Source organism: Nuphar pumila, chromosome 14 (assembly GCF_984573655.1).
Source record: "Nuphar pumila chromosome 14, dmNupPumi1.hap1.1, whole genome shotgun sequence".
NCBI lineage: Eukaryota > Viridiplantae > Streptophyta > Magnoliopsida > Nymphaeales > Nymphaeaceae > Nuphar > Nuphar pumila.
The window spans coordinates 1,467,539-1,711,331 of record NC_143262.1 but is presented as its reverse complement, the minus strand read 5'-3'; the positions used below and the strand labels follow the sequence as shown (position 1 = coordinate 1,711,331).

General features: G+C 38.1%; 6 protein-coding genes across 12 annotated transcripts; 2 read left to right on the top strand and 4 right to left on the bottom strand.

Annotated features, from left to right (window-relative positions):
• Positions 1–10,811: 10,811 nt before the first annotated feature.
• Positions 10,812–125,886, top strand: LOC149816029 (protein OPAQUE1-like). Of its 2 annotated transcripts, none has more exons than XM_089987579.1 (39): positions 10,812–11,070; positions 19,548–19,685; positions 19,883–20,026; positions 21,269–21,414; positions 21,505–21,661; positions 21,762–21,820; positions 23,568–23,724; positions 26,155–26,304; positions 26,413–26,549; positions 30,109–30,255; positions 30,340–30,441; positions 35,350–35,407; positions 35,610–35,711; positions 37,642–37,679; positions 37,757–37,883; positions 37,982–38,155; positions 38,841–38,972; positions 73,025–73,134; positions 74,693–74,753; positions 74,921–75,098; positions 77,294–77,499; positions 81,927–82,046; positions 84,258–84,356; positions 86,884–87,105; positions 87,524–87,663; positions 95,494–95,611; positions 95,754–95,804; positions 95,990–96,076; positions 96,164–96,334; positions 96,622–96,774; positions 99,482–99,673; positions 100,922–101,059; positions 110,486–110,556; positions 110,636–110,735; positions 110,822–110,878; positions 110,953–111,009; positions 111,150–111,230; positions 111,330–111,412; positions 125,555–125,886. In XM_089987579.1, exons 1-39 carry the CDS (start codon positions 11,029–11,031, stop codon positions 125,592–125,594), a joined length of 4,545 nt encoding a protein of 1,514 aa, XP_089843705.1. In that variant the 5' UTR covers positions 10,812–11,028; the 3' UTR covers positions 125,595–125,886. The 2 variants fall into 2 exon arrangements, with proteins under 2 accessions (XP_089843705.1, XP_089843704.1); XM_089987578.1 differs by lacking the exon at positions 125,555–125,886 and adding an exon at positions 124,200–124,721.
• An 11,095-nt stretch (positions 125,887–136,981) lies between these two features.
• Positions 136,982–138,140, bottom strand: LOC149816028 (uncharacterized). The gene is made up of 2 exons (XM_089987577.1): positions 137,709–138,140; positions 136,982–137,569 (listed from the first exon to the last, which is right to left on the bottom strand). The coding sequence occupies exons 1-2, from the start codon at positions 137,996–137,998 to the stop codon at positions 137,077–137,079; spliced, it is 783 nt and encodes a 260-aa protein (XP_089843703.1). The 5' UTR covers positions 137,999–138,140; the 3' UTR covers positions 136,982–137,076.
• Positions 138,141–151,352: 13,212 nt separating this feature from the next.
• On the bottom strand, positions 151,353–152,559 carry LOC149816027 (small ribosomal subunit protein uS8z/uS8w). Of its 2 annotated transcripts, none has more exons than XM_089987575.1 (4): positions 152,503–152,559; positions 152,063–152,205; positions 151,791–151,951; positions 151,353–151,609 (listed from the first exon to the last, which is right to left on the bottom strand). In XM_089987575.1, the coding sequence occupies exons 2-4, from the start codon at positions 152,193–152,195 to the stop codon at positions 151,511–151,513; spliced, it is 393 nt and encodes a 130-aa protein (XP_089843701.1). In that variant the 5' UTR covers positions 152,196–152,205; positions 152,503–152,559; the 3' UTR covers positions 151,353–151,510. The 2 variants fall into 2 exon arrangements, with proteins under 2 accessions (XP_089843701.1, XP_089843702.1); XM_089987576.1 differs by having other exon boundaries at positions 152,507–152,557.
• A 4,062-nt stretch (positions 152,560–156,621) lies between these two features.
• On the bottom strand, positions 156,622–159,229 carry LOC149816026 (endoglucanase 16-like). Its single transcript, XM_089988007.1, has 8 exons — positions 159,014–159,229; positions 158,635–158,847; positions 158,288–158,488; positions 158,128–158,205; positions 157,834–157,983; positions 157,652–157,760; positions 157,307–157,470; positions 156,622–156,945 (listed from the first exon to the last, which is right to left on the bottom strand). Exons 1-8 carry the CDS (start codon positions 159,227–159,229, stop codon positions 156,622–156,624), a joined length of 1,455 nt encoding a protein of 484 aa, XP_089844133.1.
• A 10,898-nt stretch (positions 159,230–170,127) lies between these two features.
• On the bottom strand, positions 170,128–197,556 carry LOC149816025 (guanine nucleotide-binding protein alpha-2 subunit). 4 transcript variants are annotated; one of them, XM_089986639.1, is made up of 14 exons: positions 197,376–197,556; positions 196,122–196,369; positions 195,887–195,959; positions 195,535–195,572; positions 195,350–195,439; positions 195,119–195,196; positions 179,723–179,830; positions 179,499–179,600; positions 174,559–174,614; positions 173,329–173,463; positions 173,093–173,186; positions 172,961–173,020; positions 172,806–172,885; positions 170,128–170,769 (listed from the first exon to the last, which is right to left on the bottom strand). In XM_089986639.1, the coding sequence occupies exons 2-14, from the start codon at positions 196,206–196,208 to the stop codon at positions 170,592–170,594; spliced, it is 1,179 nt and encodes a 392-aa protein (XP_089842765.1). In that variant the 5' UTR covers positions 196,209–196,369; positions 197,376–197,556; the 3' UTR covers positions 170,128–170,591. The 4 variants fall into 4 exon arrangements, with proteins under 4 accessions (XP_089842765.1, XP_089842766.1, XP_089842768.1 ...); XM_089986640.1 differs by lacking the exon at positions 197,376–197,556 and having other exon boundaries at positions 196,122–196,279; positions 196,360–196,404; XM_089986641.1 differs by lacking the exon at positions 170,128–170,769 and adding an exon at positions 170,975–171,080.
• A 43,165-nt stretch (positions 197,557–240,721) lies between these two features.
• LOC149816024 (beta carbonic anhydrase 5, chloroplastic-like) lies at positions 240,722–243,312 on the top strand. Of its 2 annotated transcripts, none has more exons than XM_089986724.1 (9): positions 240,722–240,895; positions 241,004–241,032; positions 241,593–241,751; positions 241,841–241,889; positions 242,024–242,137; positions 242,294–242,347; positions 242,449–242,531; positions 242,717–242,819; positions 242,899–243,312. In XM_089986724.1, the coding sequence occupies exons 1-9, from the start codon at positions 240,785–240,787 to the stop codon at positions 243,082–243,084; spliced, it is 888 nt and encodes a 295-aa protein (XP_089842850.1). In that variant the 5' UTR covers positions 240,722–240,784; the 3' UTR covers positions 243,085–243,312. The 2 variants fall into 2 exon arrangements, with proteins under 2 accessions (XP_089842850.1, XP_089842849.1); XM_089986723.1 differs by having other exon boundaries at positions 242,714–242,819.
• The last annotated feature ends 481 nt before the right edge of the window (positions 243,313–243,793 follow it).

Below are 243,793 nucleotides of genomic sequence, written 5' to 3'. Positions count from 1 at the left end.
TATGTATTCCTGTAAAATAGAGTTAGCAAAAATGCAGACATATAAAAAGCAAAACATACTGGAATCGATATACGTATGGCCATATTTGTATTTAATGAAGAGATGCTTTTGCAATATACAATGCATGGTGAATATATAGTGTATTATGAAAAGTGAAGATGTATTACAAGTAGTAGGGGGATATGACACACAGGGATTGGTAAATGTTATGGCGGAGTGATGTAGCACACAACATGTCGAGGTACATAGTTGGGATGTTGTGAAACAATGTGATGGTGTTGTGAGTGATGGCAAAGTGTATTGAATCTAAGTGGCAAAGGATGTTGTATAATGCCATTGGTGGATATATGTTGTCTTGAATTGCAACAGGTAAATAACAAAGAAATAGTGATAGTGAGTGTAGGGAAAATGGAATGTCGTGTACATTGGTACAGGGGTATGAGAAGGCATAAGTGAAGGTTTAATAAAAATGAAGTGTGTTGGAGATGATGACTGCAGGTATATAGGGTATACTACAATGGCAGTGAAGAGTGTTGTGAAGGGAGGTCGTGAAGATGGACAATGGAATGAGTATAAGGAGCACAAAAGAGCATAAGTGATAGCTTATGCTATGAAGGGGTGAACAGGGGATGATGTTTTGGGAAATGGATGTTATGTGGGTAAGTGCAAGAAGGTGCGGCTGAAGTGGTGGGGATCATGCAGATGGAGGTGCCCAGATGGTGAACAGTGAGTAGATAGAGGTGTTGTGGGGTGTTTTGAGGGTAAGAAATGTTGTGAAGAGGGTATCGTGGGTGTGTGATAGCAGGTAAATGCAGCAGTGGGATATGAATACACAGGGGTGAAGCTTATGGATATTGTGAAGGTAACAGTAAAATAGCAGCAGGTAGATGAAAGTAAATGGAGGTGCCAGGTGCTGATATGTTGCTTTGAACTACTAAGACTCACAATATAGTGATATTTTAGCCTACTTGATGCAATGAACTAAAGCAACATGTTTTCTTTTTCTTTTGAAGTAAAAAGTCACATAAGAATGCCTCCATGTCAGTTCAGTCTGATGAGGAATGGTATAGCAATTTTGATATTACAACGAAAATTTATGCACAAATATATAGGATAACGATACTTGTGATCATCTGAGATGTTAAAAGAAGCAAAACAAGCCGTTAGTAAAAATATAAATAAATGAATGAATAGGATACAAGCTAATCAATGGTTATCATAAAACCATATGAAATGTCATATGAAAATGCTGCGAAATGTAAACAGTTGAGATTATGCTGACTTGAAATGTTTGCGAATGGTGGTTATGAGACTAAAGTATACATTGCTGTGAAAAAAAAAAACTTCACTCAGACTTACCCTGCAGAGAATTACTGTGAAAACACATTTTACATCAGCAAAAGCAAGTTCAAAAGCCCAATTCTAAAGGATATATCTACCTTCTGAAAATGAGTGGATCATTCAAAGAATACTCTAAATGAAGGTATCATCCTTCTTTGCAGAACGCCATATGGATATCTTCCTCCATCATGAGAATGAAAACATAACACAATCACCAGATGAGTTTTTCTTTGTTGTGTATAGACGACCCCTTCATGAGCCACTGTATCTAGACGTGCATGGGCCACCTCGAGTCATGTATAACACCAAGTCACGGTGTCCTTAAAGCAAGTAAAACCAGTAGAATTCCACAATCTCAGTGGCATCATCTTGATGATGTTGGTGTTTGAATTAGTATTTTACATGGCTAATTTGCACAAAAGTGAAGGTTCAAAAGTGTGAACCCGGATTTGGCATGAATTTTATGTACATTCAAATTGTAGCTTTTGGTTCAACGCATGATTAGGGACGTAACCTGTAAAATTGATCCTATAGCCAAACCTTGGTGGGATCTTTCACATGAAAATGACCAACAAACTTAGTAAAACATACTGAATGTGAGTTGTTTCTCAAACTGTGCATGATTCATTCATAGGACTCCACATAAGAGCATAGGTAGCCGTCATTTTGATAATACCAAAGACCATCATATTATTGCAACAGAACAAATAGTTTTCAACAATCTCCCATTCCTTGGATATGATTTCTAAAATAGAAACCAAACCTGTAACGGGAAAATCACCATGGCTCCATGATACAGAATGTATGCATATATATATATATATATATTTTTATATTTTCCTATGTACAAATATATATATATATATATATATATAGAGAGAGAGAGAGAGATAGATAGATATATAAATAACAAGCATGCTAAAGAAGCTGGAGTTCAACTGAACACCATAAATGATGATATCTCCGTCTTCACAGGAATTTACCTAATGCACATGGGGTAAGAGATATGAGTGGATTACGGGGCCACTCAGTATGCAACTCTGGAGACTACATCATCATGCTATGAAGAACCAACTTAAGTGACAATACAACACAGAAGAAAGAAAGAAAACATCATGCTAATATTAAAACTATTAAAAGGAAAGATGATTGATCAGTCAATTCCTACCATCAGGTGCAGAAAATCAAAAGGTCTAATTTATCAAAATGTAGTGAGGAGAAAAAGAAAAAAAAATCTTCTTGTGAGGATATGGGAATCCATACAAATGAGAATACACACAAGCGAAAGTGCTGCAACATGAACAATTCACGCAAACAGATTTTATATAAACGAAGATAGGCACCAAAAGGGTGGGATAATGCGAATTGATATTCTCATGAGCATTATGCATTGCAGAAAATGCCACCTTATGCAAGATGCTCGAGTGATTTGGATAGCAATGAATTTAATGGCGAGGTGCAGGGGTATCGTGAACCTATAATGAAAGGTAGGACGCTACATGGTGAAATCTTAACAAGAAACACCAGGGGATGATAAAGTCAGGAATATTAATCAAGGGATGTAGAGAAAAAGAGAATGCAGGAAAACCATAAAATGTTGTAAAGAAAATGCAGGTAAACCATAAAACGTAATTAAAAAGACACATACCCAAAAAAAAAAATCAAATATAGATTAAAATGCAAAAGAAAGAGAAAATACACATTGACAACATCATAGAGGAATTGGAGATTAAGATACGATCAACTTCACTGAGGGCATAAATAATAACATAGAAAATCGAACATCACAAGGGAAAGGAGGACGTAAACCAAAGATTGAAACTAGGAAAGAAAATGAACCACATGCAGAGGATTGAGGATCAAAAGGCAAATCAAAATCGAAGAGGAGAAAGGAAAAAATGCTCATATGTAAGTTGCTATTCAAAAAGCTTAGATGAATCGTCGATGCCATTGCGAGGCATCGTCGGTTGCCAACATGCGAGGAAACATATAGGATAAAAACCGAGGGTCCAACGTAAATAAAAAATTGAGATAAGCATGGGAAATCAAAATGTGAAAGAATAATTCTGTATAAACAGATAACGAAAATGGAAATGGAAAATTGAGTCATAAACATACATTCAAAATATGTGAGAACTATAAAAAAAAAATGAGGGGTAAATTGTAAAAGAAATAAAAAGTGTCGGAACACATGTATCTTGTTGTTGTAGCATTGGGTGGATCGGTCTTGCTATATGCAGACCGATCTCACCGTGTATGTATTTAAAAAAAAAATGTAGAGAAATATAATCATGACAGAACAAGGTAATAAAGGAAAGGAATATTTATGAAAAATCTAAAGCAGAGGAGGAGGATTACTCACCATGAACCTTGCAGGGACGATTGATATTTTTTGCTAATTAGGGAGAGCCTAAAGAAGAGGGGAAAAGGGGGATCGAGAGGAAAAAGAAGGTGATTATACGCAATGGAGGGGTAAAGAGGCGATGAAGGAAAAGGGGAGCCTCGGGCGTGTTTTTATAACGGGAAACCGTTATGAGATTTTCAAAGGAGGTCCCTCTTGGTTTTGGATTTTTTTGAAAAAGTGGTTCCTTTCAAAAGCTTTTCTAAAAAGTGGTTTTTTACAAAAGACGATTTTCAAAAAGGTTTTTTTGTGGAAAATGCATGACTTGATTTAGAAAATGAACTCCAGAGTTGGATATGGATCCAGATTTTTTATAAAATATTGGGTTTGGATTTCATATTGAGATCAGATCAAGAATAAGCATCCGAGAAAATCTAGAGAATTGATTTTTTTTTTTAGCAATAAGAGATTCGGGATCAGAATTGGATCGGGTATCCGATTTGGGCCAAAGATTTGGTTAGATATAAAAATTGAGTCTGGATTCCAGCGAATTTGAGAAATGAATGGAAATTTTGATTTAAAATTTGACCCAATTATTCAGAAGATGGAGCCTGGGGCAAAAAGAGAATTTTTGGATTTTTTTGAAAATTTGGGGTGTTCACAGTGTACACTGAGAATATTTAAGTATATTTTGGTTGGGCAAAATATACCAAGGATTAAATAGGTGCAATCTTGCAATCTCGTCTACTAATTCATTTTTCAAGTAGATAGGGCCATATTGATGGATTTGTTGTTGTTCGTTTATTAAGATCATGTTTGTAACCTAATATATGGATGTTAAAAGCCTGCAGTTTGTGTTGTCGATTTTATGTTTGTCTAAACTTTGCTTTAATATATAAATTTATTATTTCAATGAATATTGAAGTACCTAAACCACAATAGATTTGTTTGTGTGGTTACTGATAATGCATTAAAATGTATTCATTATTATTATAAAATTTATGCATTTATGTATTTTTTAGTATTTTGATGCAATATTTATGATGTTTCAAGTGTCAAGGAGCCATGGTTCAAATTTTGTTCAATTCAGAGCAAAAACAACAAAGTTATAGCGATTTTATAGCTTTGGAGTGAAATTCAAAGAAAAACTTTTTCCAGATCCAATCAAAATGTTGTCTTATGAATCTTAGATAAAATCCATACATGATTTGCAGTCCACCTAACCCAAATCCATAGTGGTTAACTAAAAAAATTTCACAAACACCCCTCCTACTTGGCGTCACCTTGGTTTTGTAATTTAGGTCGGATGTAGGTAGTATTTTGAAATACTTGTTAATTCAAGAATAATTTTTATAATTTTTGTTTAACCTAAAAAACTAATTTAAAAATTAGTTAGAGTGGGGCGCAAGGCAAATTTGGCCCTCTCTCTACAACATGCCCCCCCCCTCCTCTCCTTTTTCCTCTCTCCCCTCTTCACGTGAAAATCGAGTTTCCCCTCTTCTTCTTCTTCTTCTTTATTCTTTATTTTCTTTGCTTCTTCTTCTTCTCTATTTTCTTTTCTATTTTTCTGCAGAGTCACGTGAAAAACAGCTCTGAGAGGTTACTGCATGCTCCACGAGGCCTCAACTCGCTCTCTTCTCAATCCAATTTGTCGGGGGACACCAATTCGGTACCTCCTTCTTCCTCCTCTCCATCGTAGATCTAGTTTTAATTTCTGTTATTATTTTTTGTTTTTTGTTCATAGACGAGATTGAGAATTAATTAGATTTATTCATTGATCAAATATTCTATGTTTTTTTTGTTTATTTTTATTGATAAAAAAAAAGAAAGATCGACGACTTGAATCAACTATCATCCAAATCAAGACGTCGGTCGAATCTAGTTAGGCATTTTATTTTATGTATTTTATTATTTTCATTTTTTTCTTTGATTAGTTAGAAGTTTAATTCATTTTTATTTTTTGTTCATTTGATTAGTTATAATTTATTTTTTTGAAAAATATTTAATTAGAATAGTTGTTGAGTTGTGAAAAATCGTTAGTTTCTTATTTTTTTTTTCTGATATTGTTTTGTGCGTATTTGTAGATTTCCGATATATTTTTCGATTCTGTAAATTGGGTTAGGTCTATGAATGAGACCAAAATAATTTTCAAAAGTTTTGTTAGAGTCTAAAAACTTTTTGATGTCATGTCACACTGTTTTCCTGTATTTTGTCCAAAATTTTTGTGTGCATCAGTTTTATATTGTTTCTAATTGTTATCTTCATTTTATGTGACTTTTTGTGGATTTTTTTTATTATGTAAATTGCTTCAGATTCTTGAGTGTGTCAGGAACAAATCTGTAAATTTTTATTTGGATTTGACAATGTTTACTTGTCCTTTTGTCTGTTTTACGAGAATCTATCTAGACAGAAAAATCTCAAAATTGCATAGGAGAAAATCATCCTTTTTGTAATTTTTAAGTTTTGTTTTGTGATTTTTTTTTGTGGTGACATGTCTTGGAACATAGAACACTCTTTTCCAGATCATAACCCAATCGAGTCACATTGGAGAGCATGTCTAGAATTTTTAATTCTTTTATTTTGTGTTGACTATTTTTATTTATTTGTTTTGAACCAACCTAGTCGTGTGGTAGTTTATACTCTATTTGCTTGTTTGTGTTAGTGCTGGTGGCTACCGTGGGCTGAAAGGTTGGTGTTAAGGTGGATGTACTAAGAAATTGATACCCGCATACACGGATCGTGGTTCCCGAGCAGATGTTGCTTCTTTTGCTTTTTCCTTCTTATTTTTTTTAGTTAAAGTTGGTCCGTAAGCCATATTTATTTGGGTTGTATTAATTTCTCTTTCGCTCGATATTTTGTAACAGGGTTTACACAGTTGTTTGCTACACTTTAATATTTTTTTTTTAAGGCAATAAAGGTATGCCTCTATTTGAAATACTTATATTTCGTCTCGTTTCCTGAGTTTGACCTAGATCTCACCATCAGTGTTAACTGATTTTTATTATTTGGTGTTCGGTTTGCATAAACATTTTATTTAAAATATCCTTTTTTAAAATATCTTTTATAAAACTTACACCAGTTACATTTACTTAAAGTGTATATATAGGATGCATAAACCATGCTAAATTGAGTATTTTATTGAATATTTTATTTTTCTAAATTTTTGACCATACATGTGTTCAACATAGTTGATTCACTAAAAATTGACACTTGGATCATACATTTTGGATGAAAAAATGGTACTTGGAGCCTTAAAATTTAGTGGAAATTGTAGGATGTTGTCTTTTTAAACCTTAGATAAACTTATCCAAGCATCTGAATCTAATGTTCCATGAACTTATACCTATAAAAACAAATATATAGATCTCATTTGTATGGTCATAATTTTGAAAAAACACCAAAAACATAATAAAATGTTTCATTTAGCATCGTGCCATATTTGGCACCTATATATATATATATATGTATATATATATATATATATATGGAGAGAGAGAGAGAGAGAGAGAGAGAGAGAGAGAGAGAAAGAGAGAGAGAGAATTGGTTCTAAACGAGTTCACAGAGCTGTCTTGAGCTGCTCGATTTGTTTGTAGCCGTACTCTTAAGTAAGATTGCCTGTTTTTATTTGTTTCATGTTCACTTGTTTTTTTAGATTGAGCCTTATGGATATTGATCTGTATGGTTCAGTCAGTCGAAAACATGTTTTGAATCAATCAATTTAGTTGCATGAGCATATTTTAACTTTCAAGTGCTTCAAAAATTAATAGCTTATGACATATTAGACAAATTCATCTTTTTACGTGAAACCGATCGATTCACAAAACATTTTTCCAAATAAATGGGCAACGCCGAACGTAGTCACGTGGTCAGATTGAAAATTCCTAATATGTCAGCCCTCTTGAGTATACTCAATACTATTTCGTGCATATGGTTCTCTTAGTTTAGAAATTGAATGTCAACGGTAATAGTAATAAGATATATTTATATGACCCACAGTTCCACGCTGTAAAAAGTCTCATACAGTTTGAAATTTAAAACAGAATATATTCCTCTTGGAATAGGCAACAAGCAAATCAATTTTTTAATTACACCAAAATGTTTTTTTTTTTTTTTTGAAGGAGAGTAGCCAAGCAGAGGTTAGGCAGACTAATACTCGTTAAAATGGTCACTTGGCACAAGAAGCTGTTGAGGATCAACAAGCGTGGTGCAAAAGATACGTCTGGATATCGAGCTAAAGCGTGGTAACTAAGCCGAAGCTTTGCGACTCCATGGGGTCAAGGGGTAAGCCCTCAGAATTTTATGCCGACATGGGCAAAGACCGTAAGTACAGCAGGCTGAACCAGCACGGCTAGGTCTCTAAGCCTAGGGCGGTTTCTTCAAGTAAAAAAAATAAAAAATCGGCGGACTCACTCTCTCTTCTGAAATGCAAAAATACAATAGTGAAATTGAAAAGATATCCGTCAACAAGTGAGCTTCAACAAACATTCAGCGCTGACTTCATAAAAGGGTAGATACAAAAAGAGCGAACAACGCCATATTGCTACGTGCACCTGTTATGAAGCTGCCGTCTTGTAGCACAAGTCGAGCTCTAGGTTCGTGCTCGTCTCCAAAGTGTGAGCCCCATCTTAACAACGAACTTGCCTGTTTGGACATATTTGCTCGTCGTGGCACAACATATTATCGGGTGGTTGGTAGAAACTTTGCTTTGGCAGGCATTGCTGCGAAAGGTGGAGGGTATCACCATGAAAAAAGTGGGTTCAGCCGGAGAAGCCCTTACGAAATGACACCAAACGACCTAACAGTGGACAATTTGAAGAGCCAATAGAGGTCCAGGTCCTAGCACTTACCCAAAAGAGAAACAAAACAAAAAATAGTGATGAATTCTCTTCTGATGAAATCTTCAAATAAACCAAAAGCGGTTCAGTTGGCTTAGTCCATACTCCATGTACACGAGAGTCAGTGGCTACATGATGCATAACCGTGGAACTCATGTAGCCCCTCCTCCCCTTCCGTATAATAACGCAGATTTCCCAATAAAGAAAAACGGTCCAGTCTGCGTCCACCAGGCCCGCGAGTCATAAGGAGCGGGGGACTACTACATCATTCTAAGGATGACTGAAGGCTATATTAGTAATTTGATTGGACGCACGGTATCCATTTTGAACTACCGCTAGCGCTTCTCCGGTCACGATGAGTCGATGACTTCATCTCTTACACCCAACCAATTTTTCATTAATTAGGAGAAAAGGTGTCGTGTACGTTTGACACGTAGCATCTTTAAAAAATTGCCGTGAGAAGGATTAACTGAAAGGCATCACATACAGCAAAAATTACTCCAAGACCATCGTGACGGAAAAAGCGGGCGGTCCCTTCCCTTGTAGGTTTATGGAGCATGACTGTATTATTGCAATTCATGGCTCATGAAATTTGGCTTCGGGTGGAACAAAGCCAATGTCCAGCTCACCCCGCTATTTTCTGGATAAGCGGGTCTACAAATTGCCCCTATAAATCCTGGAGATTAGATTTATTTTTCTATTTATTTTTTTTATATACATAGCCCGCTTTGTCACAGTGGGCACTGCCACATTAGTTAAACTATACACAACAAAAAATTCGCCGGGGTTAACGTGGATGATGGATGGGCGTGCAGTCAAAGAGGTTAAAAATCATGCTAATTAAAAATTAGGCCCTAATTAACGTCTTAAGCTCTTGTGAAAAATAATATCGAACATTTCATAGGTACGCTAGTAAGCCGCACAACCATGTAAAGTTAGATTATTCAGTAAACTTATTACAAAATTTTCCTTGTCCGCTTCAACCGTGTTTGCTCAGGTTTATTATATATGGGAAATATATAGGCTAATGAATTTTTAGGTATTTTTTTTTTTTAAATCCTGACTCTATAGATGTGTTCGGCATGATTGATTTACTAGAAATCAACACTTGGATCATAAATTTTAGATGAACAAAGTAGTATTTAGAGCCCAAAAATTATAGGCCATTGATTTTGAAGCACCTTATAAAAACCTATCCATGCATCGGAATCAAATGTTTAAAGGAGTGATTCCTGTAAAAAAAGCATATAGATCACACATGTACCGTCAGAATTTCAAAAAAATACTACAAATCTATTAGCATGTTTCATTTAGCAGCATGTACATTTTGTAGGTTTCTATTTACCTATATCTAGATACTGTAGTTTATATATACAAATTTCTCTCTTAAATTCCTAAACGCTTACAGTTTTTTTACATGTACACGTGTGTTATCTCAATTTTTATTTCCTAAAATCATGTTTAGTTCAAATCGATTTAACCAAAATTCTAATTTTTTATCATCAAGGTTAGTATGATATGAGCAGTTGAGTTTCAATCGAGCTAAATACACAATCTAAATGTGAAATGTTGTAACTAATTTATATAGAATATATAAGTTCAAACCATGGAAACACTTACGCTTTCAAGCTCTTTATGACGGTTTAGGAAATAGGACTATTTCGGACGGACCTGCGTGCTATTTATGTCAACCTACTATTAATAACATTGATTGAACTTTGTTTTTTTCTTAAAAAAAAATGGACATTGATCGTTGCTTTATATACGTAGATACATACAAATTCACTTCATTATTTATTTCCATCTAATATTGGTAAGATTGAATTTGGTCAAGACGCACGCATGCATCATTCTTGTGATGAAAAAGATAAATCTCACTAGGCGTGTCACGTGTGGATCGTGAGATTTTCAATGTTCTGCTAAGAAAGAGTGCATCAAACTCAACAACGTCATCATTCATGATCCAATGAAAAGGCTCTAATCAGGGGTTTGCTTCCTAGTACAAAACAAAATTCAAATAAACGTCCATCTATTGGTCGTGGAAATCGTAGCCCCGAAACATAAACCAGGCAAGCTCGATTTTTTTTTTTCGCATGATATTCACGAACTAGAGTCGTGGTACAATAGAAATTTCTTCCAAAAACGAGGGCGATCAAGGCAAGGATTAGTAGCCTAGGGGCGACGAGGCATATTCGAAAATTGCCGCCAAGACGAGGGCAATCTCGTAGAGTTGCTTCGTGTACAAGTAGCCCGCTAGAGCGGGAAGCCGAAAATAACAGGGCCCTCCTGTGTAAGAACACCGCTACCGTTCTTCGCTAGGGTTTCTGAGATTCTCTCCCTATTGATTCTCGAAGCGTCCTCCTGCAACGTGGGCGCTCCCGCTCTTTATCTTTGTTTCGTTCGTTTGATGCTCAGATGGCGTAATGGAAGAGACGAAGTTCGAGCTTCCTTGAGCCCTAAGCGTCCCTTCTCTTGGATTTCCTTTAAGCCGAACTCGGAATTCGGCGTTCAATGGCGTCGTTAGGCTGCAGCCGCAATAGCTTCGAGGACATGGTATGTTTCTCTAAGTATTGCTCTTCGTTTTAACGTGTTCGGGACGGTACATGCTTGCACACCACAAATTTGGAGGATTTTCGCGCTCTTTTTTGATGTGCAGGATTGAAATATTGTGTTTGGAGGAACAAAATGAAGCTTATTTCTGGTTTTTTACTTTCTGTTTGTTTGCTTTATTTTGTTTGGTAACCGTTTTTTCAGTTTTTCTTTTCTTTGTTTCTTCCCTGTGTGGTTTCGCGTGCGATTTTGCTTTTGAGGTTTGAATCTCAAGCATTGAGATGCGATCCGATTCAATGTTGTAGCAATCTCACGTATTTGGATGGACGCTAACGTTCCTCTGCATGGTTAATGTCCGGTTCTCTATATCTGCTATAAGTTGAAAGGAATTTCCCCTTCTTCCTTATTTATTTTTTATGGATTGGTCGAGGAAGAAAACATGGAACTGCTAAAAATCATCATAATGAGTTAAGGTGTTATTGAAACTTTCTCTGCATTGCACTGTATTAGGTTTTTATTGGTATCCGTTTTCAAACTATATAAGTGGGCGAGATTGTTGTGCTTAAAGATTGAAAGGGGTTGAATAGCCTTGTTCGCTATATAATAGAAAAGGAACGATATCTTTGGAGAGGTAGTAAAAATATTTCTGGACTAGTAGATTCAGAACAATCGAGTTAAAGACGGAATAAGAATTTTGTTAAACTAGACATGGAGTTAGAACAACAAGAGTGATGGTAAAGCTAATGTATGGGAGATGAATTGCATAGTGGTTATGTCAGTAGATTGTCAATCACCATCCAGCATCAAATACAACATTGGATTAAATAAGATTGGTGGAGACTCTGTGGTGGTAAGTAGGGCTGGTAAACGAACTGAGCAGCTTGTGACTCGGATGAGTTTGGATATATACAAATTCGTTCATGATCAATTTGTATAGCTGGCGACCTGAACCACAAATTCGTATATCTGCCTAGCCGAGCCATGAGCAGCTTGTTTAGCTTAAACAACTCGAGCCTGAACACATGGTGTTCTTCTCGGCTCAGGCGATCTTATATCTATATACACATATAGTGTAATATATAAACAGAAGAATGCATTATATATATATATATATATTCTCCATGCATAAATAACATGATTTTTTTTACATGGGCCAGCTTGTGTTTGGCTTGTCTCCTTCAGGGATGAGCTGAGCTCGGCTAAACACGATCATGAGCTCAGTCCACTGGTAAACAAGCGAAGCCCGAACATGCCATATTTGATTCATTCGGATTGTTTACCAGCCTTAGTGGTAAGATGCTAAAATAAGCATAATCTTCCAAGGGATGACAAAGCCATCTTCATTGTGGAAAGAAGGGCTATTTATCATCCAGTATGAATATGTAGGCCTTCGATTAGTGGTATAGGCTATAGCTATAGTGATGATTAATAAAGGTGTCTGGCTCGACAATCAATAACCAGATTGGCTAATGACTTAATGAAGGAAACCAAAACAGAAAATTCTTTTTGCTTAGTAGATTCGTTTTATATTGAAAACATAGTCACAAATATCAGTCTCGGCTATATCTCGACGAGGCTATTTCTCATGATATTATCAGTTTGGTGATAAATCTCAGGTAAATATCGATAAAATCTTGGAACTTAAAAAAAAAATAGCAAATAACAAAAATAAATAAGAAAACCTCACGTTTAGACAAAAAAGTACATAATTAATAAAAGAAATAAGTAAAATATAAAATATGTAAAAGAAAGAAGAAAAACATTTAAAATGTGAAAAATAAATAAAAAAGTAAAACTAATTGATAATATCACGATAATATCTTGATATTAGCGTGATAATATCACAATATATATAAAATTTTGATATTTCGAAAACATCACGATATTTTACCTTTACTATTGTTTTTCCATGATATCACGATATTTTCAAAATATCGCCGATATCTGTGACTATGGTTGAAAAGGACTTTTGTGTCTTTGTGTAATGGGAGAGGGGTTATGATGGTCTATTATCAAACAAGATTGGGAAAATCCAATGATCCTCTTAGCCAAATTACTGGAGTTCATCGCTGAACTATGTCACATGGGTGCGGGTACGACATGGGTGCAGAGAAATTTCAAAAATTTTGGACACGGGGACACGGTGTTATATATAGATAACAATAATAAGATTGTAAATTTTAAAGCAAAAATAAAAAAAAGTAATTCCATTGAAGTAACAACACAAACTTACCAAAATATAACACATAAAGAAGCTTGTGAGTGTGATACCGTCTTGGATCCGGGTCGGTTCTGGATCCGGACCCAATCCAAGTCCAAATTAATTTTAATAAATGGACAAAAACAAACTGTTATACACAAGCTTTTTTCAATTACACACAAAAATAGACATAAAGAAGCTTGTGAGTGTGATGCCAACACACCTTTTTTCAATCACAAGCTTTGGAATGTTGGCAAAATTTCAAAAGTTTTTGTTTTGATAATTAAACATTAGAAACATTAACTGACATTTACTTCATGTATGATGCATCTAATGGTTTTCTAAAATAATGGGTTTGAAACTTTAATCATGGCTTACTATTTTTGTTTTTCATGACCACCATCTAAAAAAAATCACTTGTGATTTTCTCATATTTAGTTCAAATGCTTCTTTTTATGTTTTGAAAAGTTTAAATTGTTTGCTTTTGCTGATAAAAACGTGAAACTAAAATTTTTGAATATATCTCAAGAAATTTGCAGCTGATTAATTGGCGTTTTTAGCTTTTCTCTCTATGGTTATCATGACCTTTTTTGTGACAATGTCTTTTGATTTTGTTTGATTACTAAAGATCACCAGGATGTTTGCTTCGATCTTGGTCTTCCATTCTCCTCCATGTTAGTTATTGCCCCTTGTTGTTCTCTGGAGAGACTGGACCAAAGAGCATTTTATTCTTTTGTGGATAGGAAAAGTACACCTTCAGAGAGTGCTGCTTTATGGTCTTCATCGCCTTATCTAGAAACTGTCTCATAGGTATGGTTGCAGGTATAGGGTGCAAAGTGCACAAGGTCAACATTTTGAAACAGATGGGTATATTTACACACACAGGGTAATGTTTGCTACCTTGTAGGTAAGGTAGTCACTAATGAAACTGTTTCTTTTTTGGCACATCGGGCGCTCTAGATGTGATCTACATGTTTGATTTAGTATAAACCCGCCCTTGGATCATGTTTTTCCAATGTGTATACAACAAACAACAACAACAACTACGCCTTCATCCCAAAACAATTGGGGTCGGCGATATGAACTAAAAAAAAATCATTTTGGGTCTTCCACATGAATCCTTCTCCTCCAATCATTTCTATCCAATGCCATGTCCTCGGTGAGGTTCAAAGCTTTCATATCCTTTCCTATCATCTCCATCCATGTCTTCCTAGGCCTACCCCGACCTCTTTTAACTAATATATTTTTCCATTTCTCCATCCTTCTAACTGGAGCATCATTAGGCCTTTGCCGAATATGTCCAACCCACCGTAAACGATTCTCTCTCATCTTATTTTCAATGGGTGCAACGCCTATTTTCTTACGTATCTCCTCGTTCCGAATCTTATCTTTTATTGTATTTTCATACATCCATCTAAGCATACGCATCTCAGCTACACTCATTTTTTGAATATGATGTCTCTTGGCAGCCCAACATTCTGTATCATATAGTAAAGCGGGCCTACTAGTCGTCCTATAAAACTTTCCCTTCAACCGCAATGGCATTCTACGATCGCACAACACTCCAGTTGCACTTTTCCATTTCATCCACCCAACCTTTATCTTATGATTTACATCTCCATCAATTTCTCCATACTTTTGAATGATATATCCCAAATATTTGAAACAATCATCCACTAGTATTTCTTGCTCACCAAGCTTCACTACGCTCTCATCACTACTTCGTTGCTTACTAAACTAACATTCCATATATTCTGTCTTACTCTTACTCAACTTAAAACCTTTTGGTTCCAATGTCTGTCTCCATAATTCTAACTTAGCATTAACCCCAACTCTAGACTCATCAATCAAAACAATATCATCAACAAACAACATACACCACGACGCATTTTCTTGAATTGATCTCGTAAGCTCATCTATCACTATAGTAAATAGGAAAGGGCTTAAAGCAGATCCTTGATGTAATCCAACCGTTATAGGAAAATTGGTTGTCACCCCTCCACAAGTGCGGACATTGGTTACTACTCCTTCATACATATCTTTAATTATACTAATGTACTTGAGAGAAACATCTTTCTTCATCACTGTCCACCAGAGAACGTCCCTAGGTACTCTATCGTATGCCTTCTCCAAATCAATAAAAACCATATGCAAATATTTGTTCCGCTCTCTATATCTCTCAATAAGTTGTCTAAGAAGATGTATAGCTTCCATAGTTGATCTTCCAGGCATAAAACCAAATTGATTCTCCGATATCATGACAACCTTCCTCAACCTAGACTCAATCACCCTCTCCCAAAGTTTCATAGTATCACTCATGAGTTTTATACCACGATAGTTTGTGCAATCTTGTATATCACCCTTATTCTTATATAGAGACACCAAAGTACTCTTCCTCCACTCATTATGCATCTTATTTGTCCGCCAAATCTTGTTAAAAAGATTTGTCAACCATTCTAAACCTTTCTCTCCCAAGCATTTTCAAGCCTCGATAGGTATACCATCTAGGCCAACTGCCTTTTTTGATTTCATTTTATTCAAAGCCTCTGCAATTTCTTTCTTTTAAATCTTGCGCATGAAGTCACGATTCATCTCATGAAAAGGAATGGAGAAGTCTCCAAGATCCTGAGCACGACTTCCATTAAATTTCGACCATTTTGCAATGTGTATGTTGGATTTTTTTGGGTTTGAAAACTCAACGACCTATGATGTACCGAAATTTCAACCCTAAAAAGAACCATATTTTTATGGAAGGAAAACTTCATGGGTTGATTCCTACTATTTTGACCATGCCGAACACATCCACATTGTTAGATTTGGTCAAAATAACCTCCCCGAATGAGTTCCAACTTCCAAAACACGCACACGCTCATACATACATGCGCATGCACACACCCACACACACCAACTTAGAGTGTGGATAATTGAATGGATAGTTTAATTTTCAATGTTGCACGCTGTGTCTGCTTAAACTGAACCTGCAGATTCATATGTATTTATCATTGTTTGTTTACTAGAAAATCTGCTTTGTATCACTATTTTAATGTTTAGATGCAGTATGAGCTATTGTTTTTTAAATTCCCATGTATGATCATAAAAATTCTCTAGTCTAATATGTGCTTTCCACTAAATAAACTCCAGATTTGACACTTGTAGCATCTGATTTACAAAGCATGCAATGATACACTAAAACTAAACTGAACTGTCCATTCAACTATCCACACTGTAAGCAGGCAGGAGGGTCCGATTACTCTCTCTCTCTCTATCTATATATGTATGTGTATATGTATCAAGGTTGTAAGTATCGTATCATTACCAATATCAGTCGGGTCCAAAATAAGATGTCGTATCGTATTGTAAAAAATCATAATTTTTAATAAAACATCTAAAAAAATTATGAAAAATCAGAAAAATCAGAAAAACTTGCAAAAAAAATCATACCACATAAAACAATGATGAATTGCACAAAATACAACCATAAAATCACATATGAAGGATTTATGTCTATGAGCTGCATAAGACATCATCAAACATCAATTATATCACAAAAACAATGCAAAATATTAAATATCTTGCAATTAAGAACATGCCACAAGACTCATACTTTAATATTAAATAAAAAAAATTATGGCAATAGTTGCACTCAATTTTCAATCGGTTTTCACTCATTACTTGAGTGCCCCTTTGCCCTGCTCGTATCATGATGCGAGTGCACATCATATCGATATTCCTCATAGTATGATATAGTATGATACATACAACACAGATATGTTTGCAAACACACATAGAAAACACATTTTGCTGCATCTTACAAGGTGCTCTAAGTATATACATACACTTACAATAATTCACAATTATGTTACATTTTACGAAATGATCTACATGTGAAGTTATAGGTTGCGGGTTGTGAACTAAAATGTCTACAACATATCAAAGATATGTAGTTTATTAACAATTAATATTGACAAAATATAATTACATTGGCTGCTTTTGATCCTGCTTGCACATTTCATCCTCCATGTTAGCCATGCATTGTCTGGATCACAAAATGTACAAAATTGAATGATCCAAGTTCGAAACCTAGTGAACCCATATCTAGGACTACCTAGTAGCTATGTCACATAGGTGCGGGTGCGGGGGTGCGGCAAATAAATAAATAAATAAATTAATAAAATATATATATATATATATATATGTATATATATATAATTTTTTAAGTTTTATCAGTTAACAACATTATTAGTTTTACAGTTTGAATTAGTTCATACTTACATATGCATGGCTTAATCTTTGAGACAAGCATATGTGTATAGCCCTCGTTAAAAAAAGAAGCCAGGCACGTGCCGATGTTGGTCTGCCGTATCGGACCCTGATCCGAGCCCGACTCGGGTTCCAGATTGTTCGCCTGCGTCTTTTAAAAGACGCAGGCTGAGAGGCGAAGGGCAAAACCGTCGCCCCTTTTCTCTCTCCTCTCACTTGCTCGTCTCCATCCCCTTTGCTGTTGACGTCGACGATAGAATCGCCGGTGACCCCCGTGCTCTAGCAATCATCGCTGCCACCACCCCAGTTCGGAGCCCCCCCCCCCCCCCCCCCCCCCCCCCCCCCCGCGAGACCCTCCGAAACCCCAAGCTCTCTTTCCCTCTCTCTGCTGTCTGCAATTGCCGCCGCCGGCGATCCTCCGAGACTGCCTCTCTTTCCCTCTGCCTCCCATACTCTCTCAACCACGTTGGGTTCTCCGGCACCACCGCCGACCCCCTTTGTTTAGATCCTGGACGATTGCCTGACACCCCACGTCGCCTCCTTTTTGTTGATGTCAAACCCCTCAACGACCCCGCTTGGGCCGTTCCTTGCCACCGGCGTCCCTGGGCTCCCCCTTCGTCGGTGAATCTACAGGTATACCGCCTCTTCTCTCTACCTTCTTCTACTTCGACCTCTTTTATTTTCTCGATCAAGCTGTAGGATCGCCGCCTGCTTTGTGCCGTCAGGCCGGCAAGGGCGTTGGCCGCACCCAGGGTTGGGTTGACCGCATCGGGTGCTGCACCCGCACGTGCACCCGCACCCGCATTGCGTAGTTTCGCCGCGGGTGCAACACCTGGTTGGCCGAATCCCTGTGACATAGCCTAGTAGCAGTACGTGTGTCATGTAGTTTTGTTGAGGGTGCTGGGTTGTCTGGTAGAAGTGCCCATGTTACATATTCTAGGACCCTATGTCACATGGATACAACTGCGGATATGGCCATTTTTATGAAGTTTTTAATATGAGTTGTACATAAGGGGATACAGAACGGGAATCAAAATGGGGTATCCGGGTGACATAGCTAGGACCTATTCGAGATTTCTTGGTGGTCAATATTCAGGTAGTTTTGTAGAAGGGCCTTTGTTGTGCTGAATATGTTCCTGTCTTAGTAGAGGGCTTACAAATGAAGAATGATCTAGTTGCATTCCTTGGTAGATGATCACACACTGAACATTCTCGGTATTCCTTATATGCTTCATAATGTCATAAACTTTGAATTCAATATGAGAGACCTTTATGATGAAGGTGGTGTTGGTGAAGCGGAACATCAATGTGGACATTGGGTTCGTGCTGCATGAGGTGAAATCTAGGAAAGGAAGAAAAGCTGATTTCATATCTTTGGTATTTCTTGGGAATTTGCAGAATATTTGGGTTTTTTTCCTTGAAGCTTTTGTATTGAGGGCCCGCACCCACTGGTTCCCAATATCTTCCATAGTTCCATGTTTATGTTAATCCACATTTCTTTCAAATTTGGAAGGCTCTTGGAATTCAAAGGAAGAGTGCAAGTCCAGCAGTTCGTGTTTCCATATCTTGTATCTTTAACCACATTATGTGTTTTAAAATTTGTCATAATATGTTGCTTTTGCCCCAGCTTATACATATGCCTGGCTCTATTTGAAGAATCTGAACAACTGGTCCCGTATCTTTCTTACCAAGAAGGTTCTTGTGCACCTGTTGCTCAAGTTGTAGTTGTTGAATTTGGTTTATCTTGATTGCTGCTCTAGCCTTTCTATTGTTCTCTTTATTTGACAATCTTCTTGCATGTTCAGTGTCCTTTCTGTGTTGGGAGCTTAAAAGTTAGCAATATATTATTTAAATGCTCTTTTTTCTGCATCTTTGTGGTTTCTAGTTCTGTAAAAGTCATTCTACATTTCCATTTAGAAGCTTATTTTTTTTATTCTTACTGGCAACAGTAATAGGTTTACCACATTGTTTCTATTGTTAAATTATTCTATAACATAAAACTTGGTTTTTATTTTTGAAGCATTCACAGGATGCTAAATCGAGTATTCGAAAGGGATCCAAAGTTTGGATTGAAGATAGCGTGCATGCATGGGTAGAAGCTGAAGTTATCGATGTTAATGATATGCATGTCTCTTTGGTTACAATTTTGGGAAAGAAGGTATTCAACAGTTTCATATTGCACAGGATTTGTTTTTTAATTTTTCTATCCAAGATTAGACTGGGGATTTCTCATTTTCATGCTTCTGAATTATTATTGCTTTACCTAGTTTTATTAATAGTTTTTTCACTATACCTCTTTTATTGGTATTTTAGAAACTTATTCTCCTTAAAGATGTGATTCACTTGATTCTGCAGGTTTCTACTTCTTTAAAGAAAGTTCTTTTGAGAGATCCGGATACTGAATTTGGTGGAGTTGATGATATGACCAAATTAGCGTACTTGAATGAACCTGGTGTTTTATATAACCTCGCCAGAAGATATGCTCTCAATGATATCTATGTCAGTACCTGTATATTTGTTATTTGCATAGTTCATCACTGGCAAAATTACTGCATGATTTTTCCATTGAAAAAAATGAGATTGTCACTGAGTCTTTATTAACAGTCAATTTTCTGTCTTTGTATTTGATGTTATTTGGGAAATGAAAATACATGCCTGTCTTATTTTGTTTTTAATTCGTGCATCTTCTTATTCTGAGCATAGACATGAATATCACCATGATATTTTGAAAATATCATGATGTTGATGTTTCTTTTGAAACAGTGGATAAAAACATGAAAATATTGTGAAAATTTTCAAAATATAGGCAGTGACATAAATATTGCAATGATATCATGATATTTAAAGAAAGAATTCTTTTTTTTTATATTTTAAGTAGAACTTTTATGTTCTATATTGGAAACATGTTATTTCTTATCTGTTTTGTTTTACTTTACGTTTTTAAAACATCTGATATTTTCTTGAGAAAATCCACTTTTTGAAAAACTCTTGAGAGACTCTAGTGGAGAAATTGCCCAGAACAATAATAGTGACTATGATTCTAAGTGCTAGAACAAAAAGGTCTGGCAACAGGCTAGCCTAATACATTTATGACCAAAATAAGCCAGTGATCTAGTAGCTTGAGTTAATGTGGACCTGGTTGTTGAGCTAGCTTGGGTCTAGTCAGACACAACCCGATTCATATGCAGATTGCATCATGGTCATTGCTTGCCATTGCAGCCAAGTGTCCAAATACCTTGGACACTGGGATGGGGATCACCTTTAACTGAGAGGACTTGGTTCGCTTAGAATGCTGGGTAATAGATCTGTCAGTAACTATGTTTTTTGAAGTAGATTAGACTTGAGCTCTCTAGAGTTGAATCTGAAACTAGACGTGGATATGTTCCTGTATCACCCTCTTAGATTCAGCTCTGTTCCCAACAAAGACAGGGCATAATGTCAGGCTTTACCCTTGAATAGAATACATAAATTGGGGCTTCTGTTAGAGATTCCTGTCATGTTATTTTTCTTGTTTATGTTAAGAGTATGCACTCTATTTTCAATTCAATGCTGTCCTATAATGCTTAATCCTGAATTAGAGATGGCAATATCTTTAAGTATCTACCTCTCTAGATACTTACTGCTGTCTTGCGTCATGTTTGATGGCTTTGCTTAAATTGTTCTGTCATGTGACATATTAATGTGAATCTATGGGGCTCTTGTATCTAATTAATAAGTTTCAAAAGAACTTTCTTTTGACAGACATACACGGGTAGCATACTGATTGCTGTTAACCCATTCACAAAGCTGCCTCATCTGTATAATGTACATATGATGGAACAATATAAGGACAAATCATTTGGCGAATTGAGTCCTCATGTTTTTGCTGTAGCTGATGCTTCATACAGGTTTGCTTGATAGATAGTTTTCCACTATAGAGTTTTCTTTGTAAGATAATGTGGACTTGTTTCCTTACTTTTTGTTGCCTTATGATGTAGAGCGATGATAAATGAAGGGAAGAGCCAGTCGATCTTGGTAAGTGGAGAAAGTGGGGCTGGCAAAACAGAGACTACAAAACTGATAATGCAATATCTTACTTATGTGGGTGGTCGTGCTGCTGGTGATTACCGTACGGTTGAGCAGCAAGTTCTTGAAGTCAGATTCTTCATCTTGTATTTATTGTATCAAAATTTTATGTCAGCTTGTGCAGATGATTTATGAGCATTTCTTAATTAATGTTGAGCCTTGTCTGCAGTCAAATCCCCTCTTAGAGGCATTTGGTAATGCAAGAACTGTCAGAAATGACAATTCAAGGTGAGCCATCCGCTCTTTGTCATGTCACTTCTTTTTCCTGTAACTTGTTTTTTCTGAACTGATTTTTCCATGGTTCTTTTACTCATCATTTCATCTGAATCTGTCTATTTGTTGCATTGGTGATATTAAGGTTCCTATGCTTTTTTTTGTCTTGTATTTGAAATGTGAAGGTGTTTACTTGTGTTTTAGCAAGTCTTAACTCTGCAGTGTTAGATTTTTAATATCTTGGCACATGATTGTGGATCATAGTTGTATTATCAGAGTATCATAGGATGACATGTTTGTAATTTGAATATTTCTTAGTGTTTTTATTGTTATTCGTAATTATTTGGCTTAATTGCAATTGCTTTAATGCATTGTATTTTGTATTTAACCCATATTAGGTTTAATAATATTGTATGCAATTATTAGGCGCTCTTCTTCACACAAAAGTGAAAGGAAATGAGAGCCTCCAACTAAGTCCACCCAATCACCAATGTGGACACGCAAAAAAGCCACAACAAGATCCACCAAATCACCATAGTTAATACACAAAGAGCCACAAATAGGTTCACTCACAAAACCCACAAAGGGGGTTCACAAATTGTAAAAATAATATTTTATTAATGTCAAACCCATGCAAGAAGCATTACATTCAAGAGGGGAATCATCCCCTATTTATATACATCATAGGAGTCCCATAGAGACGTTGGGCCGACGTTGGGTGCTGGCCCAACGGCTCTAAATAGGTCCGTTGGACCTGCGCCAATGTCTCTTGTTGACTAGTCAACCTTGTGTTGACTAGTTCAAAAGATACTAAAAAAGAAAGAAAAGAAAAAGAAAGAAACTATCCTAGTTATAATATATATATATATATATATATATATATATATATATATATAGAGAGAGAGAGAGAGAGAGAGAGAGAGAGAGAGAGAGAGAGAGAGAGAGAGAGAGAGAGAGAGAGAGAGAGAGAGAGAGAGTACATATATGTATACATATGTATATTTGTACATGATACATACATACATAGTACATACATAGTACATACATACATACACACACACACACACACATATATATATATACAATTTTAACAAAAAGGTCATAAGTGATTTCATGAATTTCTCTAAGCTTTTCTCTCTTCTTCTGACCTTCCATACTTCTGAGAGGGGATGCATCCTGGTTTTGTGATTCTTCCATGTGTATATTCTTCATTTCTTGATGTAAAATATTTACAGTTGCATGATATGAATGCATTCTTTTCAGTATATTTCTTAGGTACTGGGGTAATATGCAGTTATTTTGCTGCAACTCTACCTTGGATTGATGTGAAGTATTTATGAATAAGTTGGCAGTCTTATGTTTTCTGGTAGAATGATGATATTACAACTTTTGCTTTCTGTGTTTGTTTTACTATTAATTGTGTTTGCATGAAACCGGGCTTGTGTAAGGGCATAAAAGCTCGTAAACCTGTTGTTCAGTTGAAGTGAGTGCTTGGTTTACCTTTGGGTGATGGTATCTTTTGTGCTTTGTAAAATTTTGGCCCCTTTTTATTGCATTAGAACATGTAATCATTTGTGCCATTACTTTTTTTTTTGAGATGACCATTATGCTCTTTTATTGATTTTGCATTAGCAACTAATTGGAAGGTTTCATTATCATTTCTTTGGTAGCTTACCTTCTTTTCATATTTACACTTATCTGTGTGGCTTTACATTGTTGTGTTGTCCCCCCACCCTCCCTGTAAATTTTTTTCTCCATGCAGTCGTTTTGGGAAATTCGTTGAGATCCAATTCGACAAAAGTGGCAGAATCTCTGGTGCTGCTGTAAGAACCTATCTCTTGGAGCGATCACGGGTGGTGCAAATAACAGACCCTGAAAGGAATTACCATTGCTTTTACCAACTATGTGCTTCTGCTAAGGTATTCATTTGTTCTTCATGTGCGTTTGCTTTTGTTAGAACTTTGTACTGCTCATGTTATGTCGGACACATATTATCGGTTTAGTGCTACCAGCTGCCAGCCAATTGCTTAGTTGAAATTGAAACTTTGTTTGTGAATAATAGTATTAGTATTGGATGGTTGGGTTTCTAATTTAGTTTGGACTTATATTATTTAATTAGTTAATAATAATCTGAATATCTTGTAAAATATATCTGAAAATCTCAAAATAATGTCTTCTATATTGCAAGCAGATGCTTTGTATCTTTAGAACTGGAATGACTTTTGTCAGGAATTGGCATACGGGTTCGTGATGGTAAACTTGTATCTTACACTACCTCTAGTTATTTCTGTGAGGAATTTGATTATAAGAGTAACACATTGATGCATTTATGTAACGATCCATGAAATCTGTAGAATTTGAGGACTTGGTTTTAGTTTCTTTCGCTTCGTAGCTGTTTAACAATTAAGAGTCTTTCTGAAAAATGACAAGATGGGTGGTTTGCTAAAGACATCGCTCGTAGGATAGGTGTTGAGTAGATAAATGGACTCCTCTCAATTCTCTCCTATTGAGGGTGCATTTATGGGACTGTAATGCAACCTACACTCATATGCTAAGTCACATCTACTCTTGATTTAGCTTGCTCCACGAACTAGGTCAAAACCAAGGACCTATATATATTTTAAATAATAATTCATTTGTGTGTGTTTTTTTACATTATTTCTTACATACACTAAAATTTTAAACTTGGATTTGTTATTTAATGTTTTACTAATCATAGTTGCTTAAAATTATTATTCAAGGGTTTACACTTAAAAATTGACCTGTGTGTGCATGCTCGCTGTCACATACTCCGCATGTGTGTGTGTTTACCATGTATCGTCGTGCTTTATTGCTTTACATTGTAAATTCTAGATATCGCACACATTCAAGTTACTTTTAAGAAAAGTATACATCCTCATGAACATATACAATGCATTAGAAGATCTCAGTTATATTAAGTCTCGCAGTTGCATATCTAAAGTTTTACAATAACGAGTCTTTAGTTCTATGCAAATCCATTTCATGGCCCATACCCAGGTCAATGTCTATCTTGTAGCTCTAGATGCTGAATGTTGTGTGATAAGAGGAGAGACCACATGTTAATGTTGTTGGTGGATATGCTAGATAATGAGAAAGACTTGGAGTGCATGAGCGGAATCTTAGGTGTATAAGGCTTGCTATTTGAGATGATTTGGGCTTCTTGCACAAACCTGAAACAGTGAATATGAAAGGTTGGGTATTCTATAGGTTGCAGTACCTAGGGGGAATTGATTGTTAAGACATGGATGGAGACCTAAAGTGGGGGCATGAACATTGTCATGTGGCTAAGGTGTCAGCTTTAAATAGGAATTGGTGGAGAAATTGGACTTGTAAAATTGACCCCATGAAGATGGGGCATGACCTGTTGTTGATGATGATGTCAGATGCTAGATTTATACTTTTGCATGCATCTTTGTATGTGTAGAAGATATTAGGGAAGCTGTGTCTGGTAGGTTTTCTGGTTGGGTCTGTTGTACTAAACATGGGTTTGCAAAATGAAAAATGTCAATGTTACAACTTACAGCTGGTACAGTGTCGTGTTAATTTTTCCCCTAAGACAAACGCAGTGTCCATGTGCAGTTGGTTATTTCCTCTATTTCCAATAAATGTATAAGTTGAATATGCCATTAACTATTAAATATCCATGTCCCATCTTTCCATATTGAATTTCTAGTGTGACCAGCATAGTGATGTATCTTAGCTATCTTGCTCCTGCACGCCATGTCTTTATATCCATATGTAGCCCATGACAAGGCGTCATGCTGATGGCTGTTCTGTACTTGAACCATGCCTCCTATCCTCAACACATCAGGACTGATCTTTTACCTGCATTGAACTTTAGCATGCAATATATATGGAGAGTTATCCATAATGGCCATTATCAAGAAGCTAAGATTTTATTGTGTTCAATAACCATTCTCAACATTCAAGAGAGATAAGAAACACATCTAGTCATTGGAGAATAGGATTGCAGAGATTTTGATCAGTGATTTTACAGTTACAACATTTTTGAATTTTCACCATGTAGCAATTCTTTAAAGCCTGGATATTACTGCTGCTGACCTCAACAGTGCTTGTACATGCCCTTCACATCTCAATTCATATTAACTATTTATACAACTTGCTTGAAGCTTGACTTAATATGGGCTTTACACCTTACGCCCATTTGACATGGATGCACATGCATGGAATTTTTTTTTGTGTGTATCAGTATTATATGTGCCTACATATTGTTCAGTCATCCATGGTTTTAAAGTGTGAACAATCATTAGCTAGGTCAAGAGTGGCATTGGAGTTTTGTCATGATGTTCTATTCTTGTGTTTTGAAGGATGCTGACAAGTACAAGGTTGGACATCCCAGCTCATTTCACTATTTGAATCAAAGTAAAACCTATGAGTTAGATGGAGTTAATAGTGCAGAAGAGTACTTGAAGTCTAGGAGGGCCATGGACATAGTTGGTATTAGCCTTGAAGATCAGGTTTGCTTTCTTCATACCAGCTCTTAAAAAGATCGCTTTGTCCAGTTGCTAAAAAGAAGTGGTTGGATATGATATATTTACTAAAATAGTATTTCCTGTCTTCATTAGGAAGCTATATTTCAAACTCTGGCTGCTATTTTGCATCTTGGAAACATCCAATTTTCACCTGGAAGAGAGCACGACTCATCAACGATTAAGGATAATAAATCTAGTTTTCATTTGCAGATGGCAGCTGATCTATTTATGTAAGGGACTTGGGCTATTTCAAGCTTTGCTAGTTATTTGTTTATGGTTTCTCTGTCATTTTCAACGGAGCTCTTGTCAAGCAAGTAGTCATATCTGTTCCATTTTATGGTTGGCGCTAATGGTATCTGCAGTTATTTGATGGCACACAGTTATCTCATTTCACTGTGAAAGTATTGTGGTTTATGATTGTATATTCTGATGCTGCTAATGTTCACATGCAGTTGTGTGGTTCATGACATACTTTTGAGTCTGGTAGCTGGGAGCATGTGTAGGAGTAGGCCTGCACAACGGGTCGGGTGAGAATGAGTTTGGTCCGAGCTCATTCAATTGAGTATGGTAGTTGGGAACATGTGTAGGAGTAGGCCTGCACAATGGGTCGGGTGAGCATGTGCTCGGTCTGAGCTCATTCAACTTATATGAACTGAGCTTGAGCACCATGGTCAGGCTCGTGCATGCAAAGGATCCGAGCTTGGAGGACCTAATATGCTGAATAAGCTGAATTAGGCCCGATTAGGCTCATTTCAACCGCGCACGCACACACACACACACACACACACATATATATATATATATATATATATATATATATATATATAATGCACATAAAAATAACTTGTGACTTATCTTAATAATTGATTTTCAATGAAATCAATGCTTCATATTTCTTGTATAAAATCCTTGATACTGGGAGTGGATTAGGGTTTCATTCCACTCTTGTCTCTCACCCTCTTCCCCACCCCTCTCTCTCTTACCCCTTTGCCCCCAGCGTCTCCCTCATTTGAAGCAGTGACGGCCTCACTGCTCTTCCGCAGAGACCAGTCTATACATATTGAAATTGAGCCAAGCTCAGCTTGTTTAAGACAATAAGCCTGATTCGAGCTGAGCTCGAGCTCCTCCATATCTTAACTTACCAAGTTCAGATCATACTATGCAAAGCTTGAGATGAGCTCAAGCCAAACCTGACCAGAGCAACAGCTTGTGGGGCTGAGCTCTACCAGCTCAGGTTGTCTTGAGCTTGGCTTGTGTACACTCTTATGTAGAAGTGCCAAAGGTACCGTTTGGGTTAGTATTCGACTGTAGGGATCATCTAAGAAATGCATTAATGGGAATGCATTGTGCAATGGAAAAATTCATGCCACAAAGGCTTGGAGTGCATGATTTATTTTATTATCTAAATGGAGCAATGCAATTTTATTTTGTTTATATGCTCTGCTGGACTTTGGTAGCAATTCATAATACTTCTACAAAGGGATTATTATCACTCATTATTCTGAATGTTCTCTAAGTCAAGATACAAAACTCTTGAGAACCAACAATGATATATGATCAAGCCTAGTGACCAATGGTTATTTTTTTGGATTAACTGCTAAATTTTCATGGGTTTTTTCTTCTCTCTTAAATCTGACTGTACGGATGTGATGTGCATGACTGGTTTTATAAGGACCAGCTATTGAAGCATCCCATCCATAAACAAGTTTTTTTAAGGATTTAAAATTAATGACTCATAATTTTCATAAATATTCAAGCATCCAAAATTGTACTTTTTAATCGAAAATACAAGATCCAACAGTTGATTCCTAGCAAATTCACCATGCTGAACACATGTACATGGTTGGATTTGTGAAAAATTGGTCTTGGAAATGCCCAGTTCAGATGGTAGTTCTCATATTCTAGTGACTCTAATATGAGAACTAGAGTGTGAACCAAGATTTTCATGGGTTTTCTTATTTTTCCCTTAAATCTGACGGTACAGATGTGATCTTCATGCTTGGTTTTAAAGGGACTGGCTCTTGAATCATCCGATTGCAATGCATAAACAGGGTTTTTTAGGGCTTGAAAAATGATGACATAGAATATTTGTAATTCAAGCATCCAAAGTCATGTTTTTGTTTATCAAAAAAAGTATGATCCAACAGTCGATTCTGAGCAAACATACCATTGTGAACGCATCTGCAAGGTCCGATTTGCAAAAAAGCATCGGAAATGCCTAGTTTACACTCTAGTTCTTATATTTCCAATTCTCATATTATAGTGGCTCTATATATATGTATGTATGTATATATATATATATAATTTGTTTATCTGTTTCTGCATACAACTGGACATTAAAGACACATGTTTACAGATTGTGTTGGTCTCAGACAGGGATACAGATGGTCAGACATGGTGAGACATAAAATCAACTGATTTACACATTTATAAGGCACACACAACAAAGATGAAAACATTTAAACTGTAAACTATGAAATGGAAGAGGATGCCAAACTGACTGTTAGATGAATGCTAGCGTAATGTTAAACAAAAAAGCTATCTTTTCCAGTTCCTTATTTGATGATTTGTACAAGAACATGAATATATGCTTTGAAAAACTAGACCATTAGGTTGCTAGTATTTCTTTGAAAAACTTAACAAAATCAACTATACAATTTATGATTCAATCCAAAAAAGAAAAAGTAGCCACTAAAATTACAAATTATCCCTATGGATGTAGTGCCTAAAAGTGTTATCCCTTGATCTAGATTCTAGAATATCCAGAGGAGTTCTTGCTTGAATTATAAGTTAGAGTGTGCGGGAATGCTTAAAGTAGTGGTGTCTGGACGTGTCTGACATGGATATATCTGGCTGGTTCGTGTCTGTGTCACACTGATCTTATGTATGATAAACTAATTTTTTCAGTTTGAATGTTAATAAAATAGTCGTCAACACTAAAGGGAAATGATTTCCTGGCTGTGATGCCAGGTTGGAAAGAAAGGTTTCCATGGTTTTCTGCTGCCAGTCTGCCACCTATAAAGTGTTGTTCTATTTTCCCAAATTGAACATAAACCTTTTTTCTAACTGCTGCTTTGGTGGTCCTTGATATTGCTGAAAGGACCAAGGAAGGATATCTACTTTGACTCCTATGCATTTTTTGGAGTCAGGTGTCCACTAATTGAGAAATTGCTCATGTACAAGCTTGCATTCTTCCCAGAGTTACCGAAAGCTTCTTAGATAGCCGGGAAGCCCGCTTCTCGGAAACTCACTTTGGAAGCGCGATACTCCTCACTTCCGAAATTTGATGGGAATCTCGATTCTCCCACGCTTCTATGCTTTTCAAACGCATCATCTATTCTTCTTATATGTTTTCTTACTCAACTTTTCATGTTTTTTATTTGTTTCCTCTCACACTTCTCACTCACTTCTATCTGATATTGTTAAAAATTCAATTCTTACACTAAAAAATCATGAAATTTAAGAATAGTCACTTTTATTTTAGTTTTTTATTTGTGTTCCATTTCGATTCCCATTCGATTCTTATATTGCTTTTTTTATTCTCACTTCCAGCTTTCTATACATTTTAAAATGCATTGCTTCTTGCTTTCGCTTCCCGTATTGTTTTCTGCTTCCGCTTCCTAGTCTGGCAACCTTGATTCTTCCTCATGCTGCTTACTAGCTTGCTTGTTTATGATATTTTCTTATAACTTCATACTTTTTCTAGTGGGTAATCAAAGCATGGCATTCAAGTTGTTTCTGTTTAAATATTTTTTATCTTGCTTATTTCGATGAGGCGGTGTATACCAGGTGTGACACCAAGCTTTTGCTTGCAACACTGTGTACACGTTCAATACAAACTCGTGAAGGAAATATTGTAAAATCTCTGGACTGTAATGCTGCTGTAGCCAGTCGTGATGCCTTAGCGAAGACTGTTTATGCTCGCTTGTTTGATTGGTATGCAAGTTTTAAATTTTATTCCAGGGAAATGAGGCATCAGTTTTTAGATGATAATAATTTTTAGTGTTGGTTTTGATGCAGGCTAGTGGACAAAATCAACAAATCTGTTGGGCAAGATCCTGATTCTGTGGTTCAGATTGGATTGCTGGATATTTATGGGTTTGAATGCTTTAAGAACAACAGGTCTTTGAAATTATAAATTCCAACCCTCTCTCTCTCTCTCACACACATGCCTTTCTTTAACTTTAGAAAAGTTGATGTTTCAAGTTCATTTTCATGTAATCAATATATTTTTAGAACTTTTTGCAATTGCTGATCTCAATCCATTTGTGGTGTTTCATTTTTAATTATTAGCATCAAGGTTTTTAAAGACATGAGGCGTTTTTCAAAAATCTGAAAGTGGTATAAGCCTTAAGGGGCATAAAGACATAAGCCTCAATATTTCTCAAGATTTAAACTGAAAAATTATTAAGAAATCAACAACTAATAAAATAGAGTATTTATTCATTAATTATAAAGTATAAATAAATAAATAACAAAATTAAATAATACAAACCAACAATATTAAAGCATAACAATAGGAAGGAAGTTAAAGAAACATAGGCTACTAATTGTTTTTTTAAAAGCAACTAGCTATGTCACATGAGTACGAGTGCGGGTACGATGTGGCAAATTCGAAAATGTGGGTACGGGGACATGGTTATATATAATATATGTATGTATGTGTGTGTGTCGGGGGTGGGGATGTTTGTTTTATTTAAAATATTTAAAAATGTTCCAATGGGCTTTTTGTGTTTTTTTTATGAGGGGTAAAATAATATTTAAAAAAAAAGTGGGGGGGGGGATTAAAATAATTTTTTTTAAAGACACAGGGGGTGATTGATTTTTTTAAGGGAAGGGGTCCCGTTCTCATTCCACCGCCTCTCTCTCTGCTACTGCTCTCTCTCTCACTTGATCTCTTCCAACTGCATCTCACTCTCTCTCTCTCTCGATCGATCTTTCGCTCTCTCGATCTTGATGTGAAGAAGAAAAACAAGAAGGCGGCGGAGCTGCTGCTCTCTCTCACTCGATCTCGATGTGAAGAACGAGAAGCCACCGCTGTTGATGTTGCTCTCTCTCTCTCTCTCTCTCGATGCGATGAAGAAGAACGAGGAGGAGGAGGTATGGTGCCCCCCTCTCTCTTTTCCTTCTTCCTCTTTCTCCTCCGCTCTTCTTCTTCTTCTGAGGGGTACGATAAAAAGAAAAGGGGAGGAAAGAGGAGGCGTTTTTGTCCCACCGTCTCTTCTCTCTCTCTATTGATTGGATGAAGAAGGTGGAGTAGCTGAGGAAGAAGGGTAGAAGGTCATCTCTCTCTCTTTTCCTTCTTCCTCTTTCTCCTCCCCTCTTTCTTCAGGTTTTACGAAACAAAAAAGGATAATTTTTGGGTTTCGGGTTGGGTCTAGGTTGAACCCGACCTTACCCATGCCGCACTCGGTACCCGTCCCCGTGTCAGGCCATGTCGACACAGATACGTGGGCCATTTTTCCGTGTCTATGTGACAGGCAACTAGTTACTTGCACGCAAGGGTAAATTTGTAAACTAAGTAGCCACAAAAGGTGTAAATGGACAAAAAAAAACAAAAAAAAGGTAAATGGTAAAAAACAATAATATACCAGACAACCAAAGAGAGGCAAGTACCACAGTAAAAAGTAAAAATAAGAGACGTGGGCCTCTTATGGAGACCCATGTCTCATAAAATTTCATAAGCCTCTATGCTGGGGAGGCGTAAGCCTCACCACCCAGCATAGAAGCATAAGCCTCATGGCGTTTTGTAATGAGGGGTGTTGAAGGTGTCCACCCTTAACACCTTTAAAAACGTTGATTAGAAGTTATTTTATTCCCTTTATCTTTTTCTAAACAGTCAGCGTTTTCAACATCTATGGTACCAAATCCCTGATCCATCCATGAGCTACATGATAGCAACCCCAGTATCATCACTGGGCATATGGGAACTTGCACGACTTTCCTTTTTCTTGTCTATTTTTTCCCCAGCTTCATATTGTTCGAAGAGACTCCAAAGAGTTGAACTTATCGTGCTCTTAATATTGAATTTGTTTTATTTCCTTTTGTTTGGGCAAATGTGGATAAGTTGATGTATTCATTTTGTAACTTAAGATGTGCCACCTTATGCCAAAGTTTGATTTAGTTATAAAAAGGAAGAAGGAATGGCTACCTGGCAAACATGCTCTAATTTTGGTCAAGCGGTCTAAAGCACGATAGGTGGTACTCAAAAGAGGAATGTACATCATAAGAGATTATGGTCTAAAACTTGAACATGGTATTTACCTGTTTTGATTTTTTTTTTACCTCATGATTGACATTGGAGTTGTCCAACATGCTCTAGTTTTGGTCAAGCAGTCTAAAGCACCATAGGTGGTACTCAAAAGAGGAATGCACATGAGAAGGGATTATGGTCTAAAACTCGAATCCGATATTTGCCTATTTTGATTTGTTTTTTTTTTTTCACCCCATGATTGGCATTGAAATTATCTTCATAAATTGGATTGGTCATGTAACTTTACATCCTACCTCATCTTAGTCACTTCAATGGGCTTGTATTTCCGATGCTCATATTTAGCAATTTTCACTATCCCTTTTCATTAGGGGCTCATCTTTTCTATCAATTAAATGTAACATTTCCTGAAGAGACGATCTTCTACAAGGCCATTTTTTTATCTCCTTGCTCAACTTCATCAAGCCTTGGATTTCTATCTTCTTGTAGCACTTGCCTGTCCAATTCCACTGCAAAAGCTGAGCCACAGGGGTTGTTTCAGAACATAAATACTTTCCAGTAAAGGTTGGATCATTACCCTTTTCTTGGTAAACTCGTGTAAACTTCAGGACTGTCTATGGTAGGGGTGTGTGAAGATGTGTCTGTGTACCTATGGATGTATATATGCATGTATTTATATATGCAACTTAACACACTAGCTTTTCAATCACATCTTTTTGCATAAATTCATCTTGCTGGATTCTGCACAAGTCAATAAATAGAGTAGGAACACATTGCCTCCAACAAAATCTCTAGTAGCTCACAATTAGCAAATCTTCTGCCTTGACATGGTTTGTTTCATTACTTCTTGATGTTTGCTTTACATGATTCCCAATCTCCTCAATAGACTATGTCAAACACTTTGCAGAATCTTTTACGAGTACCATTCAAATTGCCTACCTGCCCCATAATTACAACTTCTATCATTCTTTCTCAGCCGGTGCTATTAAAATCTATAATTATTTTTGTGTATATTTCGCCCCTTTTTACAGAATCATTGCACGTATTTAGTGGTACTTCTAGGACAAAACCAATGCTTAGGGCTATAGATTGCAACAATCTCTGTTGTGCGGGGCAACCCTCAGTCCGTTGAACAAGTCGATACGCAATCTTACTATAGCATGAATTTGGAATTTTTGATCTTTAAACCAAGGTTGTAAGTATCGTATCTTTACCCGTATCCGTCGGGCCCACTGTGTCGTAAACGTATAATTTTTTTTGAAAAATCCAAAAAAATCATAAAAAACTAGCAAAAATTCGAAAAAAAATCATATAACATGAAACAATGATGAATTGCACAAAATACAACCATAAAATCACATATTAAGCATTTATGTCTTCATGAGAATGGCATGGATATCTCATAAGAAAAATGTAAATTGTGAAATAATAAACAACAACACTAAGCTAACAAGTCATAAGATCCATAACAGTGCATGTTTGTATAAACCAGAGTTACCAGTCGAGGAAGCGGGAGCTGGAAGCGATACGGGAAGCGGGAGCGGGAAGCAAGGCACTTTCAAAAATTTTGGAAGCGGGGAAGCGTGGGACCACTTAGAAGAAAATTACTAACCGTCTCGGAAGCGAAAAAATGAGAAAAAATGGGGAAGCGTGGGGGAAGCATGTTTCCCATAAAAAGGAAATGCACTTCCCATAAAAGGGAAGCGCGCTTTCCCAAAAAGGGGGACGCTTCCCCATGCATTTCGGAAGCGCGATGTTTCGTGCTTCTGAAGTGCGTATCGGGAAGCGCGCTTCCCCATACGCTAGGCGCTTCCGGTAAATCTGGTATAAACAAAAACAAAATCCTCAAGTGTTTCTTAATACTTAAAAATTTTACATAACCAAAATTTTTTAACTTCAAACAAAAATGAAGACTTCTTCTTCTTGCAAGAAATCAATCCCCAAATCATCTCAAGTTCTTTAGGAGTGAACACAAACTCACCTTAAGGAATCTTCTTATACATTTAAAAAAAAATTGAGTGCAACATAAAATGCATTAATTGTGTATTGTAGGATACACCTTGTATCGAGACAATGTGCCTATACACACCCGTATCTCGATACAGGTGTGTATTGTATCGATTAGGCCCAAAGTAACGATACATATTGTATCGTATCATACTGCTTTAAACCATTGTTCTTGGCTTTTGTCTTATTTCTTGATTGATTTGGGCCATGGCATTGCTTTGTTAATGGATGGAGTTTGGTAGAATTATTACTGGCTGAACTGACTTGTGTAAGGATGTCCCATAATTCCAATGTCAAATAAATCACTTTCATGTCTTTTGCTTTTCCTCTTATATACACCTTAAACACTGGGATTTCTGCACTATCATCTGCTGGCATCTTTTCATTTTGTCTGTATAGACTTGTGCAAGTGAATATGATGGTTCAACTGAAAAATAAAACCATTATAATTATTTTTGAGAATAAAAATAAAGTCACTATAATTATGCTTTCAGAAATTACACAGCACTTCCCCTTTAACTGGAAATGGTCGCTTCCTCATCAAATTTCTGATATGAATCCTTCTTTCGCCTCTTTCTTATTAGTCATGGTTGCAGCTGATGTCTTCTTTGTTGACAGTTTGTAACTTGGTTATAGTTACTTAACTGGGAGAGAACCAGTTTGTAGCTTATGAATATTTGCTTGATAGGCATTTTGCTACTCTCTCTCATGCTTTCTCCTTTTTTTGGTAACCTTTTTTGTTATTTGCAACTATTGAATTAGATTTCTCTACTCAATCATTCTTCAGTAAGTTGAATTGATTTCTGTGCCAGTTTTGAACAGTTCTGTATTAACTTTGCGAATGAAAAACTTCAGCAGCATTTCAATGAGGTATGCAAGTTTTGTGGGGTTGTAGTTTAGTTTAAAGTTTTATGGTTATATGTCCATTTGTTTGAGCCATTAACTTTGTTTCTCTATTCAGAGGACACCCATGAGCATGGTGCTATACATTATCTTATGCTTTCTGGTGGTGAATTTGAGTGGGATTTGAAAAACTTGCAATGTTCATTTTTTTCTCTTGTTTCTTTTGCAGCATGTTTTTAAGATGGAGCAAGAGGAGTATTCAAAAGAGAAGATCAACTGGAGCTATATTGAGTTTATTGACAATCAGGACGTTCTGGATTTAATTGAAAAGGTATTTGCTAGTTGCTAAATTCATGGCCAATTAATCTTTGGATTTTCTTTTTGTCAATATCATCCTGTGGCTAAACTAGTATGTTCTGATCCTGGTTGGATAAAATATTGCCAGTTATTTTCCTGTTGTGCAATATTGTTCATGCATCAGTTAAGGATCTGGTTCAAGATACTTATGGTGCTAGTTATCTGAGCTGATGTGGATGTCATGTAAAGGGTTGCAATGCTTCTCTATGTTTGGACAACCTGATAATTGGTTGTTTTCTTATGTTGGGACTGCAATCCTTTGATATCATTTTGTAATTTATAAATATGTTACATGGTTGCAAGTATTTCTAGAGGCAAGTACCTTTTCTTTGGAAGGGTGCTTTTGTTGCATAGATTCTTGTCTTATTGTATTCATTTCCTTTGGTTGGTTTTAGATTTGCAGCACTATCATTCTAGAATGTAGATCCTGAAAGTCTAGTTTTGTTGTAGGTGATTCATAGACATCAATATCAGCCTCGTCATAATGTCTGCAAATTGTTTTCTGAGATGAGTTTAAAAATAAGTAGATTTTCTCAGGAAAATCTTGGGCATTTTTAAGTAATAAAATTAAGTTTAAAAATAAAAGAAATCAAAATTAACTCGGTTTCTCACAGGGCATCAATAATTGGAGATCATGATCTGATTATAAATATTTGCCTGACAGCTGATGAGTTATTGACCTTTTATTAAGGGGACTTCATTAAAAAACCAATGTTGTTAGTATCGTACTCGTACTGTATCGTACAATAAGGTACAATACATATCGTTACTTTGGGACTAATTGATACAGTACACACTTGTATCGAGATACGAGGGTGTATTGTACGATACACCCCCTGGAACGTACTATACACCTTGATACAGGGTATATCTTACGATACACAATTAGTGCATTTTATGTTGCACTCAATTTTTTTTTTTTTGAAATATATAAGAAGACTCCTTAAGGTGAGTTTGTGTTCACTCCTAAAGAACTTGAGACTTGAGAGTGAGTTAGGGCTTGATTTCTTGCAAGAAGTAGAAGAAGAAGTCTTCATTTTTGTTTGAACTTAAAAAATTTGGATATGTAAAATTTTTAAGTATTGAGAAACACTTGGGGATTTTGTTGTTGTTTAAGTAAACATGCACTGTTATGGATCTTATGACTTGTTAACTTAGTGTTGTTTATTATTTCACAATTTACATTTTTCTTATGAGATATGCATGCATTTATAGCAGCTCATGGAGACAAAGATGCTTTATATGTGATTTTATGGTTGTATTTTGTGCAATTCATCATTATTTCGTGTGATATGACTTTTTTAGAATTTTTGCTAATTTTTTCTGATTTTCTTGTTTTTTTTTGGATTTTTGGATTTTTTTATTAAAAATTTATGATATGTTTACAATACGATATGATATGGTGTTACTTTGGGCCCAACCGATGCGGGTAACGCTACAATACTTACAACCTTGTAAAAAACTATGCTTTTCATATGCCAAATATTTTGCAAATCTCTGGAGTGTGTGTTCTTTCCAGTGCATTAGGGGAAAGTTATATGTATGGACTGGCACTAGATGGGGCTTATTTTAACATTCTGAAAACTTGTGCCTGTTTTTCTTATATGAGTTGTTCACATGTAAGGAGAGGATGGCTGAGGTGTGTGTGGTGCGTGTTTGTGTTTGTGTTTGTGGTATGTGCATGTGTGCCTATCTATAATGTATTTGTGTATGTACAATCTTCCTATGTTATTCTTATTTTGCAAATTTTGGTGCAATTGGCTCTTGTGGTGTATTTCTTTCTTTCATACGATACCTCCATCATTTTGCATCAAACTAGTGTAGCTTGATTTTAAAATATGGTTTGATTAATACATTTTTAATACTTATGCTCATCTTCTTTTTCTTTTTCTTCTTTCCTGCAGAAGCCTATTGGAATCATCTCTCTTTTGGATGAAGCATGGTATTATGTATTTTTGTATCTGGTATTTCTGTAAGTCATGAATGTTTCCTGCTTCACACTATCTGCTGATTTTGCAGCATGTTTCCAAAGTCGACACATGAGAGTTTCTCTACCAAGCTGTTTCAAAGCTTCCATGGAAATCCTAGACTCGAGAAGCCAAAGTTCTCACGTACTGATTTTACAACGTCTCATTATGCAGGCAAAGTAAGCCTCATGTTGCTATTCAATATTGGTAAGGTATATGTTTGAAAATCTGTTGAAATGTTCATTGTGTTTTCTCACCTTTTATTTTGACATCTCAGGTGACATATCAAACTGAATATTTTCTTGATAAGAACAGAGATTATGTTGTTGTTGAGCACTGCAACTTAATGTCATCATCAAGGTGCTCTTTCATTGCTGGCCTTTTTCCTTCATTACCTGAGGAATCATCCAAGTCATCTTACAAATTTTCATCAGTGGCTACTAGATTCAAGGTATTTGCTGTACGTTCAGATTTTTATTTTCATTCCTCTTTTTGCATGTCTACTATCTACAACTGGTGCACTCATAACTATGAAATACTTGATATTTTAAAAACATCCCTTGATGCTGTTGGGTTCTGATGGAGCAGAACTTTTTATTTACTCGTTATAATGTTGCAGAGTGCTGCCCATTTGTTGTTATCATAATCAAATCATTTGTTAGTGCTGTCTTATGTCATTCTCCTAGATTTTCCCCTTCATTCCCTTCTCATGGCTTGTCACTTCATGCACAAGCACGGGTGACTTGTATTTTCTATTTTAGATATAAAATTTTCGTCATTAGTGGGTGCATTGCTTGCTACTGTCTGGAAACCATAAATTTGAGATGAAAATTTGATTATTGGTTGTTTTATCAGCAACATTCATGGATCTTTGTTTCATGAGGTGTTACTGGCTAGCTTGCATAACAGAGCTCTTGTTAAGGTTGAATTGAGTTTAAGGAATTTACTGTTTCAGGGGCTGTTTATTATGTTGTTTGTTAGATGGTTCTTATGCTGTCAGAAACTAGAAGGCCTGCATTATTTTTGGGTTCTGTTTTAGTTTGGATTTGTACTTAAGATATGTTGTCATTTGGACTTCTATCTAGGTTTTACATGTCGACATCAGTAATTTTTTCGTCTCATAAATTTTTTTGTAGCAACAACTTCAAGCACTAATGGAAACATTAAAGTCAACGGAGCCTCATTACGTCCGTTGTATTAAGCCAAACTCGTATAGTCTTCCTCAGAAATTTGAGAATCAGAGTGTATTGCATCAGTTGCGATGTGGTGTAAGTGTCCTATATGGCTTATATTCTTACTTTATGTTTTTCTTTTGTACTTTATTCTGCAATTGCATTGGGGATATCTTGGATGTGATATATGCCATATTTACCGATTTACTGCTTATGATATTTGTGATAAAATGGTTGGACTATTTTATAACTCCTTTTAATGCTTAAATCGGTTGCCACTAAGAAGACATTTCATTAGTAGATATTGATATTTTATCTTGTGAAAACATGGTCATACCTGATATTTAGTATTTAAATTCGATATCTTGACTTTTTATGTGTGGGTTTTGTATTTATGTGGTTCCTGGGGAGAGAGGTGGGGGTGGTGTATCGAGGTGTGTGTTTGCGGTTTGCATCTGTGCATACTTGGGTGCTTTTTTTTTTGTGTGTGTGTGCATGTGGGGTGGGGGGAAGGGACATGTATGTGTGTTTGTGCATGTTTTTGTGGATGCATGCATACCTCTAGCATGTCATAGGCATGTGTGATAATTTTATCTAATTGTCCAATTTTGGGCTTTTGTGTTCTCCATTATTGATAGAAACATTATGCTTATTGCATCTTCTACATGGTGTTTGTGATTTTCTGAGCTAACATTTTTGTTCATGTTATAGGTCATATTAGTAGAGGGCCTCATTTGCTTTTTCTGGCATGTTGAAACAAATTAGATGGTCGTATTGGATTTATATTCTAGTTCACAATTATGCAAACTCGATGGTTTTTTTTTTCTTATTTTAAAGTTTTATGCACGAAAGTAACAAAATAAACCATTTTTCTCAGTAAGAAAATTAATTGGGGTTAATATAATGTTTTTATCTATTTAGTAACCACGTAAAATAATGTATTTAATCCTTTTGGTTGTTGCTGCAGTGTAATATCCATGAATCACATCGATACTCTGCTTTCACGTGTATATATCTCCATCTGTACCCTTCTAGCAGAACACTGAATGAAAATAGTCTTATCTGGTGTCCTATAAACTTGTGTATGTCTGGAAGACTCATCATGTGTTGGTTGAGTGTTCTGCTTGAATTAATGGAGCCAATGGAGTTTCCCCTAATTGACATTTGATGGCTCACATGGAAATAAAATGAAAATTCAGATTTAAACACATGCATGTTCATGTCCTCACATTCATGTTGAGGTTATTGTAAATTTCACTTGTTGTATAATGGGTATTTTTGTACCCTAGTAATTGTAACAACATATATCTAATGGGAAGCCAATACCGCAGCCTCTAATTTGGGGATTCTGCATCTCTCTCGTTCTCTCCCTTCATTCTGTGTTGTCTTGTGTATGAAAGAGGAAACCTACGATTTCTATCATGGTATCAGAGCCCCAAATCCAACCTCGAGGATCGTGATCTTCTTATGAACATCCGGTAAGATTTCTTTTCCTTTCTTCTTTCCCCCTTCTCCATCTTCTTCTAAATCCAAGATCTTCTTCTCCTTACCCTTTTTTTTACTGCTGTATTGATTTCCTCCTTTATTCTCCTTGTCTTCAAATCAAACCATTCAAAATAACATGTTTCTCCTTCTTACAGAATCCAAAACATTTCTCTTCCAAAACTTAGATTTGTTTACGTTGTCATATTTCTGATTCTCTGTTTGCCTAATATTCTTCTTTTCATATTGTCATATTGCTGCACGTGATCTTACATATTAACAACTTAAATAATCACGCAAGATCGGATTTGATCTATGCGTGTTTTTCAAAGGTTGAAGAGGATCACGTCAAAGCCTTTTGCACATTGACATCACATCCGATTCAGATCCGGATGATATCCCAGATCTGTCTTGATTCACTAATATCATATTTGAATCCATTTTCTTCTTTGTTTTGTACTGCTTCTCTATATTCTCTCATATTCTGAAAGAAAACATGTTATTTTCAAAATAACGTACCCCTCTTACTGATTGAATTTTATTCAGAACAACTGCATAGTTCTGGTTTTCTGCCTCGGGTTTACCCATCGTTAAAAAAAGAAGGTAGCATCAGAATTTTCTGATATTAAATTTCTGTTCTGAATTATATTAGAATTCAATAGTAGTTGGGCCTTTGTCGTAAAGCCATTTCCTTATTTATTATTCCTTCTTGTTTTCAGTTTCAATAGAATATGGACTCATTTCTTGATTCTCAGTCAGGCCTTTCCTCAAACTTTCTTAGTCAACTCGTGTTTGAGAAACTGAACAATTCCAACTTCCTAACTTGGAAGCGATAAATCATACCATTCATAAGAAGTCAGGACCTTTTTGGACATCTGGATGGTTCTGTCTCTGTTCCTCTCGAGTTCATACCACAAGAAGAAAAGAATGATGAGGGGAGATATTTCTATTACCTATGTTAGAAATCCTGAGTACGTATCCTGGATGAAGCGAGACCAGACGTTGGTTGCTTACATCACTTCTACATTGTCACAGGAAGTGCTGGTGGCAATTTCATGACTGCTCAACAATGCAATTATGGCATCGACTAGTTCAAACATATTCTCAAGTTTCTTAGGCCAAAGTATTATTTTTAAAGAAAGAGTTTCAAATGCTGATGAAGGACTCCATGACTATTATGGAGTACTTGAACAAAATGAAGTCTATTACAGATCAATTGGCCATTGTGGGATGCACAGTTAGTGACAAAGATATGGTGCAACAAACGTTGAGTGAGCTGGGATCGGATTATCATATGATGGTTACTTCCTTATTGTGTTTGCCAGATTTACCTACATTTGAAGATCTTCGTGCCAAGCTTTTACAGTATGAGATGACCTTGAAGGGATTTTCTGAAGATACTCATGCTCATGTTGGAGTACACGAAGTTCTTGCCACAGGAGTTGCCTATGGGCGAGGACGTGGTAGGTATGATTTTCGGGAAAAAGGGGGTCAAGAAAGAAATGGACAAGGAAGTCGTGGAATATTACATACACCAAATATTCCTCCCAATGGGTAGAGGCAAAGATCAATACCGACCTATTTTCTATGCAATAAAAGAGGGCATATCAAAGCTAATTGCTGGTTTAATCCTCAAAATAGAGACAAACAACCAGAGGCACGAAAGGTGTTAGATAAATTGAAGAACAGTGGCGAGGTTAAGGAGTTGTTATTATCTGCTCTAGCTGAATTGAATTTAAAATAAAATGATCAGGGCACTTGGTATGTCGATTCTGGTGCAACCACTCATGTCACTGGTGATGCTGGTAAGTTTCTAAATCTTGTTCCTTATGCTGGTAGAAACAATATAGTCACTGGAGATGGTTCTCACCATCGCATTTCTCACATTGGAAACTCTGTCATTCCTATGTCCACTTCTTCTCTTGCTCTTTCAAATGTCATTTATACCCCGAATATCAAGAAAAATATTGTTTGTCTCTAAGCTTGTAGATGACATCAATGCTTTAGTTGAGTTTTCTCATTTTTCTGTTCGCTAAAGGAAAACGACAAGGGAATATGTACGTGTTCCAAGAGAATCCTTTCACCTTGAAGCTCACCTTATCATCTTCAGTTTCTCTTGAGAGTGTTTTTAGCCTTTCTGAATGTATTGAGTCGAATCTTTGGCATGGTCGTCTGGGTCATTGTAGTAGTCGTTTTATTGAAAAGCTTGTTTCCAGCAGTCTTATTCCCAAGTCCGGTCTAAGTTTGAATGTCAATGATGAAAAATATTCTAGTTGTCTTCAATGTAAGAGTCATGTTCTTCCATTTCATTCTATTAATAAAAGAGCTTCAAGACCGTTTGAAAATATTTGTTTTGATGTTTGGGGTCTGCTCCAGTTCCTTCCATGTCTGGAATCGGATATTATTTCATTTTTGTTGATAGTTATTCTCGATATACACGGATTTTCTTTATGAAATGTAAATATGAAACCTTCCGGTTATTTTAGAATTTTCATTCTTTTGTTCAAAATCAATTATCTGATAACATCCTTTGTTTCCAATGCGATGGAGGGGGTGAATTCTCCTTAAATGACTATTAATTTTCTCCAGACAAATGGAATAAGTAGGCTGGTGTATTAGACTGGGTACACTTGTGTTTGTACTTAAGATTTGGATCCAGACCTGGATCCAAACTCCCCTTATGTAACATGTCTAATTGATATTGGACAAACTTGTAAATGCTGTAACTTATTAGGGTTATTTGTGTCATATAGCCATGTATTAGGTCATGTACTAAGTTTTACATTATAAGTATCGAAGAGATCACGATTTTCCATAATGGAAAAGACGTGATTAGTTGCAGCCCCATTCACTTTCTCCTTTGCGGCTTCTTGTTCATCGACTCTGGACTATTCTCACATGGTATCAGAGCAGCTTTGATCCAAGGGCTGAAGGCTTCCAGCAGGTACGTTCCTAAGAGACCTAACCCTCCTTCTTATCTCTCTTCTATTCATTTGCTGTTCTGTGTCTTTAATATTTACTTCGTCTTCTATTCTTCTCCAGTTTTCTCTGGGTTACGATTTTGTTCTTCAGATCTGTAACTGAGTTGTTTTCTCTGGATTACGATTTTGCTCTTTAGTTCTGTAACCAAGTTGGGTTTGTGCTAAACTAGTTTCACGATATCTTTGCCTACTGAAACTTCTTTGGGTTTGCGTCAAATCCATTTCACGACTACCCTATTTCCTGAAACTGATTTATTCTTGCCCCAAATCAGTTTCACGTCATTTTTTTTTGCCTACTGATTTATTCTTGCCCCAAATTGTGTTGCTTTGTTTGATTCTTTTCACGTTACTCTTGCATATCGGGTTTGTCTGTTGGATCGGGTTTTGTTTTCCCAGATCTGTGCATCATATCCGATAACTGGCTAGAATCAGATCTGTAGTCTAAAAATTTCCTTTTAGATTTACCTTTCTCTATCTATCTTTTTTCCTTAACCTCGATTTTATCCTGCTGCCTTTTTACATTTGTTACTGCTGTGTGCAATCTTACGTATGCAACTTTGAAATCAGATTGGATCTGTACACCAGATCTATTATTTCTCGTTCAAGGTAAGTACTCGAGTTTAAAAAAAAAAAGAAGGAAAACCGAGACTTGTTGCATCGTGATCTGTCTGCAGATACCTTCATTCTGTTATACTGATTGCACATCTAAAAAAAAAGGGTTTAGCCATGGATTCTTCTTCTCAGTCATTTCTCTCATCTAATTTTCTCGGTCAACTCATTTCTGCAAAACTTACCAATTCCAATTTCTTGATTTGGAAAAGGCAAATTCTTCCTTTTATTAAAAGTCAAGGTCTCTCTGGACATCTCACTGGATCAATCCCAGCTCCTCCAGAATTTATCATACAGGAAGCTAAGAATGTAAATGAGGCTGATCTCATACAACAAATTCCAAATCCCCAATATGAGATTTGGATGAAGCGCGATCAAGCTGCAATTGCCTTTATCATCTCCACTATCTCTCAAGAAGTATTGCTGGGAATTCCAGATGAATGCTCAACAAAAGAATTATGGGACAGACTAGTGAAGACGTACTCTCAGATATCAGAAGCTAGAATCTCCTTTCTTCAGCGTGAATTTCAACTCCTGACTAAGGGTTCCTTGTTCGTCATGGAGTACTTGAATAAGGTTAAGATCATCAGTGATCAACTTGCAGTTGTTGGGTATGAAGTGGCAGATAAAGACAAGGTCAGACAAACCTTGAATGGATTGGGACCGGAATTTCATGTTCTCTCGACTTCCTTGTTATGCCTGTCTGATCTACCATCATTTGAAGACTTGCAAGCCAAATTACTTCAATATGAGATGACTCTGAAAGGGATGTCTCATGAGACTGGTGGACAGGTTCTTGCTACTGGGGTTTCTTTTGGCCCGGGACGTGGTGATAATAATTTTGGTGGTGGCAGAGGACGAGGACGAGGTACTCCAGGGGGACGTGGGCTATTACCTACCCCAAATGCTTCACCTCTCTATAATGTAAAAAACGTACCCACCTGTTATCTTTGCAACAAGCGATGCCACATAAAAGCCAATTGTTGGCACAATCCGCAGAACAAAGGAAAGTTCCAAAGGGGTGAGAGCTCATCAGGACGAAAGGAAAACTCTTCAAAGTTCGGTGGCGATGTGAAAGAGCTTCTTTTGGCAACACTGTCTGAACTTGATCTGAAGCGTGATGATAAAGGAGTGTGGTATATTGATTCTGGAGCAGCTACTCATGTCACAGGTAATGCGGGTAAATTCTCTACTTTAACTCCTTATTTTGGAAAAAGTAACATCGTTACTGGAGACGGGTCCCACCATCCCATCACCCACATTGGAAATGTTTCTATCCCCTTGCCTCAATCCTCACTTCATCTGTCCAATGTTCTTCATGCCCCAGATATTACAAAAAATATTGTTTCTGTTTCTAAGCTTGTTGATCATACCAATTCTTCCGTTGAATTTACTCCATCTTCTGTTTATGTCAAGGATCTACAAACGAAGGAGACGTTCGCTAGAGGGGAACGCCTGGGAAATATGTATGTCTTCCAGGAGGATCCCTCTAATTGTATTCGACCTACCTTGAAGCCATCTTCTAAGTCTATGTCATCAAAGAATATTCTTGTGTTCAATTTGCAATCTTCAAATAAATGTAATAAACCTGATTTTTGGCATCTGCGTATTGGTCATTGTGGTCGAGTCTTTGTTGAGTGACTAGTGTTTGATGGTCTTATTCCTGAGTCTAGCTTGATTTCTAGACCAAATAATAAAATGTGTTCAAGTTGTCAAATGTGTAAGAGTCATGTTCTTCCTTTTCATCCAATAAATGAGAGAGCTTCAAGGCCTTTTGAAATCGTCTGTTCCGATGTATGGGGATCGACTCCTAATCCCTCTAATTCTGGTAGCAGATATTATGCTATTTTTATTGATCATTTCTCCCGCTTCACTTGGATATATTTCATGAAGAATAAATCAGAAGTCTTCTCTATTTTTCGTTGTTTTCATGCATTTGTCAAAACTCACTTTTCTTGCAATATTTTACATTTCCAAAGTGATGGTGGGGGGAATACTCCTCCAGGGATTTTATCAATTACCTCCAAGATAATGGGATAACTCGTAGAGTATCTTGCCCGCATACGCCCCAGCAGAATGGAGTTGCAGAACGGAAACACCGTCACATTGTGGAAAGCGCTATGAGCATGATGCACGGAAGCCGTACTCCCATAGGACTCTGGTCAGAGGCTTTTCACTCTGCTGTTCACCTTATTAATCATCTGCCCATGAAGCTTTTAGAAAATACATCCCCTTATTTCATCCTATTTGGGAAACATCCTGATTATGATGAATTAAAATTTTTTGGATGCATGTGTTATGTTCATATTGACTCTTCTCTGCGAAACAAGTTTCAGGTTAAGGCATCAAAGTGTAGGTTTGTCGGATATGCAGATCATCACAAAGGGTACAAGTGTTATGATCCTAACAGCAGACACATCAAGATATCTAGGAATGTAGTTTTTGATGAAAATGATTTTGGAGAAGGAGAATATGTTTCTGCCCAAACCAATATGAATGCGCTATTTTATGATCCATGGCTCAGTGCAAAGCTATTTCCTGCAACCAACAATGAGTGTTCTTCTTCTTGTGCTCAAGGAACATCCTGTCAAGATGGAAATAGTAACATACAAGAACTTGAAATAGAACATCCTCCAGAGATTAACAAGTTTGCTGAGCAAGTTTATAGGAGAAGAGAAAGGGACTCACCCTTGACTCCGGATGATATTGAACAAGAAGAGCCTATGTCATCCAATGACATTACTTCTCCAATTTCTAATCCAGTAACCATTCCGATCAGACGATCTGAAAAAGCTCGGCATCCCATTGAAAGGTGGGTCAGTTATGAGAATTTCACCATGGATTTTCAATTGTTTTTGTCACAGATTGAGAAAGAGACTGAGCCTAGACATTTTCATCAAGCCATTAACTCCAAAAAATGGATTCAAGCTATGAATGAAGAGATGGAAGCCTTGTACCAATGTCAAACATGGACAATTGTCCCCCGACCTCCAGATAAGAATGTTGTTGGGTCACGATGGGTCTACAAAATCAAATACAAACCAGATGGGGGTGTTGAACGATACAAAGCTCGTCTTGTAGCAAAGGGATTCACCCAAGAGTTTGGACAAGACTATGATGAAACCTTTAGTCCAGTTGTCAAAATGGGCACAATTCGCATTGTTCTTTCATTGGCTGTAGATTATGGTTGGAGAATAAGTCAGCTAGATGTGAAGAATGCTTTTCTTCATAGAGATTTGAAGGAAGAAGTATACATGGAACAACCGTCAGGCTATACAGAAGGAGATTCGAAGGAGTATGTATGTAGACTAAATCGAGCACTCTATGGATTGAAACAAGCATCTCGATCTTGGTTTGAGAGTTTTTTCCTAGAAATTCAAAAACATGGTTTTTATCGATCACAATTGGATCACTCCCTTTTTATTCTTCGAGGCAAGGAGTTTACTACCTTCTTATTGATATATGTTGATGATATAATTATTACAGGAAGCGGTGAAAATCACGTTCAAGAAACTAAAGATATCCTGAGTCAAAGGTTCAAAATGAAGGACCTTGGAAACCCTCGGTACTTTCTTGGAGTAGAGGTGGATAATCAAGGAAATAAACTTACTTTGACCCAACATAAATACACCCTAGATCTGTTAGAAAAGGGTGGAATGCAAGATTGCAAGCCTCTTGCTACTCCTAGTGCGCTTAACCAGAAACTAAGTGTGCAAGATGGAGACTTGTATCATGATCCCACCAAATATCAGAGTCTAGTGGGAATGCTTCAATATCTTACCTTTACCAGGCCCGATATCACATATTCAGTCAATCAAGTTTCCTAATTCATGCATGAGCCAATGACGGGACATATGGATGCAGTAAAAGGGATACTGAGGTACTTGAAGAGTACTGTTGGAGATGGACTCTTGTACACCAAAAGCAGATCCATGAATACTGCTCATGACATCATTGCTTATTCAGATGCGGACTGGGCCGGGGATCCTGATGATCGAAAGCCAGTTTCAGGGTATTGTGTTTTCATTGGTGCCAATCTTGTTTCTTGGAGTAGCAGAAAACATAAGGCCGTGGCTAGATCTAGCACGGAAGCAGAATACAGAGCGATGACTGCTGTTACGGCAGAAGTGACATGGACTAGACATTTGTTAACAGAGTTAAAGAAGCCGATTGCTGGTTGCTTTCTTTTGTGTGACAATCAAAGTGCTATTCAAATATCTCTTAATCTTATTCATCACCGCAAGACCAAGCACATTGAGATTGATCAACATTTTATCAGACAGAAGATTGAGGAGAAAGAGATGGAGCCTCATTATATTAGAACAGAAGACCAAGTGGCCGATTTGTTCACCAAAGGACTCACAAAGTGCCTGTTTTGGTTTCTAAAAGGCAAGTTGTCCATGATTGAAAATCATGCACAACTTGAGGGAGGCTATTAGACTGGGTACACTTGTGTTTGTACTTAAGGTTTGGATCCAGACCTAGATCCAAACTCCCCTTATGTAACATGTCTAATTGATATTGGACAAACTTGTAAATGCTGCAACTTATTAGGGCTATTTGTGTCATATAGCCATGTATTAGGTCATGTATTAAGTTTTACATTATAAGTATCGAAGAGATCACGATTTTTCCATAATGGAAAAGACATGATTAGTTGCAGCCCCATTCACTTTCTCCTTTGCGGCTTCTTGTTCATCGACTCTGGACTATTCTCACAGGGTGTCTTTCCCTCATACACCTCAATAAAATGAGATTGCTGAACGGAAGCATCGCCATATTGTCGAGAGTGCAATGAGCATGATGCATGATAGTAACCTTCCTGTTACCTTCTAGACAGAGGCTTTCCATTCAACAATTCATATCATGAACCGATTGCCCATGAATATCTTGTAAAATAAGTTACCCTATTTTTCCTTACATGGTGTTCATCCAAATTATCATGATCTGCGGGTATTCAAATGTGTATATTATGTTTATGTTGACAGTTCAATGCGGCACAAGTTTCAGGATAAAGCCTTGAAGTGCAGATTTGTGAGGTATGCTGATGATTATAATTGGTACCGATGCTATGATCCTGTGAGTAAGCGTATCAAAATATCGAGGAATATTGTATTTGATGAATTGAATTTTGACCACAATGCTAACACTTCTTTTGAAATTAAAGTTTATCACCCCTGGTTGAACTCTGATCCCTTTTCTAGTATTAATGATGTTTGTCCTTCACAATGCAATCAAAGAGATGAGAGAAACATGTCTGATGCTGCACAAAGGATTCAGGAAAGTGTCACTTCAGAACCACTCTTGGCTCTCAGAAGGTATAAGGGCATTGTTTACTCTTGACGTGAGAAGGGGACCCTTCCCAACTCCGATCAGGAGATGAATTCTTCTTCTGTTTTTGTTCCATCCTCTATTCCCAGAAGATCCACTCGACCTCGACATTCTATTTATGGATGGTTTAGTTATGAGAATTTTACTATGGATTTCCAACTCTTCTTAACTTCTTTAGGCAAGGAAGATCAGCCCACAACATTTTATCAAGCAACACATTCTAAGCGATGGATTGAGGCTATGAATGAAGACATGGAGGCACTTCATGAATGTGGCACTTGGGAGATCGTTCACAGACTACATGATCGAAATATGGTTGGGTCTAGGTGGGTGTATAAAATAAAGTATAAGCCAGACGATACTATTGAGTGATATAAGGCTAGATTGGTTGCCAAGGATTTCACCCAGGAGCAAGGACAAGACTTTGATGAGACCTTCAGTTCGGTTGTAAAAATGGACACTATTCGAATTATACTATCGTTGGCCATTGAACATCAGTGGATTATTAGTCAACTGGATGTCAAAAAATGCATTCCTACATGGAACTCTGAAGGAGGAAGTGTACATGGAGAAGCCCACTGGGTACGCAAAAGGGAACTCCAAAGAATGTGTGTAGATTAAAGAGAGTTATATATGGTTTGAAACAAGCCTCTCGATCTTGGTTTGACAGTTTTTCTCTTGAAATAGAGAAATATGGCTTTAGTCGATCTCTTCTTGATCATTCTCTTTTCATATTCGAATCTAAAGCTACAGTTACCTTGTTATTGATATATGTAGATGACATAATCATTACAGCTAACTCTAATGAGCATATTGAGCGGGTCAAAGAACTCCTGAACCACATGTTCAAGAACCACAGGTTCAAGATGAAAGATCTTGGTAAACTGCGATATTTTCTTGGAGTGGAAGTTGATAGAACTATTGAAGGCATGACACTTACCCAACATAAGTATACTATTGATGTTCTCAGCAAGGCAGATATGAAAGATTGCAAGCCTCTAAGCACACCCGGTGTATTTCATTAGAAAATCAGTTCTCAAGATAGAAATTTGTATGAGGATCCTGCAGGATATCGCAGGATAGTAGGGATGCTTCAATATCTCACCTTTACTCACCCTGATATTGTCTATTCAGTCAATCAGGTATCTCAGTTCATGCATGAGCCGCATATTGGGCATATGGAAGCTGTTAAATGCATTCTTCGATATTTGAAGGGAACTATTGGGGATGATCTTTTGTACAAAAAGAGTATAGATGAACATCATATGCATGAACTTCTCGTTTACACAGATGCAGACTGGGCAGGAGATCCAGATGAGCGCAGGTCAGTCTCAGGATATTGTGTTTTCGTTGGCCTAAATCTTGTCTCTTGGAGCAGTAGGAAACAAAGGGCTATTGCCAGGTCAAGCATAGAAGACAAATATGGATCAATGGCAGCTGCTGCAGCTGAAGTAACATGGATCAAACATTTCTTGACAGATAGGAGAATCAATATCTAAATGTATTCTCTTATGTGACAATCAAAGTGCCATCAACATGTCGTTTAATCCTATCTACCACAGTCGTGCCAAGCATATTGAAATTGATCAACATTTTGTAAAACAAAAAGTCGAAGAGAAGGAAATTGAACCAAAATTTGTTCGGAATGCTGATCAAGTTGCCGACCTGTTTACAAAAGGGCTTATCAATGACATCTTTTGGATGTTAAAAGGCAAGTTGTTCATGGTTCAAAACCATTTACAACTTGAGGGAGGATGAAAAGAAGTCATCATTCATGGTTGGGTTTGGATCTTATCCAAACCCAATTCGAGTTTATTTAATTACATATTTAAGCACTTGTTTTATTAATGACATATTATAAATTTCACTTGTTGTATAATGGGTATTTTCGTACCCTAGTAATTGTAACAACATATATCTAATGGGAAGCCAATACCGCTGTAATACCTGTGATTTTTGTCAGATAAATAAACTTAAGATTTAGAGCCTTAAACTGGTACAAGGATATTTTTTAGTGTCGTATTTGTTTAATCGTATGTGCATCTCGGATATCTTGTTTGGATCTTCAATGTTGGATCCTTAATACCCTGTTCAGAACTTCAATTTTCCATTCGGATCTTAGATGGCGAATCACGAACATTTTAATTTAATAACAAATAAGGGATCTTAGGCAAATGGATTGGATCTCTGATATTGGATCCTCGATATCATGATCAAATTTGATATTGGATCCAGAATGAATAGAGTGGATCTGCGAAGTTTAAATCAAATGTTAATGAGATTTTTTTTATACTGGACCAATAACACTTTATTAGGATCTGAAATAGCCTAGGCAATGTTTGGATCCACATTACTTTGTTTGGATCCTGGACGTCGGAGATTTAAATATAGTATGGATCCAATTAAAAATTTTAACGTTTGGATTTATAATAATTTGTTGGAATCCACGATAGAGTCTTTTGGATCCATGAATATTAGTTTGGATCCATAGTATAAAGAAAACCTTGGATCCTTAGATTCAGATCTCTTGTAGGATTTATAAATAAATCGGATCCTGGATCCATCATAGTTACATGAAATTCAGGATAACGTAATAATTCAAGTTGGATCCTTCCTCAGAATTTTTAAATATTTGTATTTGTAAAATGAAAAAGAAATAAAAATAGTAATAATATATATATAGGTTAATGAATGGATCCATATGGATCCAACTTGCGGATCCACACCAGAAGAGAGACGCGGATCCAACACGCGGTTGGATCCCAGGTCTCAGACCTGGACTCGGGCCACACTCCGTGTAAAGAGGTATGTTAAAAAAAAATGAAAGAAAGTGTGGCCTGATAAAGAGGGGCGTTAGGGTTCACTCAAAACCCTAACGTTGGTTGAAGGGCGAAGGAGGGGGAATGCGCAGCCGCCGCAGGTGAGGGTAACGACCCTCCCTTTTCGGGCACCCTCCTACAAAAGGGGGTCCCCTAGTCTCTTCCTCCCACTCTCCTCTCCCTCTCTGTCTTCTCTTCTCTGCCTCCTTCTCCCTCTCGACCCAAGCTCGACAGTGGAGCAATCGACAATGGCCGACCCTCCTCTCGCGACAGCAGTCTCCGATCACGGAAACACGCCGGAAGAGGTAGGAATTTTCTGTGTTCTCCTTGTTGGGTACGTCATGGGTTGAGCCTATGGCGTGGGTTGTCTGAAAACCCCAAATCAATCGATTTGGGGATTTCGGCTGCTGTGAAGGGAACCCTAAATCCAGTTCCTCCTGTTGTCCTCAGATTTCTTTTAAACTTAATGTCATCAAAAACCCCAAATCATCGATTTGGGGGTTTCGGTTTTCTGAGTTGGAAAGGGGGGGTGGGGGGGGTCGGGTTTCGGATAGTAGGTTTTTACTGTGCTTGTTGCATATGTATTAATTTACCAGTATGCATTGGATTTGTCGTGAATCCTAAATCAAAAATTTGGGATTTAGGTTTGCCGGAAATCCCAAATCTTTGATTTGGGGATTTCGATTTTCTGATAGTAGGTTTTCCTATGGTTGCTGCTGATTGTTTGTATCAAGCATGCTCAACCCATTTGAGTGGGTTTAACCGATATAAGGGCACAATCTGGGTTCTGCATGCGTGCTTAGCACATTTGTTTTTTAAAAAATCAATATTGGAGCTTCTATTTTTGTCTAAATCGGGATTTGTAAGGGTTACTATGTTTCGTAGAATGTTAATTTCAAGCATGAAACACAGTCTTGCACAATCTCTGAATTTGATGAACCACGAAATGCCTTTTTTGCTTCTGTACACTTGTATGCTACGAAGGGTGTCTGCACAATCTCTATATGAGACGAATTATGGAATCTGTTGTTACTTTTGTGTATTCGAATGCAACCTCACCTGCTGTATGTCTGCGCAACATCTACATTTGATAAATCACGAAATATGTTAAAAAAAAGGAAGTTGAGCTTAGTTCGCTAAATGGCGATACAAATTTCTTTATAAGTGAACCTGTTATTTGATAAGATGGCCTCCTAACATTGTTTTCTTCCTCATTTAATTACGTAGAGGTTACTGGTTCTCATAGATCATTTTTTTTTGAATCTCTGGGGTTTCATTCCTCGGTTATGAGTAGGTCGTCTGTTTACAGCCTTATATGAGAATAACAGTAACTTCTGACCCTTGAAGAAAACCCAATACAAATTGCACTGACGTACACATATAGAGTCAGTTCACCTGTAATTGGTTGAACTACTTTCCAAAACTTTACAACAAAACTAGGGATTTCAGTTAATTATAAAACAACTTATGTGAATACCTTACCCTTTCTCTGTAATTCTTTTATTAGGAAGCCCTCTGTATCCTAATGGTAAGGATGAGTTAGAAATCGCGAAAAACCGCTAATAAGCTAACCAATACTAGTGAGACATTGCACAGGAACACAAATTAATAATAATGATACACTCTCCAACACTGCAGATTTTGATGATGAATTAATGACTATAACACTGTTGGAAAATGTAACTGATGTGACGATTTCTTTCCCTTAAGCCTTAAGCTGTCTTGGATTCACATATCTATGCGGATTTGGTATTCTTGTTGTTATTGATTCAATTGAAGTATTAGCTGCTGCCAAAAGCAATCTTATTAAACCCATCAAGGAACCAATACTTCAATGATTTCCCTGTTAACTATCTAACATAGATAAATTTATGTTTTATTTTGCAGGCTATCAATAATGTTAAATGTATTGAATATGAATTCGGTGGTTGTCGATTTTTATAATATGAAAGTCTGGATTTTTAATTGAGCTGCCATGTCAGAACTGATATAAGATATTTGCTCATTAGTTATCGACTTTTACCATGTGGTAGTTTGCGACTTCCAGTTCAGGATATTATGCTGCATGTAAAGTTGTTGTTCGACTGTATATTAAGTTGAAGATTAAAAATGCATTTTCAAACTGCATATGAAGTTGATGCTCAAAATGCATACTAAGCCGCATATTCAGTTGTGATTTAGCGGCATATTTGCTAGGGATCAAATGCCTATTAAGTTACTTATTCTCTATTGTTCAAATGCATGTTAAGGTGCATATTTTTCTGAAGTGCAAATGCCTAATAAACCACATATTTTTTGAAATTATCAAATGCCAACTAAGCTGCATACTTTGTGAAATGTTCAAGTGTGAATGTGTTTGGAGAAAAGCATATTGTTGTATTACCAAATCTTTGAGATTACACTGTATACTCTTTAAAGGAAACAAACAGGTCTTTGTTTGTTTGGCAAGAGTTGTCAGTACATGTCACCCTGGGTTGGGACACTGCAAGTTTAAAACCTAATGGTAGGTTGTAGCAGTTTACTATTGAAAAAAAATATAATGATGATGAATGATGATCTGGTAATTGAACTTGACTGGTTTAAAGGTACCAGGGCACTCATGCTTGACGATTTAAAGGTACCAAAGCATAATGGTTAAAGTTTTGGGTTAACATTGGCATGAGAATACCAAGTTGGGTGCTTGAGAATCTCGAGTGAATCTCTTGAGTTTGTAGACCTCATACAAATATGAAACTTAAACTTAATATTCCTGCTTGACTGGTTTAAAGGTATCGGGGCTTGTGTGCTTGACAGTTTAAAGGTACCAGAGCACTCTGAGTAGGTCTGTGCAATCAAATAGAACAAAATTGACTTGTATACCCTTGTGAGATCACAAAGGGTGGGGATCTACTACTATGGTAGTAAATTTTGGGGAAACACCTCTCTACATCGGGAAATTTAAATAAATGAAAAGATCAACCCACTCAAATTCGAGCTTACCTTGGAGAGGCTAGGTGATATGAAACTCCAGGGACATGTTTCTTGTTTCGAGCGACAATGATTCGTTCGTCCACAGTCCTCGGAGCTGGGGGACTCGGACTACCAATGTGTCCTAGGTGGTAGCTCTTTGTTCTTCTGTAGAAGTTAGGGATGCATCCTGTTTTGGTTTTGAGCCTTTTGGAGGTTCTCTCGATACCGCTCCTTTAGGATTTACAGTTTTAGTTAGAATATTCGGGTAAATAAAACACCAATGAATAATAAACCCTGAATGTTCTCTTCTGAAATGGTTGATTAAAGATAAACATTTGAATTAGACCATCTTAAGTATCATATCTGAGTAGGTAGTGTCAGATTTACAATTGTACACATAAACAATTACTTTTGACATGTGAGCATTTACTTTTAGCATGCAATGAAATATGTGGTTATGAGAGATTTACATTTTGCTAATGCTTTTACCTATTAGTTACTTTTATAACTGTGGCTGTCGTAGTGTAGATTCTATACTTGTTCTTGCACTGCTTAAAATCATACACGACACCCACATCACATACTTGACACATGATATACCTGCAAAAAAAATTACTTTGTAGTCTAATTCCTATAAATTTACCAATTTTCAGGTGAAGAATAGAGTTATAAGCGACTACGGGATGAAGTGCTGATCAAGATGCTTGATTTATTGTGTTCCCGGGACAATCTCAGATTAAATTTTAATTTATTATTATTCATATTATTTGAAACTCTGATGTCATAAATCTATTTAGAATAAAATTAAATGTTGTTGCTTGATCATTCTTGTAATGCGCTTGAATGCTTAACCCAATGAAATGGTTGTTTTTCCTGATATAAAAAAAATTCTTCAAAAAAATTTGGGTTAAATTTCGGGGCGTTACAACCGTAGCCTTCAATTTGGGGATTCTGAAGCTCTCTCATTCTCTCCCTTCATTCTGTGTTGTCTTGTGTATGAAAGAGGAAAACTACGATTTCTATCAGAGGCACCATTCAGGAGTAGTTGGTGAGAATTGTATGGTGATCATGGTTGTAAGTATCGTATCGTGACCCTTATCGGTCGGGCCCAAATTAAGACCGTATCATTGTTAAATTGTAATTCATAAGACATTGTATTATATATATATATTATATATATATAAAAGAAGATACATATAGTTCTTATATATATAATATATTTCTTTCTTGTATTAGCTGTAGGGGTATTTTAGTCATTTTTACATTTTACACATATTCATGTTTTTGAATATGATTATAATTCTCCCTTTTTAATTTATCTTATTTTTGTAATTTTTTTATTTTTATTTTTGTTCTCTTTTTATGTAATATTTCTGTACACAGTCGGTATAGTTGTACACAATTTGAAATTAGAGACGTTGGGTTGATTCCCAATAACTCTAATAAGAAAAATCTACGAAGAGCTGAGCGAAATAGAAAAGTTCCTTCTAGGTTCATTTCTTATGATTCATTCACACCTAAACATAGAGCTGACCTTAGTGCCATTCACTCATATGTAGAACCCAAAAACTTTGAAGAAGCCAAAAAAAATATTGAATGGATAGAAGATATGGAGAATGGACTTAGAGCCCTAAAAAAAGTAAAGACCTGGGAATTTCAAGACCTTCCTAAGGGTAAGAAAACCATAGGGTGTAGATGGGTGTTTAAGGTCAAAACCAAGAACGATGGATCTCTAGAAAGATATAAAGCTCGTCTAGTAGTCAAAGAATATAATCAAGAATACGAAATTGACTATGAAAAAACATTTGCCTGTGTTGCACGGATGGTTACTGTCAGATGCCTTATTATCATCGCTTTTATTAAAAAATGGAACATCTACGAAATTGATGTCAAAAACGCCTTTTTAAATGTCGATCTTAATGAAGAAGTGTATATGGATGCTCCTCTAGGAATGAAGACTCTTAAAGGAAAAGTACTTCGTCTCCAGAAAACACTTTATGGTCTAAAATAAGCCCCCAAAGCTTGGTATGACAAATTTAACTCTGTAATGTTGAAAAATGGGTTCTCCTCATGTTTTACTGACATTGCTTTATTTGTCAGAAAATTCAACGCAGGAATAGTAATATTGCATTTATATGTCGATGATATGCTAATAACTGGAAGCGATTCTAAAAGAATTAAGAGCATAAATTCTATTTTAAAGATAAATTTGAAATGTCTGACTTAGGATTTTTGACCTACTTTTTAAGAATTGAAGTTGCATATTCACATAGAGGTTATTTTCTATCTTAAACTAAACTTGCTTCTGAGATTCTTGACAGGTCAGATATTACAAAGGATAAAATTTGTGAAACTCCTGCTATAGTCGGAACCAAAATGAAAATTGATGATGGAATTCTTCTCAAGAACCCCACTCCCTACAAACAACTTGTAGTCTTGTTGATGTATCTGAGTATTACTATACCAGATGTTTCACATGCAGTTCATACTGCCAGTCAATTTCGACATGCACAAACATCCGTTCATATGAGTGCAATTCTGCAGATCATCAGATACATAAATGGATCGTTGAATAAGGGAGTATTTTTATACTCTTCTTCTGAATTAAATTTAATAGCTTATACTGACTCTGATTGGGGAGGTGATCCAAATAATCGTCACTCCACCACTGACTTTTGTGTGTTTTTAGGAGACTCACTAATCTCATGGAGATGTAAGAAATAACGAAATGTATCATTATCTTGTACCGAAGCTGAATACCGAGCCATGAAGACTACTATCATAGAGATTGTGTGGATTTATCAGCTACTAGAAGATACAGAGATTAATGTAGAAGGACCCACTAAGCTATGCTGTGATAACAAGAGTGTAATTTATATTGCCAAAACCCACACATTTTATGAGCGAACCAAACACATCGAGATGGACTGCCACTATGTTCGAGAAGCATATCTGAAAGGAGTCATAGATCTTTCATATGTAACTTCAAAATATTAACTGGCAGATTTCTTCACCAAATCGTTGTGCTCTCTGCGATTCAAGTGTCTTCTTGGCAAACTTTCGATCATTATGCTTTAAATTTGAGGGGGGGGGGGTTAAATTGCATCATTAGGCCTTCGCCGAATAAAAGATAAGATTCGGAACGAAGAGATACGTAAGAAGGTAGGTGTTGCACCCATTGAAAATAAGATGCGAGAGAATCGTTTACGGTGGTTTGGACATATTCGGCGAAGGCCTAATGATGCTCCAGTTAGAAGGTTGGAGAAATAGAAAAATATATTAGTTAAAAGAGGTCGGGGTAGGCCTAGGAAGACTTGGATGGAGATGATAGGAAAGGATATGAATGCTTTGAACCTCACCGAGGACATGGCGTTGGATAGAAATGATTGGAGGAAAAGGATTCATGTGGAAGACCCAAAATGAATTTCTTTTTTGGTTCATATCGCTGACCCCAATTGTTTTGGGATGAAGGCGTAGTTGTTGTTTGTTTGTTTGTTTATTAGCTGCAAGGGTATTTTAGTTATTTCTATATTTTACACATATTCATGTTTTTGAATATGATTGTAATTCTCGCTTTTTAATTTTTCTTATTTTTGTAATTTTTCTATTTTTATTTTTGTTCTCTTTTTATGTAATATTTCTATTGACTGTGTATAGTGTACAACCGTCAGCCACTGATTGTTGTACACAGTCTGAAATTAGAGACGTTGGGCTGATTCCCAACAGCTCTAATTTAGAGTTGTTGGGAATAGCCCAACGACTCTTTATCTTTATGTGATTGTAAGCCTTATAAATAAGGGCTATGTGAGCCCATTGTAAAGTGTAATTGAGAGAGGAGTTTTGTCTCCTCACATTTATTAAAACAGTGCATTTACTGCACTTCTTTTCTTTTGTGGAGTTTTCTATTTTTATTTTTGTTCTCTTTTGTCTCCTCGCTACGCCTCAACTGATGCTATCATTTGAAATTTCAAGTTATTTGAAAACTTGATTGTTTGCAAGGTCTTTTTACAATCATATCGTAAAATATCACAACTTTTGAATAAAATTTCATAAAATCCAAAAAAATAAAAAAAAATTGCAAAATTTCTAAAAAAGTACATCACATGAAACAACGATGATTTGCTCAAAATACAACCATAAAATTACATATAAAGCATTTATGTCTCTTTGAGTCAGTGTTGTGAAAAGCGTTGAGGCGTAGCGAGGCGCTCCACCAAAATTTGAGGTGAGGCGTAAGCCTCGAGGCGTAAAGCGTAAGCCTCAAAAAAAATTTTAACTTAAAAAAACTATAAAAAATATCTAAAATTATAAATAAATAAAAAATGCTTTATTGATGAAGCAACAACCAACAAGAAATAAAAAATCTCAAATAAATACTGAAAAAATATGAAATGAACATATAATCCAATGAATTCAGATTCATATTCAATATGATTTAACATATATAACTTGGAAACTAAGAATTTACAACTTCTTTTCTCCTTCTAATCTCTACTACAAAAATAATAAAATTTTCCAAGCCATACAAGATTTATACAATCTTGATATTGTACTTGCCAAACAATTCAAAGAGCATGGTGCTTAAACTTTTAAATGAACAAAAAAGTTATTTCAGAGTCATGCTTATGAGTCCAGGAAATATTAAAGAGTATACAACTTTTTTTTGTCTTGAATAACTCTGTTTCAAGTGAACTTGGAACTTGGAACTTGGAATCCTGTAATATGTGAGTAGTGCATGTAAAATTAAAGATTGCTAATAGGGTGCTTCGACCCACCAACTTTATTACTAATGCTGCTGAATTCACCTTCTGCGAAAAAAGTGCTCGAGCTGTTGAAACCATAAAAAGAAAACATCATGCTACCTCTACCACTAAGGTTATCTTGAAAGAAAATATTGTCGGGGTATTAAAAAAAGTGCCAGATAATTTGTGATGTAAGGCTCCAAAATCTTTTTGGGAAGGCTCGTGTTGGGCATTTTGAAATGTTAAAACTTATCGAGTCTCACATTCTTATAAAGGAGACCTCTTCTCAAGTGCCAGTGAATGAAATCCAAGGAAGAAATGTAGATGATGAGACTGCGCAAGTGGAGATTGAGGGAAGTGCAATGGCTAAGACAGGGTCAAATAAGAAACATAGAACTAAGAAAAAGACCGAGGAGAGTATACCTAAGGCTAATCTAAGTGATTATGCAGCAGTGAATGTGCACAACATAAACTTAATTTACTTGAGACGGAACTTGGTGGAGGATTTGCTAGATGATCTGGAGAAATTCCAGGATAAAATTGTTGGTTCATTTGTGAGAATCAGGATTTTTGGTTCGGGTAATAAGCAAGACATGTACAGGCTTGTACAAGTTGTAGGTAATCTTTCTTTCATTTGTTGATTATCCATTTTACAATTGTTTTATGTACCTAAAGAGAACATGGCATAATTGCTGATGCTGTTGCTACAGGTACTAACAGGGCACCCAAATTTTAACGCTGAAGGAGATTAGAACTCAACCGAACTGCAGACTGAAATTTCGCACAAAAAAATAACAGAAAATAAAGATATATACAAATATATAAAACATGTACCTCTCTTCTTCTTCTTCTTCTTCCGAAACCCAAGATCGGGTTAGGTTGACAGACGAGACGAAGAGAGGTGGGAGACACCGAGACGATAGGTGGGAGACGAGTGAGGGACTGCGAGAGAGAGAGATGAGTGAGAGGCGAGTGAGGGACTACGAGAGACGAGTGAGGGACTGCATGCGAGAGAGAGATGAGCGAGAGACGAGAGACAAACTGCAAGAGACGAGAGAGAGACTGCGAGACAAAATAACATCTAACTTTTGGTCAAATGAGGGCTTTGACCCCCATTTGACCAACAAAAAGAGGCGCATACGCCTCACATTGAGGCGCATTTCGCCTTAAGGCGTACGCCTCAAGGCGTGTGAGGCGTACGCCTCGAGGCTTTTACACTTTATACCAGCGCCTCAAGGCACAAAGGGCTTTGCCTTGAGGCGAGGCACGCTTTTTGTGCCTTGAGGCATGTTTGTAATAACACTGCTTTGAGTGCATAAGACATCATCAAACATCAACTAATATAGAATCATAAATAATATTGCATGCATATCTCACAAGAACAATGTAAATATTAAATATATTGCAATTAAAAACATGCCACATGATTCTTAATTTCATATTACACAAACAAAAACAAAATAAGCAAGTTTTTTTTAAACATATTATATAAAACCTCAATAATCATAATCATCTTCATCGTCTTTATCTTCTTCTTCTCCTCCTTCGACATCCACATCGTCTTCAAAATATGTGGGGTCTTCATCATCTACATCCTATGCTCCTTCTACGTTGATCCATTGAATGCTCTCTTCATTAAAAAAAATCTCTACTTCTTCTTCAACCCATGCATCCAATTCATTTAAATGATCCAAACTAATGGGATCAAATTGATTTTTGTGCCTCTTTGATAATAAATATTCGATTTGCCTAGAACGATGACATGAAAAAATTGAAATTAGTTGAGTTTTGAATGATATAAAAAACCTTTAAATTAACACATGAAAATGATAAATAAACTTTATAACTTTATATACCTCTGCCTCAGTTGTAAGTAAGTTATAGCGAATGTAGACGAGGTCATTTAGCCTTTTCTGCTCAAATCTAATTTCTTTTGTATGGATTTTCTCAAAGACACTCCAGTTTCTCTCGCATCCACTTGCACTACACGTTTGACTAATTACGCGAATGACAAAAACTCTCAAATTTGGAACATCACTTCCAAACCTAGCCCACCACGTCTTAAAAAACAAAAAAATGAGAAATCAATAAGACAATATCAGACACAACCATACAAAATATCATAATTAAACAACAATATGAAATTAAAATTGAAATAGACAGAATAAATTACCTAGATGCATCGTTGCACGGTTTCCTACTGCCATAGCTCTCTCCATATTATACAATGCATTATCATAAGTTTTCAATCCTTCTGAATTTGATCTTGAATGCTATACTCAAGGTTCAACCTTTCGATGTAATCCAAAAGTCTCTTATTGACTTTCCTTTCCATTTTAAGCGTAGGGGAGTATCTAAATATATGATTTAAATAAAAAGCTGCAACATGAAGAGGTTGATGATGTAAAACCCATGAAGAAATTCGGACCTGGGTCGGATCCGATAACCTATTAGGGTTATAACACCCGACACAAGGGGGCTAGGGTTTTTTAAAACCCTCTGGCTCCCCTGCGCCACTCTCCCCTCCCCCCTCGACTGAAAAAGGAAACCCCTTTGGGGTTTCCCGAATCGCACCCCCCTTGTTTTAAAAACACAAGAGGGAAGAAGGGGGAGCCCTCATCATGCGGCCTCTCCTCTTCCCTCCTTGTGCTCTCCCCCTTCTCCTCTCCTCGTTTCTCGCTCTCGGCGTGCGATCGACCCTCGGCGCCTCCCTCTTGTTCCAATCAACGCCGCCATCAACCTTGAAGGTACACCCTCCCTCTCTTTTCTTCTTCTTCTTTTCTTTTACTTCTTCTTCGTCTTTCTCTTTTTCGGGCTGGCAGAGGGCTGGCAGGAGGCCGATGACCCCCTGTCGTGCCTTCCCCTTCTCCCCTTTCTCTGCATACGCCAGGAGGCTAACAGGAGGACGACGCCCCCCTGCCGCGTCTCCCCGCTCTCTTTGCGTTTGAGGGGAGGCCGATGCCCCCCCCCCCCCCCCCCCCCCCCCCCCCCCCTTGTGCCTATCGGTAGGTCGACAGGGGATCGATGCCCCCCTGCCACACCTTCCCCCTCTTCCTGGCCTTGCCGAAAGGTCGACAGGAGGCTGATGGCCCCGTGTTGTGCCTTCCCCCCCTCTTTTTCTCTACGTTGTCGGATGGTTGGCAGGAGGCCGGCGGCCTCCTGCCATGCTCTTCCTCCCTCTATCTTCTTCGTCTTCTTCGATTCCTCCCGTTCGACAGGGGCCTGGACCTCTGCCGATTGAGATTCTCGTGCGGCAGGGGGTCTCGCCCTTGCCGCTCGGATTCGTCGCAGGCAGGGCGAGGCCCTGCCTCTATCTGTCTGCCACCTGAGCCTTCTGACATGAAAGGCAAAACCCTGCCTCCCTCTCTCTCTCGGTGCTCTCCGTATGCAGGGAAGGGACCGAGGCCCCTCCCTGCACCCCTTGTTGGTAGGGGAGGGGTCGAGCCCCCTCCCTGCGCCCCCTCTCTCTCGGTTACCTGTCGGAGGGCCGACAGGGGGGCCGTTGGCCCACTGCCGCACCCTCCCTTCCTTTGAAATTCTTGCAGGGGCTTAGCTCCTGTCTTGCCTCTCTTCTGTTTTTCAGGCAGGCGCCAAGCCCCTGCCACAGTGGCCTATTGACAGGTAGGGGCAGGGCCCCTGCTTGCGCTGGACCTTCGGAAGGCATGGGCGCAGTCCTCTACGTCTGTTTTTTTTTTCCAGAAAGCACGGGCGCAGTCCCTGCCTCTGTTTGACCTGTCACCTTCCTTTTTAGCTGGTGGGGCATGACCGTTGCCCCATCCCCTTTTGATGACTGTAGGCCGGCAGGGGCACGCTTCCCCTGCCCCTACTTCTGCTACTGACAGGACAGGGAGCATGTGCAGTGCCCCTGCTCCCTTTCCTTTTGGGTTACCATCAGAGTGGCAGGCAGGGGCTGTACACCTGCCCCTTTTCGATCATTATTATGGCTATGACATTCTAAGTATTCTTACCTTGAGCAGTTCACGCGAAGAATCACGTTCGTACTTCGTGGCTCGAGGCCTACAACACTTAACACGCATAGGCGCACACAACGACGCAACCTCCAGAGGTAGGTGAAAGTCGCATAATGGCTTTGGATGAATTAAATAAAGTAGTTAAACCCTGAGATAAGAACAATTGATATTTTCATGCATGCGTTCATATAGATGAATATGACTTATGATTGCTTGTTCTTTACTTGTCTTTATTTCTCTGAAATTACATGTTTTCTTGTAGTCGCTAGGTCTTGCATGCATAGTTTAGTTCTGCAGTTAGCCTTTTGCCATTACTTTCCTTTACTTGCTTCTTGTTGTTGTCATACCGCACATGCTTAGATTTGCTAGTATTAGTTCAAGCTTGTGTTCTATCTGCGCATTGCTAGATACAACTAATTGTACCCCGAGTCGATTACTCGAAAGGAATGATTGGATCCATGATGATCCCAAGACTTGTTTGAGATTTCATGTGTAACGACCTCAACTCATACCCCTTGAAAATACAGATTTTTTTTTACGAAAAACTTCCTAGAGACCCGGGGCCTTTACAGTTCCATTCCCAATTGGATAACCAACCACACCACAACTGGACTTACAATTATCATCCATAACCATCCAAACCAAACTTTTTATTGAATAAACAATATCAATTTAAAATAACAACCTCACACCCAATGTCGAGTAACAGCTCAAGGAAAACTAAAGAACTAAAGGAAACAAAACAATCAAAGAAACAAAAGACGAGCCACTCTGTCCATAAGTGAAGCAGTCTGAAGCAAGTGTGATCCCGTAATCCTCTAGAATCTAGTCATTTCACTGATCACCTGCGGTTGCGAAAAACCATAAAAGTAGGGTGTCAGAACCGAAATCCTAAACACGAATACTTCTACTGTAACAGATAAGATCAAGAATACAGATATGATTACGTGCAGCGATTTAAAGGAAAGTAATTATGACAGTTCATAAATTTTAACTTAACATTCATACAACAGGGAACAATTTTTAATCAAGAAGAATCATTAAGCACAACATGAATCACATATTGAAGTAGTTAAGACTTTTTAGCATGCTTTAGAAAGGAAAATATCATGCATCCACTATTATGCCTTAATTTTGAAACCAGTAAATATGCATGTTCTAATGCATAATAAGAATATGCATGATTTATGTATAATGCATGAACCTTTTATTATATTTGATTTAAGTTTTTTTTTTCCATATGCATGCCCTATTAGATGCATACAATTAAAGTTTCTCTTTTTAATTAATTATCGTTGCCCGCGGATACACCAAATATGTACAATCTCCGAGGTCAAGTTAGGTTCTTAGGATAGTTTAGCGCACAATTTGTATTTTATTACTGAGTTCCAAACTTAGCCCTCGACCGAATCACCTTCGGAACATTAGACTTGTACATCTAATGTCGGGGACAAAAGGGACACCCCACGCCCACAAGTGCCACTTCTTTGGTATACTAAAACAGCAACTGTGTCAAACACACCACCCCAAGGTCAAGTGATAGACTCTCCCTAAAACCGTGGCCAGGAGAAAGAACCTCAATATCGGGTTCAACGGACAAAGCAAAGCACACAGTTTTTGTATCCTTACGGTCTCCCCAAGACTGAATCTCTAAGATTCTTGTTCTTCAAATGAGAGATCCCAAAACGTATATTACACCATTCTTATTTATTATCTTTTTATTAAAAACCAATTATTGAGTTTTGCAATTTCGCATACAAAAGCAAAGGCAAAAGTTTGCATCTACTTCTGCGAGAACCATCACGGGACTCTCGCCCGTGAAAACACATAGAATAGTGCAACACGATGCATTAAATGTAAATATGATTTCTGCGATGCATTAAAATAAACAAAGAATGAGTATCTTGTACTCAAGACTCTCCAGGCCTCCGTTGATCCACTTGTATCATCGATGCACCATATGCAAAAACCAAAGCAATATATCATTTATGGCATGCTCCACATGCTCCACATGCATATTCATATAAGACAACCCTTCATCATGCGTATGAACCACAAATATCCATGAGCTTGCAATTTAATTAATTCATATGCAACTATGTCAAGTGCCTTCTTTCCTCTACATACACGCATTCATGCCAACATATATTTCCTTTTGAAAGTATGTGCTCATGTGAATGCATATTCTTATCAAGTGTGCATATTCATACTAATCGCACTCATTAACTTTACATGTACACAAATGCATGTTTTATCAATACTCACATAACTGTAAAAACACATACATCGCTTGCGTCATTTTCTTTTTCAATGTTTACCTGACTACAAGTAGGGGTGGCAATCGGGTCGGGTTGGCGTGTCGTGTCGGCAGGTCAGCATACCTCAACACGAACCTGACCCGTTTATTAAACGGGTTGGCTGTGGCAAACACAAACCCGACCCATTTATTAAACGGGTAACCCGACACAACACGGTTAACCCATTTAATAAATGGGTCGGGTTCGGGTAAACAGGTTGGCGGGTCGGGTTTGGGTAAACGGGTTGACCCGCCTGCCTAACCCGTTTATTAAACAGGTCAGCCGGGTTGGCATGCCCTTAACACGAACCCGACCCGTTTAATAAACGGGTTAGGCGGGTCGACCCGTTTGCGACACGAACCCATTTAAGCCAATCCCGAACTCGCCTAAGAAGGGGGTTGGCGGGTCGTGTCAGATTTTTCCACCCCTAACTACAAGTGCACAACTTCACTTGAAATGAAAATACGCACAATACAACTACTGTGAATGAATTAATTCGCAGAAAATTAAAAAACCTAAAATTCCTGCTAAATCGAACATGAAACCTATTGATACTCAATTTCTCACATATATCAAAAGAAGTTCCGTACCATAGAATCCGATGCTTGGGAAAAGCCCAGGGATGCTGATGGCGAGGAACAACTCAATCATCATCGTTGGAGGTGTCTGCTGAACATAGGAAAGAGGTCACAACAGGGAAAAGATTAAACGAAAGGAAAAGAGGTGAACATGGAAAACAACATGTGCGGGTTCAGCCACTAGGCGAGCCCAGACCTGCTATCCAACCCCATTATTGGGTTTTGAACTTGCTATGCCCCAATACAGGGTGACGAGCACCCACTACTCTTGTCGGACTAACTGCGCCCCCATTTGCCATAGCAGAGAGCAACGTGTGCCGCCGCAACCACTGTTGTGCACTGTGTCGCAACCTTGCGCATCGAGTGCAAGCAACCGCAACCACCCGTACTGCAGCCGCGCGAACCATGTGCCACAACGATGCATGGGGTATCGCAGCTGCAGCGCACCTCACCACGAGGATCAATCAAGACTATGGTTCCTTATTGGCTTCCTCGACAAAAAGGAAAAACGGGCAGATCCCTATCAGTTATACAACTATACCATGGGGTTCGAACTTGAAACACCCCAATACCAGGTGACGTGCACTAGCTGTTCCACCAGACAAGCGGAAACCCTGTCGGCATTCCTCGAAAAAATGAAATCAGGTAGGGGGGCCCTTGCCTGTTGGCCTGAACAGAAGGGAAAAAGAAAGGGCGACAAGGCCCCAATGTAGAGGTGGCCAGGGCGACAGAGGCACCGTCGGCCACCTACCACCCCCCTGGCGGCCACAGGAGGGGTGGCCAGGATGACAAGGTGCCGCCAACCACCTGCTGACCCCCTGCCAGCCCCCCAAAAAGATGAAAAGGAAAGGGGGAGGGCACGATAGGAGCCTTCGGTCTCCTGCCGACCTCTCAGCGAACACAACGAGGGGGAGAAGTACACGACAAGGTCACCGCCCTCCTGCCGGTCTCCCGATCACCCCAATCGAGGCAACAAAAAGGGGAGAGAGAACCAGCAGGGGGGCCGCCTGCTCCCTGCCGGCCTTCCAACAAACACAGTGCAAAAAAAAAAGGGGAGAGAGACGCAACAGGGGGCCGTCGGCTCCCTGCCGGCCTCTCATCGACCTCAAGACAAAGAAGGGGGAGAGTCGCAGCAGGGGGCCGTCGGCTCCCTGCCAACCTCCCGGCGACCCCGAGACAGAGAGGGGAAGAGAAGAGATGGAGAAAACAGAGGGAGAAGGAAGGAGACATACCTGGATCGGTCGGTGTCGTCGGTCGATGTTGTTGGCTGCCGCAACCATGGAGGGGAAGGCGACGAGGAGAGGAAGAGGCTGCGCGTGAGGGCCTCCTCTCCCTCGGCGCCCCTTTAAAGGGGAAAATGGGGGGAGACGGTTACGTGTTTTCCCCTTTTGTTTCTTTTAAAAAGAAAACCCTACTGGGTTACGGTTCCGACCCGGGTCCAAGAGATTTAAAAAAAAATTCTTTTATTTTACATGGGTTTTTACCTCCTGTTTCATAGTGATTGAGCATGCCAAGTATATTACTGCTTTTAAGTCATACGAACATTGTGTGTGGTTATCCTTCGAGAAACCCATGACCTACTGTTATCGCTGAACCTTTTTGACATGTACGATATGTTCATTATAACGAGTAGTATGAGAGTTCGTTGAGCACCTCGAGCTATGTAATACTTTATTGAAATAAATAAAAATGATGATGTTCGCCTCTACAAGCCAAATGCTCAAAGAGCAATGCATGCCAAGTTTGAACTAAATGAATTGCAACATATTAAATGTTACCTTTTCATCGTAGTCGTACATTTGAATATGTACAATCGTACCTTTAAACAAATACGTCTGATTTGTGTTATGATGATTGGATGATGGGGTTGTGCCAACCTCGAAACGTGCAAATATCACAATGTTGAGATAACATAAATGGTGATGATTCGCCTTCATATGCAAGATGCTCGAGTTGGTTGAAAGACCAAAGCATGCAGAATGCGTCTTCAGTTAACTAGCACTTGACGTACCCATTCGAACCGCTGACTCTCGTCAAAAGAGAGGACGAGAAGGTAAAAAACTCGGATGGACAGACCATTAATGGCAGTTACGGGCAAAAGACTCTGCTTCCCCAGTCATTGAAGTTAGGAGAATGAGGCTACAAAACTTAGCTCAACACTTCTCCAGAAGTTGGATGCATCCTTTGGAACAAGTGAAACAAGTAGCCTTTGGGAAATTCTCTCTCGGTCACCGATCGTCACCTTAGAAGCAAACTCAACTAGCTATTCGAGGTACTGAAAATACATGGCATAATACACCCCTGAACTAGTCTTAGTTGTTTCTACGATTCGTGCCTCTTGCGTACCCGCAATGCCAGCTAATATCGAAACATAAATTAATCCGTTCTCATTGCTAGTTGAATTGTTAATGCCTGTTGTGGCATTACACTTGTTAGTTAAACTAATTATGTAGTTTTATACTTGTAATAATTAGCTACCCGTGCTAGTTAACTGCACATAATGTTGTTTACATCTTGTGTTGTCTCTTTCCTTCAGTTTAGATGTTCTTTGCATATATTGCACATATTTAATTTCTCGCAATTACAAATGCTACTACTGCTTCCAATGAAATAAACTGTTTATATTGTGATGTCTTACTTTATTTATTTTATATTATCTATTTGTACACCTACCAGTTTGTTATGAAACTGACCCATTTCATAGGCATGTGGTTAGTAGGACATTACTGACGGCCGATGGCGCGATGCAACATGACTCGAGATCACACTCTTTCTGCTGGTGTCTTGGTTATTCTTTGTGGATAAGGTTTATTTGTAAGCTAACATGGCCAAAATTGTCAATTTATTTTCCTTTCTAAAAAGAAATTGCTTCTGCTGAAGTCTTTAAAACAAAACCTTGAAATTTAAAAGGTTTTCTCTAAATGTTTTCAAATTTACAACTTGAAATTTTTGGGGCGTTACAGATGAAGTTGCTCCGTCCACCTATGATCTATGATGCTCATATAGGTATTTAAATTTTTTTCTTCCCCTTCAAATTATCTCTAACATCTTTTGCCTTATTCATGGCCTCATAGAGGTAACCCTTAGCTGGCCTGTCTTCAATGTCAACCAATTGAAGCACGTTCACAAAAGATATAGTTATTTTTAACAACTTGACACATGAATCCAAGAATCCACTTCTGAATACAATATCTATAATTTCTCTGGGATTTCTTTTTTGTGAATGAGGGTATGCATTTCACTAATTTGATGAAAACATTTTTTAGTGCAGCTCTATTCTTTACTCGATTTTGCACTGTAGAAAAATTCGTAGCAAATCTAGTAACTGCACTACAAATCGACTCAGCACCACCAATGCACTTTTTCATTAGGCTCAAAACCCATACATGATTGTAAATAAATTTAGTAATTTCTTGGCAGCATTCAACTGTCTGCGTTATCTCACCCATGATGCTAATGTCCTCAAGCATTAGGTCTATGCAATGAGCAACTCAGAGCCCAAAAGAAGAACTCAATTTTTTTTGCCTATTCTTTACTTGCTGCCTTGTAATTTGCTGCATTATCTGTAATAAATTGCATAATATTTTGAAGTTGAACCTCTTCCAATGCACTTTTTCATTAGGCTGAAAACCCATGCGTGATTGTAAGTAAATTTAGTAATTTCTTGGCAGCATTCAACTATCTGCTTTATCTCATCCATGATGCTAATGTCCTCAAGCATAAGGTCTATGCAAAGAGCAACACACGGGGCCCAAAAGAATAACTCAATTTTTTTTGCGTATTCTTTACTTGCTGCCCGCCAACCCGGCTGACCCGTTTAATAAACGGGTTAGGCCGGTGGGTCAACCCGTTAAACCGAACCCGACCCGCCAACCCGTTTACCCGAATCCATTAAACGGGTTAGGCCGGCGGGTCAACCCGTTTACTCGAACCCGACCCGCCAACCCGTTTACTCGAACCCAACCCGCCAACCCGTTTACTCGAACCCAACCCACCAACCCGTTTACCCGACGCGTTTATTAAACAGGTTAACCGTGTCTTGTTGGGTTACCCGTTTAATAAATGGGTCGGGTTCGTGTTTGCCACAGCCGACCCGTTTAATAAACGGGTCGGGTTCGTGTTGAGGTATGCTGACCCGGCAACCCGCCGACCCGACCCGCCAATCCGACCCGATTGCCACCCCTACTTGTAGGCTAGTTTTAGGTTTCTTTTATTTTTATTCTTTTTACAATTTTGTATTTTTGGTAGCTAGTCCAACTAGCCGTTGGACTAGCTGTTGGGGTCTTCTAGCCATTAGGATGGTCTAATGGCTAGTATTTTCCTTAGCTTTTTATATGAGGCTTATGCGTTATTGTGAGTTTGGGAGATGAAGACTATACATATTGTGTGTTTTGTAGTGAGGTTTATATGTAGTTATTGTTTATTTTATTATTAATAAAAATATTATTTTATTTGTTGGTGTTATGAATGTATAAACATGTTATTTCTTATGTATGGTCAAATGAGTTATGTTTATGCTTTTGTTCATTTCTATTTGTCTTTGGTTTGTGTCTCAGGTTGCTTGCCACTTTGTGACATGTGTGTGCAAACATTTTTATATCTAACAAGTATGCACTTATATACATACATTAGCAATCGTTAAATTTGATGTTTGCATATATATGTAAAACAGGTATCTTCTTGTGAAAGTGTTGAGGAATTTTTAAATAATAAGAACAATCAATTAACTAACTGAAAAGTTGAATTTTCGGGAAAATTCTGATAATTTCACATTTATTTTACATTTTATTGATATGTTTTTGCATTCAATTTTGCGCACATATGTGTATGTATTTGTGCACGTATGAGTGCGGCGGGTGTGTGTGTATTTTTACTCATCATGTGTGCTTTGTGTGTGGGTGTGCTGTACGTGATCTGTTCATAAGAACGGGCCATTTTCTAGAATAGTCAATGGTGGTTTCCATATTCCTCGTACACAAAAGGAAAAGAAAAAAGCCATCCACATCCTCTCTCCATCCTCCTCCCTCTTTAAAATATCCTGAGATGTTCTGTTGCCAACACTTTCCTTTACATGATGTAAATCTCATTGCTTCCTTTCCCTTTTCTGTTTGTTTCAGAATGCTGGTAAGCTTGGAAATTAAGAGTAACTTAGACCTTGGCTAGTTGTGGTCTAACACTGATTTCTATGGTGATGTCAATAATATTTAACTGATATTCTGTTGGATGGGAAAGGATTTCAGGAAACCAAGATCGAGAGAAGGGTACAGAAAATATTCTTGTTTTTTTGTATTGCATTTTATAATTTTTTTCTGTTTTTTTTATTTTGCTATTTTTTATATTTTTCATAATTTTTTGAGGGTTTTAATTCAAGCTTTTTCCTGTATCGTATGATACGGTACAATATACTTGTATCTGAGGCTCATGTGATACAGGTTCCAATATGCTATTTACAACATTGTGTGAAACGGTTGCTTTAAGGAAAACATATGGGAGGAAGGAGACATAGCTAGAGACACTTTCACAAGTCATACTTCTATTTTCACTAAGGACCATGATGTGATACATGTTTATCTTGTAGTGATAATGTCAGCTGATACAAACACATGAATGTATTAAATTTGGTCATAAATTTTGTTATTGGAATTTTCTTGTCAATGAAAAATTTCATGCCGAATCATTTTTTTTTCGCGTGAAAATCTCCAGAAACATCAATATACTTAAAATTTGAAAATATATAAGAAACATATAAAAATATAAAAACATTAAAACTATAAATATTGTGATAAAAACACAACATTCTCAAAATAAGTGATATTTTGAAAATATTGCATTTTCTCAGGATTTTATCGGTTTTTGAAAGTTGCACAATAAAATCTTGAGATTTTCAAAAAATGCCGATTTTTTGTGACTATGGTATTACATAAATAAGGATGTCACAAGAACTGTTTAATCGATAGGCTGATGTTGAAAACCTATGTTGCTGCACTTCTATTAGTGATGTCTGATGGACTTCTTTATTGTACTTTTCCATTTTTATAATGGGATGCATCTTAACGAAGAAAATAATTTAATGGTCATTTTCCTCTCTATGATTAGTTCTTTCCTTTGATTAACTTGTTCCTTCATTGCATAAACTGTATCTGTTTGGATGTTTTGGATTTTCTGATAGTATCATGTTTATATAGAGTTATACATTGGTGTTTTTTTTCAAAATCCTCTTTTCTTGGTTTCCACCGTTGCTTTGGCATAAAAAAATTTAATCATTAGATCCTGTAACTTCTATTATGCTATTTCTTGTCTTTTTTCTGTTCGAGCCTTTTTATATATGTTAATGGCTTGGTTCCCTTATGATCAAGAAACTATATGATCTAACCTTCTTCTGTTGATAGGGTGTTCTGGAGGCTGTACGCATAAGTCTTGCTGGTTATCCTACCAGAAGGACTTATGCAGAGTTTTTGGATCGGTTTGGACTTCTTGGCCCAGAACTTATGGATGGGAGGTACTGCTTTGACAATTGCTATTTTCTTGTCACAAGAGCAGAATGTGTAGGATAGTCGCTGTCTTGTTCATTTACTCTTTTAACGTTGTTCCTATTTCCTATTTAGTACAGAAAGTCTGAAAGCACTATTTTTGCCATTGTTCAATACGAAATGGTCATGATTTGCAACTGTATAAATAAATTAATTGTTTTGTTTTTGTGGCAATAAAGGCATTTTTATTAGTGATTATCTTATATTGTGCTTGTATTTGGAAAATAACTGTGGTGTTGGTGACCTTGCAAGAGAAGTCCGTATCCTTTTCTTCCTGTTGCTTGTGCTTCAATGAGTAACAATGTGGGATTAAGTGACACAACAGTACTCTCTCTGGAGCACTCTGCTCTCCAAACCTTACAGGCCTTTCTCTTTCTCTGCTGCTTGCCATGTTACCGCCTTCCTGTCTTTCACATACCCCACCCCAGATCATCTCTCTCTGTGTGTGTGTGTGTGTGTGTGTGTGTGTGTGTTGAATGTAGTACGTAGGTCCAAGGAACACTTCATTTGGCTGTTCGGAGTGCTGGATCTAAATGGATTGGACTGGGACCATCAAAGTTTTCCAAATGCTAACTTTGTGGGTGAGGTGTAGTAGGTTGGTAGCAGCTGAGAAGCTGATGTAAGGGTTATATGAGTCACATATTTCTTGCCTATCAAAGATGAAATTGATTTAAATTTTCCATGTTTGGATGGAAGTCTGTTTGCTTATTTGTTACTGCTCTAACCTGTGTAAGATCAGACTATTGAGGCCAGGTGGGGTTGCATCTAATTTTAATCCATTTTGAGTCGGAACCAATTTAGTAACATCTGTGTGATTATTTGTACATCATATCCATTTAGGCCATGGGCCAGATCCGTAGCTTAAAGTGTTGGTCAGGCCTGTGTTTGGCCCCACGCTGGTTTATGCAATTAAATTTGTCCTCCTACAACATGCCTTCGACAGCCATTTGACCCCCTCTCTCTCTCTCTCACACACACACACTCCCGCGACACGTGCCCCAGGAACTGTTGCTTATCTATATCTCCTAGATTCATAAGTGCATGTTTCCTGTATTCATATCCATATCTCTCTGTGTTTCTGTTTGTATGCATACACCTATGTCACCTGGGTACGGGTGCGGTTATGGAGGGTACGACACGCAATTCCAAAAAATCTGGGTATGGGGATACGGCAAAATATATATTATATATTTAAAATATATATTATATATCTAAAATATACTGAAAATATATATTATATATTGAAAATATAATACATAATATAAATATAATATAGGACACAGCAAATGCCGTGTCCAGGTACCCGTACCCGTGTCGACACGGGTACGGCACCCAAGATGCCATGTTGAGGTAACATAGACATACACATAAGTGTTTTGCAATTGTCCGTGCATCTGCATACTCATGTATGCCTTTTTTCTTTTTGAGTGGCCATGTTCAGCCATACAATTCACTTTAAAAAAATCATGTTTCATCTGTCTACAGCAGTCTGTGGAACTTATCTCCTGCTTGTTATCTGATTATCAGTTATGATGAAAAGGATGTAACAGACAAGCTTCTGCAGAAGTTGGGACTTGAAAATTATCAAGTAAGTTTTTAGTTTCCTTGCGTTCATTAAGTCTGCCATTTTAGTGATTTTAGCCCTGCATCATTCAATCAGAAATGTAATTGGGCATCTGGATTGGTTGTTACTGTTGAAGGCTTCTTCCATCTATCTTGTGTTGCTTGACCATGCAAAAGATTTAATATTTGCAGCTGGGTAAAAGCAAAGTTTTCCTTAGGGCTGGCCAAATTGCTATTTTAGATGCAAAACGAGCAGAGGTCTTGGACAATGCAGCAAAAATTGTTCAAGGTCGTTGGCGTACTTTTGTTGCATACAAGGACTTCATGTTGAAAAGATCTGCTGCCATTAAGCTTCAGACATTCTGTCGTGGTATGTTTTCCTGTATTGCTGTTGCTCTCTTTGTTTGATATTTTTTAACTAGTTTTATTGCTTGAGAATTTGCTTTTGTCTTATCTTTCACATGGTTGAGGAATGATGTTCACAGTGTTGTTAAAAACGCCCCTCAAGGCGCAAAAAGCGCGTTTCGCCACAAGGCGAGGGCCCTTTTGCCTTGAGCTGCACATAAAAAGCACAAATCGTATGAGGCCCTCTCGTCTCTCACTCTCGTCTCTCGCCCTCCTCCCTCTCTCTCTTCCGAAAGGAGGAAGAAGAAGAAGAAGAGGGTCTCCCTCTCTCTCACTCCTTCTCACTGTCTCCCTCCCTCTCTCGCTCTCCCTCTCTCTCGCTGCGTCTCGACTCTCCCTGTCTCTCGTGTCTTGCTGTCTCCCTCTCTCGTGACTCTCCCTTTCTCTCTCTCTCTCTCTCGTGTCTCGTATACCTCTGTTTCTCCCTCTCTCTCTCCCTCTCCTCGTGTCTCATTGTTTCTTCTTCTTTCTCTGCCTCTTCTCTTCTGTTCTTCTTCTTCTTCTCCCATGTTCTTCCTCCCTTTCGCTCTCCTCCTCCCTCTTCTTTTGATGGTTTTTTGTATGTTTTATTTTTTTGAATTTTTATTATTTGGATTTTTATTTTTCTGTGAAAGCATGCATAGTTAATTTTGTCAATTAATTTTTTCTATAAAAGACCGGAAGCATGTTAATTTTGTTGATATATGCCCAGTTATTAGTTTCTGAATTTTATTTGTTTATGTGAATTTTACTATAAAAGCCCGAAAGCATGCATAGTTAATTTTATTGATTAATTTTTCTTATAAAAGCACAGAAGCATGCTACTTTGTTGATATGTGCATAGTTATTACTTAATTTTATTTGTTTCTGTGAGTTTTTATGTAAAAGCTTGAAAGTATATTTGTGTATTACTGTGCTTCTGTAATTGAATATATAATTATATATGTATATATCGGAGTTACCGGACGCTTCTTAGGTAGGTGGGAAGCTCGCTTTCTGAAAACTCGCTTCGGAAGCGCGATACTCCTCTCTTCCGAAACTTCATGGGAAGCTCGATTCCCCCACGCTTCTTCTATGCTTCTCATACACATGGTCTATGCATACTATATACTTTTCTCACGTTTCTTTTCATCCTTTTCATGTATTTTCTCTCACTCACTTTCCATGTACCTTCTTTAAATTGGTAACCATCATTGCTAGATTTTAACAAAAAATTAACTCTTTTACAGAAAAATCATGAAATATAAGAATGATCAATTTTATTTTAGTTTTTATTTGTTTCTTGTTTGATTCCATATTGCTTCATTTTTTATTCATATTTTGCTTTTAAATTGTAACTTCGCTTCCGGCTTTGTATAAATTTTAAAATGCCTCGCTTCCGCTTCCCGTATCGTTTCCCGCTTCCGCTTCCTAGTTTGACAACCTTGATATATACAGTTATATATATGTAATTATGTATACTCTGTATTTCAGTATATTATATATAGTGCAATATAATCTGTATTTCAGCATCTACTTTTTTTTGTGTGAGATCTGATTTTTTTTATTTTTAGTTTATTTTTTGGTTGTTAATGCTAATATGCATTTTCTGATGATGACATGATGTTGAGAAATTTGATTGTTAGTGATTTTGTTACTTAATTTTTTATTGATCTTAGATATTTACATATATCAAAATGTTGTATTAACGTAACTTTTACATGTTAATCTCATATTTTCGGTATTTGTTTGAGATTTTCTATTTTTTAAGGGGTGGCTTGCAGATTGGAGAGAGAGAGAGAGAGAGAGAGAGAGAGAGAGAGAGAGAGAGAGAGAGAGAGAGAGAGAGAGAGAGAGAGAGATGGGCATGTTGCTCTTGCTTTGAGTGCCTGCATTTAAGGGGTGACTTGCAGCTATTGAAATTTATGAGACTGATCATGTATTTTTTTATTGAACATAATGAGTAGTGAATTTAAGTTGGGCTTGTCGGTTGCCAGCTTGACAGATAAAAGTTATGGTTAATCAACAAAGTTTGTAATACTAATAAGCTGTTTTGAGTTTAGATGGTTTTATCTTTTGTTGTCAAATTGATAAAATTGTCGGTTTCTGCAATTAATGATCAAATTAAACTGATGCTTGAATTGTGTTGTTTGCTGGAGTATTTTTAGAGACCATGACTCATGCTGTCTTCTTTTCTTGTAGGTAACGTTGCTCGGAGCATTTACATGGCTAAGAGGAAAGATGCTGCATCGGTTGTGATCCAAAAATATGTTCGTGGATGGCTGCTTAGACATGATTATTTGCAAATGTATTCATCTGTGCTTGTGATACAAGCAAGCATTCGTTCTTTGTCTGTGCGCCAGAAATTTCTGCTTATGAAAGAGCACAGAGCTGCTATGATGATTCAGGTTTTTGTTGTGATTGTGTCATTGTAGCCATAGTTCAATGAAATGCCTTTTTTGGAATTTGGAACTTTGCCTCAAAACCTAGTTTCTTGCTTTATATGGTTTTTTGTCCTGGTTGTATAATCTAACTTGTTTTAATCTTCCATAGATCATTTTTTCCCTTCAGTAGTCTGATTCCTTCAGGAAATATATTGAATTGTGTCAATATTTGGTCAGGTTTGTGTTTGTACAGTTTACAATACCACATTTTCTGCTATTATCCAAGAAGATTTTTTTGGGAAAACATAAGAAAAGACTTACTTAAATGAGACATTTCCAAGTCCTTTTATATTGCTGTGGTTTATTATTTATTTTGTTTATTGGTGTTAGCCTTTGATTTTAGGCATTTTGGTCATTGAAGTATCCTTGGCAACACTGATTTGTAAGCTATATAACATGGATACGGCTGCAGATCCGGGGATACAACCATTTTTATGAAGTTTGCAGTATGACTTGTATATAAGGGGATACAAAACGGCAGCCAAAATAGAGTATCAGTGTGGCATAGTTTGTAACTGATGTTGGGAAGATTGTACATCTTCATAAACCACAAGGTCTAGGATACAAACAAAATCATTGAATATTTGATCATATTGGGGGCCATGAATGAACATTGTGTAATGAGATCTCCAAGAGACAAAGAAAATGCCTACTAAGGCAAAAGCACAACACAAGCCACAAAGAGGTTACTCAAGAGGAACAAAGGCACACACTCCCAATGTAAAAAATAAATTATTTTATTGACATAACATGCATAATACATGCTTAAGCGAATAGGAACCAAAGGTCCCATATATATATATATACACAAGATAGAAGGAAAGGAGAGAGACCTACTAGCTGTTGGTGATCTCGCAACGGCTAGCTGGTCAAAAAGACCAACCTGCCCATGACAAAAACAAAAAAATAAAAAAACCTAATACAATCTCTAAAAAAAATATATGTAATGATATATATATACACACACACGTGTACATAACCACATCTCTTAACACTCCCCTTTAAATTTCTAGTGCGATCATCGAAAGTTTGTCAAGTAGAAAATAGAATTTAGGAGAAAGAAGCACCTTGGTGAAAAAGTCCACCAATTGATATTCGGAGGCTATGTAAGTTAATGATATGATCTTCGAGTATTCTTCTCGATCACAGTGGCGATCCATGAAACGTATGGTTGTCGACAATGTAAATGGCGTTCTTATTGTCTCAACAAAGCTTTGAGGGCATTATGAGATGTACCCCCATATCTTCAAGTAGTCATCTCAACTATACAACTTGTTTTTTAGTGGTGGCCATGGATTGGTACTTAGCTTCCGTTGATAAAAGAAAAACCTTTTGTTGTTTTTTGCACTTCCACGACACGATCCGGTCAGCTAAAAACACACAAAGACCAATAGTTTAGGGACGATCATTAGGATCTCCTCCCCAGTCTGAGTCAGAGCACACAACTAAATCAAGAGAGGAGGGATAAAAAAGGCCTTTGAAAGCAATTGTCTCTATGTATACCTATTTGTCAATCTATCCCATTAGTTGTTTCATCAATCATGATGAAAACCATTGAGAAATGATGAGTCTTCGTCCTTGGTATCATATCCCTTCTCCTTTATCTTTGATATTGAATTTTGGCTTTCTTGATTTGTGATTGATTCTCTGATTCTACTTCTTCCCATAGTAGGCTAACTCGTGACTCGGGCTTGGATCATCCAACCCCCGACTCGCTAGTCAGCAGGTTGACTCATTGACTCGAACGAGTTAGGACTCTATATTTTATAGTGTAAGCAGTAAGCACATGAATAAGACATGGAAATAACTAAACTTCAAACTGTAATATGTCAACAGTTTAGCTATAGAAACATATAACTATACATGATCATTAACATTTTTCATTGAACAGTATTAGATTCTTCATAACAAGTGCCTTTGTATAAGAATTGTGCATTAAAATCATAAAATACATGATAAAAAGATTATAATAGGCATTACTATTAGTAACCTGAATGGCTGACCCTTTTGGGGTCTGATCCAATTTGGCTCGGGCAATTCCCGTGTCGACTCGCCTGGTTTGCCAACTATGCTTGTTCCTAGTCTGGATTTTCGTCAAGCACATTAAGCATCTCTTTTTCCATATTTCGCTAAGATGTCAACATTTTCCAAATTGATAGGGCTGGCACCATAGTCCCCAATATTTGTCATAGTTATTTGTGGCAAGGGTGTTTCTCAGAATATTATATGATTTTCATAAAACAATATCCAAAATTTAAATGTATGTTTATCTATAACATAGAAAAATATAGTTGTATGTACATGTGAATGTTTGTGTATACTTGACTATCACATTTCTGTATGCTCATGTCTCACATATATCTGGCATTGGGTTGAGCATAAATATGATGTACTCATGTTTCTTACATATATGTAGCATTAGGTTGAGTGGGAAATCTTAGGAGACCTGTTGTTGTGGTCAATACGCTGAAAACCAAGCCTTTTGTGGTAGCAAAGATGTCCACAGAAGAGGATGGTGCTGTTTGTTTTCAGCTGCTGCAAAACTAGGTAGTGGTAGATGGAATGGTGCCCTTTGAAGCTTACCAACCTACTGTTTCCAGCACATAGATCGTCATAAACTAGTAGATTATGTAGGTGGTCCTATACACTCAAGTGTGTAGAATCTTCCCCTATATTATGCATGCATGTGTGCATGCCCCTTTATATGAATTGAACTGCAGATTTAGCTTCTTCATGCTATCCAGAGGGCCTTGTTCTCCCATCGTCGATAAAAGTGGGGAAGAATATATGGTCCTTGTTATCTTATGGATTCCTAGAAATAGCATATGATGGTTACAGAAATGCATATTCTTTTGAGGAAATTGTCTTAGTGATTTAATATGAGCCTTGGATGGGTCCTTTATGTGCTTGATACCTTCTTGAAACATGAACAATATGATACTGTATATTATTATTGTTGGACAAATAGTCTCATGTATGGCTGTTTTATCCTTGCTTTTTGTGTTCATGTGGCATCCTAAAACAACTAATAATTTCCTTAAAAGAAATATGGTTATAAGGATTGGTGGCGTTAATGTGAGGCCACTCTTTGCTTTGTGGGACCACCATTTCTTAGCAAATCAAGTCTCAACATGTACTATTCTACTACATACAATGTTGTACATATCGTATGATACTGTACGATACATATCATTACTATGAGGAATATCAATACGGCTTATCATATCTGTATCGTACGATACTGGGTTTATCGTACAATATAGGGTCAACACACTTAAAAAAATGCTAAATCATACTTTTTCAGTTTTGGGTTTTAAAGACCTTTTGAGGGCCGACTTACTCATTTGTGTAGAAGCCATTAACGAGGTGTCCATGCACCCTAGGCCTCGTGAGTACGATTTGGGGGTCGATCTATGCGCAAGGACGAGGGCTTTTGCGGTTTGATAAAATAAAAGTGCATTTTCACTATTTTTCATTCAAGGAAGTTGGTTAAGGTAAAAAATCTTTATTATGAGTAAACTTACAAAGCTGCCCTCCAAAATTTCCCCCCTACAAACCCCAACAAACTTAGAGACTTATATCAAGGTAGAAATCAGGCTCCACAGTCCTCCAACAAACATGGCATTAGTTGATCCGGCATGGCAATGGGACACTCAAGTAATGAGTGAAAACCGATTGAAAATTGAGTGCAACTATTGCCATAATATTTTTGTTTATGTAATATGAAAGTATGAGTCTTGTGACATATTCTTAATTGCAAGATATTTAATATTTTGCATTGTTCTTGTGAGATAGTTGGTGTTTGATGATGTCTCATACAACTCATAGATACATAAGTGTTTCATATGTGATTTTATGGTTGTATTTCTTGCAATTCATCATTGTTTCATGTGTTATGATTTTTTAGAATTTTTGCTAGTTTTTTATTATTTTCAAGATTTTTTTATTAAAAAAATATGATTTTTTACGATATAGTACGATACATATCTTATTTTGGGCCCGATTGATACGGATAACGATACAATACATACAACCTTGAGTACACATGCTGCTTAGAATGTGAGGCTGCAGCTGCTATTGAATATACTTGTTTCATGCATCCTATGATCTTAGGCAAGTGTTTCAAGAGCACTGTTTATATGAAAGTGCTTTCATTGTTACTTTAGATCAAACATTATAAGGTCATAGGAAGAAAACATGTTTGGCTATCATTGTATTCAGGGGTGGATAGCTAGAAAACATGTTTAAACTGTTTTTATTCGCTGCAAATTTTTTCCATTATGTTTTGAGCCTTTTTACCCTCTTTGGTTACTTCTATTTGTACAGTCTTTACTCTTGCCTTCTTCTTTTTTTTCTATTGTCTAATTATTATTATTATTTTGTTGGTAAAGGGCTTTTGGAGGATGTGGAAAGCCTATTCCTTTTTTCAGAAGTGTCGTGCTTCAGTAATAGCAATTCAATGTGCTTGGAGAAGGAAGCTTGCTAGAAGAGAACTTCGGAGGCTTAGACTGGTATATGTAACTTTCTTTTTGAACTGCAACATTTTTTCTTTTCCTTGTCTGACAAATGCAAGTGGATATGCTCCGTGATAGTTTGTATTGGCTTGTTTGTGTACATATTGATGTCTGATCTGATCTCTGTAGATCTGGGTAAAGGCATATCTCAGTTTGTTGTATTCCTGTTGTAAATTTAGTAATGGCTGTGTATATCAGTGATAGATTTCTTTATATTAGTGTCACCTATATCGGCGATACTTTGAAACTATAGCTTTATTATCGGCTATTTGAAGGCAGCTGGTAATATCTGGAATATCTCACGATATTTTCAAAATATCATGATATTATCATGATAATATCGTAATAATATTATAATATTTTTGGGAAAAAACTCTTTTTTTTATATTTTAAGTTTGCATTTCCTATTCTTTTGTTTCTTTTAAAATTTTAAAACCCTTTAAAATTTGTTTCTTTATATTTTTGAAATAAAAATTGAACTCCTGAGATTTTCCCAAGAAATACAAACTTTTGAAAATCTCTCTGGGGAAAACCCTCACTTAGAAAGTACCTTGAACAATATAGGTGACTATGCTTTATAGGTTGTAGTTTGTGCTTGGGCAAGTCATGAAGTAACAAACCTCACCATGTAACTAAATTTTTGTAGAAGTTTTTGTGTCAGATCTGACATAAAACTTTGGTCTGCACAAACCATTGAATTGCTGTGGGTACTCCACTCCATGGATTGACTAATTAAAATGCTATTGACATCTGAAATATTTAGAGAAAATTATTTATTCAGGTGATTAAAACCAAGCAAAGCCGCCTTGACCAAGAAGTCATGGATGGCCTCATCTAAGCCATTGTCTGCAAGTTTAGAGGAATTTTCTATGGCCTTTTAAACGAGAATGTTCTTTGACTGGCTGTCTATGTAGAAGTTTGTGTCATATTGTGCTTTTGCAACCAGTAGATGGTCCCATTGCTGAATGTGTTGATCCATCTGAAAGATGGATTCTCCTGCCTGAAAGGACACACGATGAAAACATTATTTGTGGTTAATAGACGAGTTGTTTGTTCTAACTTACATATAAAGCATGCAAGGTGAAAATTTTTCTGTATTTGAGATGGAGAACAAATGCAATTTCTTTGTATTGCTGTTTGGTATTTCCTTTTCCATGTTTTGCAATCTAATGAAAGTCTTCCCGAATTCCTTTATATGAAATATTAGGTAATCTTTGACCTTGGCAGTAAGGATAGTAACAGCCTCAAATGAGTTTTGTTTTCCTTGTTTTTTCCCTTAGACCATTAAGGGCCCGTTTGTTCCAACAAGGAGGGAAGTAAAGTACTCCTGGATGTGAGAATATCATATTACTAGTTGGAGGGGCTACTTTGTCGAATTGTAGGTAAAACCGGGTTTGTCAATATACATAGATGTAAATAGTTAAGTCGTTTGTCATTCTAGCTATTTTACTTGTTAGATAATGACATTTTTGTCATGGAAATAATTATGTTAACCCTAATAAAGAGGGGTTGACTCGTGTTTATCTTTCTACTTTTTGATAAATTGTGCAGTGTTTTGAGTTGATCTCCTCAAAATTGATGTGTGCACCTCCACTTGAGTTTTGTTTTAACACATGAAAGGGCACACAGGTTAAGGCTTTCCCATGGGTGTCCTTTTTCGTGGAGCTGGGATTCCCCTGCCCCCCGCCCCTCAGAGAAGGCTTTTCATATGAAACTTCCGCTCCCTGCAGGAAAACTGTGGCATCCATTGCTCTGCCCGGCCCATTCTCTTGCAGGGCATGATTATTTCACGTCCTATGAGAAAAGCAATAGGAAATGTGTGCAATTTATTGCCCAATTTTTATATTGGAAATATGTCATTGAGAATGCCTCTTCCTCTTGGCTTTTGTAATCCACATTTGTGGACCTGATATAAGAATGTGTGTTCCTCATTGAGCTATAAAAAGTTTGGTCATATGCCATGATGGCTTCATAGCCAAGTTGGTTGTTCATATGCATATTTTCCTTTTGTGAAGTAAATTTGACCAGTTAGCCAATGCATCCTGATATGAATGCATCACGGATCATCATCTGGAGAACACTCTTATTAAGTTTTTGTACTGCTTTAATGATTTTAGTTTGTACTACTTGTTTAGGCATTTCTTTACAGTTTATACATTCCCATTAATGCAAATATATTATACATAACAAGTTGGTTACATTTGACAGGAAGCAAATGAAGCTGGTGCTTTGCGTGAAGCAAAAACTAAACTAGAGAAGCAATTGGAAGACCTAACTTGGCGTCTTCAATTAGAGAAACGATTGCGAGTGTGTCTCTTATTTCTACATTATTTTACTTTGCGACTTTTTTTATGATTAGGAACAGATTTTTGAACTTTTATGATGTTCATAACTCAAACTTGTGCCCTAGTGCTATCATAGTTTTTTTATTACAGTAGGGATGTGAATAGGTCAGATTTGGGTCCGATCTAGGCATTACCAACTCTGACTTAAACGGGTTTGGCCTAATCGGATTCAGATACAGATGAAAAAAAGATAAAACCAAACCCGGATCCGACTAGTTTAAAACCTGGTATTTACACTTAACTGGGTCAGGTTTTTAGTTGGGTTTGGGTTCGAATGCAAAATTTAATGCCAAATCCAGATCCGTTTATTAATCGGAACCAGATTTGGCTACCAACCCGCTCTATGGACTCGGATTCAGGTCAGGTGTTGGGTTGCACCCGAGCCATTGACATCCCTAAATTACAGTGTATTCTGTTCATTTTATGAAAATAGTGTTTTGCCTTTTGTGTTGCATTCATTCTGTTGTTTTCCTTTTTCTTTCTCTAAAATCATGATTGTCAAGTTTTCTAAAGTAGTTGCAACTATATAAAAATATCCAAAATTTTACATTGCTTCTTTCTCTGTGGATTAGTGTGCTATGGCTGCTATGTTATTATGGTTGATATGTGTTACTATTGCCTTTGTTGGACTGATGCTTATGAAGCTGCATATAGAAGCAGGAAATTGTAAGGAGAGTGGAACCACCAAACGAGAACAAATGTCCACCAAAGTACCCAAATGGGCAAGCACAAGGAGCCACTATGGGCACACTCACAAAGGCCACTAAAGGGCACACACCAAAAGAGCTCACAATATAAAAAACATTATTTTATTAATTCACAAAATGCATGCCTTACATGGATGGGAAGATCCCCTATATATACACCAAATGAGAGGGGCTTCTAGCTGTTGAACTAGCTCCAACAGCTAAATGATCTGGCTGTTAGAAGCTCTAATGGCTAGTCAGCATTGAGTTGACTAATATATATATATATATATATACACACACACACACACGCACAATGTGTACATTTTAACAGAAATAACTTGTTCCTAAAACAAGTAGGAAGTATTTAGAACTCATGATTCTTGCTACTGAAAATCTTGATTCCCTAAATTCAAGGGGTCAAGCTTGGTTCATGTATTTATTCGGATGGGTTTGAGCCGAACCCGATCTAGCTTGGTTCTTTGTGCAGCCTTAGTTGAATTTTAACTCGGGCATGATAAGTTGTGATGCTTTTCGGCTATCCTATCATTCACTTTTTGTCTGTCTACATGTGCAATTTGCCCAGTGCAGTAATATGGGTACTTTCAAGAGGGCTCAGGTTCCTATGTCGACAGGGTATGATTAGGGGTGTCAACAGGTCGAGTTTGGTTTGGACCCAGGTGGAACCAGACTTGGATCAGGTTTTGGGTATGGTATCAGGTCCGGACTCGGGTCTAATTCGGTCTACTATAAGAGAAACCATACCCGGACCGATAAGAACTACATGAACCAGACCCAGACCATACCCAGTAAAATAATATTTTTTATCTTTTTCACATTGAAAAATTGTGGGTCTTAATTGGAACTCGGGTCGGGCCCGGGTCTGGTTTAAATTTTCACAAACTGTACCTGAGTCCATGTATTAATCAGACCTTTGGGTTCGGACCCGGGTCTTCATTGGGTCTTCAGTCTTCTTATTTGTCACCATACCCGGACCCTATAGGGTTTGGTCTGGGTCGGGTCTGGGTAAACCTGACCCGTTGACACCCCTAAGTATGATACTGGTATTCGAGTACAGGTCAGACCAGCTTTGGATCTGGACCTGACAAGACACATTTTGGTCAAACATGAGGGTTCATTTGGATGCATTTTTAATGTGCATAATTATTGTTTTCATCCAATCTTGTATGTGTGTGTTTATTTGTATGGGTGCCTCTGTTTTGGTACCAAACCACAACTTATGGTGGTACCCATTTGATTTATATAGATTTAAAAAACCATGTTAAACACATTCAAACATGTGAGTGGGTTTTTGTGGCGATCCAAAAATCGATGGTCATAAATGCTTTAAAATTTCTTGACTCATAAAAACATGTTTCTTTTGTCAAAAAAACATGATCCAGCAGTTGATTGCTGACAATCAATATTGGTGAACACATCTACGATGTCAACTCCAACCAGATTCAACATGCAAACAATTATAGCAGATATATTCCCTATGTCTATATGTATGTATAATTGTATATACAACCTGTGTCCATGCTTACTGAAATTTCCATGTTGTACCCTACATACTCTCACCCCTACCTCTGTGATCAAGCTGCACCTTTTTGTTATCTAGGTTGTTTTTTGGTCTTGCAAGAAAACTGATCCAAACATATATTTGTAATGGGTCTCTTTGTCCTCCCAGTGACTTATATGAAGATGCCAGATTTCTTCGCATTGCAGATGTGCTTAGATGTTTCATATTTGTCATTAAAGTAACAAATAGTTCTGATATCTTTAAGCATGCTTCAAACATAGGTGTCGATTGAAGAGGCAAAGGAAGTAGAAATGATGAAGCTTCAGAATGCCTTGCAAGATTTGAAAGATGAACTGGATGCTGCTAAACTAAATTTCGCTGAAGAGTGTGACAAAAATGTTGTGCTTCAGGGAGAGCTAGAATGTGCTGCAAAAGAAAAGGAATCTTTGGATGGTAAACTTGTTTGCTTGGTAGAAGAAAGGAAAGAGAATGTGTTATTGAAGGTATGGTTTCAATCAGGTATCATGGCATTAATGCTCTCTCTCTCTCTCTCACTCACACACACTCACACACACAGTTTTGAACCTGAGACCCCTCAGTTATGATGGTGTGACTTTGCCGTCCAGCTATCTCATTATTGTTGTTTTTTCAAAGTAATCGATATTCAGGTAGTTTGAATAGCTATGCATTTCTTGAATAGCATGTTAGCCAACTATAATTGTTGCACTTGTGTGTCCTGTCTCATCATTGGGGGGTTGTTGTACATAATATATTCTGGAGAGTAACATGTATAAACTGTTCTGAAAGATATAGTTTTTTTCATGTTATGGTGTGTATATGCTTTTAGCTTTGTTTTCATTCTGTCAGATTTGTCTCTCCTTGGAATTCATGTTCCTCCCTTGCTCCTCTACCTTCTTGCAGGGTTTAGTTGAGTCTTTGCGCAATAAAAATGTGGTGCTGGAGGATGAGATTTTTCTGGCCCAAAAGAATAGTGATGAAAACAAACAGAAATTGCGTGAATCTGAGGAAAAGTGTTTGAAACTTCAGCAGAATATGCAAAGGTTGTGCTTGGTTATTTGAACATTCAAGCTTGATGATTGTGGTGATTGATACTGTTTAACTATGATGCTCCGCCTTTCTGTTCAACTTGCATGGCTTTTTGGTGCCTGTAAGAATGTAGCGTAAACCAAATCATGAAAACATTCTGTTCAAGGATATATAAAATCTACGGTACTAATACTGGGGAACCCTATGAATATAGATAAAATGTCAATTTTAAATCACATACCTCTTGAAGATTTTGATGGAATTTATAATATCAGATGAAGTAGAGAAGTTGGTTGTGCAGTACAGACTACAGATGCTTCCTCAGTCATTAGTTGGTTCAAATCTAGTCCAAAGGCAACCATGATGACTAACTTATGGTTTCGAGCACCATACCACAATTATTCCAGCCTCAAATCACTGTGTCCCCAACATGGATATCAATAGTGGTTTTAGGAATTCGAAGATCTCTTCTTTTATTTATGTCATTTTGGACTCTCAGTTGCTCTAGAATTATTCACTCTGACAAGTTTCAAAGCGTGCTATGCATAGTAAAAGCACTTAATCATATTGTAAAATTAATTCTGTATCATATAGATTTTTCAATTTTTTGATGCTTTTGTTGTACAGATTTTGTTCGGTGTTCCAAACTCTTATTTAAGGTAGTAACACTTGGTGGACATGCATTGGCATAGAGTCTGGCTCCTATACTTTGCACTGAAATCCACTACCCAAACCATGGCATTCGAATCTAACTTGAGACATTTTTAGCTAAAATGAACCTATGCCACAAAATCTGGGCTTTTGGCCTTCACGACCCACAACTTGTGAATTACAACATGCAAACCAGAGTTGCCAGTCGGGGAAGCGGGAGCAGAAAGTGATTCGAGAAGCAGAAGTCGGAAGCGAGGCACTTTCAAAATTTTAGGAAGTGGGAAGCGCAGGATGACTTGGAAGCGAACCAGAAATCGTCTCAGAAACGACCTAAGAAGCGAACCGGAAGCGAGGGAGAAGCAAAAAAGAGAAAAAAGAAAGAAAGATAAAAATAAAAACACAAAAAAAATGAAAAAAGGAGAAGCGAACTTCCCCTAAATTGGGAAGCGCACTTCCCAATTTTTTTGGCACTTCCCGGCACATTTCGGAAGCACCATGTTTCGTGCTTCGGGGAAGCACACTTCCCCATGCCCTATGGCGCTTCTGGTAACTTTGAAGCAAACCCAGTGGCCACGTCCACGTGTAATGTTTTTATTTCAAATCTCTTGTGTGGTGATAACACCAGGTGTACGTCTACCCAGTATATCCTTCTTAAATCTTTCGGGTGGACATAGCCCCATAACCAAGCATGTAGTATGTATGTGCTGTCTATCATTTTAAGCTTTTGTTTATTGCAATTAAGGCTGCACATGACCCAACTCAAGCTGAGTCTGGCTTGTTTGAGCTTTGGCTTAACAGTAAAATTAACAGGCTCAAGTTCAAACCAAACTTGAGCTGGATGCTTGCACCTGGCTTGGCTAAGCTCTGTCTGCATGTTGATCAAGAAGAATGCATATATCTTTTTCAACTTTTTATATAAAGTGGAGATGGTGGAATTTGAGCCATCCCCTTTATTAAATGACATGAAAACCACTTTACAGTTGCACTATCTTGACTTTTTATTTTTATAATCATACAATATGACATATTACATGTTTTATATATTCGATACAAATTTAAAAGAGCTTTTAGCAATCTTATATTCAAGTTTGAGCTTTTTGTCCACCCATAATCATAATATGTTAGGTTGTTAATCATAAACTTATGCTTTCAAGGTGGAAAAGTGTCGATGTATATTTTGAGGTGTCCATGCTTTTGTATTTAATATCTTTTATTTGTCTTATTGCATTAGGCACTATATGTTTTTCTGCCACCTTACAGCTTTACAGAAGTCCTTGCCATGCTGTCTTTGCCTTGTCATCTCCCATGCTCATGTCCATGACATAAATCTTATCTAACTGAGCCACCTAGAAAATAGTTGTTTTACAGAAATGACTTGATTATAGATGAACACGTTAATAAACCCACAACTTATTGTTAGAACTTCAGTTTCCTCCTGGGCTGATCTGCAAAAGAGGGAAAGGTGAGAAGAAAAAAGGGAGAAAGAAGTTGAGACGCTGAGTCGATATTACTGCACACAGGCTGATGATATTCTTTTCAATCTGTTATCGTGGCCTGGTTTAATGTATTTAAGCATCAGGTATTAAGTTACAATTTAACAAGTTACAAATTACATGCGTGCCCCATTAAACACGTCAATAGGATTTCTCAGTTTGGGTCTGGGTCAGACCCAAACTGGGTCCAGCATACGACACTTAATACTCTCCCTCAAGTTGTGCATGGTCTTGAACCATGGACAACTTGTTCTTCAGGAACCAAAATCTGTTTTTCGTCAAACCCTTTGTAAACAAATCCGCCACTTTGTCTTCTGTAGAAATGAAATGAGGTTCAATCTCTTTGTCTTCAACCTTCTGTCGAATGAAATGTTGATCTATCTCAATGTGCTTTGTCTTACTGTGGAAAATAGGATTAAAGGATATGTTAATGGCACTTTGATTGTCACACAATAAAATAGACTTGGAAATCTGTTCTTCTAATTCATTCAACAAATGTCTCGTCTAAGTAGCTTCAGCAGTTGCAGCAACCTTTGATCGATATTCAGCCTCAATATTTGATCTAGCCACTGCTTTTTGTTTTCTACTGCTCCAGGATACTAGGTTCTCCCCGAGAAAGATGCAATATCCGAAAACCGATCTCCTTTCATCAGGATCTCCTGCCCAGTCTGCATCACTGTAGACCATGACATCATGCATGCTTCCTTTTTTCCAACTTTTCTGATACACCAACCCATCTCAAATAGTACCTTTTAAGTATCTCAACACCCTCTTGACTGCATCCATATGCCCTGTTCATGGCTCATGCATGAACTGCGACACTTGATTGACAGAATAAACAATGTCAGGGCGAGTAAAGGTAAGATATTGAAGCATGCCAACTACACTTCAATATCTTGTAGGATCCAGGTACAAATCTCCATCTTGTGAACTGAGCTTTTGATGTAAGACACTCGGTGTAGACAAAGGCTTGCAGTCTTGCATACCAAATTTCTTCAATAAATCTAGTGTGTATTTATGTTGTATCAAGGTCAGGTAACCATCCTTCCTGTCTACCTCGACTCCAAGGAAATAACGCAAATCTCCCAAATCTTTCATCTTAAACCTTTGACTTAATAGTCCTTTTATTTCTTCAATGTGATTCATGGAGTTCCCTGTAACTATAATATCATCAACGTATATCAACAACAAGGTGGTTATGCCTTTATCCTTGAAGATGAATAAGGAGTGGTCTAAGAGAGATTTACAAAACCCATGCCTCTGTATTTCTAAGGAGAAACTCTCAAACCACGAGCGTGAGGCCTGCTTCAAACCATATATGGCTCTTTTTAATCTGCATACATATGTGCTCGGGTCTCCCTCAACATATCCGAAGGTTGTTCCATATAAACTTCTTCTTTCAAGTCTCCATGAAAAAATGCATTTTTGACATCTAACTGACTCAATGTCCATTCATGTTTGACGGCTAAAGACTATAATTCTTATTGTCCTCATTTTGACCACTGGACTGAAAGTCTCATAATAGTCCTGACCATATTCCTGTGTAAACCCCTTTGCAACAAGTCTTGCTTTGTATCGTTCTATAGTGCCATCGGGTCTGTATTTGATTTTATAAACCCACTTGGAATCAACAACATTTCTGTTAGGAGGTCTGGCAACAATTTCCCATGTCTGACATTCATGAAGCGCTTCCACTTCTTCATTCATGGCCTCAATCCATTTGTTTGATTTCACTGCATGATGAAACCCTATAGGTTCATCATGCTTATCAACCTGAGACAGAAAAAGTTGAAGATCCATAGAAAAATTATTGTAACTGACCCATCTGTCAATAGGATGTCTGATTCTATTCGATCTCCTCAAGTTTCCAACAGGCATATAAGTATCTGATCCAATGTGAGGAGCAGGGGGAGTACCTTTTTCTCTTCGCACATACACATACCCTTTAAATTTTTCAATAGGATGCGATTGTGGGTCTGCCCCTTCTTCAGTGTATGAAGCTCCACCGACTTGATCCCCAGATTGAGGTAAGCATGCTTGAGGTGAGCAATCACCATAAGTATCTGCAAATAATTCTGCATTCATCCACGGATGATAAACTTCTTCTCTAGGAATCCTTTGACTAGTATTAAATGATACATCTTCAATATTATTCTCGTCAAACACAACATTCCTAGAAATCTTAATACGCTTAGTCATGGGGTCATAGCACCGATAGCCTTTATAATCATCGGCATATCCCACAAATCTACACTTGGAAGCCTTTGGTTGGAATTTGTTCATGAGAGAATCATCAATATGAACATAACAAATGCATCCAAACACCCGCAGAGCATTATAATCGGGTTGAATGCCTAAAAGAGAACAAAATGGTGAACTATTTTGCAAAACTATCATAGGCAGACGATTTATAATATAGACAGTTGTATGGAATGCTTCTGTCCACAAACTAATGGGAAGATTACTATCGTGCATCATGCTCATGGCCGTTTCAACAATATGCCTGTGCTTTCTCTCAGCGACCTCATTTTGTTGTGGCGTATGTGGATAAGACACTCTACGCTTTATTCCATTACTTTGGAGAAAATCAGTAAAATCCTTCGATGTATACTCACCACCTCCATCACAATGAAAATGCAAAATATTGCTAGAGAAATGGTTTCGAACAAAGGCATGAAAGTTGCGAAATATGGAAAAGGTTTCAGACTTATGCTTCATAAAGAATATCCAAGTATAACGAGAGCAGCTGTCAATAAAGATGAGATAATATTTGCTGCTAGAAGAAGAGCATACGGGCGCAGGACCCCAAACATCTGAATAAACAATTTCAAAGGATCTTGAAGCTCTTTTATTTATAGAATCAAAAGGAAGTACATGACTCTTACGCATCTGACAACTGGGGCATTTTTTATTACTGACCTCAAGGGCTAAGCTTGATTTAAGAATTAATTTGCTTGATACAAGTTTCTCAAGAAAAGAATAACTGCAATGACCAAGACGATCATGCCAAAGACTTGGCTTATTACATTTGGAAAGACTAAAAACAGACTCAGGACCTGACTTAGATAACTCAGACTGAAAAGACTTAGACTTCAATAAGGGCTTCAAGACGGGACTGGTACGCGCAAGTGGATCTTCCTTGAAGATGTACATATTTCCTTTTCGCTCCCCTTCAGCGAATGTCTCCCTCGTTTGAAGATCCTTGACATACACAGAAGATGGAGTGAATTCAACATAAGAATGCGTATCATCAACAAGTTTAGACACCGAGATGATGTTCTTTTTTATGTTAGGAGCATGAACAACATTTGACAAATTGAGAGATGATTTTGACAAAGGAATGATTGCATTACCAATGTGAGAAATGTGATGGTGAGATCCATCTCCAGTAACAATACTATTTTTACCAAAGTAAGAAACCGAGTTCGAGAGCTTACCAACATCGCCTGTAACATGGGTCGCTGCTCCTGAATCAACATACCATGATCCTTGATCATTCTGTTTCAAGTGTAACCCAGACAGTGCAGCCAACAAAAGTTGTTTCACCTCCCCATCGGACTTGGTAACATTATCTTCCTTTTTGCTCTCAGTGTTTTGCAATTTGCCTTTATTTTGAGGATTAAACCAGCAATTTGCCTTAATATGTCCCTTTTTATTGCACAGGTAACATGTCGGGACAACTCTTTGAGTTTGGTTCTTCGCATTAGAGTTGAACGACATATTGGGTGTGGGAAGCAAACCTGGACCTGCAAACCTGCCACGACCTCTTCCTCCTCTGAAGCCATTTCCTCCACGTCCATGACCAAAGGAGAACCCAGTGGCTAAGACATCTTGGGAGTCAGATTGAGCACTAGAATCTTCAGCGATGCCTTTAAATGACATTTCGTATTGTAGAAGTTTTGCTCGGAGGTCTTCAAATGTGGGAAGCACGGGTAAGCACAATAATGATGTCACCAATACATGATAATCTGGGCCTAAACCATTCAATGTCTATTGCACTTTATCCTTGTCCGACACTTCACATCCAATAATGGCTAATTGATCTGTAATGGTCTTCATCTTATTCAAGTAATCCATGATAGATAGACCACCTTTCTTAAGAAGCTGGAATTCTCGCTTGAGGAATAAAACTCTTGCCTTAGATATTTGAGAGTATGTCTGTGCCAACTTGTTCCACAATTCCATCGCTGTGCAGTCGTCGGGGATAGCAACTAGTACTTCCTGAGACAAGGTAGAGGTGGTGTAGGCAGTTAATGCCTGATCTTTTCTCATCCAAGAGACATAATCCGGGTTGCGAACACGGTGAGTCGATGCAGCCTCATGAGCGTTGGTTTCCTCCTTTGCAATGAACTCTGGTGGGACTGGAATTGATCCATCTAGATGACCAAAGAGATCTTGGCTCCTGATAAAAGGAACTATTTGCCTCTTCCAAGTCAGGAAATTGGAGTTATTTAATTTTTCAGAAACAAGTTGACTAAGGAAGTTTGATGACAAACCAGACTGGGATGGAAAAGAATCCATGGTAACGAGACACGAGAATATAAAATGGAAAGCACTCTAAGAAAGGGCAATCAAATGATTACTTAAAATTCAAGATAATGTAACTGTTCAGAATCAGTCCAGAAGAGAACTCACTATAACAGAGAAGAGAACTCACTATAACAGAACTCAGATCCTTTTTTTTTTTTCAGATCACGAGAATACTCAAATTATCAACTCAATATTTATGAATTAAGCCAAAGCACAACTAATCAACGTTGTGCATATTCAAGATATCGGATCACGTGAACAAGGGCCAGATCACGTTGATTAACTGAGTTTTCAGATTAATCAACAATGAATATTCAGATAAAGGAATGGGAAAACAGATCCAACAGAAAGAGAAGAAAGGAAAGTACGAACAACGATTCAAGAGATATTGATTAATCATATTTGCAGATTAATCAGCAATAAAGAAATGAGAAAACAAATTTTAGAGAAGGAAGAAAGAAGAAATCGTATTTTCAGATGAAGGAAGAAAGAGGAAATCATGAGATTCAAGATAGGGTTTCAGATGAAAAACACGTCAGTGCTTTCAAAAAGAACTGGAAGAGAAGAAGAGATCGTGGTTTGAGAGAGAAAACGATAACCCAGATTGGGAAGAAGGAAAGTTTCCTGGCTGAAATTAGATGATCTCTAAGGTCATACCTTTTTGGAATCAACACCGAGCCCTAGGTCCAACCACGCTCTGATACCATGTTAGAACTTAAGTTTCCTCCTGGGCTGATCTGCAAAAGAGGGAAAGGTGAGAAGAAAAAAGGGAGAAAGAAGATGAGACGCTGAGTCGATATTACTGCACACTGGCTGACGATATTCTTTTCAATGTGTTATCGTGGCCTGGTTTAATGTATTTAAGCATTAGGTATTAGGTTACAATTTAACAAGTTACAAATTACATGCGTGCCCCAGTAAACACGTCAATAGGATTTCCCAGTTTGGGTCTGGGTCAGACCCAAACTGGGTCCAGCATACGACACTTAATACTTATTTCCTGAATGCAATATTAATTGTTAAAGAAGGTTATTTTTAGTGAAACTTATTCCGTTAGTCAACTATGGGAGTTAATGGTTGTCATGCTTGATGCTGGTTGTAATTTTTGAGAACTAATAAAATTTTTTATCTTTAATGTTTCTCTTGTTTTCCCCCCTTAATGAAATTCAGTCTTGAGGACAAGCTCTCAAACCTGGAGGATGAGAACCGTATCCTACGTCAAAAGGCGTTGAGCATTTCTCCCACCACCAAACATGCTACTCTTGGAACTACCAAGTCTTTTGCTGAGGTTTTCCTTCAAACTTAAAATCAGTCTACAGTGTTTTTTTTTCCATTACTTAAGCTTTGCAGCTTATTTGTACTTCAACCATAATTTAGAAAGATTATTCTTTGGTGTATCATTCACGTTGTGCATTGTTGTAATGAACCAGAGGTACCCTGGGAAGCAAGAACTTCCAATTGTTGATCGGAAGGAATTGTTTGTAAGTTGGCTTGACTGTGCTGTATATTCATTTCATGTCTTTTGTGACATATCCTTTATTAATTTCCACTGTCTATCATCATTGACCGGAACTGTTTGTTCTTAGGTTGCCTCATCTGTGCTGCATGGTATCTTTTGTAAGGTTTTGTAGGTATGGTCGTCACTTTTCATTTATCATTGTTGCAGGAATCACCTACTCCTTCTCGAATGATCAAAGCTGTTCCGCTTGCTCCATCAGACCGGCGGTCAAAAGTGGCTAGTGAGAGGCATCAGGTGCCTGTTTTTCTTTTCAAATGTCATAAAAAATTTATAGCATTTTTTAAGCATACTGTTCATATCTGAGATGCTTAGCCCTTTCAGGAAAATCATGAGTTAGTTCTGAAGTGTGTTAAAGAGGATTTGGGGTTTATAAATGGCAAACCAGTGGCGGCCTGCATTATTTTCAAATGCCTTCTGCGATGGCATGCCTTTGAGGCAGAAAGGACTCTTATTTTTGACCACATAATTGAAGCCACAAATGATGTCCTTGAGGTGGTATACTTGTTCTGGCTCTGTCAACTTTGTCCAGCTTTGTATCTTTGGTGTTTTGGATTTGTAGTACAAAATGTGGTTATTTGTTTGAGGATTCTGTTTATGATTTTTTCGGCAACATAGTGGTTGCTTAACCCAGTTGCCTCAATTGTGGCATTTGTCGGTCACATGTAATTCTCAAATATCAGTAATCATTCTATAAAACCACACATTTGCATCCACATCATTTGAAACATGTATACCTGGCTATCATTGATTGAGTAAATCATTAACTCCGTTTTTTCCAGGTAGGAGATGAGGAGAAAATCCTTCCCTACTGGCTGTCTAATGCTTCAACTCTGTTATGCTTCTTGCAAAAGAACTTGAGGACAAGTGGCTTTCTCACAACTCCTCAGCGTCGTTTAACAGGTTCGACAGGACTGATTGGGAGGATGGCCCAAGTGAGTTTATCTTCTAGTGTCTTTTTCCTTTCCTTTTCCCCTTCCGTTCATTTCAGATTCATTTAATGCTCATGTACCTTACATATTTTCGGGACTGTTTGGTGTCTGTATGCACGTGCTATATTAATCATTTTCAAGTTCCTGTTGCAGGTTAAAATAATGTGTAGGATTGAGATTGCATGTAACTTGCTCATCTTTCCAATATTGAATAGGATGTGGTATGTAGTTGATCAACTGGCAATTCAGAGACTATGTATCCCAATTAGAGTAAATCCTTGTCTTTGGTAACTTTGGGCCTGATTTGACTTGGGTTCACCACCCTGCTTTTGTTCTTTCATATGGCACAGCCTGAATCATTTTGACCCCTTATTCATTGAATGTTGAAAGTGATCTAAGGTGCTTTCTGTTTGTTCTGATTTTCAATAGGGATGGCAGTGGGCCAGGGGACAACGGGGCCCTGTCTCGCCCCGTTTGGACCGGGGATGAAGGGCTTGAAACGGGGATGGAGGCGGGGATGAAGGTTAACATCTATCCTTGTGCGGGGATGGAGGTGGTGATGGACTTATGCTTTTTCCCCGCCCCACCCCGTCCCCGTCCTAATCCCCGCCTTGCCTCGCCCCGCCCCGTCCCCAATCCTTCAAGGGATGACTATAGACCAAGGGGAAACGGGGCCCCGCCCTGCCTCGCCCCCATTTGGGCCGGGGATGGAGGACATGAGGCGGGGATGGAGGTTAAAATCCATCCCCGTGCGGGGATGCAAGCAGGGATGGAGGTTCGGATTTTGAAACGGGGCGGGGGTGGAGACCTTGTCCCCTGCCCCGCCCCGGTCCATTGCCATCCCTAATTTTCACTCCAATTTTGCACCACATTTCTTAACAAATAGGTAAATTGAATACATACTTGTATGTATGGAGGGTAAAATGGCGTGTCCAGGTGTCGATGCGTGTAGACACGGGGACATGCGTGTCTACACGGGGACAGACACGTTGACACAGGGACACGTGTGTCGACACGAGTACGGAGGGGAAAATGAAGTGTCCTTGAGACAGGTTTTAGGTGTTAGTTTGGTTCCTCAATCACTTGGAGAATATTAAAACTGTAGCTTTTAGAATTTTGACAGCTTAAAAAAATCTGAATTAACCACCTCTTGTTCTTTTCTTGTCTTTAGTCATACAATCTTGTGAGCTTATGTAGCCTTGAAAGTTTCTTTTTTTTTTTTTTTTGAGAGAGAGAGAGAGAGAGAGAGAGAGAGAGAGAGAGAGAGAGAGAGAGAGAGAGAGAGAGAGAGAGAGATGGGTACAGTATGGCTGGCATGATGTGTTTTCAAGAAAGGGTGCATGTGTGTTTCTGCACTGCATGCACGTGTCTGTGCATAAAGATAAAGCTTCACTGAATATATAAAAAAAAATATGAAAACATATTTTATATATGTACATTATTTACCACCCAACACCTGCATTGTGAAATGCCAATGTCAACACTAATTTGCTGGACTTTTTTGAAAATATCCATGTGCGTGCGTGCTTGCATGCAAGGGAACACACCCATTGGTGATAAATGCCCAGACATGGAGAACGAGGTTACACAGTTGTACTGATATCAGCAAACAGGGTCACCAATGACCAGAAATCCTGTCTGCCAAGCTACTTCACTGTTTTCTAGCTGGTCCAGTGAATCCTGTGGCTCCAGCCTTTTCTAGCCGTTGCGAGCTCCCAGTAGTGAAACTATCTCAGGTTCTTGAATAATGTAGGGCAGCTATTCAATGCTATTATGTAGAAGTAGAACATGTTCTGAAACCCTAGTTATCTTGGTGCCTGCATACTGATTCTTATTATTAAGTGCAGAGTCATCGATATCACCGATATTTTGAAAATATTGTGATATTATCAGTAATTTAATGTAAGTTGGTAATATTTTTTGCAAGAAAATGATACAGAATCTATTACTTCTATATCAAACAAGCATATTCGTAGAAATTTTTGTTCTCTTTTCTTTCTTATTGTATTTTTATATTTTTAAAATTTTAAAACTCTGAAGTTTTTTCGAAGATTTTCCCGAGAAAAAAGACATTGAAAATCTCCCAGAAAAACCCTCGTTGAGAAATTTCCTTGAACTATGTAGGTGAGTATGATTAAGAGAATAAAAGTTACATGTTCTTACTCTAGATACAAGGTCTATCAGCACATGGTTAACTGATGTAGAAGCTGGTGAAAGACCCAGTTCTAGTGTTGAAGCAACTCTGATGTGAATGGTTTAATAGAACTTTGTCTTATCCAATCTAATGGCTTTTTTGGCGTACATAGTGACGCACTGTTTCTTTTGTTTGGTCATGTTTTATCCTTTTGAACAGAAAATGCCCTGACTATTTGGTCTTGGGTGTGCACATTTTTTTTTCAAAATTTTGATTTTTGAAGGTCTGCATATTAGGTGTCTGGTCTGTCATTGAATTTTATGTGCTGTTAACATTCATAATGGATTCTCCTGTGTTTTACTGCATCCTGGTGTTTAGCTGCCTGTACCAATCATGATATTCATTGGTCCTAAAATGTGCTTTAGTCTCTGGGTGCTGCTTTCTTGTTATCTAAGTTCTACAACTTTGGTCAAAGGCTTATTTCTACTGCATCACTTCTGTTTTCTTGTGCTCTTGTTTTCTAAATAAGTTAGTCTGCCCTAATTTACTGAAATGGTTCTTTTTCCAATTTGTCAGAGCTTCAAATCTCCTTCAAATGTTAACTCTTTGCTACTCAATGGAAGTGGTGATGGTGCATTACACGTAGAGGCGCGGTACCCTGCTATACTCTTTAAGCAACAACTTACTGCTTGCTTAGAGAAGATTTTTGGATTGATTCGTGATAATGTGAAGAAGGAGATACTGCCAATGTTAAGTCTCTGCATTCAGGTAGGTACTTGTTATTTGTTGATTCCCCTAATCATAGTTACTGGTTTTCCTATTTGGGTTGCAACCCTCATCCCTGACCAATTAAATTTGTAGCATACTGGATTCCTATAAATGCTATCATTTCAAGAACAAACTGCCCTTCATTATGCTTTTGATGTTATGAGCTTTCTAATATAATTGACGCTTATTGTTTGTCTTCTTTACTTAATTAATGACCGAGTTAACTTGAATACATATTATTCACCACTGTGGAAGTGTTCTTTTGACTTGTGATTCACTTTTGTTTCTTAATTGTTGAATTGAACTACTAGCCTTAATTAAGGTTTAGTATGATGGACTAATTTTTAAAATTGGATTATTATGACCAATTGTTGGTTTCAAATCCCAGACAAGTCGCTCAAAACTTCAGATCTTTATATTGGCCATGAGAATGGTTTGCTTCATTACACACAAATTTTTCTCTGTGTGCATGGTTGCATGCCAGTTCAGGTGCTTGGATAAATTTGCACCTGCATATCTGTGCATGTGTTTTTCCTTTTTCTCTTCTTTCTTCAGTCCTTAAGTTTCTTATTCAAAAATGGCTTTTGTTGGTCTTTAGAGGTGGATTTGCCTTTTATTATTCATGCAGTATTTCTGTTTATGTGCTTCTGATCTTGTTTATCGTATACATTTAATACTTTCAACATTTGGTACTGTGGTCTAGAAAAAATCACATCGTAGAACCTTTTTGCAGCTCTGTTTACTTCCAATTACTAACTTTGATTCATTGGAAATCTACTTATTTTAGATTTGTAAAATAAAATGATTCTTCTAAGAAATTTAACACTATGAACTCCAAATATTCAAGTATAATTATACATTTTATTGATATTCTGGATAGCAAGAGAAGCAAATATCAAATAGCAATAGAGGCTTACCTAGTCTGGTGATATTAAGTGAATTCCGCTGGTAATCAAAAAAATCTCTGGGATTTTAGAAAATTGCAGTCTAGCATTCAGGAAATTGTTGTCAATTTAAAATTGCTCGTAAATTAATATTGAAACAGTTGGGGCTAAAATGCATCTTTATACTGTTGTTTTCCATAGCTGATGCTATACTTCTCCATAAGATGTTGAACCACAAGAATGATGTGGGCTTTTAATGCTCTTGCTTCCCACTGCCTTCTGATTCTGCTGCAATTGTTAAAGGATTTTGGTTTATTTGGATGTGAAGCACAACTAGCTTCTTACAGTTTTCTTTATGTGGAAGGCACCCAAAATTGCGAAGATACCTGCTGGAAAGACATCAAGATCATCTTTTGGCTCTGTTCAGCAGTCCCTCAGCAGCCACTGGGACAATATCATCAAATTTTTGGATTCACTAATGAAGCGTTTGTGTGAAAATTATGTGAGTGTACTCATCTCCGTGGCTTTTTGACTCATCATCTCTTAATGAATGTCCTTGCATAGATTAGTGGTAACTTGTAAACTGAGTTGATTTTTTTGGGAACACCACATATTTGATGTTTGTTTCTATGATTACTGGAAACTCCACTTACATGTGGAAAAACGTTTTTGAAATCATCTGTCAGTTTTTTTTAAACATGTGAGGAAAACATTTCTGTGACATGGGAAACCTGTCCACTTTTCAAGGGAAACATGTTTCCCATGCATCTCCCACATGTTTCCTTTAGTTAAAAGATGTTTTTCTCTGGAGCAAAAAGTTGGGACACGTTATTAGAAATTTTAATTTCTTGTTTTTGGTAAAAATATTATACATTTTTTACATTGTTTAAAATTTAAAAAGAATGTAATATGGTAGATGTTATATTTGAATGTAACCACGCTATCTTACTTTATTTATTGAATTTGTCCCTTCTAACGGTAAAGCTTATATGCATTTAAACACTTAGGGTACTTTTGTTTTGGTGACTGCTGTGATTTCATGGTCACAGGTTCACACTTGTGATAAATTTTCACTGGTTAAAAGGTGTATAAAATGACAACCTATGTCACAGGGACTCGGCCAACTGGGTGCCGCACCCGCGTCGATGCGACGCGACGCAGGTGCGGCACCCTGTGCGGTCAACCTGACCCTGGGTGCATTGACCGCACCCCTGCAACCCAAGTTTTTTGAAAGTGACGCACCCGCACCTGCACCCGCACCCGCACCCGCACCCGCACCTGCACCCATGTGACATAGATGACAACTGTGGTTCCTCAGCCTATGATATAACCTGTCACATGGGTGCGGGTGCGGGGATGCGACAGTTTAAAAAAACTTGGGTGCGGGGATGTGGCAGGGCAAAAATATAAAAAATTAAATATATATGCATAATATATATATATAATTTTTAAGTTTTAATAGTTTACAACAGTAACACTAATGAAATTAAAACACAAAAACCTGTTTTTACAATTTTTTGAGTTAAACAGAAAGTATAAACCACCTTTATGTATTTTTATAAAAGTACAACGATTTTTTATGAAATTTTAAAAACCAAACCTCAAAACAATAAATAACATAGGGTCCTAAAAGTAATATTTGATAATAAAATGGGCTTTAATAGAAAAAAGCAACTTAAAAAAGTATTAAAAAAAACTTGTTTTAAGTGAACGAAAGACCCTTCTTCCTTCTCTTTACTGAAACCCTAGACCTCAGGGTTTCCGCCGGCGACCTCCTTCGTCTTTGCCACCGAGCAGCGACGCTCGACGAGAGTTCCCATCGATGACGTCCTCTGCCACCACCGAGCAGCACCACCCATCGAGAGTTCCTGTCGGAGACCTCTGCTTCTTTCAGTTTTCTGGTAACAACTCACTAGAGGGGATGAGCTCTCTCGCACAACTATGGAGCGTCCACCAAGCCGTGGCCAACGGTGAGAGGAAAGATAGAGAAAAGAAAGAGGAAACTAAGCCTTGTTTTCCTTGGTCCTTTAAGGGAGCTCGCCGACAGAGAGAAGAGGGGAATCACACCCTCTCGCCTCTCGATCCAGCCCAACTACCACCAGCCGGTGTGAGGTGCGCAAAAGATGACTAAAACCCTCTATTTTTTCCTTTATCCTCTAACCCTTACCCCCTCTATTTTTTTTTTAAATCTACCATCGACCCTACTGTGACCCTTACCCCCTCTATTTTTTTTAAATCTACCATCGATCCTACTGTGGTCCGGTGTTGGGGGTTTGCCAGGCGCTGTCTTGGGTTTTCGGGATTTGACCGCCTTCGATCTACCAAAGGCAGCAAAGATGATGCTGATAGCGGCTTTGATGCCTATCCCTCTTCCGATTCCCTTTTACAAACGGGTTTCTTTTTTTTAAGTCTAAAATTTGGATGACTATGACCTTGGGTGCGTTGACCGCACGCGCACCCGCGTCGCACCGCGTCAACGCGAGTGCGGCACTTGGTTGGCCGAATCCCTGTGACATAGGATATAACTTTCACATGTTTGTGTTGCTCTGTGAAAGTTGTGTGGTTGTGATTTATAATCACAGGAGGGCTAGAAAATCCCATTCTCATAGGTTGTTGCAAACATGCCCTTAATTTTATGGTGTTATTGTTTTATTAAAGTAGTCCTATTGTGCACTCATTTACATAAAGTATATGAAAAAGGTTTATTTTTTAGTTCTTTTCTGTTATTGTAATGTTGGTAAACGAATAAAGTTTGTGTAAATTTATAATTTCCTTCATACATATAGTACTATATTTGTACTTTATATGTGTGTCTGTGTGCATGTGTATGCCCATGTGCGTGTGTGCATTCTTAAGAAATCCACATTCTTGGATTTTGAGAGAAAAACTGTCAAACCACGATCTCGAGGCCTGTTTGAGACTATAGACAGATTTTCGCAATTTATAAACCCATAGTCGAGGATCTCTTTTCCACGAGGTTGTTCCATGTATACTTCTTCCTTTAGATCACCATGAAGGAATGCGTTTTTAACATCCATTTGACTTAATTTCCACCCATGTTCTACAACCAAAGATATTACTACTCGAATAGTGCCCATTTTAACCACAAGACTGAATGTCTCATCGTTGTCCTCACCAAACTGTTGTGTAAATCCTCGGGCCACGAGTCTCGCCTTATAACGCTCAATGCTCCCATTGGGTTTATATTTTATTTTATAAACCCACTTGGAGCCTACTACATTCTTTTCTTGAGGCCTGGGAACAATTTCCCAAGTTTGACATTCACACATGACATCCATTTCTTCATTCATTGCCTCTATCCATTTTCGGGATTAAGATGCTTGCTCAAAGAAAACAGGCTCATCTCGCTTTGCAGCTTGAGTCATGAAAAGTTTAAAATCCAAAGAGAAGTTTTCGTAGCTTACCCATCTATGTATAGGATGCCGTGTCCTCCCAGATCTCCTATTCTGTTCTTGTTCGTGACTCCTATTATTAACACTTTCAGAACTCCTACTCCCTTCTCGCTGAGTGTATACAAATCCTGAAAAACGACGAGGCACCGCGTCATCCTTTCCCTTTGCATTAGATTGCAAATCTTTTATATCATCTGAAGGACATGATAATGAATTGCTGATCTCATTTCCATAAGTGTGCTCTGCGAATAATTCAGCACTCATCCATGGATCATACACTTCAACTAACTGTGAAGGTTCTACAGACGTACCAAAATTTTTCTCATCGAACACAACACTTCTAGAGATTTTAATCCGCCGGGCTGCGGGATCATAACACCTAAACCCCTTATACTCATCTGCATATCCAACAAATTTGCACGGAACAACTTTGTCATGAAATTTATTCCTCAATGAAGCATCAATATGGACATAACATATACTTCCAAACACCCGTAGTTCACTGTAATCGGGATGACACCCAAACAAAGTGTAATATGGAGATTTGAACTCCAAGAGTGACATGGGTAAACGATTTATTATGTGAATAGTTGTATGAAAAACTTCTGTCCATAATGATGTGGGCACATTACTATCATGCTCATGGCTGTTTAAACAATATGTTGATGTTTATGTTCGGCAACTCCATCATGCTGAGGAGTGTAAGGACATGAAACTTGCCAAGTTATTCCATTATCTCGTAGAAAAGCAATAAAGTCATCTGAAGAATATTCCCCCCAAGATCACATTGGAATCACTTAACTTTAGACGAGAATTGTGTTTGAATCATTGCATGAAATTCTCGAAATAATTGGAACACTTGTGATTTATGCTTCATGAAGTAAATCCAAGTATATCGAGAGTAGGAATCAATAAACATGACATAATATCGAGAACCAGGTAAAGAATCAATGGGAGTTGGTCCCCATTGAAACATGATAGCAAAGAAGGAAGTTAAAAAAGTAGTTCTAAACGTGAGGGATAAGGTATATAAGGAGGTTTATGACAAGTTGAATACCAAAGAGGGCGAGAAGGATATTTATAGGCTTGCAAAGATGAGAGATAGGAAATCGATGGATCTGGGTATGATTAGATGTGTCAAAGATGAAACACAAAGGGTTTTAGTCAAAGATGAGGAGATTAAGGAGAGATGGAAAGATTATTTTGATAAGCTATTTAATGGAAGTAATGCTCAGGATCTTGGAGACTTGTCCATTCCTTTTCATGAGATGAATTGTGACTTCAAGCGCAAGATTCAAAAAAAAGAAATTGCAGAGGCTTTGAAGAAAATGAAATCAAGAAGGGCAGTTGGCCCAAATGGTATACCTATCGAGGCTTGGAAATGCTTGAGAGAGAAATGTTTAGAATGATTGACAAATCTTTTTGACAAGATTTGGCGGACAAATAAGATGCCTAATGAGTGGAGGAAGAGTACTTTGATGCCTCTATATAAGAATATGGGTGATATACAAGATTGCACAAACTATCGTGGTATAAAACTTATGAGTCATACTATGAAACTTTGGGAGAGGGTGATTGAGTCTAGGTTGAGGAAGGTTGTCATGATATCGGAGAATCAATTTGGTTTTATGCCTGGAAGATCAACTATGGAAGCTGATGCAGCCCACATCGGAGGAGGAGTGAAAACAAAGGCCCACCGTGAATCGGTGTGGCTGAACCTCTTTATTAATCTCAAATAGTTTCAATAAACAATAGGGAAAGCAAATAATAGTAAAGGATTTAAAAGAAAGACATGATGCAGGTAATAAAGAATTAGAAAACGCAGGAAGAGAATGACGGCTGAAACTTTCCAATAGTTTGCCCCACGCAACCCTAGGAGGGCCTTTTAAAGGCTATTTACTGGACCCGGGTCACGGGTCCAGACTTGGATCCGAACCGCGATCTGGGTCAGCTTCTATCTGCAGCTGGTTCTGGGGCGTGCGAACTCCACCACGCCTGGCGTAGGTGCGCAGGGGTACCTCCCTGCGTCGTGGCTCCGTCCCTGCAAGTGAGTCATACACGCGGGGTCGTTCATCTGCCCTTTGTGGCGGATCGGGTGGCACGATGGGCCCAATCGAACAACTTATTGAGAGAAATAGCGAGAGGAACAAAGATTTGCATATGGTTTTTATTGATTTGGAGAAGGCATACGATAGAGTACCTAGGGACGTTCTCCGGTGGACAATGATGAAAAAAGATGTTTCTCTCAAGTACATTAGTATAATTAAGGATATGTATGAAGGAGTAGTAACCAATGTCCGCACTTGTGGAGGGGTGACAACCAATTTTCTTATAATGGTTGGGTTACATCAAGGATCTGCTTTAAGCCCTTTCCTATTTGCTATAGTGATGAATGAGCTTACGAGATCAATTTAAGAAAATGTGCCGTGGTGTATGTTGTTTGCTGATGATATTGTTTTGATTGATGAGTCTAGAGCTGGGGTTAATGCTAAGTTAGAATTATGGAGACAGACATTGGAAGCAAGAGGTTTTAAGTTGAGTAAGAGTAAGACAGAATATATGGAATGTCGGTTTAGTAAGCAACGAAGTAGTGATGGGAGTGTAGTGAAACTTGGTGAGCAGGAAATACCGGTGGATGATTGTTTCAAATATTTGGGATATATCATTCAAAAGTATGGAGAAATTGATGGAGATGTAAATCATAGGATAAAGGTTGGGTGGATGAAATGGAAAAGTGCAACTGGAGTATTATGCGATCGTAGAATGCCATTGCGGTTGAAGGAAAAGTTTTGTAGGACGACTAGTAGGCCCGCTTTACTATATGGTACAGAATGTTGGGCTACCAAGAGACATCATATTAAAAAAGTGAGTGTAGCTGAGATGCGTATGCTTAGATGGATGTGTGGAAATACAATAAAAGATAAGATTCAGAACGAGGAGATACGTAAGAAGGTAAGCGTTGCACCCATTGAAAATAAGATGAAAGAGAATCGTTTATGGTGGTTTGAACATATTCGGCGAAGGCCTAATGATGCTCCAGTTAGAAGGATGGAGAAATGGAAAAATATATTAGTTAAAAGAGGTCGGGGTAGGCTTAGGAAGACATGGATGGAGATGATAGGAAAGGATATGAATGCTTTGAACCTCACCGAGGACATGGCATTGGATAGAAATGATTGGCGGTGAAGGATTCATGTGGAAGACCCAGAATGATTTTCTTTGTTGGTTCATATCGCCGACCCCAATTGTTTTGGTATGAAGGCGTAGTTGTTGTTGGGAGTTGGTCCCCATACATCAGAGCATATAAGCTCAAAAGGTTCAGGAGCCTTTTTATTAAGAACATTGAAAGGAAGCACATGACTTTTGCAAAGTTCACAACTTGGACACTTCTTGACATTCAAATCAGTAGACAAACTGGGCACTTGAATAAGACTCCGTGACACAAGCTTTTCAATAAAAACACGACTATAATGACCCAACTGACCATGCCATAAATCTGGCTTATTACATCGAAGCGATTTTTCAACATCTGACTGAAGACAAGAACTATGGACTGATGACCAAGAAGATGAAGGATGACTTGGCTCCAAGGGTAACTCCAATGAAGACGATCAAGGATTGGCAGGAGGCTCCTTGAAGACATACATGTTTCCTTGTCGCTCCCTCTTAGCGAACGTCCTCTTCGTTTGAAGATCCTTGACATATACAAAGGAGGGAGTGAATTCGACAAAAGAATTTGTATCGTCAACAAGTTTAGAAACTGAAATAATATTCTTTTTAATATTTGGAGCAAGGACGACACTAGACAAAGAAGAAGATGACATAGGAATGCGTGCACTACCAATGTGAGTAATGGGGTGAGCTTTTCATCACCAGTGACTATATTCCCTCTACTGAAATAAGGTGATAGACTAGACAATTTACCTGCATTTCTCGTCACGTGGGTGGCTGCCCCTGAATCAACATACCATTTTCCCTCGTTTTGCTTGATCGTCATGTTTGATAGTGCAGTCATTAACAACTGTTGTATATTATCTGGTGAGGCCCTTTGGCTTTGCCCTATCTGCCTATTCTCTGCTTTGTTTCCTTTATCCTTGTTTTGGGGATTGAACCAACAATTTGCTTTTATGTGACCCTTCTTGTTGCACAGGAAACATGTAGGAACTCTCTTCTGACCCCCTTGACCGGAACCCTCCTAGAGTACTAGGTGTAGGAAGAATGCCACGACCCCCTTGTCCAAACCGACCACACCCTCTTCCTCCTTGATATCCTGCATTTCCACGTCCATGTCCAGGTAATATGTCCATAGCCAATACATTATGTGAATTCGCACCTTGGTCACCACTGCTTGTCAAGTGTTGCTTCATACTCATCTCATGTTGTAATAGCTTGGCTTGTAGCTCTCCAAAAGTGGGCAACACAGGTAAGACCTCAAGAGCTGTAGTGAAGGCGTAATACTCTGGTCCAAGTCCACTAAGAGTTTGTTGAACCTTTTCTTTATCTGAAATCACACTTCCAACTATTCCCAACTGATCTGAGATGGTCTTAACACAATTGAGATACTCCATAATTGGCATCGATCCCTTAGATTCTGAAATTCCTTCTTCAAGTAAAGAACCCGCGCCTCTGATATTTGAGAATAAATCTCTGCAAGCGTTGCCTATAATTGTTCTGCTGTGAGGCCATCTGCGATGGAGATTAACACTTCTTGAGAAAGAGTAGAGGTGATGTAAGCAACCACACACTGATCCCGTTTCATCCATGTAGTATATTCTGGATTGCGAATCTGCTTAGAAGAAACTGTCTCTCCTTTCTCATTATTGATTTCCTGCAAAATAAACTGTGGTGGGGCCGGTGTAGAACCATCTAGATGCCCAAAGAGATCTTGGCTCCTTATGAAAGGAGTGATTTGTCTTTTCCAAGTCAGCTAATTAGAATGGTTAAGTTTTTCAGAAATGAGATGGGGAAGAAAGCTCAAGGACATACCATTTTGAGTAAAAGCGGAATCCATTAAAGATTGAAAGGACAGAAAAACAAATATTCAACCAGCAAAACAAACTAAATGAGTTGTTCCAAACAATTTGTAAACCTATGCCCGTTTACCTTTTTTTTTTTACAGTCTCAGCAGTAAAATAAACAGATCGTTTGGTTGATGTTTAGACATGAGGCACTGATTTATGAGTGTTATAAAATTTAGTTGTAAATAACCGCTCACAATAAACGAAGAACACCAATGTACGTGATCTTACGTTGCTGGTTGAAAAGGCACAAAAATTGGTTTTGAGAAAACAGTTAAGACATAAGACAATAGAAAATATGTTTTGTTGATTCAGCCTGCTAGCAAACAAAATGCAATAGGAATAGAAGGAGAATAAATCAAATCTCCATGGCAGAAATATAAGCAAACAAAAATTTTATAGAATAAAAAAAAAGTATCAGATCAGAGAATAAATCAGATCTCCACAACAAAGAAGGGGCTGAATGATTTGACGTCAGGCCCAAAACAGAAACCGACTAGTTTTGACGTCAAACAAAGGCAAATCTTGATGACCGCACAGGAATATTAGGTTTTGAGAAGGAAAAAAAACTGATTTATGATAAGAGTAGGAAGAAGCTGAGGTGATGAGAGAAAGAAACAATATGAATAGAAGGAGAATGAAGAGAAACAAGTACCCACCGTTGGATTAACTGAATCAGATCTGTCTGGGCATACCTTCAGGCAAGACAGCCGAACCTGGCTCTGATACCATGAAAGATTTCCACCGCCACCCTATTCTGCAGAAAATAAGAGAAGAAGAGAAGAGAGAGACTTGCAGGAAAAAGGGAGGAGGCTGTACACGTTAACCCCTCTCAACCCTAATAGATTACTTATATAACATGATTTACAATATGTGAATATTACAAAATGCCACTGATTAATGAAAAGAATATGGCACATGCTGAAAACAATATAAGTGAGCAGTTTGGATCCATCACTAGACCCAAACGTCCCCATACTCGATGCACGACCTCTTATCAACCATAGATTCTAGGTAATCTAAATTTTTAAGAAAATTGTTTCTGAAGCTAAAATGGTATATTAAAATTTTTAATGACAATTCAGATAAGGTAGTAATTCCATCACATATATGTTGTTAAGGGCACACCATATAACACAATTAATGATATGTGTGTGTGTGTTGCTGGAGGAAATTAGAGAAAAACCTCTAATAGTGAAGGTGAAATACGCTATTAGATATAAGAACATATCCAAAATAACTAGACTTGAAGTGGCGTTTCATCTTTTTGTTTTTTCACTTTTTTCTTATTTTAACTGTGTCTATGATGTCTCAATAAATTGAATTACGCATACCAAAGAGGTTTCATCTTTGTAACTGTTTAATCAAAGTGTCAAGCGACTATATGTTGTCTATGTCTACAATCAGTTTCATGCATTATTTAATACTTGTATCTATTATATCTATATCTTTAATGTTTTAACCACTATGAACTGATCATTAATTTGATGTTACCAGGTGCCCCCATTTTTGATACGCAAACTGATCACTCAAGTGTTCTCGTTCATCAATATACAGCTTTTTAACAGGTAAGATCCTCAAAACTTAAATATCATGTAGCAGAAATACAATCAATGATTGTTACTTTGTGTTTGTCATTGGGAACAGCCTCCTGTTGCGGCGTGAATGCTGCACGTTCTCGAATGGGGAATATGTAAAATCTGGACTTGCAGAACTGGAGCGCTGGATTTCTGATGCAACAGAGGAAGTATGCAAATGACTCAATTTACTGATTTGTACTCAAATGTTGTTTGCCGCAAACCATGTCTTTTACTGACTTGTATTTGACTGCAGTATTCAGGGACCTCTTGGCATGAGCTTAAATATATCAGACAAGCTGTTGGATTTTTGGTAAATAAGCCTAAGTTTTTAGATTAAGATATCGCTGGAAAAGCATAACCAATCTGGGAATTTTTTTACTACAGGTGATACATCAGAAGAGGAGAAAGACACTAGATGACATCAGACAGGATCTTTGTCCTGTATGAACAATTACTACTTTGAAAGCTCTTTTTCCATTATTCTTGCTCAATTTTAAATATTTTCTGTTATTTCTTACTAATATAATCTTATTTCATATACTTTCCTATAAAATAAACTCATTGTCTTTCATCTTGAGTAGGCCTTGACCATCCAACAACTTTATCGAATATGCACCTTGTACTGGGATGATAAATATGGAACCCAGAGCGTGTCAAATGAGGTATCTGTTTTTGTGAGTCTAAGTGTATTGTATTTCCTTATCATTGTCTTTGTGTGCCTATTGAGATGATTGCTTTTCCTTTCCATTTGGTTTTGACAGGTCGTCGCTCAAATGAGGGATATTGTGAGCAAGGACTCCTCAAATTTCATGACGAATTCTTTTCTATTGGATGATGATTTAAGGTTAGTTGCTTTGAAATTCTATGTGGACCAAATAAATAGCTATTTTGTGTTCTTTCCATCTTAAACTCTTGAAGTCCTTGGTAGTGTGATTTTGTTTATATATAAACTTACTATGTGAAATCCCGTGGCAAGGTCTTGTTATCTTTGAAATTGTTGTTTGCTAGAACTTAGACCTAGAGACAACTCTAATGCAAAAGTTGCACATCGATTGATTCTATAATCAGAATTCTAGCACAGGTGTTTGCAATGGTGAAATTTGGGCATCATATCTATATTGAATGCTTAATATGTTTTGATAAGCTATGCAGATTAAATTTGGACAGTTGGATGTGTACCTTTTGCTATTATAGTATATAAGGCGTAAAATAATATATGTATGCTTCACTAAGGCCCTATCAAAGCAAGAAGATGAACTCCAGAAGAGAGAAGTTGAGAGGAACCACAAAAGGAAACTTCATTCAGCATAAAATTAACATAATACACTCTTATAGGAGACATCCCCTCTACTCCAATACAAGACAAAATCTTAACAAGGACAAGAATACCTCCTGACAATAATACTATGTACAAATATATAGAAGAGGTGAGGTAGCGCACTAATGGTGTTACTACGCATATTATACATAACTCTTAACACTCCCTCAAGCTTGAGATTATGCAAGTGGAATCATCCCAAGCAATGTTGTATTGTATTGTACGATACGGTACAATATTTATCATTACTATGGGCAACAATGATACAACACACTTGTATCGCGATACGAGTGTGTATTGTATCTGTATCCAGTGTATCGTATGATATAACATTGTGTCATACCGTATCGTACAATACACCTTCGATGTACTTTGAAAAGGATAAAAACTTGGTTTTTTTTTTTTGAGTTTTGAAGACATCTTGAGGGCCGACTTTCTCATTTGTGTAGATGCCATTTAGAGGGGTATCTACGCACCTTAGTATTGGGGAACGACTCAGCACACTATCGATAGATCGAAGAAACAAAAACAAGAAGAAGAGAAATAAATCAATCACACAAAGAACAAGGATTTTACGTTGTTCGACAAGAGTTGCCTACGTCCACGATCGCACTAAGATCCACTATTAAGATTGAGATACACACACCTTACAAAAATCAGTTTAGTGCAATCTATTTTAGTTAAAATTAACTACCTTCTAAGAATTCTCGCAGAAACTAGAGATTTATATCGAAGTAGAAATCACGTTTCACAATCCTCTAACACCTAGGAGTCATGAGAGTGAATTGGGGGTCGATTCGTGCACAAGGGAGAGGGTTTTTGCGGTTTGCTCAAGTAAGAGTGCATTTTCACCATTTTTCATTCAAGGAAGTGGGTTAAGGCAAAAAATAGATCTATTTTTTGCTTCTTATTGAGTTTTTTTTGGAAGATGGTATCAAATGATCCGGCATGGCAATGAGGTACTAAGTAATGACTGAAAATCAATTGAAAATTGAGTGCAACTATTGCCATAATATGTTTTTCGGGTGGTATCTCTCAGTTGAAACATCATTTAGTCGGGACACATCTCATTGTTGTGGTCTGTGTAATGAAAATAGCGGAAGCACCAATGATCCAACAAACTCTTTAAAAGAGTCAAACAAGGAGCCGAGAACACAAACACATAAAGTGCACAAATAACCTACTAAGGGGTAAAGTGCCTTAGAGGCAAAAATATATTGAAGAAGGAAAGAAAAAGTGGCTGAAAAACCCTTACAATGCGAGAGGGAGAGCCCTCTTTTTATAAAGGAGAAAAAGGTAGAGAGAGGGACCACATAGGGGCTCCCTTCTAGTCGTTGGGAGCCCCAACGACTAGAAGGTGGGGCCCCTAGTGGTCCTATTACAATGTTTAAAAAAAAAACTAAAAGTAAAAAAGTACACAGAGAATTACAAAAATACCCCTATCAGGTATTTGAATTGAGAATATATGTATATATATACTTATATATATGTATATAAGTATATATATATATATATTTATATACATATTTTAACACGCCTCCTCAAACTTTACGGGGAGAAGACCGAAAGTTTGCCAAGAAACAAAAAACGCGGAGTTGGAAGCGCTTTGGTGAATAAATTCACCAACTGATGTTCTGAAGTAATATATGGTAGTTTGATGGTTCTTTTGAGAAATTCGTCTCGAACATAGTGACAATCCATTTCAATATGCTTGGTACGCTCGTGGAATGTATGATTGCTTGCGATGTAAATTGCGCTCTTGTTATCACAACACATCTTGGTGGAGGAAGAAATGAGGATGCCCATGTCATAGAGGAGACTTCTAAGCCAGACAATTTCCATAGTTATCGTCATGGCCCGATATTCAGCTTCAGTGGACGATAGAGAGATTTTTTTTGTTGCTTCTTACATCTCCACAAAATAAGGGATTCTCCTAAGAAAATGCAAAAACCAGTAGTTGAGATACGATCATTGAGATTTCCTCCCCAGTCTGCATCAGTAAAAGCAATTAATTCAAGAGATGAAGAAGAGGATAAGAAAAACCCTTTGAAAATGGTGTTATTGATGTATCACACAACTCGCATCATGGCCGCCATGTGAACTGTAGTAGGAGCATGCTGAAATTGACTTGCAACATGAACCACATGAGCAATATTTGGATGGGTGATGGATAAGTAAGTAAGGGATCCAATCAATTGCCGATAGGGAGTAGGATCCTCAAGAAGAACGCCATCCTCAAGTCTCAACTTTGCGTTTATAACTTCAGGAGTTAACTTTGTTTTCATCTGAGACACCTGATTTTGGTATAGATGTCTGCTGCTAACTTCATTTGAGATAAAATGTATCCTCGAGGAGAATATGCCACTTCAATTTCTAAAAAGTATCTCAAAAAACCCAAGTCAGACATATCAAAAGGTTTTGTTAGCATATTCTTAACATCATTTACTCCCTTTTTGTCACTTCGAGTGATGATCATATCATCAACATACAGAAGTAGAATAGCAATGGAGTCACTTGTTTTCTTAACAAAAAGAGCACAAGAAATAAAACCCAATTTGATTAATACATTACTAAACTTGTCATACCAAGCTTTGGGGGCTTGTTTAAGGCTATATAATGCCTTTTTTAATTTCAAGATTTTTCCATTTAAATTCATATCATGAGGTGGTTCCATATAGACTTCTTCAGCCAGCTCTCCATTTAGAAAGGCATTCTTAACATCAAGTTGAAAAATTGGTCATTTTTTAATAGAGGCTATTGCAATAAGGGTTTGAACACTAGTCATTCGAGCAATAGGGGCAAAAGTCTCATCATAATCCACCCCATATTCTTGGGCATATCCTTTGGCTACTAATCGAGCCTTAAACCTTTCTAAAGAACCATCACTTTTAGTTTTTATTTAAAAAATCTATCTACATCCAATGAGTTTCTTGCCATTAGGAGGATCAATGATTTTCCAAGTTTGTGCTTTGTTAAGTGTATTAAGTTCAAGCTGCATTGCCTCATTCCAATAAGCATATTGTTTGGCATCATTATAATAGGATGGTTCATGAAAAGAATGAAGAGCTAACAAACAAGCTCGAAAATTAGGAGAAAAAGGATCATAAGATACAAATCTATTAGGTATTTTGGAAATACGATTTGATCTTCTTTGAGAGGATTCTTCTAACGATTTGTTTTGAGAGAATTTTTTAAGAGCACAAAGGAGGATTACTTTCATTTCTTCTAGTATAAACTTGTGTGTGACTTGTTATATTTTCATTTCGATTTTCATGTAAATCATGTTGCTCATTATTTTGAGGTTCGATATGATGTTCAATGACAGCTTCAGGAGCATCAATAGATTCAACATGATTGTCAATGCATTTTTCTTGAGGTAACAAGTCAAACAAAAAGGAATAATCAATATTTTTATTTAGGTTATGCGAAAAACCATTTTCTTCTTCTAGAAAAGTGACATCTTTTGAAATATAAAGTTTGTTATTTAGTTAGTCAAAGCAACGATAACCTTTTTGTTTTTCGCCATATCCTAAGAAAATACATTCAATTGCCCTTTAAGAAAGTTTATCGTTCTTGTGAGTTAAACAAAACACTTACATCTAAAGACTCTTAGTCTTTTATAGTCGGGAGACATATTGTAAAGTTTTTTAAAAGGAGAAAGATTTTTCAGAAAAGCTGATGGTGTTCTATTAATTAAATATGATGACGTCGAAACAACTTCGGCCCAAAAAGATTTTGTTATATTTTTGGAAACTAATAGAGTTCTTGTTGTCTCTATTACGTGTTTATGCTTTCTTTCCGCAAGACCATTTTGTTGCGGAGTGTTTGGACAAGAACGTTGATGAAAAATTCCATTTTCTTTCAAATATGTTTGAAAATCATTGAACATGTATTCACCTCCCGAGTCAGATCTAGGAATTGAAAGGTTTCCTAAAAATTGATTTTTAACCATTGCATGAAATTCTTTGAAAAAAGAGAAAACCTCATATTTACGATTTAGGAAGTAAATCTATGTAAATCGAGTAAAATCATCAACAAAGACAACATAATATGAGAAGCCTCCTTGGATATAATAGGAGAGGGACCCCATACATCCGAATGATCAAGTTCGAACGGTCGTGTGAAAACATAATTTCCTTGAGAAAACGGAATAGCTTTAGATTTCCAAAAAATGCAATCTTTATAAGTCATGTGTTTGTCTTTACAAGTATTGTCCAAAAAAGGAAAAAGAGACATCTTTAAAAAATTCGGATGACCAAGTCTCTTATGCCAAAGTTCAATACTTTTGACATTTACAAAATTACAAAATGACTTGGATGGAAGAGACAAAAAATCCATGTAATAAAGATCGCCCTTCCTATGGCCTTGCCCAATCAGCTTCCCTGACTGGAGATCCTGCACGGTGCAATCTTTAGGTGAGAAAGAGACTTGACAACCATGATCGGTAATTTGAGAGACCGAAAAAAGATTTAAGTTGACTTTTGGAACAACTCTTACTTTCGGGACAAATTTTTTTCGAGAGGATTTTAAGTCAAGTGTTCCAATACTTTCGATTTTTAAAGATGTTTCATCGGCCGTTAAAACATACGAAGATATGGGGTCGGAAAAAACATTCGAAAGAGAATTTTTATGAGATGTCATATGAAAGGAAGCACCAGAGTCTAGTATCCATATACCTGGAGGTGATGATGAATGAGCTATAGCAGCTCAAGAAGTAGATATTGAAGAAGTCTTGCGAAGATGTTGGAGGACTTCGGAATTTTGGCAAAGAGTTTCTTTGATATCTCTTCCGTTGATATTTTCTTCTTTCTTTAGAGTGTTTTCTTCAACCACGACCACTTTTTCTTTAAGCTTAGGACGAACCGGCTTAATATGTCCCGGTTCATTACAATAGTGACAATTCACCCCCTTTCTATACCCATTATTTTTTGAAAAATGGGACGGTCTATAAGCTTTAACATTTGTTCCTGGCCTAGTAACGGCCAAAATTTCATCATTCTTAAGACTTATGCCAAGACGAGTTTCCTCTTGGCATACTTCGGCAAGAGCATCTTCAATAGGTAAGGCTTACTTCTATGAAGAAGAGATGTCCTAACTTGTTCAATTTCGGGGCCTAAGCCCATGAAGAAATTGAAATAAATGCTCTTTTTCAATTTGTTCTCTTCTAAGCTCAATATGTTCTGGAGCCACCCATTTGGGTTCAAGAAGAGCGAGCTCATCCCATAGAGAGGTTAGAGCACTGAAATAATCACGGACACTCATGTCCCCTTGTCTAGTGGATCTAATTTTTTCTTGACAAAAAAATTGTCTAGCTAGATCTTTTTGGGTATATATACCCTTAAGGAAGAATCATGCTTCATTGGCTCTCCTAAATTTAGCAATGTTGGCACAATTTTTAATATCAATATTGTTCATGAACGATGCCAAAATCTTGGCATGGTTACTTTTCCCAATCTTCTACCTTGGATTGGTGCTCATTAATGGCTTTGATGCGGGCATCACCATCTAGAGCCTTCTCAACGCCTCCTTCAATTTTGGTGAGCTTTAAGGTGGGTTCAAGAGTGGTGCTCATCACAAAGCCCCACAACTTCTTACCTCTTAGATGATTTTCCATAGCCGATGCCCACATAAGATAGTTTGCGCCATTGAGTTTGAAGGTGAGCTCAACTCTTGATTCATGCTCCATTGATGAGGGGAATGATAGAATATGAAGAGCTCCAAAGATCTTTCAAGAATATAGAAAATCCAATGGCTCTGATGCCATGTAATGAAAATAACGGAAGCACCAATGATCCAACGAACTCTTTAAAAGAGTCAAACAAGGAGCCGATAACACAAGCACGTAAAGTGCGCAAATAACCCACTAAAGGGTAAAGTGCCTTAGAGGCAAAAATATATTGAAGAAGGAAAGAAAAGTACCCTTACAGTGCAAGAGGGAGAGCCCTCTTTTTATAGAGGAGAAAAAGGTAGAGAGGGGGGCCACATAGGGGCTCTCTTCTAGTCGTTGGGAGTCCCAACGGTCATAATAATGATTGTTGGGGCCCCAACGACTAGAAGGTGGGGCCCCTAGTGGCCCTATTACAATGTTTAAAAAGGAAAAGGAAAAGGAAAATAAAAATAAAACCCTAAAAGTAAAAAGTACATGGGGAATTACAAAAATACCCCTATCGAGTATTTGAATTGAGAATATATATATATATATATATATATATGTATGTATGTATACATATTTTAACAGTCTGCATGGCAAAGAATTTGTTTGATGCCGTGAAATAGCAATGCTAGCAATTACGCACTGGTCTGAGAAAAAAAAGACAAAAAAAAGAGATGTGTGAGGCATGGGGTATGCGCAACATTGAGAGGATGTGTATGACGAAGATGCGCAAGGCTAGGAAGATGAGACATAAGTACTTCATATGTGATTTTAAGGTTGTATTTTGTGCAATTCATCATTGTTTCATGTATTATGATTTTTTTAGAATTTTTGGTATTTTTTTCTGATTTTTTTTGCAAATTTTGGATTTTTTTTAAATTATTATTTTTTATAATGCAATACACATCTTATTTTGGGTCTTATCGATACGGGTAACGATACAATACTTACAACCTTGATCCCAAGTTTGGAGAGAAAAGTGTTGAAATGCAAAGGAGCAAGACTCTTGGTAAACACATTTGCAATATGATCTTTAGAGCTCACATGTAGCCCTCCTTGTATAGCGACAAGCAATCTCAATATGCTTAGTCATTTCATGAAACTTAGGATTCCTTGCTGTATGAATAGCACTCACATCACAATATAAAGGAGTTTAATCATCAATGGAAACTCGCAACTCTCTCAATAATCACCTGATTCAAAGAATCTTCATTGTGACTTGAGCCATTGCTCTGTACTCTGTTTCTGTTGTCGACAAAACTACTCTTTGCTTCTTTTTACTATTCCAAGAGATTAGGGTATTTCCTAGGAAAACATATCATGTAGTGGTAGAAAGGCGATCTTAAGTAGAGCCTCCAAAATCCGCATCACAAAAATTTCTCAACTCTAAAGAAGATGATGACAAAAATAACATTCCATACTACATTGTATCCCTCACATATCGAATGATTACGAAGTACAACTACCAAATGAACTGTATTGGGAGAACTCATGAACTGACCAGTCTAGATATAGTCAAATGTATCAAGCTCCCAACTAGTTGTCTATAAATTAGCATCACAAAAAGCTCTCAACTCTAAAGAAGATGGTGACGAAAATAACATTTCACACTACATTGTATCCCTCACATATCTAATGATTCGAAGTACAACTGCCAAATAACTATACTGGGAGAACTCATGAACTGACTAGCATGAGTAATATCCGGTCTAGATATAGTCAAATATATCAAGCACCCAACTAATTGTCTATAAATCACTGGATCCTCAAGCTTCACCCCATCTGATGCTCTCAACTTCAAATTTGCTTCCATGGGTGAACCAACTTTCTTACCATCAGCTGCCAATCTCGCTTTCACCACACGATTTGTTGCATACTTGTGTTGAGACAACTAGTCTTTTTTAGTAGGCTATTTTCAAGCCCAAGAAATCTTTTAGGATTCTCAAATCCTCTTTTAAAAAATATTAGCCAATTTTCTCTTGGTATTTTCAACTTTTTTTCAAGGTGCTGTGATGATCATGTCATCAACATACAATAACAATATGCACTTCCCTTGCACAGTAGAAGACACAAATAATGTCGGATTATGATAACTCTGTTCAAGGCCAAGAGATTTGACGGCATAATTAAATTTCTCAAACCAAGCTTGAGGTGCCTGTTTTAGACCATACAAAGCCCTTTCGGTTTGCAGACTCTATCATCAAGATCTAATTATGCTTGAGGCAACTCCATATATACTTCTTCATCCAGGTCACCATTCACGAAGATATTTTTCACATCTGGTTGCCACAAACCCCATTGTTTTACTATGGCCACCGCAGGTAAGGTTCTTATGGTGGTCATATGAGCCACAAGTGCAATGTTTCGGCAAAATCAATCTCATGCTTAGCCCTTAACCGCTAATCTTGCTTTGTATTTATCAACTGAATTGTCTGCCCTAGTTTTGATCTTATAAACCCACTTGCTTCTAACAACATTCTTTTCAGATAAGAGCTTCACTAATTCCCAAGCATGCATCCTTGTCGGTGCATTCATCTCCTCAACCATAGCCTGTTGCCATTAATCTTTTGAATCAACTTCTGAATAAGACTCAAGTTCGACATAAGAGTGAATTAAAGCAAAAAATTTACGATGCTTATGAGAGAAAGACTCATAAGGCACAAAATGGGAAGGAGGAATAGGCACTCTTGAACTTTGACGTACCTGCGGAGGTGACAAAAAAGGAGGTGAAGTTCTGAAACTCTCCAAGTTTGTGTAATCTGGCTCAATTGTGGAAGGAATATGATCAGAATTGGCCTCTCTATATTTTCTACTTTCGCTTCCACTTAATTCAAGAATGAAATCTGAACAATATTTTCATTTCTTTTAGTATAGATTTGTCCAAATCTATTGTTTCTCAAATGGACTTGCTCCCCTTGAACCTCCACATGCTCATTCATTATTTCTTTCTCGGGAAATGACGTTAAAAAGGATAAATCAGATTCATCTTTCATCTTATCCCCAATCTGACTAAAATAAGGTGTATCCTCGTGAAAGAAATGTTTATACATACTCGAACTTTTCTTCCAACTAGATCATAACACTTATAGCCTTTTTGACCATTTAAAAACCAAGAAAGCATCATTTAACATATCTGGGAAACAATTTGTCTCTCTATTATGTAGAAGAACTAAAAAGTGCATCCAAACACCTTCATCATTTTATAATTTGGAACTATTCCGTATAACTTCTGAAAAGATGTATCCTTAAGAACACTTGATGGCATACAGTTTATTTGATAAACAGACATTTGAGTTGCATCAGCCCAATAAGGCTTTGGCACACAACCTCTAAAGAGAATAGCTCTCGTTGTCTCCAAAATATGTTTGTTCTTCCTTTTAGCTACTCTATTATGTTTAAGAGTATAGGGACATGACTTTTGATGGTCTCTTTATTTTTCCTGCACAACACAATCAATAGGAGAGAAAGTAACGATATAGTTAAACTTTGGTAATTTGACTAACAAAAATAAGATTCATTGCAAGAGAAGTGACGTGATAAACTTGCGAAATATTCAATTTATTTTCAGGACAAGAATTGGGAGTAATAGACCCAACGTTAGATACCGCCATGGAGGAACCATATGCAATGCAAAAGGTACCATTGTAGGTCTGACTGTTGGCTAATATGGACTCATGCGCAATCATGTGACACAATGCTCTTGATTCTATCAACCCCCCAAAAAGACTACTAAAAATTACCTGCACAAACAATGTTGAAAGAGGTTGGAACAGGAAAGGGAGCAACAATGAATGACTAAGTTAAAAGCCACAACTATCGAACCTGCTAGTGCATCTGCTGCATCAACTTTAAAATTTGCAGTTGACTTTTACCAGAATGCTCAAAAGAACCTCCAACATACAAGTCAGAAGTCTGAGTATTTTCACTTCCATCTATGTGCCCATTCTTGTTTGTAGGGCTCTCCAATGGGTTGTGGTAGAACTTCTATTTTTCTCTTTTAATGCAGAGCAACATTGCTTCATATGCCTCATTTCTTTGCAACAGTGTCATCACGTACCATTCATGTCACCTCTAGATGCTCGACATAGTAATCCTTTCATCACTAAATCTACCATTCTGACAAACAGAACCACAGATTGTATCAAACTTCGTTGGACCAAGCTAAATCAATTCTCCATTCTCTATCACAACCACAACCCTCAACCCTCAACTACACAATAAATTCCCACAACACCAATAGATAACAACAAAATAGCCCAGAACAATGCAAGGGACAACCAATCACCACACTATCCAAGCCACAAATCTATATCAACTCCAAAGGATTTGTGTCCACATAGAATACACCCCAAGTACAATGATACACATAATATTAGCCCCCATATGCAAAATTAGTCTTGTCGAGTTTCACGGGAATGATCTGAACCATGGTGACAAATATCGAGAGATTTATGAAAATCTCATGATAATATCGCGAGAAATTTCCTGAAAGTTTAAAACGGCAATTTCTCGCCAGATTTTCAAAATATTGTGATATTTATAAAAAACATAAATACTGTGATTTAAGCACGATATTTACGTTTTAAATGGCTATTTATTGTGAAAAAATGTGTGTTTTAATTTTGAAATAATTTTTATTAATATTTTCTTATAAAAAATAGTTTTTAGATTTTTAATTTGTTTTTATTGTCGTTTTTGCGAGATTTATGAAAAAATTTCAAATTCTTGCGAGTTTTTGGAAAATGATATTTTGCCGTTTTTAACTTTTGTCATTATGATCTGAACAATCCCCTTCAGACGTGCCAAACCCGAAAACTACAATTCGAGAGTTGCACAAAACACTCCAAACAAACACCCAAACATCGAAAGAGTTACTGCTGCAACTCAAGTGACACACAATATTGCCAAAACACATCAGATTTCACCCAAATTACTTCCAACATCTATCACATAAAAATAAGCCACTAGCATCCAGTGCATCTCACCCAAGCTCACCGATTGAATCAGAACAACCAGATTTCTCAATTTTGGACACGATTCCACCCAAATTCTTGAAAAATTCAGAGAAAATTTAATATTTCTCTGATTGAGATGATTGTTTTGGTTTGTTGGACTCCTAAAATCAATCCCTTACCTCAGATAATGCAAATCTGAAACTTTGTTCTGACGTGATGATGTCAGCACCTTCACTGTAGCACGAATCTCAATGCAATATCCAGATTACCAATGAATGGAGTCTTATTTCTCTTCTGGTCACAATTGCAACCCTCTCCTTCAATCTGACATGGCTCTGATACCATATCAAAGCAAGAAGATGAACTCTAGAAGAGAGAAGTGGAGATGATGCACAAAAGGAAATTTCATTCAGCATAAAATGAAAAGAATAGACCCTTATAGGAGTGACGTCTCCTCTACTTCATTACAAGACAATCTTTTGACTTAACGCTACTTTTACAAGGACAAGAATACCCCCTAGCAATAATACTATGTACAAATATATACAAGAGAAGGTGTAGCATAATAGTGGTACACAACTACACATATACATAACTCTTAACAGGCCTCACTTGTTTTTCCCATGTAAAGGAAAGGCTTTACATGAGAATGGGCACAAATTTCTAAAAAATCTTGCCAGTTCAGCCTTCCCGTGTGAAAGCTTTCATGGGGAGAGGGGAGGTATGAAAGGATTTATGCATAAAAAAGGTGATATGTGGTGGGAAAAAGTGGGCCTCACTTGTGCCAGCATAACACCTTCCCACCATGATGATTTGATGTTTGTTTCATTCATGGTGGGAAAGGATTACATCAGGGTTTCTAGCTCAGCACTTTATCATATAAGTTGCACGAAACAGAGGCTGCCTAAGAAAATGCATGTGAAAGGTACATGGTAATACACCTTGCAAGCACTTTATCATATAAGTTTCATTCATGATGATTTGATGTATGTATTTGCAAGTGTGCCAGTTAAATCTGCTGTGTGATTTTTGGTTACGGCCTGGGTTTAGGCCATTCTTGTTTGGCCTGGCTCTTTGTTCCATTGATGTCATTTGACATCTATAAGTTTGCTCCATAACAGGCCCTTAGGTGTGAAATTTAAATCTTATGACTAACTCATTCGTGTGCTTGCTGTTCACCTAGAACTAGATTGTGGCCATTTTTTATGCCCTATTCTGTGGATGGTGGTGGACATAATGTGGGGCTGATTTGGGAAAATTAGGGTCTGACATAATGGAGAGAAGTCTTGGCAACTAGTTCAGATTAACTCTTAGATCTGGCTAGGCCAAGGTTTATCACGCCAATACATATTCCCTAGGACCTGGGTCCATGTACATTTTTGGGGTTGGGCCTGTGTCTATCGGGGTTTGGGCTTACATGCTGCCTAATGTGGTCCTATCTCAACCCCCAACTTTGGATGTTAGTGCTGGCTTATATCGCCATTCTGGCATGATGTACTTGCCTGCATCTTTTTTACGATAACCAACCTATATAGTTTTCTATGTACTCCTGCAACTTAGCCACCTCGCTGTGCTTCTGCTAACTGACTAACTATTGTGTGCATATGTTTCCTATTCGTAGATCTAACCTTAAGCCCAGGTTTTGCTTTCGATAGTTCTTGTGCTAGTTAATGAACAGTTTGTACAATTTGTGCAATGCTGGCAGTATTCCATTCTCTGCTGAAGATCTATCACAGGCTATCCCACCTGTTGACCTGGAAGATGTTGAACTTCCATTGTTTTTGCGTGAGATGCCATCGCTTCATTTCCTACTACAGCATTGAGATGGATAAGCAGTGGGTTGATGTTGGTGTGGTTCCTGTCTAGCTCTCCAATGTACATATTTAGTTCAGTCCGTTGGTAGATGGACTGTGTATAGAAGAAGGATGTGTTGATCGATCATATCATGAAGGCCTTGAAGAAAGCTGCTGCATGCGGAACATCAGCTGTCCTTGAGCAACAGCTCTGAAGGCATATTTTCTGGTACATAGATGTTATGAAACCCTATGTTGAGTTTAGGGTGCATGCTTTTTGTCTTTCCTTTTTCTTTCCTTTTTGTTCTTTTTTTTCTTTACGTAGTTTTACAATTTGGGTGACCTAAGGTTATCCATGGAAGCCTTGCCATTGTAAATTAGATCAACTCTATTCCTGTAATTGCAGCCTCTCTCTCTCGCATTTTCTTTATTTACCCATAATGCCCATCACATTGAAATATATCCATGATAATTCGTTACTTGTAAATGCCTTTTGTTTAGTTACCCTGCACTGCACAGCGTGATAGCTTTGTTGTTTACCATTTCTGACCAAGCTAAAGTTATCGCTGAGAATCTCTCTTTATGCAGTGAAACCTCGTAAAAATTGGGTTTAAAAGAATGATTATCATGAGTAGCTCCTGCATAGTTTGAGCAGTCAATGGTGTTCGTTAGTTACAAACAAATCTGTTTGGGTATAATGTCATGCGTATAGCTTGACCAGGAAATGTGAAAATTCTCATATCCATGTATGTTGAATATGGTGGGGGACATTTTCTAGGCTTTGCTTCATTTAGGTGGAGAAACAGACTTTGCACAATGAGGAACAAATCTCTCTCTCTCTCTCTCTCTCTCTCTCTCTCTCTCTCTCTCTCTCTCTCTCTCTCTCAATGGGTGATCCTATCAATGTATCGATCGATCTATATTACGTGTAGACCGGCTAGCTTCTCTTAGTTATACCACGCAATCATAATCCGAAGGAATTATACAGCAAAATTTGGGGAATAAGTGACAATGGCTACCTTTAGAGCCTACATATTTTTTACATAACTGATTCAGCATAGTGAGAATTATTCGTCTTTTCTTATTGAAGAATTCATATATTGCTCTGTTGTGATATCAATACAAACATCGAATATTAGATTTTAAGCCGGTGCCAAGTACAAATAGATCTATTGGAATGCAACTAGAAATCATTCTTAACGTAATCCTTGCAGTTGCCATCGATTCGCTTTTCTTGCTTTTCTTTATATAATTAAACTTTTTGCAGGACCACTGGTGCGGTTTCAGTTCTTTCATATATTTTATAAACCCACCACCGAGGTGGTGTCCCATGTGGAAAGCGGGGTCATGTGCCAAGCTGAAGGCCCAGGTTCGAATCCCTCTGCCACATGAGGCTTAAGAGATATCTGGTAGGGGTTTGCCTAACCCCAGCTTGCCTTTCAATTTTTTTTTTTTTATAAACTTCCTAATATTTTTAAGGCAGTTTGGGAGTGGAAAAAATTGTGAAAATTCTGTAGAATAGAATCTTCCCATATGCTTTCGAACAAGAGAAGGCTTTTGTTATGAAATTTTTTATTTTTTTATACGATATTACCTGCCATGCATAGATCTCTACCTCAAAGGCGGTGGAGAAATAATGTTTTTTTATTGTACGATTTTACCTAGCATTCATATGAAAAATCTCTCCAACTAAAGAGGTGGAGAAATAAATATGATAATGTTTATATTCGTACTTGCGATGCTTTTCATGCGATATGAATTTTTATTACTTCCAAGCATCAAAATGTTCCTTATTAATTGCTACTACCGTTGGTCACGTATTCATTTGATTGTGTTTGGTGGCTGTTTTTAGTGATTAAAATTCCAAGTCCTTTTTTCTGGAAGACAAGCTGGGGTTAGTTAGTCAGACCCCTACCAATTATTTAACTTCCAATTCCTTTCCGATAGAAAACATTCGAACACATTTATTAATGTTTATTCCTGTTTGACTTACACAAGACTGCACCTAGATTCTCTTAAAACATTTGAAGCACTAAAAATGGCTATTATGGTTAGCTTTTTCCACCCTACAGTCGATAAATTGCTTTCCTAAAAGCAAGAAAAAGTGGTCGCTGAATACAAACGCGTTCTCACACCGACTTGGTGTCCCTTCAGGGCACCCACTAAATCACATGTTCAACCTTTCGGATATCCCACCAGGACTGCCCGACCTTGGTTGCACCTTCTCCGTGCCAAGGGTACGGTGATTGTGGGGTTCGCTATGAGTGCTGCAGCTTGGATCAAGTCACCATCACCTCCCTCCTCTTTGCATCCTCTCCTTACCCTCAAGTCCATTCCCAGTGCTAAAGCCAGTAAATGAGCTGAGCTTGGGCTGTTCACCCCTACTTGGGCTTGGCTCGTGTGAGCTTGCCAAGGGCTGAGCCAAGCCCAAGCTTTACAAGCAAATTACGAGTTGGCTCATTTAAAAATAAAATAAAAAATTAGGTGTTTTTTAGAGCTTGATAATATATAAGATATGTATATTACATGTATAAAACGTATATAACACACATTACGTATATAGTATATATATAATATATGTATATAACATATCATACATAATAAGCGAAACAAGCCTATACAAGTGAGTGGGGATGAGCTTGCCATGTTCGTGCTTGCCTTATTTACCTAAACGAGGTGGCTGATAGCTTGGCTCTGAGCTTAATTTCGGAGTGGAGCCGCGATCTGCTCATTTCGTGTCCTAGCCCTACCGCTGCCATCCAGTTCCTTCGTAAGGCCCCTTATACAAAAAATGAAAAATTGTAGAAAAACGCTTGTGGGTTTTGTTTCTACACAAAACTTGAACCACATTATATGTCTGAACACAGTTATTGGAAACTTCTGAAAACCTTGGAAGCTTGAAACCACACTGAGGCACAAAAAAGCTGATGCTAAACGGAGGTTTTGGTGTGGTTAACATCATGAAGGAATATGACGTAAATTTAATGGGATAATTTATGTATGCCAATAGATTACACACTATAGATTATGCCCAGAGCTAAAAATTTCGTCAACTAGAAGAAAGAAACAAAATTTAGTAACGTCGTTAACTGAACCTGAGGACTATATAAGACTACTTAATATGCATCTGCATTAGTTCAACAATACCTAGTAGATTAAACAAGTATATATAGTACCTTATCACCAAAACATGATTATGCTGCCGAATAAGAACTTTTTAGACTGTTTCTGAGATATCATTATTGTCGTCCGATCCACTGACAGCTACCATTGGATAGGAATCTGAACTTGACCCTTTTCCTAGCTTCTGGCCATGACAAGGATTTAACTGGTGATGGTGAAACCTATTTCTCAGAGAAGGAAAAAATTGCTGTTTTGGATGACACTAGCCTCACCCTCTCGGCAAAGAGAAGTCACTATCCTATTTATGCAGGTCATATTGGGGGGTAAATAAAACGACTCTAGGATCTTATCAGTCTGATCAGTTTTCACCAGAAGATTGACAAAAAAATACAATGGTACCAGCAATATTGCATCCAGCATAATACTTTTAGCTTTACTCGGATGATAGGTACCAAGAATCTGTCTACAACCAGATACTTTAGCTTTACTCTGGTGATGGGCACCAGAAATTTGTCTCCATAGCCTGATACTTTCGCTTTACTCTTGTGATGGGTACCAGGAATCTTTCTATCCAACTTGATACTATTAGCTTTTCCCTTTTTTTACTGCATGGTACCTATAACCAAGGTTTCTTTTTCCAGTTTACACAGGATATTTTATTTAAGACCATTTAGCTTTGACATTCCCCTTTTGAGGTAGTGGTTTCTCGAATCTTCTCATTGCATCAACTACGTGAGAATTGAATGGAAAGGGTCCCAATGGATGATATCCCACTAGATTTACAAAGCAGTATCGTTCGTAAAGACAAAATCACAACAAATAGCAAAGTGCGTTCAGATGTCGCTAGGAATTTAATAAGCTATGCATAGGTTGACAGCATTTTTTTTTGTTGTTGAAAGGCAAGCTGGGGTTAGGCAGACCCCTACCAGTTATACAACTATACCATTGGCTTTTGAAGCAAAGCCCATTCTCGCTAGGAATTTAATAAGCTCTGGAGAGGTTGACAGCATAAAATTTTTTTTTTTGAAAGGCAAGCTGGGGTCAGGCCTACCGGTTATACAACGTACTATTGGGTTTTTAAGCAAAGCACATTCATATGTTGCTAGAAATTTATCCTTATGTAATTCTCTTTTTTTTTTCATTTTTTTCTAAGTTTATGGGTAATGGGTTTTCTACAAAAGTTTAGTGCCACGTTAAAGGTTTTTAGGAAAACTCTTATCCTTACAGGGCAAGGCACTAGATCTTGGGCTTGTGCTTATTCTTGGACTTTGGGTTTGGTTTTTTACTTATCTATTTAATACTTGAGACAAATTTAATCTTAAGTTTAAAACTGACTTGAAATAACCCATTTATTGGCTTTGACTCACTACAAAAAAAAAAGCTAATTAGCGACAAAAATTTATGACAAATTTTTTTCGTTGTAAATTTGCGACAGATTAGTTAGAAAAAACTATCCGTCGCTAACATTCGAATGATTTGTGGAATTAGAGATGAATTTTTTTTTGTCATGAATCCGTCCATAATTAGTAACGAATTCGCAACGAAAAAACTTTCATCGCTAATCTGTCGCTACCTAGCAACGGATTCACGACGAAAAAATTATGTCTCAAACTCCGTCACAACTTAGCGACGGAAAGTTTTCCATCACAAATCCGTCGCTAATTAGTGTCGGATTAACGATGACATTTTTCCGTCGCAAATTCTCAATACAAGAAAATTGTTAATTAGCGACAGAAATTTACGACGAAAAACTTTTGTCGCGACTTCGCGATGGATGAGCGACAAAATTTTTCTGTCACGAATTAGCGAGAGAATTAGGGACAAAATTTTTTTGTCGCTACTTTTTAATTTAAATCGACCCATCTAGGGCGCAAAATTTCCCTTCTCTCCCTGTGCAAAATTTAAATTGACCAAAAAGTCGTTTGATTTAAACTGATTTTTGGCAGGACGTTCGAACGGGAACAACTTTGTGGAGGAGGAACGTAAGGAAGAAGAGGAGTCGGAATCGCCGACGCTGGAGGATCAGGCCGGCCCGACCTCTCTGGTCTCAAAGGGCTCTTCTTTTGTCGGTTTCGCCGACGTTCTTAACGGCAACGAGCTTTCCGTCCTGGTTAGTGGTTTTCTTTTCCGAGCGTGGCTTTCCATTCCCGGCTTCTATTTTTTCGACCTAACGATTCTGTTGGGGGTTCTGGTTTCAGGTCGACAGACAAGCGAGGCAACCAAACAAGTGAGGGAACCAGGTCGGGAGGGCGTCGGAGAGCGCACCAGTTTGGAGGTGCAGCCATTGCCTTGTGCAGAAGACCCTGCAATGGAGAGCCGGACAAGCGGGGAACCAGGTCAAGAGGGCACCGGTTCAGAGGTGCAGCCACTGCCTTGTGTAGAAGACCCCGTAGTGGCGGGCTGGGCCGCTCGGGTCTAAGACCCTGTGCAACGCCTGTGGGGTGAGGTATAAGTTCAGCCTGTTGCTGCCGGAATACCGCCCGATAGGGAGCAAATTTTTTTTTTAATTTTTTTTAAAAATTTAGCGACGGATTAGAGACATATATTATTCATTACTAAATTAGCAATGGATTAGCGACAAATCATGTCCGTCGCAAAATCAAATATGTGTTTATTTAGCAATGGACTCGCAACGGATCATGTCCATCGCTAATCTATCGTAAATTAGCAACATATCAGTTTTGTTGCTAATTAGCGACCAAAAATTTATGATGAACGCTATCCATCGCTAATCCATCGCTAAACAGTTTAGCGATGGATTAGCGACAAATTAGCGATGGATAGCATCTGTCGCTAATCCACGGTTTTCTTGTAGTGACTTTACACTAAACCTATTCGAATATTTCTGGATGTTATCCAGATCCATTTAAACCTTGCACAACGGTTTTGCATGGGGCATTAAAGGTCCAAAATGTAATTTGAGTTTTGACTATAGACCCAGTCTTGGTCAGATTTAACCTTGCCAGGCTCATTTTTGTTCTTGTTTGGTGCCCACCTTTTGTCTAACTCTTGAGCCTTTATGGCTGGCTATTTTGGCCAGCTGTGGCCATTTATTACTAGATATTTTGACCTCTTTATGGACTTAATGGTGGCCTCAGAGCTCGCACTTATATAAACTTCATTCATCTTCCTTTCTTCTCGTTCCTCACCACTCTCCTCAACTCTCTCTTGTGCTCTGCTCTGCTCTCCTCTCTCACACAAGTTTTGCTCTCTCTTCCAGTGAGGTCCTTTTCTCTCTCTCTCTCTCTCTCTCTCTCTCTCTCTCTCTCTCTCTCTCTCTCTCTCTCTCTCTCCCCCCTACGTTGAACCCAAATTCTGGTAAAGAGATTTGGTAAACAAGGATTCAGTTAGCTCAAATTGTTTAGTCTTGATCTAGTTAGCTCAGCTCCAGTTACTATTTACATCCAGATCGAGTTGCTATTCTAATCCAGATACAGTTATAGTTCGGATCTTGATTCAGTTGCTATTCAGATCTAGATCTAGTTACAGTTTGCATCTCGATCGAGTTGCTATTCGAGTTCAAATACAATTATTATTTGGATCCAGATCCAGTTGATATTCATATCTAAAATCAATTATAATTTAGATCCAAATCAAGTTACTATTCGAATATGGATCCATTTACAATTTGAATTTTAATCCAATTGCTATTCAGATCCAAATCTAGTTACAGCTTGGATCTAGATCTAATTATAATTCAGATCCTAATTCAGTTGCTATTTGGATCCTGATCCATACTCATTTGCATTCAAAATTCATATCCATACCCAAATCGAGCCTAGATCTTTCTATCATAACCAAAGGGTTGTTCAAGGTGGTTCGTGTCGAGGTTATTAGTCTCAACCACTGCAAGGCATAGACCAATTTTTTGTGAGTAAGTGAAAGCGCGGTTGTATCCTGAGAGCGTAGTTGCACGAATAACCATTGCACCGAGGACTTGATCCTAAGTGGGGCAACTATCGCTTGAAAAATAAGGCATGTATATGTGGGTCTCCGTGCGTACCCGATTCAAGCTTAGTTGCCTGATCGACTAAGGTAAAATTTTCAGTAATTTTTAAGTGATAGTTCTGCAAAATGATAACTATGAAGGTTGAAAACCAGGAGCTGCCCACGTTGTCCTAGTTCGATGACACCAATTTCAAACGATGGCAACACATAGTACTCATCTTCCTCGTGATTGCAAAAGTAGTGTACGGGCACACGAAAGAGTATGCAGAAGGATGGGAGGATGAAACCATTGTTGAAAACTGCAGGAGACTAAAGTGAAAGCATGATGACTTTGTGTGTCGCTAACACATAATGAATGCACTCTCTAACTCCCTATTCGACCTCTGCTCAGAAGTCAGCACTGCATAGAAGTTGTGGGAAACCCTTAAAAGTAAGTACAAAATGAAGGATGCAGAAAATCATAAGTTTTTAATTAACAAATATATAACTTTAAATTCTTCAATGATAAGTCCCTACTACCTCAAGTCCATGAGATGCAGATCTTGGCTAATCAAATCAAGTCTGAGGGTATAAGCCTTTATAAATCATTCTAAGTGGCTGCAATTATTAGTAGATTGCTCCCATTTTGGAAAGATGATAGAAATGAATTGAAACATAAGAATGAAGAGTTTACCTTAGAAAAACTTCTTCAGCATCTTAGAATTGAGGAAGAAGCTTGATCTCGAGATAAGAAAGATAAAGTAAAAGGAGTTTGTGTTAAGGTAAACACAGTTCAATGCAAACCAATGTTCAATCTCGAATCTTAAAACAAGAACAAGGAATCTAAATTCATTACTAAGAAGAAAAATAATATTTAATGCTATACCTATGAAAAATTGGATCACTATGCGAGAGAATGCCGACACAGGAAAAATTTTCAAGGCAATAAAGTTAGTAAACCTCATGATGACCTAGTGGTCGTATTTATTGAGATATTTATATGGGTGATAAACATGAAGTTAAGGTTCATGAAAAAGGAAGTCTGAAACTTTACTTTACTTTTGGAAAATGTTCAACCTTCTAAAATGTGTATCACGTACCTACCGTTACAAAAAATCGTGTATCTACCTATTTGCTTACAACTCATGGTTTCAAAGTTGTATTAGAATTTGATAGTATTGTTCTGTTGAAGAACCACAAGTTTATAGACAAAGATTACTCCACCAATGGATTGTTTAAACTCAATTTGAATGGGAAAGTTGTTTCTTCTTCTGTTTATATGCTTGACTCATATAATTAATAACATGCTAGATTAGGACATGTTAATTATAAGTCTTTTGAGTAGCATGGGTACCTTAGGACTTATTCCTAAATGAAAATCTGAATATGTTAGAAAATATGATGTCGAAATTATTAGATTTTATACATAGTGATATATGTGATTTGAAAAATACTCAAACTCATGAGAGTAACAATTATTTTATAACTTATATTAATGATTTTGCAAAATATGCTTATGAAAATAAAAGATGATTTTTTAAAAAAACTTAAGATTTTTAAAGATGATGATTGAAAACTTTTATAATTGCAAAATAAAGTCTTTTAGATCTGATAGATATGGTAAATATCTTTCAAATGAGTTCATTGAATTTTGTGAAATCCATCAAATATATAGACAAAATACTCATCAAAAAAGAAAGTTTGTAAATTATTAAGGTCATTGTATGGTTTGAAACAATAACCTAAACAATGACATGGGAAATTTGATGAAGTAATCATTTAATATGGTTTTAGAATTTATGACTTTGGTATATGCATGTATAACAAAATAAAAATCTCTACGTGGATGATATAAGTAATAATATAAAATACATAAATAATACTAAAAGCATTCTTTCATCTAAATTTAACATGAAAGATATGGGTTTTGCTGATGTTATATTTGATATTAAATTAATAAGACAAGAAAATGGTTATGCATTAGTTCAATCTCACTACATTGAGAAAATATTAAGAAAATATAATCATTATGATTGTAAGTTTGTTGCTACTTCAATTGGACTCATTGTTAAGCTATCGATTAATACATAAAGAAACATATCTCAATTGAAGTATGCAAGTATTATTGGCAGTCTCATGTATGCTATGAATAGAACTAGACCATACATAACTTTCAACATTAGCAGGTTGAGCCGATATACTAGTAATCTAAGACAAGAGAATTGAGATGCAATATATCGAGTCCTGAAGTACTTGAGAAGAACTCTAGAATATAAAATATTGTATAAAAGAGAACCCGTTATATTTAAATGGTACAATAATGCGAACTGAAATTCTGATTTCAATGAGTCATTATCCATAAGTGATTGAATATTTACCTTTAGATTTAGAACAAATGCTTGGGTATCAAAGAAAAAAGTTGTGATAACTCATTCTACAATGAAAGCAGAGTTGATAGCATTAGCATCAGTAAATATGAAAGTTGAGTGGCTGAAGAATCTCTTAATGAAGATACCATTAGTAGATAAGCCAGTACCTTAAATGATATCCAATTGTTATTTGGATCCAAATATAGTTGTTATTCGGATTTAGATTTATTTGCAGTTTGAATTATGATTCAATTGCTATTTGGATTTAGATCCAATTGCTATTCAGATTCAGATCCAATTGCTATTCAGATTTAGATTTATTTATAGTTTGGATTATGACCCAATTTTTTATTCGGATCCAGATTCTATTACAGTTGAGATTCTGATCTAGTTGCTATTCGTATCCAGATCAATTATAGTTGGAATTTTGATTTAGTTGCTATTTGAAACGAAATCCAATTATAGTTCGAATCCATATTCAGCTACAGTTCTGATCCATACCTATTTGTATTCAGAATCCATACTCATACTCAGGAACCATACCCAAATTGAGCCTAGATCTTCCTATTCTAATCAAGGTGGTTCATGTCGAGGTTATTGGTGTTACCCGGTGCAAAGCATGAACCGGTTTTTCATGAGTAGGCGAAAACTCGATTGTATTATAAAGGCGTAGTTGCACGAATACCCATTGCACCAAGTATTTAATCGTAAGTGGAACAACTATAGCTTGAAAGTTAATGCATATACACGTGCCTTGGAGAATACCTGGTCCAAGCTCAATTACCTTACCTATAAGTTAAAATTGTAATATCTTATAGGAAAAAATATGTGACAAATGGCAAAAGCATTAAGGGCGCAGAAGGAATACTGGGCTTGCACGCCATGGGACGTTGACATTCTATGTTAATATGGGCACGTCTTCTGTGTAAGCCCAAATCATCAGCGATCCGCAAATTTAAAACCAATCAGCAGGGAGAACTTATAGCTGAAAAGGAAGTCGAGCAGCTCGTGATTCGGCTCGGCTTGCCTCATGAAAAACTTGTTCGGGCTCATAAATCGAGCTTTGAAGGCCATCCCACAAGCTGCTTGTGAAGGTCACGCAAGCCAAACATGATTACGTAGTGTTCAACTTGGCTTGGCAGCTGTATGCTCGTTAAGAACACACACATCTCTAATATTCCATCGTTTAGAGCAGTTGGTTGGGATGTGTAGCTGAAGGTCGGGTGCCTGAAGTAGTATTATAAAGATTTAAAAAAGAAAAAATACTACTTTTTTAACGAGCCAGCTCAGGCTTGGCTCAGCTTGCGACGATCTCAAGGTTGAGCTGGGTTTCAGCCTTAATGGGGGCAGAGAGAGATGCTAGAAAACAAAATGTGAATGATCCACTGGATGACTGACACAGAACTAGACCATGACATACAAATGTAATAGGACGCAGATAACGTTACGGATTTTCTCTCTCGGAAAACCATCGCTCAAGCAAGCAATGACCAATTAAAAGTATGGTCAAGCCTTCCTTCGTCAACACTAAACTGAGGTTGATATGTGACTAGGGATGGCAGTGGGGCGGGGGACAAGGTCTCCACCCCCGCCCAACCTCAAGATTTTATCCTCCACCCCTGCCTCCATCCCCGGCGGGGAATGGATTTTATCCTCCATCCCCGCCTTCATCCCCGTTTCATGTCCATGTCCTCCATCCCCGGTTCAAATGGGGATGAGGTGGGGTTGGGGCGGGGATCGTGGCGGGGAGGGGAAAAGTGCACGTCCATCCCCGCCTCCACCCCAGGACGGGGATGGATTTTAACCTTCGTCCCCGCCTTCATCCCCGTTTCATACCCTTCATCCCCGGTCCAAACGGGGGCGAGGCAGGGCGGGGCCCCGCTTTTCCCCGGTCCACTGCCATCCCTATATGTGACTGGACGGGCCTCTTGTTATAGTACATCAAAGAGGAGACCCCCCCCCCCCCCCCCTCTCTCTCTCTCTCAATTATTTATTGTGTACAACAGGGCATCATGTCGTAAACTAAATATGCTCAAGTTGAGTGATTAAATAAGTTAACCCCATCACGCGACGATGGCAAAGTTTTCAAACTAACAATTGATTTGTTTAACCAAGTGATAACGACTTTACATGTGGACGGCAGTACGCTACCATTTTGTTTTTTTTTTCTTTTTCATTTAAGACGGTCCAGTACGTTGGCACTTTATTGGGATAATAACCATTAAAACAAATTCACAAGTAATTCATGAAACCCAGCAGGCAAACACATTCTAAACGTCTTTCTTTTCTTTTCTTTTTTTTGGATTAGAAAGCTGAGGTTAGTTCAACCCCGACCAGAGAATACAAGCACCAAGAAGCCAAAAAAAAACCATTGCTAATTAAAAATAAACAAAAGGCATAGTAAACGTCATAGCAGTTTAGCGAACTTATGAAAACGTGGTTATGACTTAACAAAACAAATTTGGTAATGTTAATACCAAGGGATGTATAGTATTTGCAATCGGATCTCGGTGGGAACAAAACAAATTGGGTGACTACTTGTTCTTTTATAATACAAGACCGTCATTATATCGCTCTCTGAGATTTGTTGGTGACCAATCTCTCTTTTTTCGCAATCAGTATATGTAATTCTCACTCAGTCTTTTCTTTTTAAGTTTTGAATAACTAAAAAATCCCCCCTCGGAGCATTCGGTGGTCAAAACTCTGCATGTCTAACGCCCATACCTATCAACTTTGTGATCTCATCCTTTTGTATTCCTTGTCTCGTGAAATCGTCAGAATCCCTAGTATCACAACAGGAGACAACAAAAAACACCGGAATCTCAACTCAATACACCAATTACAGAAACCAAAATCTGACTTGGAACTGCATACATGACCAACATACCCTCTTCCCACCTTGTGCGATCTTGTTGAACCCATCGATAGAAGCGTACATAATGAAAGGATCCCACATATCAGGGTTTAAGAGGTGATCAAAGCATTAAAGCAACCCCTGCTTCAGCCATCCGACCCTCCTTGTGAAATCAAGCCGGCCCTCACAAGTCCCAACCTACAACTAAAGAGACGTTTTTTTTTTTTTCAAAAATTAAACTCTCGTGCACCTACCAACGGAACAAGGATTACAAAAGGGCCTAAGGATCTAAACAGACAAAATTGAAATTTCAGAGCTCCAAGCGTTAAAATCTTAAACCATGGCAGCGTTTCAGATGCCCAAATGGTAAAACAGAGAGAAAAGAAAGAGAAAGAGAAGAAGAAGGCAGCCAAGTCAAAAATTTACAAACAGAGTGTGGATTTGATCTCATAGAAAGACACGAGGTGTCGAGTTAGACAAAAGGCATTCCCACCCCCACATGATCGACCCCAAAAGTCAATAATGAAAGGAGTCATTGTGCTTCTCTCGTCGGCATGCCGATGAGGTCGCGCCCTGTAAATCAACCAAAGAGAACGATCTAGACGCAAAAGACCACTGTGGTGGCGATGTATTGCTGCCATAGCTACAGTGATTGCTGTGGGACGACGATCTCCCATTAGGAGGCAAGGGGGGCAATTGCTGCCGCTGCTGCTGTTCTTCTCCGCCATTAGCGTCTTCCTTCTCCGAGCTGCTCATCGTGACGGCCAGGGCAAGCGTGCTCCGGCAAGAATTCGCGGGCCTCTTTGCGATGCTGTTGCCGGAATTTCGCAACGAGTGGTCGAGATGGTGGTTCCGCTCCCAAATGTTGCTCCTCAGCAGCAGATTCTTCCTCTTCCGGTTGTACGGGCTCTCCGGCTTCGCCAGATCCTTGGCCGCGGCCGCCACGGCGGCGTCCGATAGGCTGGTGAACGACTTCGATTTTCCTGCATAGAAATTCGAGATCCCCCTCCTGCAATCGCCCAAAATCCCAAAAAAAAAAAAGGAAAAAATCGGTGAAACCCTGACTCTTAAGAAATGAAATTGGGGAATGGCAGATCCAAACCCTAACCTCCTTCCTAATCTTTATTGAAGGGATTGGGGATTTTTACCTGATGGGCAAGGACTCCTCCAGGGAGTTCATAGCGTCGAGCGGGCCTTTATACGAGCTCTGGACCTCCGCTTCGCCGTCCGACGAGGACGACCTGGTGCCGGAGCTGCTGTTCCGGCCGATGGATGAGCTGCTGGTGCTGCTGAAGTCGTCGGCACCGGAGACCTTAGGGCGGTCTCCGCTCCGGCGATCCTCCGACGGGTCCGGCACGTACACGGGGATGCATGGCTGCATGCCCCTCGCAGCGAATCCAGACCCTTCGATCCGGCCGCTGTCTAGAGCGAGAGACATCTCAAAACATCTTTTCTCTGTTTATACAAAGAAGAGAGAAAAACGAAACCCAACGAGAAAATAAGAGGAGCAGCTGTTACAGGCGGACGGCCCTTTGCATTTTTTTTTCTTTTGTTTTTCTCTTTCTCTTTTCTTTGTCGGACAGCATCATCATCCACCTCCAAGATATAGAGTTGATCTTTTTTATAATTTTTGTTGCGAATATAAATATTATTAAATGCGAACATGCGTAGATATACTATTAAAAATTTTAAGTACGGCCGCGCCTTATCCTCATCCACCCAAAGCACGAGCATGGACTTTGGGTCGCTTCCTTCACCTTGCGACGACCGCCACGTGAGCACCATACTGCCTACGAGGCCTTCCTTTCTATCGTGGCATACTCAGACCTTGCCACGTCATACCTACTACCCCCCCCCCCCCCCCCTCCCTCTCTTCTTTCCAAAACCCCTTCTGGTTACTTGCTGGAACCTGTATGATACGGTACCTCATTATCTTAACGGCAAAAGGACAAAGGGACGTTATTAACGGCGTAGGCAGGAGCTGTAAGATGGTGTTGGAAAATTGAAACACCCACTGCTCAGACAGTTTCCAACTTGAACCCCATGGATTGTTCTGGACTTTCGACCCACACTCAAAACCCAACGGGTTAAACACAACCCAGATCCAGCTTAGTTCAGTTGGGTTACGGGGTTAGGGCTTGCTTGACCAGACACTGTATCTGTTTTTAAAGAGTGAGTCTGGTTGTGAATCCAGATCTGGTTGAATTTCAGTTCAAAATTTTGGATCCAACCAATATATCAACCTCGTTGGTACTGGATCCTGTGAAATAGGTAAAATCTATTGATTTAAGGTGAAACCCTATCCAGCTTTTTGTTTTTTTATTTCCGGGATCCAAATAGACCTGACCATGTTTGCTTCGGATCCAACCCATATCTAGATGTATACTATCCAGATCTGACAGTTTTGGGCTAGGTCCGATTCAGACCCGGTCGTAACTGCAACCCGTTTGTAACCCTTGCTGTCTGTCTGTGAGCTTCCTCGTTTGCAACAACACGACGCTGTTTGGCTCATCTTTAAAAGTCCTTTATCTTTTTTGTGAGAGGCCCCCCACAAAAGTATTTCCAATATGTTTATTTATACAATCATTTTCCTTATTTTGCTCATCGTGGTTTGTTGGTTGTTAATATACAGTCAGGCAGAGAGACGTGGCCATAAGAAATTCTAAAATCTACCTTGGACCAAGTAACCTTTTATGCCCCTTCAGTGCCCCTAAAGCAATCAACTTCTTCTTGGGTTGGGTTTAATATTACAACCATATTAAAATGATTAAAATACTTTTAAAAACTATTGTTTTTAAAACTATATATATATATTGTTAAAAAGGCAAATTTGATAGATTCATGAAGTTGCTTTTTTGCTTTTTTTGAAAAGGCATTTGATTTTTTCAATTACCTTCAACTTCATAAGACCCTTAATGTCAAAATAGTAGTCATGCATTCCTAAAAGTATCATTCCGAGTATTTTGGTTATTTTAATAAGATTGAATCTATTTAATGTTAAACTCAACTAATTAGATTAGTCTTATATATATATATATATATATATATATATATATATATATATATAAAGTGGTATACTTATGGTTGTACATACTTGATTTACACCACTTCAAAAGCAAAATTTGACCTTAGCATGTTTTGTTTGTTATTTTTATGTGTTAAAGTTGACTCAAATATAATATTTTATATTATTTTTAAATCACCTTTATTTTCATGAATTGTGTGCCATTAATTTTTGTCATTTCAAAATAAAATGTTATGGTGTATTAAACATGATAAAACCTTTTAATATATTAAATAAATCATGTTAAACACATTTATTCTGTTAGATTTACCATTTTGCAACTAGATCCATGCATACCGTATGGTATCATGGTACAAAACCATCATATATTTTCAATTTTCCAGTGCTTTTATGGCGGTACTGTACCACATATACACTTGATTTGCATAGATCTACACTGTAAAAGCAAAATAGAACTGTTGGATCATGTTTAACATATTCTATTTGTTATTTTCATGTATTAAAGTTGATTCAAATGTGATCTTTTATATTATTTTTAAATCACCTTTATTTTCATGAATTATGAGTCATGCTTTTCATCATCTAAAAAATAAAAACTTATGATGTATTAAACATGATAAAACCTTTTATTATACTAAATAAATCATACTAAACACATCACTAAAGTTAGATTTATCATTTGGCAGCTACATCTATGAAAACAAAAATGTGTGTCATGGTAGAGAACCACCATATATTTTCTCTCTTTGAGTGCTTTTATGGTGGAATTGTGCACATTTATATATATATATATATATATATATATATATATATATATGTGGTGATGCACATTTTTATATATATATATATATATATATATATATATATATATATATATATGGTGATGGACATTTATATATATATATCTATACTTCAAAAGCAAAATCTGACCATTGGATCATGTTTAGAATATTTTATTTGTTATTTCCATGTGTTATAGTTCACTCAGATATAATGTTTTATATCATTTTAAATCACCTTTGCTTTTATGAATTATGAGTCATTGATTTTCACCATCTCAAAATATGATCTTATTGTGTATTAAACATAATAAAATCTTATAATATACTAAATAAATCATGTCTTCAATTTACCATTTGGCGGCTAGATCTATGAAAAAGGTATGGATGATGATCCATAACCACCATATATTTTCTCTCTGAGTGCTTATATGGTGGTACTGTACCACAATAGGTACACACTTGATTTACATAGATATATACTTCAAAAGCAAAATCTGACTGTTGATCATGTTCAACATATTCTATTTCTTATTTTCATGTGTGAAAGTTGACTCAGATATGATGTTTTATATCATTTTTAGATCTTTATTTTCATAAATTGTGAGCCATTGATTTTTGTGAACTCAAAAATAGAATCATATATAAAACCTTTTTTATACTAAATAAATTATGCTAACACATGTACAATTAGATTTACAATTTGGTGGTTAGATCTATGCAAACAAGAATTTTTACTACTGTATAGTATCATGGTACAAAACCACCATATATTTTCTCTCTTCGAGTGCTTCTATGGTGGCACTGTACCACCATAGTACACACTTAGATCTACACTTCAAAAGTAAAATCTGACCATTGGATTATGTTTAACATATTCTATTTGTTATTTTGATGTGTTAAAGTTGACTTAAATATGATCTTTTTATATCATTTTTATTTTTAAGAATTGTGACATTGATTTTCATCACCTCAAAAATAGAATCTTATGATGTATTAAACATAATAAAACCTTCTAATATACTAAATAAATCATGTTAAACATATCCATAAAGTTCAATTTACCATTTGGCGGCTACATCTATGCAAACAAGACTGTGGACTATCGTATGGTATGATGGTACATAACTACCATATATTTTCTCTCTCAATGCTTCGGTGGTATTGTACCACTATAACTTATGATGGTGCACACTTGATTTATATAGATCTACACTTTAAAAGCAAAAATCAGACCATTAGATCATGTTTAGCATATTATATTTGTTTTTACATGTATTAAAGTTGACTTAAATATGATGTTTTATATCATTTTTAATTCACCTTTGCTTTCACGGATTATGAGTTGTTAATTTTGGCATTTCAAAAATAAAATCTTATGGTGAATTAAACATAATGAAACTTTCTAATATACTAAATAAACATGCTAAACATATATGTATAGTTAGATTTACCATTTAGCAGCTAGATCTATGCAAACAAGAGTTTGAACTACCGGGTGATATCATGTTAGAGAACCATCATATATTCTCTCTACGTCACTACATATATACATATATATATATAGAGAGAGAGAGATTCTGTCTTCCTGGAACTTAAATGCCAGAGTTCATTGAATATGACATCAAGTGAGAAAACCATTATTATTATTATTATATATATAGAGAGAGAGATTCTTTGTCTTCCTCGAACTTAAATGACAGAGTTCGTTGAATATGATCAATGAGGGGGTTTGGTATTTCTAGTGTTGTAGGTGGACTAGTCGCGTTTTTTACCCCAAATTTTACTACAATCGAGTAAAACAAAAGTAGGTGGGTGGGGTTAATTTTGCTGAACATGGTTGGAGCATGGGGTGGAGTAAGTTGCCTCAAATATCGGAAGCAGGCTTTCTTTCTTCAGAGTACCCAAAAGGAAAAGACAAGGATAATAATAATTAGGCATTGAAACCCCACCACTCTGCCCTCACCAGACCAGACTGCTTTTATCCTTATCTCCCCACTTTGGACGATTTGAGTTCCGTATACAAGATAATATAGAATAACAAGTGGGTCGGTGAGACTTTTTGTTGAGTAACGTACCTCTCTGATCATCAAATTTATGGGTCGTATTCTTATGGGCTTGGTATGGTTGCAGGTCCTGGATCCAGGTGTGGTCGTAGGGTCTCACACAGAACTCCAAGTCACTAAAATGGTGGGTCATTAAGAGTGATTAGCATAGTTAGAATAAATTTTTTTGTTTTTTGGATTATGAAGCAAGAGTTTGGCGGACTCCTGCCGATTACATAATTCAATTGCAATACATTTCAAATATCATGATACGAAGGATACCAGTCTGGTGGTTTATCCTTTCAAACTCTATCATACTCAAGTATTCTTAAATTAGTAAAGAAAATAAGAGCGTTATCATACTCTTTCGGAATCCACACACATATCGATATAAATGTGTTAGTAGCTGCATGATGTAACTTATTAACTTGATTACTAACAGAGTTTTGGGACACAATGGGCAGCATTAATCTCCAAGTTAGTGGTGAGTCAAACCAATCCTCTTACAGTTGCATATATAAAGGAGCCATGGCCAAGGCAAGGTAATGAACAGTAAGAGTTGAACTTTAACGAAGAATTGTGAAAATCTCATGCTTGGAGGCATTTGGATTCACAAGGTCAGAGGTTCAATCCCTCTTCCTAGCGCATATGCCCCATGATCTGGTGACCTCAACCAAATTGGGTTTAGGAGCCTATTGGTTCCAACAGGCCCCAGTAGCCATTTGGTTCATCAACTTACTGAATTGGCTTTGTAGGGCTATGCATTTAGATTAATAAGAAAAAAATTTATATCAGAGCTATCAAAAACAGATCTGGATCTCTAATGAGAATATGCAATTCAGATCTAGTTAGTCCAGAGTCTTTTTTTATGACGAAGGAACCCTCGCCCAAGAACAAGGTCACTAGATGCATGGGAGGTGGGTAGCGGATCACGTGTCGAATTTTCATTCAACCCATGATGCCCCCAGGGCCCCCTCATTAAGCTGTTATCGGAAAATTTCTGTGTAGTCATGTACGACAGCCTCAGGTTTGTAATGGTCAAGGATCGGAGAAGCATACCCAACTGCCGGTATATCGGCTCTGGTATTCACATACCAGGGGAAATGCACCAGATCATCGGTTTGCAGCAGTGGAGCCCTGGTTGGACGGACAGAATTCAATGGACCCCCCTTTCCAGTGTGTCGATCAAGGCAGTATGGGAGGAAATTAGATCTAAATTCCGGAGGGACAAAATCTATGATCATATATGGGTTAAAATTAAGAAGGCATCCTAGCGCTGCACTTACGCTCCTCTAGGCGGTGGAGGGGAGACTGCTAACCCATGACAGATTAATGCGCATGGGCAAACACATACCGCGTCGCTGCTGCTTGTGCTTGCCAAGTCTGGAAAAACCCATCCCACCTCTTTTTATTCTGCTCCGTTGGTAAGGAAATCCGGCATAGTGTCTGCAATTTTTTTGGAGTGAAATGGACACCCTCATGTGACATTAAAGACAGTCTAGCCTCTTGGACGATTGTAAGAATCCAAGCCAAGAACACTCAATGCATCTGGATGGTGGTATTCCAGGTACTTGTATGGACTATTTTGAGGATGAGGAATCTTCAGATCAGAATCATACATGAAAGTATGGTCGTGATTCGGGAACAGGTCTTGCGGGTGGCTCACAATTCGCCAGAGGAGATTGTGAACAGATGGTGTCGATTCATATGCTGGTTCTGCGTTCACGGCCTCTTTCGCGAAGGTTGGAATTTTGGTTATTCTTATTTTCGTAACGCTGGAAGATTCTCGCTTAATGGAAGCCTGAGGGACCACGAGTGCAGTGCATGGCCACATGTCTGCAATCTGATAGCGCCCCAGTCGATGGTGATCTTGCAATCGGCCAGACCAGACGTTGTATCTAAAGCCCAGCAATTTTTGGAAGGTAGAAACCCCAACCTGATTAACTTTTCCCAAGGCTTATATGTATTCAATATATTTCCTCGTATTCATGTACGGTTAGCTAGATTTAACTCCCATCATATTGTTAAAACACCTTGCTAAGTTAGCTAAGGGGGGGTCCACAAATCCTGGAAGGACCACCCCCCGGACTGATCAAATGTTTTTAATCATATGTATAGTGTATGAATATCTGGTAGGGGTCCGCCAAACCCAGCTTGACTTTCCAAAAAAAAAAAACAGCACCTCCCTGCGAGGTAAAACTCTGGGTTGAGGACTCGACCACCCAGCCTTACTTGCACCAACCCTGATAAAGCAACGGCAGCCCCCATGCGCCTGTGGGATTTGAACCTGGGCCTTCAGCTCGACACTGGACCCCGCTGACCACATGGGTAACCACCGTGATGGTGGTTGTGTTAGTCCACAGTCACAGAGTAGAAAACCACTTTTCATTTGAACCTGAGGATCTGCAGCCAAACACCTTAAACCATTACATATCAGGCAGGATGATCACCAATTTATAGATGGTAAAGATTTCCACCCCACCCCCCATAATAACTATACATTACTTTTATATGAATACCCATGCATTTCATGAAAGGAGACAAGAATGCACCATGAATAACCTCATGCATGCTGGTAAAAGTTTCATCCCAAGTATTTTTTTTCACAATTATTAAAAAAAATAGCAGATTCAGAGGGGTGATGGGCTCCCCCCACCCACAGGGTTTATACGCTTTGCTTCGATAAGGGGCGTCTCCCGCCAATGGGTTTTGATCTTTGGCCGCCCTGGGACAAGTGGTAACTTTTGGTCCCGACTAGCTGGAGAGGGAGGGCCCACAGCGCTTTATACCAATTCCATGTTTAACATAAACAGATAAGGAAAGAGTTTGACTGAACATTGTTGCAATCAACAGCTACTGTCATGGTTGCCAGTAGGGGTGTCAATGGATTAGATCTAATCCCATATCTGACCAAACTGTCAACGTTTGTCTAGTCAGATTTGGTAAGCCAAAACCACATCCGGATTATAATTAGATGCAGATACATTTTTTGTGACCGAATCCAATGGATATTATCATGTAAAAAAGCCATCTGAAGTAGGGATGGCAGTCGGGCGGGGCGGCGCGGGGACAAGGTCTCCACCCCGGCCCCGCCTCAAGATTTTATCCTCCACCCCCTCCTACATCCCCGTTTCATTTCCTCCATCCTCGGTTCAAACGGGGATGAGGCGGGGCGGGGATATTGCGGGGAAAAGTGGTCGAGGCGGGGATGAGGGGATCGTGGCGGGGATGGGGCAGGGAAAAGTGCACGTCCGTCCCCGCCTCCACCCCTGGACGGGGATGGATTTTAACCTTCGTCCCCGCCTCCATCCCCGTTTCATACCCTTCATCCCCGGTCCAAACGGGGCGAGGCAGGGCAGGGCCCGCTTTCCCCAGGTCCACTGCCATCCCTAATCTGAAGGGCGCCAATCAGATGGCTTGTCCTTTCACGTGTGGTTAGCATAAGTCACGGACATCGTAGCAAATTGGCCAAAAAATTGAGCGACCGTGGAACAAAATAGATAAGAGAAATGACGTGATGCCAAGACGTAATAATAGATCAAGCCTCTCAAGTTACAGAGGTTACGTGATAAATGCACACCAAACACTCACGAGACATTACCCTACGGATAGCCAGAAGGTGAATGATGGAGATCAGATTTGCACACTTCCCCCGTTCAGACTGCAAATTTACCTATGAACAATTTCCCAATTTGCCTTCAGGGATGGAAGTATTTCACGGGTTTGCAAATGCACCCTAAAAGACAACGTCCTCAAGGCAAAAAGGCATGACGTTGTGAGAAATTTGTTTGACAAAGGAGAGGATAAACAATCAAAACAGGATCACATAAGTGAGAAGATGATGATGAAGTTTAATGAATTGTATTAAATGATAAATGATGATGAAAAGGAAGAAGGCATTTCCAGCACTTGGGACAACTGCCAAGAGCTGTAGCAATAGGAAAGAGCACAAAATCTCCAACCCGCTCATGCAGAATGACTATGAAAATGCATTGGGTTGTGAGATTCTGGAGGGGATCAACAACGACAGAATCTGCCAATGAAAGCGCTGAAATGAACTTCACAGAAAGTAGAAGAGATATTTAGACAGTGCTCCACCGTTCTATAATAATGCATAAAAAAAAACTATCCGCAGAATAATACGAGGGGGCCTCAATACCCAGCATTCTTATCGGGGAAAGATCTGACGACTATTTCACAAAAAGGTGCACCGACAAATGGAATCTTGGTCACTATCTGTAAAGGCATTTAGCTACACACAAATCAAATACTCTTAAAAAACAGCAATGTCAATTTTTGCTTCTTAAGTATCAGACACACTTGGACACATCCAGAAACCAGATGCACAAACAATTTACTGGAATCCAAAGGTGCAGAAATCTATCCAGCTCTAATTTTATTTCAATAGGACTAAACAAAGGGAAACACCCCACACACAAAACACCCCTCTCCCCTCGGAGTACACCCAGCTTCGACCTTGCGGCGAAGGACACATATGCAGGTTTCGAACCCTGGCTTCCCATGTCAGCCAAGAAACCACGGACATACCTAACCAGTTGACAAACCTGGTCACATGTCAGCTTCTTCATTCTAAGCATGTTTCATCTACTGTTCAACTTTTCTAAAATCAACTTGAACAGACAGGCTGGGGGAATTTAATCCAGGCATTGAAGAAGAGATGGGAGGTTAATGGAGAAAAGCCCACGAAATATTTGATTGGTGGCTGACAAGTCTTCGATTATGTAGACAAACTGGAGATCAACTTCAAATTTCATGAAATAGACATATTTTGAGTAATAAGATTACCATTTTCTTTTCTACATGATCTGAACAAACAGGAGATCAACTTCAAATTTCACGAAACTGCCATATTTTTAGTAACAAGATTACAATTTTCTTTTCTTCATGATGTAGACAAACAGAAGATCAGCTTCAAATTTCATGAAACTGCCACATTTTTAGTAATAAGATTACCACTTTCTTTTCTACATGCACTGATGCATGACTGAAATATGCAAACCGTGAACGCAGCAGAGTATCTTGAATCTAGCTACACGCAAAAAGACCAAAATATATTCTTGTTGATTACAAAAGTTTTAATATATCTAGGATAAAACCCCTGAATTAAAACCTCCATGAAAAAAATCAATTAGATATTAACAGCAATATACAGAACCTATTTCTACCCAAATATCCTGAAACACGTAGAAAAAGAAACTGAGATTTCACACCTCATTTTAAATTCAAGCATTCAGAATTAGCACATGGGCGTATCTTGAATCTAGTTTCCCGCAAGACCAAAATATTTCCTAATTGATTACAGAAGTTTTGATATATCTAGGTTAAAGCCCCTGAATGAAAACCACCATGACAAAATCAATTAGATATCAACATACAGAACCAGTTTCTAGACAAATATCCTAAAATACGTAGAAAAAGAAACTGAGATTTCACACCTCATTTTACCTTCAAGCATTCAGAATGACAGAAAATTGAGAAGCTTCCAAATAAATAAAAGATATCCATACTTTACAAAATAGCTGGCATTCTTCTGTAAAAAAGTTTTATTGGAAAAATATGCATGTCAATTTTGAATTTTTTCTTTCAGAATTATACTAATTGATCCATTTCTACAAGTATTATTACTTTTCACGTCAAGAGAAACTAAGGTCGACCAGTCCTAGAAAAATGAAACAATGGACTCAGTCTGCCATTAAATCACAAAAATATGCTAAAACTATATTGAAATCGTTAAGTAATTAGCATTGTAGATGGCATTTCCCATTGTTCTCATGCTGAGACCTTCAACAACAAAACAGAGCTTTGATAACAGTGGGTGTGAACCTTGATAGTATTGGTTAGCTCACCAAACCAGGGTTGCTAAACTAGGAAACGGATGCGTGAAACGATACGAGAAGCAGAAGCGAGAAGCGAGAAGCGAGGCACTTTAAAATTTATGGGAAGTGGGAAGCAAAATATCAATTTGAAAGTGAAATAAGAATAAAAAATGAAGCAATATGGTAACTGAATAGGAATTGAACAATAAAAAATTAAAATTAAAATAAAATTGATCATTCTTGTATTTTAAGATTTTTCAATAAAAGAGTTAATTTTTTGTTAAAATCTAACAATGATGGTTACCAATTTAGAGAAAAGTACACGGGAAGTGAGTGGAAGCGTGAGAAGAAATACATGAAATACATGAGAACATGAAATACATGAAAACATGAAAAAAAACATGAGAAAAGCATATAGGAAGCATAGACCATGAATGTGAGAAGCATAGAAGAAGTGTGGGATAATCGTGATTCCCACGAAGTTTCGAAAGCGAAGAGTGTCGCACTTTCGAAGCGAGTTTCCGGGAAGTGAGCTTCCCACCTACCTAAGAAGCTTCAGGTAACTTTATACCAAACCTGAATTGTGCAATAAGACTTGCAGAGTGTTGTAAGTATCGTACTGTATTGTACGATATGGTACGATACATATAGTTACTTTGAGGAAAAACGATATGATACAATACACACCCATATCTCAATACGGGTGTGTATTGTACATGTATCAGATGTATCGTGTGATACACCCAATGTATAGTACCATATCATATGATATGGTACTATACGTATTGATTTTTTTAATCGTATTTCATAAAATTGATTATTTTGTTTATGTTTATGTAATATGAAAGTATGAGTCTTCTGGCATTGTTCTTGTGAGACAGGCATGAAATAATATCTATAATTCTATATTAGTTGATGTTTTGATGATGTCTTATGTAGCTCACAGAGACATAAGTGTGATTTTATGGGTGTGCTTTGTGCAATTCATCAATGTTTCATGTGTTACACTTTTTCTAGAATTTTTGCTAATCTTTTTAGATTTTTTGAATTTTTTTTATTAAAAAAATTACTATACAATATTAAGATACGATACGATGTTAGTTTGGGCCCGACCGATACAGGCAACGATACGATACTTACAACCTTGATTTTGCTTACTGATAGATATTAAGAGACATTGGATGTTTGGTGTGCATCTCCAATGATATGACAAATTTGTACCTTGAGCATGAGTATGATAGTGTAAATTACTTGATTGACGCAAAGATGCCAAAGACAGAGTATAGTACCTGATTGATGCCTTTCAACCATAAATGAGATAATTATGCACAGGAGGGCTTCCACAATGACTAGGAGGTTTAAGACACGAGACCATAATTACAGGAAGCACTTAGACTAACTAAGAATCCTGATTACATTATTATAGCTTCATATAACATACATCCAACAGGGGTTTCACAAGAACTAAGGTCTCAAGAGAACAGACCATAGCTACCGTAAGAATTTAGATTAACTAGGAAACCCAATTCCTGGGAAGCAGGAAGCAAAGGTGCTGTCAATACCAATTAGTCAATTACCATGACTGGGAATCACGAGTCTCAGTTAAAACACTATTTGCACATTGGATTTTTTTTCATAAAATGATAGTGATATAAGTATGACATTATTTGGATGATAGACTTTTGTTTTCTTTTTCATGGATGGGATATCATTGTGGATGTACGGATCTATAAACACTTTCTGCCCTTTGCATATCTTTTTATTACTCAAAAGTATTACATAGTAGCTAACATATGTTCTTAATATTAGTTGAAAGTTTCTTAGATTTGTAATATATGTGATAAAGTATGTGTAAATTGCTGCACAAATTCTTTCATTATTTTAATGTTTGGCATCCAAAGCAAGGTAATTAAGTCGTTGTTTTTGGATATTTTGCACTTTTGTTGGATCTATATGTGTGTGAATCTCTTAAGTAATCTAGAGATTTTCTACTAGGATGATGTAGTTCTCTGACTGTGATCTTCATTTAATAAAAAATTTCTTATCTACATCAATTTATGAGTATTTTACATGATTCCCCAATCGCCTCATAAACAATTCCTCATATCACTTCTTACTCACTTCTCCCTTCACTAACCCTCTAAAGGTTTGAAGTGGTTGATTCCCTCTCTGCTTTCCATTTTTAATTCCCAAACTGGTAACTATTGATTAGACTTCATGGGGGACATATTTGCATACCCAATACAAAAGGAAGTATAATTAGAAAAACAACAGGCCATAGTTTGATTCACACAGGAATATTGGTAAAGAACCATCAATATGTAAATGGCATTGTTGAATGCAAAACCATGGAGCTGAGTAATTTAAGAAGAAGCTTAGCCATAGACAAATCGCTGACCATTCAGGGAAATTCAAGGGCAACCAGGGTGGTCAACAAAAGGAATGCCAATATAATGACTAGAAATTTCTAATTCACACAAACAAAATGTCTCACTTCCTATGTTAACAGGCCACAGTTCCTTGAACAATGTTATAAGTAGGAAGTGCATCTTGCATCAAAGAAGGAGACATCCAAAAGAAAAGAACTTAAGTGTCATTGCTTTGACACAACCTCAACCAAAAGGCAATGTCACATCCATGATACATTAGCTACTATCAGCAGAATAAGCTAATGAATTCTCATGCAGAGGACACTCAAAATCCCTGCACTAAATTTTGAAAAATAACCAAAATTTCACACTTTTGAGCATAGAGGTACAATAAACATTGAATCGTGGGACATTATGCCTAAATATCTGAAAAAAATATGTCAAATAGTCAAAGTTGATGCTTTCATATGACCAGATTCTCTATTGGAGACTTACCACTTTGCCCACTCCATGAAAGAACTTCCTCAATTGCTGCACATGCACATAAAAAGTATATTTTGTTGTTTAAATATTGACTTTTAGATGAAAGCAAGACAATGCTAACAATGTAAATTGCTTTTGCAACTTAGACGACCAACCAGTTTTCCCTTAGTAGCTATCTTTAACAGATTACTAAGTTTTAGAACAAAAGCAAATGCAACACGGAGATCAAGCCCCATTAGAATGTAACCTAGAACTACAGCAAATTCATCTTTCAAATAGCATTAATAAAAGTATTGATAAACACAAATACTATCAAATTGAATAGTGCATATCAAAATTGAACATCCAAAACAATTATAAGTCTCTCTTAAAGAAACAAAAAGGCAGGTGAATCTTTAACTCGCAGAAGTTCCTAGTAGAAAAAGCCCAAGACTTTGCCACCAACATTCTTTCTCCTTGCTTCCTCATGATCCATGATGCCCGCTGATGTAGTCAAAACGATGTAACCAAACTGCAAGCAAATAAGATGAAGCAGACACTTCACCATAAGTATGAACCACTACAAAGAAAAATACTTAAAAACATCCGGAAAACACACCAACTATGACCAAAGATGAAAGAAATCATATACAACTGTTTGTACGCATAAACGAAGTAGCAATTATAACCACTAAAGGAGAGGCTTTAGTTACCTGTCTCGAAGGAAGTAAACGAGCAGTCCATGATTCAATCTCCTTCACTCCAATATCAAAACGAGGACTTATCACTCCACACTTGTTCAGCCTCCCATTCAACTCCACAACAATCTTGTTCGCTCTGTGGTCATCCACAACTTCAAACTCCCCAATGTAACCTTCGAAAAGAGAAATACCCAACACACTATCAATATCGATCCTGCATCTAAAACTATTTAACAAAAACAACAAGGAGATAATGTAACGTCAATGAATGTCTACTTGCTCACCGTGCTTCTGCATCACCAGAAGAAACTTGATGATAACTTTCGACGAGGGACGAATCAAGACTTGCCGCTTTCCCCTCTTCTCAGCGTTGTACATGCTCTTCAGAGCATCATTCAAAACACTGATTCTCACCATCTTGACAAGCCTGAGAGTATCCCACACAACATCAACAATCCCTATGCACCCAAGTACTGAAAAATCCGCGGCTAAAAAATCTCCAAAATCCCGTTTCTAGGAAAGAAACCTAAACACCTCTAAACAACTGAAATATACTCCGAAAGAAAGAGATTTTTAGGGTTTCTAAACTAATGAAAAAGCGAAATTAAGATTCCCAAAAAGATTTTGAAAACCAGAAATCAGGAACAAGAAAGAAACCATGAAATTGAAGGCATACGGTAGACAAATAACAAGAACACGACGAAGAAATAAGAGAGGCCCAAACCTACTTGAAGGAGCTGCCGGGAAGGCCGAGCGGACGCCTAAATCTGAGCCCCTTGGAGAAATAGGGAAGGGAGGCTGGCGATTAGGGTTTTTGTTGGACTAATAGTAATACCCTTCTCTTTGGTGAAAAAGTTCGATAACATCCTTTACTTTTAAATAAAAGGCAACGATGTCCTAAACGTTGCCCCGTGCTTCAAAAGAGGCTCAAATAAGTGTACACAGCGCCTATATAACTTGGATGAGTTAGGGTCCCGTGACGTAGAAATGTGGACTAGGCAAGGTTTGGTCCGAACTCCCCACACCTGACTAGGTCGGATCTGGATGGATTAAGTGGGTATATAGACCCAACTTCTTGTGGCCTTAACTAGGTCTAGACTACACCAACCTTCTTGTCACATCCGATTATAGGGGAACTGACACGTGCAAAGCAGAATGATCCAAGTCCAGACCCATATTTCTTTTTTTATGATATAGTTAAGTTTATTTTCGACATAGCAGACCCGATATTTCTTACAGAATGCGGTCTAGTTGTTTTCAAGTCAAGGCCAAATAGAGCTATCTATTTTATTAAAAACATGGCTGAAAAACGATCCAATGGTTACTACTTGAATTGTGTCACCGGCAACAAGGGATGCAAATGGGTTGGATCCAGGATGGAGGTTTTGTGATTTTTTGCTGTTCCAGATCCGAATCCCGATATATTTAGTTGTTCTAGATCGGAATTGTTTGCATCCCTACTGGTAGGGGTGTCAATGGCTCGGGTTTGGTTCGAACCCAGGTGAGATCAAACCCAGAATTGATTTAAGATGCTGATATCGGGTATGGACTCAGGTCCATACCTGGACCATATATACAAGGATTACATGAATCAGACCTGGACCATACCTGATAAAATAATATTTTTTATCTTTTTTTACATTGTAAAGTTGCAGGTCTTAGTCGGAACCCGGATCAGGCCCAGGTCTGGTATGAAATTTTATAAACCATACCCAGCTCCATATATTAATGGAATCCTTTGAATCTGACTCCTTGTTTATCACCAAACCCTGACCCTAATACGCACCTTTATGCCTTTGTCTCCGAAGTTTAGCAGCGGACACAATCTTACTTGCGTACTTTCGGGTTTTGGTAAATTTCCAGGACTCAGTGCATTAGGGTACGACCTGAATCCAGATCTAGATCTACATCAGATCCAATAAGGTAATGTTGTATCTGAATCTGAAATACGTGAAGTAATACTCGATTCAAAAAAATGAAACAAAAGCAAGCTATTTACATGTAAAAAATGCAACCAGATCAGATTTTGATTCAGAAAAAAATCAGATCCAACTTAAAATACTGATCTCACTCTGACCTGAATCCAAATGCCCATTAAGATTTTACTTCAAGGATTCAAATCCAGAAATTACCAGCGAAACTCAGAACGAATATCGGACAATATCTAAATCCGTTTGCAGCACTACTTGTTATCAGATGTCTAGTGAAAGATAATTGCATTCCACACTCCAGGATTTAGATCAAACTTCAAGACCCGAGTGACCTAGCCCATGTGTTATGTCAAGCGCAGGCTAGGTCAAGGTCAGATCAAGTGATATGTCAAAACACAAGATTTTTGTGTTGTGAAAATGACATCAGCACTTTAATGGGCCCCACTGTTTGTACATTGAATAGCAGTGATAAAGATCATATTACACAAAATTTGCACTTTGACATATCACCTTATCTGACCTCGGCTCAGCTCTTCTTACACACACAATTTTAAGATCAATGCCAATTATTTGAGTTAGGTATCTAAAGTCTAGAGTTGCGAGTAGGAGAAGCGAGAGCGGAAAGTGATTCAGGAAGCAGAAGCATAAAGCAAGAAACTTTCAAAATTTTAGGAAGCCAGATGTGTGTAACAAGTTAGAAGCTAACAAATAATCGTCTCGAAAACGAGAAGAGAAGCAAATTGAAAACGACGTAAAAAGCAAACCAAAAGCGACCTAAGGAGTGAAAAATAAAAAGAAAGAACAATAAAAATAAAAAAAATATGACAAAAAAAGGAGAAGCGCGGAGAAAGCACCCTTAAATTTTTTGTGCTTTTCAACACGTTTCAAAAGTGCTACATTCTAACGCTTTAAAAATGTGCTTCCCCATGTTATATGACGCTTCCAATCAGTGTTGTGAGAGGCGTACGCCTCAGTACCTGAAGCATACGCCTCAGAGGCGAGGCGCACGCTCAAGGTACTGAGGCATTGTTGTGATGCGCTTAAAGTAAATATAAAAAGTTTCTAACCCAAATCTGGGATTTCTGGGTTAGAAGCAGCCATGTTCACCATAATAATGATGAAATGTTTCATTAGTGCGAGGCGTTGAGTGTGATGCCACATATTTTTACGATATTTTAGATAATACCACATATACTTGAGAGTCTCATGTTGTGAGAGGCGTACGCCTCAGTACCAGAGGCCAAGCGCAGGCTCAACGCCTCGCTTCGCCTCATCGCATTAAACAACCTTGCTCCCAATAACCCTGGTATAGTTTGTCACGATTAGAAGAGAAAGCACAATAAAGTCATATTTGTATATAAGGCTTTCTTTTGGAACAGAGATGACAATAAGTGACAAGAGTAGAGCTGTCAATTACATCATCCTGAGGATATTGAAATAGGAAGATGATACCATTTACCCATTTCAACTATCGTTCCTCAAAATCCAAGCTTCTAAACAATAGTGGGGATAGGTAATTCATTAACTCCTTGTTCCCTTGCGTCTCTCTTTCTCTCTCTCTGACAAAGCTTAATTGATTGTTTAATTAATTTTAATTTTCATCGTGCTTCATTTCATAATAAAAAAGATCAGGTACAATCACATTGCACATTTCAAATGTGTTGCTGCACTTGAGCACTTCATCTGCTGTTCCCCACAGCTGGCAGGCTGTATGAAAAAAAAGATGGAGGGGTGCTAAGGTGCAGCAGCACATAAAAGATGTGCAATGTGATTTTACATAAACTCTACTCTCCCACATTCCGAGTTTCCAAGTGAGATGGATTTGGGCATTGTCAAAGACCCACACGGGCACATCATCCTTACCCATTCAGCTTCAAAAGGTTTTACAATTCAGCTTTTCCTGTTTGTTGAACAGCTCAAGGGTTCGAACCCGGATCTGTGTTATAGCTGAAAGAGTCTCGACCGGCGATCACATAGTATCCCGACAAGATAAGGCACAATATATGAGTTCATGCACTCCAATTCTTGTTTACAGCTGTTTTAGCCCTTTGTATATCTCACAAGGTGCACTCGCATCTGCCTAGCGCGAGCACGAGCCTAGCCATGACCCGGTTGATCCAGACTTCATGGAGCCAGCCAGGTCGGAATAGACTCTGGTGATACGGAGTCCAACACCACCATGTAAACTTCAAGCGTCTTCCACATCCCGTCAAGCTAAGAACAACTATTATCTGTCTGTTTTGGATTCTATAAAAACATATGTGAGGCAACATATTAAGTTCTTAACCAACCCCACCCCAATTGATCAGTTTAGGGCTGCCAACGGATCGGGTCAGGGTCTGCGGGGATAAATAATTATTGGGTTCGGCTTTTGTTGGGTCACGAAAATGGAATGCCAAACCCGGACCTGCATAATTTCAAAATTTTATTTTATTAAAAATATATATATAACACTCGGGTTGGGTACCTGGGGAAAAAAGCTACGTCGGATCGGGTATCCGGAAAAAATCATGACCCAAACCCGGCCCTCATATTGCTCTGGTCGGGGTTTGGGTCAGCAATTTGCATGCCATACCCAGAAATTTCAGGTTGGGTTCGGGACGGGTGCCTGGTACAATTAAACCCGACCCGTTGACTGCCCTAGATCAGTTGCAAGAAGATGCACTTTCTACGTGGTCGCCTTTTTCAACCATGCTTGATGGTCACCGTTCACATCCTATTTATGAAAACTCTCAAGCAAGCTAACGGGCAAACCAACTAGCTAAATGACTAAGATATGCTTGATTTTAATTGGAAAACATTCTTTATAATGTATGAATTAAAGTTTCATATTGCTACTTTGACAATTGTTTGTATGTGATTCAGTTTGGGTAGTAAGCCTTGAGGCGCATCCTTGTGGGTCCGGTCAAACATTAAACTGGTGCGGCTAGCTTGGCGAGGACACCGACGGCGAGAGAGTTGATGTAGGTGGTGGGTTCGAGCTTGGGGGAGTCCCATCTGAAGTCGTCAAAGTTGTCGTAGCGGTCCGGGCCACCCACTATGGCTCCGGTGAGCTCGTTGAAGTTGGCCCCCTGCCTCGAAAACCACATGCTGAAGCTCATCGAGCAGCTCACCTGGTTGGCTGGGCTCATCTCCGGCACGGAGGACCCTCGGTGGTGAGCTTGCTGAGGTGATTTCGGCCCGAACCCCACCATGTATGACATGCCACGCGGGTTGTTCCCGAGCAGGTAGTCAATCTGAGCAGACACACACACTGACCCATTGTCAAACCAAACTCCTAAATGCAAAATTCATGCCAAATGTCACTGTCATAGGCTACGTGATCGGCCACCCCTCCCAAGCTAATATTAATAGCTTGGATGGAGATAAAAGGTGCAGTTAGATATTGGCCTGTGCATGTATTTTTTTTTAAACTGAAGACATGATCATACTTATGGTCATCGTGCCAGCAGCGTAAAATTCTAAAAAAACTGAGGTGACCCTGCATGATAAATGGAACCTTAGCAGCTAAGGCCCACCCACTTTATATTTGTGTACATTTGATGCGAATTTTGTTAGTACGAGTTGATGTGCCATAGAGCCCAGAATAGACGATACCTGTTTCTTGGAGAAAGCCATGAGATCGGAGGGTTGGTACTGGCGACCGCCACAGTTAACGGTTTGACCGTGTCTGGTCAGGAGATCACTGTACACACTCAGCAAATACGCCGTGCTGGTAACGTACTGTGTGTTCGCCCCGTCTCGGATGTGAATCATGCCGCCTGAACCGCAAGTAATCGAAGAGCCATTAGGTTAAGCAATGCTTGCACGAATTTTATATATATAGCAAATCTGATTCTTACTGTGACGAAAGTGATCATTTTGCTATATAAACGAAATTATTTGGATTTTCACTGAAAAGAAAAGGGTATAATCATCAACATGAGAGAGGGAGAGAGAGACCTGGGGAGACATAAATCTTGCTGTAGGGACTATCCGGGAGGACCGAGCATACGAAGTTATCAGCCTCCTTCTTGTAGCTCTCCATACTAGTCGCACCTTCGAAATATAACTGTTGAAGGAAGAAGATAAGCATCAGTTCTCATTACATTACCATGAGAGAGAGGGAGGGAGAGAGTACTCACGCCGGACAAGAGGACGTGGACGCCGGCGTACTTGAGATCCCAGCTGAATTCATCAACTGTAGCACTGATGCCTTGTTCTTGTATGTATTTCAAATAGGTTGGCCTTTTCGTGGCTTTATAAAGCCACGTTGCCGCCCACAACAGTTCATCCTACATCCAATAAATGCCAAACAGCCAAAACTAATCATATGGCATTTCTCACAAGTGAAATGCAGCCCTCTTGTGACAAAACATGAATAGGAAAAGCTACATGCATTTGAAGTATGTTAGTCATATAAGAACAGAAATACGAACATTGTAGCCTGAAAAGGAGCAGTAGAACGGGCATTCGCCATCATAGCTCCCTCTGTGATTTACAGCAAACTCGAACAGCTGCAAATTAGATTGAAAAACAAATAAGTATCTCTGCAATCGAGAGAGATCTAGAGAGAGAGAGAGAGAGAGTTCATTTTACCAATTTGGCCTTGTTGAGAAGCCGGCGAGAGTAAGGATGATCAACTCTTCTGAAGACGATCGACGAGGCGGCCATCGCTGCGGCGGTCTCTGCTGCGATCTCAGTTCCTGGCGTGTTCTGGTCGATCACGTAAACGGTTCGTGGGGTGTCCATGTTCTCTGGCCTCGCCCAGCACTGGTGATCAGCAACCGGGTCCCCAACCTATGATGATCGAATATATGATAGTATTATATATTCTTGATCGACAAGTTTGTAACATTAATGACAGAGTAGATATGAAAGTTATGAAGCTGGCCAGACTCCATTAGGGTTAATTTGTTGGAAGAGATTAACTTGGGAGTTCTGACCTGCACCCACAAACGGTTGCGTCGAGAGCTGGCCTTGAGGAAATACTCGGTGCCCCAACGGATGGCTGAGTGGACGTTCTCAAGCTCGCCGGTTTTCCGAAGCTGTGCTCGATAGGCGATGGCTCCCCATGCGAGTGTGGTCACCGTGAAGGCCATCGGAAGCCCATACTTCACGTTGTCCCCCGCATCGTAGTATCCACCGACAAGGTCCACCTGCAACATCCGATCGAGCATTTTATTCATACTTATATAGGCTTTGAAGAAGTTCATTCTAAGACATTGTTCTTGAGCAACCATTGTGAAGCAAATGAAAAGGCACTATGATACTGATCAAGAAAACCAAAAAGATGCATCAAGGGAGGAGGTTGACGGAATATACATTAGCATGTTTGCCATCATTGAGCCCAGAATCCCCCCTCCATGAGACTCTTTTGTCAGCCGGAAGCTTTCCCGATCTCTGTGCTTCTAGAAAGAGGATAGATTTCGCCAATGCGTCCTTGTAATCGAAATCGGCATCAACCAAGATCAACCACGTATCAGAAGCCACAAGCCATACAAAGACTAGGGTCGTTAGCAATCTAACGGGAAACCCCATCGCCTAAACCTCAAGAGAGAGAGAGAGAGAGAGAGAGAGAGAGAGAGAGAGAGATCTAACTTAAACAAAGAGACGGTGTTGATCGGGCTTATATAATAACGATGACGCGGTAGAAGGGACGTTATTGTTTCCTTCTTTAGGAGAGCCTCCGTTACTCTGATTCGAGTCACAGTGGCTGGCGCCGTGGCGCCCAACAAGCAAGGGAATGGCATCCGGAGGAAGCACAAGCACTGATCCCATCATAATTTATATGGTGAGATCCATCATATGTCGATCCTAGCCGTCCAACCGATGTCTAGGATTAATTAGCATTTTCACCCCGAATGTGGACTAATGCTAGCCGTCCAGATGCGTCGTTGGACGGATAAGATCTGACATATGATGTACGGCATCGTGGTAGGGACACACACACTCGACATGATGGAGTCGGGTGATTGGTTTCCGAATTTAAAGGCGAGCCGTGCGCCCCATCGTCCTCGGGGAACAGGAAGAAAGACAAAAAGGTTGGCTACGTATTTAGGGGGTTGGGGGTGGGAGAGGTTTAGTGAGAATATATATATGGACTAATTTTGGGTTCCCTTTTGCCTTGGCCTGCTAAATTTGGGTGTATAGGAAACAACGTTTGGTTTCATTCTCCTGTCCTATGCCACAATGATTCGTGAACTCGAGGATGCGGGATTGGGATTCAACTGGAAAGTTCAAATTTTTTTTTTTCAAAAATGGGACACGAGGACACATATTTTTTTTTAATCAATAAAAAAACTATTTTTTAATATTTTAACATATAAAATATTATTTACAAATGTTTTAAAAAATGCCATTCCAAGTCGGCGTGTCCGCTTGTGTCACCAGGGACACACAGCCAAAATAGCGTGTCCCTGTGACAGCTCGTGCCACCACCACCATCCCCAATTGCTGTCAATGGATTGGATGGGGGTCGGTTCGGGGTCTACCCTGATTCCCATGTATCCCATTGTGGGCTTCAGGTTTTTTGTTGACTCAGGTGTAAGATAGATCATCCATATCCGACCATACATTTTTTTTTTAAGGTAGTGTTAAATCTCTCAAAACTTGACTCCATAACGTAAATGTTGGGACACGGATTAAGTATAAATACGTAGTGATAAGACTCAGGATTCACGATATGGTCCAGGTCCACCAATAGTGATTTGCATGCTTGAGGTTGAGGTACCGGTTCTAACGATTTGATTAGTTTATCCCAACACATGCATTTCAAATCTGACACAGATTATACGGACACGATGTCGTTTAATCCAGATCAAAATCAAGCCATATCCATCACTGCTTCGGATCGGGCTCAAAGATCCACCTATTTTGCATTCTTTGTCCATCCCCATAATTAGAAATACAAATTTGTTGGTATTCCAGCCAAGTAATTATGAAATAAACCGACATATTATGAATAGTATATGGCTGAATCTGGTTGGATTCAGAACGAACATGGTCGGGCTCAAGTGGGATCTACGTGAGAATCATACAAGCAAATATGATGGGATCCGAAAGTCATAATGTGGTTTAAATCAACCTATTTTTTGTTTCCCTTCCAATGTAGACCGACTTTGACCATCTTTAGTGGATCCATGCACCGCTAGGCCTTGAAATTAAGAAGCGAAATTCCCAAATATTTTGTTGATATATTATAGCCTTCATAAGTAGCAAGGGTTATCTGTTTGTGAGACCAAAGCGCGCATAAGAACGAAAAGAAAGAAAGACATATTGTACTTTTGAGCTTAGAAACTAAAGTTCTTTTTTTGCTAGCATTAGTGATACTCACAAAGCTCACAGTTATCTGCAATAAGAATGGCAAAGGAACTACTTTATGATGGGCATGCACCATAAAAAATTAGTGTTAGGGGAAGAGCCGTGAGGGTCCATTTTGCAGTTTCCTTCTTTTTTCCCTCTTATACAGCAGTAATCTAAACCAAAATAAGGGCAGTAGTAACTAACTTGTCCAATGAATCTTTGGACTTAAACCAACCATACGGTGAAAAGTGTGAGCCGCTTTTCGCCGAATTGCATTTTACATTTATGTTGTTGTTCACCTACCACTACAGGTATGAGGGTCAATAGTAGCGACTCTTTAATAGTGACATAAAAAGTCGTGGCTATTGACTGAGCAATAACGACGACTTTAGATATCTCCATGAATACCATGGCCCCAAACAAATGTCACAATTATGGACATGTCTATAACGGTGCCTTAAGATATCATCGTGATAGGTATATTTATAGCGGCAATATTATATGGTCGTTAACTATGTCGCCGTTATAAACATACCTATATCGGCAATCTTAGCTATTGTCGTTAGAGGTATGTTTATATATAACGACGATATTTTATGGTCACTACGAGGATGATTGTCAACAGTGGTGATGCTTTAACGACGATAATAAAAGTCATCGTGATTGATCAACTACGGCACACATGTTATCGTTATAAGCATACCTATAACAACAACCTTATATATCTCTTTAAAGATACATCTTTAATGCTGACATTATTTGGTTGTTAAATATTGTCATTAAAAACATTTTAATGTCAATATTTAACGGTTGATAATCTCACCATTAAAGCTGAATAACGATAATGTATACATGTCGTCATTATAAGGTTTTACTCAATAATGATGACCTTGTATATCGCCGTTATATTGTATACTTATAGACTCTATAACGGCGACAATTATGTCTTTGTTATAGATTACTGTATAACGGTGACATAAATGTTGTTGTTATTGAGTCTATAATTAGGGTCTGACAGGCCCTTTGATTTTTTTTTGCTCTCTCTCTCTCTCTCTCTCTCTCTCTCTCTCTCTCTCTCTCTCTCTCTTCGACCTCCCTCCTCCTTCGGGTGACGTTGCCTGACCCTGGCCTCCCTCTCCAAGGCATCTCTCTATCTCTCTCTTCTTCTTCCTCCTCTTCTCTTTCTTCTTTTTTTTATTCTTCTTTCCGGATTGGGTTTGGCTCCGTCGAACCCAGCCCTGACTTACTCTAAATCTGCACGAGTAATGCAGTATAAAAGCATAGATGTGTTGGTCAACATAAATAACACATAAAAATATCCAATTCATATAAGGATGAGATACAAGTATGTGTAGAGGGAAAGGCCTTATAGACTATCCAAATTGCCACCATGTTGCAGTATAGTAGTCATATTGTATCTTTGCAATATTATTTTTGCTTTGGTCCTCGCATTGGTTTCTCGATATGCTTTTTATTGTTAGTTTGTTCATCTTATCTACTTTTTCTATTTTTATATTCCATCTACCTAATAGATCATAAGATACTTGATGGTGTATCATTTCAGTTAGCTGCAGGAAGGAGTGTAGCAATTGTTAACACTAGTGGCAATGATAAGACTTTTCAAGTCTTTCAAGGTGTATAATATGAGGACAATTCTAAGATAATTGATTTTTTATAATTATTATATCTAAGAATTGATTTTGATATTCAACTTGACTCAGCTAATCTCATCTTCATAATAAAAACCTTATTTTAGATTGCTGATGAGGTTGTCTTGATTCAAATAAGTTAAGATGAACTAGTAGACCTCATTCTCCGCAATAGTTTCCTCTGAGTTGTTTAATTTCATTTTATTGGTTGTCTTGCAACCAATTGTGATTATATGTGTACTCTGCAAATGATTATTTGGGCTTATTTTCATTTGGAGCCATGATGTCTTAGCATACTGTATTTTACATAACGGCAAACTTAGGGCATCAGTTGTGACATATTTTACATAATCATAACATTACCTTAAACTAATGTTAATAATCTTCATGTGGTTTACCGTTAATATTTTTTCCTCTCTAGACTTCCAACAAAATGCTCCTCCATCCCTCGCTTTTGTTTATTTATAATATCATTATCCCCATATCTTTGCTTATTTATTAATGAGGGTGTGCACTTGTAGGTAAATCAACTATTATTAGGCTTCTATATCGGTTTTTTTACTATGATTCTGGATTTGTAAGGTTTTCCTCTCTCTCATATGTCAACTTAGTTTCTAGTATTTGCCTAGAACTTTTGATTTATATTTTTTATCTATCGATGACATTAATTATGGCATGCATAGAAAATACATATTCCATATTCTGTTTTGATTAATGGTGGGTTATCTTTACTACTATATATTTGAGGAAGCTGATTATTGTTTTGGCTGAGAAGTAATTAGATATGAAAAGTTAGTCAGAGGCATCAAAAGTTTGTAAGTTCTATTATTAGAATAAATGTTAGGCACAAAGTAGAGATGTTGGCTTTATAGAATATCTTAGTCTTCAGCCATATTGAAAGTTATCCTTCTATGGTCCTAGAAGACTCAATAGGGTCCTGATCAAATTTACTTGAACAATTAATGTATTTGTTTAGTTGTAAAATAAATCAATCTCTTTTCCTTGAAGAGTCAGATGATCTATTGAACTCTTTTAAAGCTATGAGTCCTCCTAAACTAAAAGAACGACTGGATATTATGAACAATGAGAAAAAAAGAAGATTTGAAAATTGACAGAATCACCTTTAGATACAAAGAAATTATTTTAACAATTGAATAATTATTTGTAATATTGAAATGGAGAGATCTCTTAATTCAGTCCTTTAGTTGTGTTGTACTTCCAGTTAGTGGGTTCCAAAGAAAACCTAAATGGCCTCATTGTTAGCCATTAGTTAGATTTTTATTTTTGTGAATTTCTTTCACTTTGTATTGATATAGTGTTATTGAATGTTATAAAACATAAAGATGTTATTGCTTTATCATTTTAAATGTTTGTCAATGTGTTTGTATTCATACTTCCATGGCCATAATCTCATAATATAGTGCCTACAAATGTGTTAAGCTTAGTAAGAACATAGTTTCATTGTTACACAACTTGCATGAGCGCAATATTGTAACACAGACTAAAAAATAGAAAACATGAAAAAAAGAAGTATTTTTAAGTAGTACCCAACAACCAACTTTGTCATGAGATGAAACTGCAGAATCAAAATTATCATAATGTGCAAATAACTAAACAACTATAGATATAAAAATCCATCATTTTTAGGGATCATATTTAGAAATATAACACACGCTAAATTTTCTTGATAAGTACTAAAGTTTGTCATCCAACAATTAATTTTTTCTTTCATAAATGGTTGTTAAGAACCACATAGGAAATTAGAATTTAGAATGAATTTGAGTAAAAATAAAATGTATGTAAGAATGAAATCTTAACTACCTAAATGTATATAAGTTACTACAGCTTGTCTGCATCATAAGTAGAGAAGGAAGACCCTATGTTTCCAAAAAAGTCCTAATTGGTTGGTGAACTCATGGCTAGACCCAAAATTTAATATAAATGCAGTTGAACATCTACCTATTGCAAGTACATGTGTTATTGCTTTATCTTATACCTTTGTGTTCTTTTTTTCTATTAAAAGCAAGTTTAAAAATGTATATCAGTTCTTCGTAATATATATGTATGATAGTGAATATTCTTGTATGATTCAATTTTGTACAATGTAGTCTGATCTAATATTGTTTGCATAAATTTAATAGATGTTGATATATAATCGTTCACGACAAAGATGTTTGTGTTTTTCCTTCTCTTGAAATGATTTACCACCTACCAACCAAGGTGAACACGTAGACTAGATCCACTTCATATCACATGTGGGCAATACTTCAAGGGAGGAGGAGAAGCCCCCCAAAAAAACTACAAGTCACTGCAGCTCTAGTGTCGTCTACAACAACATCATATAAATATTAATTCAGTATCTCTTTTGTATAATTAAAAATTTATTATTATCATTCCTATTAATATATATATTTGTTTTTTACAACAAATTAGCAATTGTAAAATCTTTTCAACGCAAATGTGTAGTCCATCGAAAGCAAAGCAAGCAACAAAAAGCTTCAGTAACTATCAAGCCTGAGACATAAGGAATCGTGGGTGAGGGCGCCTTCATATTTTCTTTGAGGCTTTCATGCATCGTTAGGGAGCGTGCCAACATAACTCACAAATCATGGATAAAGGTCCAATAGAATAAGAAGATGGTGTTGTGTGAGGCAGTTTATATAAGTATAGTGCCTAAGTATATTTTGATAAACAAATTAATCGATAAAAAAAGTGTTACTAACAATAATATGATAATTTGGTGCAGGCAAAATTTGATTTAGACAATGATATAGTTGAATATCATGCTACTGTAGATAAGCAACTTCAACTATCATAATCAAAGGTACGAGAAGGTTTTTACAAGCATTACAAGAGGTTTGAAAACCCCGATAAAGCAGCAAAACATCCTTCCATGAAAATCGACTATGAAGTATGAAAAGGGATTTGCAACTTTTTCATCAGAAACTAGGATGATAAATATTGGATATATATTCATAACTAAATAAATATTTAAAATTTTAGATTTTTGTGAACTAATTGATCTTTCTTTGGTTAACAGTGGACATCAGAGAAAATTTCCGTGAATAGAGCAAAATAGACAGTTCAACATACTAGTGGATCATCTTCATACATTCATAGGTTTCAAACAAGGGTAATTTTCTTATTCCCTAACTTTATTTTCTTCATATAGTAGTATAGTATTAAATATGTTTGATTTAAAAAAATTTAAAATTTTTATTTTCAGATTGAAATAGATGGACAGGAACCGATGGTGAGTGTGCTCTACAAAGAGACACACACCCATTCAGATCACACGACATTTATCTATAATAAAGTTGAAGACACCTTTTTAAGTAACTCACACTTTATAGCAGTGAAGTTGAATCTACATTCAAATTACATGACATTCATCTGCAATAAAGTCGAAGACACCTTTTTAAGTAACTCACACTTTGTAGCAGTGAGGCTGAATCTACATTCATTCATTTTATTTTGTACATTATTATTAGTTACTGATAACTAAATATTATTGTCGGGCAGAACAAGTTGCACTTTGTAGAGATTAAAAGTGATGAAATATGTTCTTCACAAGAAAGTCCATCGATGTCATAGCAAGACATCTTTGTCAAAGTTATCAGGGAGCGGTCTGGACATGTGAGAGGGATGGGTGCATTTGCCATTCCATCAAAAGGAAAAATTTGTGTTTCAGGGCTATCTTCTTAGCTAGAGGCGATACAGTCAGAGCTTCAATAATTAAGAAAACAACTGGAGTGAGAGAAAGAAGACTATGAGTGAAAGAAAGAAGTCTGAGAACGAGAAAGAGAAGAAAATAAGAAGTTCAGAGAACAAATGCACACTTTCATAGAGTATCTTAGACATAACCCCCCATCCTAGATCTCTCTTATTTTCTCGTTGATAAGACTGCCAAATGTATATTTGTTAGATAAACATGTCATAGTTTTTTATGTCATATTATGTTTTAAAGACACATATTTGTTTATAGTTTCTTTTCTTGTTTGGCCTATATTAAATCTTTTTCTGTTGTAGTTAGTGTCAAACTGATTATATATATATATATATATATATATATATATATATATATATATATAATTACAATTGACATCCTTTTAAATGTGACAAGATATTTTGTTAATGTTATCTTTATGTTTTTTCAAATTCTCATGTAAGTGCAGGAAAAGGCAAAAGCATTATTAAGCTTTCAATTGTAATGTGATTAAGATATTTAGATGTTATCGGGTTGAATTCTTATACTGCAACCATCATCATTAGCATTGTTATGATTGAATTATCAGGTTGTAGTCATTCTTGAAGTGTGTTTGTTGCATGTTTGGAGAGAATGTAAGGGAGGGGTTTGAAGATTATCTATGTTTGTTTTTTAAAGTATATATTTATATTTGAATGTATATTTGAAGTTGAATGTTTGAGGGAGTTGAAAATGATGAATGTTTGATAAGGTTCGAAAAGTGTATTTGTTTTTTAAGTGTATGCTTATATTTGAATGTATGTTTGAAGTTGAATGTTTGAGAGGGTTGGAGAGAATGAATGTTTGAAGAAGTTGGAGAAGTGTGTTTATTTTTTGAAGTATATGTTCGAAGTTGATTGTTTGAGGAGGTTGAAGAAGTGTATGTTTATATTTGAATGAATGTATGTTTGAGGTTATTTAAAGTGTATATTTAAATTGTATTTTCTATTTTATTTAATATAATATAAAAAAATTAAAACTGATATAAAAATATATTTTTGCAGGTTTAAAGCATGTAATAGTGACATTTTTGTATTGTTGTTATAGGCCTTAACACTATGTCACTATTACAACCTATAATGATGATGTAATTGTCATTGTCATAGCCTAAAATGATGATTTCTTGTTGTTAATAGACTATAATGATGAGTTAATTTTTCTCGTTACAGCCTAAAATGGTGACACAAAAATGTCATCATTATATATATGTTGCTGTTATATGGTGGGTGGTTGCTAATGATGTTTCCAGTTTCGACGAGATTCATCACCGATGTTGGGTCACACATTAACAACGACCTACAAATATCGTCGTTATTATTCAACTAAGGCTGAAAATTGATGACCATTATTTGTCATCGTTATAGACCTATAATGGAGATAAATAGTTGAATAACGGTGAGAAATGTCATCACTATTGACCCTCATCCATGTAGTGTACTTACCTTTTTTTCTTTACCTTCAATACTCCCCCTCAAGTTGGTGCATAGATATAAATGTCACCCAACTTGTATGATGACACGATTAGAATGTGAGACATGTATTGGATTTGAAGAAAAGTTTAATACCTGCGACTATAAATTTATCGAGCAAGAAGGTGTTATCAAAATCTCCAAGGATATAAAAATAATTCGAGTTAGAAACTTATACAACCTACTTAAAAGTACCATAATTGATAAAACTCATATGATTGTGGATGATGATACTTCAATTTTAGCTATGGCATCGAAGGTTGGGTTACATGAGTAAAAAATGTATGAGACTCTTAATGAAGAAGAATCATATTCCTAAAATATTTTTTTGTAAAAAAAAAAATTTGTGAGCATTGTGTTTATGAAAAATAACATAGATTGAGTTTTAAAGTGAGTAGCAATATAAGGGTATTCTTGATTATATTCACTAGGATGTGTGGGGGTCGTCACCAGTTAAATCATATGGTGGTTTACTTTACTTCGTATTATTTGATGATGTTTTTTTCAAGAAAAAAAGCAGGTTTATTACTTAAAGTCAAAGGATGAAGTGTTTAAAACAAAGAGTTTATTAAATTTTGCAAAGATGAACATATTATTCCATATAACATTATTGTTCATACGCCTTAATAAAATGATGTGGCCAAACACATGAGCCGGCATTAATGGAGCATGCCAAATGTATGACGAGCAATGCAAGTGTAGAACAAAGAGCTTTGGGTGGAAGCGGTGTCCAAGGCTTGTTATCTCATCAATAGGCTTATTCAGTGGATTAGATGAAAATACTCTAGAAAGATATATGATTTCAAAATCCTTATGATTATTTAGATTTGAAGATATTTGTTTGTGAGCTTATGCTTTAATTTCAAGTGTCAAATGAATAAGTTTGACCTCAAGTCTAAGAAATGTATATTTGTTGGTTGGCATGAAAGGTTATAAGTTATGGGATCTGATTGCACACGAATTAATTATAAGTCGAGATATGCATTTTGATGAATCTCGACAACTTTCCAAGGTTATGAAAAAGGATAGTGATTATGTAGATCATCATGAGGTGGAGCATTTTGAGTTTACTCTAAAGTTTTCAAGCCGTTATCATAAGAGATGTAGTCAATGAGAATGGTCGGAAAGATTAAAAGATTGCGTAGATGCTATTATCATGAGGGTTTTGCTAATGAAAGATGAAGAACAATGTTCTTATCAATAAGTAATAAAAGATGGCAATGGGATGAGTTGAAAGCAAAGCTATGGATGATGAGATGCAAGTTTTTAGCAAGAACCAAAATGTGAGATTTGGTATAACTACCAAAGGGACGAAAGGTAGTTGGGTGCAAATGGGTTTATAAACTCAAAAGAGGAGCCACTAAAAAGATTGAAAGGTATTGTGTACTGTTCATTGCTAAAGGCTTCATGCAAAAAAATTGTATTTATTTTTTTGAATTTTTTATACAGTTGTTAAATTGGTTTCTTTTCAATTTGTGTCAGAACTTGTAACCAAATATGATTTAGAACTTGAGCAAATAGATATGAAAACAGTGTTTTTGCATGGAGATCTTGAAAAAAAATATACATGCAATAACCTCAAAGCTTTATTGAAAAGGGCAATTTCTTGTACCATTGCTTTGAAGATTGCATTAGCCCATACAATGGTCCTGTTGATGCTTGGCAAGACAGAAATCAGTCACGAGGAAATATGAAAAATGAATTTAAAAGAGAAAACAAAGAGTGCAAACAAACAAACGCACAGGCAGATTCCTAAGAGTAAACAGAAAGCCAGGGCAACAACCGATAACATATTTGCGACACATGCATCTCGCACAACATTATCCACAGCACGGTCGGTCACCCTCAAACTCAAAGCTGTCCAGCAAATGGGTTCTCATATCTCAAGAAAGGATGGCTAATGCGGATGAACCTGTACCAACTACTAACCTTCAGACAACTGCCCAACTCTGCAACAAACAACTGCGGGAGGCGTTGTGGGACATCTTGCACACACCATTATGAATAAAAACATTTCACAGAAGCAACATAAGCGATGGCAGGCAGGTGGGGCAGCATCAAGCCACAGAGAATTTACTTTTCATTTTCTGTTTTTATTTACTCGTTCTACCATATATTCCCTGGAGCGTAAGATATATTATACAGCAAAAAAGTATATCAAACCACATTAAACATGCGTTGAAAGGTCTAAAACCACAGATTATCCCTGAAAATTGAACCAATGAGGGTGTTGATGATTGGTTATTCTCAACAGTTCAAACATGAGTCATCTTTGAAGATAACAAAACTATCTTACTATAATAAATATCTTTAAATAGCTGTAAACGATGGTTCTCGAATTAGATGGCGGGTTACCTCTCAAAACTAGGAGTGGTAAACCAAAATCTATGGCCATTCACAAGACCCTCCAGACCATGTTCACTAAAATAAATGAAAGCAAGCAGGAAACCGTAATCACTTCCAATACTTGAAAAGGAACCAATTGCGGACCTACAAGAACATACACATCACATCCCTCAATAGAAATCAACAGGTTAGAGAGAAAATTTCTGCCGTCTTTCACTCAGAAGACTTCACTTATATGACTAAAGATCCCAACCCAAAATTTGGAGGGAAAAGAAACAAGGCAACAGACATAGGATCACAAATGGGTCGCCACAGCAGAGTGCTTCACTGTGCTTCTGGTGGCAATTTGACAATTTTTTCAATGGGTTTCACCTGTGGATGTGCTTGATTCATAGTAAACCTGCTTCAATTAAGCTCCTCCTCCTCAAAGTCTCATCCACCAGTTTGAAAGTTTTCTTTACAAGCTTTTGATCTAGTGCTGTTGTCCTGTATATCTTAAAAATCCGGTCCACATGGTTTGGACTGCTACTTTGGAAGTACAACTCTTCAAATTTCTTCTTCACAAATCTGTCAAAGAAGTCTAGCTCAGATATACAAGCTCATCACAGACATAGGTGGAATGGCAATGCATTTATATAATCTTGAAACTAGGTAAATGATTATAAATCCAATAACCAATTTCATAAAGCATGCATCATTAAATGTGAAATAGGAAACAAACACATCTGGCCTGATTTATCTTCATTAGTGATTTTCCTTGTTTTTCCTTTGATGGAATTGTTTAGTTAATTTCAGCACAGCCTTGTCACATTCTTTCATGTCTTGTGCCTATACTGGTTCTGATTAGTCACTGCAGGTCAAGTCCAGTGAATTTTATGCTGTCACATATGAATGACCAATTAGTTTGGTGAAGCACTAGGAAGATCGCTCACACCTTTACTTTATAAAGCAGATCACAAAAATGCAGTGCAGGTTGAATTTCTGAAAACTCCAGACCTGGAGATTTCTTTTTCCTCAGCTCCTCAGTGTATCATAAATTGTTTCCAATACAAAATCTAAACAAATTTCTGTGATGCCATAGATACAAGCTATGTCACATGGGTGCGGGTGCGGGTGGGGGGGGTGTGGCACTTTCAAAAAACCTGGGTGCGGGGGTGCGGCAAAAATATAAAAAATTATATATATATATATATATATATATATATATATATATATATATATATATATATATATATATATATATATATATATATATATATATATAAAGTCCAAAAGTTGGACATAAATGACCCTGGGTGCATTGACCGCATCGGGTGCGGGTGCGGCACCTAGTTGGAGAATCCCTGTGACATATAGGGAAAAAAAATTCTTGGCAATTTTTTTTTAAGTCCAAGAATTGGACCAAAATGACCCTGGGTGAGTTGACTGCACCCAAGGTTGGGTTGACCACACCCGGTGCGGCACCCTGCTAGCCGAATCCCTGTGACATAGGATACAAGCTTTACCCTCCAAGACGTATGCCCTGACTTTAACACTGTGCCCTATGTGAGAATACCCATTACCGAAAATGAGTATACTGCAAGCTTTTTTTGTGTGTGTGTGCATGCATGCACCCTGAGGTTGATTAACTACATCTGAACACTCTCACAGAATGCTATTTGAGAAGCTACTTAGCATTTCCAAGAAATACTTTTACCTGCTCATTCAAAAGCATGTCACGGGCAACCAAGATCTGTCAAATAAAACCTGTCACATGGTACAGATGTGGGTGTGACACAACAATTTCTAAAACTTGGACAGGGTGCATATATATATATATATATATATATATATATATATATATATATATATATATATATATATATATATATATATAGGGAAGGGGAACGTCCAACCAAAAGAAATGTCCAAAATTTACAACCAACGGCTCCCCTTCTTCAATGTTTGAGTGTTTCACTGATCAGACCTTATATATTTGTTCTTTATAATTTATTTAGTAAGAAATATGCTTTACACAGATTTTACGACATCTAGACATGCTTTTCAAAATGTGAAAAATTGGTGGCTCACAATGCATTTAAAATTTCACAATACGAAGTATTGTGGGCTGTCATTTTTTAGTGCTTCAAAAAATGCATCTAAATATCGAAAATTCATAATCTAAAACATGTTGCTTACTAAATAAATGAAAAAAGTCCAATATATGAAGAACTCGATCGTTAGAGAAGGAATGCCGTTGATCACCGTTGGTTGTAGATTTTGTACCTTCCTTTGGTTGGATGATCCCCCTTCACTATACACACACACACACACACACACACACACACACACACACACACACACACACAGATTATACACTTATATACACACAAGTTATAAATTTTTTTAACTCCAACAACTTTGGACCTATGTCACATAGGTGTGGGTGCGGGTGCAGGTGCTACACAGGTGCTTTGGGGGTGCAGAAGCACCCATTTTACATACCTCAACAAAATTAAAATGCCAAAATAGAAAGCCCAAGATGAAATCAAAAGCATCCCAGACTCTACTATAATTAGAAGTTGATCAGTGAATTTAGAAAAAGGATACAATTGTTCACTTACTCGTATGCATGTTCAATCTCTTGCTTCCCTGATGAAACGGGCTGATAATCTTTGAACCACTCACAAACACTTAGAGGCACCTGCATAACTTGAAAAGTTGGAAACTTGCAATGGAAGTACTTTGCATAATGGGATTTCTGAATGATGAAACTCACTTTCGGAACTTTCTTCTCAAATATATCAAACTTGTTTAGGAACAACAAGAAGCATGTTTTCTGCACAAGAAATGAATGTCAGAATTAAAAATTCTCAATGTTATAACATGAAACTTGTCATCAGCAGAAAACCTCAAAGCATCGTTGCCGTAGAACCCAATCAAAAAGCTCCCTGGTTTCCATCATACGGTTCTTGCTTTCATCCTCAAACAGTACCTGATCATACCTGGACCATTAAACAGAAGAATATCAATTCGAAGCAATTCAAGATTCCTTTTTTTCATCTGTAGATATTTTAAGTACTCCAGAAAGTTAAGAGTACTTTTGTCATGAAATGATTATAGAATACAAGAGGACCAGTTATTTACTCGCTAATAGCTGCACAAAAAATTACAGCTGTAACACCCTCAAATAGATGAATCCACTTTCTTCTCTCATTTCTCTGGCCTCCAACATCAAAAAGCCCATAAACTTGACCACTCTTTTTATTCTCGCCCACAGGACTGCAAAGAAACATTCTAATCAGCATTTTATGCTTTATGAGAAATCTCATGGATGTGTGGAAAAGGAAAAAGCAAAAATGAGAAAAGGACAAGAAACTTGGTCATGAGTTTTAGTGCTACTAATCACAAAAATTGGTTTGTCCGAACAGGTTCAAAAAATTGTTCAGAATTCTTTTTAGCATACATCATTGAATAGAAAAACAATAAGGAAAAATCATATGATATTTCTCCACAACACGTCAATATGTATGGATGGATGCATGGAAACAATAGTTCCAAGAATTATTTATATAAACTTTTAGTATCTCATTGAATAGAAAATAAAAAAGGAAAGAAGTCTAGAGAGAGAGAGAGAGAGAGTTGTTTTAGGAGAAGCCACAAATCATAAATCAAAAGTGAGCGAAGAAGATGACTATGCATTATACAAGGACAAAAATAGAGACCAATTATTAACAAAGCACTCTAGAGAAAAGAAAAGAAAAGCAAGATCCTGCAATAGGAACCAACCAATTAAAGTGTACTACTTATCAACAAACAAGGTGAATTCCTGTTCCTTCTATTCAGCACATTAACATCCCACTTACCCATAAAGGCATAAACAAAATGATTGTCACTAATACAGCCATCTTCCCTGTATAGTGCTAGGATAAATCCAATATGCTTTGTCTTCCATATAAATAACCAATCATTGCAAGATCAAGTAGAAGCAAAATGCTGAACCAATTTCTTCTGACAATACCTTTAATCATACATCTATATCAATATACATGCAGTAAATCAGATTCTCTACATGAAAAACCAACTATCTGCTTTTACTTCTTCAAGTAAACCAATTCCATATTGTTGAAGAGCTGTAATCAAGCAAAGGTATATAACAAATAGAAGCAAGCTTCTGTTTGAATAAATAGTATCGATGTCATGCCCTTTCATAATCACTTTCCAAGCCAAGAATGCAATTCACATATTGTTTATAACGAATAACAATTTGCTTAATTATAAATCAGATATTAAAGGAGCGGACAGATAAAGAAATGATGAAATTAAACCCAATAAATAGGAGTGAAGAATCTTGGAATGGTGACAGGAGAAAGTTACCTGAACTGTATTTCTACAACCCCTGTAGTTCGAACTCTAGCATAAAGAACATCATCCTGTAAAGCTAAATAAGTATAGTCAACAAGCCTAATAACAATGTAATCATTAAGAGAAGCTTTATATAGTGCAAAGACAGCAACTGGTGGTTCTATGCAGAACAGAGCTCACACAACATTTAATATTATTATTGAGCTTAACCATTAACCACCCAGAGCTCTCAAGTCTCAACAACTATGGAAAACAACAGTTTACCAATTTAAACCTTAAAAACAAAATATATGAGGCATATGTACCAGGCATCTAAGCAATATTTTACTTATTAACCACAGGAAATAGGATAAGGGCATGTATGGTTTGGGTACAGAATTCTTTTATAAATTCTTATATGGAATCGGCTGAGCAACAATAACATTGGACTAGAAAAAGTATGCAGCCTATAACATCTAAGAATAGTAAAAGGAACACTTCTATCAATGACAAGAACAACAATTGTGCAGTGATAAATGATGAATAAGTTCTACTTAAATGCATGCATATGTTTTAAGGGGTTTTAGTATGTCTACATTAGCATATTGCCAAGGATGAGAATTAAGTGGTCTCCAATGTTCAATATTTGTCCATGCCAATGTTTGAGAGACTAATGAGTCAACCAACGACCACAATCACAAATATCAGCCACATGAATTTAGCACCATTTATCATGATATATTCACAGAACATGAGAATCCTATAAATTTGCAATAAATTCCATTTATCACCTATTTTCATTACATAGCAAATGTTTAACTAGAGGGGCAAATGGATCACATACGGGCTGGATGCTGCTTGATTTGAACCTGAATTTCAGACAAAAATGCCTAAATTCAGATCTTAATTGGACAGATTCAACTCTATTGAGTTTAATCTGGATATCAGCAAAAGATTGAGATACTGGATACAGTAAAAATAGGTTGAAAGCATGCATTTTACTTGTGAAAGGAACAAACAGATTGAATGTGTTCCATATGCAAATATATATCCAAATGAAAATGTTGATCGCATTCAATTAGGCAAAAGTCTGATCAAATATGTCCATATCTGCTCCAAATACACATTCAGATTCTATTTTAAGGTCCATATCCAAGATTGATGCGTTATCTTTGGATCAGATTTTCAATCGAACCCAATCCATTTGTACCCGTAATTCTAACATGATTTTAACCGATTCTGTTTTGAGATTTGTGGTCAATGTTTGTGGCCCATCCAAGGCCACCTAGATCAAAACAAGACCTATTTGAGCCAATTACCAATTCAAAGATCATGGTTTATGCAGAATAGGGGTGGACAACCCGCTAAGCCAGACTGGTACCCTAGAAAGGTTAGGACCAGATTTTTTGGGCTTGATTTGGTAACAACCAGCCTAAACCCAACCCGAAACTTACTGAGTTGTGTTTGGGTATACCCAAGAGCCAGACATGCCAGCCCAATGCCTAGTTTAAAACTAAAAAGGAATAAAAAATAAAAAATAAGAACTTTCAAGCCCAACCTAACCCAATTTACCCTGCTTCACAAGTCAATGGGTGGGCCATGGACCTTGCTTTATGCCCAAACCCAATAAGATTTGGGCTTAAACCCAACACCAGCAATTACCAGGCAAGGTATTGTCAGGTACAGGTTATACTAAAAGCCCTATAGGATGGAACTTATCAAGTTCAGAAGCCCATGGCGGTATAATACCAACTCCTAGCATAGGAGTCACCAAACTTACAAAAGCACTAATCAAGACCAAACAAAAAGTTGCTAAACAAAGGCTCTAAAACATAAGTAAAGCAACCTTCATACATGAATTGCTGTAAACGTTTACAAGTAGTACTATTTTGAGTTGAACACCAGAACAACTAACTTCTCTATTAGACTCTTTTAAAATTATTTGTATGTTTATTAAGCTATAACAATGTTTTAAAATTTACTGTTGCTTTAAAACAAAGATATTTGTAATTTTAATTTATTCTGATATTATAGTGCTACGACATGCATGGGGGTGGGGGAGAGGAGGTACTAGTTCCCCTTTTTAGGAAGAAAAGGGCAAAGTGGTTTTACTCACAATTCTTTTGTTCGACTCATTTTGCTTAAACATCAATAACAGTGATTTTTCTCTTTCCTCTTTGTATTGATTTCCCAGTGTGGTAACACATTTGGCATCATGGCATGCTACTTGGATGCTCCTACCAGCCAGCTTTATCAGTTTCGAACATCTGGTAACACTCACAGTCTCTGGAGTCTGGACACTTCTAGACAGTCCAGGTTCTCAGTTCATGGAGTGTCCAACACTTTTTGGGATGCTCCATATAGGTACCCAACCTTTCTTTGTACTGTATTTTTTACGATTGATTATGTTATTTTTCTCTAAAACTAAACCATCTTGATAGACTAAATTTGAGAATCGTCAAAATAGATATGAAACCCTCTCCCTGTATAGTTTAAAATTCATAATGTCATATGTAGCCACATCCTTGTATCTAGTTCCCTAAGTTTTGGCTTGTACATACTCAGTTTTTGTGTCAAGATCAACACTTGTGTCAGTGTGTAGATAACACGGTCAGAAAATCAGTCCTATAAACAGTGACTGAAACGGGCTTCTATTTCAGGACCATAATTCTTTCCCATTTTTATATAATTTATAATTTTGTTCATCCACTTAGGACTGGTAAACAAACTGAACAACTCGTGGCTTGGCTCGGTTCGGCTGGTGCTAAGCTTATTTGTGTTTGGTTTGTTGGGATGGAAAGCAGAGGACAAGCTCACTCATTATATATAGCCGAGTCGAGCACACAAACAGGGGGTGTTTGTCTCGGCTCGTCTCGTAGAGACTCATTTAGATAGCTTATATAGAATGTTGTGTACCACAAGGTTTTAATATTCGTATTGTAACTGTATCAGTCAAGCCCAAAATAAGATACTTATCGTATCATATCATAAAAGATCATAAAATTTGAAAAAAAATACAAATTTAAAAAAAATAAAAAATAGTAAGAATTCTAAAAAATCATAACACACAAAACAATGATGAAATGCACAAAATGCAACCATAAAATCACATATGAAGCATTTATGTCACTATGAGTTGCATAAGACATCATCAAACATCAACTATCTCATAAGAACAATGCAAAATATTAAATTCTTGTAATTAAGAACATGCCACAAGACTCATACTTTCATATCATATAAACAAAAATATTATGACAATAGTTGCACTCAATTTTCAATCGGTTTTCACTCATTACTTAAGTGTTGCATTGTCATGCCGGATCATTTGATGTCATCTTTGTTGGAGGAGTGTGAAGTCTGATTTCTACCTTGATATAAATATTTAATTTTCATGGATCCAACTTTGTGGTAAGTTGACAAAGGGCAATGCTCTCAGGCGAAAAAAATTTGGAGTGTAGCTTTGTAATTTTACTCATAATAAATTTTTTTTACCTTAACCCATTTTTTTGAGTGAAAAAATGGTTTTTACCTTAACCAACTTCTTTGGTTAAAAAAACAATGGAAATGCACTTTTACTTAATGAAATCACGAAAGCCCTCTCTTTGGTGCAAAGATCGGCCCCCAAAACGGTCTCACGACTCCTAGGATGCGTGGAAAGTTCTACGGTATATTTTATATGAATGAGGGTTTTGTCCCTCAAAAGCTTTTAAAACCCCAAAACATAAAGGAACGGTTTTGCCCATTTTTAAGTCTGCAGGCACCGTATCGTACGATGTGGTACGATATGACATTGTATCATACGATACACACTCATATCAAGATACGGGTGTGGATCGTATCAATCTCTTGCATCGATACAATACGGACAACATTGGTGTACCATATGTATTAAAAAATCATGTTAGTTCAATTGGGTGGTTGGGTATACTTGTATCCAAGTCAAGGATCCATTTTCACTGTGAACCAAAAATACATTTTTTTATTTAGGCAAGCCAGCTCAGGCTCGGCTCGTTTGGCTCAGGCCCATACAAGCTGAGGTCGGCTCACACAAACCATAAGAGTCGAGCATGAAAACAATATGGCTGTAAACCTATGTCACACAGATACTCCATTTTAACCCAAGTTCTGTATCCCTTTGTATACAAGTCATATTGAGAACTTCATAAAAATGGTTGTATCCCCATATCCTCAGCTGTATCCATGTGACAGCTGTAAACGAGCTGAGCCCGAACAGCCCTTGTTTGGTTCGTTCGGCTCATTTACGATCCCTACATCCACTCCAATATTCTATTATTTCCTCTTTGATGAATCACTGCTATCATAAACCTGTATTCTGGAGAAAATATTAGTGATCAAATAGCTAAAAAGAAAACAGCCAGTATAGCAAGATTTAAACAACATATTTAACCCCCAAGGCAGAAAGATTAATAACTTGTATCTTGGGAAAAAACTGGAATATTGATATCAAGAATCAAGAATGTCAACCAACATAAGGTCACTGCAAAATGGTTAAGAGAAACATAAAAAATGTAAGAGATCAGAAACATCTTTCATGCAGAGTGTTGTCAACAATCCACATTTGGGTTGTATAACTGAGCAAACTGAATACGTTTAAGAAGATTTAGTGGGCTATTTTAATATCTCATTAGATAAATGGTCAAGTCTTTCATGAGGTTTTCAAAACCAAATAAAATCCAAGTCTGACCAAGTTTTACATGTAAATCTAATTCCGAAGAGGATACACTAATCAAACTCGGACCCAGTAATGGGATTTTATTATGCCTCCATCCAAACTGGATCAAGATCATTCAACAGTTTTCAACAAATTGTGTTATCAGCTATAAGAGTTTGTTTTATCAGCTAGGTCTGCAAGGCTCCTCAACATCAATTCATCAACAAATATATTGCATTCATGCAGTGAGCTCAAGAAGGAAATATTTGAGTCAGCAAGCATGTTTGATGACTGAAACCTTTGTTGGTGTGTAATGGGCATCAGATAATCTCTGCAAGTTCTCCATAAAATACAGTGTGCAATCTGGAACTTGAAGTTCATTTGCTCGAGCATAAGTCTCCTATAAGAATGTAACAGTGATAGTTAGAAAATCACATTTATCATGAGCTAGGAATGATCATTGAAATGTGGCATTGGCAGATTTCTGAAATTAAAGCTAATTTAACTGGAAATATCAGGAACCTGAATTGCAGGATCCTTCCATAAAGTCTCTATCTCCTGGGCAAGCTCCTTTGTCAACAGAGGATAATCTAGCCTGCCTCCAATTTCAGATAGTTTTTCTCCAATCTCCTATTAAACATTAAAAGCTCATTTAGTATGCATTTCAAAGGGCAAAAAATATAATTTAGACTCATAGGTCCAAACTACAATGAAGAAATACAAGAGGCATTAAAATATGTAAGTATCAAGTATCAACAACATACAAATTGAACACTGATGAAAGACAAGCCAAACAAACAAAAGGTTGGAAACGCCACCAACAGATAGTACATGTCTAACAACAATCAATATACATCCTATCAAAGCTGCATAGACTGCAAACCTGTACAAAGAACATTTAGAGCTCAGAACTTCAGAATCAAACACATCCAACATTATTAAACTTTAATTTCCTTGACCTGCACTAGCATTCTTGGGTTATCCAAACTTACAACTAAACCATCCATCACAAAATTATTATTTGTGATCAGTCACAAATATGTCTTGCAATAGTATCAGCAAGCATTTTTCTTTACAGAATTTAAAAATAGGTAGCTTTTAACAAAAAAACTCAAGGAACTTAAAAGTTAAAAATAATAGAAAATTTAAAAAGTAGAGCATTAAAAAAATAAATTTATCAGAAAATTACTGAACAATATCACAATAATATAGCACAACATTTTTGTGACATTTCCAGGTTTTTTTTTGTGCATCATGCTATATTGGAGTTTCTATCTTTTTAAAACAAAAAGCTTTGCAACAAATTCAAATATATATAAATATATATATATATATATGCTAAGTCACACAGACTCGGCTAAAAGGTCGACGCACCCACGTCAACACTCCCCGACACAGGTGCGGCTTCGAACACAGGGCGGACACGGTCAACTAAGTGTCAGACTCGGTCAACGCACCGCAGCCGAGTCTGTCCACAGTTTGGACTCGGACAACTTTGACCGAGTCTATTTTTGTCCATTTATTAAAATTAATTTGGACTCGGGTCGGGTCCGGACCGGATCCAAGACGGTATCAGGGTCGGATCTTATTATTGTTATATATATTTAAAAATATATATATATAGCCATGTCCCCGTGTCCAAAATTTTCAAAATTACTCTGCACCCGTGTCGCACTCGTACCCGCACCCATGTGATATAGTATATATGCAATATTTTTGAAATATCAGAGATTTTATCGCAATATTCTCAAATTCATAAAACCCCAATAGTATCAAGATATTGTCAAAATCAATGTTGTACCATACCACACCGTACGATATGGTACGATACGATACATATCATAACTATGACCTAACTCGATACTGTAACGCCCCAAAATTTCGAACCTTATAATTTCCTTGAAATAGTTAAAAAATTCATTTTCTTTACAGAGTTTATTTTTAAAATCAGCAAGAACGATTTCTTTAAAAGAAAAAGGCCAGTTTTGACAACCTTGAGCACATTAGCAAGAGAACAAAGATTTACCATGGACGATCTGCAATAATACTTCGGAAATCATTTCTTCTATTTAAAGAGAGTATCAAGTTTGTAGAAAATTTGGATTTCCTCTAGGGAAACCTGTATCAAAAACCAAAATGTCTAGGAGAAGAACTACGAGCAGAAACAGTGGATCCTTAAATCATCTCGCAGTCGCGCCATCGCCTGATGCACCTATTCGTCCCCTGTACCCATGAAATGGGTTAGTTTTGCGAAAAACTAGTAGGAGAGCATAAAGACAGAAAGAACTAAATTAGGCATAGATAATTTATGCAGCAGGTAGTAACGAGCAAACTAAGCAGATAGACCGGAGGAACAAGCTAAGTACAACAAACTGAAAAGTGAGCATGCTCAATTTAGTTATTACTTGTTAATCAGCCATGCGGGTACATACATGGCACGTGAGTCGAAACAGTCGAGTTCAAGCCGAGTGTTCATTATGTTAAGTATTTTAAAATATCTCGGTTGTCTGACTGAATCCTATTCCTATTGCAAACTGAAATAGGAAATGCGAGAGCAAAGGACAAAAATCGTGAAACCGCGTGCCTGGGTGCAAAGCGCGACGGCAAACAGAAACAGGAAATGTGAAAGCAAAGGACAAGAATCGCGAAACCGCGTACTTGATTTAAAAGTGTACTTATATACGTATATGTATATAAATATAGCATTAAGTCCTTTCAATCTTTAATTATTTAAGCTTGATTTAATTATTTAAGTCCTTGTGCAACTTCTCCTACCTTGGGGTATTGCGAGGAAGTCGTCTACGAGCGTAGGTGATCGTCGGTTTAGTTCGCGGGGCGCGAATGGGCTCCGTTGCGTAACACTGCAAAAGTATGTTGTTTAGCATGCATAAAACGAATAAAGATAGGGAGAAAACTCGGTTTCTCCGCAACTCAATGCAGGGGTCATCGGCCCCTACAGTTACGAAAAAGAACGGGGTAGGGTCCAATGACCCATGCCGTTAAAGGAGATAGGTGCAAGGGCCATCGGCCCCTGCCGGATATCTAAAGGAGGGCAGGGGCCATCGGCCCCCGCCGTGATAACAATAAGAGGGGCAGGGGCCTTTGGCCCCTGCTGAGTCTTCAAAAGGGGGGGGAAGAGAGCAGAGACAGAGGGGGGCTCGCCGGAGAGGTTTAAAGAAAGGAGGGGCAGGAGCCTTCGGCTCCTGCCAGCTTTTCAAAAGAAAGGGGCAGGGGCCGATGGCCCCCGCCAAGGAAATGAATAGGGAGGGGGAGCACAGGGGCCAAAGGCCCCTGTCGAGCCTTTGCTCGACAGAAAAAGAGACAGGGGCCAGAGGCCCCTGTCGGTTAAAAGAGTGGCAGGGGCCATTGGCCCCTGCTTGGTTTCCGAGAGATGAGGCAGGAGGGCCATCAGCCCCTACATGAAAAGGGAAGGGCAGGGGCCATGGCCCCTGCCAGAGTGATGAAAAGGGCAAGGGGTAAGAAGATGAGGGCAAGGGGGCGGAACCCCCTGCCTGCTGAAAAAGAGGAAGGCAAGGAGGGTGGAGCCCCTTGCCTGATGGAAAAAGAGAGGAGGAAGGCTCGGTAGGGGCCGCCGGCCACCTGCCGGGGAATCAGAGGAAGACAATAGGGGGGAAGGGAAACGAGGGGAGAAGGGGGGCTTACCTGGGCTGCTGAGGGAAGGGAGGTCGCCGGAGAGGGGGGCTCGCCGGAGAGGTGACCGCCGTGAAGGGGGGCTTGTCGGAGATGCAAAGAGAGAGAGAGACGAGAGATAGAGTCGGGGGGAAGAGAGCAGAGACAGAGGGGAGAGACGAGAGATGAGAGAGAGAGTCGGGGGGTTGGGGGAGGCTCGTAATCCTTCCCCTCTCCCCTCTCGCCTTTTAATAAGGAGGGGGCGCACACAGGGCCTGCCCCCTGTGTGGCCGGAGACCCCCCCTGCCGTGGGCTGCCAGCCACTCTGAAAAGGGGTTTTCGAGGGGCTGGGCACGGATTGGATCCGGGTAACTTTTCTGCCGACTCTGTGCAGTACGGAGTCGCTCACATATCATCTGCACCTGCTGAGTGTAGTGTTGTAGCACTACAGGAGATTTCATCCTTCGCTCGCCAACCTCGTCCCAGTAGAGAGGCGAATGACAGGGCTTTCCATACAAGGCCTCGTAAGGGGCCATCCCGATGCTAGCGTGATAACTGTTGTTGTACGCGAATTCGGCCAGACTGGTATGAGAATCTCATTCTCCCTTCCAGTCCATCATGCACGCACGCAGTATGTCCTCCAAAGTCTGAATTATGCGTTCGGACTGTCCGTCTGTCTGAGGGTGAAAAGCGGTGTTGAACTTTAAATTCGTACCCAAAGCGATTTGAAGTTGTCCCCAAAACCTCGAGGTAAACCTCGGATCACGATCGGAGATGATAGATATCGGAACACCGTGCAATCTCACAATCTCACGAATGTAGAGATCCGCCAAACTGTCTAAGGACTGACTAATACGGATAGGAAGAAAATGAGCCGATTTGGTGAGTCGGTCAACGATCACCCAAATCGCATCGTTCTTTCTTCGTGTCCTTGGCAAACCGACGATAAAGTCCATAGTGATGTCTTCCCACTTCCATTGTGGGATCTCCATCTGCTGCATCACTCCGCCAGGTCGTTGATGTTCGATCTTAATCTGCTGGCAAGTCAAACACTTAGAGATGTATTCGGCCACGTCTCGCTTCATCCCGCTCCACCAATATCTGCGTTGCAAGTCTTTGAACATCTTCGTGCCTCCCGGATGAATCGTATATTTTGATTTATGGGCCTCAACGAGAATCTCGTATCTCAAAACAGGATCATCTGGGACCCAAAGACGATTTTTGAGCCAAATGCTTCCATCGTCCTTAAGTCGGAAAGAAGTATCGGTCTGTTGTGTACGAGCCTTCAGCTTCTCGTACTGCGCATCAGTCTTTTGCCCAGCAAGGATCTTGGCTAATAGCTCAGATTGAGCTATTAGATTAGAAAGACTGATAGAATTTGACGAGACTGCAAACGGTTTCCATGAGACCAAATCCCCAATCAACTTCTAACCAACGTATAATAGGTTGACGAAAATGCTAGAAGCCTTACGACTGAGAGCATCAGCCACCACGTTCGCCTTTCCTGGATGGTAGGAAAGGGTGAAATCGTAATCCTTGAGAAATTCTAACCACCGTCGTTGCCTCATATTAAGCTCTTTCTGTGAAAACAAGTACTTGAGGCTCTTATGATCCGTAAAAGCCTCGAATTGTTCCCCGTACAAGTAGTGTCGCCATATCTTCAATGCGAACACCACAACCGCTAATTCCAAGTCATGAGTCGGATAATTCTTCTCATGAATCTTAAGTTGACGCGAGACGTAGGCTCACCTTACCATTCTGCATTAGGACGCAGCCCAAGCCTGTCCCAGAAACGTCAGTATAGATCAAGAAGCCGCCTTGTCCTGAAGACAAGGCCAAGATAGGAGCGGTAGTAAGTCGTTCCTTCAGCAACTGAAAACTGTTTTCGCACGAATCGTCCCACATGAACTTAGCATCCTTCTTTAGCAGCTTTGTCATAGGTAGAGAGATTTTGGAAAAGTCTTGGATAAATCTTCGATAATATCCAGCTAATCTAAGGAAACTTCTGATGTCACGAACATTCTTCAGTTGCTGCCAGCTTAGTACGGCCTCCACTTTTGCAGGATCCACATATACTCCTCTCTCGAATATAACATGACCCAAAAACATAACCTCCTTGAGCCAAAACTCGCTTTTAGAGAATTTAGCAAACAAACGCTCCTTCCGCAAGGTTTCCAAAATGATGATCAGGTGTTCGCGATATTGTTCCCAGGTCTCTGAGTACACCAGGATGTCATCGATAAACACGATGACGAAGGTGTCTAAAAAAGAGTTTAAACACACGGTTCATGAGGTCCATGAAGGCTGCGGGTGCGTTGGTGAGTCTGAAAGGCATGACAATAAACTCGAAATGCCCATACCTGGTTCGAAAAGCCATCTTGGAGATATCATCTCCCTTAATTCTGAGTTGATGGTATCTTGACCTAAGGTCGATCTTTGAGAAAATCTTGGCATTCCGCAGTTGATCGAACAGATCTTCGATACGCGGTAACGGATACTTATTCTTTATTGTGGCCTGGTTGAGCATTCGATAGTCGATGCACAACCGCAATGATCCGTCTTTCTTTTTAACGAATAAAACAAGAGCTCCCCAAGGCGAGACACTAGGGCGAATGAATCCTAAATCCATCAACTCCTGTAGCTGCTTCTTGAGTTCCTCGAGCTCGGCTGGCACCATACGGTATGGAGCTTTAGAAATTGACGCAGTACCCGGCAGCAACTCGATGTTGAATTCAACCTCTCGTGGTGGGGAAAGTCCTGGCAGCTCCTCTGGGAAGACGTCTGGAAAATCTCGAACCACCTCCAGATCTCTTATAGAAACTTGCGTCGGCCCGGACTGGACGACACTGACTAAAAAGGCAGTGCATCCCCTTCTCAGGTAATTTTGTGCCTTTAGAGAAGAAATCAACTTGCTTGCACGGACCGCCTTTACGAACTTAAATTCCACCTTAGGCATCCCTGGTGAAGACAACACAATCTTGCTTTCATGGCAAAAGATTTTAGCATGGTACTTGTGCAGCCAATCCATGCCTAGGATGACGTCAAATTCGGTCATCTCCAAAAGGATAACGCAGGCCGGCAAATGTCGATCCGCCAAGACCACGTCCAAAGCTGGCACGTAGGTCGCACAAATAGTGTTTTTCCCGATCGGGTTATAGACGTTGAGAGCATTATCTAACGAACTTACAGGTACGTGCAAGAGTTCAGCAAATTTTACGGAAATAAAAGAATGAGTGGCACCCGCAATCAAAGAGTACGAAAGTTGCTTGGTTAGCAATCAAGATGGTACCTTGCACAAGCTCGCATTTGGTCAGTTGTTCGACCGTGGCAGTGTAAACGCGTCCCGGGGCTTTCTTCTGGCCGCTGGACTGTGGTTGCTGCGCCTGGTAAGAATGTTGTTGTTGTTGCGGTTGCGGCGGTGGTCGGGGGAGCAGAGGTGCTCCACCATTCTGTCCGAGGTCGTCAGCCGCCTTCTTGCGGCACTCGCGAGCAAAGTGGCCCATCTTGCCACAGTACAGGCATTCGCCTGTAAGAAGAAGGCATGCCTGCCCAGGGTGAGGTCGTCCGCATTTGGGGCAGATCGCCCGCCTGCTGCCGGGCGGGAGGGTTGCCCTAAGGACGCTGACGTTTTGAAGGAGGATATGGCTTTCTTTCACCTTTCTTATTTACGAAAAAAGGGCGGTCGCTTGGTTTGACCGCCGGAAGGATATTTCTTTTGATCGCTACCCGCAACGGGTAGCTTCTTGCTTTGGGTGCTCTTGGAGCGTTCCCAATCCTCGGTCAGGAGAGTGGCTGCAGCAACAGCTGCAGAGAGAGTTGATGGCATGCTGTTTAGGACCCTTGGTCGGAGTCCTTCCTTTAATCCGCGGATGAATTTCCCCGACCGCTCCCGATCATCTTCGAATAAGTTGGGGCAATAACGCTCCACTCCTGAAATCTGGAGATGTAGTCCACCAGACTTGACATGCCTTGGCAAAGTTCCAAGAACTCCACCTTTTTTCTCTCCCTTGCACGAGGAGGAAAATAGTTCTCCAAGAAAGCCTTTTTGAAGGACTCCCAAGAAATAAATGAAGTTGTCGGGAACTGTATGTTCCGCGTCGTGTCCCACCAATGGCGGGCGACACCCAAAAGTCTGAAAGTACCATAAAGAGTCTTCTTGTCTTCTGGGACTACCAAAACTTGGAATACTCGCTCTACTTCCAATATCCAATTTTCAACTGCATCGGGGTCGGGCTTGCCTGTAAAGGTTGGAGGATCGAGCTTTAAGAACTTTTCAAACGATACTGCCACATGGTGACTTGGTTCTGGGGTAGGTATTTGGTTGTGCGCTTGATTTCGCATGGCGCTAGCCAATGCGCTCAGGGAATCCATGATGAATCCCCGTTGATCTGACCATTCGTCAGACGAACCCTCGTTCGAACCTCGAACCATCCTTAAAATAACCAGATGACACATAAGTCAACACTTGAAGGAGAAGAATAATATCAAAAAGGTTATCGTATTTCCGAGTAATAGAGATTACAAAAGCCCAGCAGTGCTGGTACAAGAGGGCATTTACAAAAAGTCAAAAAGCAAAAACTGCCCACGGGTACAAAAACCAACGAGTTTCATCTCCTTTAGGGATGATGAGAGTACTTCTTCAAGTACTCTCTTGCAATACATGTGCGCCTTAACCCGCGCAGAGGGGGAAAAGGATGTAAATCTTCATTCGGGACTCCTTGCCCATGAAGAGGAGTTGTGGGGGTGTAATGTGGCGAGGCATTCGGCGCATAGGCCGGCGAAGTCGGAGTGTACACTGGAGAATCCGGTATGTATTGCGGTGAAGCTGGTGTGTACACCGGAGAATCCGATATGTACAACGGTGAGTCTGGGGTTGGTGTGTATATTGGTGAGTTGGGGGAGGGCATATGAGTGGGTGGAGCGACGTCTTGAGCACTCTCTAGGGGTAATATTTGTACATCACACGATGGTGTGTCAAAAGTACCTTGGACTGAGGATGTTGTGTCTTCTAGATCTTGTGCTGCAGACGCCCTTCTATCGTATGCTTCTCTAAGTTGACAATTATTTATCGTATGTCCTTCACCACAGAATTCGCACCCCATCTGGGCTTGCCAGAGAGATTTTGCTTCAGAGGATTCCAGAGAAGTGTGCCGATTAACCAAAACATGATTTGGTACGCGACTTCCTTCCTGAAAGTGCACTGCTGCCCATGTCGTGGCTAGCGATGCTTGGTAGGCATCCGGAAGCGTAAAGCCCCACGAATCCGCAAAAGTGGGAGGGGGCGGCCTGCTGGTCCAACATTCTGAACCGGTAGTCGAACGCTCAAGTCTTCCTACCATAGAGCTTTTGCCCCTTACTGGACAACAGCGCGTTCTTCGTGCGCCTCTTCTGCGTCCCAACCTCTCACCATCCGAAGGGTTCATTTTCTTTGAATAAGAAAAACCTCAAATACTCATGTCAGGTATACTCTAGTCTAATAGTATAGAAAAAGAGAAATTAAGTTACTTACAGCGCGATGCGGATGCTCGATGACCAAGAATCACTGTTTTCGATCTACTCTGATACCAAGTTGTAACGCCCCAAAATTTTGAACCTTATAATTTCCTTGAAATAGTTGAAAAATTCATTTTCTTTACAGAGTTTATTTTTAAAATCAGCGGAAACGATTTCTTTAAAAGAAAAAGGATAGGTTTGACAACCTTGGGCACGTTAGCGAGAGAACAAAGATTTACCATGGACGATCTGCAATAATACTTAGGAAACCATTTCTTCTATTTAAAGAGAATATCAAGTTTGTACAAAATTTGGATTTCCTCTAGGGAAACCTGTATCAAAAACCAAAATGTCTAGGAGAAGAACTACGAGCAGAAACAGTAGATCTTTAAATCATCTCGCAGTCGCGCCATCGCCTGATGCACCTATTCGTCACCTGTACCCATGAAATGGGTTAGTTTTGCGAAAAACTAGTAGGAGAGCACAAAGAAAGAAAGAACTAAATTAGGCATAGATAATTTATACAGCAGGTAGTAATGAGCAAACTAAGCAGATAGACCGGAGGAACAAGCTAAGTACAACAAACTGAAAAGTGAGCATGCTCAATTTAGTTATTACTTGTTAACCGGTCATGCGGGTACATACATGGCACGTGAGTCGAAACAGTCGAGTCCAAGCTGAGTGTTCATTATATTAAGTATTTTAAAATACCTCGGTTGTCTGACTGAATCCTATTCCTATGGAGACGACTGATGGTCGAGAAAGTAAGTCCCCAAGGCCTGATAGGGATGCATCCAACTTCTGCAGAAGTGTTAGGCTAACTATTGTAGCCCCAATCCCCCCTAACCTCCGATGACTGGGGAAGGCGGGTCTTTTGCCCGTAAAAAACTATAAATGGTCTGTCCATCGGAGTTGGTACCCTTCGTCCTCTCTCTTGACGAAGCCAGGTTGAATCGAGCGCGACGGGGTTTTTTAACCGTTGCCTCATTCTTCATGCTCTGCTCCATTAGACCAAAACGAGCATCTTGCCTATGAAGGCGATCCCATTATTTTTTATGTGTTTTCAACAACGTGCACAAAGCACTAATCGAGGTCATAAGACCCTCTCATCCAATCGTCGTAGTACTAACATGTCTTGCATGTTCAAGAGTACACTTACGAGGAAAGGGATATAAGTCCTTAATAGGAGCCTCGGGAATGTGTTTCGCAGAGATATAATGTTTTTAAAAAGCTATTTTAACATTTCAAATCTTTCAAAACGACACACAACTTGCCAACATATGGCATGTGATTTTCTCGAATCTGACATCCGATGATGCAGTGTCTGGGTGCTATGTAAGTCATGACACTGGTTTTGGTAAATGGGCTTCACAAATGAACTCATCACCCGACAACTTGATCTTGCCCCAGATCAAGGGTTTTCTCAAAACATATCGGGTAAAATAGTGGAATAAATATTCCTCCTGAATACGCTGAGTCGATGGCAAGGCAAAAACGAAAGACAATAATGCGAAATGCAAGAGCCTGGGCGCGAAGCGCGACGGCAACCGGAAACAGGAAATGCAAAAGCAAAGGACAAGGATCTCGAAACCGCGTCCTTGAATTAAAAGACAGTAAGTAGTAAATACGAAAGCAAAAGCCTGGGCGCAAAGCGTGACGGCAAACTGATATAGGAAATGCGAGAGCAAAGGACAAGGATCGCGAAACCGCGTCCTTGAATTAAAAGACAGTAAGTAGTAAATACGAAAGCAAAAGCCTGGGCGCAAAGCGCGACGGTAAACAGAAACAGGAAATGCGAAAGCAAAGGACAAGAATCGCAAAACCGCGTCCTTGATTTAAAAGTGTACTTATATACGTATATGTATATAAATATATCATTAAGTCCTTTCAATCTTTAAATATTTAAGCTTGATTTAATTATTTAAGTCCTTTTGCAACTTCTCCTACCTTGGGGTATTGCGAGGAAGTCGTCTACGAGCGTAGGTGATCGTTGGTTTAGTTCGCGGGGCGCGAACGGGCTCTGTTGCGTAACATTGCAAAAGTACGTTGTTTAGCATGCATAAAACGAATAAAGATAGGAAGAAAACTCGGTTTCTCCGCAACTCAATGCAGGGGTCATCGGCCCCTACAGTTACGAAAAAGAACGGGGTAGGGTCCAATGACCCATGTCGTTAAAGGAGATAGGTGCAGAAGCCATCGGCCCCCGTCGGATATCTAAAGGAGGGCAAGGGCCATCGGCCCCCGCCGTGATAACAGTAAGAGGGGCAGGGGCCTTTGGCCCCTGCTGAGTCTTCAAAAGGGGGGGCAAGGGCCTTAGGAGGCCCTTGCTGGTTTTAAAGAAAGGAGGGGCAGGAGCCTTCGGCTCCTGCCAGCTTTTCAAAAGAAAGGGGAAGGGGCCGATGGCCCCTGCCAAGGAAATGAATAGGGAGGGGGAGCACAGGGGCCAAAGGCCCCTGTCGAGCCTTTAAAAGAGACAGGGGCCAGAGGCCCCTGTCGGTTAAAAGAGGGACAGGGGCCATTGGCCCCTGCTTGGTTTCCGAGAGATGAGGCAGGAGGCTCCTGCCTCCTTTCTTAAGGAGAAGAGTAGGGGCCATCGGCCCCTACATGAAAAGGGAAGGGCAGGGGCCATGGCCCCTGGCCCCTGCCAGAATGATGAAAAGGGCAGGGGGCGGAGCCCCCTGCCTGCTAAGAAGATGAGGGCAAGGGGGCGGAACCCCCTGCCTGCTGAAAAAGAGGAAGGCAAGGGGGGCGGAGCCCCTTGCCTGACGAAAAAAGGGAGGAGGAAGGCTCGGCAGAGGCCGCCGGCCACCTGTCGGCCTTCCGGCGAATCAGAGGAAGAAAATAGGGGGGAAGGGAAACAAGGGGAGAAGAGGGGCTTACCTGGGCTGCTGAGGGAAGGGAGGTCGCCGGGGAGGGGGGCTCGCCGGAGAGGTGACCGCCGTGAAGGGGGGCTTGCCGAAGATGCAAAGAGAGAGACGAGAGATAGAGTCGGGGGGAAGAGAGCAGAGACAGAGGGGAGAGACGAGAAATGAGAGAGAGAGTCGGGGGGTCGGGGGAGGCTCATAAGCCTTCCCCTCTCCCCTCTCGCCTTTTAATAAGGAGGGGGCGCACACAGGGCCCGCCCCCTGTGTCGCCGGAGACCCCCCCCCCTTTGCTGTGGGCTACCAGCCCCTCTGAAAAGGGGTTTTCGAGGGGCTGGGCACAGGTTGGATCCGGGTCGGGTCCAGACCCGACCCGGGTCCGAGATTTTTTTTTTTGTTGTTAAAAACTGGGTTTTACAGATACAATACACACTCGCATCTATGTCTCAGGGATTCGGCTAGCAGGGTGCCACACCCGCGTCGATGCGACTCGACGCGGGTGCGGGTGCGGTCAACCCGACCCTGGGTGCAGTGTCATTTTGGTTCATTTTTTTTGGGTTTTTTTTTTTAAATTCCAGAACCAACGAGTGATGTGTTTCTTATCCTTCTTTGTTATTGTTAGGTAGGTAGAAGGGAAGAAGAAATACCTGCAGAGAGGCGAACCGCATCTCGTGGCGATGCTAGTTGAGGGGTTTTTGCAGGGGGCAAAAAGCGCTCTGGTCTTCTTTGACGTGGGATTTCCATTGCGGGTGTCACTGCTGCTCATGATGGCTTTGAGGAGCCTCCATTTAACATCTGCTCCCTCTGTTAACCTGATTTTTCTTCCGAACGCACAGACGAAATGGGCAGAGAGAGAGGCGTCTACTGTTTCCTATCGGTCTAGGCTTGTCCTGCAGCGTGTATGCGATGAACCCGAAAAGTGTGTCGAGGGTTGAATTATTAAAAGACGAAGCTGTCGATTTAGCTTTCTTATCTTATTCGTTTATTCTGCACATTGTTTGAAGCTTTTGAGTGTCTAGATTAGGGGTATCAACGGGTCGGGTTTACCCGGACCCGACCCGTACCAAGCCTTATAAGGTCAGGTATGGTAATAAATAAGAAGACCTGATTAAGATTCGGATTCAAACCCGAAGATTCGATTAATCCCAGTATAGTTTGTGAAATTTTATGTCAGACCCAGACCCGACCTGAGTTTCGATTAAGACTCGCAATTTCTCAATGTAAATATGATAAAAAATAGTAGTTTATCCGGTATGGCCTGAGTCTGGTTCATGTAGTTTTTATCGAGTCTGAGTATGGTTTTTCTTATGATGAATCTGCCTTGACCCCCGCCCGCTGACCGCGCAGTTGGACCCACGCAGGGGGAACCCCCGGACCCCACTTATATATATATTTTTATTTACATTTTTGCCCCTGCCGCACCCCCGCACCCGGGTTTTTTGGAAGTGCCGAATCCCCGCACCCGCACCCATGTGACATAGACTCGCATCAAGATATGAGTGTGTATCATATCCGCATCGGTTGTATCGTACGATACATCCCTGTATCGTATTGTATCATAGTCGTACCATACAAGTGTATCGCACAATATGTGTTTGGCACACTTTAAAAGGGTTGAAACTCGACGTTTTTAATTTTAGGTTTTAAAGACTTCCCTAGGGTGATTCTCTCATTTGTGTAGCGGCCTTTAGAGGAGAAACCATGCACCCTAAGAGGCGTGAGAGCGATTTGAGGGCCAATTTGTGCACAAGGGAGAGGGATTTTAAGGATTTCTCACGTAAGAGTGCATTTTCATCCTTTTTTTCATTTACGGGAGTGGGCTAAGGTAAGAAATTTGTATTATTTGCTTCCTATTGATTTTTTTTAGGAGAATATGGCATCAAATGATCCAACATGACAATGCGGCACTCAAGCACTGAGTGAAAACCGATTAAAAATTGAATGCAATTATTGCCATCATATTATTTTGGGTTGTATCTCTCGATTTGGAGCATCATTTAGCCGGGATACATCACATGTTGCTCCCTGTGTGTCAAGGGATTTGCCAAATGTCATGAAATGACAATGCCAACAATTACTCACTGGTTTGAAAAAAAAAAAGACAAGAAAAAAAGATGAGTAAGGTAGAAATGGGATATGCGCAGCCCTGGGAGGATGTGTATGACAAAGATAAGCCCCCTACTTCTAATCACACAACCCCTCGCATAAAATCAGGAAAATAAGAAAAAGATAATGATGATGATTGAGGTTATATTTTCAAAAAACTTGGTTATTTAACACTTAAGTGTTCATAAACTTGATTATTTTATTTTTTATATATAATATGAAAGTATGAGTGGTGTGACATGTTCTTAATTGCAAGATATTTAATATTTTGTATTCTTCCTGTGAGATATGCATGCAATATTATCTATATTGGTTAATGTTTGATAATGTCTTATGCAACTCATAGAGATATAAATGCTTCATATGCGATTTTATGGTTATATTTTGTGCAATTCATCATTGTTTCATGTGTTATGATTTTTTAGAATTTTTATTATTTTTTTGAATTTTCTTGATTTTTTAGATTTTTTGAATATTTTTATTAAAAATTATGATTTTTTATGATACGCCACGATACATATCTAACTTTGGGCCTGACCGATACGGGTAACAATACGCTACTTAAAACTTTGGTCAAAATATCACACGTTTACAAACTATCACAATTTTATCACGAGATTAACATGATTTTCTTTTCAATGTTTTAAAATATTTTGTTTTATTTTTTCTATTTTTAAAAACTTTAAATATTATATAGGCTGATAATTTTAGAGATTTTTCAGAGAAAAATATTTTAGTTTATTTGAGAATTTTCCATGCTGAGAAACCTGATGCTTTTTTCATCATATTTGAAGTATAAATGAGAACGAAGGTACAAAAATTTCACTAAAATATGTTAAAAAGCATAGGGAATATAAAATATACATAGAAGACCTATAATATTTTTACTTGTATATATGGTACAATCTAGAAGCACTCAGCAGCTGCACGTAGGAATACCAGCAGCAGCATAGGTATGTTGTGCTGGGAGCTGCCATTATGTACATATAGCATAACGGATATGTATAGGGGGGTGAGAGGAAACACACCAACAATACTAGGGGTGCTTAAAATAAAAAGTTTTTAGAAGAACATAAAAAATAGAGAAAAAATTAACAAGTACACATGAGCATCTAATAAGACAAATAAGATAATACTTAAAAGCATAGAAAATTTAATGAGAATAGACAGTTTGCTCAAATATCCCAACAACTTCTTAGTCCCATTTGTCTCAAAGTCTCCAGCATCTTGCAGGGAAGTCAAGGAGACTTCTCAACAGGCTTAGGATCCTTCGATTGATCTTTTTGAAACAAGAAAAATCTACATCAAGAAGGTGCAATGCAACTTTTTCATTCTTTATATACCCCAATGTCCACCAAACCACCTTTTCACAAAACAATAAACATCAAAACACAAGTTACTGATAAAGCAACTCCATGATGTTGTGATCGTTCCAAGAGGTGTGAAACTCCCTGAGGCATGCAGCCTACACAATCATGTGTACAGCAATGATCATGTAGCCTAAACAATCATGTGGATAAGAGATCGTCGCAGCAGTAATTTCAAGAACAAACTAAGCACACGAGCAATAGCTTTATGAAAGCAATTTTGAGCAGGTGGATGGATAAATATGCAAAATAGATAGCAATAAGATGTAGACATGTTACTGGTCATATGCAGATGCAATTCTTATGCGTGACCTTTCTTTAGAATCAGAAGATAAAGAAAACACAAAAGATTCCCAACGAACTCCCAAAGTAAAAGGCGAAAATATTTCTAAAGTGAATAAGATGGATATAGAAGGTAAAGAAAGAAGAAGAGAACCTTAAAAGATAAGGCATCATCAAACCTTATTTTCAAGAGACAAAACATACTTTGAGGAGTCATCATCATTCTCAGCAAATTCCTTTGAGCCATCATACAATATCTGTGCAGAATATCTCTAGTTAACCTCCAACAGAAAGCTCACAGTTCATGCAACAACATCAAATTAAAAGAAAAAAGACGCACTTAGAACAGACACTAAAGTTATTTCTCATAAAAGGGACACAACCAACACACCCTTTCTAGTATTGCGTACTTTAATTGTCTGGTATACATTTGCATGGATAACTGGTGTATAGCTCCTAAGCTCTGCCTCATCAAATCCTGACTGAAACAAAAGTTTGATCTGCATATAGTAAAGAAAGACAATGTTAGGAGATTGACAACAAGGCATTTAGGTACCTTACAGCTTTCCAACTGAAGAAGGAAAACCTATCTGACCTGCTTGAAAATTGTAGATTTTCCTGACTCTCCAGCACCTGATCCAAGATAACTATTAATGTTTAACATAACATGTACCATTATAGTTTGAATAGTATAATTGGGCAAAGACATTGGAAAAGAAGGTCAACAATCCATCACAGCAGTCACAAAACATGACCCTCTAAGGGTTAGGATGAACAGATGATGAAGTTTTGTATGGTCACAAAAGAGGGGGTGTGCATGCATGTGTAGCACAATAAGATTTCCAAAGAAACTCAAAGCTTAAACTCTTAAGAGTCATAATAAATCAGTAAAAGGAAGGAACTTATGTTTAATAGAGAAAGAGCATGTAGATTCCATATAATCTAACCGAGTAGTAGAAGCTTCTGTATATGCTTCTCAGCTTTTGTTTCCAAAGCAATCCGCCGTTCTATTTCTGCAGCCTGAACAAAGAGCACATTGTTGCACTTTAATAAAATAGAAGCATTAAAACTTAAAACCACTCGCTCTGCTGAAGCAATTGAAATTTGAAATACCCAGCATCCTCGACGTTTATAGCCAAAAAAAAGTTGTACATCATCTAGATACCAGATTAATAGTCGAACCTGAGCACTTTCTTCAGCATCAGCTTCAGTTAGAGATCTTTGCCTGCTACAGAGTTGGCCCATATTCTCAATTACGATGGAAAGCATGGAACTGTTACAGTCCACAACCGCACAACAGGGTCCGACACAGATTCTCTACAACAAGGAAGGAGAATTCCCTAAGGAGAAGCCAGATAAGTATATGATCAATTCCTCCAATTTAGGATCACATACGGATGGCAACTCATGCTATACTCACTGCGATAACCCTGAAGAACCAAAAAGGCAAGAAATAAATAGTCCGCATGAGCATGAGGTTATGCTTGCGCATGTGTATGCAGACATATGGAAAGAGTCTGGTATACGATGGTTTACCAGCTGATTTATATATCATAATGATATCACCCTATTTGTTTAAAGTATGGACCAATAGGACCCTAATTTCTCAGCACATTAAAGAACCAACATACTGCCGCGATTAAGCATTCTCCGGATATTAAGGTAGTTTTCAAATGAACGATAGAATTGGGTGGTCCACATTACTTCAAATTTAGCCCGTAATCAAATCCATAATTGCCATCCACTACTCTATACAGCGTATGTACGCGATAAATGAGCCGCCACAATTGCACTCTACGGGTGGGGCCAGTCTGAGTTTTCATGAGAGCACCAATTGCTTCATATCCCAATCGCCATGGTATATCCGACAATCGATGCAATCTCCATCAATTGAAGTGGATGAATCTTCGTTTTTGACCTAGACGTCTACGGATTAGGTGCAAACGCGACGAACCCATTTTCAAACCTATCAAAGAATGCAATGGACTCCGAAAGCAAGCAGAAAGCGATTGACGGGTAAAAGTCCATAAACACAATTGAATCGATCAATCAATCAAACAGAAAGACAAAGTGCATCGGTCCCGCAATTGAAACGATCGGTACGCATTTCCACTCGTCCACAAAAACGTAGCGCATCTTCCTAGAGAAGAGACGCATTACAGGCACACCCTAAAATCAACACACAAATCTCCTGATGACTCTCACAGTTGAAGGCTCAGATCGAGCAATTTCCCTAATAACATCAGTCCGACGGTAAAAGAGGAAAAAGAAATCGAAAGGCAATCGAATCACAGTGACGAAGACGATCAACAGCAACAAGAACCATCAGATCCACGACGCCGGTCGATGTCCAGCGACCGGTTGCAATAAAAAGAAAAGAAATGCAGAAAGAAAACCCTAAAAAAGAAAGAGAGGAAGAAGAAGAAGAAGAGATACCTGAGATGGACCACAGAATGCAGGGAAGAGAAGAGCGGGGGATGGAAGTGCGAGCCCGCCCTCGCCCCTACCTGGATCATGGGATTCGATACAGGAGCTCCTCCTCCCTCTTTACTGAAATGTCGCGCCCCACCGCAAGGAATGAGGCTATTTTGGGGGCATTAAATAGTGTGTGACTGTGTGTGTAGTATATGGGGAATGGTGGTGGTGGAGGTGGTGGTGCTGCTGCAGCTGCACCTGCCTAGAGCGCTACTGAATTGCTAAAAAGGGCGGTGGTCAGCCACAGCCAGATTACAGCCAGTCAGTCAAAGTTAAAAAAAAAGGGCAAAAAATTCATTTATTAGCCAATCTTTTACCTTATTTTTAAATATGAGCCACATTTTTTAAAAATTCAAAATATTGCCAAACTTTTTCTAGAAACTGTCAATTAGGAATCTCAAGTTAACAACTATTGCAACATAGTTACCAAAAAACCAAATAGATACAAGAAGTGATTCGTGAAGAAAGCAAGTGTTAGTTTGAAGCAAGAAAAGTGCATAAAAAATGAAAAAAAAAACACACATAGAAAGCAATATTGACCTATGTCAGGTAAAAGCAAATAAGAAATAGCATGAACACAAATATTAAAGAATATAAAACCAATATGCAAACTTGTTTTTTTTTTTAATTTATAATTTTAATATAAAAAATGTAAGAAGTGAGGTGACGTAAAAAAAAGTAATGGAGAAACTTTAAAGAGACAAAAGGGAATCGATTTGATAAATGACAAGGAATCGAGCTTCCCACTAAAGAGAATCAAGTGTTTCATATTCTAAAAACCTGTTTCTCAAAAGCTAAGAGTTTCTCGCTTTCAAAGCGAGCTTCAGAATGAACTAGTTTTCTCACATAGCAAGAAGCTTCCGGTAATTATGTATAGAAAAAAAAGGAGTCCTTTTTTTATTTCTTGTATTGACCCTTAAAAACTGAAAAATATTTACTTATCCTTATAAAAAATAAAATAAAAAGTAAACAGTGTGCACTTGATTACTGCTGTAATTTGACTTATGATTTAATCTGAACAGAAATAAATTCAAGCTCTTATTTGACAGTTTATATAAAAAGATTGACCGTATTTTTAAATTTAAAAAATGTATAGCCTATGTTTAGAATTAAAAGTAAAATGTCGGTCCTTAAAAAAAAAAAATCTCAAAAGAAAGATAGAGAAAGCGTGGTGACAGACAGATAGCAGTTTTCAGTAGAGAGGGGACAGCCTTGCCGATGGGGGACCGCGACGGTGGGGTTCATTCGGTCGGCCCAAGGACGCGCCGTATGAAAATGGAATTTTTAATTTATTTTAATATTTTGTTTATGGCGACTTTATTAAATGTTAGAAAACTTAGAGCCTGTTTGGAATATGTAGCTGGGATGGGCGTTTATGGAGTTTATGTATTTGAAGAAGTGGCAGCTGCCAAATCCATAATTTAGTGGAAATACAAAATAAAAAAAGCCTAGCTTCTCATTCTAAATGCATAAACGCTCATCCCAGCGCTGAGATTTCAAGCAAAACCACCAACTTAGTTTGACCAAGATTTTACCTCGGCACCACCAAATGCATAAACACCCATCCCAGTTCCAAGATTCCAAACAGGCCCTTAAAACATGATAGAATTCAATGAATTTGCATTCGCTATGATGGGATGGGGCCCACACTTTTTTATACCGTCCATGCTTTGGATGAACGGCACCAAAGCAAAATAGGATTACAAAGTGGGCTACCCTACGATTACAATTAAAAATAGGCGTGCATCCAAAATGGTGGCTATGTATTTTATGTGAGATATATCTAGTTGGGAATCACAGGAGCTAGCTGCGTTGACTCAACCAGAACCGAGTTCCATTTCACTCATCTCCTATGTCATCCCTCATATTCATACTCCTCTTAGATAGATCTTATGATGCAGGTTATTTTAATCAAATCTGAACATATCTATATGTATTCAGTTTAATAAGAATTGACCTGTGGATCGTATTTTTTGACCAAAAAATGAATTTTAAATCACAAAATTTTGTGTTTTGTCAGCCATCGATTTTTTAATCACCAAAAAATCCTACACCCAAGCTGGATTTCGTAGATTTAAATGTCTATCTTCAGTGAATGAATGATGCAAAACACATTTATGGAGTTCGATTTGATGAAAACAGCTTGCATCAATGAAATCCCAAAAGAGGGGTACTAAGATAGAGATGACATATAATGGATGAATGAAACTGATTTCATCAGAACCCCACGGATGTGTATAACATGGTCTGTTGGCTATGAATCGTACTCAAATAATGTTTTTTCTGATATTAAAAAAAAACACGTTTTTTTAATCATAAAAATTTTAGTTCATTTTAAGCCGTTGATCTCTGAAATTCTTGAAAAACCTTCTCATAATCTGGTTTTTTACTAAACAAGTTATGTAGATTACATCCGTACGATCAGTTCTACAAAAAATAAAAGGGAAAAAAAAGGTTTTGTTGGGATTGGTTTTGATGATATTAAAAAATGGAACTTTGCTTCGAACTTGACTCTTTGCCCATCTGGAAGAGGGTCCAAGAAAAGTAATAATAAATAACAGAGTTGCTGGATTGATGGCCCAGTTTCTCCCATACAAGGTTGTGCATGTCCTCTGCTTCTAAGAAAACACCAATAAGCCAGTGGTTGGTCTAAAGACGCTAGTATCCTGACCCACAATGCTAAAGAAAGGCACCCAAGTGGTCCTAATTCAATCTTGTCTTTTATATATTTCTTGCTTTATTATCAGAAACCATTATTACAGTAGATTCCATATTATCCATTAGTTAGAATGGCTTTCACTTTACATGCATTTTATTTCTCAAAAAAAATCAGGCTTTACACGCAATGGAACCAAGAGTCAAAATTTATGCATGTGATGCTGCTAGTTGTGGAAAACTCAAGGTTACTTTTTAAGAGAATGAAAAATGTGGAAAGAAACTTAGGTTTATTTTATTTTATTTTTTGGCTAGTAAGAGAGAACACCAGTTTCCAGCATGTGACATCCAGTCGACATGGTAATATTGAGAAGCCATCCCTACTAGATGAGCAGAGCCCTTGTGGGCAGCTTAGGGGAGAATATTTAGATGGGACAAGGCAGTCGGCATCAATGTTGTCAGTGTCCGTGTGTATCGGCCGATAGAAAATCGACGACACGCTTCACCCCTGAATCGGCTATTTTTTTAACAAATGTAAACAAATACTTAAAATTATTTTAATGGATTTAACATGTGTCACATTCTGATTGATACATAATAATTTTTAATTATTTTTTGGCCGATTCGGAACAATTCACTTGAAAATCTGTATCGGCCCCCGATTCACCTGAATACCGATACTGACAACATTGGTCAGCAATACATAAACAGAGATGCTAAGTTCCCCCATTTCATTTCTGTTGTGTTGCAACTGTAACACACAAACACACACACACATATGAATGTGTTGGTGCCATTTAGTACCATAAGCTATTATAGGAATCTGAGTAGGGCAGTGATGAGAAATAATATCTGTGAAGCATGAAAAAAAGGTGACATTTTGAAGAGAATCTGACGACTTCACCAGTGGCAGTAGACAATTGTGATACTTATTTCTCAACAACGACCGTGGAGTCATAGGAGGATCATTTCCCATTGTCATGCGTCTACTGTGGTAAGAGCCAGGGTACACTCTTGATTTACGTAGAAATGATTTTCAGAAGCAAAAACTAACTCTTACATATATTTGATTTCCAAAAGCAAAAACTAATCTTTAAATCATGTTTAGAATGTTCTACATGGTAATTTAATGCGTTAAAAGTCCACTAGAAAATAATGATGTTTTGACCCTTTTTTAAACTATCTCTATCATTATGAATTGCGAGACATCAATTTTTCATCGCATTTAAATTGAATCTTATGGTATGTTAGAAATGATTAAACCAACCAGCACAATAAATAAGTCACGTTAAATGCATCATCAATACAGTTAGGTCTAATACTTGTTGACTAGATCCAATAAAAGAGTGGTATTGGCTGGCTTTTCGTCGTACAAATCACCAGTATTTACTAGTTCCACGATGACTCTGTGCAATGGTCAACACAACATGTGGTTCAGTCTTGCGGTACGGTCAAAGGGAAGGTCAGGTACTTAAGGAAGAGGCTTTAAGAAGGGTGAGGTGATCAGTCAAGTCACTTTAAGAAAGTGATTTGACATCTTCACCGTTCAGTGCTTCATCCCACTTTAAGAAGGGTGAGGATGCCAAAACACTTTTCTAAAAATGATTTTAGCAGATCACTTTATCGACTCTCGCTGAGATGAGCTTCTAAAAAGTACTGAAGCAACCTTACAGGTGGAATTGCTCCAAAGGGGCTTGGCTGCTAGTCAGGCAGTCCAGGTTTAAATCTTACTATTGTCATCCTTTGCGTAAACTGAAGTGTGGCAACTCTATGGGAGCAAGGGTTAAGCCCATGTAGTTTTAAGCTGAAAGGATAGTAGTGATCGTAAGTGAAAGAACTACCAACAATATGATAAAAACTCGATTTTCACTCTCTTTTACACCGAGAGGATCGAGTATTTTATTTATAAGCATAACAGTTTACAATGTTTAGAATACACAGTTTTAAAAAATATCGACTGACATGATTAGATAAAAATATAAAACAACTAGCAATTCCACCTGTGTGGCACATTTGGTAGCTTCCACTCTATCAAAAACAATAATATTGGATATGGTTAGCTCACGACACTCTTGATTGAAAATGGCTTCTAGTAGCTTCATTAGATACATGTTTCTGAACTTCAAAATCCTGTGTGGCACATTTGGTTTTAGAGAAACCATTATCGTTAGGATATGTAACCGTCTGATCTTTATCCTTATTATGCCCCCGCAAACTCATCGTGGAGTCAACCATGTTGAGCTTGTCACGAATGAAAACAAACCTAAAAAAATGAAAGGCCTAGTGAGAGCGTCAGCTAGCTGGTTAGAGAAGATGATAAACAGAACTTGAATATGACCTTTTTGCACATGGTCCCGAACAAAATGAAAATTGATTTCAATATGTTTTGTGCAGGCATGAAAAATCAGATTTGTTGCGAGATATAAAACCCCAATATTATCACACCAAAGAGTAGGCGACGAAGGAGGAACGAAGCCCAACTCAGTGAGAAGGGACTTGAGCCAAAGAAGATCAGACACAACATATGCGAAAGACTTATATTCAGCTTCAATGTTGGATCGAGCTACTATGCATTGCTTATGAGAAGACCAAGAGACCATATTAGAGTCCAGAAAAATTGCAAAGTCACTTGTAGACTTACAATCATCAAGGTTGCTCGCCCATTCAACATCAGAAAAGGTACTGAGATAGAGAGAGGAAGACTGTGAGAAGGACATATCATGTTGAATGGTATCCTTGAGATAGCGAAAGATGCGTTTGACAGCAAACCAGTGTATAACTGTGCGCTGGTGCATGAACTGACAAACCTTATTGACTATAAAAACTATGTTGGGTCGTGTGATGGTGAAATATTGGAGATCGCCCACGATGCTTCAATATAAAGTAGAGTCAAGAAAGCGAGGGGCATCATCCTTAGATAACAGAGTAGTGGAGCTCAGAGGAGTAGAAATCGGCTTCACATCAACCATAGATGCACGATGAAGTAGCGTAAGTGCATATGTATGTTGACAAAGAAAAAGACCCGAGGAGGCATACTGAACTTCAATACCCAAAAAATAATTTAGCCGACCGAGATCTTTGATGGAAAAGGCATAACTGAGGTGCTGAATCAACTGCTTAATGGCAGCGATGAAGCTGCCAGTGATGATAATATCATCAACATAAACCAGTAAATAAATAACCAGAGCTCTATCTCAAAAAATAATTAATGAGTCATCAGAAAGAGAAATAAGAAATTCATAGGACTGAAGATAAGAGCTGAGACGTTGGTACCAGGCACGCAGAGCCTGCTTGAGGCCGTATAAGGCTCGGTCTAGTTTGCATACATGCTTAGGATGAGATGACTCTTCAAAACTTGGAGGTTGTGCCATATAAACATCTTTAGAAAGGAGACTGTTTAAGAAGGCATTATTAAAATGCAATTGATGTATCAGTCAATCTAACAAAACTGCAAGAGCAAGAACAACACGGATGGTAGTGAGTTTCACAACGGGACTAAAAGTCTTGAAAAAATTGATGCCTTCCTCTTGATGAAAACTCTTAGCAACGAGACGAGCTTTGTAGCGATCCACAGAGCCATTAGCATGTTGTTTAATCCAAAAAACTCATTTGGAGCCAATAATATTATAGTGAGGAAGATGAGGAACAAAATGCCATGTGTGACTAAGTTGGAGGGTATTAAACTCTTATTGCATGGTCGTGCACCACTTGGGGTCAAGATTAGTTTATTTAAACGAACTGGGTTCGGGTGTGAGCAAGACAGAGCTAAAAAATGCATGGGAAAGGGGACAATGGGTAGTGATGAATGCATGGGGTTTAAGCGAGTTGGTCATAGAGCGAGTGATCATGGGGTGGGTATGATCGAACAGATGACTCACAACAGAAGCAGGAAGAAGAGAGCAGTGACGAAGAAGAATCAAGTGGGTCAACCACGGGAATGTGGCTCACAGAAGAGGAAGGAATATTAGAGGAAGCGGGAGAGATAGGAATATCAAGGGGGGACCATCGGATTCAGAGGAAGCATATAAGAAGGATCAGGAGGGGGAAGGATGACAGTTTGAGGAAGATCCCATTCGGAAAGACTAGGCGAGGAAGGACGAGAAGACGAGGACACAGTTTCAAAGACAGATTCATCAAAGTAAACATAACGAGAAATATAGGTGCGGTTTTGAGAGTTGTAAAAGCATATGTAGCACTTATGGCGAAAGGCATAGCCAAGAAAAATATAGGGAGTAGTTTTAGGCTAAAATTTAGAGGTATGATAGGGTGTTAAAAGTGGATAGCAGCAGGCACCGAAGACACATAGATGATGATAGTCATCCGGTTTGTAAAAGAGAATCTCATATAAGGCCTTACAATTAAGTACGAGGGTTGGAAGACGATTAATGATATAAACAGTAGTGCGAAAGGCATTGACCCAAAAAGAATATATCAAAGAGGAGGTATGTAACAAGATGAGCCTGATTTCAATGACATACCGATGTTTGCACTCAACAAGCCCATTCTATTTTGGGGTATGCGGGTACGAAAATCGATAAAGTATGTCATGGTCTAGTAAAAAGGTTTCAAAATTACGACTGGTAAATTCACCTCCATTATCAGTTTGAAAAACGCAGATGGAGAGTTGAAGTTTCTTTTCAATGACATGCTTGAAAATTTTAAAACACTCAAATACTTGAGACTTAGTATGCAATGGAAATAGCCATAAGAAGCGAGAAAAGTCATCCACTATGAGGAGATAAAAATTAAAACCTTCTCGTGAAGAGACTGAAGCAGGCCCTCAGACAAATGTGTGGAGAAGTTGTAGAAGAAAAAGAATGACCAAAAGAAAGTTTGTGAGCTTTGCCAACAAGACAACTCTCACACTTTTATTTTGTTATTTTTGTTAACAGAAATAGCATGACTAGAATTTAACTAAGAAACGATCTTCTTATTTGCATGTCTGAGACATTGGTGTCGTATATCAAAAGAAGCCACTTTGCCTGCAAATGTCACTACCTGTATATGATCATCAGATTTGATTGGGTAGAGTCCCTCGCTGGATTTCGGGCTCTTGAGACGAATCTTGCCTGTCTGGCGATCCTTAACAAGAAATTCAGAGAAAGTGAATTATAAAATACAATCATTATCTTCAGTAAACTGACCCACAGATAAGAGGTTCTTTGTAATAGCAGGAACATGAAGAACATTCTTTAAATCAAAGAAATAGCTATGAGATTTCAGAATAAGATTACCAGTATGGGAAATGAGAAGCATCTTACCATTGCCAACCATGTTTTGTTCACTCCCATGATATTGAGATTTATGGGAGAATTATTGGTCATCCATGGTAAGATGATTTGTAGCACCAGTGTCAGGATACCAGTAGTCATCAGTGGATTGCTGAAGAGACATGGCAGAGAACGCTTTGGGGATATCCCAACAAGTTTTGGCAACATGTCCGCGTTTTCCACAATATTGACATGTGACTACCCTATGACCACCTTGAGTTTGAGATACATGATTATTGTTGGACGTGTTTGGAGAGGAATTTCGCTCTTGTCCCTTACCACGGCCTTAGTAAGCACTGCGGCCATGACCTCGACCCCTGAAGGCAGTAAAAGCAATGTGCAGGGGTTCAAGTATTTTAGGTGGCTTGTCATGAATTAGAAGAACTCATTTTTCCTGATTAAGAAGCATATCATATAGATCTGTGAAGATATACAACGCAGGATTAGTGGTGACAGAGGTTACAAAACTTTCGTACTCGAGAGGAAGACCATTCAAAGTTATTTAAGCTAGTTCTTCATCTTCTATAGTGTGATTGGCAGTGGCAAAAGAGTTGGCTAGAAGTTTTATGCAGTTTAGATAAGATAGCATATCCATATTTTATTTCTCAATAAAAGTCAAGTCTTTCTTTAGAATTATGAGTCTCAAAGGGAATTGAGATCCATATGCTTTTTTTCAAAATAAACCAGGCTTCATGGACAAATTTTGTTCTTATAATTTGACTGAGAACAGTTTAAAAAATAGTAGCTTTGATCTTGTTGAGAGTCAGCTGATTAGAACGAATTTAAATAGGATAATTTGGATTCTCTATCTTACCTTCATCTGTCACGACAATGAAGAGATTTGATTGAAGAGAGAAGTCATCGACAAACTTGAGGAGATCATGGCTGATCATTACTGATTCAAGCTAAGATCTCCACAACAAGTAGTGGTCTCGATTAAGTTTTATCGAGACAAGGCTGTAGATAGCATTACACTGGGTCATAAGAGAAGAAAGGGACGATGAGAAAGCCATTGAAAACTCGTTGGAGCTTGATGGCTCTAATACCATGAAAGAACTACGAATAATATGATAAACTTGATTTTCACTCTCATATACACCGAGAGGATCGAGTATTCTATTTATAAGAATAACAATTTATAATGTTTAGAATATGTTTAGAATACACAGTGCTAGAAAATATCGACTAACATGATTAGATAAAAATATAAAACAACTAGCAAATGATAACAGTTATCGTTTTTGATAACTTTATCAAAATAGATAATATTAGATATGGTTAGCTCACGACACTCCTGATTGAAATCGGCATCTAGTAGCTTCATTTGATACATGTTTCTGAACTTCATTAGACTTATCTGAATCATTATCGTTAGGATATATAACCGTGTGATCTTTATCCTTATCAGTAAGTACACCAGCACAGGCTAAGCCTCTGAAGGGGCGGTTTCTCTGTGTAAATATAAAATAAACTGTATAGGTGGCATTCCAGCATTCAGCAACTTTTTTCCAAACTGGGTGTGCATCAGCCAATTATTTTTCTTTCATAATTTGCTGAAAGAACATACTTGCCTTTTGGATATTAAACCTAATTGAACTGTAAACCCCGTCCTCTGCAGCACCATCAATAAACTTATACATGTGAAACCTCTGTCGATCATGAATTAAGTCAAGCGACAATGTTGGTCCCAGCCATTGTCCTTCATTGAGAAACTTGATTAGCTTTGACTAAAAAGTTTAGAAAGGATATATAGTTCAAAGCTCTAGTCACGATCACGCTAGAATATCTGCCTCCACAAAATGTTCATTTGATACTGATTTCAAAGCTAAAATGTCTTTATTTACACTTGATAGACAATGTTGATAAAACCAGTCACTAGTGTACACAGCTGTTGATTTCTCGGTTTTGGGTGTTCCCACTAAGTAAGTTGGCTGGATGTGGAACCCAATTTCATCTTCTCACAATTTTTTTTTTTTTTTGATATTTACATGGAGAAACCATCACCAAGATCAGAGACCTAGCTGGGGCTGGCTCTGCCTGCCATACTTATGATCAGCCTAAAAACTCTATGGGCTTACCCCTGGCCACGCTTCTACTTGCGCAAGGGTTGACCCCCATGGGATTTTGAACTTAGACTGCCAGACTAGCGGCCTGGCCTCATCCCACTACACCAAACCCCTTTATCTTCGCACATTTGATGAGGTTGAATCTGTCAGTGATATCTGACAATTTTTTGAGTTCAAATCAAAGTCCTTTATTCATCTCTAGTGATGTATCTTACGTATATCATGATTCAAAAAGATTTCCTGCTCCACGTAGCATCATTTTGGAAGTTGCAGATCTAGATCTACCTGTGGTGATCCAGTGGCATCCTAGCATACGATGGGATCCATCCTCCATTCAATCCCATCCGTTCATCAGTTGGACAGCTAGGATGATGCCCATGGGCCCCGAAGACGGAGAGCTTGGTCAACTGCTGCGTTAATTCACAGCTCCCACTCTTATTCATTGCTTTTTGACTAACAAAAAACAAGAGAGAAAGATGGGAATTTCAAGTTGTTTTAGCGCTAAAATACAATAAACCTATAATTTCAAAAAATGTCTGGTAAAGACACGAGAGAAAAACACGATCTAATGAAATCATAGATTCCTTTACATAATGAAGTTAAAAAGATTTGTACAACAAAGCCTCTTAACATGTGAAGATGTCTAACAAACACGCTAAAGATCTTTTCCCATAAATGGTGCAATATATGTCGCCCTATTTGTCCATTAAGTCCTTTGAAAAGCATGGATCAAACACGCGAACAAGCCACACCCAACTTGTTTTCTGCTTCTCTATGAAAAGGGTCACAATGATGTTGGCTTCCTTTGGTGCAGGCGTCGTTTTCTTTTGCCAGTGATGCTAAATTGCTAATCTTCACTAACAAAAGAAAGTTAAAATCTACTCGTATTTATATAGGGATGGCAGTGGATCGGAAACTGGGATGGAGGCGGGGATGAAGGTTAAAATCTATCCCCGTGCAGGGATGGACTTAAGCTTTTCCCCGCCCGCCCCAACATCCCAATCTCTGCCTAGCCCCGCCCCGTCCCGTCCCCAATCCTTTAAGGGATGACTATAGACTAAGGGGAAACAGGCCCCGCCCCATTTGGACCGGTGATGGAGGGCATGAAACGGGGATGGAGGCGGGGGTGGAGGTTGAAATCCATCCCCATGTGGGGATGGAGGCGGGGATGAAGGTTCGGATTTTGAAACATGGCAGGGGTGGAGACCTTGTCCCCAGCCCCGGTCCACTGCCATCCCTATATTTTTTGTCTTTGCTTCAAAACCGAGGACCGAAGAGTATGGGGCTAATTAAGGCCATAAAAAAGGTGACACTTCTGATCACGCGGTCAACCAATAGGTCTAAGAAAAGTAGGCCGCTAACGAGACGAATAACAGCATGGCCCTAAATGTGAATCGTCCGCTCTTTTTGTTCTCTCGCAATAGTGAGAGAACTATTTCTCCCATTTCTCTCGTGTAAACAAATGTAAGAAAATGGGCGGTGAGATTCAAAATCACATAAGGGATCGTTCTTACTCGCTTGTCCAGCTTGTAATTGGGAATCATATGATTTCAAATCACATGAGATGCAAGCAAATGTTTCCTAAAGAAGCGAGAGAATGACAAGGATTAGATTAGATTAGATCACCAAAGGAGCAGATCGGATCAGTCCTAGATGACTGAAATGATTTGCTGTCAACCACATAATCTGATTCAGATGGAAAAAGCTAAAACCTAATTAATCCAGATCTATTAGCTTAAATAGAAAATTGATCAAACATTTACGTACATTTGGATTTGGATTCGAATGCATTAGTCTGCATTAAAACCATTTGAACTTCTGCTGCCAAATCATGGGTCAGATACCCGACCTGAATCTGAACCGCTTACACCCTTAAAAGTAATCCAAACTCCAAAAAAGGTGGTCGCATGTCGTTCGTCGACCTTGATGATACTATTATCAGGGTTACTCCTGAACTAATTAATCCGCTTTAGGTAAACTTAGAGGCTTGTCAGTTTCCTTTTTTCTGGATATATATCCATGCAAGAGTTGATTAGTTAACGAGTACAGAAAACAGACTTACGTATGAGATGGAAGGAAACCATGCAAGTAGAAGTGGGCATCGGACCGGCCGGAAGCGGAATTACATATGAGAGGATGGACATCGGGCCAGCCCAGCCGGGGCCAATTAGGGCTCAACAGGCCCGAGCTCAGGCTGACCCGGTTATCATCGGGCTCGGGCTGAGTCTGTCGAGCCATGTATTTTGTAAACGGGCCATGCATGCTGCAAAATATTTTGTAAACAGGCCTAACACGAAATCATGTTTAATTTAAGAATGCCAACAAAAAATGAACTTTTGGAAGAAGCATTTCAAACATGAAAAATATATTAAATTTTTTTTTTCAACAGACGCGTGCATACATACACACACATAGCCAAAGGCGTAGCTGGGGGGGGGGGGGGGGGGGGCAGGACTGGGCTTGCCTCCCGAAACAGTTAATTTTTTTTTTTTAAAAGCCCAGTCCTAGCCCAGCCCTGACTGCAGCAAATAGTTTGATTTGTCCATATGAAATAGATTTTTATTAATAATTATAGCCATTTTTTTATCTCAATTTTTTTCGGGGCGCTGCCCCCCCCCCCGAACCCCCGACTATCACACATTTTTTTTTCTACACCCCTGTTTGCCCCCCCCCCCCCCCCACACACACCACATGAATCCTAGCTACGCAAAAAAAGAAAGTTACAATTTCACAAATATATTGGCGGGGATTGGGGTGAGTACATATGGGCAGTTCTGAATCTAACCCTGCAGATATACTCAACATGGTTCATTTGCTAGAAACCGACACTCAAGATGTTTTTTTTTAATGAAAAAATACAATTTCTTGAACTACGAATACTTAAGAAAACTTTAGGCTGTTGATTTTCAAACTCCATCCAAGCCCACTCACGTGTTAGAATCAAACAATATCCATGAGCCTCTTTGATTTTTAGCGATTCAGGAAAGAAAGTGCTTGAAACCTACAGGTTTAATACCCGAACACAGCTAGAAGATAAGTTATCTAGAAATATCTAAGAAAATGTGGAAAATTGAAAGAAAAACTAGAAATAACAGAAAATTCAATTAAACTGAAAATAATCTCATAACCAACTCTGATCTTGACTCTGCCCCTCTTATCTTTATATAAATGAGAGATTACAATCTTGATTATTCAATATTCCGATCTTGATAAACACCCAAATCAGAAAGTGTCTTAATTCTACCAGACTGCTAAATATAGATATGGATATGTTACATAGATCTGATATCTATTGAATAAAATGAAAAAAGACCATATTGTCTTTGCAAAATGGTGAACGTTTCAAAATACTTAGCAATTTGACAAAATCTCTCGCATATCCAAAATCATTGATGCCCAACTTTTTTAGGACATTTTTGTCTTTCGCACATGCAAACTAGATGAGGTTTGTGAAATATATATGGACAAAGTAGAAAGTTTGTAACCTCTCAATAAAAAGGAGATTATGCAAACATTCGCAAATACAGTACTACATTCGCAAATATAGCATGACCTTCACAAATATAACTTCTGGACCGCACTTAAGTAAACACTCTTTAAAGAGCTCTGCAAATATGTATGGCATTCACAGTCACCTATTGAGAATGTCCCTGATGTTCACACTCATATGATACCTCTACAAATATAGTATGACATTTGCAAATACAGTACGACCTTCACGAATATAACTTGTGAACCTCCTTTAAGTAAATATTATTTGAGGAGGTTCACAAATGCCAGTTGGGATTCACAAATATCTATATGTGAATCTTGTGTTTCATTTATAAACTTTTCAAACATTCACACATTGGACATGAGATATGCAATTTTTCTCAAGTCTTAAATGTGAATCTACCCAGGTTTTTTGTAAATGTCCATATGAGCATTAATTGCGATGCTTCATTTTTTAAAAAGTGATGGTTCATATTTTAGGGCTTTTTTCATATTTTAGGAATTTATTTATAGTCTCCAACCCCTTTTGTCATATTGTGTTTTTCCTGACAAAAATTTTTGGTGACTATTTTTTTATGACACTTCATCGGCAACTTTTTGAGCATCTAGGATATCATCGACAGTGAAATATTATGGTAAGAACATCTTTAACGGTTGAAACAATTATTTTTTAAAATTTTTAGCATGAATCAGATATTTTAACTGAACATTGACGTAAATAAGTTATTTTGTAAAAGAATTGCATGGTTCTCAAATTATTTTTGCATGTTCAATAGCCTATTTAGGTTTTTTTCTTTGTTTAATTCATTTTCATGTGTCTTTGTTTCTTGCTGTGCTTTAGTAATTTGGTATGTCTTCATTTTCATGTGGTTGTTTATTTGATGTGGTCATAAGCTTTACATTACAAAAAATTTGTATTTAGTGCATTGATTATTAAATTTGTTGTTTTTGATAAGTGTATTAATCAAATTTTTATCATTAAAATTGTTGAATATTGTTGTTTCCAAGAAGTAATTGATGGATTATGAACATCTTCATGCTTATGAATCAGTATTTTTCATATAACCCCTTATAGAAGATTTTACATAAGAGTTTTTAAAAGTTGGTAAAAGATTCTTGGTCCTATCCTATTTTACATAATTGAAATCATAGTGAACCAATCAATGTCATGATGTATTTTGTTTTTCATTATTTTTTAGTATTTGTTTTTCTGTTTAGTATAAATTATTTTTTATCCCTATCATTTCAGGATTATCAATGTTATATATATTGTTATTGAGATTGATCATGTATACATGATTGTATTATATCTAAAAAGAAAACTGAAAAAGAAAAGTATAATAGTGAACCCTTTGTTTCCATTTTAATGAATATATATGAAACTCACTTTAAGACTTAACCAGAAGACAGAGAAGACCAAAAGGATGTTGTAACCTCATTGAAATGTTGCAAGATGATTTCACAAGAATCACCGCAAAAGAGAGAGAAAAAAGGTTAGGGTTCTAGAGGGAAAAAAGCTAGGATTCTAATGAGAAAAAAAATATCGTAATGACTTCATATATGAATCAACAAAGCATGCAAAAATTGGGGACATTCGCAATATGTATTTCTTAATGTTTGTATACATTTTTGGACCTCCTCGAGGAGTATTTAGTTAAAGGAGGTTCACATGTTATATTCATAAAGATCGTATTGTATTTATGGTGGTCTCGTCAGAGTGTGAATGTCAGAGACATTCACAATAGGTATTTACAAATGTCAACAAACATTTGTAGACCTCCTCGAGTAGTATTTACTTAAAGGAGGTTCGTAAGTTGTATTCTTAAAGGTCATACTGTATTTGGGTAAGTCTCATTAGAATACAAACGTCAGGGACATTCACAATAGATTACTAATGTCACACATTAGCAAAGATTCTTGAGGAGTATTTACTTAAGTGAGGTCTGCAGGTTATATTCGCGAAGGTTATACGATATTTGCAAACAACGTATTGAATTTGTGATTGTTCACATAATCTCATTTTTACTGAAAGATTGCGAACTTCTTTCGGTGTGCTTATATATCTCGAGAACCTCAGTAGGTTTGCATGTGTGAATGGCAAAAATGTTCTAAAAAGTTGAGCATCAACGATTTTGGATAAGCAAGAGATTTTGTCAAATTGCTAGGTATTTCGGGTAGCACACTATTTTGCAAGAATAGTATAATTATTTTTCATAAATAAAATCAAAAAAATCCAAACTGTAAAATGGATCCAAAATGATCTAATATAAAGACTCAAATAACAAAAGACTTTAATATCACCAAATGGATCCAAAATGAACCCAATAGACACAGGTTGTGACTTGCTTCTGCTCTGCATCACTATTCCTATAAATGCAATCATATGAATCAAATTTGTGTGGTCAGATTTAAAAAGAAAAAGAAAAGAAAAGGAAAGAAATCTCCGTATGTTGGTTGGTAGTTCACAATCACACCTATGTCTATTTCCACCTATACCCTACTCCTATAAATGGTATATTGAATTAAAGCAGCCATAACCTACTTTCTTTTCTTGATCGAGATTCACATTTACAAGAATTCTCACCCTCATCATCCAAACATTAATTAATCATGGAACATTTAACAGGATGCCCGCAAATTTTCTTTTCCTTAGTAAGGCAATATTGGCAAACATAAAACCAAGTTTATTTAACTGCTTGAATACCGGTGTTGGAGAGGAGATGAGGAGGGATGATCGGAATGAAGAAGAGAATGGGTGATGAGACTAGAGTTGTCAACTACATCCTTGTGAGGATGTAGTTTAAAATAGTTCATCTTCACTCTCAACACCATTCTCATCTCCCAAAACAGGACTTCCAAACACCAATAGGGGTAAGCGATACTAATTAAACTCATTAAATTCCATCTCCTCTCTCATCTCTTGCTCCCAAACACAACCTTAGTACAAAGAGAGATATTGGTCCTAACCTGTCACATTTTGTTTAAGAAACCGTTGCTTTTGTTCATACAAATGTTACTTAATTCCTGGACTTCACAACTTACCATGATCACTTGTAGCTTCTTTCTCAACTCCTTCCAGTGCTTCAAAGCAGAAATTGCTTTAGTCTCATTAAAAATTCTTGGCTTCTCCATTTGTGGCAAGTGCGAGGTGTCATCTATAACTTCTAGATACTTCAACATTATTGTCCAATAGAGAGGAAGGATCAGGTGCAATGTGATTGCACAATTTTAGTGTGTTGTTGCACTTGATCACACTCCATCCATGGGATACAGCCTAACAGTTGTAGGGCCAATAGCATATGGTGGGTAATGAGGTGCAGCAACACACTTAAAGTGTGCAATCACATTGCAACTTATCTCAATTATTGGATAGATGCTAAGGTGGTAGTAAAATATATATCATGGCAAAGTTGTCTTATGAAGCAATTGATGTAAATCAAGAGCCAGTCACGAAGGTGTCACTTGTGTGGACCTATAGTGATGGTCAAACAAGCTTATAGCGATGACTCCAAGTAGTCACTATAAGTAATAGTGATGGGACTTATAGTGTCAAACACTAAGTTGTCACATTACATATAGTGATGGTTTTTGCTACTTATAGTGATTACTTAGAGTCGTCACTATAGATATTTTTTGGTGTAGTGTGGTTTCTTCTATTGAGGTGGCCGAACTCAAAGCCTGCACACCTTCTGTCATGAGCATAAATTTTTTTGCAAACCCACGATCCACTAGATTGCTCAGTTTGGCCAGCCTAATGGCCAAAGGCCGCGTACCAACACCTTTCCATATGTCGATTCAATTCATTAGCCCTGTGCACTTCTGCCTAGCAGATTGATCAAGTGCATCTCCAAATACATATTCTACTTGGTCTGTGCCACTTACGTGCATAGTCGTCTTATATTGGCAAGCACCTCCAAACAGTGCATAAATGCCTTGACTTCGCATGCCATGGAGCATATCGTGACCCCATGGACATGCCTCCAATATAACCTCGCCACTAAAGGGACAAGGCCTTTCAACCTGATGAAAACCAGCTGATGATTGCATGCTATAGAGATGAGTATCATCCAGACTCGTTCGCCAACACCTAGGCATTCTCTCACGTAGCCCTGAATCATCATACTCGGTTGGAACCACCTAAAGTGTTTCTTGGGAAAATATCCTGAACTCACACGCACCCCTGTATATCCAAACGCTATGAGTGGAAAACTCACCCAAAGTTGAGAAGTCCTTAACCAAATCCCCAAAGGCAACATCCTTTGATCTGCTGGCACTGCTTAACTAAACAACGTTCTACGTCTGTATTGTCACACACGGTCGCACTAACGATGATATCGTTGCCTATTGCATGCCATGCTATCACCGCACATCACTGATCAAGTCAACGCATAATGCACGTTTCTCCACTCGATACATTTTCCACCCAGTAGAGCTATGCATTGCACATGCCCTATTTTAAAAGCTTGGTTTGGGACATTCTCCTCTACCCAAACCATTGTCCTCCTTGATAATATCGATGCAGGTAAGAACACAACTTTTACTAATATATTGATTTTCCTTTGCACTTATCTTTAATCTTCTTTTCTTCACCATACTCAACTTTTTCTAGTTTTTATCTGCCATCACCTCAACCATTAGTACACAAAGTCTCATTCCTCAACGCGCCTTAAATCACTTAAACAATGATCTTTTGCTCAATCAACATCGATCATTCTTTGCTTATGGGACCTCAATGTAGTCTCATACACAAGCAGGTCATCCTCACCTACATGATAAACTTGTCATCTTCACGCTCACGATTGGGGTGCCTTTTGACCTCTGTAAAGGCAATTCCAAGCCCTTTGTGGTCTTCGCAGAGAAAAGCGACCACCAACGCATACCGCAGGGATATCAACTCTCTTAAAGCACCAACATATAGTTTTCTTATAGTTCGAATTAGTCTTCAAGTGAGGGACATCCACTTGCGTATCACCTCAAAATGATCCTTCAAAGTGTTTTCTTGATCACTTATCCACATAAGGGGCAACTCACTGCCCAACGTTGAAACTTATATCTGAAGCCAACATGTTTCAACTCTTATCTGAAGCAAGAAAACACGCTTTTGCAGGAACTAAACCCATGAGCCAAAAAATAATGACTTTTTTTCACACACAATACACAAATGAACTATCAAACTCAATAGACTAAAACAATGAGCATTCTGCTCAAGATGGGCACTCCGCTAACCTATAATCTTGAGAGAAAACATAAAAGTTCAATTGAGTCTCTTATACTCAAAGGTGCAAATCCATCCAGCTGAATTCAACGTACATTCTCTGCATGCATAAGGAAAATACCATGCTCCACCTGCGAGCTTGGCACAGAAGTGGTAGAAATCTACTATCCTCTTCAGTGTCGCACTCACCAAACAATAAGGTCTACATGAATCTTTATGCTCTGATATCAATTTGTCATGGATATAGAATTTTTTGCAAATCTATGATGCATTGAACTGCCCAGTCTAACGGCCAAAGTCTGCGTACCAACACCTTTCTATGTGTTGAATCAATTCATTGGCCCACAGACCATCTCGTGCACAGTTACCTAGCAAAAGTTGATCAAACACATCTCCAAATGTGTATTCTATTTTGTCCATGCCACTTACGTGCATAGTCATTCCATACCGGCTAGCACCTCCAAATAACGCATAGATGCCTTAGCCTCGCATGTCATGGAGTGTTTTGCAACCTCATGGGTATGCCTCCAGCATAACCTTGCCACTAAAGGGACATGACCTTTTGACCCCCAGTCCGAAGACCAGTTGATGGTTGCATGTCATAACGAAGAGCACCACCCAGACTCGTTCGTCGGTGCCTAGCCTCGAGTTACCATACTCGGTTGAAACCACTTAAAGTGATCCCTGGGAGAATTGGCCCTAACCTACATGTACCCCCGTGCATCCAAACTCTATGCATGAAAAACTCATTCGAGTCGAGAAGTCTTTGACCAAATCCCTAAAGACAACATCCTCTGATTCACTGGAAATGCTTAACCAAACAATGCTCGACGTCTGTATCACCACACACTGTTGCACCAACAACGATATTGTTGCCTATCACATGTCAGGCTACCACCGCACATCACCAATCAAGTCAACACATACTGCACGTTGATACACTCAATGCATTTTTTACTCAGTAGAGCTCTGCACTGCACATGCCTCGTTCTGAAGGCTTGGTCCAAGACACCTTTAATGCATTTTAAAATATGAGCATTCTATTGACACTAGTCAAAGGGGTTTCTCTCCAAGAGTTGTGTTAAGTATACAAGTATATATGATAATCTATCACTACAATACGATAATATATCATCAAGTAGACTAACCCATTTGTGTTATATATCTTACTAAGAATGAATTTTTCATTATGCTCTATTTCATTTTCTTTGGTTGTCCCAATTGCAAAGAGGTGTGAAGCATACAAATTGCGATAGTCTATCGTTCCATTGGACTTATCCTTCAAAGAATGCATATTTCATTATGTCGTGTTTCATTTTTTTTTATTCACTTGAGATTGTGGGAAGAGTTGCCTACTCGACCAAATTATTGAACTCGAAGGCTTCTGCAACAACAAATCAAATATGGGGAGGTCATGGGCTCAGTTGCTCCTTTAAAACCTTTGGTAGATATGCATTGTTCAGCATAAGATTATTCTACATCGCTGGATGAACGACTCATATTGAGGCACTCAATATCTTTCTACTCATAGTGCCTAATTGATACGGCAGTGTTAAGTGATTTGCCTAAATCATGCACTTCGTGTTTAGGTAAAGTTCTTTTTAGTGTTCGCTTTTTTCACATATTGGCTTTAAACTGAATGTCTTTAGGGCCTGTTTGGGATTGATAGCAGGGATGCGTGTTTATGGAGTTTATGTATTTGAGGAAGTGGCAGTTGCTTTGCCAGCTACCTAGTAGTAGCTGCCAAATCCATTCTTAAGTGTAAATGCAAAGGAGAAAGGGCCTCACTTTCAATCCCAAATGCAAAAACTCTCATCCTAGTGCTGAGATGGGACCACCAGGGGCGTTTGACCAAGATTTTGCCTTGAGAACACCAAATTCATAAATGCCCATCCTAGCACTGAGATTCCAAACAAGACCTTAAAGTTGTGGAAATCAATGTTATGGCTAGAATAGAGATGAGTCACATCAAATTGTCTTTAACAACTATGCATCATTATTTTGGCTGATTGAGCTTGTGTTTTATAAATAGGGGGAGTTGTCCAAAACATGTTATATTTGCCTACTTGGTATGACTTAAGTTATTGTTGACCCAAACACATCCATATAACCAATAACCAGGTTCAAGTTTGGTCAAGTCACAAAAATAAAATCCTAAATCCAAACCTATGTAATTTTATAAAATTATTTATTTATTTATTATTATTATTATTATTATTATTATTATTATTATTATATATATATATAATACTCAAGTCGGATTGCGTAGCTGGGTCAGGTAGGGTACCCCACAAAAATCATGACTCAAACCCGACTTGCATATTGCTGAGGTCAGGTTTGGGTTGACTTGAATATTATTCGGATAGATACTTTCCATGTTTGTACTGAGAATTCAGTTATACATCAGGTCTGGTATTTAATACAAACCTGACCCATAGACATTGGAACTAATAAGATTTTTTTTTTTAAGAAATGTTGAGGTTAGGCAGACCCTCACCCTTTATTATTTGACCACTGAGGTTTAAACATGCAATGTCTCACTACAAGGAGGTGTGTATTGACAACTTATACCAACCATGGAAATGTTACAAGAGAAATTTTTTAACTTAAGCTTGCACGACCTAAGTTCTTCAGAACCTAACGGAGACTTAACAACCTTCCTAGCCATCAAGTAAGGAACACACTGAAGCTTTCCCAAGAGGGGTTTTTCCTCTTTTCTTTTCACGAAAATATTTACACTTAGTCAAAATGTAAAGTACAAAGCCATTTTTCTTTTCCCTTTCAAAAAGTTGGGCACCTGTGAACACCCCAAATTTTCCAAAAAAATCCAAAAATGACCTTTTTTGCCCCTGACTCCATCTTCTGAGAAAATCAAAGCTAAAATTCAATCATTCTTCAGATTTTCTGGATTGAATTCCATATTGATATATTCAAAATCAACTCCGGATCCGAATCCAATACTTTAAATCCATATTTCCTCAAAATCCGGATCAAAAACCCATTTCTGAGGAAATTTTCTCAAAATAGCTTTTAATTTCTCAGAAAAACTCCCTTTTGTAAATATTTTTTCAAAAACACAAAAAATTAGTTTTAATCTTTTATTTTCTCAAATCTTAGGACTTTTACTTAAAAATACAAAAAAATTGGAAAAATAACACCAAAAACCAAAAATTGGGAAAATTTCAAGAAAAACGAATGAGTTTGAGACTTTTAAAAATCGATATTTTGCTAAAAACCTCAGGAGCCCCCTCTTTGTAAATTTTCGAAATAACAAGGGGCCCCTTCTGCAAAACAGGTTTTTTTTTTTAGGGTTTTCTTTTTACCCTTCGTAAGGAAGGAGATGGGAGAAGAGCGCAGCCGCCTCTCCCGAAACCCTCTTCGTCGCCCAAGCCCTCCATGGCCGACCTCCCTCCACCCTCCATCACGAAACCGTTGGGTCTCTCTCCACCCTCCATCATGAAACCGCTGGGTCTCTCTCCACCCTCCATCACGAAACCGCCATCTTCACCCTTCATTTCTAACCTCCTCTTCCTGAATCTTCCCTGCTCCTCCTTAAAAGGGGATTCAAGGAAACCCTAAGAACCACCGCGCTTCACCCCAGCACCCCTCTCCTCTTCGATCACCCTTTTTTTTTTACCTCTCCATACGCATCTCCTTTCCTCTTCTTCTTCTTCTCCCTTATCTCCCTGGGAGCCTCCCCTCTGAGCTATTGGAGGAGCCGCAACTTCCTCCTTCAGAACTCCTGCCGTTAGAATAACTTGCTGTGGTTGCGGCAGCAGCGCAACATCAACCACTCCTGCTATAAATTGCGCGAGGTTTGAAGAAGCATCTGAAGAGACTCAATGCTCTGAAACATTGGATGCTTGACAAGTTGGGAGGAGCATTTCCAGCTAAAGGAGGCCGATTGCAGCAACATCACGACCATCGGAAGATATCCAGGGCAGAATAAATAAGAGAATTACTTTGCATCCCTCGAAACTTCAATGGCATTCTGAAGCAGCGATAATCTGCAGCCTTCCTCCAGATTCCTCTGACGCTATATCATCTCGGTACTCTCACCAGTCTTCATCGGGGTTATATCCTTCAAAAATTTCTGCAAACGAGGTAAGAATCCCTCTCTCTCGCTTTGCTTTTGGATTCTTCTCCTTTTGGGTTTTATTTAGAGCACTACCCTGGTGTCAGTTTTGCATATAGCAAACGCTGATCCATGTACATGGTGCTATATCAAAAGAGAATCTATGGATTCCGACATTTTTATAATTGTAAAATCTTCTCCTGGATCGTTCTTTTCTTTTTTTTATTTTATTTTTTTTGTTTTCTCTGCAATTTACGATCCATCTTTGCAAGATTTCCTGTTAAGGATACGTTCATATTGCTGCAAATGGGGTTTATCTGTGTGGATGTAAGCGTGATAGAATTGGCCTTGTTCTACTCCTGGTGTTGTAAATCATGTTCCTGTGTGAGTATTATTGCAGGATTTGAAATTTTCAGTGGATGTCCCAGTATAACCTCTGCAGTGTATGGTTAGGATATTTGCATGATCTTAGTCTGGCCATTCATTTGACCTTATTTCTTTTAGTAACATTTTTTAACCAAAGAAAAAGGAAACTCGTCAAGGTGGTGAGTCCTGCCTCCAAAGGGGGACGAAATTTCATAATGTCACTAGTGATACTTTCAATTACTATTGCATGAATATCGTGGCTTGATTACATTTTTTTTTTTATGTTCCTTATAACCTCTATCTGCTGCTGAAAACTCATGTTGATTTGTTCCATTCATCATTTCTATATTGGATATCATTTTTATTTTTGTTTTGCTGTCGGTTCATGAGAATCGGTTAACAATTCCCTCTAACATCTTCCCCTTTGCGGCATCTTATACATTGATGGTTGTTTCTTGTCTACATCTTATTTTGATCTCTTAACTATGCCTTGTTCTATTCATGTTATAAATCCCGTTTTACCTTATGTTGAATTTAGTGGAATCTTTCCCTGCGGGAGATCTGGGACCAGATCCAGGTGAGTTGAATATCACGTTTGAATCATCAGTTATATACTGTACATGGTTATGCTGTGTTTCGTATATCAACCCCTTTTTGATAGCTTTATACTGTCAGATTTGATAGTTTTATACTGTCAGATCCAAGATAATGAGTGTGTCCATCCTTTGATGGTAAATAAGAAGAGGGGAATAAGATACCACCTTGACTTCCACTACAAATCTGAGTATATTTGTCTCCATTCTTTTGGCTCCTAGTAATTACGCATGTCAATACCAGTTGATAATTACAGAATCTGCAGATACTTGTAGCAGCTTCCAAGGTATTGTTCTTGACGAAGAGCTACGAGTTCCTTTCCATCTTCCCTAGATTGGTAAGACAAATTTATCTCTCAGTTTGGTATGATAGATAAATTTTTTTTTTTAGATCTATGCTCTTCAGAATATTTTTTTTTTTAGCTAACAAGCGCATTAATCTTTTATCTCTATTCGCATTTCATCTCTTAGTATGTAGATTTTATCTTGCATTTTGAAACTGGAATCCTTAAGATAAATTGTGCAATCATTCTGTGTCACCTTGGATTCTTGTTTGATTGGATAAATTGAATTTACTGAGTAGCATCTTTAACTTATCCATATTAGTGTAGTTTCTAAACTGATTTGGGATGTTAACGTGGATGGAATCTCTCTATTGTACTGTTCATTTTTAAACCATATATCCTGCTAAATATGTTTCTGCGACATCGAAATGGCAATCATTTCTGTCATGCTGTGTTAGATCGGAGTCTGGAGTTGTTGCTCTCCTTTTCTTTGAAAAGTGGGTTCAGGATCAGGACTGAGGATTGATCCTCTGTTGAAACTGTTCATGGTAACTTGTTCATTGGAATTCAACATCAATTAGATCTCAATGCCATCGGCACTCCCCTGTTTCAATTTTTTTTTTTCTTTTTCTCTTCTTACAATAGTTCAGCCTGGATTACTATGGCTCTGTGTCCTTTGCATATTATGTCAATTCTTGAATTACTGTGGTTTTGGGCCTGCCATAACAGTTTATTTCAACTGTGGTGGCAATGAGCCCTTCACAGCAGTCCCTTTGAACTGCTGTGACCTTTTATACCTCATAACAACTCACCTAGAACTGTTATCACCCCTGATATCTGTCACAATAGTTCATCTTGAACTACTATATCTTTCATATCCATGGTTACTCATCGTGAACTATCATGGTGGTGCTCTTTCACAGTAGTTCGCAATGAACTACTGTGGCCTTCTATCTCCATAGTAGTCCATCAAGAATTACTATGGCTATGGTCTTTCACGGTGGTTTATCATAGACTACTGTGGTTCCCATCTTCATGGTAGTTCATCACGAACTAGTATGGCTGTTGCCTTTCACAGTGGGTCACCTTGAGCCATTGTGACCTTTGCCTTCTACAGCAGCCATGGATTGCTACAATCCCTACACCATTTACACTGTCATCTGTATCGGCTGCATCTACATTGTTTTCATTTACCATAACATTTCATAACATTTCCTATCTATTTCCTTATGACATTTTTGTGGTGGCTTCATTAACATCACATCTCCCTCATCATTATATGCATCCCTCATTAGGCATAAGCTCCTCCACTATCTTATGTATAACATTTTAGCGGTACATATTCATCTTTCTCATTAGCCTATGCATGGCGTTGAGGTGTTACCTGTGCACTTTCCTATTACATCACATATTGTATTTAGGTGTTTATAAATGCATTTTCCCACCAGTTTATGCACTGCATTCAGACATTCCATGTGTATATTTAGTTTGGTGTAGGAATGTTAATTTGTAGAGGTATAGTCATATGTCCCCTATTCTATACATGGCATTTTACATTGTGTTAACTCCATTTTGCAGGAAACATGTAAAAGATATCATTATTTGGGATTGTACATTTGATTTTATCCATTGTAATAGTTAGGTTGGAATAAGAATTTACATTTCTTGCTTTAGGTAAAATGAATGAGCATCATAGAATACCATGAATTGTTTACTCCATGCATTTTTTTTCTTTATTTCTCAAAATCTCACATTGGTGAAACACGAATGGCACGTACATCATTTCATAAAAGGTAAGTTAATTCTAAGTTGATGATTTATACCAACGGCCATAGTCGGGGTGTAAACAAGACTTAGTATTCTTATCTTTTATGAAATAACACCGGATCCACACTGGATCCTCTTTCAAAAAATCATCATATTCTTCAAATATTTTACCTTTTATCAGAGTTTAACTTAGAATTAATTCAATATATATACCAATGGCCATAGTCAGGGTATATTGAGAGTTAATTCCATTCTAAACTCTATAAAAGTACAAAAATGTGTTTCATTCTTCACTAGAATTTTAATATAGATTACTATATAATACATTCAATGACCATAGTCAAGGATGTATTATATTTTCAATCTTATTTTAATTCATTTAAAGAATGAAATAGCTTTTCAAAGTCCAATCTCAAATTTATTCAAATTCATTCATCATGTAGGGTAAAATTGCATCATATTTTTTAAAATTATTTCAAAAACCCAAGTGATTTTGAACATCTTTTCTATTTTCCAAACCTATCTCAAATTTCAAAGTCCAATTTGACTTTGAAATTTCAAAATTATTTCATATTCAAACTTCAAATTTCCAAACTCAAAATTCAAAACTCAATATCAAAGTTCAATTCAACTTTGAAGTTTCTAAAGTCATCTTCTGATTCTAAACCCAGTTTTTTTTTCTCTCTTCGAAGTTTTAAATCAAAGTTGAGATTGACTTTGAATCTCAAACCTTCTCAAGTTCAAATCTGGATCTTCAAAACCCCAGATCATCTTTAAAAGTCCTATTTTTGACTTCTCAAAACTCAAATCCAAAATCAAATCCTAGTCTCAAACTTGGATCCAGATTTCCAAGTATAAACTCCATTCTACTTTGGATCTCCAATTACAGATCCAAAATCCATCTAGGATCCAGATCCTCATTCCGTTGGATCTCAGATTCAGATCCAAAATCCAACTCTTAGGATCCAGAATCCAATTCTACCATCGGATCTCAGATTCAGATCCAAATCCATTCTAGGATCCAGAACCCAATTCTATTTTGGATCTCAAACTTCAGATCCAATTCCATCTTAGGATCCAGAGTCCAACCCTATCCCGGATCTCAGATTTCAGATCCGAATACCTTCTTGGATTCCACATCTTGAATCTAATTCCATTCAAAATTCCAAGTCCAAAATCCACTTTGAATTCCAATTCTCAAAGCCAGTCTCATTTTTTTCATTCAAACCAAAGTTCCTATTTCAGATCTTAAATCCAAAAATCAACTCAAAACTCTATTCAGAATCCAGAATTTGGATTCGGATTTCATCTTGAAATTCCAACTGTTCCAAGTCCCATTCCTCAATTCCTTTTAGATCCCCCACATTTCCTTCTAACTTCCAAAACTTCAAAGTTAGAATTCAATTCCATTCCAAAGTTCAAAACTTCCAAATTCAAAGTCCATTTATGACTTTGAAATTTTCTTTCCTTCAGTTTTAAGATCATTTCTCTCAAAGATCTAAATTCATTTTCCTAAGCTCTGATTATTCTAAAAACTTAGAACTTCAAATCTTAAGTTCTAAGTTAGAAAACCTTTCTTCACTTTATCTGATTCACTTGGAAATTCTTCAAAATATTTTCAAAAAGAGCATACATCTTTGCATTTGCACAAGCATGATTCATTGTGCATTTTAGACTTAGGATAAATACTTAGATAAATTCATTGCAAAGCAAAAAGGCATAAAATTCGACCCTTGGTTCGATTACCCCTGGTAAAGGCGCCAGGAACGGTCGAACCTCGTACCGACGAGCGGATCCCGTCTTCCAGTTTTCCCGCAAATATTTCAAAAACGGAGGCGAGTTATTTCAAAATTCTTTAAAATTAAGGTCAAGTGAGACCCGCAAAAGAGTTCCTCTATCTCTTCTCTTCTCTTCTTTCTTTTCTCTTCTCTCTTTCTTTTCCGTTCTTTTATCTTTTCTCCCTTTAAAAAAGGAGGAAAATAAAAGGTTGGAAAGGAAAAGAGAAGGAAGAGAGAGAACATTACGAGAGGAAAAATTTTGCGATGATCACAGCACCCTCTTTAAAAGCCCAAACCTCGATTTACAATAAGAGAACCTGTATACAAATCGTGGATGCCACACCCGGCACCCACTTACCCCATGCCACAATAGTTCCGCCCAAAGTTGTGTGCTTCGGGGGTGAGGACTATGCATGCCTCACCCAACTTCTTTTTCTCAAAGCCCATTTGTCGCACGTCTTGCGGTTCCGCCCGAAGCCCACTTGTCACACGTCTGATGGTTTTGCACGAAGCTGCATGCTTCGGGTGAGAACCTACGCGTGTTGCCTCATCCAAACTCTTCCCGCCTAAAGCTGCACACTTCAGAGGAGAGGCCTCTGAAAGTTGCCTAAACCGAATTCCTTTCGCTCGCATGGGTCTAACCGCTCCCGCCCTTCGACTCCTCCAGAAGTGTGACCGATGAACCGATCGGCCACATGATTGTCACATTTGAAAGTGACTTGGTGCTATCGCCCATAGCACCTTACGCCGAATGGGACTAACTTCTCTTGTGCTCTGACTCCTCCAGAGGCATGCATTGTCGTAACCGCTTCCTTGCGGTCTTCGACTATTTCTCAATTTGGGTCTTACAAGCCTCCCCCACCCACTGAGCTTGACATCTCTGTTGAGCCAATTAAGTAGGAATTAACTAACTCTTCAAACTGCCAAAGGGTAGCATCACTCTCCCCACTATTCTCAGTCTCGGGTAAGTCTTTTCACTTGACTAAGAACCCATGAAATCGGGCTTTCTTGCCATGGCCATTCCACCTATGGCCAAGGATTCAATCTACTTGCCGATCAAACTGCAGACTCACGTTTGGTAGAGCTCGGCTGGACACTCCTCGTATCGGCTCCTTACCATCGTCATGATAAGACTTCAAAAAGCTTACATGAAAAGTTGGGTGCGACTTAATCCTTGAAGGCAACCCCAACCTATATGCCATACGTAAACACACCAAATTTTCCACCTTCATTCACAAACCCTTTCCTTTTGCTACTAGGGCCTGCCCTCTGAAGCCTTCAGAGAACCAGCTGGTCGTTATCTGAGCCAGGGCAATTCATAGCCCAAATTTTATAATAAATTTCAATACTTTATCCTACAATCAAGATTCAATCCTTATTTTGGCTCAATCTCAATTATCAGTTCTCATCCTCATATGAGAATTTTCAATCCTTTGTGTCTGCCAAGGGTTCGAGATTCCAAGTCCCTCATTTAGGCTTTAAATTTCATGTGTCATTGCATATCACTGCATGCATTTGGTATATCATCTCATATTATTTTATGGCATTGCACAACATGGCATGGCATTTTCGAGATTCAGCATTCCTATTTTTCAAAATCTTTCAATCCAGATTCAAGTTTTAAAACTTTTTTTTCAAAATCAATCTCAAATACCTGGGTTTTAAATCGACATTTTGCCATTTGTTAACCCCTAGGATCTTATATTCTTTTATTTCAAAAGATTTTCTTTACAAAATGATCTGGATTCATTTTAAACTCAATTTTTAACTGATCTCAATTCTCAAATGAGACCCATCTAGGTGGTGTCACTTTTGGATTCCTTCATTCCTCAAATTTCTCAAATTTTCAGAGTCCTAGTCGGATTAGGACTCTATCTTTTTACTTTTAAATCTTTTTCAAAATTCTATTTTGGTTTTAAATCAGAGGTAGTCTTATCCCTTGTCCATTCCTATCATTTTGGCCAAAATCTTAGAGTTTCAGTCAGATCAAGACTCTACTTTTCACTTTTATTTTCATCTCTTTTCAAGAAAACCTTTTAAAACCTTTCATTTTGGCCAAAATTTTAGACTTTTAGTCGAATTAGGACTCTGCTCCAGAGTTCTAATCGAATCAGGACTCTATCTAGATTTCATTTTCACTTGTTTTCAAAAGTCATTTTTAAAATCTCGTCATCTGCTTATCAGAAAACCAAAAAATTCTCAGAGTTCTAGTTGAATTAGGACTCTTTCTGAGCGCCCTAGTCAGATCAGGACTCTGAACCTGACTTCAATTTCTATCTTATTTTTACCTATTTTCTAAAATCCTCTCATTTGTTTTCTAGAAAACCCAAAGAGTTTTAGTCGAATTAGGACTCTGTCCTAGAGTCCCAGTTGGACCAGGACTTCAACTCTGATTTCAGTTCTCACCTTGTTTTCATCTATTTTTGTAAGAAAGCTTCTAAAACCTCCTTGTTTGTTCAAAATTTTGAAAGTTTTAATCAAATTAAGACTGTGTCTTAGAGTCCCAGTTTGATCAGGACTCTGACACTATCTTCTTTTTTTAGCTCATTCTATCAAATTCTGAGAAAACCTTTTAAAAACTCCTTTATTCATATTTCAAAAATGCTAAAACTCTAGAGTTTTAGTCGAATTAGGACTCTGTCTCCAGAGTTTCGATCGGGTCAGAACTCTATTCTGATTTCACTGCTTGTCGCTATTTTTACTTGTTTTCAAAAATCCTTTTATTTGTTTTCCAAAAGAAGCAAAATTCTAGAGTTTTAGGCGAATCAAGACTCTATCTCAGAGTCCCAATCGGTTTAGAACTCTACCATGATTTCATCTACTATCTTTATTTTACTTGTTTTTAAAAAATAAACCCAAAATTTTAGAGTTTCAGTTGGATTAGGACTCTAATCTTGATTTCAGATTTCATCATATTTCCACCTGTTTTCTAATTGAAAAACTAAAAAAATCAAAAGTCTCAGTTCGATCAAGACTCTATCCCAGAGTCCTAATCCAGTTAGGACTCTATTCTGAGTTTCGTTTCTACTTCCATTTTCATTCTCTTAACTTATTTTTTAAAACTTAGTCATTTTTGTAGAGTCTCAGTTGATTCAGGACTCTATTTAAGAGTTTCGGTTGAGTTAGGACTCTAACCCTGACTGTATTTTCTGACTTATTTTCACCAATTTTGATAAAATCTTTAAAAAAAAAACTTCTTCATTTGGCTTTTAAAAACCTAAATCTTAGAGTTTTAGTTGGTTTAGGACTCTCGCCTAGATTTTCAGTTCGATTAAGACTCTATTTTCAAAACTTTTGATTTTCATCTGATGATTTTAACTCTATTTTAAAAACCATTTTCAGTCTTTATTTCAACTTTTTAAAAACCATGGTGTGGGGCCCACTTAGTTGGTGTCACATCTGAAAGAGTTCTGATCGAGTCAGAACTCCGTATTGGTTTAAAAACTTTCAATTTTCATTCCAATTCTAAACCTCTTTTGAAAACCTTTCATTTTCAAGTTTTAAAATCGTTTTTAAAAAATCAACTGGGCCCACTCTGGGTGGCGCCACACTTGAAGAAGTTGGGGTTAGCTTAGGGTTAGTTAGTATCCTAGTTAGGTTAGGAATCTAGAAGAGTCCAAACTTGATTGAAAAGTTGCATTTTTACTTCAGATTTTTACCTTGATTTTAATTAAAGTTTTAAAATTAGGGTTTTAAAAAGATAAAAAGTGGCGTCACATTTGGAAATTTCTCAAAGTCTCTAGAATCCTAATTAGGGTTAGGCTAGTTAGAGTCCCACCTAAGTTAGGATTTTCATAAAAATCCCCCCCCCCTCCCCCCTTTGTGAATTTAGATAAAATTTTGAAAAGTTAAAAGAGTATTAATTAGCCCTAATTAATAGTTTTCAAAAAAATCCATAAAAAGGGGCAAAAGGGGGGGTTGACCCCTAGGTTTTTCTCTCTCTATTTCTTGCTCCCTCTCTTTCCTCCAGCAACCTTCAAGCCCTACTCTATTGCAGCAACCTCCAAGGTGAGTTTTACTTAATTTATTTCATTAATTTTATTAGTTCTTCATGCTTTTTTTTATGGTTTTCACCATAGCGACCCTTATTTATTGGATTCAAGCTTAGTTTTCAATCAATAATCGTAAAATCGATTCAAGAAAGTGATCTAATGCTATTTTAGGGCATTTTCCATTATTCTAATCCATTCAAATCATTGAAAATACCATTTTTTATATTTAAGCCCAATAAAAGATGAGATTTGCCCCGTTAAATGGGTTGAATCTCTCTCTTCGAAGGCTAAATCAATCTCTAACCGTGTATTTCTTAATTTTTTTTTATTATCATATTAATGTTTATTTTGATCATTCAAGCATCAAATCCAATTTTGTGATATTATTTGCATGATTTTCTTATTAGTTTTCATGTTTAGATTAAGGTTTTGCAAGCTTTACCGATAATATGCAATTTTCAATCTGAGGCATGCGAAAATCATGTTATTTCATGTCTAATTTTCTGTAAAAAAATATGAGTTTTTTAGGGTTGGTCCATGGGTTTGTCAGTGATTTACCATAAAAAATAGGGTTATTTTGGGTTTTGTAACCCTGTCAAAAAATAGAAAACCAAAAGTTATTTTGTAAACCATAAAATCGCTACGTGGATTCGGGAACAACTTGCTGAGGCAATATATCCTTCATCAAAGATCTAATCGATAATCCATAAGTTGCAGTGGCTTTGTTTTGATGTCTATTAATTATTGTAAATTTTTCATATTTTTATGAATCTGTTTGCTATTTTTTCTCTGTCATAAAATAGAATCATTTTTTCAGAGCTTTTTATACCTTGTTTAAACCCAAGATCGATTTGTGTCGATCGTACCTCCCTAACCGAAGATCCGATTGATGATCCATAAAAAGGAAAATCTTCCTCTGTGTATTTGTTGTTCACTGCTAAAATTTTATAATTTTTTAATATTATTTGCTATATTTCCAAATACCCGAAATCGGATGTACTTATTTCAACTTGTTATATATTCGTCAGAATTGCGCATATATTATTGGAACGATATCTCTCTAACCGAAGATGATTTTTCTTATCTATAAAAAAAAAATCTTTGTTTTTTTCTTCAGTATCTCTCTGTAAATTTTTATAAATTTCTATGGTGGTTTGATACTTTATTTGGATCGGACACTGTGACAGGTACGTGCCCAAGGGCAAAATCATGTATTTTAACGTTTTATTCAATTTTCATATTAAAATAATATCAAAAATATATTTTTTAAAATGTAATCTAATTTTAATGTTATCAAAACTATCCATGTCAGTACTTACAGAATTTAAAATTTATTTGATATATTATTTGATTAAATCATGAAAACAAGGTGCCCGTAGAGTCCCGATTCGAGTAAAACATTGGCAAAAATCCCTATTTTTGTGATATTTCGATTTTTTTTTAAAAAAAATTATGCTTTTAATATTTGATCATGTTTATAATCATGCTAGGGTGCTTCACGCTCGATTTGGTATTTATTTGAATCCATTTGAGCCCTAAATCAAAGTTTTACCAAAATATTTTCTGAAAATCCTAATTTCAAGGCCATAGTCTTGTTTTTAGAGGTATTTTTATCATTTTTCTCCAAATTCTGAATTTTAAAATTGTTAATTTTTATTATTTATTCAATTTTATATCAACTTTTATTGTGTTTATCTCAGAAAAATATAGAAAAAGACTTATATTTGGATAAATCCAGCAATTTCCAAATATTGTTGGATAAATTCAGAAAAGCTGACATATTTTCACTAACAAGTTTTTTAGTTTTGTAGGGACATTCAAGAGTGTACTTTCTTTTTATTTTATTTTCTCTTTTTGTGAAAATTATAATTATAAACATTGAAATAAGAATTTAATTTTCTACTTAGAATAAGATTGCATTTCATATAGTTTATTTGTTTCAATAATGTCAATGTGTGATGAATGATGATTCATATACATATTCAAATTTACCATGGTCTACATGAATAGCATGTACACTAGCTTCTAAGGAGTTGATAAACTCGGTGAGTTTCGTATTTGTGGCCATAGTCAGAATACGAACGAAACCCAAATTTGTCTTCTTCTTCTAATTCACAATCGACCTATACTCTTAGGCTATCTTCAAAAACCATTGCATATTTCTAAGTTTTCTAAATATTTTTCTTCTTTTAGAATCAAATGAGTTATATTCAATCAATATCTATGGCCATAGTTAGAGATACATAAAGAATTTATTTCATCTAAGTTCTATAAGGCAAAAAAATTCCTTTTTTCCATGACTTTCCTCAAAATTCTTCAGAAAGTATTTTCTCAAAGTAGCATTCATGCATCATTAAGGTTAGATTAAATCATGAAAAGCTTTCACAAGGCCACATGCCCATCCTTTTGATGTATTTTTCAATTCCATCTCATAAAATTGATTTCCTCAAAAATCATTTGAATTTCTCAGAAAGCTCTCCTTTTCTTTAGAATTTGATTTTCTTTTTTCAAATTACTTCTCAAATCCTAATTCACGATTTTCAAAGCTTCTACTTTTGTAAATATTTTAAAGCATTCCAAGCAAACATCATGATTTCAATCTGCATTTTCTGAAATTCATAGCACATGCCTGATTATTTGTGCATTTAGGAATAAAACATCAATTTAGACAAGTTGAGCAAAGCAAAGCACATGATTGATCCTTGGTTCGATTACCCCTGGTTATGGCGCCAAGAACGATTGAACCTCGTTTCATCAGGCGAGTCCGATTCTTCAGAATTATCCTGCATTTTAAAACAGAAGTGAGTTATTTTCAAAATCTTTTTCAAAGGTCAGTTTGACTTGCAAAAGTAAAATTTGCAATGATAACACCATAGTACCTATTTTCTTAAGCACTTTGAAGGGTCCATTGTATCTTGCAACTAAGCCACAGTGAACCAACTTGTTGCTGATTTTCTTCCAAATCTGAGAGGTTAATTTAAGCATCATCAAATCTCCTTCCTTGAACTCTAAGGACCTTCTGTTTCGATCAACTACTTTCTTCATTCTTTTGACAGCTTTGGCCAAACAGTCGTGTGCCTCATCCATTGCCTCTCTCCTGTCGCAAACAATTCTAAGTGCTGCAAGGCACTTTTCCTGTTCAGTCAGACCCAAGTCTGCTGGAGTGAGGGGTTGCTGCCCCAACACAACTTCAAAGGGACTCTACTCAATGTTGCTAGATTTTTGCAAGTTGTAACATAACTGAGTCATTTCAAGCAGGGTCACCCATTTCTTTTGATTCACGGTCACATAATGCCACAAATATTCCTCCAATACTGCATTTATTTGCTTAGTTTGTCTGTCTCTTTGCGTATGGTTGCTTGTCAAAAAGTTTAACTTAGTGCCAAGCAACTCAAATAGACAAGTCCAAAACCGCTCAGTAAATTTGGCATCACGGTTACTCACTATGTCAACAGGGATACCCCAATACTTTACCACATTGTTGAAGTAGAATTTGGCTATCTATTCAACAGTGCATGCCTTTGGGGCTTGGATAAATGTCCCATACTTAGAGAACCGATCAATCACTACAAGGATTGAACCCGTGCCGTCCACCTTTGGCAATCCTATAATTAAATTTAGAGACACTCTGCCAGGGTCGCTCTAGAATGGGGAACGACTAAAGTACCCTGCTTGGCCGCAGTCGCTCCACCTTGTCTTGTTGACATAACAAACATGTTTGAACATAGTGTTCGACATCTTCATTCATTTTTGGCCAAAGGAACCCTCGGTTCACCAACGCCAAAGTGCGGTCTTGGCCCAGATGGTCGGCCCAAAGGACTATCATGCATCTCCTTTAGGAGATCTTGCTGAATGCCTCATGTCTTAGGCACATAAACTTAGCTATCTTTAGCATACAGGACTCCTTGTATCCAAAATATTTCACAAATGCCTTCCTTCATCATGTCGATCAAATAAGAGCCATGACTGCATCTTTTGCCAAAGCTTCCCGAATCCGATGAAGCAACTCCCTAGTCACTTGCGATCGTGACACACATGATGGCTTGTGCACCTCGGCTCAGTGCATCGGCTGCTTCGTTAGAGCTGCCCGACCAGTGCACATTCTCCATTTCAAACTCCGCTAAAAAGTCCTGCCAGCGTGCCTGTTTGGCACTCAGTCGCTTCTGTGTCAAGAGGTAGTTGTTTGCTACATTATCTGCTCGAACAACAAAGGGTCTTCCCAACAGATAATGTCGCCACAATCTTAAGCAATGGACCACGACTGTCATCTCCTTCTCATGTGTCGTGTAGCGTCATTCTGCTTCAGAAAGTTTTTGACTTTCATAAGCCACTGGGTGTCCTGCCTACATCAGGACACCGTCCAATGCTCGATCTGAAGCATCAGTTTCCACCTTGAAGGGTTGTGTAAAGTATAGCAATCACAAGACAATTTCACTTGTAAGCTTCTCCTTAAGCAACCGAAACACCTCATCACAACTTAACGACCACTGCCACAGTCACCCCTTCTTCAATAAGTCCATCAAAGGTGCTGCTAGGCGTGAGTAGCCTTCCACAAAAATGCCTATAATAATTGGCTAACCCCCAAAAAGACTGCAACTCAAACATACCCGTAGGTGTCGGCCACTCCCAAATGACCTGAACCTTCCATGGATCCATCTCCACCTTGCCTCGGCTAACATAATGATCGAGAAAGGGGACCCTTGGCTGAGCAAAAATACATTTCTTTGGCCTGAGAAACAGTTGGTTCTCCCACAACTTGTTAAGCACTACCTCTAAGTGCTTCATGTGGGTTTCCAAAGAGGGACTATAGACGACTATATCGTCTAGATGCACAACCATGAAATCATCAATGTAAGGCCGAAACACATTGTTCATTAAATTACAGAATGTGGTCGGCGCATTACACAACCCAAAGGGCATTACACGTTACTCAAATAGACCATACCGAGTAGTACATGCCATTTTTGGTTCATCCCCTCAGCTATCCAAACTTGATAATACCCTGACCGCAAATCCAACTTAGTGAAGATTTCTGCCCCTCCTAGCCAATCGAACAAGTCCTCCACTCTCGGTAGCGGGTATTTATTTTTCACTGTCAACTTGTTAAGAGCGCGATAATCCACACACATCCGAAGAGATCCATCTTTCTTCCATTGAAACAACATCGATGCTCCATAAGGAGCTTTGGACGGTTGAACATAGCTTGCCTGCAACAACTCATCCAATTATCGTCACAACTCTGCTAGTTCGGGTGGAGACATCCAATAAGGTGCCTACGCAGGAGGCTAAGCGCCCGCCACCAGCTCAATGGCGTGATCAACATCACGTCTTGATGGTAATTCCTTAGGCATTTTGTGGGGCATCACGTCAACAAACTTGCCTAAGATTTCTTGCACGGGCAAAGGGACTTCTTCTGCCTCCTTCCCAGGCATAGTTTTCACCAACGATGCAAGGAAGGTTGGCTCTCCACGCCTTAATCCTTCCTTCAACTTTAACGATGACATCACTTTTGTCGCCAGGGAACCAAAAATAAGCAGAACAAGACATGGTCATGCCTCATCCGCAATCATCAGAGACCCCAAATGTGGCCAAACAGTTGCTCTGGTTTGGCTAACTTCATTCCTAGCATCACATCAAAATCATCAAGCGTGCAAGCTGTGAAGTTACATGCTCCTATCCATAAACCAACTTTCATCGACACAGCCAGTGCCTCATCGCTCATAATCGATGGGATGACATTGATGGCTTTAACTTGGCATGGGTTCGGGGTAAGCTACAGTCCGAACCTTTCCATCATACGGGTCGACACAAAGTTGTGTGTTGGTTCTGTGTCAATTAGGGCATAGCCAGCCATATCGTTCAAGCAGACCACTGCATAGAGCATTATGGGGCTCAAAGGTGCTTACTTCACCGCCTGTCGCAGAGTGTTCACCAACCGAATGGGGTTCATGTGTGTCGGGGCATCCGAAGTAGATGCCAAGAGCTCCTCCGTCGGCTCTTGCATCACGACAACACTCATCTCCTTATGTTGCGGGAACTCTGGAGCACGATGAGGCCCCTTGCAAATGCAGCATCCTGAGAAGATAGAGGACTTCAAACAATTGTCTTTCAAATCCTCCTTTTTGCCACCATCTTTGCTATTAGACTATTTCCCGTATTTCTGTGGTTGGCTCTTCGAGGATTCAGTGCTAGTGTGCACTAAAAAATCCAAGAGACGGTCAACCACTGCCAAAGCCGAAGGCAAGTCCCTCACTTCCTGCCTTCTAAGTTCTGTTTGGGCCCAAGATTGAAGCCCACTCATGAAGTAGAAAAGTTTATCCTCTTCAGCCATTGTCTTTATGTCAAGCATCAGGGAACTGAATGCCTTGACATACTCCCACACAGACTTGGTATGTTTCAAACGGTGCAGGCTTTCTCTAGCCAACCAAGAAACGTTGGAAGGCATGAACCGATGTTTGATTTCCTACTACATGTTGTCCCAAGTAGTGATAGGCAACTTTTCAGCATTTTTATCTTCCTCAAGCTTGGTCTTCCACCAAAGCTTCGCGTCGCTATGCAGATACATGCTTATGATGATCACCTTATCTTCCTCTTTCGTATGAACAACCTTAAAGTACTGTTTCATATTCCAGAAATAGTTCTCAAGGTCTTTCAAACTCCGTGCACTAAGAAAAGCCTTGGGTTTCGAGACTTTGATCTTCGATGTTTCTAAAACTGCAGCGTTGCCCAACGCCCGACGTAGAACTGCCACCTTCTGTTTCAGTCCATTTACGGTCTTGGCCATCTCTTGACGAATTCCATCAAGTAGACCATCAATGCGAGTCACCATCTCCCTCACTTAGCGCTCCAAGGATGCCACACGACCTTGCCCTTCGTTGGCTCGAGTAGTAGCATCGCCGATTTATGACGTAAGGGACCTGATCGACTCCTCCAGTCGTCCCATCCTTTCACAAATTTCAGTTGCAGCCTTGGTTTCCCCTTAAACCAAGGCTCTGATACCAAATGTCATAAAAATTTCTTTTTTACTTAAGCTTGCACGACCTAAGTTTTCAGAAACCTAAAAGAGACTTAGCAGCCTTCATAGCCAACAAGTAAGGAACACACCAAAGCTTCCCCAAGAGGGTTTTTTCCTCTTTTACACTTTGCCAAAATATAAAGTACAAAGTCGTTCTTCTTCACCCTTTCGAAGAGTCAAGCGCCCTCTTTAAAAGCTTGCCTCTCGTTTTACAAAAAGGGAACCTATGTACAAGTCATGGACGTCGTGCCCGACACCCACTTACCCCATGATGCAGCATTTTTGCCCAAAAATGCACGCTTTGAAGGCGAGGTCTTCGCATGCCACGTCCAACTTCTTTCGCTCGAAGCCCATTTGTCGCACGTCTTGCGGTTCCGCCCAAAGCCGCGCGCTTTGGGGGCGAGGTCTTCGCATGCCACGTCCAACTTCTTTCGCTCAAAGCCCATCTGTCACACGTCTTGCGGTTCTGCCCGAAGCCCACTTGTTGCACGTTTAACGGTTCCGCCTGAAGCCATGCGCTTCGAGGCAAGAACCTACGCCCGTTGCCTCGTCTGAACTCTTCCCGCCCAAAGCCGCGCACTTCAGGGGAGAGGCCTGTGACTTGATGTCATCGCCTGCAGAACCTTTCGCCGAATGGGACTAACTGCTCCCGCGCTCTGACTTCTCCGAAGGCATGCGTTGTTGCAACTACTTCCTTGCGGTCTTCGGCTATTTCTAGGTTTGGGTCTTACAGAAGCCCCCATTGGTGGAACCAAGAAGATTCATGTCGTCATTCAACCTAGCCAAGTTGTTCACGTCCCTTCTATCCCAATATTTGAGCCGTGTGCATGAAGGTTTCATCGCCCACTTTCTCTTGTTAATTTCCTCACTTGATCTTTTATTTACGTCTCTTCCTGGTTCTTACGAGAAACCTTGAAACAATTTCGTTCATCCCCAATGTCATCTCTATCTTCATACCGCTCCTTGGGATTTTATTGATGCAAGTTTGTTTTCATCAAATCGGTCTCCATAAATAAATGTGATCTTTGGTGATTAAAAAATCAATGGCTGACAAATCACAAAATTTTGTGATTTAAAAAAATCATATTTTCATCAAAAAAATTACAATCCAAGAGTCCGATTTTTATTAAATAGACATGCAGAATGTACCTATAAGGGCAGATTTGATCAAAACAAGTTGCATCATTACTCATATTTGTTTTCCAAAAATATACGACATAAAACATATTACAGTTCTTAAGTTGTATAGAAAATCAGAACATTTTTTTCTGGTGCATTTTGAATGGAGGATCGCCTCCAGAACTAGTGGAATGCAGTTAAGCTGCGACTATGCCGCACTAAGCAACAACACGACCACCCTTCAACTGGATGATCTCCGGAGAGCCTATCAGGTCCAAGGGACATTGGACAGCAAACAAGATATCTTAGATGCCGTCCATTATGAAGATGAACGGCCCCAAAAAGCTGTCGAAAAGGACAGTACCCACCTAGATGGGTCCCACAAAATTTTTTGACGTCATACATTTCTTAGATGAACAGCATCAACGGCTGAACCTTGGACAGTCAGTTTTCTGTCTAAGGGTCCCTCGAACCTGATCCGAATCACCTAGATGGGTCCCACAAATTTTTTTTGACGTCATACATTTCTAGCTTGTACAACTGTCAACTGGCGATATGGGTTGAGTCAGGTGACAGGGACTATATGTCCGAATCGGATCGTCCCCGTACACCTGTCCAATGAAAAGCAAAGTATTTAGGTACATTGGACAAACTTAAGCTGGCTGCACCAACATGGCGTTAATTGGCTTGTTCAAGGCTCAGTACATTGGCCTTCTTGGTTTTACCAGTACTGCTGCAGCCCTTCCAGCAGAGTTACCAGTTGATACACCAGAAAGCTCTCTTTTTTTTCACATGGTAGGTATTTGAATCCTACAGCGACCCAAAGGATGTGGTTCGGACGGGTCTCTGGCAATGGTTCAAGAAAAAATGACGATGTTTAACAGGCCTTCACTTCCTTTTTGAAGGGCTTCTATATTGGTCTTGAGGGGGATTTAAGACCTCATCAAAACTTACTGCACATTCTGAGAAGGATGGCCAGTATTCATTCTTGTGGTGTTGAGTTTTGCAGTTGCCAAGTGATGTTTAAAATGTTGATAAAATTCATTGGCCTTTGTTGTACTATTTGATGTGCCTTTCTTGAATTCCTTGAAGAACTTGAGTTTCGGTTATTGCGATCTGTTTGGATTTCTTCTTGTTATAATGCATTTATTTGAAGGAAAATGGTGGTTTTATCTAAAAACAAGCAGGTATGCCTTTCAAGAAAAAAACAAGTAGGTATGCTCATAGTCGCAAATATTGCCGATATTTTGATAAGATCATAAATTTAACATGATATTTCCAATAGCCATCGTATGGCCACTAAAACCGCCTATTACTATCATGTTAAAATGGGTTTTTGCAAAAAAAATTAAAAAATTATGATATTTATATGCTTAACATGTGTACATATATATATATATATATATATATAATGTGTAAGTTTTAGACCATTTATCTCTCAAAGAGTTCTAGACCCTTTTAAAAAATATATTTATATTTGCTTTTTACTTAATCTAAATGCATAGATGTGATTTTTATGCTTTATTTAGTAGGTAACATGTATTGGTCTAAACATTGTTCATGTGTCTTTGGCTGACCAAAAAAAGCAACTGTACATGTTATACCAAAAATTTAACTAAAAATAAAAAAAATTTGTTAAATTGATTCAATTCCTAACATGGTTTTTAGTGAATAAGCAATGATAAACACATCTATACATGTGATTATTCTCCATGACCTACTTTGTTTCGTTGTGTCTAGAGTTATGTAAGTGTTGAGACACTTGTAACTTTTTTTGGGTTACCTTTGCACTTTGGTTTTGGTTGATCAATACCTTGAAGGGTTAATCCATAGATTTGAACTGTAACGAGTTTGCGGGCAAAATTGTAAATGAATGCAAATGTGTTAAGGTTTTTTTTGTTCACCTTCGTTATGATTACTTTCAAGTGATTGCAATTTTTCTTTCTCTATTTTTTTTTGTTCTCTTGCACTCTCTATTATCAAAGTTTTGCAGTGATAAGCGAGCGATCGAAAAGCTTAGGGCGGTAAAAAAGGATTATCGCACCGCACTAGCCTATTAAAGAAATAGGCCCATGGCAAAGATGTCCATCAAATAAACTTGAGGATTATGTTGTCCCTTTTTTTGTTCCGTCAACATTAGAACCCTAAAAAATCATAGTTTTGTGTTTTATACTAGATTTGAATTGTTACATGTCCTTATCATTGTTTAATCGATAGAAAACATATTTTTATCATGTATCTTTACATTTAGATTTGTATTTTAAAGAATAACAAAAAATTAATGGTTGATATTATAATAAAATTTGATGATAAAATATTCATATTTTTTTTACCAAATCTAGTTGGATAGAAGCTTGTTTCTTAATAAATAAGCAATGTAAACACATTTAATGGTTTAGATCTAACATAAAACACAAAACTATTATTTTTTGAGAGCCCTAAACGCGACCTAACTAAAAAGGAGGCAGCATAGTCCTCTCTCTCTATATATATATCTATCTATCGATATATATATATATATATATAAAGTAATGCTGGGAGTACCTATTTCCACATATTAAGAATCATGGTTGTAGGTAGTATCTTCTCATTAAACCTTATTAATGTACTCAACATAGTTTATTTGATAGAAATCACGTTTTTTTTTACATAAAAATAAGATATTTTAAGTCATAAAATTTGTTACATTGTGAGCCATTGATTTTTAAAGGTCTTAAAAAACATCCATGTATGTTATAATCACATGATCCACAATTTGTTTTCTACTAAATAATGCTTATAGATCATATCTACAAACAAGGTCTGATCAACAAAAAAAAATTAATTTTTTTGAAAATCTAAATCTTTTAGCGTAGGTACTCCCGGAGCACCTTATCATTACTAATATATATATATATATATTCCCTGACTATGTGTAAAGATAGATTACACTTTCTCAACTTATTCTGTCTTTTTTTTCAATTCCAAGTTGCTTATAATTTTTTTACACATAGCAGCATCGTGTCCATGGCTTGATCCTAACTTCCCATTGCGTGCAACATTGCCACTACTGTAATGTTTCCATGGTCTCTGACTGTAAACAGAGCCTATCAATCACTCCAGCATACGAGTCCCCAAAATATTTTGGATATGCACATGGGGCTTATCTTTATTACACTTGAGAGTACCGTAAGCAGTAGTCTAAATTCATGATTGCAGGTACTATTTACTTAACGAATCCTTGTAGATGTGTTTTTAGCAAGAATCATGTTCTAATTTTCCGATACAAATTCTTTCTTTGTTTTTTCTGTGAAAAATTGGTATTTAATGTAGGAAATGAGAATATCCATCTATGTTCATGGACACACACTTTTGGCCCATTTTCCCGGTGTGCGACGTGCAGGCATGACTGAAACAAAAATTTTACTTACAAAAACCGAAGGAACATTGATGCTCTTGGTCCGTGAGGGTGCTGTAGTTGGCCAAGTTCCCAACCACTTGTCTGACCAAGTTCTGTTAGTGGCACGAGCGGGATCAAGGCGGCCACACGTGTAACAGGTGGTGGCCTCGTGTTGTCCGCCACCTTCAACGATAAAAACGAACGCTTGTTCACCCTGAGCCACAGAAAAACACCCCCAACACTACCATTCTCGAGAAGTAATCCTAATCTCCCCCAACTCTTCTTCTCCCTTATTCCCCTCCCTATGGCCGCTGCCGCTTTCTCGTCTTCATCCTCGCTCCCAAGAGACAACCCCTCCTCTTCCTTCGACTACACCCGCACCTCTTCTTCTCATGGGCCACCGGACACCCTCAAGGTGGTTTTCGAGGGGATCGCCTTTTTTTTTTTTGTCTCTTATTGTCTGTTTTTCTATCGTTTTTTTGACTGATGGGTTTCTATGCTCATCTTAACTCTTGCGATGCAGATCTCTAATCTGGGTCCTCGATCTTCGCTGTAAGCCATACACTTCAATTTCTCGTTTCATTTCTTCCCGTTATGTTAGCTAATTAGTTACTTCAGTCAATTTGTGGTTCAAACTGCCGCTCAAAGATGGGGCATTTCCCGTTTGATATAGGAACTTCTGTGGGCATACCCACAGAACATGGTTTTGGGCTCGATGGGATCCACAGATTTGTGATTCCGTGGATGGGGTTTTGTCTAATCTGCATGTGATCATTAGCAGCATTGAAGCTTGTTTGATGCAGCTCTAATTGGTTTGTGAAATTGGTTACCTTCGTAAATGACCGGTGAAATGAGAAATTGGGTCCCAAAGTGGTGCCTGTGCCTTCAAAGGGATCATCTTGAACGATCTGTTTATGCAAAGAAGCTTTTATTTTATGTTTTTCGCGATCCAATATTTTGCAATTTCTTCTTCCTTGAGAAGTTGTATTGTGTCAAAGCTGAAACGATTTAACTTGTTCAGAAGAATCAGAAGTTGCCATTTGGCAATGCCCAAATTTTTTTTGTCTTTGATTTTATACAATTGAGATTAGAAGAGGCTTGCTTGTTTACAGTGGAGTTGGTTCATTGAGTTTGAAGGCTTCAAGGGAGGTTTCTGTATTGACCCAAGAAGTTGCAGTTTCTGAACCCAAAAGCGCCAAGGGCCATGATGGGTTGGATCTGTTTGAGGAGATGAAGCATAGGTTTCTAACCTTCAAAAACCAGCAATTTCTGTAAGTGGTAGTGAGAAAAAGTTCAGGAGAGTTTCAAGAGATCTTTGGTTTATCAGTCAACTTCCACCCACATGTGCATATTTGGACAGGAAAAACTTGGACCATTTTGGAAACCTTGCCGAAGCCCAAGCACCGAAGGTGATGAAACATTCTAATTTTAAGCACTGGCTATGTTTTCCATCGCACTAATAATCATTCTTGATGGGTTTTTATTCATCTTATCACCTGAACAATGTTGGGGATTCGTTCTGAGATGACAAGGTTGGATGCAGTTTATGGTAATTGCATGTGCGGACTCCAGAGTCTGTCCTTCCAAGATCTTAGGAATTCAGCCTGGTGAAGCATTTACCATCCGAAATGTTGCCAATTTGGTCCCCCCATTTGAGGTACTGTTTGCTTGAATTTTTGCTTGGTGGTTTTTTAGATTCTGACAGATCTTTATTCCCTTCTTCTAAATTACAATACCTTGCACCTAAGGCATCCGTTTATGAACAGATGTTCTCATATATTGAATTTTTATGTAATATTCTTGTTTTCTGCAGAGCGGGCCATCTGAAACTAACGCAGCCCTTGAATTTGCTGTGAATACTCTCGAGGTAAGGATCTTTTACTCTTCTCCCGCTATTAATTGCTTCTTCTTTTTATCACAGCGAATCTGCACTTTTCTTCATGTTTGATGACTTCATTCCAAGTACAGGTTGGGAACATATTTGTAATTGGTCATAGCCGATGTGGAGGAATTAGGGCCCTCATGTCTATGCAAAATGATGGACATTCAAGGTAACTAACTTGTTTATTTCAATTTTCAAGCTGCCTCATCAGTAACATTTCCTTGCCATCATAAAAAAGATGCACGGCTTAATGTTTTGTCTTACAGATGTCCTCTTTAATTTCTCTCATTTTCAAAGATAACCAAGCATTTTTGTTTGTATCCTCACGAATATCTGATCTCTTATTTCCAGTAGTTTCATTAAGAATTGGGTGGTTACGGGCAAAGGTGCACGGGCGGCCACGGTGGCTGAGGCATCCAGTCTCAGCTTTGATCAACAATGCAAACACTGTGAGAAGGTAGGCAGTCTCAAGGGAGCCCGTGGTTTCTGCATGAATTCATCTCTAGGTTAAATGGGTTATCTTTGGTTTGTCTCAGGAATCAATCAACCAGTCACTGCTGAGACTGATGACATATCCATGGATAGAGAGGAAGGTGAAGGAAGGCAAGCTCAGGATCCATGGTGGATATTATGACTTTATTTGCTGCACTTTCGAGAAGTGGACACTCGAGTACAAGGGGAAACAGAGTTATGCCATAAAAGATCGCTGCTTTTGGTTCTGAATCTTGATAAGGCCCAATACATTAATTTATTGTGTGGTCATCAATAAAGCTCTTACTGTAGCAGGTGATGGTTTCCAGTCATATGCGGATTGACAGTGCCTTCCAGTTCTAGTAGAAGAGCCATCTATTTGCCTCTGATAAGCTTTTTGTCATATTAAACCTTTTAATATCCTTGTAATGATATTTGAAGCCATTTAATTAGCATATCTATCTAACTGGTTAATGTTTAATGTCTCTGTTCTTTACTAATTAACATATCAACCTAAGACGGTAAAAAAGCAAAGAAGATGGCAATTCTGTGGAATCAGTGCCGTCTACTCCTCTCACTCGTGTTCAGTTAAACACGAGAACTAAATGAAGCGTAAACATCACAGCTCACAAGGGCATCGTGTGCTTGGTTTAATTTCTCTCCTGAGGAGTCCTCATTAATTCAACATTCTCAGAATTTAATGGCTAATTAATTGCAAAACAAAGGCAACAAAATCTTAAACTTTCGTTGCAATGGAACGAAACCAGATTGGTGATTTACCCACTTAAGCATACCGTGTGGTGTGAATCAAAAGTGTCTGGTTTGAAGCAAGGCTCATATATACCAATACATCTTCATCAAATAACTATATATTCAGGATAACAAATATGATTCCTACCAACTTGGCAAGAACAAGGGCTCTTGATATCGAACACCGTTATTGTTTCAGCACATGCGTTA

Bases quoted from the DNA above. Each gene is read 5' to 3' on its own strand.
- LOC149816029 (XM_089987578.1), top strand. From the start codon at position 11,029: ATGGCGTCGTTAGGCTGCAGCCGCAATAGCTTCGAGGACATG. The intron at 37,680-37,756 runs GTATTATGTATT...CTGATTTTGCAG, and splicing joins TCTCTTTTGGATGAAGCATG to CATGTTTCCAAAGTCGACAC. The intron at 38,973-73,024 runs GTAAGTGTCCTA...TTCTGTTGATAG, and splicing joins TGCATCAGTTGCGATGTGGT to GGTGTTCTGGAGGCTGTACG.
- LOC149816028 (XM_089987577.1), bottom strand. From the start codon at position 137,998: ATGTCTCTCGCTCTAGACAGCGGCCGGATCGAAGGGTCTGGATTCGCT. The intron at 137,570-137,708 runs GTAAAAATCCCC...GGGCGATTGCAG, and splicing joins GAGGAGTCCTTGCCCATCAG to GAGGGGGATCTCGAATTTCT.
- LOC149816027 (XM_089987575.1), bottom strand. From the start codon at position 152,195: ATGGTGAGAATCAGTGTTTTGAATGATGCTCTGAAGAGCATGTACAAC. The intron at 151,952-152,062 runs GTGAGCAAGTAG...CTCTTTTCGAAG, and splicing joins TCTGGTGATGCAGAAGCACG to GTTACATTGGGGAGTTTGAA. The intron at 151,610-151,790 runs GTAACTAAAGCC...ATTTGCTTGCAG, and splicing joins GTTTACTTCCTTCGAGACAG to TTTGGTTACATCGTTTTGAC.
- LOC149816026 (XM_089988007.1), bottom strand. From the start codon at position 159,229: ATGGGGTTTCCCGTTAGATTGCTAACGACCCTAGTCTTTGTATGGCTT. The intron at 158,848-159,013 runs GTATATTCCGTC...CGGATGTTGCAG, and splicing joins ATGATGGCAAACATGCTAAT to GTGGACCTTGTCGGTGGATA. The intron at 157,471-157,651 runs GTCTCTCTCTCC...CTTGCGGTTCAG, and splicing joins CAAGATTTATGTCTCCCCAG to GCGGCATGATTCACATCCGA.
- LOC149816025 (XM_089986639.1), bottom strand. From the start codon at position 196,208: ATGCTTTCCATCGTAATTGAGAATATGGGCCAACTCTGTAGCAGGCAA. The intron at 195,197-195,349 runs GTACGCAATACT...TATTCTGCACAG, and splicing joins ATGTATACCAGACAATTAAA to ATATTGTATGATGGCTCAAA. The intron at 173,187-173,328 runs GTAAATAACTGG...TTAATGGTCCAG, and splicing joins TTTTGTGCAGCTATTAGCGA to GTATGATCAGGTACTGTTTG.
- LOC149816024 (XM_089986723.1), top strand. From the start codon at position 240,785: ATGGCCGCTGCCGCTTTCTCGTCTTCATCCTCGCTCCCAAGAGACAAC. The intron at 241,752-241,840 runs GTAAGTGGTAGT...ATATTTGGACAG, and splicing joins TTCAAAAACCAGCAATTTCT to GAAAAACTTGGACCATTTTG. The intron at 242,820-242,898 runs GTAGGCAGTCTC...GGTTTGTCTCAG, and splicing joins AATGCAAACACTGTGAGAAG to GAATCAATCAACCAGTCACT.